Raw genomic sequence first — 288,358 nt, forward strand, 5'->3', positions numbered from 1 at the left:
CACTTTTATACTTTTATCTATACAGATTATTTTAAAATATAACATTGATAAAAAGCAATAAAGTCCATTTAGAATTGGTAATGCCACTTGCCCAGTTTATACCTTTATAGGTTAGCGGTCCCCTCTGTCCATTACGTAGTCATCGGACGCATGCGACCCTTATATGCAATTTTAAAGCGGCCTCCACTAAAATTAAATTCTACATTCTAAAATCCAATTTGTGTCATTCATGAACTTTTCCTAAGAAAATATCCTGTCTTATTTTATTATATATAAAAAAAAAAGCGGGTAAGTGGGTATCGCTCTGCTGTACATAGAGAGTGGGGTGGACCTCTGACTAGGGTAGGTTAAATTTGAATGCAATGATAGGTATCATTGTATACGAAAACGATTATGAACGGAGACGGTTTATCTGTCTAAGATATATTATAGATTATTAAAAATTTTCAAATCTAACATTTAAAAAGAAAATTTTTTGTGGATTTCTAGCTTATAATAATTTGCGAATTTACGTGATTTTTACGTATATGTTGTCAAAATTTAAATTTAAATGCTTGTAAAAAAAAATGTGACTATACATTTCTTGTATTTTTCAACTGCTATTGTAAAAATATTTTAGGAGCCTTGTATTAAATTTTCAAATCTTAGGTATAAAAGGAAAATTTTTTATGAATTTCGATCTAAGATGATTTGAACATTGCCGTAATTTTTATGTATTTAGTCAAAATTTGAACTATAAATGCTTATAAAAAAAATGTGTGACTATATATTTCTTTTATTTTTCAACTGCTATTGTAAAAATATGTTAGGCGCCTTGTATTAAATTTTCAAATCTTAGATATAAAAGGAAAATACTTTATGAATTTCTAGTTTAAAATAATTTGCGAATTTGCGTGATTTTTACGTATTTTGGCAAAATTCGAACTTTGAATGCTTTAAAAAAAAATTTTGTGGCTATATATTTATTTTATTTTTCAACTGCTATTGTAAAAACATGATAGGAGCCTTGTATTAAATTTTCAAATCTTAGATTTAAAAAGAAAAACTTTTATGAATTTCTATCTAAGATAATTTGAACATTGCCGTAATTTTTACGTATTTAGTCAAAATTTGAATTTTAAATGCTTATAAAAAAAAATCGTGCCTATGTATTTTTAATATTTTTCAACTACTATTGTTACAATGTGTTAGGAGCCTTGTATTTAATTTTCAAATCTTAGATTTAAAAAGAAAAACTTTTATGAATTTTGAACTAAAAAATAATTTGCAAATATTCATGGTTAAACTTAACCTAACCATGGTTTTGACGAATTTTTGTCGATATTTGAACTTTAAATGCTAATAAAAAAAAATCGTGCCTATGTATTTTTATAATTTTTTAATCAGTATAAGAATAACTTATGAGGAACTTTGTATTAAATTTTCAAGTATTTTGATAGCGCAAAAAAAATTTTATCGACTTCAAAAGAAAATTTTCAGAAAAATTGAAAATTTCAGTTGTCTATAAATATCACAAAAAAAGTCAAAATATTTTGAAAATTAAATCATGTAAAGAAAATGCCTATCTAAATAACTTATGAAATTTTCAAGTATCTATGACTTACACTTTTTGAATAATTACAAATATTTAAAATCGTTTGAGGAAATAATTATGAGAATGAACGAAATTATCGTTACGCTACTTCGTAAAAATTTAAAATTCAAACGCACTTAAAATTTTTCCTATAATGATGCTTCGAGTTTTTTTAGTAACATAATAATAATTTTAAACTTAACAACATTTAATATATCTCAATCTTTGAGTAAAGTCATAGTAATTAAATAGTTTAGCAGTGTAATAAAAAATTTAAAAAAAAAATGTATTATTAATCAATATTATTAGTTTCTATGTCAAAATCTAAATTCTCATTAAAACCATTAATATCTTCTTCAATGATAGCATTTCCCGTAAAATGTGTATAATACTCATGAGCATCAGCAGGTATAAGATGCATTATAGATTTTATATCATCAAGTTTTGCTTGGTTGATTTCTTTCCCATTAGGCCATAGTTTAGTAAGTAGCGATTCAGATAGAAATAATATGTTGTTTGATACTCGACCACGACCATATTTTTCAATATTAATTTCCAAAAAGTTTTCATCTGATAAGGTTTGACTTATAAACAATGAAAATGGATGATTGCGGCATAACTTAATTTGTCTTATTTGTAGTCAATTGATTTTGTCACCAGAGACAGATACCTTTCGATTAGTAATTTTTTTCTCTAACATTTCTGAGCTAACAAAATCTTCATTTTATTCATTTGAGTAACTATTAATGGATTTTTTTTTTTACATGATCTCATAACATTAATATAGTCTTGAGGAGTATAAAGCCTTTGTTGGTGTTTTAGTGCTGATTCATATCACTAAAATTTCGGTCGTTGGGTAAAAAACTGTGGCCAGGGTATAAGTATTTATGTATTATATTATCAAGTTCAGTGCTATTGAAAAGAGTTTTCATTAGTAAAACAATTTTAATATTCCTGTTCTGACCACCACATGAATCAGACCATAAAACTAAATCTTTAATATTGTGATTATTTTATATTAATTATTTTTGATGTGTTTTATCAAACATGACCCTACTTCTTGTGCCCCTCTTCCTGCCTGGCCTTCCAACCAAACATAACAATATCCCTGATGTTCTTTTCCGCCGGTGAACCGGTTAAAAGGTTATAGACGAGCGCAATATTGCTAATTGGTCGAGCGCAATCGTATTGCGTTTTTTGAATGGAAAAAGGTAAGCCGGGCGCAATCGTGTTACACCCCTTTTCCGCTATAAATTCCAGTGTTATACAACCAAAGTTGTCTCTTGTAAAAGATTATGTTTGTAGGTAACCTAGGGAGAGGTAATGTTTTCTCCATATCATAGGTTAGGCATTGGAAATATTAAAATAACGAATAACGATTGAAATCGTCATAACAAAGAATAAAATATTAAAATTATTTATAATAGTAATATATTATTGATAAAAATAATTATTATCATAAAACAAATTGTTTTGAATAAATTTATCCATATGTTATGGATAAATTTTATCACTCCATTTATTGTGCTTATTGTAAAAATATTTTATACATATTGTACAAATCAGGGGGTGTTTATGGGAGGGGGCTGAGTGTGCTGCAGCCCCCCTCCCCGACATTTTGAGAAAATCTAAAAATATTGTCATGGTTTTAGACAAGTTTGCCAATAGTGGACGAGCCAGAGGCTTAAAATTTATTATTTAGTACCAAATGGCTAATACATATTATTATTATTTATACATTGTAATTTAAATCATTGAATTTTTTTTTTTGTTTTTCTGTATAACTATTGACTAGGTACGTTTATACATTTTGATCAGCTCCTCCCGAAATAAATTTCTGGATACGCGCCTGGTACAAATTAAAATAAATATAACAAAAAAAAAAAAACAGTCCGCAAGTAAATTTCAAAAATTATATTTCTCGTTTTCTAAAATCCTAGTGGGGCCGCTGCTATAGTTAGTGCGTCTTTAATTTTTAAAATCAATAAATTTCCCTACAAACATTTCAAAACATATTTTATTTTTATAGTAGGTAATCAAGTAATATAGTATTGATGTATTTTTCAATGGTATTAATATTAAATATTTCAAATAGTGCGAAGCTAAATAATCAACAAAAATTTCATTTCTTGATGTGAACCCGAATTTTAATGGTCTGTGTAGTGTAAAATATAAATGTTCCTTAATTTATATATAAGATGAAAAATATGTTTTCATTTTATAAACATATATATCTTAACAACGTGGCTCGCTTCGAATTAGCTTCTACAATTTTGGCTCCCAAAATTAAGGTTAATGATCACCCCTGTTATAGTATATAATATACTCACTGTAATATTGTGTTCGAATCAATCTTAAATTCACCAGAAACAAAATAAATATAAACATTTTACTTATTCAGACCACAATGGCATAATAGATACCTATCAACTTATAAATAAATAATATAAGGACATAAAGATTTTTTCATCATGCAAATCTCATTACATGCAAGGTAAGAGATTCAATAGTTTATAATTTTTTAGTCAAATAATTGTTATACTTAAATTATGACCATTGCCCATTACACGTTATGATATAAGCATATAGGTACCCATTTATATTTTAAAGGTAAGATATTTTCATATAATTTTTACGTTTATCGTTTAGAAATAATTTCATTCTTCAGAGTAGCCAGAGTAGGTAATAAATTTAATAACGATGCAGTTGATTTTATATTGTAGGGTTTTCAAATAATGTGTCTTTACCTACGTAAAAGTTTCTCTCCTTCGTTATTTTAATGCTACAACGAAGACGACTAAATTCATAATATGAGCGTCGTGGGAAACAATTACCTAAACACAATAAACGGATTTTTAATGATGAATTAAAATTTCAAATTATTTTTTGCAATTATTACCCTGCATATGGCATAGGTATCTAATATTATTTATTAATCTAGGTAGGTAAATTATACAATTGTACGACATTATACGTTTATAAATGATATTTTTTCATAAACAATATAGGTAAGGAGATACCAAGGTAAGTACTTACCTATTTACAATGATGCAACTCAAAAATGTCTTCATACCTATTCTATTTTATTTGCTTTTATGGACCTTTTAGATTTAGTTTATATATAACCTAACCTAGGTTCCAGATAGAAGATAGATGTGGAGCACCTAGAATGGCTAGAATATCCTCCCCCCTCCCAATTACGCCACTGATAGTACACGATAACATACCTACCTTCATGGAGTAACCAAAATAACATCTATCGGTATAATGAGTCAAGACACGAGCGAGTGTTTACGTCACCCTCGTACCTACGTCCGGCCCCGGCATGCGTCTTTTGTACATTTTTAATTCTATAATATTATTTATTTTATGTTACAATATCTGTACCTATGTGGCTATGTATAATGTCTAATTTTAAATTTATGTAATACTATTGTCATCGACCTGTAGTTGTATAACTTCCACCAATCACCATCATACATTAAATTTTTCTGTCTTGACGACGGGCAAGCCTGTACTTAAAGAAAGTACATGTTTCATCAATCCCAATAATATTATTATGTAGTATCTACGAACTCTGGAGTGCCACATTTAGTAAGTGGTTGCGTGAACATGAATTTTGAACGGAGGAGAGATGAAACGTTACCAATTATGAAAAACCGAGACAATACTGTGAAAATCTGATAATTTTTTATGGACAAGTAACTTTATAATATGATAATATTGTCATAATGTTTTGAAGTCTAATGAAGTAATAAACATAATATACAATATTCAAATGATTAGGAATTTATAAATTACCAATCTTTAAAAAACAAATTAAAATATGGAGAAGATACCATATATTTTTAGCCATTTAGGTTTGCACTGTTTGCAGTATCATTACCGATGTGTCCGAAATGGTTTTGAAATGTCCAAATCGGTTTCCGAGTTGTTTAAAAGGTTATATCCAAATATAGGATGGGGGAGGCAGTGTTTAAACTATTTTTAATAAACTGTAGTTGTACAAATATATACCTACTTTAAAATTTCAGGGATGTGGGTTGAACCCCTGTTCTGTTGTTTGTCTAATATATGTTGTAGTTAAATATTATATGTTTCAATTTGTAAGTCTATCGGAACCAATTCGGATGGGTGTCGCCTAACAATAGGGAACAAATTTGGATGTGTATACATAATATATACATACTACATATAGGTACCTACCATCTGGAATATCAGAAAACCTATTCGGATGTATCTAAGCATTTTTCCAAATGCAACGTGAAATCCAAGTATCTCGGAGTCGGTAAATTGCGTCCCCCAAAAAAGGTTATAGTTATATACTACGTAAATTGCGGTCCATGTACTTTTAAAATATATGTAAATTACGTCCCGGGTATATTTGAAATGTACGTAAATATTAAATAGCGGCCTGGGATATTCCGATTTCCGGTAGGTTGTAAAACTTAAAGATAAGTATTAATCTTTGAATGATCGATTTAGATAATAATATGTTCACTAATATAATATATTACTAGCAGTCAGTGCAGTGCATTTGATCGGAGACCTTATTTAATAACACATTATTACTAATAATATATTTTTTAATTAAAAACAGCAAAACCAATATTTTTAATCATACCAATATTGATACAATTATATTGACAGCCTTAAGTTTGAAAAATGAGAAGGAAAATATTGATTTTAATATTATTGATAAAAAATATTTGGGTAGGTAATAAAAATTATACCCAGGCCGCAATTTACGAATATATAAATTAATATAGCCAGGCCGCAATTTACGTATGTACAAAATATGCCCAGGCTGCAATTTACATAAAAAATTAAAAATGGGCCGCAATTTACAGCGATCCAAGTATCTAAACCCATTGTATAATTAGGACGCTGATCACTATATTATAAAATACCAGATGCACCTCTTACTAAAAGAGACAGTGTTAAACATCTCGACTATAGTCGCGCGACTTTCTTCGAGTCACGCCAGACGCAGACTTCTCTATTTCTTTGTTGCTTGCCATTTATTTTTATTTAAACATTATTCTGCATTAGTTTTGGCTCGCATTAGCTCACGGGACGTGATTTTATTTTTGACGATTGAATGTCTATATGATACTGCACTGCGATAGGTAAGTACCTAGTGAAAACTGAGCTTGTGAGAGTTTATTACTTACATGACACTTATCTGAATATAATGTACAATCAATTGTTCAAAGTTTAGTTTTATTACCTAGTTATGCACTGTGTAGAGAGTACAGTGGCGTAGCTACACACTTTTTGTTTTTATCGTCTGTTGGGGGGATGAAATATTTTTTCATATTGGGATCATTTCCTTATCATAATTAGCCATTATCATCAAACACAATATTCAACATGTATCAAAGAATAAAATGTTATTTATTCTTTAAGTTTGATTTGTAAGAATTCAAAAATGTAATTAAGTACATCATAAATTATACGAGGTTAGGTTAGATATAAATGATTACGCGTCATGCAAGGAGATTATAAGAATATAATATGTAACCAAAAGTTTATGTTTTATAAGGACCGGAGTATAGATTTCAGTGCATGTCTGGTTATGCAGGAGTAATACGTTCAGCTATTTTTGGGATTTCCATTTTACCACCCGGCATCATACGGGATTCTCACCTTACTCCAGCTCGCTGGACTAAAAAATTTCGCTTTCTAACGCTTCAACCGTGATCAAAAACTTAACTCTCGGTGGAGGCGTGAATGTAAGCAAATTTCTTTAGTAAGTTTTCCCTGTAAGTAAAATTTTTAATCAAATACTGTATTATAAAACGTGCCTCACCAGTAATCAACCATCGGTATGCCAATAAGACGGTAAGCATAACTCTATATAACTAATGGGATATTACTTACCGCAGACGCGGATCCAGAAAAATTTAACAGGGGGTGCTCAAAAAAAAAAAAAAAAAAAAATTGTTACACCTTACTAAATAATTTAAATATTACCATTTTCTATTTGATTTATTAGTGCTAACTTTTTTTCATAATAATTGTTATCGGTGCTTTCCGCGTTGACGCGTGTCGTTTATACACACGAGTATACTTCGAAAACAATTAACAATAATAGTTATTATTGTCGTAGTGACGGCGATAACAAAAAGCACCGAAATTATTATTATTAATTTTATTTTGAAAAATAACAAATTATATAATTTATAATATAAATTTATTTTGTTGGTGTCTAGATGACAGGGGGTGCCTGAGCACCCATAACCCCCCTCTGAATCCGCGCCTGACTTACCGTCTATGTATTTTTGATTCTTGAATGTTTTATACGAATTTACGATAAACATTCAGCCAGCAGCATAACCAGGCTTATGAAATAGGGGGATTAAGACAAGTTTTTACAGCTTTCGTAGGTATATACGAATAATATACATTATAATACATTTATTAGTAGAAGGAAAATGTCTATGGTAGGTGCGGGTTAATCTTCCAAACCCCTCTGGATACGCTACTATATGTATTCAGTAACAGTAACAGAAAATAAAATGTCTAATATTTTGGTGGTCACCGGGGCGGCAGTGACGTAGGACAATAAATTTCAACAATTTAAACTGGCCAATATTATAATATGACGTCTATGATGCAGTCTGCGCGCCGCGTTGGTCACATTACCGATTGGTTCCGTTTCGTTTACAGCGAAATAATAAATCACGACGTCGCTGTGGCCGGCAAACGTCGTAGATCCCTATTATTCTTCGTTATTATTGTTGTTGCGTATTATCAGAATTATATTATATTATTTTCACCATTTCTGAGAATCGGACGTTAGAGTTGTATCTTATGTATCTATTACTGTGTAGTGTAATATACCTACACTAGATACATCTAAGTATTGTTTATTGCACACTTCTATACACTAGTACGTGACAGCTATACTACATTCCTATTTCCTAGTGGCTAGTACAGCAAATTATTATGTTATGCTGTATTGCTGTTATCACTTATCACGCTGGCTGACATGTTTACTTTACTTAGGTATCACGAAGCATGGGGCCTTGAGAGAGATCCCTCCCTCCCCTCAAATCTAAAAAAAAAGGTTGGTGAAAAATATAAGTATACAAACAAAGGTTTTATAAAACAAATAATATAATATTTAACATTAGATTATTCTTATTACATATATCTATATTAGATTATATTTATTATAATGTTTTATCCTGGTTCCTATTTCCTGATGCCATAAAATTTTAACATAGTAAACCCTGATAATATCTATTGTTATTATTTTATGGCACTCGCCGTAAATTTATTCTGGATTCGCGCTTGATAAACCATACAGTTTACTTTATGCCATTGGCACGAAAAGTCCCACGAGTGAACTTCTAAAAATAAAAGATTTTTTATCATAATATAGTGATCATTTTAAAGTAAAAATGATCAATAAATACAAAAGTGTTGTACTATACCTATATTGTTTATTGAGGAATAAAACAGGTAGTTATTTCGATATTATGTCTATAACATGATATCTGTTACCTATTATGAGAAAAAAATAATTTTATTTAATGATGTATAGAACAGGTCACAGATGCGTAGTTATAACTAATTCGTGTAACAATATTACAATAATAATCATAATAATTCATAATGGTATTATAATTTAACTTTGAACATTGTTTGTGCATAACGATTCTTTTCTTTATGTATGGCAAGATGCAGGATGTCCTATGAATAGCAATAGCGTGTTCACATTGTTTCTTTGCTTATAATTTTTTATGACAAGTTATAACAATTAAATTATTGTGTTGTTGAAAAAAATTCTTATGGTTTTTTTTATAAACATTTAATATTTTGATATTTATGTTATTACTCATTAGTTATTACTTATTACGAATGGTATTATATAATAATTAATAGTTAATAATATAAAACAAATAATAAGACTTATAGTACTTATATAAGTATTATTTAAAAAATACTTATCAAGAAATTAATGATATAATAGGTCTTCTAGTTAAAATCAACTAGTGTTAAAAAATCCTTAACTGAATAAAAATAATTGTAATGGTATTATTTATTGATCTGGGACTTGGGTATCTAATTTAGAGAATGAGAGATGAGAATTGAGAGTTGAACCACGTCATAATCAAGTATGAACTGGCAGTAATTGAAATAAATTAATTTAAATAATTGTTAGATAATATATATGTATATTTTGTACACCCCAAAAATATTAGTCTAGTTGTGCCTATGTATAACTACTATATATAAATATAATATATTATATGTTAGCAAATCATGCATAGTGACAATGACGTAGCGTATTTTCTTTAGTTTCTCGTGATGGTGATGCAATATACATACACGATACACCTACCTAAGTTTATCCCTATGCTGGCCGAATGTCTTTAAATCGTTTGTTTTTCAGATATCCTACCATGTATGTCACTAACGAAAATCGTGTTTGATATATCATATTATAGTAAGACGTAAGTTATACAAATATTAATATATAGACATATAATAAGTACACCATATACGGTTATATTTGCTGAAAAGAAACAAACCGACATTTTTTGCGGTTATTATCTTAATTCACGTACCCCACAACAGCCATTGCTTGTTTATAGGTGTATGAGTAACATATACATATATGCAACAGTTAAAGAAATTTTTATTTTTATTTCTGCTTATTACGCTATGAATATTTTTTTTCATCCGGAAGCAGCAGACTGGAGCAGTACCGTTTATAATTTCCTCAATATCTATATTCCTTACTGTTTATCATCAACTTATAACAATATACTTGTGTTTGAATAGTCAAGATTCTGTATGCAGCTATGTTTAAATATACATTCTACATTCAAATATAATATTCACCGTGTGTCGGCAAGCATCTATAATAACGTTACGTTAATAAATTGTCTTTATTTTCCTCTCAAGCTTCAGCATTTAAGGGGACGACATGCAGAGGTTATTATTATAAGAATAAATTCAGCAAATTATTCAAACATAATTATTTTAAAATTAAATTTGGAACTCAGAGTTAAACTATAAAAATCTATTCCCAGAGGTGTTATAGTATCTACAGTTGAATAATTGATAGACGTTGAAGATATACGAGTGCACTATACACTAGATTTTTACATTATAACGTTTATTATTTTGATTTTTATATCCACAGATTAGTAAACTGAGTAAACTGAGTAAACTCTGTTATAAGACAAGTTATAACCTATTTTATATATTCGTAATTAATTATCATATACAAATATTTAATAAGTTCAATGGTTATTGAATAATACTGTTCATTAAGAGTTATTGAAGGAAAATAATTTTCTTTTTATTCTGTTTTCTAATTGTATGTACTATGTAGGTAATGAAATTGTTAATAAATTACTATAGGTACAGTTTGACAGTTGACTAATGATGTACTGAGATTCAGATGATGACTTTTATTGGACCGAAATCATGGATTTTTAAATCTGGTAAGGAATACTTTATAAGTCAATCCAACTATAGTCTATACTCTATAGGGTGAAAACTTGAAGATTTCTTATCACAAAAAATTAACAAAATCCACTAAGTTAACTCAAATTGGTATACTATAGTATTGAAATATTGTGAAGTTTTATAAAAAAATATATATATATTATAATTGATGGTTACAGGTATATTAAAATATTACGATTAGGTAACTGACTTATAATATAACTGTTATCATTATTTAATAACTAAAATAAAATTTTAATTCTTGAGCATACTCCAAACTTCTGTAAATGCTGCACGTTGAGTTAAGTGTGGGGAAGATCACTTTTCGTAAAAACTACCAAAGACATGTTTTAAATATTTAACTAAACAAAGTTTGTAGGTATAGTCATGTAAAATCTTAATGGTATCTTATACATTTATGAGTTCGACCGTGTAGTGCGAGAGCGAGCACGCGTGGTGTTGGTATTATTATTGTATCGTATATTTGTTGTAATATTATTCTAACGCCAACTAAAGAACGACGTTATTGAATACTAAAAAATTAAAGAGTATTTCCTCTCATGCAATATTCTCATCAGTCAGATATTCATTCAACAGCAATAAATAATAATAATATACCTAATAATTAATTATCACGCGCTTGAATGACTTTTATATCACTAAATGTTTGCATACACAAATAATAATTTGAATTGAATCAAACATTAATGTATTATTTGTATAATAGTATCAGCGGTGGGTCGGTCGCCAAGATACTAGGAAAGTTTTCAGTGGGCCGATCCTCATATTAAAACGCTGGGCCGTTGTATACTTGGATTACAAATTATTTGATAATATTTTACTGTGTTGTTTACTGCCGTAAATTCGTATCACGATTTTGGGTGTTATTTTTGTTGTACTAGCTGCTATAAAAGTAGTACACATGACTACATGAGTTGATTTATCCATCAACATTTTTATAAAATATGTATGTTTTAATATTTTATACTCTGAGCGAAGCGATGAATGTATTGATTTTATAGTGGCGTGTTTCAAAAAAAAATATTAGGACTCATCACTTTTTGAGGCAGTAAAAATGCTTCAATTTTCTATTTCATCATCTTTTCTGGCGAGACAGTGAATCTTGTTGATAATTTGGGTGGTTATACAAATAAGTTTCGTACTCATATAATAAACTTTTATTATATTAAATTATAAATAAGGAGATTCCTAAAAAAATTTTTTTATGGAAAACTATTATTAATTGTTATAATGTATTGGGTGAGCCTGCCACACCGTAATTTCCCAGGCTTAAAATCCTCTGTTGAATATTGTAATAAAATACGTGAACTCACACACACGCATACACACATTTCATAATATGTATCAGTGGTCACATACATTTACTTATGAAATGAACAATTCCTTTAAAAGTGGGCTAATTTATATCTATATATCTTTACTGTAAATTGGAATGTTGGCAAAAGATGCGAAGTACCTTGCTCCACCACCACCAACACCATCACCACCACCACCACCATCACCAACGACGCCGCAGTTGTTACTTGATGCAGTTTCCGCGGTCCACGATATGTCCATTCACGCACTTGGCGGGTCCGCTGCCCAACCATGACCGCTGTTGAATTCTGGACTCTGTCGATCAGTTTACATAAATTTATAAGTATTATTATAAGTCAGCTTAGTTTTTTTTCGGTTCGACTGTTATAATAATTTGTATTTGTTCGTTAATCCGTATTCCTTATTATAAAACTAATCTTAATAAACATATTTACTAAGGTTTAATACACGAGTATTTACCCGTTGATTACACTGCAAGTGTTTGTAACAAAGGTCAAGCATTATATTTTGAAAAGTATAGGTACCCAGTGTGGTGTGCACGCGACGCGATGATTGTGAACGTGACAAAACTTCAGCAAATCATGAGCTTTGTGGTGAGTTTACATTATTATATATCTACAATTATTTTATTTGACAATATTTAATAAAAAATTGATGAAAAATTAAAATCTGTTGCTGATCCCTATATCATATGATACGATAATACCATATAATATTTATTATTAGGCTTTACGCTTAAATTGTTTAATCGTAACTTTGAAGCCAAAGTTGTAACTCAATAGTATATTCGTAATTTAATATCAATGATCTTAAAAAAAAAATCTGGGAGCTGGAGTATTGGCAATAGAGTTCCTTCTTCGTTTCTCGGTACTATAAGAGAAAAAAAAGAAGACAATTATTCATCACTAGAAATATAAAAAGTGCTAATAATTAGTATGAATACCTATGTATTAAATACAACGTTATAAATATAATAATATTATTTTTAAAAACATTTTTTTTTTTTTTTTTAAAGTCATAAATCCTTTCATTTGTGAATTCCGATTTTTTTCATTTATATTCAATATACTTATATTCTGTTTGTATACCTACATTAAAAAAATTTCAGTTTTTGTGAATTTTACTTAATATAATAAAAACATATTACATTAGTTTTAAGATTGTTTTTAAAATATGAAAGTATTATGAGTATGTTGAGCATCTTTCAAAATATTTGAATAACACAACATTTTTATCATAGATTTTCGGATTCTGGTTTTGTGATGAATTTGAAGATTAAAAACCATAAGATGTATAACATGATAAAAATAAAGAATTTTTTGTTTCGTTTATAAAAGACGTAGTTAAAATTCAAGAAATAATTTTTTTAGTTGAGTGAATGTATAGACGATAAGAAAGATCAAACGACGTATTTTCTATACCTAGGTGTCCTCATTAAATTTCCTCCCTGTGTTAGTATTACACAAGAGTACAAGACTGAAGACGAATCGTTGTTTCAAACAACAATAATAACATTATCGTAAAGTTATAAATAGAAACTGCATGAAATAAAGTTTTTGACTTATTTATTATATTATGTATATAAAATCAGAATATTTACACTAACTAAATGATTTTTATAATGATCATATAGGCAGTATTATAAATTATGATGATATAAAAGTTCATTCTACTTTGTCAACATATTTATTTCTTAATCATTATTATAATAACGTGATGCTACAAGATTGTGTGGATATTTATTAATTTCCAGACTTTATTTTTATTATTTAAGATTAAATATAATATTTATATCCACGTAAAATCATTTTTTAGTTTACTGTTAATTGAAATATAAACAATGTAAGTAACTAGCGTGGTGAACACTAAAAAAGAATATTTTATAAGTTATAATAAACTTGAGTGTATATTCTTCGTCAAAAATATTGATTTTTTCTTAACATTTATTATTAAATAAAAAAATAAAAAAATATTATTGATTTCTGAGGTAAAAAAATAATAACTAATACATTTAATTATTTTAATTTTAATTTAAATAATATTTTAAGTATGTGCTAAGTATGTATAATTTTTATTTTAATCTTATTAGTATTCATTGTGTATTATCAAATATTTATTCATTTATATTTTATAACCCCGCTATTTTTTTCTGTAAAAAAATAACTCGAGGATTATTTATAACAATACATATACATGTTATTATTACTTATTAGGTCCATATGTAGTATAATACTATAATATAGTAGTAATATACCTAATTCATATATGGAAACTATTTTCCCTTTTATTATGCTTACGCCAATATCATTTAATAATGCGGACATTCAAATAACTAATTCAAGAGTATACATGTTATAATTCAATAGTTAAAAAATGTTTTATTTTTATATAATTTAATAGTTATAATTTTGTATCGAGGGTGTGCAAATGTCAACTTTAGGTACAATAGTATACAAGTGAATTTTTAAATCGTAGACATTATTAATGCTACTTGTTAGTACTTTCCGGGAATTTAATCCATTTAAATAGTTATAGTTTCCGATAGATATAATTTATTAATTTCATCCATATTAAAATTGTGTTAGCTACCATGAAAAATCCGATAATCGATCCGCGGGAGTTATTTTTCACATTTTCTTGGTGTTTTGCTTTTAATTTCACCGTATACAAAAATAATAATGCTTTCCAATGTCCGAGACAGCCTGTGGTCGGATCAAACAATTTCAGCCGGATATCATCCAACCGTACATCCTATGCGGCTATCAATTATTAAACATTTCCAAAAATTCAATGCATATCGTAAAATGAAAAATAAAAATAAAAAGGGCAGTATACAATATGCACAACATTAGTCGTAAAACGATCCAGTCGTTAAAGTCTATTAACTATAACTATATCCTATATACTAACCTGTAGACATGTTGATTTGTTTTTGTTTATAATGATGTACACTCATACATATATTATATGCATGATAAATAATATACTAAGATTAAGTTTATATAGGTGTAACTATATATGCTTACTATACGATGGTTATATATTTATTAGTCGTTATTCTAAAATGATAAGTCATGGGCAGATGTGAGGTAGTTACCTACTTATTTATTCTTAAATTTTTTTAAATACTTTCATCTATAACTTTTGTGTTGTTATGCTTTTTATTTTAATGTTTCATAAATATATTGATGCATATATATAAGCCGTTCTTTTTCTCTCAAAAATTAGGGAACCGGGCTTGTGTAAAATATTTTATTTTAATTAGGTAATATAATATTTGCATATAGTTTATAAGTAAATATTAGTTGAACAGTAGCTTAAAAAAATTCTTATATGATATAAATATACATTATTATTTATTACATATTATATACAGATTAAAAAGTATAATCATTAAATACAAATATTAAATAGTAAATACATTTAAATCAATCAGTGAAATAATAACACACTTAATCAGATATATTATGATTTATATTTATCAGTTCACTCAAATAACATTTGATATTTTGAATCGCCATAGTTCTAATCTTCTAAATCTACGTCCCATTGATGATGTTTTGTTAAAAATATTTTTTTTTTTAAATTTATATTAAACTAGCTGATCCCGTGTACTTCGTTGCCCGTTAAATGTACTAAATTTATATGGCTCAAACTTTGTTCAATTCGTTATTTAATGATCGGTGTATGGTGTTCAAAACTTATTTTAACTTTTCCGTTACATGGAATAAAAATTCTGATTTGCAGAAGTATAATATTATCAGATCGTGGACCTAGTGCTGTTTGTACGTAAGTGTATGATTTAAATCTAAAGTATTAAAGTTATACCAAGTTTCCATTTTTACTTAATTCCACTAACGGTGAATTAATATAATCAATTAATACAAAATCCTTTTTTGTGTTACCTACTATTACTTTTATTTTATCATTATTTTTATATTTATTACAGGCTGCTTTTAGATATGTTGATCCTAGGTTGCCCATGTATTGTATAGATATGTATTGTAATATCTTTTAAAACTAATTAAGTTTTACAACGTCGATGTAATATTATTATATACATTATGGTGTTATATAAGCCAAAAAGATAAATTATAATAATGCATATAATAATGTTATAACGACGTTGTAAAACTTAATTAGTTTTAAAAGATATTTCAGAAAAAGATAAATTTATATTGACATATTTTATTCATCTCAATAATATCTCTTTATAAACAGTATTGTTTGTACTGCCTTTTGTGGCTAATATAATCAAACTACTGGCAGAGCTAACTCTAACTAACTAACTCATTTAAGAATAATAATAATTATTATCCGTAATAATAAAGTAATAAATGTGTCAACACATAAATCAGGTTGTTATAGCAACCAATTATATACAAAATTTCCATCGTAAATCTCAAAATCCCAGTTTGAGCAACCCTTTAAAATGTGAATTTTGAAAAATCCCTCCTTATTGCACGGCGAAAATATGAGAAGAACCCCTATTCCAAATTTCAAGTCTGTACGTTGAGTAGTTTTTGAGATACAGTGATCAGTGAGTGAGTGGTATTTGGATTTTATAAGTATAGATTATATGGTTTTAATTTAAAATTAAGGCAGTTTAATCAGTGGACGATTGTTGAAAGTACATTACACGCTATTATAATAACATAATATGCATATAGGTGTGAATACATATATATCATCTTATGTGGTATGTTAAGAGGTCGATACTGTTTGTTAATTATATTGTAGTTAGTTGTATAGGTACCTAACAAGTTATAGGTCCTATATAAAATATAAACGAACCCGAGCATTTAAGTTATGACGTTACTTGTCTCGTTTTAGAAATTGTTCGATGGACAAAAAATATATTGATGGTTCAAATCAAACTTCGTAGGTAATGACAAGGCATTGATCAATTTCCATTGCACAGAGGCCGACACCTTTCTCTACTGTTTGCATTAAAATTTTACTTTGCTTTATAATTTAAAAAAAAAAAAATCTGAAAAGTTTAAAAAGTATATAAAATATATTAGAACATAATGTACTATATTTTCGATGAGTATTATAAATCACAACAATGAACCCTTTCGAGTTTCGATTGTTGTTCCTACCAAATCGTTTTTTATACAGACTATAGCTATACCTAGCTATAAGATCGAATACACAATCGAAACGTAGTTCCACGAGTACAACGCGTCTTGTTTGCGGCTGAACTAAACTTATTATTATTACTTACACTCAATATTTATATACTAGTGCTTTATATTATATTATACAACAATTATTTAAAAAAAAAAAACTACTAACGAGTGTTTTTAAATCCCCATCGTCGTCACAATAATCAGGTGAAACGTGATAAATATTTTCTTTTTAATGGATGGGTCATTGGTTGTTGTAACTATTATTATTATTATTATTGTTAGCATTACTTTTAATTCGGCACGTGGATTGTGTATCTGATTGTACAAAAAACGTGTGCGTGCGTTTTTCCCTTAAATCCTTCCGGCGCCAATCGTGATTTGCGATTATTTTCTTCTTTTATCGACGACATAATTACGATAATAAATCATATTACTTTTATTACTATTAACGGTGTGATCAAATAACGCGCCAGACATTTTGTTTGGATACTATTGCGATGATTTTTATAATATTATTAAAGGAGCTACCATCTATTTTATATATTATACCATTTATAGCATTATACTCTTACAGTGGTACTTACCACCTACGTCAGTGCAGTCGTTTTTAATCTATTTCAAAATATCTTTATAATTTCTCTTTAATAGTCATTACTATTATTCACATGCAGAAAAAAAACACAAAAGTGCTTGTGTTAATATATTGTACAATATTATATATATATATATATATATATATATATATGTTATAAGACATCAAACTTCTTTAAATAAATTACAGTCCATAGAGTTTACTTACATATTATTATACTTATTATTTTATACCATGTGTTCATAATATTATATTATTATACCAGATATATATGCCGGACCATAGGTATCCAACTCGTCGAACTGTCAATCGTGCACAAATAGATCTCCCCACAGCAGAACTACGTCCCGTTATAATATGATGGAGAACGTCAAATTGGTTTAAATAACAACTTAAAATAAATCCTAATAACACCAAATTATGTTTATTATCTTGTCTCTCTGTGTACAGTGTGCACGCGACCATTCCGAGCATTGAGCATAATCACCGGAGTGCCACTTCACAAATTTCAAACATTATGATATTATATATTGTGATCCCTTTAAATATTGTATAAAAACACTCCATTTTAGTCGTTTTTCTTAACTTTTGAACATTTTATTTATAACTGCTTTTTACTAAAAATAGTTTTGAAACAATTTGCAAACCTTACAGTATTCTACTAGTTTTATACTCTGCTGGACTTTGAATTTTCATATAAATGTTATAGTATGATCACTATAGTGATGGTTAATAATTAGTAGTATAGTCAGTACAGATATCTTCAGTATCTATATACTATAAAATATATTAAACTAAAATAGCCACGATCATATTAAATTATATATATATATATAATCATATTCATATTAAACAAACATTTCTTAAAAATTATAATATTATTAATAGCAATAATATTTTCAAACATTCAAACTACGATAAATTTAAATTTTGTTTTCGCTTAATGTAAATAATGTTATGTTTTATGATCTATTCTATTTGTTTTTGTTCATTATAGTTTAATTTGTACATATAAATAATTTAAAACACAAATAATTCTAGATGATAATTTTAATGGTAGATGTAATTATTAAATTAATGAGGAATAAATTATTGAATTAAGATATTTATAATAATTTTGTAAACAATAATCCAATTAAATCTACACAAAACCATTATGTAGTTCAATAAGTTGTGTTCGTTTAAAATAAATTATAGATTAGGTATAATTAGTTGAAATATAGCAGAGTTTTAAATATACAAAGTAATTACTTAGATTTATATATATTAGGTTTAATTGTTATTAAATGATTTAATTTACCCACGTGTAAAACCAACCTACAGTTCCATAAGAACCTACAGTACTACCCCCTTCCCAATGGCCTTAGTTGCCGCGGGATAATTTAAAAAAAAAAAAAAAAAAAATGATTTAATGAAAATTGGTCATTTTAAATTTTGATCAACTTTCAAGATTGAATTTCAATTTCTGTTTTACCATGGTTTACACCTAAAAATACAGTTACCATGGATAAATAAAAATAAATATCAAAAATTAAATTATGCTATAAATGTTATAACAATGTAAAATGAATCAATCTTCTTTTAAACATAATGTAAATATAATAACCCCGTTTAAAATTGTTTGTAGTTAATTGAATATCATACATTTTTAATTTAATTTTTTACCCTCATCGTGTCATTTAATGAGTGAATAGAAGTTTATCGGCTGTTACGTAAATTTTTTGATAGTTTGATCTTTGATGTATGATTATATTTTATAATATTGTTACAATACTAAATATAGTAGTGGTAAATATTTCTTCAGCAATCAGCAGATCTATGATCTATTTGTTATTTAAATTGTTTATCATATTTTATACGATCCTTTAATAACTCCTGACAGGCGTCAGGCAATTTTTATTTGCATTGTGACACACAATGTGCACCACGAATGTACAAGTGTGCAATACGATTTGAACGCATATGTGCACTACGGATAAAAATTACATAATATGCTAGTTACTAGAAAATATGAGTATTTCCTGAATTTTGTTGTTTTATTTGATTGCATTCCTAAATTCTAATAATTATATAGTTATATGTATATATATATATATATATATATATATATATATACATTTGATTTTTCTAAGATAGTAGTGCATACAATTTTTGTTTAAAGCAGTAAAATTAAGCGTGCAGTTTGGAATTTTTCAAATAATAGGGGCTAACCCCAGAAAATTGTGAACTAAAATTTACTTAACTAGATTCTGTTCTTCAGATTCTGACATTTTGAAATGCACTAATGAAAACCATAATGGGCCATTGCGTTCCATAATTTATTGTAAGTTAATTATAATCCGATATGTGTGAAAAGTAGGTAAATACCCATTCTAAATAATGTACTTCTAAGTTCTAAGATTTAACTTCTAATGAGTGTCTGTTTAATTTCACATCAATAAGTGGCCACTCACCAGTAACCAAAAATAGTGATACCAATTATCTCTAAATATCGTATTACTATATTTAAGAGAATAATTGAGAACCAAAGAGAATTTATAATATGGGGTATTAGCAATAATGCGATATGATGCGACGTGTGAAGATGATTAATTAAATTGTATTGTGGTTTTAAAATGCAAATCGGAAACCATTGACAATATATTATTTGTGGGTGATGATCAATGACTTAACCTAACCGAGCGTTCTCGGTTAGGACAACGGTTGGTGAGACATAGTATCGGCCATCGTCAGTAGATACCGTAACCCGTGACCGACAACTACGTCGCCACCTCGTGCCGTGGTGTGTCTTCAAAATAGTTCTACTACTAATGTAATTGGAAAACAATCTAGAAAGTAATCTAGACTTTCACGGAATATTGTTCGATTCCATCTAGACAAGTTTATGTAACAGCCGGAATTTCCGAAAATTGCCGACATCCGTAGGTGATCGATTTCGATTGGGTCCGCGGTGCACAACGATTAAATTGCATTTTTTTATTTCAAAGGGCGACATTGTCGTAAATAATCGTCATACACCATGAAACATAATCGCGAATTAAACTAAAATATTATATCTATTACCGAATATCGGTTTTATTTTATTTCAAACTACAAAAAAAAAAAAAAAAAAAAAATGATGTTTTAACTTGTGCGTTTGTATTTCACTTATATAATATATATATATATAATATTATTATATATCCGTTCTCAGCTGAATTGAAATTGAGGCAAGAGACGTTGATATCAAGGTGTTGTTGCTCAAACTCTTTGTTTGACGTTTGCATTTTTTAACCTTACCGTCCTTACTTACTCACTGTTATATTATGTATATTGTATATATTTTTTTAGCAGTAGGTAATGAACCGTATCTAAATATAATCATTAATCAATCAAAATTCATAAATATTATAGGTATATTACTTGGATTGTTTTACACCTCTAACAGTTATCGATATTATGCAGATTGCAGAATGTACTGCAGCGAGCAGTACAGACATATATAAAACTAATAACCATCGGCGTAATAGAAAATGAGCATTGTATAACAAATTCATTATAGTCATTATAAACTGTAGTTTTTGAACTGTTGTCCGTAATTTTTATATTGCATGTTTTTCAAATTTAATATGACGCTGTGAAACAATTGATCGTTAATAATTATTACTTACCTACTTATTATTAAGTTCACTATATTTTTTAGACTTTTGTATAATGGGTTTACTTTAAGGATGCGCAGGTCATACATTTAAATAAGACAGACGTCTAATATGGTCGAATTTTATCAAAAAATGTAATTACAAAAAAAAAACATGGTCTAAATATGTCATGTAATATTGTGTACTATAGGTATATAAATTGTATGGTGTTACAAACATTGAAATCGAAAACCGTAACTTTGAAAGTGCCGTGTACTTATATATTATCGTTAAAACATTTGTATTAATCGGGTACAACTTTCTGATATATCCACATATCTATTTTTAGGTGCTCATAGTATGATAGTGTATTATGTATTGTGAAATATTATAGGTAAATACTATTATGTGATTGTGATTTGTGATGTAATATTATAGATCATATTTATCTACTCGTATTATTGTGCTCTTCTACAGTCTATTGCTCACAGATTACAATACAAAAATTTCTAGATATATTTACATAATATTTGAATGGCACTCGAAAAACATAAAATCCTACATAAATATTCAATCACAAGGTAAAAACGCATATAGTTCTAATAATATAGAATAATATATCTTATGACATTGTGATTGAATATTTATGTAGGATTTTATTTTATACATAATTGCATTTCATATTTTAAGAGGATAATAAAATATGTATATACTTACTGCCTAGTAGTTTTAAAATCATACACGATGTTTTAAAATCATACAACATATACTTATGATTAAAAAATTGTTTTGTGTTTCTGTTATTACATTTTTGAGCAGTTAACGCTTTAATTAGTTTAATCTTCAACTTTGAAGATGGCTTATTCCATTAGAAAATCTGTTTTATTGCTAATATTTAGCCTGGTGATCGAAGATAAATACACTGGACATTTTTTAATAACTAGGAAAAACAAAATGTTATAGATAAACGGCAATGTAATGATTTCGTGACAGCACATCTTAATTCAACGCCTGCATGCACTAAACGCGACCGATTAGGTAACGCAATGGACGTATAATATGATGAATATGTAACAATAATTATTAATTTTATATATGTATTTATCTCAAACTATTTTGGCCTCGTAGAACACGTTTACGAATAAACGTAAAAACATAAAGTAGCAAGAGGCGTACACTCGTGAAAAAATGGCTTTATAGGAGAAATGATTTTACTTTTATGTAGATTTAAATAATTATATTACAATGTAACACAAATGCACAATATAACATTTTGTATCCGTGTATTATTATTATCCTCATCTTAAAATTATACACAGACACGATTTTCAGAGTAGGTCTTCTTTATTCTGCCACATAATATGGCACACATGCACACACACACACGAATATATTTTGTTGATGTACGTAATGTATATATTATAAACTATATATTGTGTGTGTGCTATTATTGTATTATTATTTTTGTAGTTATGGTTCTTTGCTCGCTGTACATAATGTACATATTATATTTTATTGTAACATCCGCTTCAGAAGCTTCAATAATCGTTCTGCGCACGGCTATTGTGAGAAACGGTTGGCGTATAGCCAAATATTATATCGGTATATCGGAACGAACCGATGTATATTGTATAGTCATAGGTATAATATTAATTATTATATTGTAAACCTGCTGCAGCGTTATAGTAGGGACGCTTATTGAATATTATACGTTTACGTAGATTGGGTGAGTGTATGTTATATTTGAAGTCTATAATTTAATTAAACCATTAGATCTATATACGAGTGTACACTAAAAGGTTGGATATTTATTTTGGTCTGATAGCAAGTGGTATTGATGTCACATTCTCTCATTATAATATTTTTTTTATACTTAGAATCGACTGAATATAAAGTTTGATAGTGTCGAGGAAGGTAAGAATGCGAATAGAAATAGGTACCCACAGCAAGCATATTAAATTAATACTAGGTACCTATATGAGTACTGCAAACGGATCACAAAATATCATCAGAGAATAAAATAATACATAATATACAATTCCATTATTCTATTCGTCATTCTGACTCAAATTGAAATAGAAAGCCGAACGCAAAATTAATAAATAGGCATATTAGTATCTATAAAACGACCTTATTATTATATTTAAATTTAATATTCGATTGTGATTTGTGTTATATATTGTATACACATACAGTGTATACCTGTATAACATAATATTGATTTTGTTGTTTTATATTGTTTCGATCTATTCGTATCGTGCTGTCTTAAAAAAAATTACAATAATAATAATAATTGTTAACTATTTGTACATGGAATTGATTCCATTATTAGCTCTTTATTTATACAATACCACTCAATCAGTGCATGGCGTATTTGAAACTTTTCCATGTGGTAATGTAGTTACTAATATAGAGTATTATTTAGAAACGCGACACGCCGATAAAAGTTTATCACCTTATTATTAAATAATGTTAGGTTGAGTTTAGGGATACTACTAAGTGGTTATATGTTTCTGCATTTGAATAAAACGTGTGTACCGAATCATGTACATTTTTACTACTCCTACTCACATTTATTTATTATTGTTACAAATTGTTTCATTCACTTGCTAATATCTACATATTATACAGGATGATCCATTTAAGTGGATTCACTAATTGTCTTGAAAAGTATTAACTTTTTTTGAATTATTTTTAGGTTTATATTTTTCTAAAATCGAATAATATCTTAACTTTTTTCATCCTTATTGAGTACACTAATTATCTCGAAAAATATTAACTTGTTTTGAATTTTTTTTTAAATCTTTTAGGCTTATGTTTTTTCTAAAAACTGTATAATATTTAAATTTTTTTCGCCCTTATATTTATTGGTGAAACCACTTTTGATTTTAAAATGGTAGCATATATTTAAAATATCATTAATTAATAAAATCATTTTTTTTCATGAATTTACATGTTAACATTGTTATTTTTCGTTGAATGGTTTGTGAGACATAGCTCCTCAAAATATTGGTAGTTTTACTATTTTTCCAATAATTGTAAAGACTAGGAGCTATTGATAAATTCCATATCACTGAATCCAAGGTAAGAAAATAAATCCAATTGGTAATTAGTCTATAATTAGTCGATAAGTTAATAAATGATTAGGGTTCAAAGTACAATAGTAATCTTTAATTAATTGTTATTTATTTTGTTACCTTGGATTCAGTGATATCGAATTTATCACTAGCTTCTGGTCTTTACAATTATTGGGAAATAGTGAAAACTACCAATACGTTGAGGAGCTGTATCTTACAAAGCAATCAACGAAAAATAAAAATTGTAAATTCATGAAAAAAATTGTCTTATTATATCATGATATTTTAACTGTATGTTAAATGATTTGAAAATCAAAAGTTGATAGGGGTGCCACCAATAAATATAAGGATGAAAAAATTTTAAATATTATAAGGACATAAGGTTTTAGAAAAACAGAAACCTAAAAGTTTTAAAAATAAAAATTCAAAAAAAGTTAATACTTCTCGAGGCTGAGGGTGAGTTGCGGCCCGACCTTTCGTTTCCGGTGTTGGAGACCGGTGAATTCCGGCCCGATAATATTTTAGGTATAGGTTAGTTGCGGCCCGAGTAATTGTAACATTCATTACATTATGTACCTTACTTGTATAATATATATTATATTATAATATATCTATTACCTATGTACCGTATAAACGAATAACGATAAACGAAATGTTCAATACGTATGGGAAGTTATATTTTTGTATAGGTATAATATGATAAAGATAATATAGATGGTTTTATCTTATTATCTGCCATATATGACTTACATTATGAATGCTTTGATTTTTTTTGGACATTATTATCATAATATATTACACCAATTATACTTTTATTTTTTTTATTATTTTTTTTTTAATATAATGTCATAATATTAATATATTATATTATATTCTATAATTTTATGAATACTTTTATTTTCTTTACGACCAATATTAATATAAGAACGACAATTTATACTAGAAAATACCTACATAATATTGTGATGTTTATATACTATTACTATATATAGACATATAGTATATAATATATATATATATATATGTAATATATACATTATTGTATGGCCGCAATTCGTACGTACCTTTCATAAATCCGGGCCGCAACTCGTACGTACCTCTCATAAACCCGGGCCGCAACTCGTACGTTATTTAGGGTTTGGGCCGCAACTCACCAACACTGCTTCTCGAGATACTTAGTATATACCCTCTTAAATAGATCACCCTATATAGGTAGTGACTAGTGAGTATAATAATATAATATATACTTAATATATATAGTTTTACCATACCTGTTATTAAGGTTAAATTGATAACGAGTTTTTTTAAAAATGATTATTAACTTACTTTTTACATAAAATTGAATTTGCAAATATTATATTATAATACATTTAGTTCTTAATATATTTCGTTTATGTAGAACTAAATAAGTTCATTCATATTATATTAAACTTATTTGGTGGCTTTCTATTATTATTATACAGTGCTAGGTACTGAACTGTGTACAATGTACCTAAATAATATCATGTATTACCTGATTTGTGCTGGTTTATTGTAAGCGCAGTGGGTTTTTTTTATTAATATAATAAAAAATTATACCATATAAATAGTGACAGTGGATACTGAATAGCCACCAATTAATAACGAACCTATAGACACCTAGTATTTTCACGCTTATCATTGGCCATTATTAATAGCAGCAATGTAATATTATAATTTATAATAGGTACAATATTTATGGAAAATAGACAAACGCCAAACTGACAAACTCCATGGTTTGAGTAAACATATATGATATTATATTTCATCATATTATTAAACGTTATCTATGTACAACATTCCAATATACATAGTATGTAATATGGACTATATAATGACGCAATTATTAATTTGTTCTGGGCTTATATATCGGAAGGAGTATAGAAGTACCATACCTACCACAAGGTGGAAAAGTGTATCCTTATTTACTATATATTATGCCTATGCTGCGTGAATAGAATTTATTGAGATTAAATTTCCTAGATGTAAATTGGTAAATTCAGTTAAGGTCACTATTTATGAGAAGAATTTGGAGAATATAAAAAGAACATTTTACCTATGCAACATCATATTTTAATTATTAAAACATGTAATATGTAAATATATAAGAATTGTAAGTGGATCGATCTATATAATGCTACTTTGTTATCTACGTCAGTTTTACGAGTTACGTAGTATCAAGCCCGGCTCAAGTGTTTTTACACACCTAGGCAACTTAAGTTTTGCCACCTTTTACATGTTAATACTTACATCAAATTTTATTTTTATAAACATTAATGAAATAGACTTGGTAGTTAATTTAGAGTTAATTATACTGATTTAGGTATATAAAGTTAACAATTATTGATTAAATAAATACCTATATTTATAGGAGAGTAAACCCCTACTAATTTAAATAAAACAAAATAATTTTAAAATAGTCGTATTATAATATAAGAGTTAGTAAAAAACGTAATACAAATGATACTCGTCAACAGTACATTTGGTCGATGAGTTAAAATAGAAAAAAATGTTTAACGGGCCAGAAAATAAGACTGATTCGCGGAACCGATTAAAAACCATCGATAGATACCGCAACTTGCTTTTATATGATATATTTTACTAATTATGACAAAATAATTTATTGATTTTTGTTTTTACTATGCATGATTTAATAAAAGTAAGTACCAGGAATTTTAATCTTATTAATTATCTAATAATACAAATAAATGTAGTATTAAATTATAAAATTGTTTAAGAAATCATCGTTGGTGCCCAATACATTGTTAAGGTCCTTGAGTATGTAGAATTTTTGTCATGCCCCTTGTGTCTCTCTGCATTTTGTGAAACTGTGTTTGATTGAAGTTAGAGAGCTGCATGTTTGGCGTGTTTTTGGTTGCTTTTTTTTATAAGATGGGCATTTGTATAGTGAATCGTATAATCTATTTTGAAACAATTTTGAATTTAGTACTACAAACGTGAGACACACAATGCAACCGTGTATATTAAAACATATTACTTATATGTGTATATATATTTTGTAACACCTATATATAATAATCATTAGGTAATATATTATATTATTATGATAATTGATGCATTTCTACTTAATATATGTCCACATACTCATACTAAATATATGTTTAGACGTTCAGCAATAGTCATATTATACTTAATATATTGTATTGTATTGGTCACGTCCTATAGTGCTAATACTTAAGTTTTCTCTTCCGTTTGTTTTGTAGAAATTATTTCATACTGTATGGTACCACATAAATTTACAGTTTATAATAATAATAAGTAATAATAATAACAGTAATAATCAGCGAAATTTTTCGTACTGTTTTTTGTGAGAAGAAAAATACATAATTTATTATAAGCACATATACATTGTCCAACATGAATTATGAAATATAAAAATGATACAAATTACTTTCACTATAGTTACTATTTACCTACGTAAAATATCTATTATCTCGTGAAAGGGGGGTTATAAGCGGAAGAAGACGTTAAAATATTATATTTATTAAACTTAAAATTTAATTGTTGATTACAATAGTTTTTTTTTTTTTTTTTTTTTTTTATCAAATTGAACTACTGCTGCTGTCTAGACTCAATTAATTGTCATAACTACAGATACCAAATTTTTAAAAAATTATTAAGAAAAAATTAACGATTTATTGTACAAAATAAAAATAGTAATATTTTAAATAAATATAGACAGTACAAATTATGTTGGATAGTATACTAATATTTAAAATTTCATTCTAATTTATATAATCTTATTATACCACTGATCTCGTAAAATTAAAATATTTTGAAAACGTTTTCAATACTTTTATAGTTATAGTATTTGTAATTTCCATCACAACGGCTCAATATATTATTATCCGTTCCGTGAAATAAACAACCTTTGGATCCAATTCATGAAATGAAACTTTCTGTACATACAAAACAAAAAAAAATTATATTCAACCCCTTTATTAAGTTCGAATTTGAGTTACATTTTTTTTAAACAAATTTGATCTTCAGAAAAATTCTATATTAAAAATTGTCTGATTGATAGTTGGTTATTGTTTTAACAAATCATATGAAACGTAGATTTCTGTAAAGGGGTAGATTGTTAAAAATACGATAAATTTACATGTATCAACCGTGATGTTAACTTATTTATAAATAATCAATTTTAAGATGGAAAATAACTTTGTAAGTATAATTATTTAAAAATAATAATGTAACTGAAATTCAAATTCAAAAAGAGGATAGACATTGTTACTCAAAAATATTTTTCTGCACGCATGCACTAGAACGAGGTTAACAATTTGATAGATTATAGACGTTAGTCAATAAAATACAAAAGTAATGGTATTATTTGAAAATAAATTCGATAGGTAATTCTTTATTAATGTACTATTAAACTTTCGATAGGAACATTAAAATTTTAAAGTTAAGGTTTTCTAACGAGTTGAATTACAGATTAATTACACTTTTTTGATATTGTATATGTAGGACAAACGTCATTAGAATACATATATCATATATAACCTATTTTTATAAGTTTTCAAAATCTGTGTATGAAAATCATGCCTCATTATTGTCAGTGTGGACATTGGATAGGAAAACAAATCGCCAATGTTAGGTCGATAAAACGAATGATTTGTATAGCATAAAATATACACGATATATATATATATTATATATAAGACTAAGACATATGTTAATCAAAGTGTTATCCTGCAAGAACCAATAATTTGATTGGACACCGAATAATAATATATTATTAATTGTAATAAATAATTAAAATAATAACAATAGCTATAAACCTGGCTCTTTGCTAGACCCTATCGCCGTTGCTGGCATAAATGTAGATATATATTATACACACACTAAAACGTATATAAAACCGTTCGAATTGATTACAAGTTGTCAGTTACTATTTGTATTTGTACGTCGTGACATTGTGGCATGGAAAAAAAAACAGTTAATTGAATTGGACACGAACGGGTGCTTTGGATGGACCTATACCTACATAAATATATTATATAGCGGGTTTATATTTAATATTATTATCATTAGAGAAGAACCGGATGCGGACAATGGGCGTGGGGGCCGTAATAAAAAGTCCATCGGTCTGTAAATTATATTATATCCATATAAAATATAATAATATGTGTAATGTATATGTGTGTGTATCCTACATGTTGTTATAGATATAGTTAATTATTAATTGGGACTATACTGTTCTGATGTGTGTGAAAATATCATTGAGTACCACTTTCTATTTTTTCCGTCGTCGTATCATCTTCGTCAGATTTTCTTGCTCTTCGTTTATTCCATCTGTGACAGATGGCACAATGATAAAATGAACAATATTGCACGTAAAAATTCATTTGTCAAACCCGAAACGCTGCTGGGGGACTCTCACCATCAACTAGAAACCTGGTCGGTCGCCGCCGTCTGTGACGGTCGGTCAGCCGATCGATCTGACGGAGACGACAAACAAAATGGAATGTAAAATATGACATCTGTTATAAAATAAAACCAAGGTGTTACTGTGTAATTTTCATTTTTATATTCTTCACTAGTAAAGTAGTAACACAATATTATATTACTATTGAGATCGATTTTTTTTTACAAGGACACGAATGTCGTATAGTTTCGTTGCTAGTCGAATTTATTCTGAATGCGTGTTTTAAGTGTATACATTATACTAATACCATTAATATTATACTAATACCAGTGTACTATTCATCGTTGGAAATACAGTCTATTGTTTATAAAATCTATACTTCATAATTTAAGTATTACAGTTAAAATTATAATGTTTAGGGAAAGATGAATTATATGTTTGCTTTTGATTCAACATGAAATAATTACTCCACGTGTTTAAAGTTACATGCATGTACCTATATTTATAATAAATAATGTTATACTTTCGTAATATGACTACATAGTTAGATTAATGTTAAACTACTTAAATAATTATGAAAATTTGTTTTTGTGAAAGCGTCAAACCAGTAGATCAATCGTTAAAGAGTAATTCACTTTTGCGGTAAACACAATTCGATAATGGTATCTTAAATTAAATTGCTAAACGAATATTACAATTATATATGAACATGTATAACAAATAGTTAGTTGAGATCTACTATCTTTAAACTGTTTAACATGTAATGTTAAATATCACAGAATGAATTGATCATTAACAAAACATGCTCTCTAAATTTATTGTCATTAATTGTATATATATATTTTTTAAATCATATATATGTTTTTAATAAATATAAACATCAGTAAAACTATTAAATATTAACTTCTATAATCATTTTTCATAGTTAATTTGTTTACGCATATATTCAAAAAATATTTTACTGTTATACATTTTAAACATTTTGGTATTAAACTAGAATCAAAAATCTGTTAAATATAATTATGTCATATTTTCGTTGTTATATTATAAATAAACATAAAAAAAAAAAATGTATTTATTTGGGAAAATATATTAACGAAACGAAGACAGTGATTATTGGATGGTAGATTGGTAGGTAATATTAATGATCTTGCGAAATTATCAACCGGTTCTTTGGGTCAAAGTAGTCAAATAAAACGTTTTCACCAGCCAATAAGGCATCAAAAAGCTTGTTATCTTATACCATAAAATAAATTTGAATATTTGATGGCATTAGTGATTATAGTGTATACACTATAACTATAGTTATTAGTTTATTACTTATTATTACTATATTCCGTTGTATGTATGTATTTATAGTATATATAAGAGATCAAACCGACAACATTATAACATAACTAAAAAATCTATGTTTAAACTAAAAGTGTTGGCAGTGTAAAATTTAAAAAAACTTATTACATATGCTTAAAAAAATTAAATTAAATAGCATCTACGCTTATTTAGTTATACCTATATCACGTGTTTACGCCGTCTGGTATGGCGTGGGCGTTTCGACATGTTTTTTGACGGTTGTTAAAGTCTCTTTTCGTACATTTTTATTACACAGGTACTGGCCGCAGTGATAGTGGCCGGCGTGCAATGTTTCAATCATGAGGCCGAAAAACGGGTTATAATCAACAGCAATGACAGTCCTATGCGGATAAAAGCACAGTCCCGGATATCCATGTCGAAGGGTGGATATGGTGCTCGGGTCCAGATCCGCGAAAATCTACATGGACAGAAGCATGCACACGCAATGGCTATCTGTGATTGTAATGGACAGGGTGAGTACAATGTACAAACTGGATGTGACGAAACAGACTCTAGACTTAAGGCATAGGCCTCTTAAAGGGTGACCATAGAATTGAAAAATAAAAATCATTTTTCCTAATTTATATACATATTGTGTTTCAATACATAGGTTTTCAAAAGAAATTTCCAAAATTCGCTTGGAAACTAAGCTGCATCGTTATGACGTAGGTGTTTCAATACATTTGTGAGATAGTGATTACAGTGTTTATTAGGAAGTATATTATCTCAGTAAAGTTATGTTAAGCTATTGGGGATTCGGGATTTTATTATTTCTATAAAACACTCTACAGTTTACCTATAACACCTATAACTAATAATATTTATAGTTATTTATGGTTTGCCGGTTAAAAAAAAATAAAGTCATGGTGGATACGAAACTTAAATCATTTCTCCACCCTCCCTTTAAATCACACTACTGGACATAGGTACCTACAAATACGTTTTAACATATTAAATTAACTGCAGTCCATGCCTCATATTATGCTTTATTGCTAGGATGTGTTTTGAGTGTTGTACTGTTGTTATATTTTATATTAACAAAATTAAGGAAGTGTACAGTGAAAGTTTGTGTTTAACGACGATTGGTGGTAAAATATGACGTACCTATAATAGTAGTCTCGGTCCATGGATTATTATAAACTGCACACGAACGTTACTCGTTTGAATATTTTGAGACGAGACTTTGATCGACACCCGCTTAAGATTGTCGCTTCGGGGGACGTATGCGTGTGCGTTAATAGCGGGTGGGGTGCATTGTATTATTATGTGAACGGCTTGACCTGCTTAAGACAGTAGAGCGCTTTATCGTCTATTTTATATGTAAACGAAAAAAAATGTAGGAACTTTTTAGATTTTTTTATAGCACGGTATCATGACACTCATTAATGATTATAAGTAACTTTTGCAGTAGTTTACGAGTATTGTGCATAATATGCAGTCGCGTCCACAAAATAAAAACCTACCTGGGCCAAGAATAAAATTCAAAGGCTAAATTATAGTATATTTGGATTATATATATTGCAGGTATATAGGTGTATCAAAACGTATATATTTTATAAATTCTAGTATAGTATACCATGTTATAAAAAATATTATCTTATTTGGGGAATATAGCCCCGGTTTGCCCTCTCTGCAGGAGCACTTGTGTGTATCATGTATGACGAGTGTGTTTGAGTCTCAAAATCATTGAATGTGATATTATTATAAATGAGATTAAATCAAGGTTGGGTCGGACTGGTCGGAGTGAATAATATTAGATTGTGGATAGAAAGGTAAATATTTTAATAGCGACCTCAAAATGAATCAGAAATCTGGCAATGACGACTGATGAGATATATCCAAAGGTGTCGAGACTCAGATCGAATAATGTTGAGTAACTTCTAACCTAATTTCTGGACCTGTACGCGCGCGTAACGCGTAAAGCATACGTGTATCATGGAGTGGTGTTGTTTTGATGATCGGATATTGATTTTTTCTAATCAACATCATAATACAAAATCACTAATTTTATTCCGACAGAAAAACGAGTAAATGATGCAGTATAATAACTACAGATATAAATAATATATTGTAAATTAAGTCTATTCTCGTTTTGACGTCCGTAAAAAAAACAAGCAAACGGTTCGAACTGATATTTTTGACGGAAAATAATGATTGAATAGTTAGATTGATGATAATAAATTACATTAACGCCTATAATACGGTGTGTGACGTGATTGGTGTTAATGGTGTTAAATGAAAAACGGCATTGCAATTCGCGTGGGTAACGTTGGATAATAATAAGTATAATAGATATATATAAAGTGGAATTGAATCGTACGAAACACAACATCGAAATGGCAGCTATGATATTGATACAAATATATTTATAGTATCTATTATAGGTACATATATATATACATAATTACATATATGTTAAATCAGTTCGATTTCGAATGCAAATACATATAATATATAATATGTATATTATATAAATCTACAGGTCTAGTGTCTAGACCATAGAGTAATATTACTCTATGGTCTAGACGGCGGAGGGAATTTAGTTCAGAAGTCACAACTATTGAAATATATACAGTTTGATATTCCATCGATATATTTACACATGGCGACGACACGACGCCAATCACATATATATAAAATATAATATGTATCTACATGCTACATTTATACATTATATATTTTAACAAGTACGTTTATCATTTTAATATGACGTATTGTATTATGCCTTATAGTATTTATTTTTTTTACGTATTTATCGACCACCGTTAATTGCTGAATATATATAATACGATGGTTATATTGATGCTATTTGCGGCAACAGAAACTAAAAAAAAAAAAAGCGGGTAAGTCGTGGATGTCGCTCTGCTGTACTGTAGGTTACTGTAATGGATGGGATTAAATTTGAATGCAATGATAGGTATCATTGTATACGAAAAACGATTCTGAACGGAGATGATTTGTCAGTCTAGGATATATTATATTTAAATATTGTCATATATTCTATTTTGAAACAAATATTTTATTTTTCAATTAAGATGCATTTTTCATATGGCATGGTAAATAAATTAGTGTTGTTATCATGTAGTTATCATAATTCATAATACCTTCTATTATCATAGATATACGAATACCTGGTTTGAGGATAAATCGTTATCATTACGCTTATAATGACGCTTCAAATTTTCTTTATAGCTATTTGAAGCAAAACTTATGGAAAACTTGGTGTTAAATTGTATAACCTTAGATATAAATACAAACAAAATTATGAATTTTGAGCTACAAAATAATTTGCAAATATTCATGGTTTTGACGTATCTATGTTGTCAAAATTAAAATTTGAATGCATGTAAAAAAAAAATGTAGCTATATATTTCTTTTATTTTTCAACTGCTATTGCAAAACTATATTATGAGCCTTGTATTAAATTCTCAAATCTTAGAATTAAAAAGAAAAACTTTTATGAATTTCGATCTAAGATAATTTGAAAATTGCCGTAATTTTTACGTATTAAGTCAATATTTTAACTTCAAATACTAATAAAAAAAAATTGTGCCTATGTATTCTTATAATTTTTTAATCACTATAATAATAACTTATGAGGAACTTTTTATTCAATTTTCAAGTATTTTGATGGGGCCAAAAAATTTTTATCGACACTTCAAAAAAAAAATTTCAGACAAATTGAAAATTTCAGTCGTCTATAAATATCTCAAAAAAAGTCAAAATATTTTGAAAATTAAATCATGTAAAGAAAATATCAATCCTAATAACTGGTAAAATTTTCAAGTATCTAGGACTTATACTTTTTGAATAATAACAAATATTTAAAATCGTTTCAGGATAAATCGTTATCGGTACGCTATTTCGTAAAAATTTAAAATTCAAACGCACTTAAAATTTTTCCTATAATGATGCTTCGAGTTTTCTCTATAGCTACTTGAAGGAAAACATATGGAAAACTTAGTGTTGTATTTTTAATCCTTAGTTATAAATGCAAAAAATTTTATGATTTTTCAACTTCAAAATTACTTGCAAATTTTCGCGTTTTCGACAGATTTCGTAAAATTTTGAACTATAAATGCTTATTAAAAAAAATCGTGACTTACGATTTTTAATTTTTTTAGCTACAATAAGAGCAACTCATAAGGAACCTTGTATTAAATTTTCAAGTTTTTTTGGTCGTCCAACATTTTTTTACCGACACTTAAAAAAAAAATTCTCAAAAAAGTCGAAAATTTCAGTGGTCTATAAATAACTCAAAAAAGGTCGAAAATTTTTGAAAATTAAACTGTATATTAGATAGCACTACCATAAACATTTGGTGAAAATTTCAAGTATTTACAGTGATTAGTTTTTGAATTACAACCATATAAAAAAATCAATTTGGTCGAACTGATTTTGCGTGAAAATTCCCGTCATTTTTTTTTTGTTTTTCTCGATTTTTTTGAAAAATGTTGGAAAATGTTTACTTTTGACCTTTATAATGCACCAAGGATCTTCACTTTTACATCGGAAACCACCCCCAAAGTTTGAAATCGAAGCATTATTTCGAATAGTTATGCTGTACACAGACACAAAAAAAAAAAAAAAACACACGTCATTGTAAAATCAATACATTCATCACTTCGTTCAGAATCTAAAATATCAAAAAAAAATGTAGAAAAAATAACATTAATGAAAACCAGTCAGTCGTGTCGTATAAGCTGACGGAGTACAATATCATATTCATTATATTATACACATGAAATACGTCGACGTGTATTTGTGGCTCAACAGTCAACAGTAGCTGCTGTGCGGGCCATCGTAATAATAATAGGTACATATTATATTATGTGTCACGTCACATCGATAGCATTATTATCCTTTTTTTTTTTGCTGGTCACTTAGTTTATTTGGTTAGTTTAATATAATATAAACTGCATTATTGAAATATTTAAAAAAAAGGTGATCGCACGCGCATCGATTAGTTTCGTTGTTATGGTCTCACGATCTTAGATCCGTCCATTAATTGTATCGTATTGAGAGTTTAGAGAAAAAACTAAAAAGGAAGAAAATAGTTATCTATAATCTGTATTATTATGATAATTTTATGCACAATAAACAAAAACTAGTCTTGAAGCATTTTTGTTGTGTGATTCAACACATTTTCCAAACATTAATAAATTATTAAAATTTTATGCACATTATACGTTTCGACAACGACTCCCCGAGAGAATGTTTTCAACACTCACACGAAAAAAATTATATTTAAAGAAATAAAAATGACTTAGTATTTTTTTGATAAACAATTTATCATCATTTAAATTTTAGATACTATATTATTTATGTATAATATATGTCTGTTATTCTGAGCCGACGTTAACGAAATTATTGCCAAGAAACCCGTAACATCAACTTTTATTATTATTTTTTATCAATATTGAATTTATTTCATAGATTTGTTAGTAATATTTGATCAGGATTGGTTAAAAAAAAGCGCTTCTTCAAATTGTTACCTAATACCTACTGTAATTACGCTTTAGGTAAGTACATTCCTTAAGTATCGGAAGTATAATATTATGTCATTTACCTATTATAATTTATGAGATTTCGATAATTGCTGTTATTATAGATGCAGATATACATCAACAATATTTTTTTTGTTCCGTTCAAATTCACGAATTGGCATTTGACACAATGTAATTGAGGTAAATGAGAGTTTACGCGTTTTAGACGATTTCGATTTAATGATTGCAATTCTTGAAAAACAATTGACTATTTTGTTGAAACTTGCTTGGAGTTTTAAATTTAGCGAATCATTTTTATTGTGCCACAATGGTATTTTTAACTCGTTTTTAATCCGTATCAATTCATTATTACGTCTTACGGCGCGTGCTGTAATTCACGAAATCGTTTCAAATATGATTTTATTTTGTGCCAAATAACTTTTTTCAACTCCGTGATAGCCTAAGGTGTGTACGATCGTGTTTTCCAAAAAATAATAAAAATCACGATAAAAACGGAATCTTAAACAGTTCGAATAACTCTCAATGCTGCAGCGAATACCATATTATACTGTATAATCAGGAATATAGATGTATTGAAAAAAAGGATTTATAATCTGGAAACATATATTCAATATTGTTCAAGTATTAGAAGTATAGAAGTGTAGTACATACAGCAGATGACCAATTATACCCAATAATAATACTATCGAGTAACCTAATAATTGTGTTGGTGTAGCGAGAGTATACCTATACTTTATATTGCATATTATAAAACTATAAACACTTTATATACGTATATTGCTATTTAATAATATAATATGTCTGTACATTATATTAAGATTAAAAACGAGTAATCAGCTCTTTCGGAACGCAAAACGCGTTTTAAACCTTCTCACGCAGCGAGTTTAATCGAAATCATTCTTAGCAATTTTTTTTTCAACATAGAATAGATAATAGATACTCACGAAAATATCATGTCAGCGATATATGATAATATAATAGTACCTATAATACACCTAGGTCCAGCATGCTTAAACAGTGTTAATTATAGTGTACACAATGTACATTAAATATACATGTATAATACTATACACCCAACGAAGGGTAAACAGTAACCAATATTAGTATTTTATTGGTATACCGTTAGTTTTGTTAGTTTGTAACTTATAACAGAATAATATAATACGGTCGTGTTTTTACCGAATCGCACATTATAGTCATTATACTATTAGGCAATGGCGGAACTACGATCATTGAGGCCCGTGGATACAATTTTTTTGGAGGCCCTATATCTGTAATTTAAATTTCTAAACATTGGGCTGTTTATTTGTATGCAATAAAAAAAAAAAATATATATATATATATTTATAGTAAATTAATAATTTATTGAATCATAATTTTGGAAAGAGTAATAATAATATTTTATTTACAATGAAAATGATTTTTTTCTGCTACGGTTTTGAGCAAACGTCTTCACGAATAACGATAATAATAATAATATGCAGTGATTCTCGATGGAGGTATAAAAATATTAAATGCTAGTCAAGGAAAATAGTCAAGCCTCCGTTAAAAATATGAATAAAATGTATAATATATTAAACAATCGCGTCCAAGACAATATACATATATAATAATATAACGTAACGATTTGCGAACACGGTATAATAATAATATTGTCGATACAGGGATTTCGCGTTCACGATATATTTATTAAAAGTAATATGACAACTCACGTGATTGTACTAACTACTTTTTATAAAATTTTAAATTATAAGGTTATTTAATTTTCTTTAAAATTTAATATAATATTATGTAGATGAAATATATAAATATGCCCAAAACCATTAATTTTAATGATTAACATTAAATTTCTAGTATTTACGTAACACCAATGACGACAATGATTATATACGAATCATAATTTAATGTTGTCTTTCAATGCAAAATAATTGTAAAACTACTTACCTAAGTAACTTGGACGTTGTTTCTGACACCAAACACCGTCAAAGGTCAAACACCCAATAACACCACTCTTATATTGAAATCGTTAAAATGAAATGAAAAAAATAATTTCTTTCTTGGGCCGTAGACCGTAGTATACAATCTATTTATATTTTCTATAATTTAGTATACCAGCTATTTTTTATAGGCTCTACTCCGAGTTACCGTGTATCACCGCCGCATGCCCGCATATCGAATTAAGACAATATGACAATATTATTATTCAAATTAATAATAGTACCTACTAAATACTATGGTGTATGATTAACCATATTATACACATTTAGTAATCACTTATCAGTATACTTTGTATTATTTCAATATTCAATGGTTTTATTTACTTGAACCGAAATTTTTTTTTTAAAGTGCATAATTTTGCTGCGAGGCGCCGAGGCCCGTGGAAAATCCCGCCTTCAATCATACGTATGTAGTTCCGCCACTGCTATTAGGTATAGGCAATATTATCAAAGCAATAATACCATCAGGACGCCTAGTCGCCGGTAGCTTGTATAAAGATATTTTGTAGTAGGTATTATTTTTGTTTTTGCAACAATAGGTAACAACGTTCGAATATATATACGATAGTTATATATATAATTTCGTAACTATATAATTATTATAATATTTTTTTACAGATAGTATTTAACTAGTTAAGTATAAAATTTCCTTGATTTAAATTAAATTATTAATACTTTTTTAAATCTTCCAATGCAATACAATAATATTATAGATTACGAACGATCATCATCCCCTACAAGAATTCGGTTTTGTTGGCTGGATCCACTGCACTTCCTAACTAATGTTCATGTGGAAAATAGCAGGTTCACGTGGTTACATCACGGGTTCCGGGTTCCTAATTAGGAAATGCAAAACGATGCATTTTCTGCACTATTATTATTTATTAATGTACATAGGCGTAATCTGAGGAGGTAAGAGGGGGCAACTGCCGCTCCAGATATTTTATTGAGGGGGCAATAGTATCATTTTGCCCCCCTTTAAAAGTTATAACTTATAATTTAATTTCTATTTTATCATAGCAACATTAAACAGCATAATGGATTGTATAATAAATAATAATAATAGATTTATCGTTTTGACTTTTTGAGTGCCTAAGATTATTATTTATTAATAGTATCACTATAAACTATACAACTATATAGCCTTCATATCATAATACGAGGAATTGCAGATAGATGACAGTGATGGCATGGCGGGTTATTAGTTATTACCACAATAGCACAATGCAGCGAACTAAGATTAGTTATATATATGCATTTTTAGTTTATCTACTGCTTGCCCCCCCCCCCCCCACTAAGGATTGACTCCAAATTTCGCCACTGTTAATGTATAATATACATATATGCAAGTACATATCTGCACACACCAAGATCTAGGTTATTTAAATTCTCCGGATTTATATTCGTAACACGATTGCAGCTTCGTCTAAATTATATTTTATATTATTATCTATATAACGAATATTTTAAGGCTTGAACAGAGTGGTTGATACCTACTCTAAGTTCCTATTGATCTTGCAAGTCTGTTTTATTCATATTTAAAAGTTGAAATGTTAATTTTTTAATTGCAATTTGAGAATCCTATTTAATTATGTTAATTTAAAATTGCTTTTTTTATTACTTTAATCATTTGCTCGAAAGTTATTTTTTTCTTTAATAGACAATTAAATTACAAAAAAAGATCACGAATAAAACATATTTGCCTTGAATCATAATAATTAATATTCAATATAAATATTACTGTACCTATGTCCTATACTACACAAAAAGTTATGTTAAAATAAATGTTATTAAATTATTTAATTTTTTTAATTTTTTTAATATATACCACCAATGTTGTAAAAAGCTAGATAGGTATAAAATTTACGAATTGTATATTTAAAAAATATCAACTCTATTTCAGTTTATTGTTTTTGAAACTATGTATATACCAATATATCGTTGATTAGTATAGAGATTATTTTACCGGTAATATAAAATATAAGCAATTTATATATTATTAAATTGGTTGTAACAAAACAACAGAGATTCTTTTTATGATTTTTGGGGTATTATATTATTATTTTTATCAGCTATAGGAACATTTAATTCTAATTTTTGTTTTTTTTGACATTATATGATTTAATAGTTTCTAAATCTATTAAAATATATTATACAATTTTAGTTTAATTTTTTTTTTTTTATCAAATTCAAGCTTTAGTTGTATGATTTTATTAATATCTAATAAACCCATTATAAAATTTAATGAAAATATTTGGAAAAATCTTTTTAATTCAGCATTTAAATATCTACTCGTATATACCTTTATATGTATACTACCTACTTATAGAATTTACAATTGCCCAAAGTTACGTTTAATATGAACTATGTATTTATTTTTATTATTTCGTCTATTAGGTATGTTATTTTATTACATTTATTTATTATTTTTTATTTTAGGCAATTAAGTGAAAAGCCAAACTTAACCCCATCCATTCAGTTGACCCAAAACATGGCAGATCAAAAATCGACCTTATTCATCTTATAGCTAGATCCGTGTACAGACATTATTATTATTTCTCTACTGCGTAGGTGTCAAATATGCATATCGGGTCTCGGTCGATTATCCCACTTATAGTTGTATCATGCACCGATGCATACATAAAATATAAATTAAAATTATATATCATGATGTGTGGATACTGGATGTATACACGTACCTATACTTAGTAGCTATAGTACTTAACATCTAAATGAGAGCGCGTAAAATGTTTCAGATCACAGATTACCACAGACATAATATTAATACAATATATTTTTATTATTATAACGTATAGGTAGGTATAACACTGGTGTAGTGGTGTACCTTCACCTATTACAAAGGTGAAAATGTTTGTATACTTCCTCTGAAGTTGTATCAAGTACAAGACATATGTGCTAAATTGCTAAGACTATTGCAATCGGTCTATGGGTATAGACTGTAGATACAGATACAAATTAAAATGTAGGTACGATATTATATTGTATATTATATTATATGCTGTAAATATAAGAATAACGAAAAATATTCCTACTTCTAAGGTACTTCGTGAATGTCTCGTCAAATACATTTTTTATACCCATAGGTTCTTTAAGTACTTATCTATAATTCATAATATAATCTATATAAGACTATAAAATATAAATATAATTATATTATTATTAATTAATTCTCTCTATATATAAGTATATAACTTTGTACGTAGGTAATCAAAATTCTATGAATGCGTTGTTTTACTATAGTTTTGAGGGACTAATGTTTTTCATGATTTTACTTTTTGGTAATATTGTGTTAGATTTTCATATGCTCGACGCTCATTTGGTTTGATTTAACACACTATAGTAATATTAATTATTATATACAGCATAAACTATATTATACCTACTGCATCTTTGTCTTCGTACTTAACTCCTATTAAATTATAAATTGGAAGGTACCTACTTATTTAGTTTCATGTCTTAAGTTTCATATTAACTGAATTTATAGAATAATTAACGGACATAAACTAAAATTACTTAACACTTTTTATATTTACCTATTTACCTTATCCATAAAGTTTCTTAACCTCAAATGCCCGAAAACAAAAGATCTGAATTAAAGTGAACCAAAAGATAGCATGAATTAGAAGAACTGCAAAGACTGTACCACAAAGACTCCTGCGGGGGTGGCGGTTGGCCTTAGATGGTGATAAATAATATATATAATAAATGTTACCCAGATTATCTCCAAATAGAATAACAAAATAAATTTTAACGTGACCTGCAAAGGATCGGGTGACCAGAACAACATATATATAAGAAACTATTTTTGATTGCACTGTCGTGCTATAAATGTATAATAGATTAACAAAGATCAAGTAGATTATAATACAATATATGAGTACTAACTGGTGGGCGCCCAAAAGATTATAATATAATAATAATAATTAATACAAACACTTAGGTAATACCAGTAAATAATAATAGATATGCTAACGTGATTGTTACCACAGCTCAAACATAGATACAATTTTTGTGGTACAAATAATAGTCAAATTCAAGGTGTTAACGATACCGGTCCGGCCATCCACCTCACCAATTCCTAGGCTTGGAATGCTTGGACAGTGTACCCACGGGATAATATATAATGCAGCTGCCGGGCCAGGGATCTCCGACTCCGCGTCCGCGTGGTCAAAAACACGTCGTCTGAGGGCGACGTCGCACAAACGGACAACAACGGCACAAGACGGCCAACAACGGCACACAAAAATGGCCAACAACGACGCGGAACGGTGTGGACGTAGCACACACACACGCACCGAGAGCGAGTACGTTGCTCGGGAGAATGAACAGACGACCGATCGACGCTGGACATACGCCGATTTTATATATATCAGAGGGGAGGAGGGGGACGTAGAGCTCGGCGAGCTTATCGAGTATAAAGGTCATTATATTCACGCTGTAATACGAAATTATAACGATAAGCTTAATATATCTCGAACATCCTCCCCCCCTTGGAAGACGTAGGGCGGCTTACAACTGGATGTGGATGGAATGGCATATAATGATCGACCAAGGTGACCACTGCTGAAGAACTTGATTGAAGTCTGAGGAAGATGACAACCTGATACATTACACATAATTAAAAGAAAGAAAAAAGAAAAGAAAAATACAATGTTCAAAACAAAGAATAATAATATTTTAAAGAATCGCCAAATACGATGAATATAATGCAAATAAAGGGAAGTTAGTAAAATAATATAATAAATAGATCGTAGCATGAAATAATAATTCAATAAATTACCTTATAATATCAAATGGTCACCCAAATAACCTTGCAAAAGGGCGCACAGTCTCAAAATAATCAAAAATAATTATACATAAGGCAATAATAATTTATATCAATACAATTTAACAGCGTAACAAAAAATCAAAAAAACCAAAAAACAAATACCTATGCCACGATTTACAATTCATGAGTAAATAATTAATACATTTTTTTTTTTTTTTATATATATATAATACATCAATGGCAATAGATATCAATAAAAATTCAAACAAACATAACTCTACGCATCCTTTACCTCCGATGCCCACAGGACCTAGGGTACATTAACTGATCGCATGGTGTAAGTATACATAATAATTTGCAGTACAGGGGCATGACATATTGCAGCGTAGGTGTAGGGATGGCTATATATATTTTAATTAGGTAATTTTACGACCTTTACCACCGGGCGAGTAAGTGTGCCGGTTGCGGTACGCAAGCTGACTACACGTACTACACCGTCCGCTCCCGGAAACACTTGTTCCACACGTGCCATACGCCAACGTAGCGGTGGTACATTCGGCTCTTTAACAATAACCAAATCGTTGACTGCAAGATTGGTCTCATCGTGTGTCCAGCGAGTACGCGTTTGCAATGAGTTCAGATACTCGCCGTGCCAATGACGCCAAAATGATTGTGTGGATTGATTGAGTAGTTTCCACCGCTGGACTAACGGGCGTGCCGTGTCGGCGATATGTACTTCAGGAACCGAGAGTAACGGGCGACCGATTAAGAAATGCCCGGGTGTTAAACAGTCATACTCAGAGGGGTCCGACGAAAGTGGCACCAAGGGGCGTGAATTAAGGATGGCCTCTATACGGCACAATAGTGTACAAAGTTCCTCAAGTGTAAATATATGTTCACCCATTATTCGCACCATCAAATTTTTGGCAGACCGTACTGCCGCTTCCCACAACCCCCCGAAGTGGGGTGCCCCGGGTGGATTAAAGTGCCACGTACAGTGGAACCTGGCAGCGAGACGATCTTTACAGTTAGGGTCGTCAACCAATGTACGTAAAAAATTTGATGCTCCAACAAAGTTAGTACCGCAATCAGTATAAATGTCGGTGGGGAGACCCCGACGAGCGACGAATCGTTGTAAGGCCGCCAGAAATGCCTCTGTCGTCAGATCTGACACATATTCGAGGTGAATTGCTTTTATCACAAAACAGACAAACACAGCTATGTATACCTTGTACTGACGGGCCTTGCGTAACCGATGTTCGGTCATGACCAAAGGGCCCGCGAAATCGATACCGACCCGCGAGAACGGATGGCACTCGGTCACTCGAGATGCAGGGAGATCGGACATAACTGGTTGTGGATTGACGGACACTAAACGGACGCAAGTTGTGCACTTGCTAAGAACGGTTCTAATAAGGGTATTAAGCGATAGAATCCAGTAAGAACGGTTAATAAGAGATGTCAAAATTCTCGGCCCTCCATGACCGGTAATATCGTGCCACTGGCGAATCAATAAAATAGACATGTGGGACGACTTGCTTAATAAAATCGGGTGTTTCTGTGTCTCGGGTACATCGGCATTTAACAAACGACCGCCTACACAAATTAACCCGCGGTCATCTATAAACGGACGAAGACGTGCCACTGGTTTGATGCTGATCGGGAGATTATTTGAAAGATCGTGAAACAATTTGCCAAACGCGACCCGTTGGGAACATTTTACAACGACCACGGCGGCGTGATCCAATTCATCACGTGATAAAAAATCCGTTTTATGAGGTAGACGTCTACAGCCACTAATAAACCTATACATACGAGTGACAACACGAATCATATGAATGTAAGACGAAAACCGCGCGTACCACTCGGGTTCTGGAGGTTCTTTAGTATTAGCGATAAGCGTTGTTAATGGAGCGGTTTTCATCTCCGGCAAACCATCGGTGAGTAATTTCGGACCTAACATCGCCCATTCAGTTTCATCACGGTACAAAACGTCCGGCCCCTTCCAGTATAGTGTATGGTTTACTAGTTCAGTTGGGAAAATACCGCGTGACGCACAATCTGCAGGATTACTAGTTGACGCAATATAATTCCAATGGCAGGCGGGAAGCAAGGTCGTTACTTTATGTACTCGGTTTGACACAAAAATTTTAAAACTGTCATGAGGTAATTTAAGCCAACTTAACACGGTAGTCGAATCTGACCAGGCATAACTTTGGGTAATTCTAATTTTGCGCTCAAGTGTCAATTTAAGCCGAGCCATCCAACGAGCTAATAAGACGGCCGCACACAGTTCCAACCGTGGAATTGTTGAGGCCTTGGTTGGAGCCATCTTCGTTTTCGCACCTAACAAGGAAACTACGGGTGGTCCAGAACGACTACGAAGTCTTAAATATACGACGGCCGAAAAGCCTTTCTCAGACGCGTCACAAAACCCACACAAGTAACCTTGGACGCCTAGTTGAGTGCCAATAAAACGCGGAATATTTACTGTTTGTAAAATCGGGAGATCCGCAACGAATCTGTTCCATACGACAACGATTTCAGGGGGCAACTGTTCATCCCAGGAAATCCCGAGTTGCCACACGCGTTGCATTAAATGTTTCGCTAAAAATATTACTGGCGCTAATAAGCCAAGCGGGTCAAATATGCGCGCAATTAATGATAACATGCCTCGCTTAGTTGTGATTAAGTTTTCGGGCTGAACGGCGTACCTAAAAGTGTCATCCCGTTGCGACCATTGGAGTCCCAGAATTTTAGTACCTCCACCACTTTCATCATCAAATGATAATAACCCACATGCCCGGTCCTCAGGGGGCACCTGATTTAACACCTCTATGGTGTTGCTCGACCATTTTTTCAAACTCATACCGGACCGTTTTAATACGTTTATTAAATCACACTGAAGTGAGATCGCCTCGTCTATGGTATCTCCTCCAACACAAATGTCGTCTACGTACGTACTGAACAATAATGCGTCACGTACGGCGGGGGCATCACCACAATCATGTTCGGCGATATGGTGAAGAACTCGAATGGCAAGAAAAGGAGCACAGTTCACCCCGTACGTAACGGTATTTAACTCGAATGCTTGAAGTGCGTCCTGCGGGGAAGCGCGCCATAAAATATGCTGATAACGCCTGTGTTCAGGGTCTACCAAAATTTGTCGATACATTTTGTTTATATCTGCGGTAAATGCGTAACGCGAAAGGCGAAATAGCACGAGCACATCTATCACGTCCTGTTGCAGTTTGGGACCCGAGAATAAACACTGATTGAGCGAAGCGCTCGAACTTGGCTGCGCGGATGCATCAAATACAACACGAATTTTCGCTTCGACGTCGGAAGACTTGAACACCGCGTGGTGGGGGATGAAGTATGACCCCACGGTTTTTGCTAAGGACATGTGACCTAATGACACGTACTCTGCCATGAAATTACAATATGCCTCCCGAAGACGGCTATCAGAAGCGAGCTTGCGTTCAAGTGACTCAAAGCGCTTGAGCGCTACCGCACGCGAACCCGCAAAGGTGGAGTCTGTCACCGGTTGGCGAAATAACAAAGGAACTACATAGCGTCCGGTACTATCCCGGAAACACCTTTTACGGAACATAACTTCACACTGCCCGTCACACGTGAAGTCATTAGGGGCTGCTTCTGGTTCCTCAACGCGCCAGAAATTGTCCATAAGACATTCAATTGAAGAGACCAACGAAACAAGATGTGAACTGGACACAGGATTACTCGACTGTGGAACTGGACCGATTATGATCCACCCGAAAACGGACCCGAATGCCACTGGGTACTCGTCGCCTACCGACACACGTTTGCCATCCAAGATGCGCGCAAAAAGATCAGCACCGAGCAGTAAATCAACCTTATCAGGCACTGCAAAAGAAGGATCAGCGAGCGCGAGATTTTTGTACTTATCGGCTACTTGATCGGATATCGGCAGGCTGGGCATCTGAGCTGTAATAGTAGGGAATACCCACGCTGTGAATTTTAAAATCGGGTCGGTCGCGAATCTGGGTTGTATGTGACAGTTTACCTGCCCCTTTACGTTCTGTACTGAGGTACCGGACAAACCTGAAATAGGGGCGGTCCAACGAGACACCCTTAAGCCCAATTGGGCAGCGCAATCCACGGTGATCGCGCTTATCTGGGACGCAGAATCAATCAAAGCGCGTTTGGTATGCAACATACCACCACAGTCACGGATGTGAATTAGCGCGGTTCCAAGAACGACAGACGATGAATTTTGCGCATTACTACCGAAAAGAGACGACTGTGCCGTGGATTCTTCACGGTTCAACTGACTATTACATGTTGGGTTACTGTCCCTATCACTGATGACTGTAGTCAGCGTACTATGTAACATTGGATGATGTCTACGGGGGCATTTAGTACATTGCACAGATGACTTACACTCCGGGGCCCAATGACCAATGCGCAGGCATCGGAAACAACACCTATTTTCACGAGCCCATTTTTCCCGAACGTCTACGGTCCACCCGGTAAATTTGTTGCATGTCGACACTGCATGCGACCCCTTGCAAATGGGACACGACACGTTCGACTTCGATGTTCCCGTACTGGTCATCAACGATGAGGACTGTGGCCTCTTAAAATTATTAACACCGGAATTATAACTTTTCGGGTTGACATACGATTTTTGGAGGGCGGACTGTTTTACTGATTTGTGAACGGACTCACGCGATACACTGGGTACACACTCCAATACTTTAATACGAGATTTTACGAAGGACAATAAATCTTTAACGGTTGGGAACTCACTTGCAAGTTGGGCTTCAAAAAGTTTGATCGAATATGACGGCAAGCATCGCGATGCCAAAGAAAATAAAATGAAGTCGCCCAGATCCGGAATTTTCATTGACTCAAGTACCGAAACCCCTTCGTCAAAGGTCAATAAAAATTTGTTTAAATCAATTAATGTTTCGTTTACGGACTTAGGCGCGTTTAATAATTGTTCGATAAGTGAGGATGCTACTAGTCGCGGTTTATCGAAACGCGCGGTCAATGTGGCCCACGCCAGTTGATAATTATCACCGCACACCGGTACGCCGGCTATCGCTTCTAGTGCTTTGTCTCGCAAACAACCTGTTAAATAATAAAACTTATCAATTTCAGTGATATTCGGGCGCTGGTCGACCATAGAGGTAAAACGGTCTCGGAAGGTCAGCCATTTAAAAATATCACCGTGAAATATGGGTAATGGAATTTCTGGCAACCGTGCCGGTTTGAAATTGGACATGTTACGCACACTTAAATTTTCGTTGTCTACCGAAACGCCTTCTCTCTGTGACCCGCGCGAATTGTCAATTACCATATCAGCATTACTACAGGGGGGGTTAAGTTCAATGTTGTCCCCCTCGAGGATTGACTCATTCGCGGACCCATAATTTACTTGGGATGTAATGGACCCCTTTCGCAACGACCTCTCAATATTGTGTTGCTTTTTTACGTAACGATCGGCTGTGGCACGAGAATACGAAATTAGTTCACGTAGCTCTGCAACCTGATCCACGGGATACTCGGAATCTCGATTTAAATCAACCAAACAATCAATAACTGTGTTGCTCTCAGTTGTGAACGCTGTCCATAATTCTTTTACTTCACTCAAAAGAACCACCAATTGTGGAACTAAATCCTCGTCCTCAATACAACGCAGCGCGAGATCGTGTATTGCGCGTATATTTCGAATACATTCATTACGACGCAATGTGGCCTTTTTAAGTGCGCGGTTAACGCGACCGGCTTCCTGATCGTCCATCGCAAAAATATATTATACGACAGAAAAAAACAAATAGTTAAATATAAATATAATTTAAATTTTAAATAATACGAATAAAACAATTTACGCGTTATAATACTATACGTATTAGTGCGTCGTACGTGACGCCAATTAGGTAATAACCACTGGTCGTTCACTATCGACAATCGATAATAGATATAAAAGTTATTTCTACTAATGAATAACTAACACAACGACGGAATAATATCAACACCACGAAAACCCAACTGCAATATGTCACACTAACCGGTGCGGCTGTCGGCCGTACCAATATACAAAGTTTGTTATAATTCGAGATAAACGTAAAAAGTAACCACGCTCTGCTACCAGAAGTGTACCACAAAGACTCCTGCGGGGGTGGCGGTTGGCCTTAGATGGTGATAAATAATATATATAATAAATGTTACCCAGATTATCTCCAAATAGAATAACAAAATAAATTTTAACGTGACCTGCAAAGGATCGGGTGACCAGAACAACATATATATAAGAAACTATTTTTGATTGCACTGTCGTGCTATAAATGTATAATAGATTAACAAAGATCAAGTAGATTATAATACAATATATGAGTACTAACTGGTGGGCGCCCAAAAGATTATAATATAATAATAATAATTAATACAAACACTTAGGTAATACCAGTAGATAATAATAGATATGCTAACGTGATTGTTACCACAGCTCAAACATAGATACAATTTTTGTGGTACAAATAATAGTCAAATTCAAGGTGTTAACGATACCGGTCCGGCCATCCACCTCACCAATTCCTAGGCTTGGAATGCTTGGACAGTGTACCCACGGGATAATATATAATGCAGCTGCCGGGCCAGGGATCTCCGACTCCGCGTCCGCGTGGTCAAAAACACGTCGTCTGAGGGCGACGTCGCACAAACGGACAACAACGGCACAAGACGGCCAACAACGGCACACAAAAATGGCCAACAACGACGCGGAACGGTGTGGACGTAGCACACACACACGCACCGAGAGCGAGTACGTTGCTCGGGAGAATGAACAGACGACCGATCGACGCTGGACATACGCCGATTTTATATATATCAGAGGGGAGGAGGGGGACGTAGAGCTCGGCGAGCTTATCGAGTATAAAGGTCATTATATTCACGCTGTAATACGAAATTATAACGATAAGCTTAATATATCTCGAACAAAGACATTTTAAATACAGTAATTATTTTCCAAAATCATACTTCATAGTTTAGCCTAATCTTTTGAAAATAACAAGCATGGCTAAACATTCTAAACAGTGCACGGTTTATTTAGGTGGATAGGTATATTAGTAGGCATAACAACATAATTAATTCAAAATTGAAAAAGTTTTCAGCTTTATTAAAATTTCAATTCTATTTTCATTAAAAAAGAATAAAAAATAGCAATCACCGTTACATTGCGTGATACCAGCGTTGTCCTTGTAATATATCTACAGCCAACTTCAGTGCAGATAGAAAATATTCAATTCAATTTAATTATTTATTTTTTTGGACGGTCGGAAAGATTTCATTTGTAAAACATATACTGCATGCGTGCGTATGACGGCGTGCCAGATACCATTTTTCTAGTCGGATTTTTAAAATGAACTATTATTGCGGACGACACACGGAACTTTATTTATACCAATTATATTTAGTACCTACTATTATAGAAGTATATTGCAGTAAGCTAAAATGTTGACATATGAGAACGAGTAGAGTACTCGTATACACCTTGTAAAGTCGCAACTCGTAACGGACCCACGGCGACCTGTCACCGAGGTTATGTATGTATATATACCTATATATACATTTTTTTTTTTTGTTATACTCATGATTTATATGAATAATAATGCATTATAAATACCGCAAGCGTGTCGCCGCAGCTGTAAACAATACGCGTCTGACGTGGTGAAAAAACAAACAGCGGTGGCGCGCGATGGTTAGTATATATATACACCGTATTTATAGCTACAAAATATATGTATATTAAAATACGTGTAATATATACAGATGATGGGTACACAGGTATTGTAATTTAACGCGACCGCAAAATACACGTACGCGTAATAAACCGCGAGCTGGCCGAGTGTACCTATATATAATATTATTATTACTGTTATTACTTATTAGTTATTACTATTATTATTTATAGCTGAGGATATACGGTAAAAGACAGAGATCGAGCAATATCGCGTTACCGCGGTCGTGGTCGCATCATGCTCGCGTCGTCAACCTCTCCACACAACCCAACCGCTCACTCACCCACACATGCAAACGTGTAGTATTTACGTGCCATGGGTGTGCGTGTGTTCCGCTTTCGCAGCAGGTCTAGACCGCAAAATGTATAGGACATACTCGACGTAAGTTAGGTGCCTGTATGAACACATACGCGCAGCACTAGCACGTTTGGCGAAAGTTCGACGACAAAATACGTAAATATATTATTAGCTGGCGACCTTTCTTAGACGATCTCAAATCACACTCACATGTTAACATCTGTGATGTATACGTCTGCTGTAGGCGAGTAAGAAATAATAAAAAAATGCGACGTCACACGCACGCGTCTACCGATAAAATCAAAACGCCAATGTCACGGACACGGTTTATATATAAGTATTATTATTTTATTTTCAATCGAATTGCCTGATTTTTTTTTTTGTTCGTTAACTATATAATATCTGGAACGCACTTTGCCACCTCTATCTGACCCTATCAATATTAGCGCAAAATCAAAATTAGGATTTTTATCTACAGATAGAGATTGTGTAATTTAATCTGCCTTCGTTTCAATAGTACTTTCATAATTTTGTATCAATAGAATTGATTGAGAAAAAAAAAACGGGACAATGGGAATTTTTATGGAAAATCTAATATGGTCAAAATTTGTTTTGAATGTTTTGATATTAACCGTGCATATTTAAAATTTACATTCAATGTTTGTATTAGCATTTTATATACATGATGAATTTTAAAGATATTTTGCAACTTTTTGAACTAACAATAATTGATATTTGAAATTTCCCATTTTTTTTTTTTAGTTTCTTATATTAGTTTAATTTAATATAATAAGGTTCTTCATAAGCTTTTATTAGTAGAGTTAAAAAGAAACTTATGAGTAAACAAATTTTCAATAAAGTTCAAATTTTAACAAAAATATATTATATAATATGGTAGAAATATAAATATATCATTAAATAAACTTATTAGCCATAAAACGGTCTTCAGTCAGATTCGTTTTACGTATGGTATGATGAATTCAAATTTAACACAGTATTAGTTATTACAATGACTTCCTCTATGAAGGGATATAGTCAACACCTGCTGTAACTTATTTTTTACTCTTTTTTTTTATAATCCAACTGAAATCTAAAATTGTGATCAGTAAAAAGTAAGTATAAGTAACATAAACACATTTATAAAAATAGTCTTATTTTTTAAAATGTTACGAATTAAACAACTAAAATTAAAATATATTTTAAACTCCCTTTAGGAAATTATAATATCTATAGCTCTATCTAATGACAATGAATTCAAAGTTTTATTAATATTAAAAATTCCATTAAAAATAATATGATGTAATATTATGATATATTATATTATATAGTCTTTATAGGTTTGGTTTATACAATCACTTGTTTTGTGACTGATAATCTTTCATTTTTTACTCGTTTCTTAACAATTTTCTTTTTATTTAATAATACCTAATTAGATATAATGCTATCGTTGCGTGATATTTTATATACCTAGGATACAATAATACAATAATAAATTGTTATTGTTTTTTTTTCTGCTGACACGTAAAGCAGATCGTTTGGCGATTCGTTCGACCGCAATTTATAGCGAAAATATTGTACTTATGATACAGAGATATGTGTTTGTTTCGATCTGAGGTAGTCTCTAAGTCTTGAAATCATGTCATTTACACTGATTTCTATAGAAAACATCGACTATTCTACGAAAAAAACATGATTGATATTGATGTACTTTAACTTTCCTACGATTTAATGTCACTGCGGTCGGCTACCTTGGCTAGCATACGACGTATCAATCCGATGAGATGAATTGTTTCGATTTTCACGCCACACTAAATATAAGTTTACAATATTCAGCGAGAATACACGCTGAGGGCTGACGAAAATCAGTCTCGATGGTAGAGTGTCGTGTACTCGTTTAGTCCGTGTAGGGATGTACAGATTTTGCTTGATCTCTTGCTGGATAAAGTATAGGTTAGGTACCTCTAGTTAATAAAGTTTTAAAATAAATTGTTGTATTTAACGTTTTGTAATCAAACCAAAATATCATTAGTATAGAAAATATTGCACTTTTAATATTTATATTTTTCTTAAATAATGTTATTATTTCTGCATTAATTGTAGGATCCTAATTATTTATTTATTAATATAACAACTAAATAACCTAATTTATGTATAATTCAAGTATAGCGTCAATTTATAGTTAAAGATATTGTCTTACTGAGATATATAAGGACGTACCTAAAATTAGTTATCACTTGTCCAGCATAATATATTGAATAATCTGATTTGTGCTTATATTGCAGTAGATAAATACTTCGTTTGTTTTATTAACTGACTAGCTTGGCTCTGTTATTTTATATTTATCACCATACTATTTAACGTGTGGTGTTTATTTGTAGGATTGCTATAATTTATATTACCGATTGGCAATTATAATTAATTATAGTATAAATTATGTATTTTATAATAACCCTATTGCACTAATAAATTCGGATAATTCTGACAACAACGCCTCTTTTGGAAATGCTTGTCCTAAGATAAACATAATATTGTATTTAAACAAATAACCTGATAATTTCGATCTCCAAGTGGGGCATGCACTCTTTACATGTATGATATTACAACACGTAAACATCAAAAATCGATTTCAAAGTTTAAACTTCACAAAATTACAACATTACAAATGTGTTTTTTTTTTCACAGGTCCGTGGAGACCGCTGTTCAAACCATCACAAATCCTCAAAACCGAATTCCCTGAACACGAATCGTTCCACGAAGAAGTGGACAGCCACTACCGGAACATGGTTGGGGACAACGTGGACAATCACTTGCGGTTGCCGTCAACACCGTCGTCCGAACATCTATCCACTGGATCAGACAACAGTGGTGGGTTTAGTGGTTCCGGCATTAACTACAATGGCGGTGGTTACGGCGGAAGTGCCGGTGGTAGTAGTACCGGTGACGGAATCGCCAAGAAGCACAACCACATGATCCATTTGCACCTGATACCACACATTTACGTGCCAATCATGCACTCAGCTGGTTTCTCCGAGGCCAAAAACTATCAGGCGAGCATCGAGGACGGGTCATCACTATCGTCGCCTGTCCAGAACTCGGAGGATACGTCGTCGGAGTTTCACGTCGGCGACGTGGCTGCTACTGGCGGATCAGGTCAGTCTGGCACTTCCAATTCTGGCGGTACTGGTGAAAATCCCTCGTCTGCCACTGCAGGCCCGACCGGTGACCACGATCACGGTAACTTTAACGGACACTCAGGGGAGACGTCGTACTATACGATAACCGACGACACCGTTCAACACCTGCACCAGGACTTGCACGATCATTATGGCAACGGGATCGACAATAACCACAACCACGAGTACGAGGCCCCGCCTAACTCGGTACCCGATGAACCACACCAGTACCAGGTAAGCAATCGTAATGTTCGTTTTCAATGGATTAAATGTGATGTGTTTACATAACCCAAGCAATGACATTACTGTACGAGATTATTTCCCCTTAGGTTTTTATGACAATATCGATTGCATACGATTAACCCATCAGTAATTTAATAGTTTTATATAGATACATCATTGATTATAAATACTATAGTAGAACGAATAGATATAAAACCTGATGTCCTAATCAATTGTATAAGCTAATATAACCACGATGTTGATGCTGTACCAATAAAAAAAAAAAAACCCTGACGTAAGCTGACTTGGTGACTTGGACCATTGGATAAACCTCGTGAAAATTGTTACTATTTTTGCTGCTCACGAACGTAACATATATTGCCTACTTCCCCGGGCACGGCGTCAGGTTTTTTCATTACCAAATCACACCACATCACGTCACTTTGATAACCATTCACATTGTCATAGTGGGGCGATAAGATTTCTAAAAACCATAATATTCATCTCGAATTCTGAAAATTAGTCACTTAGGAGAAAACTACCGACGCTATCCCGTGCGACAGCTTTCAGTTGAATGTTTCATAAATAACTTCATTACCTAATACATTATATATTATACTGTATGACACTCCGAAGACGTTTTTCTTTACAGGTACACGAGAACGACGACCTTTCCAAGGATTACAGCAACAAGAATCACGTGACGAGCGTGTCGTCGACGGCGGCGATCAAACCGTCGGCACCACACCACAACCACTATCAGCCACAGCTGCACAAGCACAAGAATCCCGCGGCAAAACCGAACAGGGCTAAGCACGGTCGCAAATTGTCCAGTCGTCAGGACCTGAAGAACTTGCTGGTGATGCGGCCACCGCCAGTCGGGCAGACGCAAACGTGGAGGTACGTGTACAGGCCGACGGTGGCCGGGCACCCTCAACAGTATTTCCTGCAGGGCAAGCAGCCACTTCCGGTGATCAAGACCAGGACGGTGCCGCTCATCCTGCACATTCGGCAGAGGTCGGATGATGATTGATACGTCGTTTTTTGTACATAAAGCCGCGCTTGCAGCTATTTTTTTTTAAAATCATTTTTCGTCGCTGATCTGATGCGCTATACGTGTACACTTGTACCTACCTACGTTACATTATAGTTAGTTAAAAAAAAAAAGAATAAAAAAACTTGTCAATGATTGGCAGCATCGACAGACGGCACGAGCGTATTGTTGTAAATTTTACCTATATTTTTTTTTAAATCATTACCTATTTTAAGATTTCTTTCGTACATGCATACAATGTTATTATTATTATTATTATTATTGTTTTCATTATTAATATAAGTCGATACGCGAATGAGAATTAAAATTAAAATTTATTGCCACAAATACGATAATTACCTATCCATATTATAATATTTACAGTTTCATAAAATTATTGAGCAATCTAATGTCATTTTTGTATCGTTAATACACACCAATTACAGATATACCATGTATAAAGTATCACGAAACATTTCATTAATTCGATTCGTAAATTAAAATACATTATTACATATTATGTATAACTTGGTTTCCTCTAATTTCATTAACATTCGCTAAGAATGGTTATTTAACATCCAATTTGTGGATAAAAAGTTAAAATTGTTTTGTATTGTAATATCGAAATTATCGTTGTACATAAAAAAAAAAAATTATAAAATTATACGCAAACAATTTAGCTACAATTCAAAGCACCTATATTAATAATAACAAAACAAGGAGTATAAATTAATATAATTTCTATGTCCTAATTATTAGTCATTGCTGTTTTAATGTTTAATTTTTTAATCATATGATATATTATGTCATACACTATACTACTTGAGACAATTATTTTACCGTGAGTAATTATGAATTATAGCTGTTTGTATAACTTTCCAAGCACATGTTTCAACATTTTAAGTTATCCTCTGGATGAGTGTATGAACAATGTTATTCTAAGCTATATTCTATTGATCTTGATTGCTTCGTTGTAACCTTACTTATCATGGTTTCGATAAATATTAATTATTCTATACATTATTATAACTTATATAATTACTTTTACTATGTTTCATTAATAATGTTCGGGCTTAAATTATTTTTAATTATTATTTTAGTCTATTTTATATACTTACCTATATATTGGCCATAGAGTTAAGCTCAATTGTAAAACTTTTTTCCCTATTAAATATACGGACATACTTTAAAAAAATTGTCTTAGTCGATAATATCTCGATTTACTTACAAAACGACGATTTATAGCGTTGGAAAACATAAACGCAAAACACGTTAATATGAGATAAGCAAAAATAAATTGTGTCGTACAAAAGCGCCAAAATTCTATAGATACTTGATGAATTGATTATATTTTTAGTTATTACTATCAATACAAATAAAGTTTTCTTAGTTATGCTTATGTTTTACAAGTCCTAGAAATTTATGAAGTTATAACATTATACTGACGGTGTTCAAACTGTGTGTAAGCTCTATAGAAAATTAATTGTTTTACAAAAATAATTACAAATTTATTTTATGATTAGAATATCTAAAAATTTGAGAGAAATGGTCAGTTATTACAGTTCGGAGGTATACATTGATCCTTCAAAATTAGGCTGAAAATCTAAATAAAGATATTACACTAACTACAAAATAGCTGAATAATTGGCATTTGAAGTCCAATATTTTGTTGCTCATTGCTCAGTCCATATTATATAGTAACCGATGTCTTGATAAAATTATAAAGTGAAAACATATTTGTTCATAAATTCTTGAACATTCTTCTCCTTTAAATTCGAAATCGAAAACACCTCGTTAGCTAGAGCATAAATTTACAATATGGAATTTAAATAAGTCCAATGAAAATGTGGGATTAAAAATTAAACCAGTTTAAATAGACAATATGTATTGAATTATAAAAAAATATTACATGTCATTTATTCTTATAAACATATATTAGGCACCTACTTATTATTTAATCACCACAATTATAATTTTAATTAATATTGGCACAAATTATATTTATATTGTTTGATATCTTTGGCGCTTTTGACGTGAAACTCTTACACCTTTTTCAGCACTCTTGTTGTATCAGCACCAGTGGCGTGCCTTACTGGAGCGAGGGAGAGGAGTTAAGTATGGTAAATCAGAATTTGATATCCGTCACCTTATATGTACTAGGTCTGTATTACTAAACTCTGATATTACACTTCTACAAATTATTAATAATTCGTTAAATGTTTCTTCAAAACTGTTTTCATTAATATCATGTTTTGTACTTTGCCTAGAATTATATACGATTACTGCCAAAACACGGCAAATTGAGAGGGGGGGGGGGAGCTGAAGTACCCTTACCCTGCCTGGGTACGTCACTGCATACAGCAGCCATGTAGCATGTACCCCCAATGAGGCAATAAATAATTTTGATTTACAAGAAGGTGATATAATAATGTTTCTATATTATTTGCTATTATAACAAAATATCCACTATATAGCATTTACGACACCAGAGGCCGATTAATAATTATAATAATATAAAAACAATTCATCTAGACAGTAGGTATTATTGTATAATATACTATATACACGCACATATATGTATAATATATTGTTATTGCGATGGGAATAGGTTTTGACACGAAACAGATGCGGGTCAAGCAGTGGTTTCTTTTTGAAAAAAATAAATAAATGATATGTCGAAATATAAAATATGTTGTGTACATTTTTATAAATGGATTGAAATTAAATAATATATACAATATTCAAAAACGAGTGAGTTAATGAATTTAACAATAAACATATTACATGTAATAATAATAATATAATATCTAGAGTGTACTATATAAAAGTGTCACATTTTGAAAGTAACTTAAATATCACAATCTATGTAAAAAAAAATAATATATATTATGATCAGGTTGTATATGGTTTGAACAGGTGAAAATATTGTACATTAGCCGAACAAATTTTTTATGTACATATTCGTCTCGAGTAAAAAATAAAAATAAAATACAAAAAGGCTTGACTAGTTATTATTAATATTTATAATGATTTAATATGTACAATATTATGTAATGAATAAATGAATAAAATGTTTTAACAACTTAGGTACGTTATTGCAATTGTATATTTTTCGTCAGTTGTCGGTTCATTTGAGTATGACATCCAGCGAATGGTGGGAGGAGCTGTGAGGGGCGAGGGACAAAATCAATCGCCTCGACCTAATAATATAATAATATCAATATTATTACAATACATAGGCCACTACATTTCCACTAGAATCGCCATGATAATAATACAAGCGATCAAAACGGAAATAGCAGATATGTTAATTCATTCGATTATTAGCGTTTTACACAAAAACGTTTAATGTACAACAGAGACTCTTAATCACGACGAGAAGAATCTAAAATAACGAGCAACAGTTATTTTAACGAATTACGCCCGCCCAAGTTCTGGTTTATTGTAAAATAACGATACACGTAATAATATACTAATATCATATTCATATTATTGTATCGGTATAATACAGATTGACGTGGATAAAAGACGACGGGGACGCGATCCGTCCGATGATGAATATTGCCTATTTTTCTATCAGTCTATTTATATAACATTATAGCGTTTACAATTTTTACAATATAAGTTTAATATTTATCATCTGTATGTACACACAACAACATATTAAATAGAAACCGCACGAATTAGGCACTTGACCATGTTAATGACCAGTCCAAAAACGGACAGTTCTAATGTAACGGTTCGGTGGATTACTTATATTATATACACAGGTTGTAGTTATAGTCGACTCGACATAATTATTATAATATTATTATTGTAGTCGGTTATTAAACAGAGAAAGAAAAGATAAAACAAACAATTAATAAACAAACAAACGACGCATTTTCTGCGTGCGACGACGGCTCCACGAGCTATTATTCATTATTATTATAACGACATAGAATCCGCGCGCGCCAAAGAGATTGTCGAAGCAGTAAATTTATCAGGTCGACGGTTTCGGCCCACCGCCCTGTCGTCAGTGAGCGGTGGGCGCCGTCCGGGGGGGGGGGATGTCCGGCGCTCTTCAGTCTGCATCACATCCGGGCAGATAGGAAGCATTTTGGCGGAGCACGAACGGCCATCCTTCGCGTGGCTCACCGCGCCGACCGCAGCTACCGCCGCCGGACCGTCATGACGCGGCGGCCGCGGGTGCGTAGCCGAGGTTCTTGCGCTGCAGGAACAGATGGATCTCCCTGAATGTGGGTCGGTCCGATTCCTGTCGCTTCCAGCACTCGCGCATCAGGTCGTAGATGTCACGGCTGCACGCCGGCCGGGCCGGGTACTCGAACAGGCCGTCGTCCACGTGCATGTGCGACAGGTTCTCTACCACCCTGTGGTCGGAGAACCCTTCGAACGGCCGCGACTTGGCCAGGTGCAGGATCTCCCAGAGGGTCACGGCAAACGACCATACATCGCTTTTCGTCGAATACTTGTCCTGTAAAATTTATTTTCATCAACGTCATTAATTGTATTTTTCAAACGACACAACACATTTAATATATTATTATTCATCATCACAATATTGTCAGGTGCAGCGCAGTGGCGAAATTTGTGGTAGAGACTACCCACGGGGGAGAGGGGCTTTCTAACCAAAATGTTTGATCAATATATTTTTTATCATTATGTAATTATTGCGTTAAACACGGACCTAGAATTTCAATTTAACGAATTTCAATGCGGCCCGCACTAAAATTGTAAATTGTAAAATCTAAAATCCCAAGTCCAAGAAAAACTTTTATGTTATTCATGAACTTTTCCTACAATTCCATTTCCCGAAAAAATATCCTGTCTCACTTTATTACTATTCTTCACTAAATTGTAATTGATAACTATCAATAAAAATGTAAAATGAATTAAGTACTATTAATGAATAGTTTTTTTCAACCAAGGCCTCTTTTGTATCCCTCCATCTATTGTGCTTGGTGTAAAAATATTTTATTAAGATTGTACAAATTAAAATAAGTATGACAAAAAAAAAAATGTAAGCGGCCCGCAAGTAATTTTCAAAAATTATAGTTCGTCCTTTCTGAAATCTTAGTGAAGACCGCTGATCTAGAAATTATATAATATTGAGTTGTGCACTCGTTTATGAAGTAATAAGTACTGGCTACTACGTAGTAGGTATTTCAATTCGAGTGTATAATTTTTCTGAAAATAATGAGTTTTATCATCATTTAGTCGAATATTTATTATTGGATGTTTATATGAAAATTACTGAGTAGCCGAGTATGGATTATATCTTGGGAAATGGCTGTTTTCTGAGTAGCACTTTTTATTTATAGAAATAAATTACAAGAGGGATTTTTCAATTTCGTTAGGGTTTACTTTTCTCGGAATATATTGACGCGTTGTAGATTTCTGTGTAAAATATCATTTGACAGGAAAAAATCAATTGATTAAAATTCCAATTCAAAACCATCAATTCGTCATTATGTAATTTAAATAATGAACCGTTTGTACAATATAATATTAACATTATGTACTAATAGATTTCAGGAAAATGGCTATAAGCTTACCAAGAACGCCGATTCCCACGACATCCATCGGACGGGAAGCCCGATGTTGCCGTCCAATTTGTAGTAGTCGGCCGAATACGCTTCGTTGTCGGTGCCGAAATCGCTGATTTTTACTTTGTACGCTTTTCCCACCAAACAATTCCTGAAACACGTTTGAAAATTAATTATAACGGTCGCCGAGGGAGCGCCGCATAACAAACGGTTGTGCGTCGTTGTTAATTATGACGATACAAACTGATGTTAAATTCACAATGTTTTTACCTGGTAGCCAAATCACGATGGACAAAGTTCAACGATTCCAAGTAACGCATTCCTGACGCTATTTGTGTGGCGAGGTACAGCAGACATTGGAAACTGAAAATTACGAACGCGAGAAAACGGGTTGTTAGAATAGCGATTGTTCTGGGGCTTATTGTTTTATTATTCATGGACTTTATCCGCCAAACTTTGTGTTTTGAAAACAAGTAAATAACGCATTTACACATTATCGTAATATTTTAAAGTGGGTAATAATTGTAAAATCGAACGACTATAGGTTATTTTGATAAAAACCTTTATGTAAGAATGCAAAAAAATAAAAATATAATCACTTGTGATGATAATACTATTTTAAGGCTTAGATGTAAATAGAGTTGCCAATCTCGACTCCTTAAATAAACATTTTATTCGCATATTAATAATATCGATAATATCGATAGTTTGGTAAAATGTATCAATATCAGAAATTTTCATGTGCATAATAATATTGCCCATTGTACTAAAAACAAAACACTTAATGTAGTGTATGAGTAATTTACTTAAAACATTCTAATGATAAGGAAGAGTGTTGGCTATGTGTTAAAAATATATTTTTATCATTCTGTTTTGAAATAGATACATACCTCAGGGTTTTCACAGGTGGCGGCAGGTTCCGAACTGCTTCGGCGGGCACGTGCGCTTTGAGGAACTGGTTGAGGTCACCGTGCTCAGTGTACTCCATGACTACGCACAGTGGTTGTTCGACGGTACACACGCCCAACACTCTGGCGATGTTTTGATCTTCCAGGCCGGCCAAAATCCTCACGTCGTTTTGTAGTTCAGCCCTAAAACAACCATACAACGTTATAATTTTTATTTTATAAACATCGGATAGAAACACATAAGCATATTGGTTTCCTGTCGTCATAATTAACGAATATTATACCAAAACGTTACCATAAAAAAATAAAATAAAATAAAATAAATAAATATCGTCGATTTATGTTAAATAAATATAATCAGTTACAGACCATATCATTATGTATATATTTATTAGAAAACATGTAAATTAACAACCACCAAATCGATACACGCGCAACTAATGAAAACGATTTATTTAGATTTCAGTAAAAATCTGAATAAAATAATGGATAATATTTTTTTTCAGACCTCAAAGTTGATTTGTTTTGAATTCTGAGTTCCATAATTGATAATGTGTCGTAGATATTATATCTAACCCATCATAATAAATAGACTTACCTCTCTTTTTCTGACAGTGCGGGCGAGAAGAATTTTACGGCCACCAGCCGTTTGCCCAACGTAATTTTCGAGTTGTATTCGTTGATACCATCCGCTTCGGCCACGTAAATCTAAAACAAATCGAATAATGTTTCTTTGTTGACATATTATGTGATGTATATTATTATTTATTATTTATTCAAAATAAACTTGGATAAGCGTTTTATAACAATTTATCATAATATATAAAATAATAAAATGTAATAAAATATATATAAAATAAGAAAAATGACAATTTTTATCCTTCCACAGATATCAAAATCGCAAAAGATATTTTTAAGGTCATAAAACTTTTTTATCGTTTTTTTTTAAACTTGAATTAGGTAGTATAAGTTTAATGCCTGAATGTGCGGTTAAACAGTGCATTTTATTATTAAAGTAAAACTTTTAATCCTGTCTATTGTTTTGACCAAACTGTGCTTAAAATTCATGATGGACAAATTTGGATATTAAAACTTTTGATTTGATTTTTAGACGAAATTTTGTTTTTTTTTCCACTTTAAATTTTCATCTTTCATCTACTAAAATTGAACTTAACAAAACGTAAATTTATGCGTAAGTACATGCCGTAAACACTGCATAATCGCGTTAAATATTTTTTTTTAATGTTTGTTGCCATTTGATAAACTCAAAAATAGTTGAACCTATTTGACTGCGTGAAGAAAATACTAACCATAATAATACATTAATACACGATAAACGTATTGTCGAAAACTAGTTTATAGAGGGATAGAGACGACAACTTACCGCTCCGTAATTACCCTCACTGAGTTTGGACAACATACGCAGACGGTGCCGTGGGAATTCGGGCACAGGCGTTTGTTCGAGCCGGCGTTTCAATGCGGTCTGAGATTCTTGTTTTTGCGAAGACTGTAAAAAAAATACATATTACATGTAGTTTATGTACTGTACACTGTATACAAAAATAGTAATGCTCTTGGCCCGTATAAAGAGTTAAATGTTATTAGGTCACCGTCAATGACGAGTGGGATGGGGGTGGATGGACGATCAAAATGTCAAACCGTTCCCCGCTATACCTAAACGATATCTTCAAACAGAAATCATTTTTAAAAAAATTCTCCCCCTCCTAACAGTTTCTAATTTATCTAATTCTTCGTCAATGCTCTCGGGATCCAATTGACCTATGATACCATAAAATCATATAATATCAAATGTCAATTATGAAAATAATATGTAAGATACTATTTTCGAACGAGTAAAAAAAAATGTAAAAAAATATATATGAACATAGCAGTGGTCTGTAGTGGATTGATGTAATTGAAGTGGATTTGAATCTATATGTCTGACATCGCTCGACCTTCATCTGCAAGTGCTTAAATTCTCATATAATACACAGAATGATAGTTTTCTTCCAGGTCGATTTTTTTTTGTGTGTTTTTTTTTTTATAAAAAGCTGTTATTATAAAAATGATAATGATTACAAACCATAATTTTAAACAGAATAATCGAGAAAACGAGTGTCTTACGATGTTGCATACAGCAATCTAGTCCACACACCGTTCACTGTAAAATGCCGTCGCCATGATGTATTATTATACAAGTTTGGGCACCTAGTCATCTACATAGCTATACCCATATCATGATATCATGTTATACTACACAAACGGGCACCGGCTATTGTAATTTGTAAGTAATAGATTGCGACAATATAATATATGGAAGCGAGGTGGTCCGCACAGATGACGTTTTCACACGACAGACGATATCACTATACGTAGGTATATATTGTTATGTATTTGGTGTGTTGTAAACATATTTAGCGGACCGGGTACATTGTGTCTATAGGTAATGGCATTGTGTTCGGAAAACGTATATGCCCAAAAACGTACAAACGCTATTGTGAGCATAATACTATATGTACCTGTAATATCACTAAACACACTGCACAACAGCTATTTGTATCAATCACTCGGTGGAGGTAAATATAGGTAGGTACAATACTATGTAAGAGAAGTCAACGGGCAAGATACACACAAACACTCACTGGCGAACGGGCACTATTCAAGGAAACATGACAAGTCGTGGTCGGACCATTATTCATAATCTTTTCATATTGAAACGACACACGGTAAGGGTGAGTGGGAAGGAGATCACGGGTGATGTGAAGTGACGCGAGGAACGAGAGGAGCAGCGTGTTTTTGTGCTCGCCGAGTCCGCAGCAGTATAAATCATTTCCCGGCGAAATTATATTCGAAGACTGCGGGGTGATGGACGTTGTACGACGATTACACGCGCACGGTCGGCAGAGTGAGGAAAGCAACACCTCATTTATTTCTTACCCTATCTCTTAAAATCCTATAAAATGTCCATTTTTTTTTTTTTTTATTCTATATACCTACCTTTAATTTTATTCATTTGATTAAAACCTAACCTAACCGTTTCAATGTTATAATAATAATTATATTACACCAACGATCGACAAAATTACTACCGAGCACACAGCACAATACATTAATCCTTTCGTGGTTCTCACAGTGCCATTATTTTGTTTTCTGTTTATATTCCATCTTTTCTTCTGTGCAATTTTTACTATTCATTTTAGCGTTCCTAACATTTTAAAATATAAATAGATATTTTTTCACTACAAAATAACATAAATATAATACACCATGTTCGGTTTTGTTTGGAAATGATGTACCTATATACACTATAATATTATGTATATATTTGTATGAATAAATATAACTGAAATATGATACCTTCAGTTTTAATGATATACTGTTAATTAGTAAAACAAGATTAATAATAAATAATGGTAGGTAGAAGTAGAATATTTGATGCTCGTGATAACCCGAGTAAAAAGAAAACGAAGGGGAGTAGAATTATTTGAATAAAATTATAGATTTTGTGAACCTATTATTAAATATATAATTGTAAGTCGACGTGTATAAAGAACAGATATTTATTCCAAGTATTTCCTTCGTTACCTAAAATATGAAATATATTACAGTATGATTTAAAAATAATAATAATGGTGAAACATAAATACTAGTAATAATGTAGTAATTATAGTTAATAATAATATTATATACCGTAGAAAAGCTTAAGTACAAATCACTTTCATCAATATGTTATATTTTTCCGATACCATCATAAATGTAATTTAATGAAAAATTATCCCCCATAATTGTATAAAATATAAATGAACGAATCGACTGCGTTCCCCATGATTACGGGATTAAAAATGAATAACGGACTTAATTTTAACTTCAGACAATTTTATACCCCGTATTATTTAATCAAAGCACCTACTTAGAATGTGCATGTGTTCATCGTGAACAAAGTGGAACAAATATAATTTATTTATGATGCTTGGAAATTCATAAAATAAAGACAAATCGATAAATTGTTAGTTATTGAGTTACACGCATGCTTGCGTCGGGCTCATAAATTGTGATCGGTTTTATTATTTATTCCCAAGTGGACGTTGGTGTCGGCACTGTTTTTGAGATGCTTCAAGTCAAGAACACTTGTGGATTTATGTACACGGAGTTGGCACTCTTATGAAAACATATGTTAAAACTTACTTTTTTACTACTTCTGCTTTCGTCCGTGGGATACATTTTGTTCCTGGCAAACGTGTCGGTCGTGACAGGAGCCACTGGAGGAGCTGACGGGGGAGGTGGTGGCGGTGGTGAACTTGTGAGTAATGGCATAGTTCCGGTCTCGGGCACAGCGTATTCGTACGCAGAGTCTGAAAGGTAAACAATAGTAAGTTGCCTTCAACAAAAGCAGAAAACAATACAACTTCATTATATCTTTTAACTTCGGTAACTTTCGTTGAAGAAAAAAACAGCAGTACCTATTCATTTATATATTGATAAATGAATATAAAATATTAAATGAAAGTATAATAAAAAGTTTATCCATCTGTTCACTTAGTAAGGTTAAATTTGAGATGAGTCATTCAACTGTTTGAACGTTCCATAAGTTTAAGGGTCAAAGTGTATTATTTATACATCCGGGGTGGGATCCACCATGCAGCATTTCGTATTTTTCTATCATAATTTATAATATATGTGTAGGTGTGTATGATTCTAACCCAAAGTCCCAATAAAGTTTAATATAGAAACTGACGCTTGTAGAATGTATCTATACAGCGACGAACATATTGCATTGAACACACAGTCAATTTTGAAGAATGTTTGCAATGACAATTTAGACAATATTTGTACCTACACGTAACTATTAATACAATAACAGTGGAAATCTTAAGAAGCTTTGTTGACACTTGGCAAATCAGTATTTATTAAGATGACACACCACACTAAGGTTAAACAAACGCCGAGGTATGCTAAATCTGTCTCGTTTCGTGTATGCGCTTAACGAACCAAAATAAAAATTGAAACGCGTCTTAGGATTGATTGGTAAATGAAGTGGTTTAAGAAGTAAAAATATTTTTCAAAAAATTCAAGGAAAGAATATTTGATCACAGAACTTTTTCAACATTTGAAAAACATGTTCATGATTTTTTTTTATTCAGGATATTTGGGTTTGGCATAACGAATATTAATTGTAATTCAAATAATTAGTGGTGAACTAACACCTAAAAGTTCAGTTGAGCTTTATAGTAGTTAAACTAAATAATTATGTTGTATTAATTAATTATTTTGATAAATTAATAGTTTGTATTAACTTTCCTTGATGAAATGTACGTAGGCGATGTGCAGAGAGAGATGAAAACCATCATGCGATTAATTATGTAAATTAACACGGTTTTTTAATGTTTAAGAAGTTCATTTCGGGTTCATTGTAAAAAAAGTTTCAATAAATTAATTTGATTTAATAAAAAAGTACAATTATAATCTGATATTATTATTATACTTACTACCCGAATCCATGTTGCGGCCAACCACTACGGTACTGTAACTGTAGAACGGCGTGTGCGCGTGGTACGGTTCCTGGTAAGGTTCGGCGTCCAACTGGATCAGTCTGTCCATATCGTGCAGGTGAGCGTTGACAGCGCCTGCCGGATGACCGTGGCCGGTGCCGCCGTGGTGGCTGACCGAGCTGCCTGTTCCGGCTTCCTTGTAACTTCCGCCAGTGCCGCAGCTGCTGCCCGACGACATTCCCGGACATCCGTTGCCCGTGGCTAGCGCACTCTTGCCTACCAACGGGCTAGCAAAGCACTTCCTCCGTCGGTGCCGAGACACGATTAGGAAAATAGCTACTGCTAGCAGTATGATGACAGCCATCAGCACGCCGATGATGATCGCCATGTAAGTCTGGTCCTCGTCTTTGGCTGTGGGGACTGAGAAAAAAATGAATGGCACATAATTAGACATGGATATTATCAGTGGCGTATTTAAGGTTTTTCCGCCTCTAGACACTTTCCAATTCGCCGCCTTCCTCCCCCTTCATCCTTCCTATATAATTATTTCTAAAACGTATTTAAATATACAACTTATTATATTATAATATTATATTAAAAAAATACATTGAGATATATGTAGATATATGATTAATTTTGAGCGAACAAAAATTAGTTGAGTTTGATTTCATCAAATGAAAATAATTTTTCTAATTTTGTAAAAAAAAATTGTTGAAATTTGCCGCCCTTGGCCCGGGCCTATAGGGCCTGTGCCTAAATACGCCTCTGGATATTATGTATTATTATCGTTTACGGAATGACGAACATCGTTCAGAAATAAAAGATAAGTATCGTATTATATCTAATTACTAAGGTTGAAATTTTATCATAATAGTATGCTTGCCATAACTGAAAAATAAAATTTGTATGTACTCAATTCGAGTTGCAATAATAATAGAAAAAAAAACCAATAGCGGTCTCTTCAATGTACCACTTATAAATAACTCTGTAAATGCACAATTAAACATAGATACGGTGAGTACCTATTTTAATTTTCATCACAAATTGTATAAAATCACATGATTAAAAAATATGCACCTTTAAAAAATATGCCCTAATAACAATTTATGTATTATGCGCAATTTTTTATTATCATAATAATATTTTATAGTTGCCGTACTTGGAAGTTCTGGTCTCAGAGGATCCTGATGGTCTTTCGTTGCTGATCCGTCCTTTTGAATTGGTGGTTCTGGTGGCACAACACTTTCCTCAGAGAAGTTGCCCTGTGCGACATCTGAAAAATATAAATAGCCGGAAATTTAAAATCCACGTCTGTTTGTAACAGAATATTATGGTCAGTAAGAAAATATAACACTTTGTATTAGTGTTAAATTATTTTAATTAGTAACATTGCATAATCATCGTCATAATAATACCATTTTGATTGTTATAAAAATGGTTAATGTTTAGAGACACTTTTTAAAAGCTATCCAAATTATTTTGATAAAACTAATAAGTTTAACTATACCTAGCAATAATATCCCAAAGAGTATTAGTGTAGAGTACGATGACAACACTAAGATTGGGTTAGAAAATTGATTACAACTTAAAGTTCGTAAAAATTAAATAACTACCAATTGACAATAAAATCAAGATTTCATATTTTAAAGTATTTTAATTTAGTTATTACAAATTTAAATCTATCGAATGTCGTGTTTTGTGATATAATTCAGAATACCTATACTATACAGTGACTATTTATATTTAAGGCATTTTTCTAAAGCATGTATACTCACATCCAGTATTGTGTGTGGCAATTAATTTGCATGTGTACAAGAGTGTAAAAGGGGGCACACGGTTTGGCACCATTGCATAACGAATGTCTTTCACAGTTAAAAAGCAACGAATTTAAAGCGGGTAGACCGAGATAATGGGAATGGGGATAGTAGGAGGGCCCAGAAGCAATTACGTAGGCCCATTGTTCAAGAGCACCTCAAAAACCGCGGCAATTAAGGGTCTCGCAATTTTCGTTGTCATTATTATCCCAGTGGACAGGCAACTTATATAAAGTTCTTAATTAAAAATACTCGGTTCGACGATTTAAAAAACCAGCTCGGCTCTTGCACTTTTTTATGCGAGCACCAAAAATTATTAAAATATAAGAATAAAACGCAAAATATTCAGGAAAATTAAATAATGGAAAATTAAATAATGGAAATATAATAGTTATCCTGCTTCCGAGTGAATAAAAACTACCGACGCGAAAAAAACGTTATTATAATATTTTACGATTTTTATTATTTTGTTATAGGTACAGATAAAAATTAAAATCCAATTTTAAATTTAATTTCAAGTGCAATTATTTTATGAATGTATGGAATTCGGGTATAATCTTAATCACAAAACAGAAAAATGATTGATTAAATGGAAAATAAAATAGCTTATTAATTATTTTTGTCATACCTTTGACTATTAAAGGTATTTAGGATATTAATAAAACAAATTTATACACGTTTTTATGTTTGCAGCCTACTCTTGGATAATTTAAAACTACTGCTTTAAGATTTTAGCTAATAAGTATTACAACACACAACGCGAAACATTTAAGAAGGAAAATTATGTAAAGCACACATTACACAAGCAGATCAAAGTATATCATGGTAACATCTTTATGCAAAACTTTTCTCATAAATCTACACCTCACCATAACCTACTACGTATAATATTATGAGCACGTGGCTAGAAATTCCTTTAAAATGCCCTTCACCGGATCCTTTGTAGGGGCAAAAATAAGGAAAGAGAAAATAAAACCGTTATTAGGGTCGATATTAAAAAGGTTGTTTCCGCGAGCCATCTAACCATTTCCCCTTACCCATTACATACATCTGTCTCCGCAGCGAGGGTGTCCAAATGAAGACGCCGACAACGTTTATGACCTTTGTTTTTGGTAATTGAAACGAGTAAGAGTTTAAAGTCTTAAATCTCGGAGTTTGTGGTTGTTTTTAAGTGGTTTAAACGATTCGTAAAACCGGCTACGAATAGTACATATAATTGAAAGATTATTTCTCCACCAACATAACGGCAACGACCGTGCAGTCCAGTGGACCGACGGAGTAAGTATAATTTTACTAGAATAATTAAAAACTTGACGTAGGTACAATCAAACGTTTTAGTCGTATACAGTGAATAAAAAAGACGTTTGGATTTAGAATAACAAGAGGATAACAAAAAAATACCAACCATGTTTTGAGAACGAAAAGGCAACAAATGTAAGGTGATTATCATAATAATAAATATAAATATCGAGCCGAGCGGTGGCAATGATGTTTTAGTGAACGATGAAAAATCGATTCATGTTTTGTTCTCATCGGCAAAAACCTACCTACTAATATACATTATAAATTAGACAATGTTTCGTGTGTCGTTTGCGTTTGAGTATAATTTTATTTTGCAACTACGTCGTATGTATCTTTGAGGGATTTGTATCCTACAGCGTAACTATATATTTCCGTTACCGAACCGTTTTTCCCATTTGCCGTCGACAGCGCTCGTATATATTCTCGCAGACATACGGCATGGGGCCCGGGCGATTTTCCCATTACCACTTTTGCCTACACCCCGAAAACGTTCAGGTAAGCTATAAATCTTCTTATGCTGCAGTGTAATAAAAATATATATATATATTAAAAAAACCAAACAAGACAAAAGTAGATGGAAAAAATGAAAATAAATACGTAACCCTCTCGAGATTTATGTTACTTTTTCCATTTTCTCGACTACTTATTGTTTCCCACGGGACAAGGGGATGTCATATTTCCTGGTTATATATAAAACACTTATTTATTTTTTTTAATTTCCTAAGAACTGTCGTCATTTAGTCACCTGTCCTAGTGTAAAGCAAAAGTAGATTTTTTTTTTATGATTTTTCTTTAGTTGAGTTTTAAGTATATACTCTTCATCGGTAGGTACATCTTGCACTTCAGAAATATATGATTTTTTTTATAATAGTTAATATTAATAAAAAATGATAATATGCTCTTATATTTCATAGTGTGAGATAGAAAAAGTTCTAACATACCTGCTATCATTACCTAATAAGAAATCTACTTTTAAAGTTTTAAATATCAAACGCGTCCGTCAAGATTTCATTTTGATTTTATATTGTATACCGTAGTGCGTATTCACGCTCGCAGTAACACTTTATATTGCCTTCATATTATTATATGCATATTCATCTCACTTAAAAAATATATATGCATATTTTATGTACATACGAGGGTCGTACAAGATGCGAGTCTATATTGCAGAATTTTTTTTTTTTTTTCATAAAATAAAATACAGTGTTCTGTTTAAACGCGGAATGTGCAAGATAGCGGGAAGGGTGCGTTTTGGGTAGGGGAAGGGCGTACTCGAGCAGGTATAAATAAGCATGTTTTCAGTCGAATGCTTTCGATTAACACACTCGAGTTATTTCTGGTACGCCGACCTGGCATATTCACCATATTATTTATTTATTTGATTAAAAGCGGAGAGCGAGGAGAAATCCAGAATACAAAAATTCACCGGGATTAAAAAAGTCACAGACCACATCAATCCAGCTGTGCTTTAAAATGTGGCCGAGTAGTGATATATGAGCCTGAATTGTCGACCATATAATAATAATGGTTCACTTTAATAGGTATTAAAAATATCAGGGTTCGTGAAACTACGCGTTTATAATTAGACAAACGCATGGAATGCATACAGAAGTATTGTAGCGACTAGCGAGTCGACCCCATTAGATTTTTCAAACCGAAAAAATCAACCTAGTAACTTACTTTTCTATGAATATTATAAATAATTCAAAATCAGTTGCTCTGTAATTAATTTCAGTGATTTCTTATTAAGGATATGCACTTGGTTGATTTTATTAAAATACATTTTTTCAACACTAATTACAATGCATATTATATTAGTTATATTTACCAGAATCGAAAGTTATCTCGCTGATCATGATCCATTTGGCAGCAAAAGACAGCCTAAGCTTAATGAAACGGCCGACTCTCCTGTGCAACTTGATGCTGACATTTCTGGACGACTCAAATATCCTGTCTTCCATGTAGGTGTAAGTCAATGGTTCTGACGAGTACACTTTTCCTCCCACGCTGAATAAAATACTCGCTTCGGAGAACACCTGAAATTCGAAATTTCTATTAAAATCTCCGTGTACGACATAATAACAATATCGACGGAAAAGACGTATATACTATAGTCGTCGACGACGAGTTGCTTTTCTATATAAAAAAAAAAACCAATAGATAAATAAACCTCATATCGTTTTATTCCACAAACGTTTGTAAATTGTAAGCCAATTTCGAGTTTACAATACTTTCATTCCACGCCAGCGTGCAGCGTGCGTGCGTCAGAACAGAGAACACTAACGTATAGCTGTGCACGTCTGTATTATGGGGAATACAGATTTTTTCATATTACATATGATGAGACGAGACAATCTCGAAACTAGAAAATATATTTCGCGTTCCGACGCCAACCACCAATCAATAATCTGTGACTATATAAAATGTGACAATATATAGGTAGGTACACACCACACACCAACACACGCTAACGGCTATTACGGCACATTGTCCGTGTATTATATTATGTATATATATATATGTCGAGACCTCGAGCATACGGTGATTTATTGCGTGTTTTGGCCCCGTACATGCTAATAGTCTATGGCAGTAGGTTTTATTCTAGTATCAAAATATCTTGTAGGACGGTCTCAGTTAATGTACCACATGAATCTTCATTACTGGCGGACGCAGTGTCAACACATCATTGGAAGATTTACTATAGCAGTATAGCGTCCACGTGCCGTCGGTTAAAATACTGTTAAAATAATACGTAAATCATTGTTGTACTCGAAATTCCTTTTGTCGGGGACAACAATATACAATATCCTCGGGAGTATAAATATTTAACGTTTTGTTTTACAAATCGGTCACCCTTTCCCCTCGTCTGTAAGGCGCATCTCAGCGATATTAAGTATTAACGCCCGTTTTTCGTTCCCATCATGTATACGTTTCGTAAATACGCGCGGTTTTTTTGTTTTGTTTTTTGTTAAAATATATAGAATATATAAATTATTTATACTAAGCCCACGAGTTTACCAAAATTATATTATATTTAAATTTTGTAACACCACACTGACACACTTGTACCTATGTTCATTACACAATAAATTACACCGGTAAGTGAATATATTATTGTGTCGATCAAAATCTAATAGCTTATGATGATTACACGAAAGTAAAAACTGAAAATATAATGAAAAATATATAATGGAATTAAGAAGTCTTAGGTCCCGACGGAATTTTATTGTGTTGTATATATATATATATATATATATATGTTATATCGCAGAACATTATTACGCTGCAGATTTCGATCGGGTCTAGTAATATTCTGCTATATACACCACGCATGTTGATGCGGCGTTATTTTATCAAAAGTTTAATAAATATTATATGCATGATGAGGTTTGACGATTAGGTATGTGTGTATAATATGCTAAAACTCATTTCGGCATACGTGCGCGAAATTAAAGCGAACCTCTCATCACTAATCGAAAGTGATAGGGTAAGATATATAACGCTGTAATAGGGTGCGTCTAATTTTAAGGAGCACTTTAAGATTACAAACGCTGTTGATTAAATTACATGTAATGCGAAAAAAGCCAATAACATTCCGAGAAAGTTTTAAGAAATTAGTTTTCAAGAAAAAAAAATTCTGACATTAGGACAGTGGTGTACAGGCATCTAGAAAGCGCGAGGTTTGCTTTGGCCAATAGCCCATAAAAGTTTTCAGATTTGTAACGGGGAATGAATAACGCAATTAGAGGCACAAAAAACTTTTGCGACTTGTTTAAGTCGTTTTTAAGCAGCGAATGGGAAATGTTGAAACTAGTTTATGAGAAATGTACACAACTCTTGGTATATTATAGTTGGCAACGACCCTACGGTATGCATGTAAAATATATATAGTTATTAATAGATACATAGATTAATAATAATAATATACGTTTCTACGACTAAAATTTATAATTGTTAAATTAATTGGTTCGGATGTGATGTTGTTGCGTATTGAGGATTAGTATAGGTATGCCGTTTTTGCAATACGTTAACGATGTCGTTGATTTGGACCGCGTGTACCTAAACTGTAACAGTGATTAGGTGGACCGTTTTTAACCTACGGATTATTATAATTAATGCAACCGTAGTATTTCCTATTTTGTCATTGCACGTGCGTGATTTGAACTCTCCAAAACGGGCAAACCGATTATATATCCGTTGATCAATTGCAGCACACTGCGGCTCGTCGCAGTTGAGAAACGATCGGAGCGTTGGAAAAATATATTATTATTGTAGTTGTTTCACATTTTAATATAGGTACGGCTTAATGAGTTTGAAAAAAAAAATTCATTTTTAAAGGTCAATGTGCGAATGGTCACGTGTGTGTTCTGTGTTTCTATACAGCCAAACAATGGTCTCGGCATAACACGTGCAGGACGTGGTGCAAGAGCAGCTTACATAGATTGTTATCTGTTAATTATCGTAAAATCCCCTAGTAAAACAACTCAATACAACAATAACGCGTTCACGACCGACCCATCCCCCGCGCACCAACATAATTGTGTGTATCTATGTGTAACGTACGCATTTACCAGGGGTGTCCAAAGATAGGAGAATATTATCACAAGCTACTTTAAGAGTCTCAAAAAATAAAATATGGTAGTCATCATCATCATAGATTAGACTTATAAAGTTATAAGGCAATAATTTTATTCACGAATGCTTGTATAAATTGTTGAACATTGTTTATTGTGAAAATATAGTTTATCTCGAATTGTTGTGTCGATAAGATGTCGAGTAAAATCGTGTTATCAAATCATAATTCTATAATATAATATATTGTGTAATATTGATAAGCTTTTGATTTTTCGACGAGAAAAAGGATAAAATATAAAAACACTAACTTGGAAATTTTTGTAATTTTTGTTTACGCAGATATCTATATACATATATATGTATATATTTGTTCTTAATACACGGATAATGGATCACACATTAGATACTCCTGGACCCCTTTAATCGATATTTATATTATATATTTCAGTCGTATATTTACAGACAACCATTTACGTCTGCGTGTACAAACCTCCCCTAACGTACGTCCCTTTTATCGATGGACAGCAGAAGGTACGTCCTTAATTGCTCGTGTCTGATGGCCGTCCAATGTTTCAACACACACCGAACACGTCGAATTTTCGAAATACAAAACGTTAATCTGTTTATAGTCGCGTAATTGTATCGTTATATTAAAGGCGAGAGAAGAGACTCAGAATTCGTCGTCGCCGTCATCCCTGAGACCTACTACCGGATTTTCTACCATAAATTCGCCATGTCATTATTATCATTATTAATAATTTCGAGACGCAATTTGCATTCGTTTGCAGATTTCACTCTCTCCTCACCTCCTAAGTATAGTTTATATATATACCAACTGTCTCCGGGGAGATTGTGAGTTTATAATCGGATTTTTGAATTCGTTTCTACTTTGGGGTTAGACAACGCCGAATTATAATTGTGTTACCGCTGTGGCATACAAGGGTGCTTTTTAATGGGTTCGATTAGACGTCAGCAAATACGACATTCTTTAGAAAGAATAAATTATTGTTAATAAATATAACACAATATAGGGGTATAGTCCATATAACTCGAATATGAATAAATAATAATACTGTTCCTAAATTATTTTATGAACGAGAAATAGTTTACCTGTACTTCTTTTTGAAACTGGTTGTTACAATATATATGAACCCCGGTGAACTCTCGGATCTTGTCAAATTCAAATTTGATCTCTATCGCTTGACCATTTCTCGTATCATTTCTCCAACCAACCCATCCTTGACCTGAAAAAGTTATACCTGTTAGAAATTTATGCAAAATTATAATACAAATTGTTTAAAAAATAAATTAAATCATATCATATATGATATTATAATAATAACATCACAGGCATATTGTTAATGTTGTTTATAAAATAATTTTATGCTTTCATTTGATACTATAATATAATGTAGGTAACATAAAATATTATGACAGTACACTGAAAATAAATTATTAAAGATCATAGTAAGTAACTATCATGAAAAATAATATTTTTTTGTATAATATTATATATTGATCTATAGATCAAAATAATTGAATAACTCCAACATTATCTGAGAGGAAAAAATATGAAATATTAGCTACATAAAATAAGGTCGATGGAGAATGGGCGGTAAGTATATATAATATTATTGCGATTAGCCGAATCGTTTGGGTATATGAATCGGAAAAAATCAACGTTTTACCCTCTCATATAATTTGAAAATAAAGAGACCGTTTACCACGGTCCATTAGGTTATATGGTGGACATAGCATTGTTAAAAAAAAAAAATTGGGAAAAAAACTATTTCTACCACACGGATCTAGAGTAAGTGGTCGTCTCTTTTCTTCTGTATAAAAAGCTTTTATTGAATTATTCATGAAAACTAGAAATACGCAACAAACATAACGATTGTGGTTTATGGAATGTTTACACCGACTTTGAAAAAACTTGTCCCATGAATATATTTTAGGTTTGAGAACTTGGAGTATAATATGGGCAAATATAAGTAGTTTATTATACATTAGTTTGAACTGTGATGTAACGTCGAACGCCAAATTCAACGATAAACTTCGAAACATTTATGTATAAATGGATACATTAAATTTTGTTTTTGAACTAGGAGATAGAATATTATTGGAATATCGTTAGCTATATTTTATTTGGTCGAACAGAGATATTTATAAAGATTTTCAAATGTTCGGTACCGTTCGATGAATACACAATAATAATATAAGTACCGTTTTAAAGATATTAAAATACATTATGTAGTACGCGACAATACAATTATTGATTCATAGCTCGTAAAATATAATAATATATTATTAATTATTGTATATTTTGATTTTTTACTTAAGTTTATTTTTTCAAGTGAGTAAATAGGTATAGGCTTATAACAGTTATAATTAATATTCATTTTCATTTTCTATGCCATCAAAAGTGAAATATTACGTAAACATGAAATAATAAGAATTGTTACAACAGAAAATAATTTATAACATGTATACCATTTTTCTTCTTACCTTACTTATCTACCTACACCTACTTATATTCATCTGTTTTGATAATTTTTAATAAATACAATAATCAAAATATTATATAAAACAACGGGTATAGGTATAGGTACTTACCTCTTTCAGTGTCATAATATCCCATTCTGAAATTATCCATTCCGACTTTTCCATCGGTCAGTTGGCCAAGACCTCTTTGCAATTCGTCGTCCCAATATCCGTCGTACGTGGAATCATAAAATTCCCATTCCGGACTGCGTTTATCGCCTTGCGGCATCGAGTAACTGAGAATGCCATCTGAACACAACACGTACCACATTATACGAATTATTATCGATTTGAATAATAGTGACATAATATTGAAATTAAAGATGTCCTTCATACGAAAAATTTATTGGAGAACAACAATATATTAATGCTACTAACCTGTCCACGGACATCCGTAGAGCTCGACTCGCATGCACACCTGTCGGGTGTGGTAGCTGTGCGGCAAGAATCTAATTTTCGACGCCCAAATCGGAGGATTCAGTTCTTGTTTGTGCTCTAAGTACGTGTTGATGTTACCGATCAGTATCTGTAAATAATACAAATTACATTAAATCACAACCGTATATTATTTTATATTTTATAATGACTTTCAGTAGGTGGGTGTAAATTCAAACCGAACGGCGAGAAAAAAAAACGATCACCATAATATTATAATATTATAATAATTATAGGTAGTCTATAATATCAAACAACATTTATGTTTAACGTTTATTTATAAGTACTACAAATATGGTCGATGCCATTGTACACAAGGCGACTAATATGATCAATAAAGTACAGTGAACGTTGCGTCGTTTAAATCGCAGCGAAAACGTTTTGATATGAAATCGAAAAATATAGTTCAAATAAGTCGATAGAGAGAATACACGTGTACATCGAAATTTGTTCAACGTACTCGGTGATAGGTTTTTGGCACAAAACTACAACACACAATAATAATATATTGGCTTCTGGGTCTCACTTCAACCGAGGTATTGTAAATATACTTATATATGAAACAAACAGCGAATTGTACCTCAGAGAAGTCGTAGATGACCGCACGGGAAATTATTACCCGCCATAATCAATATAATTGCGTTGGAACCCATATTTTCTCGAACGTGATTTTTTTTTGTTTACCCGACTAGGAACGTCGGACCGCGTGTTAGTTTGCACATCGACCGATGTCAGTTATTATCGCGTAGGTATGTAAAATATTGACCAACAACATGGCTTTAACTCGTTTATATTATGATTGATTCAACAGTTGATTATATAGGTACGTCTGAGAATTTATAATGTAAATTATATACACTCTTTTTATAAACACTAACAAGGTCCTTAATAAGTATTGTAAATTCAAAAACATATTATTCCGCATACATATGGTTTTTAACAGACTATCATATTGGGCGAAAATAATTATTGGTGAGAGTGATTTCATCGCATCGAAATTACACGGCCAAGAAGTCAAGATAATAACTGTATATGAAAATTTAACGTGCTGGCCAGTTTTAAAACTAACGATAATATCTTAGAAATAAATACTAAATAATTGTTATTTATCATCGGCAAAATATCATATACCTAAACCATTAAATATCTTCACAAAAGTTGAATTCGACAATCCGTTATAACGTACCGATAATACATACTATTTATGCATGCAAACTATTTCATTATTGTAATTATATTGTTTATTTTTTGAATTGCACTTACATAAAAATAAATCACCTGCTTTGACCGCTAGTTGGCGATAAACGATTCTACTTATCATATTATATATTATAATACAGAATTATTCTTATTATTATTCACAAATTGTCATATAAAATGTATTTAGCTCAAGCACTCGCATATAAATTATATACCTACGTTATAAAAAAAATAAAATAAAAAACGCGTTTCACACTTTCGGGATTGTTTGTAGTTGTCCTCGTATACGTATATACTATATATTATATATGTTGTGTACGCTAGCTGTAAAGACGTCCCGAAGTGTTTCTAAAAAGAAGTCGAAACGAGTTATTTCTTCTTTTGAACTCTGTATAATATGTACACACAGACCTCTAGGCGACGGGACAATACGCACTCACAATAGACACATTTCACTCGAGTAGGTATCTCGCGCGTGTAGTACCGAACCTAATACATACAGCATAATATAAGTATACATATTTTTAGCGAGTGACAGTACTATATATTATATTATAAGTGTATATTGCAGGGTTAGGTTTTACGTGTTCGAAATTTGACCTATATATAGTATCTATAAAGTAGTATATAAGTGCACGTTAATGAGTATTTTTTCGACGGAGAATTGCGACCCGACTCTCCTCACAGAATTAGAAGTAATGTCGATGTATTATAATTTTTTTCTGCCAGCCGATTATAATATCATAAGATTTCATATACACACTAAGTTTAACGATTGTTTTTGTCAACCTAGCAGCCACCACCCCGACGAGATTAATATTATATGTTATTTTACTATAAGACATACGTCTGCACATACTATAATAATTTACTATAAACAGACAAACAGTGTATAATAGTAATAATAATAATAATAATAATAATATGTATTGTTACGTGCGTATAGTGCGCGTTGAATCTGCGACGACAACGTCAACGGCGACGGCGGCGGTGGCGGATTGTTTATTAAACGAGAGTACATCTGTTACACAGTTTTGTATTTCGCTACAGTGATTTATTACATAAAATATCATAATGTACAACCGTTCGCTGGCAGCAAAAGCTCGACACCGCAGCTATACGGCGGCAGTAGATATGTATATGTACATGCTGACTATACTGCAGCCGCACACGCCTTATTTCTACCCGTGCTTGCTCTGACGTCCTCGTCTTCTCACCCCCTACCAAACCGTCGTAATAATAATAATAATAATGATTACTGGGCTTTATGAATCATTCTTGTGGCGTGGCTCGATCTCTCTTCAATATGCGCGCGGAACGGGAAATACAACGCGCGGCAATAAAACACGATAAAATTAGCCCGGAGAGAGTTTCCTCGTCACCAGATGTTGCTCGCATGATTTAGAAGCCTACAGAAGATCGTTTAATATACATGTACATATATAACCGTATATGTGGTGTGGCGGCTGCAGTATCCGTCTTTCGCAGACGCTCGAGGTCCGCGACGTTTTCTCGGGCCCCCAGGCGTATCAAAGCTTTGTATAATAATATTATCATATGTATACGCGGGTAATCGCTATATGGGGTCAAAAGTCAATTTCTAACAAAATAATGCTATCGTTTTTATATTTGTATATTAATTGTTTAATAATGTTGTACCTATATAATATGGTTTTTTTGTTTTTTAAATTTTACAGCAAAATTTGACGTGATTAATGTCAAAAGTAACAAGGTTAGGAAGGCGTACCTACTCTGCGATCGTGCTAAGTTCACGGTTTCTAAACACATTTTAATATAGTGCAATACATTATAATTCCATGTACATAATTTAAGTAACTACGGACAATACTGCACTGATCGTATAAAGTATAATTATGTAGTATACTGTATAACGGACGTATAACGGACGGACGAATACAACGGGGATATAATGTGTTCTAAACATGTATTTAGAAACCTATAAGAGAACTACAATAAAATAGAAATGTGTAGACAGCATCACTCATTTCAGCGAATTCAACATTAGAAAATAAAACGTTTTCATTCATTTTTATCCATCTATGACATGATTTGAGTAGATAGGGTACACCTATACCTAATTAAAATGTAATCAGACAATCCAGCTTAAATTCTATCACGCATTGTATACGCTGATGCACAGCGTTTTATGTTACTCCTCGATTAATTTTCAGAACAACTCAAATGGACGGAATTAAAAATATTATTTTTGGATCTCAGAGCGAACGCAGTCGGCAAGGAATGACGAAAAAACTCTCTGTGGCCAGACGAAATGGCCGAAAATTGTTCCTAAATGCAGTCGACCACTTACGCATGTTCCTTAAGTATAAGAGTTTGAAAAACAAAATGTTGTAACGCAGTGTCCATGTATGATGTATACGTGATAAGTGTGTGCGGGGCAATATGTACTTGTGGACGCGGTGACGCGGAGGGCACCTATTATAGGTCGTGACGTTCTCACGATGTTCATCTCTCAGTTTATTAGTATCCGAGCGTTTTAATTGGGACGAAAAGCCAAAAACAAATAATGAATATATCGCGCTGAACTCGAATATCATAGGGGTCAGGTAATTTGATAATAACAAGCACGTATCTCGAAGACTTATCAGCCCAGGACAGGAGGGCCGAGAGTCGCACGGAACTTTTAACGGGTTAATTGGTTAATTCATAATACGCACTACATACAGAGTTGTATACGAATTATTGCGGTAAGACTATAAGAGCAAGAAACATTTTTAGAATCATATTCTTCAGGTTCACAACCACGCGGTCAAAATCTCAGGGTATAGTTTATTATTATAAGGTAAGATACACAGTAAGTAAAGTATCACAGACCCCGTGTCTAATTAATATTAAAAAAAACCAACAAGTTCCTATAAATATTTTGTCTAGATGTCTGCTTGTAGTATCCTACGTCGCTTCGTAAAAGAATAAAAGTAGGTATGCAAGTAAAAATTTCAAACACGAAAAAACATCTGTTATAGTTATCGTTAAACACAGTCGTATACCGATTCGTCCGTCCCTGTGTATATATCTACCAAGGTAATATTATATTATTTTATTAATACAAGAGTACAAAATTTTCTTCAGAGAAGGAAATTCCAAGAGCATGAATGTACATTGTAAAAATTAGGCTTTCGGTTTTAAATTGCCACATAGGTTATTAAATTTTTAGTCGTAAGAATTATTATGACTGTATTATGATAGGCGATACAATAGAGATTGTATTAAAAAAAAAAAAAATAATCGACTATATTTTAAAAATTTCGCATAATGAAATATGGACCTCACGGTTTCGTAGATTTTTTTTAAACTTATTTATTCTTGTTCACTTGACAACACAACACTATCAAATAATCTTATCGAAATATTATTATAATATGGTGAAACACCACTATAATGGAAAAGAAAGAAATCGAATTTCAACGTATTTTGAATTTCAATCTTTTGGCGTGAATAAGATATTTTAAACATGATATGAATTTGCAAGATTTAAACAATAATAATTATTATTATGTCGAAAACATATTATTACACTATGATTAGAGGCTGAAAATGCACGTTTAGTGTTGTGAATTTGTAATATAGCCCACCATAAAACATCATCACGTAGGTACCGATATTATATTATTTAACATTAAAATCATAGTTAATATAGCCCGACACTACGATTCGTGTATCATGATAAAATAATGTTATATATTATTGGATTAGCAAAAACAATGAAAATAAGCCGAACATCATCCAACACATACCTAACATTGATTCAACAACACAGATTTTCACACTCTTAAAGTATGAGTTTTGAAAAAGTCCCGAGGCTTAGAATTAATTAAGGTCAAAGACGAATTGATGTTTATATTCTGCTACAGTTGTATACTATGTTTATGCCGATGGCTGCTTGTATAAAATATAATAATTATTATGTCGATGACGCCGTATAATATGCTAGCCGTTATATATATATATATATATATCATAACATATATAGGTGGTTATATAACATACTTATATTCGAATAGGTGTTCGCGGTTTAAATTCCGTATAGCTTTGAGGTAAAACTCATTAAAATCAAAAACCAACATCAGATAATTGGAATATCGGTATTAGAGAGCTCTGTGCACACAGTAGGTACCTATACTATACGTTTGTACACAATACCTATATACGATTATACGCATATAATATTATTATGTTATTTCGGTGGTTGATGTGAAATGCGTAGGTATAATAGTATTACACATACAACAGAATAATAATAATAATAATAATGATAATAATACTATTCCGTGTGTATATTACGTATTTTTTACGACGATGATAAAATTCGTCGGCGGCGTCAAACCACACAACGACTGTCAGCGAGCGACTGAACCCACCGTTGTAGTGTTGCGATCTGCGACTATATAGGTGTATGCGCTCGTATTACAATAATAGAAGGTATGCATATGCCTATAGTAATGATTATTTACATCGTGAGTATAGTAATATTTCGTTTTGCTTATCTGTAACCGATCACGCGCCAAATAACAACACTATATACTATATACTAATCGGTTTTGAGGGTAAACGAGTGGGCTCGAATAAATTGGCCGCGACCGTAGAGAAACGTACGAACGGATTCTGTGTTTTGTGTGTGTTCAGCAGTACTTGTTATTATAATAAATTATATACAACTCGAATCGGATTAAGATGAAATATTTAATTGTATACGGCAATGGAGATACGATCGATAATATAATAATAATTAACATCGGATATTCGGATGTATAACACCTATGCGGCTAACATATAAGTTGGCATAACATACTAGTATACATATCACACCGAGATCGGTGAGAGAAATATCGACAAATTTAATAAAAATAATAATATGATGTTATATCGGATCTATTTTGCAATGGAAAATATAACACATAATATCCGTCTCAGCGGCGTTTAGTGGACACGGTCACATAGGTCATTCGTCGTTTCCTGCAGTTAAATGCAGCATATTATACACAATAATGATATAATGTGCACGCGGTACATTATCGTCGTCCGTAATGGACATATTATGCCTACAAATTAAAAAGCAATATATATAGAGTACTTATTTTGGTAACAGAACTTTGGGTATACTTATGTTTTGAAGCCGATCATAGACAGGTCGCTTAAACGAACACTCACAAATAAGGTAAGTATGGCTATAGATAACTAATGTATAAATGCAGCGAGGCACACAATATTATTGTATTAATGAAATTTCTATATGAAATGTGATAACGCCTAATATAAATTCCTTATACATTTATTCTATTCCAACGCAAGGCTACAAACCTACACTACAAATTAAGTCAATTTTTGGGAGCTTAAAATTTTAGCATAACATAAATTTTTTTTTAACATTGTCTTGATTCTTAAGAGAATAAGTTGTTAAAGGTATCCTAAAGTAATATGTTTTGATATTTTCATAATATAGTCTGTACCTAAAGTATAGTATGATGCATAAATATCGAATATTTAACTAATATTATAATTTACGAGCATTTAAAATAAGATGAGCAAAGACGAGTTTATCCATTACGCTTCAGTAATCATCATCGTTTATAATTATTTATAACTATATAATTTAAGTACTAAACTGGCTCATAAAATTATATTGTCCTTGATTAAATAATTGGCTCACAGCTTCAGAACCCTACATACATAATTTTATATATGTGATAAGCATGATATATATATATATATATATATATAATATATTTATCAACATAATCATATCTCCACGAACGATACATTATCGGTAGGTGTGTATATATTATATATATAGCATCTATACATGAAATATCGTATATCTACCTACGTTGGTTTCTTTATTTTACAGTTTTACACCGATCACTAGATCTGAGTTTGCATGTAGAGCCACCAGAACAACTTATTATTATTATTTTTAATTAAAATAATCACTGTTAATTACCTCAATAGTCGTTGTTGTACGTTTTGTACACGTTGCGAAAGAATAAGGGCGTTGTAATACTGTTTTAATTTCTTTATTACGACACCGCGAGTCGTTGTTAGCTTATAAAAAAATCCGATATAAAAATGTAAAAACAAAATGTGAGTTTTATGATATTTTTTTTTTGGTAAAAATAACGATTTTTTATATCTTTCGGTGTCCACATCACAAAATAAAAACTGAGCTCCTTCCTGAGCGTATACGTACATAGCGAGCCACGCACGAGGATTAATATAATTGTTTCTAGAGGGTGAAAAAAATCATTATAAAATGTTTTTATATTTTTTCACGTTTCATGAATTCTACACTCGGAGAGGTCTCGTAATTTATTCCTATTTTCATATTTTTAACAGTAGCTTGTATAGGTATACGGTACACAAAGAATGGCAGATGACACATACGTAGATACTGTGCGTTATAATTGTTGGCTTATCAACCTAGCAAAAATCGGTGGCAGTATACGTAATAATAAACTTTACTATGTTTTTCCTCTTATTTACTTACCGACCTCGTTATAAATAATGGTTTGTACCTACTTGAAAAGTTGAACTTAAAAAATATTAAATATAAAAAAAAAGAAACATGAAAGTTTCAAGTGGAAAGCCGTGCATCCACGCAAATACAAACACGAAGGGAAATATTAATAACTTACAACTCGGGAAAAGGAAAGTTTACTTGAAGTTTAATTAATCACATTGCTGAATGTGAACAAAATAAAAAAGGTACGCCTCTTTGAGTATTTAATTATTTTACGTATTTTTTTTTCGTCTAAACATTAATTACGATTTCATTGAAAACCCAAGCGATATTATTTTTGTACAAAATGTTAAATCATTGCGATATATTATTGAAAAATATCGCAGGGGGAAAAATCCATTAATGTTTCTGTTTGTTATTATACAAGCGACGGTGTTTGTCATTATATCAACGAAAAAGAAAATAATATCCAAAAAAGAAATATATTAAATGAATAATGGAAAAAGAAAAAAATCGCGGAGCGTTATTAAAAAAATAAATCAAAATAAACTTATTTTTTGTTTTTATTTCGTTAAATGCTTACTAAAAATACATTATTAAAATAAAATATAACTATTTTAATTAAACAATTAGACAAAATGAAACACGCCATGCTGAGTAATAAATAACAAAATTATTCGTTTAAGTTTATACACATATAGATGAAAGAAAAAATTAACATGGCGAATATAAATTGTGTTCGATGTCGAAAAAATTTGGTATGAAAAATTTGCTTTGAACTGAACTCAAAACATATATGATGTAATAATTACGAGAAACATTGAAAAAAAAACTTGTTGCGTTTAACGAAAAAACAATAGAACAAGAGTTTACAAATTCCATTATGATAATTAGACATTGTTTTAATCATTATACGGACAAAACACTAACGACAACAAAACAATCGCAATAATAATAATCTGTTTAATTCCATATTTGTTTTTTTTTCTTTGCAGTATTGTTCATATACCTAACCCGCGGAATACGGTTTAACGTACCGCAACATTTAAAAGCCCGTTTTATTCGATTCACCGGTAATGTACGAGTCAAGTGTTATTAAACGGCCCCCTTCTCCACCTACTCTGTAAGGATAAAATATTAAAATATTTTCGGATAGATCACGTTCACCGTCCTACACAAACAATCGTATATTGCAGACCTCTCTACACTAGCATCTTTTCACCCTGCTACATGATATACCGCGCGTCTTCCGACTCTTGTGGATTATAACCATGTCTCATGATGTGGAAACTAGAAAATAAAGACTTGCCTACATGTTGCAGTTTACAAATAAATAAAATATAGTGTAAGATATTATATTGTATACTTATTATGGACCGCGGTGGCGACGGGTTGCAGAATGAGCGTAACATATTTATGCGACATTGGCACCCTTCCACCCACCACCCCGTGTAATTAATCTCTATACGAAAGGTTGTTATCCGTTGCGCGTCGTGTCGAAGGAAAGTACGAAAAAAAAATTACATAAATTATATAAAAGCTATCCACTCGATCAGAATACTGGGAGGGGGGGGGGGGTTTAGACACACACATTATAATGATAACAGCGAGTCTGCGTATATTGACGAGAGCCCGTGCGGCGACCACACACGCCATAACACTCGCACACAAATACAAACACTCTCACACATATACACACAAACACAAGAGTAATGATTTCGTTGATCTTTTAACCCGAACGATGATACACTTATGTTGTACTACTACTACTACTACTACTACTATTAAATCAACTAAAGAGTAATGGTTGTGTGTGTGTGTGTGTGTGTGTAGTCGTCGAGGTTTATTATATTTGATATCTATTGATCGACGGGTGTATTCACGCACGCACAAAAGTTGCGATTGTGAATACCTACTCAATCATTTACACACTCCGCCTCCGCTAGTCAACATGTCATAAGGCGAAACGCTGAATTATGTTTTTAGAACCGTTCTCTATAAGGGCGCCATCTTAATTTTGTATTTCAAGTACTAACTTATCCACCTGGATATACGAATTAAAAGTCTACCGATCACATCTACAATCTTAATTCCATATCATAATATGATATATGTGTGACTCGTGATATGTGCAGATCATCGAGAATAGCTGCTGCACTGATTAAATCATATTGATATATGAAAATAGCATATTTGATAGAATATAAGACCAAAACAAATGTTTATCGTGACGGCATATTACAATAACATCGGAGACTAAGGTTTCGGTACTTTGTTCATCGTTAACGTTAAGATAATATTATTGTTGCATGTAACTGCAGTTGTTTTTGATATATAATAAATACTAAAGTGAGTAGCGTGCTTACATTATATCGTTGTTCGAAATGTTAAAAGATTATAATATAGGAATTAAAAACTAATAATTTAAAATTGTTCGTTATTTATAATTGTTAGAATGTAAGTTATTTAATTTGTTTTTTAAGCAAAAATAATAATAACAATTTACAAAATGAAACTCCATGTGACACGGTTTTCTACTACTATATTATTTTGATTAATTTGTATACTATATATATAGGAAAAACACAGATTCAAAAATTTTAGCTCGAAACCTTTTTGCTGTAGGTTAACTATAGATCTGTGAAACGTAAGCGCCATAAAACAAAGCAGGCACATTTTCACTATACCTGTTTCTGGTGTTCCCAAATTACAGGGTTATTTAAATTATAACGCAATCGGCATAACTGGTCATTAAAATGTATAAAAAATTATAACTTTTGTTTTTTAAACATGTTATTCACAATGCTGTAATGAATAATAGTTTAAACATTATAATTGTAGTTAAAATTAAAAATATAACATGGAAATCCAAACACAAAACACGGAAACATTAATTATACTAAATTTAATTACGCGCGTGTACCTATCGAAACTATGTGTGCATAGAAATAGAAGCGATGCATCGCTCAATGTTTCAAATCACTTTGAGTATGAATAACTGTCTGTAAGTCACCAAGGTATTTGTGACGAATGAAATGGACGAAATTTAATATTAAGAGAATTTCCATATTTTGAAATCATGAAGAAGTTTCTAATTGCAGGTTATTAAAAAAAAAAAATGCAATTGCCATAATATAATATACTATATACTCTAGCTACATATTAAAAACTTGAATGTATAATTATATACATATTATGCTGAAAAAAATTATATTATTAGTTAATCCATTTTACAATGATTTTTTTTGTCTTCAATACTACTTATTTGTATACAGTCCAGGTATAATATTTGTTTATAAAATAAAAATATATTTTTTCACTGACTGTTGAAATATCATAAGCGATTGTATAAATACGTATCTTATACAAATATGCACATGAAATGCGCGTATAGAATGGTCTCTCTCCGACGCACTATAGTTATAGGTCATACACTAAAATAAATTAAAGTGATCGAATATGGGTCATCTCGTGGGGTGTATTATAATTAATAATAAATACAGAGTGGTGTCGTAATGCCTACTTATAATGTCACATTGTATGGTGTATATACCCCTACCCCTCCTATATACTATACACAGTGCATATACAGTATAGTATGGTACATGAATATATGATATATAAAATATAATATTAAAATTGGTAAATGTAAAATATTCGGATGCAAAAACGTTACTGTGGTAGTGTGTGGGGTGTGTTTAATTTTCGAAAATACTCGGTTAACAAGGTTCGTTAATTAATCGCGACAGATATAATCAAATTAGACCCACCAAAATGAATTTCCCTCGAGAAATCACTTGACGATGAAATACGCATGTGTCAATACCTATACCTATACAGTATACATATATTATTTAGTATACATATTATGATATGGTATATATATATATATATATACGTTATTTAATGTTTTTGATACATAATACATAATATAATACACACACTTAACCGTCGCATTAACGATCTACAGCGAATATATAAACATCGTATCAACGGATTCTTTTTAAATTATTCATAATGTTATATTATAGTCTGTAGGGTTTATTCAATATTGTTTGAGGACATTCTTTATCATTGTTTGTTTAGTATATCTATTGTAAGACTTACGACGTATATATATTCAAAATGTATAGGGATATTAACTCGGTAATGCTGCAATAGCTTGGAAATATTATAGAAGAGAAAAACCTTACCGTTACATAAACTTTGTATACTTGTGACTATTATATAGCAGGGAAGGATATATAGTTTATAACGTCTTTTGTTGCATGTATAAAAAAAAGCCCACGGTTGAGTTGTTTCAGGGGAGATTTTTATATTGTTTTTGAGCTATATTTCAAAAGATAATGGCCTTTAAAATCAACAGCTCCGTTAAATTTCATTGTGAATCAGTGTTTAATGTTAGACATTATTTTAATTACATTAATAAATAATATTTAAGTCTGGCAAAACGTACTTAAACGAAAACTTTAAAAGGGTAATATTATTAGAAAATCTTCTCATTTACAACACTTCGACCACTAATTGTTATTAATTTTTAAGACAGTAATTTAGCTTGTTTTACAAAATATACACCTACTTACTAACAAAAAAAAAAAACCATTCGAAAGTAAATGGGCGCCAATCAATACTAAAATACTATGCTATCAGTTCTTGTACTTTAAAATGATATTAAAATTCTTAAGCTGTCCAAAAATGAATACTTAATAGTAATCATATATTTTATCAACAAATGAAATCGCATTGACTTAGTCTAGCCAAACTAACCAATTCAATGGTTATTCTTGCTATCTTAAAAATACTGTTGATCTCATGATCATAATGAAGTTTTCATAAATCAAAGAATTATTAAGTATGAGTAAGATGCAAATTAAAATAAATAAACTATTAAATCTTATTAGTTGAAAATATTATGAAAAGTTAGAAGAGTGGAACACTATTAGAAATGTTCTATTATATGAACTCGAATAATCTATTATTACATTTTTTTCAGAGTAAAAACAACTTACAATAAGGAACAAGTGTACTCTTGTACTGTTTTTAAATTTATATTATAATAAATATACCTAATTTACTCGTAATAATAATAACAACGCCACGACGCAATGCAATATATGATGTCAATTAAAATGCTAATTAAATGTAATATTACAAATTATAATATATAGCATGTATAGTTTAATAACTACTGCACATACTAAGTTTAGATACTGGAATGATGGTAAATTAAATTTAAAAAGTATAAGCAAATATATATTATATGTTTCTGCTTTTATTTATTTTTTATTTTTTATATTATACAATAAGTAAATGAGTGAAATGTTATGGGCAGGTGAATCAATATAATGAGTAGGCATTTTATATTCTGTAGGTTTAAAAACCTGAAAATAAGTGATATTTTTGCTTTAAAGGTTTTATTTTTAAAATGATATCTAATAATTTAATACATTTTATAATCCATTGAAGGATATTTTCTGTATTAATTTTTAATTTTAAATATAGAATATAAACTTGTGTACCTATATATAAGTAATTCCAAAATGCATATACTTTTATTAATTGTAATGTAGTATATCTTTTTATTTACCTCATGTCCAGTGATGTTTCTGTATCGGACCCATTTTCCAAGCTTTGGTCTCCAGTAGTCGATCAGAAATGCTTCGGTGAACTCTTGACCTTGTCCATTGCCAAACCTGCCTTGAGTCTCCACTGACGTGATCACTCTTACCACGTGTAAATTTACTTCAAGCCATTCGGTGGGTTCCCTAGTGACCGGCTCTTTTGGACACCAAGCACCCCCTTCTCTTTCTGTGCGTACCCTGAAACGAAAAATATTAAACTTTACATTTTGCGATCGTTAAAATGTGACCTAGTTTGTATTAAAAAAATAAAAAACAGAGGCTGAAAATGTCAAAAGGATTTCTGCCGTATCGGTAAAAAGTCAACTGCTGACATTATAATCCATTTCATCGTTTTATGACAGCTGAGCTACAAAAAAAAAGAAAAATCCTTCCTCGTTATTATTGGCCTTATTGTTTGGAGCTAAAAGTTGTACGTGACCAACATGTAAATTTCTAAGGGTCAAATTATATGTATACGCACACATATATTTATGTATATTATATAAAAATATTTAATATATATATACCAGTAAAAAACAAATGTATTTCGGTACAAAATGTGTGCGAGCTGAACTTTTCGAAAAACGTGGCAAATTATGAATACTAATTTATTGTTATATTATTACTTTTAAACACGGTGTTAAATCATAAAGCTCACGGGTCTTGGTAAAAATATAACTTTGTGGCATTTGTGCTATAGTTGATTATAATATACAACTGAACTTATACATTTGATTCAAACCTAATTAGTTTACGTGTAATACACCCAATGACCAGACCTAATCGAAAACGTGACTTGTGTCACCATTTTAATAGGTATATTTAGGATCAGTGTCGCGATCAACATTTTGAGGTTCGGTGGAAAAATATTTAAATGGTCCTCGTTCTGTATGACACATATGCGCTAATTCGGTCGTGGCTTCACTCCCTCGTTGGAAACAGGTAATTACCTTTCAAATATGGTTCGATAGTAATTTTGTTTCCATTTAAATTAATCATTTAATCATCAACCATGTATAGGATACAATGAGTTTTGTGGCGAGATGTCTGTCTAACTGATTTTAAATAGGAAATCGATTTCAAACGATGATTTGTTCGTACATAGTTACAAAAAAAAAAAATATTATGGAACGGCACAGCACTCGATAAGGATACCACTGTATAGAGGTACAAAAATTTTTTGGAGGCAATGGTACAGTGTTGTTTAACGTCGAAGTTCAGTACCGAATCACTTAATATATAATATTATGTCGTCCCTAATTATTGGTGTATATTATAATAATTTGTTATGAGTACCTATTGTATGTTATTGTGGTATTATCGTCCGAAACTGATGATAGATATACATGTTTTAGCACTATTAATTGCGATTCTGTGTATAGATATATAGAACTTCCTTGAATTACAATAAGCCAGCTGCATAAAAAAAAATGCAAATAATACATACTATCGGATGACATTGAAGTCTGTTCGGACGAAAATCAAACGGCACATGATGACAGACGCAGAGAAAAACTACAAGCGCGTTTTCGCGCGGGCCGAATGGAGACTTGGAAATTACCACGGTTACCGGTTCGCAACTATACGGCGGATACCGTATATAAAATGTGTACCGTGGTCAACGATACTAGTTGACCAATTATATGGTTTAAGCTTCATCATCTAATGTTAACTGCGTGTTTTTTTTTTTTAGGAAAATGGCGACAGACGCTGATTGATTTTCTCCACGTTTTCGATGCGATTCCCATAATGATATACTTTTGAAATTGATCATTAGGAATTATTTTAATATACTCGACAGCGGTTAACCGCATTAATTTTCGAGACGTTACGTCGACTAAGAAAAACGCAATCGACAGCCTTTTTTTCAAGTTCAGACGTGCCGCCGAACAAATCACATGCGCAAAGTGCAGTTGTGCAATGCGTCAACATCAGCTCGTCTAAACGAGTCTATATAATTCAATACGTACAATATTTGCGAACCTCCACACTTTCGGAGGATTTGTCGAGGGCGGTGTGTCAAGTTAAGACACACATCAGCCTCTTATGTTCAATATTATTCACAAGTTTTTCATACTAAGAGCCTTATCAACGGTTAACAGCTAAAGTTTATTTTAGTTGCGCATACAATGTACGCATTAATATTATGCATAAGTTGGTAAAATTAATAAATATTGAAAAATAATCATCCAGTTCTCTTAAATACAGTGTAAAAATATTTTCAAACATGTTTTTTTATACAAAAAAGTGGATATACATAAAAATTTCAAAAACAAGAATCATTATTATAGAAGTGCACTAATAAGTACATGATAGTAATAAAATACCAAATAAATATATAAAAAAATATTAAATTGATATCAAGTTAAATCAATATACTTAGATAATAATTTAAACAATTTTAAATGTTTTATTCGCAGTAGTAAAATATCAATTAGATTATGTGATTCCTCCTTCACGAATACTAGGATAAAAAGTTTTTAGACTGATATATAATTCAAAGAATATACATATATAGATACTATAGTCGTACACCGTATACTATTATACAGTTTAGATAGGATAAGCTAGTAGAAATACATAACAATATGCGATACGCGTAGATATTATATTTAATCGAAAACAACTTTTGCTGTGTTCGCTTGTATAATAAATTGATAAACTTTTACGGAGCGCATTTCGTTAAAATTTTAATATAAATCATTACATACAACTCGTTTCATTCTCCAAGACATATTATGATTATGTTTATGTCACGCTATATCAGATAGAGCAGCTATCATATATTTTTTATAGTATAATACATTATAGTGAATATGATCGCTGCGGGGGAATAACGAAACCAGGTAACTCATGACATAGATATATGTAGAAGCTTACAAGTACAAATTAGTTGATGTATCCACTCAAAATACATTTATTAAAAAAAAATAAAATTTAAGAAACTCGTAGTACAGTTGTATACAATTACTAAAATATAAAATGCAGTGTTATACTGATAAAGAAAACAAGTATAATTTCGGCAACTATTTCAGATATAGGGTATTTGTTATATTTATGAATTAAAACACGTCGAGCAGATAAATTGATTACTAAAACGTTGTGAGGAAACAACTTTAAGCCATAAGTATAAAAAGCACACACCTTAATCGATAATAAAATGTTGTCTACTTTGGTATTCTTTTCGGTCCCCTTCAATCCATTTACTATTGGCAATACTAAACTCATGTGCGACGCATGCTGAATTCACTGTATTTTTTTTTTTTTACGATAAGTAAAGTCGACTGTTGGAAACTGTAGCACTGAAGAGTAGAAAAAAAATCGAAGCTTTATAAACGCTTAAAGGCGACAACAATCGGTCCGTTCGAAATTAAGTCCTCCCCACCTTACGTCCTCTCACTCAATACCGTACAAAGCCGGGCTTAAGAAAACCGGCCGACCGTAAAGCTGATTTTTAGAGTAGACTTCTTTTTATCCTATATATATATATACATACATGTATTATATATATACGTCTAATACAGAACTGATGGGCCGAAATCCTTTTTCTTTAGTTCCGTTTTGAAAGGCACAACCAAATATAATGGGAAGACGGTGGTGATGGTTGTAACTATACACCTACTAAAGTGAACGCCAAAGAAGGGAATTTTTACCTGTTTTTTTTTTTTTTTTTTTTTTTTAATGCTACTGGACCTCCACCTCTTTTAAAAGCCCATCGAATTTTGTTCCATCTGCTCAAACGACTTTTATTTACTGCTTTTAAAGCAATGACCAAATGCTACAAAGGTATATATTATAGTCACAACGTGCATGGGAAAACTGTCTTTTGACAATCGATTATCATCGGGTAACTTACGTGCACACCACTCGTGCACTATGCATACCACCAGGCAACCAGGCTATTATGATAATTTACGACTAGCAACAAATATTATTTTTAACAAACACATACGAAACACAAACCACACAATAATATCATACACCCGCCTTTGCGTTAGATTTAAACGACATAATTTTTTTTTACATCACTGAGGATGCCCATGATCAAGGAACCAATTAAACCCGTCTAGATGACAGCCAAAACGGATCGACGACCATATTTTGTCAGTCACGGTAGTTTTTTTTTTATGTTTTTTTTATAAGCCGTTGGAGACGTCCCCCCAAAAATAATAATAAAAACTTGGATGGCAAATTAACTTGGGCGTTTTTGTTGGCATCGTTTCCGTCATCCGTTGGCAACCCTAAAGAGGCGCTCAATCATACACGTAATCACCACAGAGCAAATATTAAGACAACATTTTTCATTGACAGTAATATCTCACTGACAATATTATTTAGCATAATAAACCAAATCATTTCAAATGAATTGCATTTTGTCTGGGGAAAAATGTGTGCAAATTCAATGAACTACAAATGAAGTAGGTCATTTAAATTATAATGATATTCCAAAACTATATAGGCACCAGATCTATATTTTAGAAACTAATCAGCCAATCATTGAAAAAAAGTAATTGACTAAAAAATTTAAAAAGAATAATTATATATGATATACATTATATAGCACAAACTATATTGTTTTGACCATTGAATGAGAAAACATAAATTTAGGTGTGTAGGTGCTTGTGTCAAGTATTATATACCCAGAAGTCCTATTAAAATAATACTGATGTAAAATAATAATTAAGTTACTGAATCCAATAAATGTTCAATTTATTTAGAACATTTTATTACGTCTACAAAATACTAAAATGAATAATAATTGGTGAAGTTTTAAAAATATTATCTCAAAGTTGTAAGGAAGGTACGATAAAAAGTTTTTAAAGAACCAAAGTCTCCTCTGAAAATTATTTACATTTTTAGTGTTTACGAATGTCACATAATAATATTGGTACTACAATAAACATAATATTAATTAAGTATTATAGTAACGTGAGAAATTGTTAAATAATATATTAATTGAATTAATTATAGTGAATATTAATATTTCATACCATACGGTGAATCAATTATTTTTGATTTCATTTGAATAAAAAAGTATTATCGGTATCGGTATCCATAGTAAATAAAAAAATGTGAGCATAATATATAATGATTTAAATATGATGATAAAATATTTTAATTTATAATTATTTAAACCTTTAGTTTCTTTTTGCTTATTTGTTGTGTTGATATTTCAATTAATTTTATCAACACTCGTTAATTAATTAAATATTGAATATAAAAAAAAAACGTCATTATTTTAGTAAATGTAATAACAGCATGAAAAAAATTGCTGATGATTTGAATGATGACGAAACCATGATTTCAGAAAATTGCTAAACACGTTTATTTTCTAAAATATGAACCACTTTTCTAACCATGAAGCTTTTATGTTGTATATGTGTTATGTCATTTACATTTTATCGGGTTACTATAGGTATTAGGTATATAATACAAAATTCTTTAAAATATATCATGGCCTCCTCAAACGGTTACCCCATTTCTGTTATACGTGACAATTTGGTTTTTTTATACACATATATAACATATGTGGTCATGTGAACGATCATACATATCATGTAATATCCATTTACAACCTAATACACCGATATAGAGAACACTGTAAAATAGATTTGAACGATAGTTCAACTTAATGTTTCAGCAGAGCGCAGATTTGTACAGATCCACTCTGAACAAACACTTGATAAAAAATAAGGTACATATTTGTAAATGGATTGTAAATCTATCGTCATCCATTAAATAGAAATTTTGTAAAACATGAATAGCTCCAGGGATAAGCATTGTATTTGAAAATGATTTATATAGAAAAAAGTATAAGTATAAACAACGCGTCATATTTAATATTTTTTTTTTGCAAGAAATAAATTATTTAGATTACGCGAGGCGTGATGAACGAACTATAACAAAAAAAAAAAAAAGAACCAGTACATATACTACATAATGTATTATATGAACATTAAATAAAAACAGTAATGTCTATCGAATACCGATTTATAAATGGCAAAGATTATGATCAGGAAATGAGATCAAAATTAAAAATCATATTTTTATTCAAATATTTTATGTACTGAACAAATCACATTTGCAATGCGTTTAGAATATAATTATTATGAAATGTCATTACGAAATTCCGAGAGCACATCATCACATAATACAAATTAACGTACAATTTTCCCATTTTCACACTACGCGTCCAATGATTGTTCGGTAGGACATTATGATTTCTAGTTATAAATCATAACATATAATATTATACAGTTATTATACTTGGGAGGGAATTATTATTTTTCTTCTCGCAAAAATGGAGAGTAATCTGGACACACTTGCAATCATCGACCCGGCCGATATTCGGCTAAACGAATTGTTGTCTTGGGATAATGCCTGCGGATCAAACGTGACCGGAGTTCATTACCGACCACTGCTGTAATCATGGAAACCGATTGGGTACAAATTCAATAGGATTTTCAATGTAGGAAAACGATCGCCGGGAGCCGCAAAGAGTGTATTACGTCCTGTACAGTGTACAGTATTGTATGCGGATGAGCGGATGGTTTTGCGCTGCTGTTGCGCACGATCGCCAAAAAATGTGTCTAATCGCAATGGGACGAGAGTTGTGTCACAATAGAGTTCCTATTGCGGAAGAACGAATTTAACGAGATTTATAATGTTATCACAACAATATTTTATTATTAAATGTATATTATATTATACACCTATACATTCCCGTTTGTTCGTGGCGCGATATTACAATATACCCGCACGGCGAAAACTTTTATTTTTATATTCGTTCGTGGCAGATTTTTCCCAGATGTTTTTTGCTCGTTTCAGTTAACGCGGTCAACGCATGGTATTCCCATGGTGGTGGAAAAAATAAATAAAATAAAAGTAGCAAGTTTAAGTATATATCCTGTACGAGTATATATATATGTGGCTGAGAAAGTTTTTCAGACATATTTTTATCCATCCGCCGCCGCCGCCGTAATCTTTAACTTTTTACTTTCATCTCTCTACGAAATCACGGGCACGGGAAATATTTATTTTATTCCTTTCCTCGCCGACGCTACATTTTGTCTTATTTACTCTACAAACGACGCGTAGTTTCCTCGGAGCAAACACCAAATATACGAAAAAAGGAAATAAAAATAGGTAGGTAGATACCAATATTTACACCTTTTACCTTATATGTGCGACTTACAAACTCCTCTAAAACAACCAAAAAAATAAATAATGTTAATACAGTACTGGCATAGAGAACATAATATAATCAAACCTATCAGTTAGCTGTGATTCAATATTTTATTTTTATTTCATGTACTCAAGTAATGGTAGTGTTGGTAAGAAGCGACAAAAACGTCAACAGGCGATAATCGAAGATAAATTGTCGTTAGGTATACACACAAAAAATATCCCTTCAGTAGAGCTCCCCTTGAAAAATAAATATATAAAAATTATGACCTAAAAAATCTCTAGTGTTTTGATTGATTGTCTTTCTCACTACGACGCTAAGAAAGCAAAACCTCTTGTATTCGAAAAGGTCGTTAGAATAAAAATATAAAGTTCGTATCGATAAAACTAGCTTTCTCTGTCTTGAAGTCGTAACTCGACCGAAAAAAAAAGTAAAAAATACACCAGAAAGAAATCTTTTTCTTATTTTATTTTTCTACCGGTCTCATCCTATATAGATAACTGGTAACGACCATTAATATTCATTAGACGAAACTTTTCGCTACTGCCACTCTATGTACACGACGCCTACGGGGCAACCAGAAAATATTGAGTTTTTTCATACCCAATACCGAATGTGTATATATATATAGACTTGTGATAAAAATAAATCAGACAATCCGATGGCAAAGCAAACTGAAATATTTTTATTCTGGGGGACAAAATTACAAAGCAAAAAGCCTATGTCTCAAAAATCTGAAACTGAACTTTTTTTTTCTAGTTGCGGCGCACTGATATCGAACAGTATACTTATATTATATTAACACAAAAAAAAACTGTTGAACTTTGAAATAAAGTCATGTTAAATATGCATAAGCTATATATAACCACGCGCCTATACAATCACATAGAATCTGTTTTAAAATATTTGATTATCTCTGATTGCCATTCTGCACAGTTAAGTTTTCCTTTGATGTCACTCACTCATTCACGCACGCATTTTAAGGGTTACAAAAGTCGCGTCTTGAACAAAACAAATATTAACAAAAAGATGGAAAAAGATTCCCTTTCCATTAAATTATACATTTTTAGACGCGGGACAATAGTACGAGTCAAATAATATGATATGTTTTAGCTATAGAATGTAATATGTATGTTATGATATTATATTATTCACAGCATATACATCTACAAGTGATATTGTTCAACAACAGAGTCCCTTATAAAAACTTGTTAGAACCCAAAGCACAATCATGATACCTTTATTCCATTTAATATTTCTGAAAAAGGAAAAGCAAGAAAAAAATAACGCATTTTTATCCATACACTTACTTTTAAAATATCTATCATGAAAAACCTTGTTTAACAAATAATATTAATACGTAGCTAGTTATGGAATTTATTATAATATTGTACGTTATACTTACACTATAAACATAATTAAAAGAAAAAGTTATATAATTATTCAACAACAAAGTGTATTATTAATGTAATATGATTATAAATGTTTCAATTGAATAATGTCACAATATATGTATACTGGGTAAAAATTAAAATAAATCCGTTATTCAAGCAATAGTATAGAAATCAAAAATAATTTACTGCTAATAACGAACTCAATTTCAATTATTACCAACAATAATTTTAAAAGTATTGTGATTGAATCAAATCTCAAATGTATTTAAGTGAAGAAGTATTATAATGTATAATGTAGCCTTGTATAAGTATTATTGTTTATTATTAAATATACTCTAATAAGTGACACATATTGAGGGACATTATTTTTACATTATTCCTACTTAGTAACTAAATAAAATTATATAATGTATGATATATAACAATAATATTTTTCGAATTTTAATTTTGAATAAAATGACATTGCACGTAAATATACACATTCACATTTCGTAGATACACAAAAATTTTGAGTGACGGTTGCTTTATGCAATTTAAAATATTGCTAAGAAAGCAGTTCTATAATGCTAGGTACTTATAGTTTAAAAGTTGAGGAACATTTTTAAATTTATTTTTTTGCCATTCCATTAGATTTAATTCTCATTTATATAGTTTACTCTATTATATTATATAACACACTCACATGGAAAAATCTAACCGTACAACTTTTAATCCATCTTTAACTCAATGTATGAAAACAAATTGAAACGTCACACGCAAGTTCCAATTAACGAGTTCCTCGGGCACTAGTGGTCAGAGTTCAAAACAAGGGATTCTGACCCTCTCGTTTATTAAATCCATACCAAGAGCACAAAGCTCTGGGTTCCATTTTGTTCACACCCAATCCTTTCTAACCGCCAATAACTAACTTTATGTATGTTTGTTGAACGTGTATAAATATATATATATTTAAGTAAGTCGGAAGAGAGAAGTTCAGTTAGAATATACATATATATACCAACTGGATATTACACATTTTCCTATCAAAATAAAGTAACAAAATACATATTTTAAGAAAAAAAAACGACGCATTGAGTATAGCAGTATTTTATTTTTATTTTTTATTTTTTAAGCTAACCTTAACCAAAAGAAAAAAATATTCATTTCTATTTCGAAGAAATTCTTTATATGTATATTAACATAATACATATTTTAATAAAATGTATAAAGTGAAGATAAAATATATTTTAAAACGTGTAAGAAAAAATGTTCGCTAATTTATTTTCGCATACCACGCGGATAATATATACTTTAAGCGTAGTAATTTCCATGTAAAGTACTAAAAAGGAAAAAAAAATGTTTTAAGCTGCTGGGAGACTGAACCACCTGAGCTTTTATCGACGTATCGGAAGTATCTTGAGGGTCTTTAAATGGTGGCCTAAAGGTGTACTTTTGCCGCGTGTTAGAACGACGACAATAAAAGAAGAGGGTAGGTGAAATGAACATATCTGCAGGAGGGTGCAAAATTGTTTTTGTCCCCTATAGCTATTCCATTGGAAGTAGAAGGATTTATGCTAGAATGGAAACAATTTCGTGTAGGTGTCGCCTATTTTCAAAAAAGAATTCCCAAAAACGTCGTAAACTCAAAGTTTACAGTATACCCATAATATGGAGCATAAACTGCATCGAATCTTTCATAGAATAAAGGAAAACAGCCATTTAGCGGACAATATTCGTAGTAGAAATTGCCAACATAAACATTTTGTCACGTCCAACAGTCAACATATAATAACGCGTATAGTGTAACCCCAAAATACGCTTTGTTGTATTATGAAGAAAAAATGCCCCTCTGTACGCGTTTTGCGTGCAAACGGGGCGTGAGAAATATTGTGCAACACGCGTTGTTGTTTAAAAACGGCTCTCACCTGGCGTTCTGCGGTCCGACATTTCCAATTTCGAAAGAAGAACTAGCGGTTAAATCGTCGTCTTTTATCACTCCGGACTGCATGCCGAGTGCCGACATGCATTGAGCTGAAAAAGAAAAACAAGAATAAAAATAATTTTAATAATAAAATAAATTTACAAAGGATGACCTCATGAACGCATAATTCAATACACGAGACGAGGGAAAGAACCCTGCTGATAACAGATCAGGTTTCACGGTTCCGGTCGTATTGGTGTAATATGTTCGCATAATAAACCCATCGCTAATACACATTAAAATATTTTAGTAGACTTATAAAAAAAAATATTATGATATAATATTACACGATGGTCGTGGACATCTTAACGCTCTACGTCTGTTTATACCTACCTACAATTATAACTTATGACATAAAAACTAATTGTATAACTTAATATTAATGTTCCTATATAATTCAGAATTGGAAAGGAATTTTCGTTGACGAAACCACTATATAAGTGGGTGTGGGCGTGAGACGCAAATCGAAAAAATACACAATACACAATTTTTCTTGTGCATTATATTATATTATTATATCATCATCCACTGTTGTCATACACGCCTTTTCTATGAGTGTTTTTACGGTTAATATATTATTATTATTATATTATAATATATAATGGGCTGTGCGTAGTAGCAGCTTAAATGATAAATGTGTGGACAATTTCCCGGAAAATCGTTATGGAAGGCACCACTGCAGCAGAAAAGGTCTATCGTCTTCTGCAGCAGGCCAGGGTATGAACTAAATAAAATATAAAAAATACAACGAACGCGAACTGCAGTCGGGATTACGGGTGAGCAAAATCGCGGCACGTGTGAAATATTTCCACGGAGATTTGCACAGTAGACGATATTATTATTATAATATTTGTCACGGCCGAATGATAAATTCACCAAATATATACAATACCTGCACATATATATATATATATATATATATATATACGTGCGATAGAGCCGGGTGTCGCGTCGTCCGACCCTGTCTGTACACATAAGCAGAATAGTTCGTCCGACGGAAATATGGATTTGAAAGTTCACTATACGCACGTATAGTACGCAACCTATACCTACCTAATATTATTTTTTACATTTTTTACTATAAACACAAGGATTTCTCTAGAATAAATGAATATAAATTGATTTCTGGGGCAAAAGACACCGTAAGAGTGCGCGCACGATAGTATTGTCTATTTGGTGATAAGAATTTTACGTATCATTCGGCTTATTACTACATTTTCGTATGTATTCTAAACTGAAATAATTCAAATATTAACGAATAACGTGTGAATCATGACTACCGCCTGCACCGTTAAATTCAACTCAACTTACGTATATAGACCAAAGTAAACGTTTAATTTCAAGGAAATAGAGCACCGATTGGTCAATCATCTGCACTCTATAATACACGTCATATAATATATATATAACTCGGAGTCCATATGATTACTGCATCATTCATCATTGCACTGTTTTTATAAGCGCGTATTTTTTTACTGTTATGCTAAAACCAGTAAAACAATGGTTGGTGGATACTCCAATCCGGTAGTGATATACAGTATATTTACTTATTTTGTATGTGGACGCTATTCTGGCCATTCTGGGTCTCCGAGTTGATATTATACTAATGATGGGATATATTTTGATTGTGCGTGGTGTTGTCATTTATATTGGTCATTACACGCCAAGCCCTAAAATTGCAAAGCGTACGGTATTATTATGATAATATCGATATCTTTAAGGATTTTGCAATAAAGGACCATAATTATTGTATATTACCCATATTATGATATTTTAATGGTATACAATAGATATCACGAGCACCGAGTTTGTAAAGACGACTCTGCAGAAATGTGCAATGATCTATAGCAAACGCGTGGTTGTAAGTCGATGCGGTGGCGGCAAGGATAGTCATCCAATATGGTCCAAGGTTTCGGGTCTATGTCTATTGAAAACTTATAATGAGCGGTCCCTACACCATTACGGATATCCATCCGGATGATCAGCGGCGGTGGTGAGTACGATGCACCGGACATCGACAATGGTTTTAAGGAATCATCCTTATTAATATGATTATTGAAATCATTATTATTTGCTTTATGTATATTATATACATTAAATAACAACAAAAGAGACCAATATGGCAATATATACAAATATAATTATGCTAACGATCATATATACTCGGGGGATTTAAATACAATTTTATATTATAGTGATCGTAAAATAAATATGTAAATAAATAAGACTAGAGATACCGCCGTCTGACAATGTGAATTTATTACGATAATTTCGCAAACCATATAATATATATCATGTGTTATTATGTGGGAAAAAACTCGACCAGATATCAGCAACCACATTGAACTTCTATTGAAAAACAATCGATTGTATTGGATTTTTACTGTAAAAGTTGCCAAATATAATATTATAATATATTGTACATTTTTATTTTATTTATGTTCAAAAACTTGGCCAACGAGATTGTGTATAATATAAGAACGCCGTTTATCGATTAATAAAGTTTCATGCGCCGTCCGTTACAAACGAGATTATGAAAGAAGAGAAAAAAATAGAAAAAATTTTCATTTTTATATGCATAATACGCATCACTTTTTGCGTTTTATGTTAATAATAATACAGGTGCAGCAAGTTACTGCGCTTCATATAAAAACAAAAAAAATAAAATATTTCGTAGGCATACACGACAAGCAACAACCGAATAATGTAAACGTCAGCTGCAGCACGACGGTATTTGTTTAGTTAAGAAAAATAAAAAGAAAGAAAAATATTCTGTGCAGATTATACATGAATAAAAAAAAAAAAATTAATTACCTTGGAATTAATTTACCGTGATAATAATATTACGCTACATTAAAGTGTAGTCGAATGTGATATGTGAATAAGTCATCGACGCTCGAAAAAATTTGCATCCCTAAGCTTAACCTTACTCGTATAAAAAATGAATAATAGTCGTAGGAAATGCTGACGAAATCACTAACGTTGTAAATTAATTCCAAATAGTTCTAAAACAAAAGAATTTCGCCACCCAAGACTACAGTGCCTAAACCACACATGCCTAGAGACTGCAATTACTTAAAAATTAACTAAAAAAAATGTAAATTAATAATTCTTGTTTACTGTTCAGGTGCTTCAGCTCTAACCCCCTATACTAATCACATATTTCATGTTAAATTTAATACTAGATCAAATTTAACTATTTATTGCACACGCAGAGTGACAGACGTATTTTAGTATATATTGTAAATTAATTTTTAAATGTAGAATAAAATACAAAAATAAAGAGACAACTACATTATATTATAATTAAATAATATTATACAGACGATTATGTGTAGTAGGTATAATGAAATCTCGTATTTTATATTGAATTCAAATAAAGAATGGAAAATAGGGAGGAAAATTAAAAAAAATAAATATACATTCACATTTTCATAGATACTATTTACTTAATACGACTATATTATGTATAGTATGAGTACCTTACTCGTATGCATATATTTAAGTCTGCAGACAAACTCGTACATATGTATATGATATAATTATTTCAAAATCAAAATGTTTTAATTTATACGTGTAGTAGATGAGAAATACACATAATATATCCGTTAAATAATAAGTTATTACGAATTTAATAAATAGGTAGCTGCAAAATCGCAGAACTAATACGGAAAACAAAACAGTGGAATTAAAACTTTAGAAGGGGTTTTTCAATTAACGAGGCCTATTATAATGTGTGCTTACACTTAGTTTTGCATAATACGCGGTTGATTGCCGGGCCGACACGAATCCGTATATTATAATATGTATATAATATAAAATAAATATCAGCAGACGCGACGTAATGACCGCTGCACCCGTTGAAGTAGACCGTGGCTATTATATATTATAATATATATATATATAGATGCAACGGTGTATAGAAGTCCAAATGCAGTCGTATGACGTTCATAATATGACTTTGCAATTTGAAGGATTCGACCCGTCGCCGAGACCTATACAAACACAATATATACTCTCTCTATACAGACGCACGGTCCCTATATCGAATAAATATGTACTATTATATGATGTATACCTATATATATATATATTTGTATACATTAGTGTGTGTGCTGTGTGTGTATGAGCATACATAATATAATATTATTATTAATTACGCGCTCGCCATGGTGTACATCACGGGAAGGGGATAGGGGAGAATGGAGTGAAAGTTGCAGTGGTGGTCAAATGTACATCATATTACGTCTACCTATATAATATACAAAACTATTATAATACGGTATGCGTGCGGCATTCTAACCGCGGTAGCGGTGTATGAGTCGAAATATCGTATGACACACGCACGCACTAACAGCATTATGTACGCGTCGTAAATTCAATACTCTGATTAATAACGGACAATTATAGCGGCGGCGGCGGTGGTTCTTGCACGGCCGTATAATGCATTACAACATGTTATTATATTATATTATTATATACAGACGTATCATACACGTACGTTTATTATACTACCTATTATAATATACATATATATATATATATATAATATATACACATACACCTCGCCATCTGATTGGTGAGGTTTTTATTTTTTCAATAAAGAAAATGCGTACCTATGCAAGTATAATACACACAATATAATAGCATAATGCACGCGCGTAGATATAATAGAAATCTTTTTTTCAAGCACACGCCGTGTGCAAGTCGTTCTCGCCCGTGTACTTTACACACACACACACAGCCATCCATAAATACTTACACAATATATTATAATAGCAACAAAATAATAAAATAGCTGCAGCTTTGTATCATTGTTCTATCGGTTCTATCGCAATGATAATGATTATCGCGTGAGGCCGTGCGTATTATGCTATACATAATATTACAACGCATACGAATAAGTATTTGGGCTTAGCACCTCCGATCGCCGTCGTTAAAACGTCGTTATAATATTATTATACATACAGCAAGCAGCAGGTGTGGAGCAGATCGTAAATCAACCACCTCGCCGTCGCCATCGTTGTCGGTCACCGACGCGATATAACAAGAATATGATCGTAGATTTGCGTCATACAATATTATAATACTGTTTACGTGTGCCACACTGTGTCCCTACTCCTCGAGGCGATCGTGATAAATATTAAGGTGAACATTATTTATATTGTGATCTGGATCAAGATAAATATTAGAAAAGTTTTTTTTTACATTTCTCTAGTGAAAAACGATTTTTAGATGAGTTTAAAAAAAAACCACAGCCCCACTAAATCAGATATCGTATCAAAATCATCTGCAAATACGTACCTATAGAGTTATTATAAGCATATGAATTTGTATATTATTCAACCGTGGCATTTTGGGAGACTTGAAGAAACAAGAGTACGACCACCACAAGTTTTATTTTAAAATATATCTATATATTCTATAGTATGGGTTTATGGTGCTGGCCGTCGGGAGAGTATAATTCACCTGATATTTGATTCGGACGTTACGAGTTTGCAGCGAGCCGTTATAAATAATCCATTTTATTCGCGAGCGCCCTGCAGCAAACGCTCTTGTTTACCCTAGCGATTTCTTCAGCCGAGTAAAAGTCACCCCACCGGTGGCGTTATTTAGTTTCCGATAAACTCGAAGAAACTCGCGCGCATGTTATGTATACAGGGTGCGGCGAACTTCCTCTGTTGTTTTTATCTCGATTCATCTTACGTTCACCACCGGAATGTTATTATACCCTGTATGCGAGGCGACTACCAAGACGGCAGCCCACACTGCACCTCACCGCTTGGACAACCAAATCCGTTTCCTACCAACCCCGCTACAGACGCGTCATTACGCCCAAACCGAATTTCCGCTTCATTTTGTCCCGGGGACGATTTTCCACCCCTTTAGAAATCGCGAGACGTATTTATTTATTTTTATTTTTTCCCACCCTCGATTTTCCTTCAGCCATCACTTTACACTCTCGCGTTGCGATCATTTTCATACAGCAGCGTTCTTGCGGATATTACTCTTTTTAAGGGGAAAAAAAATTTTGTTCGAGTGTTAATGAACCTCACACCATCCAACACGCTTTCCCATTTTGCTTCATTAAACATAGCAATTCACAAAATGCGTGTAACGACGTACAAGACGGTGTCGAATAATCGATTTATCGGCCTTCTTACTTATTTATGAATACAAAACAAGAACGTCGATTGATATATTATTATGAAAGCACGATAATGGTGGTACGTTACTTATATATATAATACATACGATATATATGCATTCGTCGGTGCCGCTTTGTCTATTTTATAATTTTATTATAATGAGTACATATTTTTGTCGTTTGTACCGCTGTAACGGGAAGTCAGGGAACTTCAGTGAAAGCCTTCTAAGGAAACGTTATCGTCAGATTTAACTGTTTTTATTATCACGTTAACAGTAACACATATTATATAGTATTATATATTCATAACGTCATTGTCGAGTGTGCGAGAAAAATACATATTAAACAACCGTATGTCGGCGATCTGTGCAATAATTATTGTTTTTACAAATATTTTACTGTATATTATACGACGGTGCAAAATCGCATTATTCCGGGCCCCCTTGCAGCCACCCTTGCAGTATAGCCTCGCGTAACGAGTCGTTCAATTATAACACACACGCATACACACGCATACACATTGCTAGCGTTCGGTGATCAAGTAGTACATAGTAATACTTATGATAATGCATGATATACTATGCGAATAAGATTCGGTCACGTTGTGGACGTAAAAAAAAATTTATGTGTTGTACAATACAGCATCAATATGATATATATTATTATTATGTTTGCAGCACCGACCGGATGGAAAAAAAAATATAAAATCGAAAGAGAAAAAAAGGGAAATATATACGTCCATGGTACAGCGTCACGTGGGTTCGATAACGTGTGACGTTGGCGAGATGAGTCGTCATCAGTGGTGAAACCGACGTTATCTAGATTTTATTGTTACATATTTAAATTATATAATATAATAGCCAGACGAACGTGCATTGTTATTTTATATAATTAAATATTATAATCTATCACAGAACATTGAAAAGTCGATGGTGGAAGCCATACTCAACATGGCAAAATTAAAGAAGGAAAACTCTGTTAACTTTGAAAAAAAAGAGCGTCCCCATCACTTGTTAAACTTTACTAAGACGGGGGGGAAAGGTGGCGTAGGCCCTACACCCCCTAATACCTCTCCTTAAATCATATAAAAACTATTTATAAATACCTAGTAAAATAACAAAAAAAAAAAAAAAAAAATATTGTAAATATTATATTGTATATTATAGTTATAACTTATATTTCATAAAATATAATAACAAACTCATAAGTAACTAAGTAAAAATAATTCATTTTAACTATTAGTTCCGTAATTTATCATAGAGTTCTCTTCATATTTTCATGGTTAGGTAGGTATGTTACTTCATCTGTTTTTAAAACATGAAAATATATCACTACGTGATATCATTTTCAGCCATCATATAAACAGAATAACAATTTTATAAATTAATTTTAGGTACACAAGGTGATAGTACCTTCTAGTAGTAAGAGAATAAGGCAGTTTAAACTTACAAAATTAACTTAAAATAACAATCCATATTTATTGATAAAAAATATTAGCGAATAATGAAAAAAGTGGAAACTGTTAATATATTATATATAGATTATGAAACATGATTAAAGATAATTAATTAGGTAATAATAATAATAATTAAATCAATGGTAAGAAAAATTATGATGTTGTCTAATAATGCAGCGTCCTATGCATTCCTCTTAAAAATAAAAGTAGGGGGATGCTAAAATTTCTGAAAATTTTGTTGGGGTATTCCGTACCCCTGCCTCGCCAGCATGTCGAGCACTGGATTGAAGGGTAACAACTTAAAAATCAGATTCAATGTACTTCAGCTTAAATATGTATATATAATTATAATTTGAAATTGGATTTTGAACTTTTCACTTAAAGTTTATACTATCATCATCGTCATCATAGTCCTGTATAGTCATTATGAACTGCAGAGCAACTGGCGTTCGTTGATCGAATAAGACGAATGTAATTAGAAAACCATAACTCCGTGTTACTGGCCTCTGAAAACTTGTTTAATTACGCGTGCAGTAATAATTGTAATTAATTTTATTTTCTTAAAAACCTCAAAGGACCAAATGTGTGTTCACTGTTCATTGTAAACGGACTTTTGACGCTATTAGAATTATTTCTTAAAGATTAAAACATTATAAATGTTGTAAAAGCCATATTATATATCTATTGACTATTTATACTACCTATATAACTATTATATTGAATTTTAAATTTTCTTTGAAAATGATACCTTAGTTAAATCATATCGGTATGAATTTGAAGGAAAGCTAATTAGTTTAATTTATTCATTGCAATCTTTTAACGTTTGAAAATTGAATTTAATATATATATATATATATATATATTTCGAACAATGGGAACTGTATTACTTCAATTGATTTAATACCAACTCTATATTACATTTTGCATTATCATAAAAATTCCGTGTTTAAATATTTTTAACCTCAATTTATAAATAAAACATACCTACATGTAAACGCCCACATTTTAAGTTCGTTAACAGACGATGTACATATTTTAATGTATAATTCATAATATTTATAGTTGGTATGTAATTGTGTTTAAATTATTTAGCATACGACCGATCAACACAAAATTAGTATAAATTGGTATATGTTATTTTTATCAACCATTGAGTATACAACATAAGTGTTCGAAAATCTGAACGGAACATAATACAAACATTTATATTATATAATAATACATTGAAGCAGAAGTTGCAAGTATAATTTTAACCAGAAAGTCTCTTCCTCGTCAAATAGGTATGATAATGGTATACAAATTTGTTGATTGTCAGTTGCAAAACTGATTTAAAATTAATTTATTTTCTAATGAGAAACAGCTTCACCGCATCATATTACCAACGGTGTGTAAAAAGCAATTTATCAATAACAAAAACAAAATGACAATATTTTTTATGTAATAAATAGTTATTAAATTATTATACATCAATCCGTGATAATGCATTTGAATTCTGACGGCGCTGTGAATGCAATTTCGTTATTAAAATTAAAAAAAAAATCCTCCTATTTAATTTTTTTTCGACGGCCGAGTAGAAAGTTTTCTACTGAAATCAAAAGCGTACACTTTAGTCAGCGATTCATCGTAGCACCAAAAATAATAACACTTAGCTTGCATAGTTACTCACATTAATCGATCAAGTGTTTTTCCCACCCAGCTATCGTATACGAAACACGATATGAACCTACACTGAATGTGATTTTGCGATTACGAGTTTTTAAAGCACTCAATCGATTTTCTGTCAAAAATTAAAATATGTATGAATTAGGATTACCTTGGTTGTTAAAAGTTTTCTACCTGTTTAATACTTCATAATTTCATGAATCTGAAATTATAAGTGCGTTGATTTTAAAGTAATGCATCACTAATGTTATAAATGAATAATAATAACGAATTTGTGTATAGATTAGGTATACATTATTAACCAGGATGAGTCAAATATCAATAATGGCAACATTTTGATAGTAAAAATTGTTAAAATGCTCAATAAACAATATAAGAACAAGATATAATTTGAAATATAACAAAAGTATACATGGATTATAATATGGATGCAACCATTTTTATTTATAGTACCATTATAACTTTGTATATAATGAATGCAAACTTGACATGTAACGTAACAGCTTATAATATAATTTTAATATTATACTATACTTATTTGTTTTTATTGAATGTCAATCTATTATAAATATTAAGATATTCATGAATAACTCGTTTCAGTTATAAAAATTTGCTGTCATAAAATAAATATTAGATAAGATCATTATTTTCTGACTTGGAATGGGCATTTATATAGTATATGGGCTTTCGCATAGTAAATATTATTTCCAATTTTACTTAAATTTTGATCACATAATTGTTTATGCGTTTTTAAAACGACATTTAATTGATAAAATAATATAAGGGTTACTCTAATAACTAGCATTAATCATAGATGTTATTTTTGAAGAAGTGCTATTTTGGGTTTTCTATAACTAAAAGTAGTACAGCAGAATTGTTGGATAGAACCTTAATTCGTGAATATGGTTTGAATTATTTGGAAAGTAATAATTTTGACGATTGATACCGTGACCGACATCGGTATTGGTACAATAAGTTGAATACAAATAATCATTGCGAAATAGGGTCAGATCTGTAACGTATATACAATAATAGTGGATAATAACAGAATGAGCCTACGGTTGAAATGTACATAAATGCTATATATGTTGTAATATTAGATTTTGAGATAATATGTAAATAATGATCTTATTATATTGATATTTTTTTGGTTAGTCATCAATCATTACCCTTTGGGCCAGTAATAATGTTTCGATCTTCAAATATTCGAATTAAAAATTTTTAATCATACTTGGACATAACAAATTCAAATTTTGATAAAAACGGATACTCAGATAAAAACTTATACCTATGAACTTAGTTATTTTATTGTAATTCGATACATTTTTTTGATAGAGATTTAAAATTTTTTGCTAATAAGTGTATGTCACTACCAGTGTTAAATGCAGACAATTTTTCTGGGGGGGGCTTACTTTTTTTTCATTGGTGAATGTGATACGTAATTTTAGTATTATTAATCATATCTATTAATAGATAGTTATTCTTATTACTATTTATAATTTAGACATTTTAAATTTATATAGAACTACAAAACAGATTATTAATTTTTTTAATTTTTAAACCAATCTAAGGTTAATCTAAGGTCGTCACCTATTATAAATTGTATTATTATAATTTATTACAATTCAGAAATTATAAATATTGAAAAAAATACAAAATAAATTAGAAACCTATTAATTATTTATATTTAAATTAGTGTTGTGCATTTAATAAATAAGTACATTTTGTTGAAAGTCAGAAAACTGTATTTGTCGGGGGGGGGGCGAATGCCCCCCGCCCTGAAGTATACCTGGATTCAACACTGTTCATTACCTATTTATTATGTTAAACACTAGGATTTTTTCAAAACATTTAGATTCAATTTATGCTATTAATAGTAAAATTGTATTCACACCATTCTACAATGGGTGGTACTAAGTCATTCAATGACAACAATATGTACAAAGTTATATACATATATATAGTATATATTATAGTATATAGTTAACTAATATATTTTGAAAATCAATTGTCACCTTTATGCCTATATACTTACCTACGCAATAAGTTTTTAGGAATAATTAGTTGGACCTATCATATAAATAAAAATAAATAGCTGATATAAACGTGTAAAGTAAACTACTATTCTTACAAATTTCGTTCGACATCTCCGTCAAAAATCGTTTTTTATTTCGTGCAGTACAATACGACTTAATTTGAATTCAAATTGAATACAATTCATGATAGTGCGACTGTTGCTGACGATGAGGTACACTCGATGCCTACCATAAATCAGAGCTACTTCCCTGGAATGTTTTTAATTGTAAATACAACGTACACAAACCATATTTTATGAATGATATGCTTATTATGATTCTCGTGCGAGGACGAGCCACCTCCGCCGATAGCATGGCGCTGCGAGCTCCGGATGATAAAACCAACGGCGGCGGAATGCGTAAAATATTACGCCGGGGAAAGGCTTATCAATGACCGGCAGCGTTGTGTTCCGGTTAGTTTATCCATTGTTCGCAAATGTTTGTTTTGCGATAGGGTTGTGGCTGCGGTATATATTATATGTACTGCGAGTATACGTGCATATTATATACGCACGCACGTCACCCGTAAAAAGATTGAATTCCGGCCGGCCACGGGCGTAACCCTTCACCTGAATGGGAACGGCGTGACTTTGCACCAATGCGCTATATATATATAATATAATACACTATGTTCGTATATTGAATTTTTTATTATATTATTATTTAATAAGAATAGGACGTGAGACCTAATAACAGGTATGTTGCTGGCAAAAACATATAGTAATATATAATTTAGTATGCACTAGTCGGTGATATTATTATCATAATATGCTATGTAATATTATATTGGTGTACGAAATGCATGCAGCTTTGACGGTTTTATAGTACGAAGTTTTTTCTAAAATAAATTCATATTTTATTTAGGTATTTATTATTCGAACACAATATATAATATATCAAGGGGGTAAATTAAATACGGTTTAACATACTAAACAATTATATGATATTTTTATAGCCCTATAGCTATAGTGGCTTCTAAAAATGTAGTGATCGTTACATATTTTTAATTGTGTACTTTTTTTTAAGTAAAATAATCAATTTATTTTACGCCATATATAAATGAAATATGAATACGATCGCTTCTAAAATATTTAAATATATTGCAAGTAAAGTTAAAATTTACATCATTTTGAATAATTTTATACCATGCAGCTAAATGTGATAAGTACGTTATCGAAGTGACCGACAAATTATATAATTGGGAAGACGCTGTCGAACGGTTTTCGATAACCTCTATTTTCAGAATAATACATTTGACAATTTAACATTTTTAAAAGCGTTTAGTGGATCTCAGGTAAAACTAATTGATGTAAAATAAAAATATGATAACAGTATCGTTAGAATAAAGTAAATAACCTAGGTTTGCAAACCACCATGGTAAACACAGTTCAATAAAACATAATGAACACACGGCGTTACGAATAGGCAACTTAGATACATAACTTTCATATTGTGATATATATATTATATATTATCACTTTCATTATTTAAAAAAAACAAACATTGAGTGCATGGTATTGTCAAAATAAAGCTTCAATTAATTTAATTAAAATTATTTTGTCTCGTTTGGTGGATATTTAGAAGACGTTCTTTAAAAAAAAACCCCTGTGCGTAGGTATACCTAGTTTTCTGTTAATTTTATGGTCCTGGAAACGATCGTTTCCTGTTACACAAAATGCAGAAGCCATTATATTGCAATGCAATAATATTATGATAAATACACAAATAAAAATACATATTATTAATATTTCCTCACCTCCAAAATTTTATAGTCAGCTTTGCAAACAATTTACTAATTGATTACCTACTTGTAAAGTTTATTATTATGCCATTCGAGAAGATCGCGTTAGTAAAAATAAGTATACAACATACAAAGCTCAGCCATTACGTAATTAGGTACTATTGGTACTAAAACATATTACATTAAATTGAGCACAATATACCTATGTACAATAAAACATGTATATTATGTTATATCATACATAGATGCTTACCCCTTGTGAGGGGAAATCGCGCATATATACACTATAATGATTATTGCTGATCGTCAATTTTCAACAAATGTGGTTGGCTGCGGTGGTATATTTGCTCTTTTCAGTGTACCGCCCACCCTCCACCGCCACAACGGATATTACCGTCACTTTTTACACATACATACATATATAATATATATAGAGTAGAAATCGTGCGTATAACAATTACGCACCGGCACGAGCCAAGAAATTCGCAGACGTATGTCAAAAATACGTCGACATTTTTTGCACGACTCACAACCCCGCACACATATTACAACTGCGATTAGTCACGAGATTAATTTTTATAAATATGCATAATTCAAGCGAGCGAGCAGGTCAGCGGAACCGCGGAAACGGAAACACTCGCCGTAACCACACACTATATGTATATCATAATATCATCATCATCTCTTTCTCACTCTCACTCGATATAATATGTAATATCCAATTGATGGATGTACGGATAAATAAATGTGCAGAGAGAATTTCCGAAAATCTAGCGCGTGGTGTGCGCACGACGTTGAAAAATTAATCGGACCATCGCCGTTGCCACCGCCACACCGTCCGTCTGCGCACACGACCGGAACCAGGATACGGCGTGGGAGAAGGTATAAACTGTGCAGCACTCGTATAATTAGAACAGCTGCGCCCCCTCCGATTAATTATCTGACGTATGCACACACGCACACAAGCGCAAAAACACTAACGGTGTAGTCCGTGTGTACACGAAATAGTTTTTGCGCCGCCGCCGTCGTTGCAGAGTTGCCCGCGTCTCGCTCGGCGCTGCTCACCTGCTGCAACTTTTAATTGGAATCCCTTCGCGCGCAGATCGAGCACGGTATAAGCGCCGACCGCCCCGTCCACAGCACCATCCCCCACCCCAAACCGACATCGATGAAAACCAACGAACTCGTAACACAGATTTGAATTCGACGATATTATTGCTGCGGTTTACAATAACTAAATTTAAAAACGTCAAAAGTACATACAGTATATATATTATATACCTTTTATGTTATAAATTGAAATGCGAATATCGTGCGTAAAATGTATCAATAGTTTCCAATAATATGGCATCTCCAAAATGTCTGTATGCTGTATACCCAGCAAAGTTTTTTGAGGAAATGATACGCATATATGTACACACGAAATAAAACAATATAGTATATTATTACCTAAAAAATAATATGCTTGACTGAAACGCTAGTCGTTTGTATCAATATTATTGTTTAACTATGATCAATAATCATTATTCATTTCAATCGTCGCTTGTTCTCTATTCAGTTCCTAGTGCGAATCATATACTGCTGCGGTTGATGTGGTTTTTATGCAATATATGTTGTGATTGAAATGGACCCACTACCACTGCACGCCTTTACTCAACAATATCAGAGGCCAAAGACGCATACGTGCCATATGTGCCACCTATTATACCTACGCGCATTACTATATATATTTATTGCGATGGTTATTTTTACGATGACAGTAATGTAATTTGAGATCGTTTTCACTGGCAAGTTATGTGTTGGTATATATGCAATTTATAAAATACCACATTTAACACAACTTTTCACCAAATGAAATTTTTTTAAATTAAAATGATTTATGTAACACTTTCTAGTTTCTTAGACCAGTATCTATTTGAATTCTATTTAAATTTAGAACAATTATTAGAGCAATAATAAATACGATTATGGTTTACGCTGCAGTACAAATAATAAAAGCGAAAGACTAAACTCGTCATTTTTTTTATTGTGTGTTTCTGATTGATTTATTTTTCCGTTTTGTGTATATTTATACATTCTCAATATTACAATATTATTTGGAGTATCTACAAAAAAAAAAAAAAAACTATAACTAATGGCCTATGATGCCAGGTTGTAAAAATATATCAATAAAAAAAAAAAAATTTATTTGTACTTCCATAAAACAATGAATTATTAATAATCTTAAATAGAACTATATATTTTTATCGATACAACTGCGATAAATCCGTTATGTTTTTGAAATGAGACATGTTGGTTTATTGAATATCAATTATTATTATTACTATAGTCAAAATCATTTAATGGAAATTAAATATATCTACATAAAATATGTGTTTATGTACAATCACGACTAATAATATTACACACGCGACTTTGCTAATTAAATACATTTTATAAACACGTAACAAGGTTATATGAAACAAAAAAAAAATAAAAATATGTCACGGCAAAGTAAAGTGCATTCGAAAAGGTGAAACATTTTATTATTATTTTACATTTACGAACTACGGTTAAGTGTAAGTTGAAATTATTATATGATGTATAGCTGCAGCCATTAATATATTGCAATGTTAATGTATATATATTACAACCCCTACCCGAAAAGTTATTAACTAATGGATTGCGTTTTCCATACCTCACCGGCACGATCGAATCACTCAGATATAACAATCGCTAATAAAATGTTTATTGGAGAGGAAAATAATTTTACATTTCAGTCGTTTAAATATATTCATTGATTTTTTCGCCTTTTTAATGTGACATTAAAATGTCTTCAATGAATGTTCATCTTCGCATAGCACGCATTTCATCAGCGTGTACGTTAACAACTAACAAGATTCTTTTACTATTATAATGTCATCATTCAGGCAGGCAAAAACACGTTGTGGTTCAAAATAAAAAGTATACAATTCATTGAATTATATTTATACATATCCCACACACCAAATATTTATATATGTATATATTTTTTTGGTTTAGTTAATTAATATTGAATTGTAAGATTTTATATTTATAAGTCATCACTAAATATGGAATATATATTTTTTTTCATCATTGTGAAATTAAAAATTCTACGTTTATATTACCTATGAATTATCACATAAAAAAGTTATATACTTACATAGATCTGTAGCGTCGGTCCATTTGTAACCCAACAACGCCAGTAGGGAACACAGCCAAACCAATTTGATCGACATCATTGCTGTGCTATGCCATCAGACTCTTAGCAACTACCAGTTCATATAATACGATCTGAAACAATAAGAAAAGTAAAGATCAATGAGATTGTTATCGGCGTACTCTTTAAAATATTATGCGTACATATAGGCACACACGTTGACAATAAGGATTGTGTTTCCGTCATTGTTTTTCGCTCATTATAATTATCTCCACTACACCAGTGATGCTCTAACGTAAACCGATTTTCTACATTATATTGATTATTCTCATATTATATATACATATATATACATTATACATTTTAAATTGTATACATAAAGTGCCAATGACATTTGCATATACGTCTCTGCTGTGCGCCCTTTATAGGGCGCTCGTTCATTGTATTAATAATAATATTATACACACGCGCACTGGTGTGTGTCTGTGTAGCAAATAATATATGTTATATTGTATATTGTAAAATTCTCTTTATGTGTGTTGACCAACAGGTATTAATAATAATGTGCGTTCTCATTGTGTTATTACGACACGAAAACGGGAAAAAAGGAAAACAAACGTTCTATATATGGAAAATTAAGGTCAATTACACTCTAAAAAAAATATATACATACACAATACAAAAGTGCTCTTTTTGTGCCGTGCGCTACACCACTCTTACTCGCTCCGTATACTATACATTTTTTCATGTTTCGAGTGTATTGTTAAAACAATAACAAGTTTCTAAGCGCTGTTCCACAACATATACCGTACCTCAGTGATATGCAAATGAACGCAGTTAAAATTTTAATAAAACTCAGCTTTTAAATACCCCTTTGTTTTATTTTGTGATTTAATCCAGCTTTAAACCTTCTTGACCGGGCATTGTTGTTATTATTGTAGCAGCTAGGGGGATGTTTTAAAAGATTTAGTACGGCCCCTATTGTGCGTATGTACGGACCTATACCTACATATAAATGTCTGAGGAAACGGTCATCGTCGTTCAGACCGGTTGAAATATTTTAATTTATCGAAAACGAGACGGCGTTCCACTGTGCGGCGCCTATAAGTACGCACTATACGATTGTTTACAGATGAAATGGGTGCGAGCATTATAATATAATAATATAATGTCCTATACATAGACCTACTCGGAACACGTCACCTAATAATACGGTTAGGACGAGAAGAGTACTTATATTATATACCTCCACGAAATCACAGACACACACGTATGTATGTATTTCACTGTAATACAAAACTACTGTGTGAACCGAATCAAGATTACTTCAATATGCGATCAGTCTACATAGGAACTCGTATTCGGATGATGCGAATAAAGATGAAAGGCGGTGTGGTACGCTGCCGCAGTGATATTAGCTATAGTGCATAGAATATACGTATAGCGTACGTTAGCGTACGAAATATTTCGTTTAATATTACAAAATAGTAATAATATAAACAGCTAGTACGTGCAACAAATCGGGAAATCGACATTATTACGCTCTGTTCTGAAAAACAATTTCGATTATGAGATTAAATCCGAACCAGGTACTCGAATGAACATCATGTTAATACGTAATATATATAACGCTGCAGTATCTTTACAATATACACTGTAGACAGCAATAAAGATGAGAGAACTTTCACCTGTGCGGTAAACGAGAATAAGTATTTATTTATCATATAATATTATTCAATATATTTTAGTATTATATCGTCGACTTAAGCCGATCGCATTGCGCACGAGATATCACCTCTGGCCAAGCGGCGGTCATCATTGTTGAGATTTTCGAAAACGGTTGCTCGGTTATATTCTATATTATTTTATTGAGATACCGACGACGACCATCAATGTTGTTATTATTGGGTGTATACCTGACAGCGACGGGTCGTAATTATACGGACAGAGATAACCAGGGTATATCGACGAGGTGTTTCCCAATTTCAATGAAAAAGGATACCGCCCGGGCTAATTGACGGTTTACACCAGTTCGTCCGAAAGGGGTAAACGAAATTCGGACGTTTTCGTTTATGTATAAAAAAATATAATCATAATCGTGATTATAATACGAATGAGTAACCGTGTTTACCACCTGCGGTAATTAAATTTCTTTGTTGTAATTATCCATTTTAGACGTGAACCATTTGGACGCCGTCGCCGACAGACAGACAGGTCGCGTTGGATAACTTTTGAGATAATTGGAAAACACCTCCAACGCACGGTGTCGCGTGTGTAAAGATGTACGCCCGGGGTCAATATGTATATACAATATACATGGCACATGGGCTTTGAAAATTCTGAGGAATTATAATACAAGACGGAACTATAGATTGAACTGACAATTAGTAGAAACCGTAAATAAAAAAGAAAAACCATTTTGTCCGAAGTTTTTTGGAGCTAGTTTAATTCCTACCCTCCTCTTATGAATTATTAGCCAGATTAAAACATACTTCATACAATAATACCAGCATCCTGATGAACGCGCACTCAAGATCCAACGCAGAACTTATATATGTATCAAGAGAACTTCCGATTACTGCATCGGTCTCCACAAAGACAATATGATATGACATGTATGATTTTGATTGTTTTAGATTTTCCCACGTTATTTATTCGACTGCCATTCGATGCGGGTGCGTGGCACTCGACTATACTCTGCATGATGAGGATGCGTCTATTAGGGTACAGATTTCAGTATTCATCTAACCGATACATAAACATCAATCATATATTATGTATCATGTTATACAGAAATACACTACATAATATAGTAAGACTGTAAGTAATATTATACACTTTTGAAATCCAAAGCACCATAGTTTTGAAAAATTATGAGTATTATGAAATCTATATTGAAACATATGGAAAACGAAATTAACGTATTAATTAATTTAAAGTGTTAAGTTGTTTAATATGTTTTGGAAAACCAAAATTTGTCTCTGAAAACTAGTGTCATATTACGTAAAAAAGATCACCTCGTTAAGAGACGTCATATACGAGTGTCGTGTGCTCCTCGAGTGGCACACACCCGTAATATACACACAATGTATCCCATATAAATATACAACCCGTTTCCGATCGTCAAACGTGCACCTAGTGGGGGTGGGAGGGAGAGACAGTAAGAGCGTGCATGAGGATATTATGACGATATTTTCGTCGTGGTTTCTCGTCTCGACATCGGACGACCCCCGCACGCTAACACGGGAGTCATGATAAACGTGTATTTTTTTTTCATTATTCGTTATTATTATTATAATTTTTTTTTTTTGTTTCACCCCTATTAATATTCCGTTCGTCTCGCTGCTGTCGACAAGACATGTTTGTAGCCGGATGATCTGATAAGTAAGTAGAGCAACGGTGACGACGTGGCTCACTGTGCAGCACATGCGGCGGATAAAAACCCTCTGGAAATTACACACGTTATAGACCAACTCTAATTGCACCTCCGTACGATATTATTATCGTACTAATCTTTAACTCGCTCTATAATTAGAGCGGCTCGGTGATAATATATAATCAGATTATAATGTCGTGGGCGCGCGCGTACGTTTATTACATAGGTACGCGATACGCGCCATAAAGTCAGAACGATGTTGACGAAACACGCTCGGGGTGTACGAAAATAAAGTTTAGATAACACGCGCGTATTTATAAAGAACGCCTTCTGTAAAACACGATGCATGAAAACCGATGGATAACAATAATAATAATAATAATAATATACATAGAGAGGTGTAAGTACATAATAGCAGGTAGTGCCCGGTAAATATTCTAAAACAGCGTATTAATAATATAACATATTTATACATATCGCATTGAGGTCCGACCTATGAAAATATATCCATTCGATATTATTATTGTACATGTATTCTTTACATACACTGCACGGGAGTACAACGCATATACATTTATGTACAGATATATATCAAAAAAATAATAATCCTCGAGGGTTTTCACGTCACGATATTACATTCTTCAAGACTCCGTATCGGATCGTCGGAAATATTCATAACGCCTAAACACGGCCCACAAATAATATACTCTATTTATATATTATGTATATCAGTATGGGTACCTCTCATGAACCTAACTGCATGGCACATGCCACCACATCGCGGACTGCAGCCATTTGTGCAGTACCTATAATACATATTCGATAAAAAAAATAAAATGTTATCCATTTTCGACGGACATACACAATAACAATAATATAAAACCAAGTACTGGCGAAACGCGGTAAAATAGCCTTTTCTAATTTACTTTGCTTTTTTTCTTCCTTATTTCACAATTTCCGGTCTACTAGCTGCTTTTAAATCGTCTGAACGCAATAATAAAATAAAACGTTACGTGTGCACGAGACGATTATTGATTGGGTCGATCGAAGAAACACGGTCGTCCGATTTGATGAGGGAAAAAAAATGAAAACGTTTTTCTCGCACGCGGCCAACTCGGACGTTTCGTAATCAAACTGGGCGTTTTTGCGTCGGCGCGTGTTCATTGTTTTACGCGAACGATATGATAACAACCATGCTGACGACGTACCGTCCAATAAGCATTTAGTTTTTGTCCGTTTTCAAGTAAGACTACTTATCAAACATGTTTTTATTTTAGCCAGACGGCGGACACGCGGCGTTGGGGTCAACAACAACGAGTGTGAGCTGGGGTCGGGCGTAACGGCGATGAAGACCGAAGCTGCCGTAAATCTACGCCTTCGTATAATCCTATCGATTATTTTAACGACTTGTTTTTAGTGGACGTCGTGATGCGTGCGGAGCGAACACTCGGCGGTTTGTCTATAAGATAAAAAAAAAAAAAAGAAGAAGAAGAAGAAAAAATATTACGCGACGGTTTTTCGAAGGGCTGGAAAACATATAACCGTGGTGTAATCTCGGCGGGGAGCTCGTTCCTCCGCATGACCGGACGGTTTTAATGATTTATCCGTCTGGACCCACGCGCACATTCGGATATCGTGTCGATATATAATATAATGTAAAGCGCGATGAATAAACTAAATAATGCGGATAAGCATACGAGTGCGGTTTACATCATACGAAAATAATAATATCATCGTATGGCGTGTAGCGGAATAACTCGTATACGTCATCGTTTAACTGGACAGACGTCAAATTTTAATGAACCTGCAACGAGATGTTTTTTTATAAATATATTTGTATGGGATCGCCGAGTGCACCACGTCCAGCCTGTAAGTCGCGTATCTGCCGATATTGACACGTCTCGATCACAGCTTCAATGATGACGCGAACACAATATAATACGTTATTATTACATATTTTCCTTCAATTGGATTGCTGTACCATCGTACCATAAGGCGAACGGTCTACAACGGTCCTTTATTGTATTTCTATTAAGATCAACGACATCAATGGGTATTTTTCTTCGCTCTTCTGATTCCGATTGTCCAAATCGTCGGCCATTCAATACGTGCGGGCTTTTAATTCAATATACGCCGAGACCGCAACAACAACACAATTATTTAAAAATAATTACAATAATATTTAGAAAAGTAGACAAAACCAAAAGTAAATTTTTACGCAGCGCGTATATTATTATACTGATATTTCACAGTGTCATGACGAAGTACATTATTTTTCAAAGGCAGTTCCGAAGCCATTATCCGAAGTGAAAGGGCGATTGCGTGGTGGACCATCATGATTATGTGGTTTGTAGGAAATAAAACCACGTGTAAGCAATATTTTAAGGAAGGGATGAAGAGTAATAAGGGTAGAAGGAGCATTCCCGCTTGATTTTTAAGTTATAGTCATGTCACGAGTACAATTGTTTTATTTACATCCAATACACAATTGATTTAACACGCACGTCAACTCGTCGAAACACATAGGTAGTATATAAATCACGCAGTTTCCGTCTTGTAGGTGATATTATATAGGTAGGAACTTTTATCGAGTTTTCTGCCGACCGGCCAGAACAAAACAGCTTTTGGCAATTGTACCAAACCCGAACGACGCTCGTGTCACTCCAACGAGCCTTTTCCGACACGTTCTATCGACATCCGGGCACAGATGTTGTTTATATATATATATTTATATATTATACTTCTGTAAGAATAAATCCGCCAATAATAATACAGCCAGTCAGTATATTATACATATACATTTCTTGTATACAATAATAATATATTATTATTCACTCGCTTCGAAAGGTCTGTCCGAAAATAATATTAATTAACCAGGACTACCGTAGAGAGCGCCCCGTCACAGCCGCCGACGAGACGTCTGCAGTCGGTGGTGGCAGTAATTTGTCACCTTCACCTGTCACCCGTTTGTCGCATGATTTGTCTTTCGTTAACGTCACGCGCGCGTCTACCACCGCGCTCTGACCCCGACCGACTGTCTCCGACACCTCACACCCCTCCACCACATCCTAAAACTACTACTACCGCACTCCAACCTCGTATATTCGCCGGTATATAGCTCCTCCTCATCTCGTCTGCAGCCCATACCGTTAACCCTCTCTCTCTGCCATCCGCCACGTATACATATTGGATTACTTTTCCATTACCGAAAAAATGTTTTCGACTCGACGACTGCTTGTTATTTTTCCATCACACAACGACACGCACCCCTTCACCGCCCAACCAGTACCTTTATAACCTCGCCGATACCCCGACGAACACCCGAAACAACACTGCACTACAGCACAGCTTTTGTTTTTCCAGGATTACTTACCGCGACCACCTTACATACCTAGCCGATTGTTATCGCAACTCTTACGAAATCCGCACACCTCCCAACGCCCACCGCTGCCCTTGATACACAGCGAATACAAAATATTTCAAAAAACTTTTGAATTATAGCTATCTAGATTTATAAAAATAATAATATATTTTAAAATAATTCGCTATCGCACGTATAAATCTTTGAAATTATTTCACGTCTCCCCTCGAAAAGTCACATATAATATTTTGTATAGACACACACTGATACACGTGGTAACTATATATAGATATATGAATATTGTACACGACGACTTTTACGCCTCAACTGCCCTGCTGCGATTGCCGTGTTCACTATACATTCTTGATCGATCGTATTATTCAAACATATTATAATTTAACCATTATTTATTCAATTTCAATGACACTTTTACACAGTTATTGCGGTTTTATCAATGTCCATCATCCATTTTCTTTAAAATATTATTTTGGTATCTCTGTAGGAGTATTTGAGTATTTTATATAAATGTATAAATATTTAATTTACCGAAAAATAGCTGCAGCTAATATATTATGCCAAGCAATGTGGACTACATAAACAGTCTACAATACACTTTATACTGCGTGGACACGATTGTCAGTATATATTGTTAGTATTATTAGTATATTATTTGCAGCGATTTGAAATGATTTACATGCATTTTAAAATAATTACAATGTTGTAAACTTTTGTGGAAAACACCCAGCAAACGTTTAAAATATAAAAGTTATTTACTCGAAAGCGGTATAGAAATCAGCTTATAACACGTGCGTGAGCACATTCGACAACCGAAGATGTCTGGCGTGTGAGCTGAATGCACAATGAGCTCATGCACGCTTTGAATACATAACGAAATCGAATTTTTTTCTGTTTTTCCGAACTTTTCAATTACATCAGCAAAACCCTTTTCTGCGCTTTCCCAAAATAAGAAAAACGCATATATTCATAACCCAATCTATGTATACATAATATTTTATAGATGCGCGTACATCGTGTTCTTACTACGAGGTGGAGGTCGGCGATATATACATATATATAGATGTATAACGAAATTGATTCGCTAAAATCGTGCGTGCTGTTTGCACATGGTCGTTAAGGAAACAATCGCATTATATTGTATCCATCTAACCTATATAATTTATGTGCTAAATAAAATATAAGACTGAATATTATGTATTAGGCCTAACTTTCACGTGGGCGATAAACAAGCCGTTGGACGACTACCTACATTATTATAATACTTTAATTTGCACAATGCCGCGCTTGTGGCGTTCGAACGACATTCAACGATTTACACAAAAAAAAAAAAAACAATGTAGATCAGCGTTGACTCGTTAAAAATAGAAAAAATAACCTTTTTGGTTTTTCATCGAATATAAGGGAAAACTGAAAACAACGACCAGTATTTTCGTTTTGAAAGGGTGTGCGTTGCGTACAATAGTGATGATGATAATAATCATCGTGCATACCTATATACAGTTGGACACACGACGTACCTCGCTGCTCTCTTCGCCATACCGAGTTTGGAAACACGTGTAAATACCTCGTATATTATATTGTAATATACAATAATAAATATCGACTCTATCCGGAGGGGAGAGAGATAAGATCGCGTGTGCATAGTATAATAATATGTAACCGGTGTGTAATGTGATAAAAATGTGCCGTGGACCTACATACGTATACTATACGAGTGTATACACACACACACATATATAATATATATACATAAGCGTCAGTGGGTGGGTGTCTTGTCGGTAATATATTATAATATTTAGTGAAAAAAAAAAAAATAACAATAATAATAATATTACCATTTCGTATTTACTCAAACGCCTCGCTCGTGGTTCGGGACTTGTCGCTGAACAGAAAACTCGTACACCTATTTACGCGGTAATATAATACATTTACGTGTATACCGCACATATAGTTTATATACCACAAACCATGTATATACGTATACCTATCTTAAAACGTGTTATAATATTATACGAGTACGCAGTTCGGCGGCGGATTTTCGTTTATGTTGCCGACGATGCGATATATATAATATATATATTATACGAAGACGAGCAAATATAGGACCGCCGTCTGCACTGTTACAGGCGTTCCCGATCCTCTGCACCCAAATATAATATAAGATTATGTAAGCCGAAGTATTATTATCGTTATAAAGAGTGTATAGTCACCACACAAACACACACACACACACATATATATATTACGATGTACACACGCGCTTATAAACTCGAATGTTGCCGTTCCGAGTAGAACGTTTGGTTAGCTGCCGCCACTGACTAGCCTCTGGAGAATGAATACTACATATAATGTATATATTATTTGATATTTTTTATATTTGTATATGAGTGAGATACACAGGACCAGCACCCACACCGCATCGGTTAGTACTACTACTACTATACTGTACTATACAACTACTACTACTACTACTACTACTACTACTACTACTACTCCCAATAATAATAATAATATATAATATTAGGCATAGCATCAAACAAGTGCGAGAGAGGTAAGTTTTTAATATTTTATGATGGATCTATAATGTATATTATGAATTATATTTTCGATTTCGTGTAGTTACATACGTAATAATAATGTTCCATTTAATCCATCTAATCATGCATATACATAAGATTTAAAGTAACAAATAATCATTTTTAGAATTGATCCGTTACCTAGAAAAATATGAATAGATAGTCATAAACGGATAAACTGAGATTTGTATGGAATTATTTTTTGTGCTTCATCGACATCATTCTCAGAATATTGATATTATGATTTTTTACAATTAAAAAAAAATGTTTAAAAACAACGCAGCTGTATTATCTTCAAATAAATTGTCAAACTAAAGAAAAATAACATTATCGGCTATAAGTACAAACTATGAAACTAAATCAGTCAATTCTCGTTAAATCGGTTGAAGTTTTTGGTTGCATAAACCCTTTTGTTCATAATTTTAAAACGTTTTATCATAGAAAAATTTATATAGGTATACATAACATATCTATCCGTTATAGACATTTGTGACAGGTTGCAGGATGATTCTATGATATACAATTTGCAGAGAATGTTATATATATTGTATTTAATAACTAAACACCGGAGTAAATTATTAAACAATTTGTTCACATTCGGTTTATTGGATGTGGCGTATAACGAGTAACAAACGCCAGCAATTAATTTGCAATCAAACGGTCCCGTAAGAACACCGACACACAGATTGACATAGGCTGTATGGGGAACAGTTGGTGGTGATGGATTCACTTTAGAGTGTTCCCATCCATCTGTCGCCCAAACCAAGCACACCAAAAATCAACGGTGGGTGAGGGTTTTCGTCATTTTGCTTTCGTGGTGGATATAAATAAATTGGACAGTAACGAAGCAATAAAAAAAAAACGAAAAGGCAAAACGTAAAAAGTGAAAATGATAGGCCTCTCTAATTGCTCATAAAAAATATTGGATAGAATCGTAAAATATGTACATAAATATATATATATATATATATATATATTACACATATATGACTTTACGTGGTTTTCGATGCAACTAAGGCCCGCTGGGAAATCTTTATATACGCGTAATGTATACGATCAAAGCATCGACGGGTAAAAATTTTATATAAAGTTTGGTAAACTGTATACATGTGGCTGCACGAATTGTATAAAAATATATTTATTTTATTGAATTTTCAATTAAAATATGTAGTATTTGGATAACATTGATTTTTAATAATTTATCATCACACGCTTTGTAATATTTAATACACAAATTTAAGCAATTTATTATATAGTTGCCCAATGTTCATATAATAAATACTACTACATTCTTAATGTTGAAAACGTATATATAATAGAAATTTAAAATCCATATTATATTATATGTACCTATTTATTCCTTATAAGATATACATATTATAATATTATTATTTCCTATAGCTCTATAAGAGTGTAATAACACTAATAACTAATAATAGGTTTTTGTTTATTATGAATACATAGTACTTAGAGATATTAAAAATATGTTGCTATATGTAGTCACTATAAAGAATAACTAAAAATGAATCTTTATATTAATTATCACATATAAAGGTTTAAGTTTTGTATATGAGATTGAACGAACTATGTGTTTTTGTTAATATTTTTTTTTAAATTTTACGACGCTGTTAAAACTTGAGCTCGACGATAAAAGTAACGGCACGGCGACGACGTCCATATGCATTACACAAATTATATCGTACGACGTACAGCTTGAAAATTGAAATGTAATCGTATTTTTTTTTTTAATACTGAACCAGATGAAAACATAAAATTAAAAATACAATACTAATAATTTAATCATAAATCCCTGTTTCTATGCAAACAAATGGCATTCCGAATATATGAATAGATTATTTTGAACAAATATTACCATAGAAACAATTTCATAAATGGCAGTAACATATATTTTGACAGAACAAATTATGTTGAAGGCAATTCTAACAAACATGTTTAAAAGATTTTTTCGAATAAAATTATAACATTGTTCAATTTATTTGTTAATATGAAAACAGGCATTCTAAGAACGTCGTTTCAACCAACAAACTTTTTAACAAGAATTTTCGTATTGAATAAAAAAAATGTTTCAATCATTTATTTTTTCAAAGATAAAAACATTTATTCAACAAAATACAATATTATTAATGTTCAGAACAAAATTCGTTGAAGTGGAAACAGACTTAGTAAATTAAAATTTAGCTCGTAAACAAATAATTAAATAAACAAATTTAATACCTTTTAAAAAAAAAATTATAATAATCTAGATAATAATTTAATTTATACATAAAGTTGCAATATAATAATGTCATAAAATTGTATAATTATCATATTAATATTTTTAAACAGACGATATTTCACATCACATCTACATTTATTGTTAAATAGTGTTTTAAAGAATTTAAACTACACATTTTATAGATAGGTATACATATCATTCTATAATAATTTACAAGGTTCTTACATTCTTTAAATTACTTTTTAAGTGTAACTGAAAAACAAAAGCAAATTAGCTGGTACTTACATCGAGAACTGGCCAAACACATAATTAACTAAAATAAAATTCTAAAATTCGAGCTACAGTGTATAGATAACTATTATATATATTTATTATATGCATATACACTTTATATTTTGAATTGAAGAGCATAAATTAACCATGTTTTAGGCTATCTAGTGACTACATCCGATAAGGCCCGGGGCACAAGGAGATTATCATCGACGCTGTACACCGAAAGAAAGCGGTCCCGAAAGATAGAAAAGTGTACGTTCCGAAACCGCCCCATGGGCTCTCTCGGAGTGTTCAACAACTAACAAGTATTTGTGTTTATTGATTTATCGTAATAACCCACCCACCTTAGATCGATCATCTCAACACTTCGTGTGATATACTCAAAATATCCGGCCCCTTTGGCACAAAGAGTTGTACGTTTTCAATCAGCACAAAAGGGGTATAAATAATAAAAGCTATATAATATTTACGCGTGGGATGATTACCGTATACAGGCAGATGACATAATATAGTAATCTCGAACGCAATAGTTACTAAAAACTGGATCACCAACCTAAGATGTTACACAAGACGGAAACAAATGACAGATTTTACTCAAATACTCGACTTGAATTTTAAAGTGATTTTCAACAATAAAATTAGTTAATAATTCAATTGAAATAAACATTTTTTTTTACTCAATAATAATGTAACGCAAACGGATCAATATGTTAATAAGCATATTATTGGTATGTGTACAATGTGCAATTGATTAATATCATGCTTTAATAATGTCTAAATTATAGTTAAACGTTTTTATCGTATTACAGAAACTGTATAATGAGTATTAAATAATGAAGTACTCAGGTATTTATAAATGCATTTTTATGTATATAAAGATACTTGTAAATTGTATTAATAATCAATTGTATGTATGTATAGAAACTCAAGAGATTTAAAAAAAAACTCGCTTGTATTTTTTAGCATGATATTATTAGCATGAACAATCAACGATAAAAATATAAATTATATTACACACATAAAGCAATAAAATATTATAGGTATGGTCATCGAGTTACAGTAGAGTTCTACAGTTGCTGTTATACGAACTTGAACTATTCCTTCGTTTTGTGAATATAAGTTAATATATATAATATGTAGGTATATATTAAATTTATATCATATACAGTGACGATAGATTGATATAAAGCTCAGAACTATATACATATATGGTTTAATTTGACATCCCAGAAAGATTTCAGTGCATAGAAGTTTTGTCGACCAGGAAGTTTGTCTTTTATGGATCACGCGAATGGTGCAGCGGCGAGACGGAAACTTTTATATCGGATTGGAAGCGAATGGCGAGGGTTGTCGAAAGAGATAGGGAAGAGTCAATTTACCTACCTGGTGGCAGCCCCGCAGCCCTAATGAATAATGTATCATTTTCTGCCGTCCCTTTACGGTTCATCAAGTAGGTTATATCTCACTTATAAAAACGTATAGTAACGGATTGCCGATACACGGGGTCGGGAAAAATAGGGGATTGCAGTTAAATACATTATTGTATTAAAAAAACATAGTTTTGAATGCATTATAATTTTTTTTTTTTGCTGGACGACGATTAGTATATATTATATTATAATACGAATTCAGCGGTTAAATCTATGTGCCCCCACCCATCCCCTCCCAACAAAATCCCCCGAGACACAATCAGTGATTGATGTTTGGCCTTCCATTCAATTTCCGAACAACGTCCACAATAGGTGGAGGTCGACAATCTGGGATCTCAATTGTTTGCGTAACACGTCATATCCTGTCGGTCGAACGGTAAAGGATTTCTTATAATCGGTCGCGTATTCCCACACACGCGTTATTAAGACGGTTAGTGTGTCCACCCGAATACACAATAATAATATTGTTTTTATTTCTTTTTTAAAACCGATTTTGTCCAAACAGATCGTTATTTTTGAGCGAATCATAGAATTAGAGGAAGTTGCCAGCGTTTTTGGAATTGGTCCAATTTTTGGTAATCTCAGTAACTAATCAAGTTTAGAATGATTTGTTGTCCCAACTGATTTTAAAAGAGGCCGTTTAACGTTTTCGGATTATAATAGTATTCTAAAATTAAAAAAGCTAAATTAATTAATTAGATTATATTAAGTTTTGTTATGAGCGTACAATCGTAATATTAAGCGAACAAACATGAATAACTGGAAGCTGGAAAATATTTTTTTTTTCATTACCTACTAAGTAGATTTATTAAAGGTTAGAACTCATTTAGATATATTTTATTCAAATAATTTTAATTAGAAACATAAATTACAATTAATATTGTGTTAATTTGTCTTAAGTGAGGTGTTTGTTGAAATTGTAAAATTCATAATTCATTCAAACCGGTATGAATAATTTCGGACCGGTCGCAATAAATGTGGGCAGATTACAGTTGTGCGAAAGAAATCGTACAATTATATTATTACAATAAATACAAGGAGAAGTAATACGAACACAACATAAACCAGATGGTATCGATGCACATATCTTCGGTCAGTAAATTACAGACAAATTGGACGAATTTGAGTAACCATCGTCGCCGCCAGCATGACAAACGTTTTACAACCGGAAACGTTAATTCGGTGTTAAATCGCTTCTAAATGATAATCTAAACTCATCGGAAAAAAAGCCCTCTGGCACTTTTTGAACCTCGTCGTTTACACGTTTTGTTGCAGGCACGCAAAGATAATTTTATTTCTTTAACACTATTTCGATTAAAATTACTTTAGGTTCGTTATTCTCGTTCCTGTCATAGGTATTAAACAAATATATGAAATGCATATATTGCGACTGTATAATAGCTATAGTAGCTTCACATAAATGTATTCGAATATGCCTTCATTAATACTACATGTGGTTTATTTATACACACCATAAATGTTATACAAGAGTCAAAAAAAAAAAAAAAAGTTTAGAAGTTAATAATACGCGTAGTTAATGCGCCATATTTGAAAAAAGCTGCAGGTGCTATAATATTAATTTTGCTACCTATGCATAATATTTTTTATAAAAATTACTAAACACACTGCTGCGGGGACAACTGCTGCAGGAAGTAATCGTGGACCATACTGTTATTTTTTTTTTCATTTACGGTTCACCGAAATATCATACGGATAATAATATAATCGCTCCTGTAGTCCATAAACACCGTAATGACATATTATTACGGAAGGTGACGCCAGTGCGCAGCTGTACGCGCGTCGTTGGTAAATCGTAGGTACTGTACACGTTATTCGTTCTTCGTCTCGTGCACTCGCAGATACCGCTGAAGTTGAGGGCATATAAATCCGACCGACTTCCGAGACAGAGAGACAGCCGTGGTCGTATTTCTTGTAAAAATAATAATAGACATGCTATTATGATATGATATAACATAATATTAATGAGGTGCGCATCGGGTCGTCACCGACCGGCGCCTGCCTGCCAGCTTCCCCGACGCGGATAATCGTTCCGCCGCACAGCACAGCGACTATACACTTTCCACCCTCGCGCGTCTATACTTAGAACCGGGGATGAGACCTGCACGGCAAACGTATATACTTTACATATTATGTAATATATATATATATATATTTAGTAAATATTTAGTTGACTGCCATCGCACGCATGTGTGCGGTATTTGGTATACGTACTCGCGAGTGGTATCCAATTTGGGTATTATACGATAATACACGAGTCTATAAGATGTATTAGGAGTTTTGAATTTTACGATTCATTCACTCCGCGCTTGTGTAATACCATCATACTGTCGTTTTCGGGACCATATATTATATGCTTATATAACGATGAGCAGCATTTTATCCGAGAAATCTAAAATTCTAAAACAAAACTCGTGGTCCACCTAAAAATACATTAGCGGAGACCTATTCAGAATCTACGCAGTGCTGCTGCAGAGTACATCAGTTCCGGAGTATATACATACATATAATATATATATATATATATATATTGCGCGGACAGTCGTGGACTTGAAGCAGTGTAATGTGCATGTGGCCGTGCGTGCGTGATGTATGCGAAACGACGGACGCGCATTGTCACCGGAAAATACTTGAACCCAAGTCAAGAATCCTGCTGTAAAACAACGTTTCGGCATTCGAGCTGCCCTCTGTTCTGTATACATTCGCCGCCCTTAAACGCGCGTGTTGCCCGGCGAATTCGGTTCGACGAGTCGGTGGAATGTTTTCAGTCGAATTCCCCAGTGTTGTCGAGTCGCGCACGGATCGTCGTCGGCCGACTGCGTGCAGTTAATTTTACACCAAGTATACACATATATTATAATAATAAAACGATCACATGAGTTGGGATTTGAACGAACCCATACCGCAGCTAATAATGTATATTATATTTACAGTGTGTAACATGACAGAATGTTTTATTTTGTCATATATTTCTATTTCACCCAGGTATATAATGTGTTAGCCATAAGAAATAGGTTACCGTGTCTATATTTAATATTATATACTACAACTAACGGATTTAATATATAGGTTCCTTAATTATTATTATTTTTTTTTTTAAAGGAAGAAAAATAACACCGAAATGATTTCGAATTATTATATTTATGTATAGTTTGTATAATCTGTAGTGATTATTACAGATAAATATTGAAATAAAGTACAATCGAGTAAAATTCGTACTGAATACCGAGTACAATATATATATATATTGCAGTGTGATAGTTATTTGCGATCATTGCAACTATATAGTATTTAGTAACAAGTATTTCGCACTTGTGCACACTGTATAATGTGTACATAGGTATACTAATTTATTATATATTCAATAAATGTTTTGATGTGTACATATACCGCCGCCAAGCACTGCACCAATATGATATGATTTTCGATAAACCACCCATATTACATATTACAGTCACGTAGATATATTAATATAATAATGATTGTCTTATTACTTATTATACGTGAATAACGTATGGAATAAAAATTATCATCGTCAAACAACAAATAAAATCGAAAACACACATTTTAAAAATATAGACCTAATTCATATAATAATAATTATTATTATTATGTGTTATGATTTAAATGCAATTATTTCAGTACGTAATAAACTGATGATTTTAATATTGCTCTTTATTCTTATGTAATTACATATTGATTTCCTATACGAATATTTCTAATGCGTATATCATGTATAAGTATTATAATAAGTGATGATGAATTTAAATTCATAATATTTGTCACGAATAACAACGTCGGCGATATTCGTTGGGAATAAGACGATATAATAGTGTTTACATCAGTAACTAATACGATATGATCATTATTATATCGTATACGACGTCGTTTCTTAAATCCGTAGGAGTCCGTAACGATGAGAAGGGAAACGGGAGGGGGAAAATGTAAAACAAAACGAAGCCCCGTGCCGTCTCCGCAGTATTATACCGTATACCGACGTGTTCGGGCACGACATCCCCGGTTTTGCGGATAAGATCGCTGTTGCAGCTCCGAAGGATTTATGTCCTGTGCCTGGTTACAGAGAGCACTACAATAATAATAATAATAATATATAATATATAGTAGGTATACGCTTTTGGGAAACGAACAGACACAGCACTGTGTTACCGTTATATATGTGCCATGTCGGGTAGTATATATATTATAATAATATACCTATTCGTACATATATTATTATAAAAGATACCTACCACCAAACTCTAAATTTATTTCAGCCCGAATATTTGCATTTAAGAGGTAGGTTTCGTTTTCTCGTTTTTTTTTCGTCGGAATTGATACGAAAACTCGATATTTTCGTAGCGCTTGCGCATGATTCGATTTCCCTCGATATATTATAATGAACGTACAACGAGGTTTTACTTATAGATGAGTTAGATATATATTATATATATAAGCATCTAGAAATAATCACACAGAGGTTGTGGACGCAAAATTTGGTCGGACAGTTATATATTATTATTTAACCCTAGACGCGCGGAGGAGAGGCAGTAATACTGGTTCCGGAGGTTAGGTTATAATATATGATTGATCGCTTTTGGGTCGCACAATATATAATATAGCTATATATGCGCACACATACATCCTTGTAGCTATTTCTGGTGATATACGAATTTAATCGGTTTTCTTTCCCCAATGCATCTGGCGCCCCCTCACCAAAAGCTCCAGTCCTGCTTTTTCTCAAAATTAAACCACAAATGGCAAATTCTTATCATTTATATATATTCTATACCACGAACGTGACATTTCATGCACATATCGGCTACAGAAAGCGATCATCGCATTTTCATTATCGCTGTTTAATAAATACAAAATATAGATAACCACCACTACAAATCATAAACAGTTAATAAACAAAACAGCGTTTGAAATCAACGTCAAACGACCGGACCGTGCCGTAGTGACATAGTATCTATATAATATTATTTAATTAATTAATTTAATACATTTCTGTAAAAAGAAATACATTTTACCATAGATTCTTTAGGATTTACAACCGAGATTTAAAGGCATAAAATATGTTTCATTTAATTCACCAAATAGTTTTTGTGTACTCTTTTCAACTCGGTTTTAGTTCGTTAAAAGTGCTTTTTATTGTAACCCACAGTAAAAAACAAAAATAATAATAATTTATTGTCTGTTAAATAACCCGAGGCAAAAATGTTTCATGGGAATTTCGGTTTTTGTAGCAAATGTTACCGTTTTAAAATCATATAATTATAATTAAATAGCTCAGAGGTCTACACAACTATTGTCGGGATTTAATTTAAAAATAAAAATTAACTGGTACCATATAACTGCAAATCGTTTCAAACAAAATTTCAGAATATTTCTATTGTTGAGTTCGGGTTTTTGTACATAATATATTATGTATTAAGTAGCTGTGTATGATTTAATGCAAAATACCGCAATTTGTCAAGTTCGTTTTAAGAAACGCGACCCGTATTAACCGAGATCCACTTTATTCTCCACGTGTTTGCGAAATAAATTGGGTTTAACGATTAACTTTTATACACTGCGGTAAATAGCTATAGAGCTCGGGCCAAAATAATAATAGTAATAATAATGCCTAATAAAACTTTTACGTTCATTGAAAATGCATTGAAATCGTGTTTTCAACGGAGAATTTATAAACACGAATTTAAGTGGCTATACACGTACACCATAATATACTATCGATTTTTATAGTTCGCGGTTTTACGGGATACATATTTAAGACATTTTCGAAATCGTGAATTACAATCGCTGCGACAAATCGATTTCGTCATACTATTATATCACATATATTATATATTATATATATATATATGTATATATATCGGACGTGTCGAACGTCTGCCAGTTCTTGACACTACGTTGTTTTACGTTTGCTCGGACAAGTTTGCGGAAAAATACGGTCAGTATTTTTACCTACTCGTGCTACTCCTTCATCCTATGCCGTGATGACCGTCGATGGCCAGATGTTATGGACGCTATACAGTAACAATAAAACGAATGACCGCCACCTCACGCACACACTGGCTAGTGCATCTAGGGGTCAATTAAACGCTTCACGACGTACTTACCCGTAGGTACTACATATAATAAATATATATATATCGTTATAGGAGTATATTATGGGTTGTATATGAGCGCGTTGGTACGCGAAGGGCAGCCGATCGGTTTTCGATTGTTTTTGTACTATGATGACGTCCTTTTGTTTTCGTCGCTTGTGGACATCACGGCCGATTCAACAAAATACGAAGGCACGCGTACAAATCAAACCGGAAATACAAAAACGTAGTAATATATGCCGACTTCCGGGGCTGTATATATATGTATAAAAAACAGTGGATATGAAATCACAGTCTCCTGCTGCAGGCACTAACGATCTGAAATTCGTATTTTCGAAGTGCAAAAACACGGGCAATGTTTGAATGACGCGCATGACGCTCGGTGATCGCGGCGGGATATCCGGCGAAAACTTTGTCCGCGGCGGCAATCACGCCCGCCAAGTGTTCAAAGGATCGATATTATGACGTCTACACAACGTTATTATAACGTACATACATTACATTTTAAACCGTATGTTAAGATCGTTTGGAATTGCATGTAATAGATATGATAACATGCGCTGTGATGTCACGGTTGAGTGACGAACACACACGAACGGCTCACGTAATTAATTCGTCACTGCAGATGCGTGTGTGTACCCGCACGAGATACACTTTGGGGTACAGAAATAATAATGACAATATATATATATAGGATATAATATGTTGTCGTAACTATAGAGGAGATGATGATAATAAAAAACTTCCAACTACGTCGACGGTGCGATATTCGTATTATACATGCATGTACATAATATTATTATTATTATACACCCGCGTGAGGGCGGCGTCGGTGGCGTTAAAGCGGATTTATATCGATCGTACTCGAACGGGTTTCGTCACGCGATACATACGCTATAATGCTACACGTATATAAACATGTGTATATATACACACAAACACACACACACACACACACACACACACACACACACACACACACACACACACACACACACACACACACACACACACACACACACACACACACACACACACACACACACACACACACACACACACACACACATAATATATTATGTGTGTGTGTGTGTGTGTGTGTTGAACTGTTATATACATTATTAATTCACGCTGCACGACGTATGACGTGCGCGCGTCACGCGATCTCCGTCGACACGCCGAAAACCGATATAATATTTTTTATAATAATAATATCATAGTTTATACGACATGCGGTATTAAATCAAAGCGGTGGTGGCGTTTCTCGAGGAGACCTTTTCCCACATATAATACGTACTATTATCATGGCGACTAAAATATAACAAAAATAGATATTTTTTTATCCCTTATCACAGGGTTACTCGAACAACGATTATGATTTCATTTCACCCTTATCCCATGTTTACGACAGCCTTCAAATACCGAGATAATTTGTATTTAAATGTTTTTTTCAGGGTTACGCTTCATAATACAGATAACTGGCTGAATAGAGTTGTACAGAAGTGTCGCCATTGCGATCCACTAAAAATCCAATAACATTATAATAGTTTAAATATTTATAAATGTATCTCTATGTCCCTGTATATGAATTTTCTGAGAGTGCACAAACGTCGTATTATTCTTGAAATAAAAATAAATTCATTTTCAATGTATATATATTTACTGTGATTTTTCGGAACACCGAATTTTCGAATGGTTAATATATTTTATTCGACAGGTGCACGATAACATTGTAGATGGCCATTTTTTATTTCGTGTAATTAACAATTCTAAAGACGTAAAAATGTACCATATTGTTATTCTAACGCGTTCCGATACGACCAATAAAAACGATACCTTTGTACTTTTCCGCTATCGTAATCGAAATTGTACTGCAGGCTTCATGTATAATAATTCATTAAAAACGCGTGTTGTGTTGCGTAGAGTTGATGAGTACAAAGTGAGGCACCTGTAATAATAATAATATGTCACCAGGGTGAATATCGTCTTCCTATAACTAATATTTTAATGATTGATGACTGATAATAATAAATGTTATGTTATACGTATTTGTTTCTAATATAAGACGCGACATCCGTATATAATACAGGAATGGTTTTCAAAGAGAAGGCGGTTGCTGATGCGTCGCCATCCGTTGGTAAAGGTATATAATATTATACTATAAATTACACAAACTGAGGGACACAAACACATTTTATCATCGTATACATTACTTTACCGACATAATATTACGAATGACGTCTCGACGAAGTCGAAGTTGCAGACGGCGGCGGCTTGTCTGTAAGGAACGTGCGCATATAAATAAATAATATAAATTTTGTTGGATACGGGCTACTACTTTATTGAGTATACGATTTCCCGGTACATAAATTTGAAACGAAACACTCTCAACGTACACATACCTACAATAATTTTACAGGGGCGATTCACCGTGACGCACGTTCATAATATTATATTATACATTTGACGGAGACACGCGTATTGCGATTTATTAAATACAGTCACACCGACAAGGCGACACGGGTCACTGGACGACGTAATACTATACATAATATAATATATATTAATATGATAGTAAACATTGAAATCGTAAATAAATTACTTTTCTCGGACATTGGTGTAAAGCTCATCGGCCATCGACCGCCGACTATTCGTCACTATAGATACATATTGAATACTATAAACTGTAAACTGTACCTTAATTATATTAACCTAATTTTATTAGGTATTCACATTATTATCATTATTGTGTAGTGATCGTATTTATTGTGAGATGCAGTATTTTATAGCCGAATCATTCGGTGCAGCGTAAATCGAGGTATAAGACTTGCGGTGCGCACATCTACGTGTATTATTATATAATACTAGGTATGTAGTCTATAACCACACATATATAGGCTGTTGGGCGATAAAAAATAAACTATATATATAAATAAAACCGGCTAAGTGGGGCAGAGAATCGTATCATTATTCGGAGGACAAAAGACGATGAAGTTGTGCGGCGGATGCCAAAAATGTATACACGGTACCGCGTGCATGCGGTTAGAGGTACTCAACAAATTTTTTGTGCATCAAGAGCCCGCCATCGGCTAGAAGATTTTCGACATAATAATATAATATCCGCGTGCACTTGAAAGGGTATTTCAAATATTATATAATAATACCAAATATCCACACAGCTGCCTGGCTGCTGTAGTGGAATCGGACGGACATATTATACAGATAGACGGACGGACGGAGAGAGAGCAAAGCTCATCCTGCGTAATATATTGTGTATAGTGGCGGCATATACATGTGTGAATGTGTGTGTGTGTGTGTGTGTCTGTGTACTCGTATAATGAACCTAATTGGGTAAAAGGCTGTGTGTATGCTTATAGTTATAATATACATATATATGTGTATTGGTACAGTGTAAATATACGACCAAGTACCGACGGGGATCAGAACAGAGAGGATCACTCATGCAGTAGGTATTGTACCTAACAATATATAGTCCACCACTCGAGTCGCTCACACACAATAATACCATATTATTACTATTATTATTATTATTATTATTATACTCTATTCCGCGAGCGCGCGCCCGCGCGTGTTTGTATGCTTTTGAGATTTATTTCGGCCCTCTTAATGCCCGGGCCACCGTCGGCAACACAATGCCATATTATCGTTTGTAGATATCCCGGGGACTGCAGCGTGAGTTTGTCTCGGAGTGCGTTTTAAAATCGTTGGCTTAGGACGACCGAAGGCCCTGTGAGTGGGGGGTAATTGAGTATAATAAAAGAAAATTATTATTTTATTTTTTACCAAACTTCACCGTTGACGAGGCCAAACACATCGCGTCACTTTGAATTTAACGCTTAGATCTGACGTTTGAATTGATCTTATAACCGTAATCCAATCTAAAAAGGGACAACGACAGCTGAATAACATAGAGTTGTTTTAAATTTAAAACGTGTAAATATATAATGACGTATATATTGTACACACCACCCTCGAACGGTATTAAAAACTTCAATAACACTTTATTGGGAAATCATATTTAATATTGAAAACGATAGTTCATCTGAGATGCCTGTGTACCTATTATATTTTGTTTTAAAATCGATGTACAATAACTCAAACTGCAATATATAATACTACAGTAGGTATATATTATATGGTAGTACACGATTATATTTATTTATATACGTGTATCGTTTAACACAACTATTTATGCTGTAGTAAGTCGTATGATTCGTGTAATACTATATTTAATTTAAATGCCTCGAAAACATAAACTTAATGTTGTTCGGTTCACAATAATATAATATTATTAAATCCAAAAACAATGCAAGGTATTTGGTGGGAAAACAAAACGGACGTCAGTTTAGAGGCATTTATGTTCAGATGTACCTACTATAAGAGTGTGTGTATAAAATATATATAACTGTCTACCGGTTGATTTACAAGCCGTTAATTATACAGAGCGATGTATTATAGCCTTCCTATGTTTTCGAAAACGGTGGCCTAGACAGGGACGATTAATGTTTTATCGTGTACCTGGTTCGAACCGAAGAATACACGACGTGCACCAATTGTATATATATACAATATACATATAATACATATTATTATTATAATTATTGTTATTGAACATGTGTTTTAAAACGGTCTACGCGTGGAAATCGGTTTTGATATAACGAAAACGAAAATGGGAAATATGCCTGCCTACAGTAATGAGGATAGAAAATTTTTTTATTAACCATCACAAAAGTTATGAACATTCAATCATTCAACCATATAGGATAAATATATAATATTATAAGATTTACCTAGACTTCTGAAAATATAATTCGAAAACATTAACGATACCTATGATACATTTTATAAAAACTGAAGTTTGGATATTAAAAAAAAAAATTGGAAAATCTATCATAAAAAATAATGCCATAGGTATATTTAAGACAGAATTAATATATATTTTTTAAAACCAATAACCCGTTTATAAATTAAATAATAAAATCCGAGTTTATACTTTAAACATAGATATTGTTTTTCTTAAAAAAAAGATCTTATGCAAGGAATATTTTTATCAATTCCAGTTCAATCCAGTTAAAAATACACAATTTATTTTCACGTAATATTTTGGCAACCAAAGGTTTAAATGAAATAATATTATGAGACATTTCTATCATTAAATTCAATCTAATGAATTGAAAATTTAAATAATGTGCATTTCAAACCATTATTGAAGTGTATATATCATCTTCTTGTTTAGGCATACCTATATATTATTTTGGAAAGTTTTAATTGGGCATTATGAGTTATGGTCCTGAAATTTGTTAGCTGAGATGCTGAGAAGGAAATTGAAATGATTTTAATCTAATTGTATACTAATGTACCTAGGTAATATTCTATGTGGGATATGGGAATGGGAACAAAGATAAGTATATATAGGACTCAAGTAACTTAATAATAGGTACATAAACTCAATATATAATATCTACATAGGTACATTACCTTACATAAAAGGCGCAAATAAAAAATAAAATCTAAAACAAATAATGGTGTAGTATATCATACACTCGTGCTTTTTTATGACCACAGTACCGACCATAAATATTGAAGAAAAAAATGTGCGTAGGTATCTGCACACCAACACTGATATTATTATAATAAAAAATAGGTATACATATACGCTTGCGGAAGAACTGCCTTTGTATACAAAACACGTGAAATTATTATCGGTTACAATTTTAAGTATAATTAGGACTACCTACGCATAGTCACGTACCTATATTATATTGATCTAATTACGCGTTTCGTATTACATGGCAACAACGTAGCGATGGAACAGATGCAATGAAACTATATATAACACTATTATAACGTCATTACACTGCACAGTTGATATAACTACCCCATACACAATAATCGGTCGATTAATCCCTGGCCGTGCACAAGTTATAACTATCATATTATATTAATAGCCCGGTCCGACCGACTCATATACTATTAAAAACGCAGTTCCCCCCCCCCCCCCCAAGTACTTTATTAACTTATAATAACCTAGCTATATAGGTACCTTAACTATATTTAATTGTTATTATGATATTATACATAATATAGCATGTACTTAAATATGTAATACGTAATATTAAATCCAAATAAGATATACCTGCAGCTATCGTCAGATATGCAGTAGATCCGTGGTTGCTCATTATTGTGCCGGTTCATTAAAAAACGGTCAGTTTTATTTTTCATTTAGTGGTTTAAAAAATTTAAAAGGTCTGCACCGAGCTGCCAACGGAGAATTCATTATAATATAATATTATGGGTCCATTGGGGCCCGCGATATACATGTATAAAAATATATATTTTATCATCATTAACAGCAGCTATACAACATTAAATAAACACACACATACATAATATATAATATATATATATACATTCATATAAGAGTTAGTGTGTTTTATTATAATAATTTTTTTTTCGATTCTCTTCCATACTTCAACGCCACGGCAGCGCCTACAATATATTATAATGTATGTGTGTGTATATTATAGTATATAAATGTTATTGTTAATGTATATATATATATATATATATTTATGATTCGGTCGTATTTACGGGGTGTTTACCCAAACTGTAGGCGCCGGCGTATGTCTCGTCTACGACGGCGTTATAAGGTCGGTAAAAAACAAACTTAACGACGTAACTGGCAATCGCGGAAGACAAACGGTCGTTGCGGCGGACGGTATTATACATCCATATATTATATTATATACGATATACACACGTCATATTTCATCAACCCTGTGTGTGTGTGTGGATAGACGATTAATATTGTAAAGGGTTACCGCTGGGAGGAGAAACTGGTTCCGACATGGTGAAGGAGTTATTGGTATCGCGTGCACGAGTGTGTAGGTACATATTGGCTTCACGGTGGGAAACGTTTGAAAAAGTCGAACACGGTGTGGGTACCTATAATATCCCGCGAGTCCGACGCAATTAAACATATCATACTTGTAACACACAAACGATTGTTGTCGGGGCGGTGGATATATTATACTAAAATATACCTGCCAGTGTATCACAATAGCATTATTCAATGTTTACTTCGTATATATAATCGTCTATAAGACTATAACATATGTAATATTAAAGTCTCTAGGTATATTTTGGGCAAGTATTTCCAAAAGGTTTTTCGTTTTTATAGCAAACGGAGAATGTGGGGGGGGGGGGGGTGGAACAGGGAGTGTACGGAACTCGGTCGGTTGGATGATATACGCGTGATGCGAAGGACCTTAGGATTTCACCATGCCTAGTGTACAGTGGTTTTTTTTTCGTCAAAAAATCACACACGTGCATGCAGTACGAGACGATGATATTACATTTTAACAACGGCTGCGCATATGTGAGTACACATATTATATCGTTCGAAACGATTATCGGCAACGACGCGTATTAAGTATAGGACGGGGTTATTGCTCGTATACATACACACCGAACAGAGGAGATTTATGACGATGTGTGCGGTGTCCAATGGTAAAACGCATATTATATCCGACCAGATATTTTATTATTATTATTATTATTATTATTATTATTATTATTATATGAGTATAAATGACCCCTCTGAAATGTCATAAAACAAGATTAATTCAAGTCGGTTCGGAAGACTTTATAGATTTGATACATATCCACACTATATATTTAATATTGAACACAGCGGATATAATACATAGTATGTAATAATAGCTACAAATGCACTGAATTTATATAGAATAATTGATTTCAGACCGCCGCCGTTTGACTGTATATAATTACATACACGACGAAAACACTTAACTCGTATTACATAGGCCACCATAATTATTAATTACAGGACAGATGATTCACAAACTCGCCTCGTATAATAATATATGATATGCACCTATATATTTTATTGTTATCGTGCCGGGTACGGTGGCAAGTGGCAACAAGAAGTGCTTGTAAATTGTAATAAATTCGCTGGGGGTTCCCTCGGAGGCAATCCCTTGAATATATTATCATATATGTACCTAGGTATATATGCATTTAATGCGTGTGAGAGAGTGTATACTAATTTTAGGGCGTATAATAAAAAAATAAATAAATAAAAATGACCGCCATATACCGTCCGTTGCACGTATGTATATATATATATATATACCAATAGAAATGACTAATTGACCGCATTTTATGGGTCGGCCACTGTTTTTAATTTACACCTCTTGTCTAAATAGTTCATGAAAAAAAATTAAATAATAACAAACGTATATTGGTACACACACACACACACACACACACAGACCCACAGATTTTTACCGATAAATCTCTTATAATACCGTTTACAGCACTATTTATACTTATACGGCATACATGCGTATTGTTTTTCAAATAATCGTTACATATTATTAAGCTCTTCCTTGTCTTCGGTTAATGTTAACAATGCACCGATACGGAATACACAACGACGTCCTTGTTTCTTCCAATGAAATAAACATTTTATAAAACTTATATATGGCGTTAGAGTTGTAGTTATATACTGCAATCATCAGTTCTTTTCTATGATATTTATTCGAAAAAACGAAAACATTTGCATTAAATCGCCATTGAATGCAAAACTGTTTCGTGATCAAGTTACAGTTCCGTTAAATTGAAAGGAGAAAAATCTTTTAACATGTGTAATGCGCATTGGAACACGTCCATATAATAACAATCTTGTTTGCATTAACACGCATGCACACACGGAAAACTACAAATAAATTACTATTAATGAATAAAATCAAAATTAGTAGTACACTATACAGTAAATAGAAAATACACTTAAACATTCCCACTATAAAAATCAACAGCCGTATATTATACACTTTTTTTACTGCCTTAGTCTAGTTGAGTAAAAATGTCTTAAAACATTTTTAATGTACCGTAAATTTTGATACGTCATATATACACACAAATTTAAATGATCGAGAACTCCGCAGTGTATAATTGCCCTAAAATAAGGAAACAGATTACACACACACACATATATATATAGACAATTAATTTTTGTTAATTAAACAGTCAACATAATTCGGTCTTCATCAATAAATAATTTACGCTAAATAAACTACAAGTTAGGTATATTAGTCATATTATGATGTTGTTTGAATTTATAATAATTGACGAAAAAATAATACAAAATATTAACTATAATAAGCGCGATAATAGTTGAAATTATTTTATGATTCCGCGATGAAATAAACTAATTAATATTACGCGACATTTGCATTTTATTTTATAGTTTTTTTTTTTTTATCATTATAATGAGCTACATACATATTTAAGTGCGCGAAATTAAATGTTTTCGCAAGATACGCTCGCTTGGATGGATAAAATACAAAATGTCTTCATGCAGACTCCAGACGTGAATTACGATTTAGGGGACGTATCCAGATTTACGACTAATAAATGTCTTAACGACACCAACACTGTACAGAACAACGGTTTGTGGGCAGGATTAAAGAGCCATTCAAAACGAAGTAAATGCGAGAAACTCGGACAATTAACGTTGTAGCATACACAGGCCCAAAGTGGCCGAGTTGTAAAAGTCAAATGGGTTTATTTAGAAGCCGAAACAACCGTAAACAACACAAACTATTATTGCGGCTGTGATATAACACACATACGAATATACGATATATATACGAAGCGCGTCTGATACAGTAGAGGCACGAGACACGGTAATCTTACATTTTGGTCGATTATATTATGTGATATTATGAACTGTATATTAAGTGTCGTGAGGCACACAACGACAAGAAAGGCATCCCAACAAAAGTGAATACTCGTTAATATAATATATTATTGTCATCCACCATTTTATATGTAACACTTCGCCTATGTTCGTCTTTGCGGACCAGTGTTTTGAATATTACCTCCTGCAAGGCTACAATATTCGAAATAGTCTAGAATGGTTAGATACCTAAAAATACGTCAACGCATATTAGCAATAACTGCTATTTGAGCTGTAATTATATGAGGATAAAATGCCTAATTAAAGATAAAGATCACGTCATGTAGTTTTTGCGCGACGCATTATGTGCTTTTTTTAAACACTGTTTTAACAAAAAGTAACAATTACTTATAAAAAAAAAAAAAAAAACACCTAAACGAATTTAGGCAATTAAATCTCACGATATTTACTTAACGCTGCAAAAACCCGATATGTAATTATTTTTATAATGAGTGTTCAATTTCTTAAATTGCATTCGAAGCGTTAATCTGTAATATAAATTAAGTTACGTGATAACCAACAGTGATTCATGATGACATACTCAGTTAGCCGTTCTTCTGCAGGCTATAAAATGTCACTATTTAATTACATTGTAATTGATATTAAACGTATATTGAAAAAGATAATGTGGCCAATTTAAGATATTGTATTGGTTATTATTTACCTATTAGTATTTTAATTGAAGTTGAATGTTTTAACAACCTTGTTTTAACTTTATAGTTTATGTTGATTATTTTGAGTTCAATATTTAATATCTGTATTCTGTATACATTGTTGAATATGTACTTAATATAATTACTACAATGGTCCTATTTTATGGTATCTAAAAGACTTAAAAAATATTGCGCATAATTTATTTTCATTGAAATTTTAGTATACAATTTTTAGTTATAAATTATTAGATACGTTGGTAAAACTAAATTATTATAACAGATTGAAAAGTAAATATAAAATTTATAATAACAGGTGACAGATCAGTAATATTGTAATGTTAGCAATAAAATCAAATGTTGATAAGCCATGTTGTAATCACATTTCTACTGATTGGATATATATTACATACTCAATTTCGAAGGTCCGTTAGTTAATTTTATATTTTAAATTCAATGTTAATCATAACTATAAGTAGGTAATAACTTTTACCTTACTATTACTATTATAGTTGATTTTAATTTTTCTTTTTTCTTAAAATTTCTTTGAAACTTTTAAGTTTAACTCGTAAACGCAACGGTCAGAAACAATAACAAGTCCTCATAATCGCTCTGAAACTGAGAAAATTCGCTTTGTCTTCGCTCTTCTTGTAAACTGTCCACATCGAATAACGACTAGACCAATAAAGTATACACATTAACCTGCAGGGCACTTCTATATTATAAATTTTTTATAATAAACTTCTATCATATTATATAATGTATATAATGGCGACCGGGTCTCCCGTAAAATTATCATACGATGTGTGCGTGGTGTCACTGTCAGCAGGCCATCAGGGGCCCATACACGCGTATGGACCGCCACGCCGTTCTAGATGCTTGTGTCGGGGTGTTTTGGGGAGAAGGTGGAGGAGGAGGTGGGAAAAAAAAGATATACCGTCGCAGTTTGTTTTCGAGTTGTAGCCGTCGTCGTCGCACGGCGGCGGGAACACGTACACGTGTATTCAATTAACCGCGAAAGAGATGACGCGGGACAACGAGAGCCCATAAATCCGTATAGGTATATACCAGATACCCGGGATAGGTACCTATAATATATATAATACACGACCGACGTCGATCGTCACCGCCGCCGCGCGTGTTGCGAAACACCTTGTTGCCGGCATGAATAATTTCCGATATTATAATGTACACACGACGATACATGTATATTATAATACGTGTACCGTATACGGAGGACAAAGCCAGTGTTCGTGTAGGCATTATACGCGTATTACGCCCTCCACCGCCCGCGCGCGTCCAACGGCTAGAACGGCGCTCGTTGACTGACACACAATGCCCACCGCCGCTGCAGAAACGCTCGCCGAACCGTCCTCATCATCGTCGTATAGTTGTGCAAGTACCTTATATATACCCGACGCACGCGGCAAAAAATGTAAAGGTATTATACGGGCGCGATCACTACGATCGAGCTACATACGCGTTCTGTATTATATTTTATTTATTTATGACAACGAAGACGCGCGTATACATATATGACGTGCATCGAATATCCAGACGTAACCTTACCGCGACGACATGACGGCTATTGAACGGAAACACCACCGGACTGCGCCTGTATAATATATAATAATGTATATTATGTTTTAGTGGTTTATTTTACATTATAATGATTATCAATGGAGTTATTTTATATGCATGTGATATATTATCATGGTACAATAGTAAGTATTATAAGTATAATTAAAGTCATCAATCATCTGTAAAGTATAAAAAATATATCTTGACCACAACAAAAAAATTTAGTTGGTACCTGTAAGGGTTTTTATATTAAATTTCATTAATAAACTGTAGGTATGTATATAGTTACGACACGAAACCTGTACAAATCGTAAGGTATCTTGTTTGCTGCACCTCACTCATTGAAAAGGTATATACGCCACTCTTTTGTTATTATTTTATTTGAGTTAGAAATCGTCTGATTAGATCGCGAATAGTGTACGTTTAAATGATATTATACCTACCCCGCAATAAATTCTACCCATATACACTATATTAACACCAGCTACATCGTCGCATCTCCCCTTTGAAGTCACGAATCTCCATACAATATATACGTGTGATAAGCTTCGGATAGAACATGCGAGCCACCAGCCACCGAGGGTTTTCGGAGTGTATCTTAACTGACAATTTTATGATAAGTATGTATGATATGTAATTATATTGGTAATCTATAAATTATTATCCACGTTTGACTAAAGTGAACGCTGTTTCTACGCTGATGTAGCGATTGCGTGTTGTTGTTGTAAGCGACTGCACACACGTTCCCTTTGAATCTTTGTCTAAGTTTTTATAAATATGTATGTTCAACGACCGATAGAATATATTTTCGAATCTACTTCTATTATAAATTTATAATATTATCAAATAATGTAAACTGCAACTTGTGGTTGTGTATAATGTATATACCATAGTATATAGTAGATTAGAAGGTTGGTAGAAGGCGGGTTCTATTTTGTTTTTTTACCTAGGGACCTGTTCCGGTCGACGGTTTTCGCTACGTGAACGTCTTACACGAAAACACTTCTTAACGCGTATACAATAAATACATTAATAAATTGTATGCGTTTCGACGCGTTTCCGATTTTAAAATTTACACTTTTATCGTTTTTAACTGGCATAGAAACACATGAAAATTATGTTTAATGGCAGTGTGAGAATATGTTCGTGATCGGAGTGATAATATAGGTAATAATAACGTGTAGTCGATAAAAAAAAAACGTAATAAACAGATGATAAGGCGACGTTTTCATATACAATATATCACATGATACGAATGGATCTAATAGCAGACGGTAATTACAATAAATTTAGAAGGAATCAATTAGACCTTTATAAAACGTGTTTAATATATATATTGTAATATAATATAGGAAGGTATGCGTTAAAAAATGTGATATTTATTTTAAACGCGATTTGATAAGACGCATATTCACTGTTATGGTTTAGGAATAGTATAAACACGTATATGTATATAAATATACTATACTGTAAAGGTACCTGCATACGACAACCGCAGCGTTAGAATTGAATGCACATAATATAAAATACGTACAACAACACGCCGAGATTATAATAATATTATATTATTATAATGCAGGTACGCGCCGCCAGATGGGTTTAATTGAAAGAGGCTGGCGATAAATTTTTACTATAGTTAATCCCGATAAGCCGACAAGTTGATTGTCCCGGGTCCGATATATTATTATATACACCTATATTATAATATTATATACACACAGGTAGGCTGGGACAATATTGTATTTTATTATTATTGTCGTTATGAAATCGTGTTTTGATACCAACTGATATTATTAATATACACCCGGGCACGCCGCCGCCGCCGGTTTTCTTTTTGAAAAACATGTTTTTAATGAACCTTAAAGGAGTTTGACAAATCTACTCGCGTGGGCACATAATATCTCTGCTGCCTCTCACTCCTCTACCCCGCCCTTCAGCGTCTGGAACGCGCGTTTTTACGCCACCACTGCCGACCTCCTTCTCGGCTCGGCACCCCGCTACGTACGTGCTTTACAAACGTTATACGCGAGACGAAATTTACGAGTGTGATTTGCCACTCTCTATCCGTTAGTGCGGGTGGGTGGGGGGGGGACAAAGTACCCAGCAATACGCGTACACGCATACTCGTACAAAGTGCACGTGAATAAATGGGGACACACATGCGCATATTATATATAGTACCTATATAGATTATAATATACACGCACGACGTTTTGCTACACTGCCTGCACGGTTATATATGTATATGATGGGGAAAAAGAAACGCGTACCCGTGGAGGGCAAACGGCATCAGAAATCGATAATTCTAAATTGTGGTACCTGTCGGTGGCGGTACTAATCTACTGAAACAAAAAAAAAAAGAGAGAAATATTCTTTTTCGGGATTTTTTGTTATTTATACACATTTAACGTATTATTCGGACTATTGTTACTTGTAACGAGTGCATACGAAGGAAATCGTGGAAAAAGGTCTTTATTATATAGTGGTGGATGGGACCAAGTGGCGGACGTTCGATGGGACCCCATCCATCAACGTTTGCGGTTCTGGCATCTGTGGCGTCAGGAAAACCGAAAGTCGTCCGTTGCCCGTTGGCCCGGAAACGCCAAGACGGACGTTAATGTCTAACTGACCACCCACCCGACCCTTAACACGAGACTTCCAAACCAGGAAACGATTCGCATGAAATATCGTCAGACAGTAACAAACATACAGGCTATTTCTTGGCGAGATAAGGAATCGGTAATAGCCGATCATCAAACAAGTAGTCGACGCAGCAGAGTTTTAAGATAAAAATAAAAAATAAGAAACCTGCAACTTATAACATAAAACATCGTTGAACTTTTTAACTCTGTTATCTTTAAAAAAAAAAAAAAAATGGTAAATCGAATGGAAAATATTAGTTACAATAATATATACAGTGGGGTTTGGAAAAGCTTATCATCAGTTATCATAAACGATATTGAGTATTAATGTAATATATTCTTTTTGTTATACCTTATATTTTTCATTAATAATGAATAAGTCATTTTACATATTTTTTATAAATTATTTTTTTTTTGTAACTTCAATATTATTTTATACTATTTAGTAAATTATATTCAGTAGGAATTTACTTTTGGTACATATTTATACATTTATTATTTAAAATCTTGTAACTATATAAGCGGGAGTAATATCACGATTTTAAAAATTAATACAAATGATAAAAATGTTCATTGTATAATATTATAAACATATACTATATAATACTATTGTTTAATGCATAATTACTAATTAGTATGATATCAAGATTTTCGTATGCACAAATCAGTAGCTATTTTATAATAGAATACGTTTATATACCTAGAATTAAAAGTTGTTCGTTTCGAGGGAAATAAAAATAAGATATTTTAAAAGAATTAGAGCAATAGATTGCAGATATAAAAATAATTACTTAAAATATTATTTTTATGGAAATAAGTGAAACTATTATAATAAATACTAATAGGTAATTATTATTAAGTAGGTAACAAACAATTCTCGAACATTGTACATATTAATATTTATTAGTGTTATTACTAAGAAGCATTCAACAAACGTAACTGAAGTAAAAAAAAAATATATATTTAAAACTTTAAAAGTAGGCAAGAATGATAAAAAAATAAAACTAAAAACTATTAACTGCATAGCATTATTTAATAGTATACGAAATGTGTTAGAACTATAATGTTTGAACGACGCTATTCTGTCGATGTTTTTATGCATCTATATAGAATTGACCTAAAAGCTAATAGTATCAAAGAGTAGCGCCCATGAATTATTAATAATTTTCACGCTAAATTATTTATAGCATCGGTCATAACAGTCACATAGATCGGTGATTCAATACTCCACAGAAACGGTAACTGCCGTCGATAGAATATAATATAGTGTAAACACAATATGTATTAAGTCCGTAAGTAATACAACCATGGTCCGAAATTTGAATAAGCTACTAGCATTCCGACAATCCTCAATGAGAACACGCATAAATAAACATATAATATATATATATTTAGTAATATACCTTCGTAAGTAGTTTCCGATCGACTCCAGAGCCATAAAACATAATATTTCCGTATTGTCAGAAATGAGAAAATGCTTTACTGTTCAACAGCACACACACACACATTCAAACACATATACTATACATGCTAACATAGATACATAAATCGTATCACACACACGTATCCCTTAAGACCTATACGAGCCATACAGGGTTGTTGGCCTCTATGTGAGTAATATGACGCGTGTCACCGTTTGGTATCTACGATTATACGTGACACCAAACATCCCAAATTGAAACCACGTGCTTCCGTTTCTTTGGCTTCCGAGCAGCGCATACGTATTACATACATACGTATTATATACATATATATATATTTTTAAAAAATAATAAAATTAAAAAACGCATGCACATATTTAGCCACGATATCTTGTAGCGACATCACGAAGTTAAACTGATAAATACCTTGTCTTAAGAGAACCAAACGAATAGGTCCAAAGAGTGTCGTTTGTAATAATTTTAAAATGTTTCACCTATTATTATTTTTTATCAAGTTTATACCACCTACACCTAAAAATGATTGTAAATTACAAGTCTTTCTTTTATGCGTACAAGAGTAAAAATTACGAATAACGAGTGCTTAGAGGTTTCAGCGTTAGGTCGCTCAACTTAATGTAAACAAACGAGGTGGTCTAGGGTGAAAGAATAATAATAATAAAAAAAAAAAAAAAAAATAAGAAATACGAAATACGAAAAAGTAAGAACCCTCAGAGTTGAAAATAAATGGGGTTTCCTCACAGATGATCATCTCCACGGGGACAAAGCATCCTTGTTTAGAAAGCCTCTTTGTCCGAACAGATGTGCCGTGAATCGGAAGATACAATCTTGTAAAGGGGAAAAAAACTTCAACCATTTCGGATTCGTCTACCTGTTTAATGACGAGTTTAGCAATTGAAGAAGGGTGCGAGAAGTAATTTACAGTAGTATTATTCAAGGGCATTAAGTAAGTACAGTATTCGTAATGAGCTGTAAGTATAAAATTAAATTAAATCCAAAAGTCGATTAGCTGACAGTATTAATGTTTACAAATGACCCTTATATCGAAAACAATACGTCAATGTAATTACTAATTATAATAAAAATATGAAATAAGCCGCCGCCAACTGAATGTAACAGACATTACAAATGTTATTATGAACAACATAAACTATGAGTCGTTCAAAAAAAAAAAAGGCTATAAATAAAATTTACAAATTACCATTTACATTTTTACAGTCGATTAATAAATGATTTTAATATATTTAAAATCACGTGTAAAAGTATGCTATGTAATAACTATAATAGTAGTTACATATTATTTTACTTCGCATTATATAATACTATGTAAGATGTAGATAGGTGCATAATATAATTGACAGATTCATTTCGAGAGAATGTTAGATGTAACATAAATTTAACCGATTCTAGCGATATATATATTTTTTTTACGTCCTTGATATATTATTCGTAAGACCCAGACTTAGTATTATTTATGTGATTATTTTATTTTTTACTTGATTGATTTGAATGTACGCTGCGAAACGTTTTTCTCGACAACTGTCGCAACCTCTATTGTTTCATTTTATCGGGGTAATAATTTTTCCCATTAATTTATTCGAAAGTCTGTTTTAAAACGGTCGGTATTTAATCGTAGTTTTGCATCGAAACGTGGTCAAAGACCTACCAGATTTATTATTACTTTTTTTGTTTAATGGACCATCCTATCGGCTTCATCAGCATCGACGAAGAATGCTCCCGATTTAATTTCTCAGCCGGTGATGTCTACGTGATAACCATCGCTGGAATTTATATATTAATAATAATGGCAATGGCTCAAAAATTGGATTATCAAGTCTCTCCTAGGTCTAATATTATTTTAATTGAAGAACGCTGAATTAGGAACAGTAGGAAATTGTTTGATTTAAGATAATCATCTTTGAGGAGCAAAAAAAAATATAGCAATCCAAACGAAATATACTCACGGTTGACCGACAAAGTACGAACGAAATTTTAACGATTTACTGCAAGTATATAAATATATAATATAAATGCATGATATAGATTTGTGGCGTTCAATGAATTCCTGGACAAAAAATAATTATAATCACCACTTTTTCTCCCGCACACATCGAAACCGAAAACCCACAGATCGCGCGTCTGGACGATTAGGATTTGGAACTCGTGTTTTTTTTTCTGTTCGTTTATCACGCACACCTTCCAAAAGTGTCGTTTTAACGAACCAGTCTTGTTTGGGTTTGGGGAGGGAGCCAGCCAATTGCATATAATATATATAAGTATTAGGTATACTTACCTAGTTACCTACGATTATTATTATAATTATTCATTAATAAATAAACAATCTTCACGTTTACGCACTAAAGCGTTACGTGATCAATTCAACGTGAAGTATTTTAAACGGACATATATAATATATTATTTTACACGGATGTTAATTAATTTAAATTCCAATTACGATAAACCAGACCGCATTGATACTACAACAGCGACAGCGTTAACTTCTCTCCCGCCTGCACTCGTCGTCGGCGTCATCATCTCGAACAGTTATATTATTTGTGTACACAGTACACTGCCAGTGGCATCTAAATATATTATTATTATCGTCATTATTATCATTACTGTTATAATATTATACACTAAGACACGCGTATACCTATTGTCTATAGATCGCCCGTACGTTTAAATCACCACAGTAGTTATGCACAACGATCTTCGATATTCAGTTGTTGAGTTCTAATCTTCTCAGACCAATTTGGCGGGCATTGTACGGTACGGTGCTACCAAACTCATAGATTGTACATTTAATAATGATAAGATCATCATGAGTCATGACGGTACACGGCGCACCGACACGACAAACATAATATATTTCAAAACTAAATTTCCGTAAATGCAAGCTGCAGTACAGATTATAAATCATAATGAACTAATCGAAGTTTTTCGTTTTTAATTACCTTTGACGGTCATTAATTAAATATTAAATAGTCATTTTATTTCTAAAGCACAATTACATATTTAACGTAAGTCTTACTTGCAAGATTAATGTAATAATGTTTTATTTTTCAGTCAGTCGAAATTTACCTGTAAACAAAAACACAATTCTTAATTATTCAAACATGCTTAGTTATCATATTATTTTGGTACTATAAAAATCAAAAATATATTTAAGCAACATTGACTATTTAGTATATATATAATATATATATATATATAGAGTATATTATATTAAGATTGGTTCAGATGTTTAGGGCTACTTATAGACGTCAGATTAAATCTAGTATTAAATTAAACAAGCAAACCTGATATGTTTGTTTTGTTGTCTTAAGACATTTGATAATATATTTATTGAAATGTATAAATAATATAAACGGTACGATTATCGAATAAACAACCTGAATATTGTATCAACTATAAAAAGAGAAGGAGATGAATCGTTTGACGAAGGACGAGATGTACTTGAAACTGTCAGAATGCAACATTTTTAAATAGTGCGTGTCAAATGTTCTATTTTAAAGTTTAATCGTATACACGGCTTACGACGAGTACGTCATTTAATAATACATAAACATTTTAATACCAAATGGTGTTCACAGCAATAAAAAAAAAACTATTTTTCAAACAAGATGCTACTCTTTTCCGGTTTGACATTCTTACGCGGTTACTGTTTTTTTTTTTAATCATTCAATAAAATATTATATCGATAATCTTAATATATTATTAACTGACGACTGATACTCGCAGAATACTATACTAATACAAACAGCCCTCCAGAAGTGTTATACCACATAATATACATTAAAAATGTCAATTGCAAACATACAAAACTGGGATATCGTATTTAGGAAAATAATGATATTGCGGTATACAAATTCATAATGTGCTATGACATTAAAATGACAGTGTGATATTTGGAATAATAAGGGCTGAATTTACTACGAACCAACGGAACATTTGAACGGTAAATTCGTTAGAGTAAGTTTATTTTGTGGATGACGTTCGAAATCGAATGTACTATATAATATGTGTTATGTTGATGCGACGGGGAGGAGAGCTTAAATTACGAACAAGATATACATATAGAACGGGGACATTTGAATAACTCCCTCCGTTCAACCGCCGAGGTGTGTGCGCATCTAGTGGCATTATATATTGAAAAAGGGGAGTATATATATAGGTACTATAATATATATGTATATATAGGGGAGTGAGATAGAGGACTACTGCTATCAACTTGGTCGGATTTGCATTTATTACCTACCTGACGACGGGGCCGCCTTGTGTAACAAAACCACCAGCGCCACCATCGCTCAGCTGAATCATCTAAAAACGTGTCTTGTACCCGGTTTTGCATTTATTTTGCGGATCCGGTGACGCGTGATTTAAATTTATGAACTAAAAACTACAGAGGGGGGATCGATGACACTCTGCTACAATGAACTGGGTATACATAATGATGAACAAGAGTGGATCGACTTTATATACATTTTTTTTTTTTTTTTTTTGGGGAGAAATGGTGATAACCATCAAAAGTACATTCGAATAAGGGTCAAGATTCAAGAGCAGGGTTCATCACACATTTCATATCGTGAAACCCTAAAAATTTCAATAAGGACATGTACATCTGATATAATAAGTATTAAAGGGAGAGGGATCATAATATATATTCTCCAAATAATAGAATATAAATTATCATATGGTTCATACCATTATTATACTAATGTCACTGTTAATATTTCACAAATATTTCAACCAATAATAGTGAATAATGGAGTACGAATCAAACATTACGTTTTACAAATCAAATATTCAGAATATGTTAAACATATCACGCATTTTATCAAAATTATGTAATATATGCATATCTAATTGATACAATTTACTAAGAATAAAGTACACAAAACTTTTATTCAAACATAATTTTAACATATTCTACGCTATAACACCCATATTATACATGTGCATTGCACATACATTAATACGTTATAGATATTATAGTAAATAAATAATATATTATGAACGATCGGTAGAAACAAATTCTATGATTTGACTTTTGATTTTGATTTTGAATATAACGTATGCAAAATTTCAATAATTATATCCATACAGTGGAAATTAAAGGAATTCAAAAATTAATTTCTTTTAAAACCAATAAGTACTTCTTATGTCGTATTACTAGGTTAATGATATTACGATAACACGATATTGACAAAAAATATTCATAATCTAACAATATAATTTGTTTTACTAATGTTGCAAGTATTTTAGTTATTACGATTAATATGTTATGTCCACTAATAAAAATCAATTATAAGTAGGTATGTCGTAAAAACACGTACTAATATGTAATACCTATATAATAATGACTTATAACTTATAACTTAAAACTAATGTAACAAAGCCTTCACGAAATATTATATCAATTCATCGAAATAAGTGCATTAAATTGATTTGTTCTACAGCTATAAAAGTTGAAATTATATTTATACGATTTCATTTGTATGATTTATAAATCTCGTCAAATGCATATTATGTATGAGACTACATAAACAATCAGTGTTATTATTTTGCTTTCCTGATATTTTAAGTGAAAAAAGATAATGGTCAAAAGCGCCAGAATATAAATAAATATAAATGTTGATATGAAATATAAAACACCTATATACCTGCGATATAAGTTTTAATGTTAGAACTAAGTAATAATGCATATCATGATTATTAACTATACCTAATCATATAATTCATTTATTAGTTTTCTTTGTGTATATAGTTTATTATAGTATATAATATATTCATATTAATCAAATTTTGTTCTGACCTTGTCTTTTATTAGTCAGGTTGTTTGCAAAACCATTCATCGAGTCAGTATATACAGCCAACAGGCAACGAGACCAAAGAACCTTTCAGCTAAGTTTTCAAAAGTTCAATAACTTTAATATAATAGATACAGAAAAAAAGAATCAATACGGAAGTATAACCATAACGTGATGTGTTGTGCCGTTGAGTGTTTGCATCTTGGATTATAATTAAAACGGACACGGAAATATGATAGAGAAAGTAAAATATAAAGTAAAGAAAGAGGAAAAAAAGAAAGAATTATAAAGAAAAATATTTAGTTTCTCGTAATAACCGACGGAGGACGTACAATACTCTGTGCAACGTCGAAGTTTTCTGCCGTATCGCGAATAATAATGTATTTCCCCCATTTATTTTCGTTAGTCACTCGATAGCGGCACCTTTTTAATGCTGAAAACCTCTGAGAGGTATTAATATTCCATTAAGGGAAAAGAAAATTTGAATTTCGGGTGTTCAGCAAAGTTCAATCTATCCTTTTACATATTTACGACTGTTTCCATTATGCAGCAGTATAATAGTAGTGCCGCTGACGCCGCCGTCGCCGGTTCGTCCATATACATATTATATATATATATATATATATATATATATATATATATATATATATATATATATATATATATATATATAAATAGCAGCGGTGGCGCACGGGGAATCGAAGGGAGAAGACCTCAAAAACCGCCATCCACCACCGCACATTATGCATTCAAAACCCCATCAACAACACACAGCGTCGTGTTTCGGCTTTAATGGTTCTTCCGGACGCCTCGTAGGAAATCTAACACTTGTTGGTCACACCTTACCAAACAACTTGTTGTGAAATGATATGCACACCGACACCTAAATTCAAATCTATAAGAAGCAAGAGCTACGAGGACGTCGAAAATGTTATAATCACATAAAAGTATGGTGGTATAGGTACGTACAAACAGTTTAAATACCATCATCATACAGACAAAGTAACGCGCGGACCAACGATAGTCCACACACAGCTAGATGTTATAACTTGCGGACGAGAAAGCAGTAAAAATCTCACACTGGTGTTAAAAATAATATAAAACGCGATGAAGTTAAATTTCAAAGTTTTTTTTCCTAAATGTAAACGTGATCGAGAAATTAACAAATAATTATTCGACGATGCATATATGTTTCGTAATACACATTTAGAGATTTTGACTTTTAATCCGTAAGTAAACATGGTAAAATATGAACTGTAATGTGTTATAACTGTTCATGTTATTTTGAATATATATGGAAATTTACTAAAAAAATACAACATCAAACACCGCATAAAGAAACCAAGTTCATGAATATAATGATACAGTTAAATATTTGTTTCGTTTTAAAATCATCGCATACTGTTATTAATAATGCAATTATTTATTTCGGGAATATCTATATAATGAGTTGACAATAAAATCGTACAGTATTGTTGTTAATGTTTTATAAAGCAAAACCAATGAAACGATCCGTTCAAAAATGAATACAAACTATGTGTGTATACTGTATAGACTACTTATATATACGTTTCGACCACGCGGAGAGAATAACTTACTATAATATATCTATATTCTGTATAGGCTCCAGACAACAATATTGAAACAGTACTAATTTATTGCCCACTACTCTCTCAGTTTCGATATGAACTATAAAAAAATAAGAAAAATCATGCAGCCGCCGGGCTTATGGTACATGGGCTACGATATTTATGATGTTAACGTAGGTTTTTTTCTCTATCATTAATGCACAGATGAAAAAATAAATTCATATGATAATATTTGAACCGACCAAGTTTCGTTAGACTGAAATTTCACTCGAAATAAAATATTTATGACACACGATCGTCCCGGAAATTTTCATACTTTCATTAGCATAATCGTGTACGCGCGCGTGCAGTGGTAGGAATTGGCTGCGAAAACGAGGGTAATTTCTCCCCTCTCTTTTTCGCTATGTTCGTCTTGACTTAAGTTCGTTCCACGGTGCGTTCTGGTATAGGATTCAGCAGAGAGAATATTTTAATTGTATTCATACATGTATAATGCGAGCGTGTGGATATCCTGGTTCTCGGGGATTCTTGTCATAGAGTTGGGAAGGGCTAAAGGCACTCCGGGAATGTCGCCAAAGCGGGTTACATAGTGCATATTAGGACCCCCAAAAGTCCACAGAAACTTTGGGAAATTCGAGGGGCAAGGGTTGCGCGATGGTGGGAAATAATTTTACCGACCGAAAAGGGCAGACCGAACACACATAAACACACACATACATTGTCGTAGTGGTATAAGTTATAACCCTAAGGAATGTTTCAAAATCACTGTTCTGACACTATTCCAAAACCAAGAATTCATAACTACCACTCTAAAGTTTTTGTATCAACCATAAAGGAAAATTTGTTGATCGTAGAATTTTATAACAATATAGTATGAGGTCTATATATTATACTAATTCTACAATTGTCATTAATTTATATTAGATACTTCTATGATTATAAGTTATAAAATTAAGCAATTATTTTACTCAAGCATATTATATTTTTAAGCATTAAACCTATAATTGCAAAAAATATATTTTCATAAGGCAATTCTGTATTTATTAACCAATCAAATAAGGGGGAAAAATTATCGTAAGGTTAGGTACAATATATATTATATATATATATATAAAGACTATACAGACGCCCACTCTTGAATATATGCCTCAAGTAATAAAACGGCCAGTAAATGAATACGGGGTAGAGAAATTTTTAACCAAGCTTTTGTTCCTAAATATATTTTGGCCATTAACAAACCGTGACTAACCAGTATTTGTTTTGTATGATTACGGACGTTAAATTAGCGTTTCGAAACAAACAATCGAAAAAGTAACATTTGCGTAACCACCTCGCTCCAGCTACCAGAAAAAAAAAAAAAATTAAAAAAAAACTTTTAAAAACTTTTGTTATATATATCATATAGACCTGATTGCTACAGCACACGAATCTATGTTACACTGTAGTCTGTAATAACGATCGCAAAATGTTAAACGAAACGACGCGCGTGACAAACCGTCGGACTGAAACATCGAAACCGTAAAACATATAATATATTATTATATTAGTATATTAATATAGTATATACCTATAGGCATCTACCAATATACCAGATACCTATTACAAAATGCTTTTTCAGCGGAAATTAACCGGACCGCCATCCATTTTGTCTAAACCCGCGACATATTAATATATTATTATAAATTTACAACCATAGGTAGTATTAGTTTATCATAACCGTTGCTCATATACCGCTTTAATAATATAATATTATTATTTTATGGACATTGTTATTATTATTATTTTATGCGCGTAATAGCGCGAACGTCTGCCGTATATTGCATAACAATATTATTATTATTATTATCATGTAGTCTTGTCGAACGGTTATCACGATCGGAATTCACCACGTGGGCGATACCTGCATGCGCGTTTTGTATTTCCGCCGCTGTGATAATATGGCGAACAGCGTTCGTAGCTAACGTTCGCCAGATAAGAGCAACGAAACATTGTGAATCTAATTAAGGAAAACGCATTCGGTACGCACAGGAGTAAAGATTGTATCGCCAGACTACATGAGGACACAGCGTTGTGTATAGTCATAGATGTACGTTAATGGGTTGCACGTTATCTGTTAATGCCCTACTAGCTTCGGTCCTGGCCCACACGTCGACGACGTCGCTTAAAAAACTTTGTCGGGATTTTTGTTTCATTTTTTTTTTCCAAACTCTTAACGGCCCTCCGTTTATACGCTATATTAAAAATTATTATTAATAATATTCACGATAATAATCGACGGTATTTTTAACTGAAAAAAAAATCATCATCCCGACGCACGAATATAGAAATTTATTGATCAAATCTTTAAACGACCGGTTATGAAAAATAATATTCTGTTTGTATATAATACACGATGTACCTACCTAAATATATATATAAAATATAATTTACGGTGTACATCTCCTCATGGGCTAGGAATATTATATTAATAACCGTCCGGTACACTTTTGTCACGGTTTAGAATATTTAGATACTTGAGTTTTGATTTAAAAAGACATATTGTTTTTGTTTACACAATAATATTGCAAAATTACTACCTACCCTCTTGTTTTCACAGTTGCGACTTATCATATATACAGTATACACGTATAAAGACACATTTTCACGCCATGTTTAAAAATCAAAACCATCATGACGTGAAACACGATCTGTCTCCAGATTTTTACCCTCTCGTCCAATCTGACATATGTAGACGAAATTATATTCTCTCCCATGAAGCATTTCTGTGTAGATTCTTTTTAATTTGTGTCATTTCCACGTAGCGTAACACAAAAAAGGGTTCTTTTTAGTCAGCAGACCGCACCGGGCGCGCCTTAGATGTAGAAAAAAATGAATTTACTCATTAACTGAGACGATTGTTTCTGTTCTGTTTATGATACTAATATATTATAATATAGTACACAGTATTATTATAGTACAATATAATGTCATCCTCGAAGTATGTGTCGTCGTCCTACAATAACGGATTTCGAGAAGGTATATTTTTTCTCCTCTCGTATAATAAATATACATGCAGACACGAATCGTCTTGGTCGGTACATACTGTGGATGCTGTCAGAACCCCAACTCTACATTACGACTATTTCATATTTGTACACCGATGGAAACTCAATACCCACCCAATACTTAGACATAATATATGTCGTTAATCGGCAAGGCGTTCCAGTCGTATGTGTTATGATGGTGGGCCTCAGCCAACATTTTAATATTTACAGCGCTAACACGTTTGACACGCTCATACATTATATATATATATATATATATATATATATATATAAATTGTATGTTTTTATTTTAGATATTGTTGCAGTCTCTTTTAAGTATGCTAGCGGTTATTTCCGATCGACCGCGACGTGCGTATACAAAATAATATTATATACACCTCTGTGTGTTAACATTAATATTTCAAAGCAGTTTATAATTATTCTGAACGATACGTCTTATCTCCAAAAGATCTTAACAAATTGCACATTTAAATATAAGTGCATACACGCGTTACTATAAAAGATGATCTATTTAACATAAATCACTCGCCATAAGCGTGTTAAACTCTTGTATGAAATGAATCATTCTCTGTATAGTTACTCTACAATAGTCCAACTACATAGACAAAAGACATATTATTACACTTAATACTTACTAAACAATGTTCTGTTCGGTCTACAGATTATTCAAAGATTAATAAGTTATCTTTTTTATTAATTAAGTCAATGATTTTACTATTTTAGACAATATAGGAACGTTTAATATTGTGTGAGTATTAAATTATGTATAAAGACCAATTGATATTTGCAAGATCAATTGTTTTGATTGATAAAAAAATATAGCATTATCAAAAATTCAAACATCGATCGTAAAAAGTAAAAGTAGCTGGTAGATAATACTTTATTATTATAAACTACAGTACTACGCTTGCTAAGTAGTGCAAACCTGTAATTAATTATTTTTAGAACAAACAGAGGATACAACATTAATAAAACACAGTAATAACATAATAAATTCATAATTTTTCTATTCAAGTACATTTTAACTTCTCAATCTTCTTTTAGTACCTTACTAAGAAAAGCGCCGGATTCTGGTATTTTGTCGATGAGTTTAACGAGTGATTATGATTAACGTTGATAAGAAAAATTCAATACTTTTTTCCAGCAAAGATCTTATTTGGTAACTATAACATCTTAACCAGAACTAATTACAAAACTTTGTGTTATAAGAGTGCCAAAACAGACTGCACTGCAGTGTAGTCGACTTCAAAACTATTCCTACGAACCGATACCCTATCTCACTTCGAGTGGAACTATTGGTATAACGTTTAATGAAAATCTGTTTTACTTTTCTAAATAGCACGCATAAACGTATATGGAAATTATGGTTTCGGTATCACTGATGATGTTGGGCGTATTTTTATATTTAGAGTTCACGTAGGTACCTACCTATACGTGTTACTTTTATTTATATTAAAGTCATACTCAAAGCTGTTTATTTCATATTAATAAGTAGCTGAGGAGTATCAGATTACACGAGATCAAGCGCCCACACCAAGCTCTCCGGGGGTCCAATTTGATATCACTATGTGTTCGAGGTTTATCACCGCAACAGATCATCTTCTAAAATATGAAACATGCAGGTCGAAATTAGAATAAGATTTTAAATTGTATAAACTCCTATGGGAACGGTTCGTATATTGTATAGCGTTTGAAACTAAATTATTACAGTGCATATTTGTACGATAGTCAATGTAAAACCAATGCTGTTTGTTACGTGGAAATTAATTCAAGGAACAATTGATAAACGCTGACAATTATTATACACTCGTATGTCGGTTGAACTTGTACGTTTTAAATTAATATGATTGTCTCTATAAAGAACCCCCTTGTGAGAAATACTATTGTCTATTGACTAGGTATATTATACATGATTATGCATATTGCTAAATAGTTATCGAGTATTATCCATGGCTGGACCTACAGTTGTTTCTATCAACAAGTTCTTGTAGTCGTGCACTCTTACGAAAACAAAGGTTTCTATGGTAGGTAATATAATTTATTTATTTAAATAAGTTACATCCCACAAGGATAAATAATAGAAACAAAGTTATGCATCGCATTTGCATAAAATCATTTAAACGAGCACACAAATATTACTAATCACAGTCATAATAATTATTAGTTCAAAACTTTGTAATTTAAATATTCGTATTTATTTAAAGGTATTAAAATTAAGTTATATATATTTACATTCAATTTATTTATTTTGTGAATAGTCAAAAACTAATATGCTGATGCACATAATGATAATCAAAAACTATAATTGTATTATTTTTACAAAACTGCATGGTAATTTACATATTATTATTATCAACTAAAACAATATTTATTTAAAATGTATCCAAATAAAATTGAATGTTAGTCAAAAATTGGATATGATTTGATTTTACGAAACCTGACATATAAAATATATAATAATGAGCACCAATTAATCAATTTAGATTATTGGCATCAATTTTAGATAGTTGTTTTCGACAAAAGTATTGATCTACCAATAAAATATAAAAGTAAAGATAAGTTTTTGATTTAATTAGATGGAGTTCTGTGAAACTGATCGAACATACTTATGTTTGAAAAAAAGTTCCATACAAAAAGAAAGTTTAATAAAAAAGACAATTTATTGTTTTACAGGGGCAAATAATATTTTTGAGTGACTCGAATGTAGGTATGCCTGTTACTATACCATCGACGAGTGTTAGTGAAGCATTAACTAAGTAATAAACAATCTTTGCTGAACGTCAAAAGCAAAAGCGTTTTGAGTGTTATTACTGACAGTTATATAATATAATACTTGGTGATGCAAAAGTCATTTTTTTGGACATATTATTTTTGGCTAAGGATTTTAGTCAAAAGTTGATATTATTTCCGAAAACTGCAGATAGGTATTTAAGGATGAAACAAACAATCAATGCAATCTGTATTGTTCACCTAGTTTTTAGTTTGTGTGATATCAAAATGAAAGAGCGGAAAATCATACCTCGTCCACATAATGAGGTTAAAACCTAAATTAATTGTATAAATTAAAAATATACGAAAACAATCAGTTTAGCATATTAAATGAACACTTAGACTGAGAACGGTTGATTTTGATTTAAAAAAAAGTCACCTTATATCACATATAGTAATATAAATATATTAACTGTGACAAAAATTAGGTAATTGTTTTTATTGTTTTGTTAATCTGAGCGTTTTAATTGGTTTTCTCCATCACTTTTGAGAAGTTTTAATAACGCTTACGTGTATTACAGTAACCACGAGGTGGTGACGAAAACGTCGTACAAAACAAATCGAAAACACGCGGAAATTCGAGATGTCATCAATGGTTACACCAAAGCACACGAAAATAAAGAAAAAATGTCTTACAAGCGATTTTTGAAGGGGACAAACAGGCAGCGGTTCATTAGGATTCTAGTTGTGGGGTTGATTTTCACACCGCTGCTATACAGCGGAATTCGGTGATATTGGCTATACGCGGCCACACGCGGCTATGAGGGAAATTTCATTTCTGTCGCTGTCCTTTTGTAGCGGCTTTGGCGCCATCGCCTTTCTCCCTCGAGGGTATAACAGCCGCCCCGACACGTTTGATTGCTTCTTCTCGCCCCTGTGTGCACATCTTTCTAGAGCCCATTAAAACGTTACGGTTCCTCGACTTTTTTCCTATACACTTTCAAACTTGGAATATTTTATTACCAACACACGCTCATACATACATATATATATATATAACCCACGCGGCCCTCACGCTCGTCCGCAGGTAAAAACTACTCCGGGATAGCCACCATTAAACTTTCATAAGACTATATATACAGTTTGTATAATGGAAAAGGTTCCCAATTGACTTCCTAGGAAAGCAAAAAAAACATTTTTGAAACACGGAGGAAAAACAAATTTCAAATAATTGCCAATATTTTGCATTACCTATATATCCATTATGATTTTATTTAAGTTGAATTTAAGAATTGTAACACAATTATTTTTTTTTTTTTAATTCCTAGGATAAATTCGATGCAATTTCTAAGGTTGCATAACCAAAACCCATTACGAATTACATTGAAAGGGAGAAAGAGTGGAGAGTTAAAACGAATTTGGTATATAATACACCATACATATATATGTGGGACAGAACAATACTACAACGGACATATGACCAAATTCTCATCGTGGGGGGGTTGCTTTTCCCATACCGTTCAGAACGATCGAAACGCATTATCCAAAAGAAAAAGCTTCGTGTGAACGTACGTTTGTGTGTATATATGTGAGTATGTGTGTGTAAATGTATACATTGGCAATGTTGATGTGGAGCAGTTGTACATAGCAGTCATTTACCTTCACCCCTACACCAAATTATTTAACGGTTCGCCCATTGTTGGCCGACCCCAAGGGTGCACTTTTCCTAGAAAACTTTACAAATGTAACGGCAGCAACTTTTGCGTCGATTCCGCTACACACACCTTCTATTGTCCATCGGCTATCTAGTTAATGGTATTAATCCACTTTGGCCTTTGTTTTTAAAAAGAAACACTCGAAACGAATAACTAAAGATACTTTTCTATCGAAGAGCGTTCATAAGTACCTTCTATCACAAAGTGAAATTTAATTAATTGAAAAAATATAAAATACTTTAATCTACAAAAATACTCACGAACAAAAATAAAACCGTTGTCCAAGTATTTGCAATAGTTATCCTTCTACAAAAATGAAATAATTTTGTTGGACCATTACAAAGGAATATAATTAATACAAGGGTGGAATATATTATTTTAAACCAGTCACTTTACCGCCGGCACCTTTCCGATATCGGGTGGATATCGCAATATCCAGTATTTTTGGTAATTATTTCAATCACTATTAATGTTATTAATAAACAAATACAGACAGATTTAATATATGGTCCAAAAAATTAAAAACAAAATGAAATATGTGTTATGACAATTTAGAATTAAATAGCCAAATTGAGCATGTTGAATGATTATTGAATGTAACATAATACTATTATACAAGTAATATGACTAATATATTATGCATTGCATATTGATTTAGTTTAAATATATTTGAAATAATTATAAAAAAATATGTCAAGATAAAATATATTAGGTTTTATACTGTGTATCCGGTGATAGTAAAAAAATAATCTATACATTTAAATTTATGATCTTTCGAACACATAAAATAATGTACGTGTTGATAAGTAATAATATAAACAATAGTGTTATCGAACCCCAAAAAAAGTACATGTGCACCAGACAATCAATGGAACACCTACATTCATATAATACACACATTGTAGAGTCATAAGCATAAAGTGGACTAGGTGAAATATTATATCTGTTCGGAGTGTTGTTATTATTATGTTTTTTTTTAACTGCTACTAAATATTTTCAGATAAGAATAAAATCTTGTTTTTATTTGTAATTTGTAGTAAATATTATACACTATTGCAATGCGTTTAGTCACACGCAGCAAACGAACGCTAAGATATATTATGCGTAGCTGCAAATCATGGGATTTGTGTACGTAACAAAAGAAAAAAAGAAAGTAGTAAATAAAAAATAAGAATTACAGTTTATTTATGAATAAAATTTGCAAGACAATTTCATTAAAGATCATTATTTACGGGATTTAAACGAACCGGGTGGCCGCCACAATATAGGGAGGGATAACAACGGTTTACACATCTTAATAAAATAAAATATAATTCTTTTTGGATTTAAATATAAACATAACTTCCGATCGGCGAACGCGATAAGCCGGGCGTAAAAAAGCACGTTGCGTTATTTTAATGGTTATTTTATTCCAAAAATGGTGGACCTATGAAAGAAAACTAGCTAGAGGTACCTAAAAATCTTATTATTATTATAGACGACGCAACGCGCGATACAAACGATGATTTGGTCTGACCGTCCGAGATATTCGTGTTAGGCGCATTATATCGTACTTAACCGTTGTCGTCAGACGCATTACAAAACAAACTTAATCGTCGCCGAAGGTGCACGCATGTGGTGTCCGCGTGGGTGTTTTAAAATAATAATTCAAAATAATATTGTGATATTATTATAATATACATTTTTAAACGTGGAGATAAAAATAATAAAAATAATCTCATGGTATCGATAGTAATAATAATAATTCAACGTTGCGTTTTTATCACATCGCAGGTAAAATATTACATACGTTTTCCGCATAAAAGACCGCTTTTGCGTTGGAAGATTTCGTTACACGCGATTTGCTTGTTGCCACGTGTGCTTATGGGCACGCACTGAGATACAATCGTTTCGACAATAATAGCAATGACGTTTTATGCAAATTGAACTGTAATATAACGTCGCGACGCGGCTGACGCACAATATTACGATTTGTGATAATTCATAATGTAAGCGTAACAAAAAAACTCGACCCGAATAATATTATTTTAACCTCGTACTGACCCCCAGTCTTACACCCTGACATAAATGAATAACACAATCAAATGATCAGACACGATAAATTATATACATTTTTATACAATTTATTATTATGATTATTATATAATACGATACTACAATTTTTTATATTTAAACATTAGTCAATCAACGAATTATTTTACAATGACATTTGTCATTTGTGAACAACATTTTATTATCAATTTATTTAAATTGAAATTGATTTTCGATAGTTTAATAACAAAAAGTATTAAAAACGTATAATTCTATCACCTGTACATCAGCGGATATTCATATAAATGTAAAAATAAAATAAATACAATGTCACAATTTAGTAATGGTCAAAATTGCTTTTCTGGATATGCATACGACCCAATACTTTTACAAAGAGATATTAATTCCATCAGATTGTACTAAAATGCTGTCGAAAATGTTTAAATATTAAATTATTATAAACGTATTATCCGGGTTTGAAAGATTTATTTTTTTTATAAACTAGTTTAAGAACCGGATTGTGATGAATCAGCATTTAGGACTTCAGAAACATATTAAAAGAAATATTATAGGTATTATAATATATACCTATTATACCTATATAGAACATATTTTATTTTGCCATCACAGATTTTGTACGAATAAAGCAACAAAAGGAACAACGACAGGTAATCGTTAATGAAAATATATGGTATGTTAGAGAGCATCTGAACATTGTAACAACATCTACAGTTACTAAAACTCCATGATTTATAAATTTTTTTTTATTGGCACTATACATATACCTAGGTAGGCACGTCATAATATTATTTCAAATATATTTGATTTCAAATTTTTATACTAAGAACAAATATATTCATAACATGAAAACATCAATTACATTAAAATCTTTAATGAATAAAATATATTATATGAAATATATAAGTGACCTAAATTACCAAGAAATTATTCTAGAATAAAATTGTTGTTATTGGTATTCGATAGTCCGGACGACTGGCAAAATAAATGGTATGGGTCAGCATCTAAATGCAATCATCAATAACCCCAATAAAATCATAGTTGCGTCGAGTAATACATCAGACGTGTGCTTCAAACTTGTGTACATTGTGACAACCAGACACACAAATCATTGTATACATGTAATTGATATATTTATCACCGTAATATATATTTTTCACATTTCACATTCGATTCGTCCCTGGGTTCTTTTATTTTCCTAAAAACATAGCTCACGTTCGTTGTTAAATCGATTCAAAAGGTTCCAAAGAATTATTATTATTATTATTGGCGGCTGGCCACCTAGTTTGGGTATCAGCTGCTCGATGTTTACAATGAAACTGTTTTATTAGATTAAATGCGGGTTGACCACCGGTCCTACGGTCGGAATATTGGCCGAAACGTAAGGGTCACTAGCAAGCCCACCGAGGGTCATGGTGCGTTTACATCGTTCAACATGATAGCATTCTGGGGACATCATACAAGTCAAAGGGATTCAATATGTCCAGGACCACCTCCCATGCTGGATAATCCTTTCCTACGACATTGATAAATTGATTTTTCCCCATTGTGTCGGATAGTAATAATCACGAACAATGCAATAATATATGGTATAAATGTTCAATATTAATATAACATTAAATAACTAAGATGCCTGTAAGGTCCCGTTAACCAATACCTTCTTATTTATTATTTTTTTTTTTTCAAGAAAAACAGTCGGCGGCAACTGTAACCACTGGTGTACTGGACACATTAACTAACGTCGTTTTGAAGAGTATGGGTATTTTTTGTAGAGTTTAAATTTACACTTTTACAATCGAAAAAATAGTCACTAGTACCTTATATAATACAACGAACCATGTACTGTTTCGATGAAACTGTTAAACCTAACTCTGATTTTATTTAAATAAATATTTATATTCTCCGCAGTTTGAAAGTCGATCTAATAATATTAAATATTATATTATAATATTTTGTCGTAAATTAAATGCAATATGTTTTACTTTATACGCTATAATATTTCAATACTAATCCACTAAAGTTCATCATAAGCGTCAATGATAATCGGACAGCGTAGTAATTTTTAATTTCCCCGAATACTAAACTGAACGAATTCGCTAGTGGTTTTAATTTACCGTGATGTGTTCGTTTTTGCGATTCCATTGGATTATGTCTAATTTATTATGCCATAGTGATGTTGCCGTTTTTTCCCCATACGATATCAACACCTTTCGGTACATCGGGCTTAGTGACGCCCCAGGGTAACGTTTGAACCGCCAAAACACGGGCTAAATGCCGTAAATTTCCACCATAACGCTTACACGTACAAGCAGACATAAATTATTACTGCACACACCCCAACAATGGGATGGATTTGACTATGCATGTTCTGGTTCGAGTTCTACATTTATTGTGTTGGACCCTCCTGGCACAATGTTTTCGCATACTTACTATTATTATACATTTTATTCATTACTTTGAAAAAGTAGAAAAATAACAACCCTATACAACAGTATACGATAATATGACTGTGTGTATAATAGAATAGAATATGATGGCATTGGAAAATTAGCTGAAAATACCTTAGACACTGCCACGAAAGAAAATACACTAATGTTTTATTTAACTGAGTCGGAAAATGTACATAGCTGGAAATAAGTAATTTATGCATTTTTTTTACACGAAAGCTTTCCATAATTAATTTTAATCAACTGTTATGAATAATGTTACCACTGTCGAAAAACGAATGAGGTTTCACAAAATATAATATATTATTATCTCTCACCGATTATAATTTGGCAAATAAAAAAATAGTTAAGTATTATTTATCATTAAAAAGATGTATGCCATAACATTATTCAGACAATTATCTTAACAAATCAAACTAATATTTTGACTTTTACATTTATCAAATTAGTTATATAAATTATAGTATAATATATAATGATGTAGAAGTATAAAATCTCTGGTAAAATTACAACTTAAAAAATAAAGTACCTACAATCAACAACCACATTAAATATATTAAGTATTTCTAGGAGTTTAAATAATATGTAATGTATGCTATAATTTTGTAACAATTATTTTAGTATGGTCAACACAAAGTAAATAAAAATAAATAACTTATTTTTTTACATGTAATAACAAGCAAATGGATAGAGCAAATCTTAAATTGTCTAGTACCTACAAGTAAAACAATAGATGAGACGATTTAGTAAGCCACAGTAATTAATCGATGAAATGTTCTTATAGTGAAACTAAATACGCATTATTCATATAAAAAAAATTATATAATATATAATTTTTTTTATATGAATATATATATTATATATATTATATTATAATTATATATATATATATATAGGTAGCTATATGTTAGTAAATTGTTGAATTTCAATTAAACATTATATATTATTCAAAAATCAATTCTTATTATACAAATAATTCAGAAATTATTTTCTTACCTTATCCATGTTCCATAAATGAAAATCAAACATTAATTTAAATAAATTTACTTTCCAAACCGGAAATTTACTATGGAAAGTATCATACGGAAGTATGGATGACATTTAAAATATTAAATGAAGAATTCACCCTCATCTCTGAGAGAAATTATTTATCAAATAATAAATATAAATATATGATGAAACAAGCGATTTAAGTGATTTGAAATGCTCATTAATTGCATCTTACGTTACATACTTACATTTCAGCCAATTTAAATAAACAATCAGAACCCTTTACTATTTCAATAAATAAGCTCCATATACCTAGTATGCGCAATTCATTATGTTAATTCATATTTTACTTTAAATTGAAAAGGTTAGTGACTTCGAGTAATATTTGAACAACTCTTACGGGTCGTAAATTGGTAATGCATCCGCCGTTAGACCCACTCATAAAAAATATATATATATATATAACTAAAAACTATGGATAAAAACTAAAGGGCAGTTTTCCAATACAAAAAACCTATAATACTACGTATATGGACGAACGTAACACACGTGGGTCCATGACCGAAAAAAGGGATCCCTCAGAGAAACAAAAGGCTTTGGTTTTATTCGTCAATGGTCTCTAAATCGCAGCTGCCCTCGTTGACAATTTAATCGCAGATGTTTTTTTTTTTTTTTTATACTAGCTCAGGCCGCATTATTATTATCCTGCACAAAGGGATTCCGGTTACCCCCCTTTTTGGACGAAATATTTCGTAGTAGGCCCGTGCCTTGACGTTTATTGCGAACATGGCATTCATAATGCGCTATGCATATATTATTATCATCAACCGCTGAGCATACGTCAGAAGGGTGACAATAAGACGTGCGCCGTAGAAAATTGGGAATTTTCATTAACACCTCATTATACATAAATATGATATCATATAATATATAAAATAAAAAATTAAGTTTTTTGTATTATTATACCTGATTAGAAGTAGGTATTCGAGAGGACGGCGTTGAAATCGCGATGTTGAACTGTAGACACGATAGTAATCTGAGAAAACAAAAACGAAAACAAACAATAAGTATTATCCTCGGTATTATTATATGAACTACCTCTAATAATAATGAACACGTGAAAATACACAACTAGACAGAGATGGTTATTACTTATTACAGTAGAAGCAGCAGGGTTAATATACGCAGAGGTTTAAAATTAGTTGTATTTTCGGTATTTCGTAGAGAGCTTATTGCTATTTTCGACACGTATCATATTTTGTGCGGTTGATGGAGTTTCGCACGCCCTGAAGGCAATTAATACTTAAGGCTTTTGTCATCGCGTCCAGGAGAGGAAAAACGGGGAAAAAACATCGACAGAGCTTTTCGAAAAATTTCCCCAGAGGCGAAGACGAGCTTTCATTAAACCAAGCCGAGTGCAGTGTATTGGTATTGACACTTCACTGTACGTGTCACGGGAAAAATAGATGAGGGAAAACACCGAAATGTTATATATTGTATATCCATCTTTTGGTCAATCGCGAGAAAAATAAAACCACCACTGTGGTATTTTATTTCTTTTGACAATATGTATTATTAATTATAGAATAGAAAACTGTGTACAAAACTCAAAATCAATACGTATACGAAAGTTTAATCTGATAAGTATCTACCTACGCTAAACCATTTGAACACAGTCCGATAATAAACCGTACAAATCCATTGTATTATGTATGTAATATAATCATAACTATATTGTATGATATTGTAACGGAACATAACAACACTACTTAGATACTACGTAACGTTTTATACTTACTATTGCCTATCCTATATATTACAATAAATTAATATGAAACACAGAAGTTTTCATCATTCCAATAGTCAACATAATGTTTTTATACCTTTTTTATTTTTTTATTTTTTTAATTGGCAAATAAGATATTAATTTACATTTGATATTGTCGTCATAACTCATGATTATAGTTTATTAAACGATACTAAAATATTTACGTGGATCATGCATACATGATTTCCGGAAACAAAAAAAACCAATCGTATGATTTTCGCGATAACGAGAACAACTAGCAAAAACTTTGAATCGGACAACCCAAGACAATATTTACAATACAACACCAATATATAAGATCAAGGCTGAACGAATATTGTACCCATACTTGTGCAGTGCTTCATTGGCAGGCGAACATAAATCTCTCCCACGAGACCACTCGTTCTCGACCTCAACACCGACTGTTTTCACCGAGCACGCAAAGAGAGGCTGCAGTTGTATCGAAGGTGGCAAGTCAAGAGGTGGTAACCGGATACCGTGGTCTTACATATTAGGTATAGTATCCATACGTTTACACAATAATAATAATAATAATAATAATATGGATCTGGCGTATGTGTATAATGTGCGGACCGTATCGATAAGAACAATGTGCAGCGCCGCGCGCGACAAGCGTACATAATAATTCTTTTATTACACGTAATTGCTATTAAAACACACAGTTACACTCTGCACGCGATGTGTTTCACCTTGTTTTCCCTAAGGTTTCGGAAAACATGTGTTCTCTCTCGGCACACACGATAAATGAATTATAATGTGGCGAATAACTGGTTCGTCCTATTGCGTTATAATTTTGTACACTTAATATTTTTACTATACTTTTAAATGGGCGGTGCGGATTAAAATGAAAAAAAAACCTATAAAATAAAATCTTACTGCGGTGAATCCGCGCCGATACGATAATTACTAATGAGATCGACAATATACGATAGGTATTATAAATGGGATAGTTTAACGACGGTGAGTTGTTGCCATGTGTGCGGTAATATTATCAACGCCCATAGCATAAGGTACCGTAGGTATGTTATGGTGTATGGATATATTATTATGGTGAATAAGATCTGCGTATTATATCCTAAGAGTAATTCTTAATTTTTTTATGCCTACTAACTATAACTATAATAATATGTAACTAACTGAAAACTGCTGGAAATTTTTATTTGTTACAAATATCATGATAATACATATTATTATAATGATAATTACACTATCAGCGTTTATCTAATAATGCACAATGATGCGTGGGCCGATATAATCATTTTTTTCCAATGAATCCAACACAAAGATTGATTTTCATCTATGAACCTTAGGCTCGTAATCTACAATTTCTAATTGAATCCAATTTAAATATTATATCATATTATATGTATAGTAAGATTTAATCAACTGATACAACGCGCTAGTAGGTACAGGGATAATGTCAATTATTAATTCAGCGGTAACCTGCAGACAAGATAATATTTTATTAATCAATAAAATTATAATTCCGTGTAATTATTATTTTACAAACTACTATTTTATCTCGAAACACGATAGAAAGTAATGAAAGACTATATACTACTATGTTATTATTATTATCATCTCGAATATCAATTGATCTATAATATTAAAAGTTTCAAAATTAATGAGGATCAACACGTTGTATGATCTATAATAAATATTACTCACACCGTTTAGATGCATATATTATTATTAAATTGAATACGTTTGTGTTTTACATACACATAATATAATATGCGATACGTCTAAAATATAATATTGCAAGTACCTAAATCTAAACCTATACATATGGTTTACCTACCATTAACATAAAAAGTGTCTCAAAGCCATTTTAAATTGAATTAGACAAATCAATTACGTAGTCGATTAATCTTATAACGAGTACAAGTCCTTTCAAAGAGTGATTGAAAATTGAAAAAAAATCGGGAAAATTAGAAGATTTAACATTAAGAAGACACATTTTTTTCCAATTTTCACGAAAGAATGCCGTCTTTCGATTTGGGGATAAGTGATTGCGCCCATCCGTAAACACAATATAGACATTCGACTTATTCCGGATTTCTGGTCCGTCACGTTGACGTTCCATGAGTAACATTAAATAAAATGTTATAATATTATTATAACGTGCACCGCCCGCTATATAAAATACATATATTTTGTCCTTCTATGGTAGTCGTTATCCGTATGTTGCGCACGCGTCCTGTTGGACATCTCGTATACACAACAAAACTTTGTCACATGCACAAACACTGCTGTATGTTTGTGCCTATGTCGACTAGCCACCACATACGTTCGATTATTATAATATAATATGTATATTGTATAATAATAATATATTAATATATGCGCTGGATACCTACACTGACTGTTGTACATCAACGTTTTATACACACACAGAAGCCATCCTCCCTAAATAGAGACGATTCTTGATCGTGTCCGTGTAGCAATAACAGTGCACGCCCCGATGACTCGCAACAATTTACGCGGTAATTGAATCCAAATATTGTTTCAGGACGAGAAATGCCTTCGAAACGTGTACGATATTATTATGTTTTTAAACAGTATTATGATTATATAGACGACCTGGTTGAACACAATATTATAATATAATATAATTTATACGATCGTACACACACACACACAATATAACATTATTATAGCTACCTCCTGGTATACGTCGTGTCACGGGCGACACCTTTACGATAAAAGTATAATTAGCTGTATCATTACATTATATTATACTTATTAAAATGAAGCAAATGACAGGTTTCAGACGCACAATTCAACAACAGCAATAATAATAAAATAATAATGTACAAAATATATGGTTAATTTATAACAGTTCAATGATTTCAGAAACATATTTAAATGTATTAAACTAAACGTGCATTGACGCATAATATAGTAGATGCCTATTAAAACATTTATGGAGTGGATGATTTTACACGAAAACTTAACAATAAATGACTACTAACTCGGTAATTATTGGATTTTATCTGACTACAAAAGTTTCGAATCACAATTATACCCACCTTAATATATTATGTTGCACATCTATATATAATATTGTAAGTACATACGTATAGTACCTATTTATCAAATAAAAATCCAACGTTTTCAAATATCTCAAACGTTGACGTTTATCACCTTATAATGCAAAATTTACATTAAGTATATTCATGATCACTACATTCACAATAATAAGATTTAAGATTAATAATAATAATTTAATTAGATACATTTTATTATAGGTAAGTGTATCTACTTATCTCCAATACATAATTTATACTTCAAGCCTACAAAATATTAAAAATTCCAAGAAGAACAATGTAGTTACGTTTCGTATATTAAATCGATTGTTTCTGGAAAATTCAAAAAAAAAAAAAAAACATTTACAAAACTACCGTGCTATTATTTTCAGTTTGAAATCAAGATATAAAACGAAAAAAGAGCTAAAACAGATGAGCTTTCGAAATAGGCTCATCTCTCCAGAGAATTCCTATGACCGTATAAAAGGTAAAGGGAAACCTGGCTCGTGCAAGATGTCGGGACCTTTAAATAACGATTGGATCCCATTTTGCGAATAAATCCATTAGTTTTAAATCCCTTTGACCTGTTGCCCAAACACATACCGATTTTCAAGATATATAATTCATTGTCAAAAAAGCAGTTGGTGGTTGCTGCTCTACATTCCCGAAACTGATAGTCAGAGTTAAATTTAAAACGTGTTACCAATGTTTGTTTGACAAGAACTAAAAAACATTATTCTTAATGTATAAGTTTAAAACCTATTTGTAAAAAAGTAAACTTAAAATATATTCATGTTGTATGTTTGTTAATTCTTTGATACGGTCAATTGGATATTTGGATATTTGGATAATTCATTTTATTTTATGCATGATCCGAACATTAAACTCGAAAAATAAATTTTAGATGTTTCAAACGTAGGTACTTTTATTATTTGTACAAACAATAGCATTTTATTGGATTGAAAAACAAATGTCCCGAAACGAAAAATGGTAGATACTTACACTAATAAAATAAAGTTTCTCAGCACATAATATAGAAAACCGTTTAACCAAAATGAACACGATTATTGAAAAAACCAACATTATAAATCTGTTCTATAAACCAGCTAGTACAATATTAATCTAATAGGACCATACTGACCAATACAATTTAATATAAAATATCAATTTAAAAGAAACCAACATAATAATAAAAAGGTAGGCATAGGCACTATAAAATAATATTTACCCGAATCCAAAAATTACTTTTTAAATTCAACCGTAAAGGCATAAACGGTTAGCCAACTATACACACTCAGCAAATCAGTTACCTAATAATATATTATTTTCATATATATCTATTATGAATACCTTTTATCGATATATTAACTGTGAAGAAACATATACAGATTGTATTTAATGTCCAGGAATGAAGTACCTACTATTCACTACAGTTATTATTAAAACGTACGGTAAATTATTATTATTTTCTTTATATATATGACTTGTTTTTAGGAATTTCTCGTTGAAATAAATACCCTATTAAAAATAAAAAAGCTCGTGAAATAAAGCAAGCGCTTTTGTTTTTAAAAACCATCGTAAATAAACGGTTGAAAATGAGAAAAATGCTGGCCTACGGGAAAATGTTTGTCCTTCTCCCCAACAGTAGTTATTTTATACCTGAATACTCGGGGGACAAAGCGATATATTATTCCAACTTTACTGTACCCCTTTCTCCTCAACATCCGTAAGTAATCCGTTATAAATTACCGTTATCGCTTCTATCTTCTGTATACGAAACAAAAATAATAAGAAAAAAAAAGTTAATAAAATGTAGATTTCACTTTGCCTCGGGACGAGTATATAGCTAGTGATTGAAATCCTTTATTCAAATGTCTACGTTATGTAAGAAGACCTTTTCGAAACATTTTTTTTCCGCGAAATATTACGTTTAGGTATAAGTATACACTATACATGTATTTTCATACAATTGTTGTTGGCGTATCATACAGATAACCAGTTTATTCGCGGCTTAAAAAATACACGCTCGTATACAATATCCTCTCTTGGTTTGTAGTATGTTCCTAGTTCCTATACTGTACATGTATCGCAGGCGCTGAGGGGAACAGATTTATTGCACATCTTGAATGACGCAAGCCGTATGTCATTCGGAATCGACAAAAGTCACGGATCCTCGAAAGTTTGTATAAAGTTCAAAAGTTGTTATTTTCCCCTTAGAATGAAAAAAAAATGATAATAAAAATAAACGAAAAGAAACCGAGCTCTAACCCGCAAATTGTTTCCTTTGGATAACGTCCAAAACTACATATGGACGTCCAATCTAAGAGGCGTGTTTATATAGCTACTTTTACTGCCTCTTGAAATACATGGATATAAATACAATAGACTTTTGTAAACATTATTCCTATCGCCTGTGTAAATATATATACATACGTCATGCGTTCGTTACCAGCCAATCGGTTGTTTCGAGATTTTATTGCAATTTTTTTCCACCCTCGGCCGTATATTTATGTGTAATTTCGAACACATAATGTATATAGAAGTTCCACATAATAAACGCGCATGCCGCACAAACTGTAAGTTGTTACCATCGTTCACATTTTAGACCGCGTGTTATATATCTCATTTTTATTTTCCTAATGCAAAAGCTCCACCCCGAATACGTTTTGTAAGCCGCACGCGTGTGAGAGTATACTGCAGCGCAATTCCCAAGTGAATACACCGACACACATGTGCCCCCCAACTGTTACGTGAAACGTTGTAATATTTGAACAGCATTATTATTCTCAGACCCATATTATAATATACGGAAATAATGGCTTACATACTCGAAACGTCTCGGTTACGATCATTAGTTAATTAAAAAATAAATAAATAGAAAACATTTAAACATTACGTCCGCTCTTTTGAATCTTTTGTCGCGGCCCCGACTCGTATACGTCAGGAGCAAATCAATTTACCGACAATATAAAATATAGGGTACGTATATACCCGCGTGCGCTGTTGCTGTTTGTTTATCGAACGGTCAGCGCGTGTTTGCCAATTGTTTGCCAATGCTGTGGAAGCAACATTGGTTGAATAATATGAGCTTTTGTATGTTCCATCGGGGTAAAATTCGTTTTGTTCGGCTGTCTGATTGACATACTAATGCACATTATTCTGAACAGTTGTTTTTAAACGTACCTACGCGTGTTTGTAATCCATACAAATAATATATATTATTATATACACCGCGCACAAGATGACACATCACAGTCATTGGTATATCGACATACGCCAGAATATAAAATATTTTAATTGGTACCCGATGGTCGTGCGTCAAATATATTCACCTTATATCTTTAAAAAAATATATATATATCATAACAATTTGTGAACAGTGATATAATGTGTTTAGGTACATAATATTATAATAATATGGTATATTAGCATACCTACATTGTATAATAGTTTGAATATTAATATTTAATAGAATATTAAAATTAAGTACAAAATGAAATATAGGTACGGTATACATAAAATATTAGGCGAGTAATAATAATAATTAATAAATTGTTTAATGTTGTATACAAAATAAGCTAACTATACGAACAAATGTATAAATAAATTGAACCGATTTTGTATGTATTTGGTAAACATTTACTGTTTTCAAATACATTATGGAATGAAACGAACAATAAAACAATTATTTGTTTGAACACAAAATATAGACTATACACAACATCATCATCATTCATCACTATAATCTATAGGTCACTTGGGGCAAATTAAGCAAACACAGAGACAACATATATTATATGAAATCATACATATTCGAAACGGTGGTCTTTGTCGCAAATTCAAACACAAGAGACAGTTCTATTTAGAAACGATATACAAATGCAGATGCCACGAAATTAAGTTCTTTAAGATAGGTATAGATAATATTATTAACTTCTGAACAACTTGATTTTTGAGGTGCATAACTATTATAACATTATAGTCATTAAACCATTATAAAATATAAAAATATTTTGGATATAATGTTACTAATGGTGTTGTCTTTTAATTAGTCACTAACGATATATACTTAATTTAATAGCACGATGGATGTAGAATGTAGATACTCGTCAATGTAGATATTTCACCCAAACAAGCATACAATACATGCATTATATCAGGCAGCAGATTACAATATTGAAATCGCAACTTCTACGCAGCAGCACAATAATACAATATAATTCACAGCAATAATATAATTGGGTAGAATACATGCACACTATTTAGTTATATACTATATAACTGTAGATCAAAATGCTGTTCTAACAAATACTATATATAACCAAAACGAGCTTTATCGATGTATATACCTTACATGGTAATACAAGGTATCAAGTATAATAATATTTTACATTTGTTTGATTATACTTGGCAGCCGCCGCCACCGCTACCGATGGACTCCACGCCCCACAAAGACCCTTCTTGTGTCGTGCACACACGAGGAGCACGACGTATAATAATATAATATACGTGCATTTGGAGCGCGGTGCCCATTGTGTGGCGACGGCGGCCACGTGACCCCAGACGCGACCCTTCTCTCGTGCCACCCCTCACACCGCCTCCGACAACACTGCCGGAAGGGTCTTTGGACACACCGTATATACCACCACCTTTCACGCTCGGCACAAGCTAATTTGACTACATGACGCGCTTTTCGTGGGCCACCCGCTGTTTTTGCGCACACGCACCCGGCGTGGACTCTCACTATACAATATTGCTTATGTGTGTACCAAAATATTTAGGGGTTTGAAACGAATTATACTAAAAAAATGATATTAATTAAAATAGCAAAATCGATACTTCCCGTGTGGCTAATATATTTATTCAATTTTACTCGGAAAAATATGCGCAAAATTGTGGAGGCGTGATAATATCTCTCACTGGTTTTTATTATAATAGCATATTGTGTAGAATGTCCGCGTAAATAACATTTTTAGTTGATAATGTGTCAGCAGGTTTTTTTTAAGAAGCTTACATACTATAATATTATATTATATACCACATAGTCGTCGAGGGTACCAGATAAACCTGTGTTTTTCGATCTAATCTGTCATTGGAACGTGTACCGATAAACTCATTATTGTAAAACCACTAACACATGTTACTTTCAGCTAATACCGCCAAACCAGCGGCGGCATAGGGCCGTCGAGTATTATGTAAATACTCGTTTCGAATCAGTTTACATTAGATATTATACCGATTCGATTTTCGTAATATTAATATATTTTTTTCTAATTGGGTGTAGTTAAACAAACTTATTGAACACGTGTTACTTGTGAGATTAACAAAATCAATATTACCGCAATTATTGTTAGGGACGTGATATTATTACGAGTCGATACACGGTAATATAATTAATAACGAAATAATAAATAATTTCAAGATTACTATATATTACTTAATGTTAATGATATTTTCAAAACTGGATGTATACTATACAATATGAGTAAATGGTAATGAAATTGATTATAACGTACCTATAACTTATGATTTACATATTCGTATTCATAAATTATTTAGTAAACAATTATATAGAATTGAACAAATAAAAACACTGTATACATTCACAATAGCAATAGTTTAGTTTAAGAAAATCAATATACCTAAAAAGTACACATATTAAGAAATAAACGCGCATGATAATTATATATATATATATATATATATATATTAGGTATAAAAAAAAAAACTGTGATAAATTTCTTTTGTACAATACATGTATAAACAAAGCTGAAAGCAGATTAACCCACATCGTCGTGCAATAAAAGTATGCACTTTAAGAATATAAAATAAAGAGCAACTTTAAGATTTTTAATACATTTTAAAGATCTTAAGGAATTTTTATGATGCTATTTTATGAGTTATTAAAACGCGTCTTAAGAACTTAATAATTATTCTTTTTACACTTTAAAATATTACTATAGTCTTCATTAAATAATCACTTATGATGTTTACATACAAACAGTTCATATATCATATTCAACATTTTCAAACAGCCATTACTCACATTTCGTGAACAATGGTTAATATGACTTAACATGAAAATATAATCTATGAGTCACAAAAAGTAATTTAAACTAATGTACTGTTTTATCGATGGAGTAATTAACTAATTATCAAAAATAAACATAGATTTATATTAAACTGTATAATATTATTATCTATACATTTTAAATTATAATCCTAATATTTGGAATGTTATTTGAATTTAATTCAATATTTTCTTAAAGAAATTCAAATACACCTAAAACCTGGTCTAAAACTGTTTTAACAAAAAGTTCCAGGAATCTATCAGAAACTCGGTTCCGATTTACAATAATCTAATCGAACATTTGTTTACGCACGATGACAGGATTCCGAAAGGAGTAGGTTGTTTGCTCGTCTACCGTGGTCGTATCCATCGATTAATGACTGGCATACATATTTTGACATCTGGGCGGGTACCTCAACGATACACCGGCTTTAGTGATCTCGCTTAATAACAATATCAAAATTGATAAATATGCATATTTCTACATGAAGACATCGGCTGTCTATAATTCCGAATGATTAATACTTGCTTAAGTATAATAACAAAGTCATAATTTCAATATAATATCTGTGACTCAACTATGTTTTTATTTAACTAGTCCAAGCAATAATTAATAAGCTTATATAATTTGATGCATTTTATGTTTTGTCAATACGTTTACATATGTATAGTAATCATAATTTTTAAAAACTATTTAAACGATTCATTATTTATGTGACATACTAGCTGACATTTATGTTTATCGCACAAGACATTATAAAAAAAAATTTGGTGATTCTGAATAATAGAACAATTATATTGAACAGTTTTATCAAAATCAAGACATAATGTATTATTACAATGAATTCAAATTCAGGCAACGACAAAAAAATGATCATTAAAAAAAACCTTTAAATATTTAAGCGTACTACGTAAAATTATTGAAGTAACTTCATCGATAAACTTTATTAAATAATATATAAAATATTTTTATACATAAAAATGTTTCCGGTTGATGGTAATTAAAAAATTTGTTCATAATAATAAAGCAATAAAAAAGAATAATAATATAATCGGGTACTAAATAATACATCATAATATAGGAATCAAGCACAATATCGAAGACTATTATGTTAGATATGACACCCCATGCATCATCACATGACTAAGTATTTTATTTTTTTTAAATTAAAAGGATAGTGCTTACAACTTGATTATCATTATCAAAAAACGCGTTTTATGTTTAAAACAACATAGGTAATATTTACTAAAAAAGAAAATACGAAGAGATTATATCTGGAAATTAATAATATTCAATAAAAACATATAAGCCTAAAGAAAACTCAAAATATAACCAATTTAATTGTGCTATTATAATATGATCAATACCTTTTCGGACATAATATTTAGTTTTACCTACTCATATATGACATGATTATAATAAAATAATATAACGCCTATATGTATATAGGTAAGTAAACCATATAAATGATTATATTATAAATAAGAATAAGAAAATACCATAATTTCGTCAACTGTATAGATTGCTTACGTGCACTCTTTAAAATCTCAATTTGTAAGAAATTCTTCAACAGTAATTTTAAAAAAAAACTAGTATATACACCCTCGACCGATGACAAAAAATTCTCTGCCCTCATGCAATAATTTATAATACGATATATCGTATATTATACTATACACCACTCACAAATAAATTAATATCGCAGCTGGATACGATGATTGTGTGATTTCTGCTCCCCCGCGCTTACAATAGGTTTCGGACGATAAGCTTATATCCGGTCGATATAAATAATATGTGCCCGATATATGTATACATATACGTATTGTATAACATTACCTACACCCCAACTTCAGTGAACTTTAATTTCATCTGTACTGCATCTAATTCCCACACTGTCTAGATGACTTGCCGAATCCGACCATGCACAATACTTGCTAATTATTATTATCGATACCAACTGCAGAGCGATTAAAACATTGTGGGAAATTATAACAACTCCTGTGTGCAGAGGTAGCAGTGCGTTAAATGATTTTGTTTTATTCGGTCCGTAACTCGTTACGTGGTTAGTGAAGCTGAATGGACGGTATTAATCAACAAATTAATGATAATGTATTTTTTAAACGTATTAAAAAATTCAGTAAAAAAGATGAAATGCAAACATTTATACTTTCATCGCCTTAATTGACAGGTATAAAAATAAATCAAACAAACTCACAATTAAATAATTTAGGAAAATACTTATTTAAAATAGTCCATTATTAGGTACCTATAGTATTATATAGGTAATATTAATATATCTGTTGTGATAATTAGACGGCGAATAAGTAAAAAACAGTACCCAATTAATTTTGCTGAATTTCGATTGTTATAAAATGGTATTTTGTTAAAAAATACGTATTTATGCTTTACGTAGTTTTTCCACACTAAATAATTCTGATTATAATATATGTAATTAAATTACAGTCAATTCGTTTCCTCAAAAATAGTGATTTTAAATAGTTATATATTTTAACCACACTTCCTCCTCCATTCTGTTTCTGATTAAAAAAAAAATTCTTATATAATAAATTAATAACTAATACCTATATTTTAATGTTTTAATAATAATCTTGCATATGATTATATGCGAGATTATATATGTTTATAAAACGAAAAATTATTTGAAATAATCCCCAAGACGCGGTTAGGTGTCAGTGTATCACAATGATGTAATATCGTTAAGAACTGTCACTAAACTACGTTATAGCCTACGCCGAGCAGATTTTATGACCTGTCAATCTTTTATAATGCTTATTATTTATAATTTTCATAATTTGACTCTTGAAACTACAAATTACACAGATAAGGGATAATCACAGCTAACTACAAAACACGTTTAATAATCTCCGAAATAAAAAAACTAATTAATATAATTATTGAATATTAGTGTGAGTAATATATTATGTACCCAATTCAATAGTATAATGATTAATAATATTATATAAAATATATGGCGTGTTTTTTATCTCCATGTTTTACATAAGCTATATTATTATTAGAATACTGGTGGTGTCGGGGCGTGTGCATCTCGTCAATCCTCGGCCGGTTCCTCTCGTTACACAACAAACACCGGCGATGATATGCGTTCAACATATTATACCCACCCAAACGAACATAAACATAATAATGATATATAGTATGTAATAATACGTGGGGAAAATAAAGGGAGGAAAAATTGCTACAGAATACAGTTATCTTACAGTTTAAAGTGGAAATACCATTTTTTAGTGAAATGTAAACATCAGCCCCCTTTGGACATGAAGTAAATATTCCGTTTCTATTCAATATACGCGCTAGTGCGCTACGCGTTATCTGAAATAGAATGGTAGTCCTATACGTTAACTGATAAATGTTTAATGAGGGGTTAAACAGTAATCTGGTAAATTTCATGTAAATTCTGGTAATATTTTCATCGTTCTAATAAGAAAAATAAAAATAAATATTGATACCATCGTCACCAGAACACGAATATTACACAACCAATCTTTTGTTTACTGCTGATGAATTTATGAGTCCAACCTGAGCACGTCATGAGCAGTTTTCAGTCGTAAATTCCTATTAGGAATTACTTAAAATATGGAACTTGGAAATATGGTGATCATAAACGCAAAAAAAATTGGGATAATAGTTGTGGTAACATAAAATAAGGTGTACGGACGTTTAATGGGTTTTTTTTTTATACAGCCATTTATAATGTCCAATATTTCTTGTTTTTGTATTCCTACGTATGAGCAGATAATAATAATTGTATTGCTTATGCCTTCAAGTCATAATAATCGTTTTTTAAATACCACGTGTATGGCTTCCAGTGTTCCACAATCGGTCCGAAACAGACAAAGTAATCAGATAAACAATGATTTATTCGCAGTTAGCGTATTGTTATACTTGATCGAAATGATGAAACTACGTTTCAACCGAACCTCGTGGAGATTTTCCCCTTACGCCAAGTTTTTGTTCAACTACCTATAGACTTTAGGTGTACCAGTGGAGCATTGTACAAGGTTTTTTCTTGGTTTTGTAATTCACATTCACTAATCGTGTAGGCGTGTCCCAGCGACAAATCATATTTAATTTAATAATAACAATAACGACGAATATATTTGCCCTAGTACCTACATCAAACAAACAGTTTTTACTTGTGCAAAGTTGACTGATTTATGTCAGGAGTTTGCCCATTTAGTAGAAATATAGTGCATAAGGAATTTGAATCCATTGCTATCAATCACTGCAGAACTCAGAAGAAATATATCATTTGATTGGCAACATGTGGACTATTTCAATTCAACGTTTCATTTACATACCAACTACTAATCATAATATTAAATTTTGTCTAAACGTGTTTTACTTAAAAGGGAGTAATATAGTTCTTCAAACTACAGTCGATACTAAATCTACAAGGTAGCTATTCAAATATATAACTGTTAAATATATTCTACAACATTATACTGACTTTCATTAATATTTTTTTATATTACTGTATTTAACCAGAACAAGGTTCTTCCGAGAATTAGTCATACGACAAAAAAATTAGTTTAAAATTTAACAACAAACAAATTAATCAAATAAGTTTTTTTTTACCTTAATAATAACTTTCATTTAGTTTTGATCATTCTCTATTAATTGAAACGCAACAGATCCATAGGTAATTGTATAATAATGGAATAGGTATGTTAGTTTAGTATGTTATAATACAAAGTAAATTGAATGGAATTATAATAGGTTATGGCCTAAGGGTAACTAGTAAAAGTTAAAAATAAAATAAACGTTACACGTTACACGTTACATAGTTTATTGTTATTTACGTTTTCGAAAAACCAAACCCGAGTTTTGGTCAAAATAAATAATAAGTTTCGTAAAAAAAAATAACTGTTTAAAATTTATTTGTTGTGAAACAATATATTATAATATATAGACACGCATAGTTTTTTACATAGGATTTATTTGTAACGTCCAATGTATACATACAGTATATATGTATACTTCCGACAAATATTATGTATACGCCTGCCAGTAAACAGTTTTACGATGATCGTAAAACAACGCAAGATGCACTACACACGATAAGGTATAATAAAAGGTATAAAACAATAGCAGTGCAACAAAAACGTAATATATTAATATATATATAACACACACACACACACACACACAAACGTCATCCGAAGCGCATCATGTTTTATGTTTTCCCATATTTTTTGGTACGTTTCCAGTGTTTTCTTTATACGATTGCTAAGGAACTCATCAATCATTCGGGCTAATTAAGAGTGTAGCACACAACCACGCAACAGAAAGTCACGCCCAGCACGTAGTGATTTGTTTCAGACATGCGCGCCAGACCGCCCGAAATAGCACAATATACTATACCATCCGCTTTGGCGGAATATCCAGCGGACAAATTGTTTGCCGACACACGATAGGTGATCGTAATAATATGATAGGCGCGAGGTATACTCGAATGATACAATGAACCGGAACTAGCAGAAAACCGCAACGGACGGTGAATAAGACACGCGTTGATTTTAGAGAACGATTAAGTTTTACTAGAACAACATCTCGAGTGACTCGGGTGCTATCAAGGATTTGCCGCTCCGGTGGCTTCCGTATGGCCTACGACTTATTAGTATCGAAATTCGTGTATAGTCGCGATCTCGGGTCAGACAAACACACGCTAAAATCTCACAATATGTGCTCGCAATCCGTGCATAATGTATATTACAATATATGATAATCTGTACATACATAACATGCATATGCGAACTCGCAATGTACAAAAAAATGATTGTATAAATAATTCCAAATGATAAAAAAATGCTTGCCATAGATATAAAGAATGAAAATAATCCTCTATTGTTTTATAGACATTTGCACTAGTTGATAATATAAAAAAATATTGTTAGCCCCCCCCCCCCCCCCCGTCTCCATTGCGAAGTAAGATAATAATAATAAATATGTTATAATATATGAAACAAAAATAAATAATTTTCTACTTTCTTATATATTATGCAATGCTGTCAGCATTATTTATTGCGTTTGGCATTTAGTTTATAATATTATTATATTATTATACCATAAACTTGTAAAACCAGGCCTCAGCAAGAAACTAATAAAATACTAATAAAATCATCTAACATTTCTATTCCAATAAATTGTTGTATGTGTACCAACTTTTATTATCGTTTTGGAGTTCATATAAGCTTGGACGTGTCATCTTAAGAACTCAAATATTGGACTAAGGTTCAAGTCCCCCTCGACAAAGGCGTCGGTCGGTAAACATTAAGTTTTTCTCCACACACGCATACTCGTACGCAGATAAGGTGTAATATTATGAACATTATAATACACACCGCGACCCACACAAAAACATGTAATATTATATATATCACCGTATGGCACTTATGTAATTGTTCAATTGAGATGGTCTAATTCTACAGATAGAAACGTACGCGACATAAATAATTCATGTACGTCAATGAAAAATATCCACCGGATCTTCGAGTTTAAACAATAATATTAACTATAATTAAGCATTATAAATATCACTTTTAAATAGCTCTATACCGACATCTTGAAAAAAAAAACAATAAAGTGGACGGAAAAGAATTAAATAAACACTATACTTAAGAACAGTTATTGCCATAGTTGAGAAGAAACAGTTTTTTACAGAATAGATGTTAGGTACTACAGGTAGATTTGTCATGAATTTATCTACTAATAGACTTGTAAATTTTAATCACTCTATTAATTGCTTGTAGACTATATTATATAGTCAACTAAGTTATCCAACAAGGACTACGAGTTATTCCCACTTCAAATGATTACAAATAATAAAAAAAATTGTGATTTTTAAATCTAAAATATTATCAAGTAGGTATTAAATCAAATATTTAGTTTTATTGTATCAAAATATTCATATTCTTTAAAATAGTTATTTTATAAAAATATAAAAATTATTCACATTAACAAGAAAAAAATATTATTTTATATTATGTAAAACACATTTTGAATACGTTGGTTTTATTTGTACCATGTCAATTAGTAACTTTTATCATAATATTATAAGTATAGTTACGATAATGATATAGACTTATTTGTGTAAATTAATTCAGAAATTCGTCAACTTTATGCTTGACAATTAACACATTTTATTATAATCATACTAAATACCTACTTAAAACACATTTTCAATGTCATTTTTAAATATTTATAAAATTAAAGGCTCGTCAATCGTTTTTTTTTAAACTCAGAATGACAAAAAAAAAAACTAATTAACATAGGTAGAACTTTTAAAGACATATATATTGAACTCTGCCTACACCTAAAAATAACGATAGCTATTATTTTTTTGTTATAAAATGAATAACAACTTCAATAGAACCTAATTTTATACGATAGTGAGCAGGACACTATACCACTATACCAGCGTTAAATTCAAAATTTAATGTCAAAATAATAGAAATATGTTTGAAAACGTTTTCATTCATAAATTATAATGAGCTATTCAGGTAAAATTAAACAGCACACTATTTACTAATAATGTTAATTGTTGAAGAAATAATTCTAATTTTAAACATAACATTTTACCTATATATAATTTGTAATAATATTATTCATGATTTATGCTACAGTATATAGTTTTTTAAATTAATAAAACTATAAAAGTCAATATTCTTTCAAGATTATAATAGTATCAGAAAATAACCGGACAAGATATAGTGAACGTTAGTGTAGGTCACTCGTATCACTGCGATCACTTTTCCATAAAGATATAGACTGATTTTGATGTTAATTTAAAAACTTACATATTTCAAAAATAAAGTCAAAAAACGACTTGCAGTTGGAGATCAGTTCAAATCACAAACAACATGTTTTGGTAGTTTTCTTGTGCAATTAACCATAAACTATCGAGGAAATGGAAAAATTCCCCTTTTTTCAATCTAGATAAAATACTGATATATGGTAAACATGTAGAGAAAATATATATTCTAATAAAAATATTAAATTATTGTTTTTTAGGGAAGAAATAACAATAATTCTTTACGCCTATTCTTTGTGTTGTAATTTGAAGGTATATACGGATATTATCAAATTTTGACTGACCACGCCTGACTCAACAGCATATAAAATTTTATTTATCTTAGCTGAGGTATGAGAAAATAATAAATTGACGTGGGCTGTGATATTTGATAACGGTCACTTATCTTGGATTCCTAAAAGCAGAAATATTATTTGCTTAGGGTTACAATCCGAACAAGTCTAATCTGTATTAAATAGACTGATTTCCTTCAAAAATAAAAACAAATTTGCCCCTGAGATCATAATTGTATTTAGCGTTAAACACGCTATCGAATATATAATAAATAATACTTAAATTCTATATTATACTATATAATATGAGATAGGTATACCATATATAAACATACTAATATGTGTACACAATATTTTATGTATAAACTTAAACTTGTACACACATTTTGATAAATAAATGCGAAACTTAAGCAATTGATGACGATGAAAATAGATTTCAACATATTTATAGGAATGTAATTCATATCTTTATTTTAACGGAGACTATAATGCATATTATACATTGTACATATAATATATAATTATTAATATTTAATACCAAGAAAATTATTTCTCCCGGACAACGATAACACTTAAGAACTTTTGAAGCTATTGAATATATTATAAGTTATTACATTCACTTATAGCCATATAGGTATAGGTATTCGGTATACATACACATAATATTTATTTATCATATTAAAGTTAATTTTTTGCATAGTTATACATTGTATAATGTAACGTTCATTTAAAAAAAAAAAAAAACATTTTTCAATTAAATGTTTTTATTATAAGACACCATAATTTATGACTATCTAAATTCCTATACCTATCATGATTACATTCCCTCTACAACAGAACACTCCTACCTCAATTCATATTCAAAGCTTCGTCTGGCCAGATTTTAATATTGACAAAGAAAGCTTTGCAATATTGAAAGCCCCTTTGAAAGCTATTGGTGAATTTTTTTATGCTTTAGAATTTTGTTGATAAAAACCTTAAATCCTTTGACTATAGAGTAATAATGTACTCACTGTGAACGGGAAAGGGTATCTAGCGTTATTATTACAAATTCAAATCAGTTAAATACAAATATTGTTATTTGAATATTTTAAGGAATAAGATACCATCTAGTAGTTACTTTAATTTATAGTATCATAATTTATACATATACACTAGGTATATTGTCACGTCCAGACATTATCATTCATTCGTATATCCGCAAGATTTGAACCTAGTGTCAGTTTATAAATTGCCTGTTTAATTTTTATTTATCAGTTTTCAAAATATTATAAGCAATCGATCACGACCATCACATTTAAAATTCAGCACCAACATAACACGCAAAGACAGACAATGGTTACGTTGATTGCAAATATATGTATGATTAAATTAGTATATGATATTATTTATAATTATATAATTATTCTTATAATCAGGATGTTAAACAAAAAATTAGGTACTTACATTTTAATTATTATTATTTTTTTTTTTTGTAACTTTGTATTTAAAGAATTGAGAGTTTTAAAAAAAATCAATGTATTTAACAGCGATGTCTTATAGCAAAAAACAAATTTAAGTTATAATATTTAATGCTTTTTTTTATACTTGTTTTTAAATTTTAATTTTAACTGACCTTAGATAAACATTTTAATAACAGTTGTCCAGCAATTTTTAGTTATCTATACTTATTTAATTGTAAATAATATATTAATACATAATTTGTCCATTAAATGATAAATTGATAACAATTATAATTATTAAAAATAATGTCAAGGATTAAGCTATATGTATTATGAATATTAATGCTCGTCTTCAGTAAATTCGGTTATTTGTCCATAATATTCATACGAAAATATCTTTAAATAATATTTTAAACAACGCTAGAAAGAATATCAGGTTCGTAAAAAAAAAAAAAAGATTATATATAGGTATTGAATATAATACTATTTTAACTGTCTCGGTGATAAACTACAAACAACAGTATATTAGATAAGTATGATAGCATTGCTGGTATCTATGTAAATGTTTAAATAAGGGAGTCATGAACAAAACCAAGATGAAACAAATTATTGAAAATCCAATAAATTACTAACACAATTCACATACTGACGATAGGTAGTAATACAATATGTGCATAATACATACCTAATATATAGGTACCTATAATTCCGATCCTGAATAAACATCTACTCGCCGAGGCAGACGTTGGGTGGTTTCCGAAGTTATTTTATCAGGAATTTGAAATTCGATAAGTAACAAAAATATAAAAATGTAGAGACCATAATTTTATAATATTATGGGTACCTCCTACATATTATACTGCAATGTACACCTAAAAATACTGTAATGTTACCTAATACCTAAACACTATACTAATACCTACTAAATGCTTACCAAGTACGATTTGACGTCAAACAATAATATCAAGGGTTATATTATATTATATTCTTTTGTCGAAATTTAAAATAACACCTTTTATAGGCGACGTCCGTGATGGAAAACCGTGCGATAAATAATTTTAGGAAAATAATCAGGAATAAGCTAGTAATATTTATAGTTTGGGAATTGTCAGAACAATAAAATATTAAACGCGCGATACCAAGTTTTTCGAAGAACAGAATGTTATTATACCTACGAAGTGAAGAACGTTTACTCTGTACCGAAATAATAGTAATAATAATAATACCACGTGTCCATGTGTCGCGTGAATCGTGTGATACTGCGATATATTTATTATATAGGTAGGTGATGTCGTCGAGATGTTATCCGCGGATGTTTTCGAATCGATTACAAGCTGAAATGCCTGAAATCAACGCGAGGGGATTAGAACAACAAGAGTTTACACGGCCGTTTACGTCCCCGCCGCCGATACGTAAAATTAAAAAAAAACAACAAAACCCGTAGATAATCATCGATGAGTTGAAGTGCTTCGAGATAGGTATAGGTATTGATTTTTGTCCGTCTTCCACTATCGGAATAAGTTGCAGCACACAGGATGCGCATATCGGTAAAATAATAAAAAAATCGTACGGCTTCAGTGCATATTCTGTTACCGGGTTAATCTATTTTTTATTTTTTTTTTACACACGACTATTTCTCTTTCATTGTTCCACACACGGGTATATTAACCATATTATATTTACCCGCCGTGTGATTGTGTCATTTCATACACGCGCCACGAAAGTCAGAAGTTATGTATTTATAGGATATATTTATAAATCATATATATATATAGGTAATCATGTAGGTACATAATGTGTATAGGATATAGGTACGTGTAATACTGGCGAGAGTAATAATATTAATGTATGTTCCTCCGCCGCCACCCATCCGAAGTGGACGAATTCATTTGGAATTGCGCGCACGCAACGATTGCCGAATGAGAAGTATAATGACGGACGGTCGGGGGAGCAAAAAAAAAATAATGAATTGAAACGCACGCGGCCGGACATTAATAATAGAATCGTTAAAACTGTACGAAACGTCTTTTTGATAACTATAAAAATTCATGAAGCCTGCGGATAGGACCTAACCGACGGCCGCATTAAATATTAATTTATTACTTCCAGTTGCGATGATCCTTATTGTGTAGGTACGTGGGTATCGTTAACAATTTTTTTTTCGCCAAAGACGTTCCTAACGAGGTACTACAACAGCAGCAATAATAGCAATAATAATGTCATAATGATATCCCGGTATCCCGGTACGTATAAATTTTATATGTATGTATAGTTACCGATTGGCGCATATTAATTATGATTTAATTCACTTACGATTCGCCGTAACTTTTTCAACAAAGACACTAAACAAAACTGCGGACTTCACGAGGTTCACTGTTACTCTGGACGACCTTTTATCATACTCGCAGTTGCACTCATAAAGTGAAATAGTTTTGCCCTGTGTATAGGTACACACACGTGCCAATTAAAATAATAAACACACGTCGCGTGAAAAAAAAAATAACGTTTTAACAACAAAACAATAAAAACCGTATTAAAAGGATGATATTAAAAAATGCCGTTCAATCGTTTAAAAAATCAAAACATTTAAAATGATTAAAAAGATACGCATTTACGCGACGAGGTGATTAAAAATTATTTACGCAAAACGAAAATGATGACAAAAACAACCAAACGGAAAACGCGCATCGGAACACGATCGCTACACCGACGTCAAACACGAACTAATAGTCTGTTCGCGCGCGCCCCGATCGTACACCGGTACCATATGCTCCGACGGCGCGGCGGTCTTGTACGGCCGACACTTGGGGGCGTTGCCGGTCGGCCTCGGTGGATTACGGCGACGGCGGCGGCGGCAACGGGCGAATATCGCGTCAAATAATCCAAATATATATTATAATAATATTATTATACGCAAACGCGATCCACTAATATTATAGGCATATGCGACGGACGAGAAAAACAACACTTGGTATGTGATGTTAAATACATTTTTTTTTTATATATGTTGCCTACCCGCTGAATATAAATTAAAAAAACTAAACCAAATAGATCGATATGCGATAATAATAAATAATTATTATTATTATTATAGTATACTATTATTATCGTAAATTCTGCAGTTCTGCACCCTATATAATATTAGGTATATATGTATACTATCTAGACTCATCAACTCATAGGTTCGAAACTAATTCGATCATAATAGGTAATAGGTATAAATCTATGTTGGTTTGAAAAACTACTTTTTTATACATTCAAGCTTAATTTTTTATGATCTATAATATTAATATTATGTAAGTCGCCATCATAGAAAAATGCCGACACGGCGACACGTGTTATTAAAAAAATATACAGAGAACTAAAAGGTTTTTAAATCTACCGAAATGATATAAAACTATTTTTTTTCATGCCTTCTAAATGAAACTTGTTGATTCTATAATAAAACGTAAGAAACAAAAAAACATATCCTAAAAACCAAAGCACGATTATGTTAATATTATCTACTATGTTACATAATTATAATTTATAACACAATAATACTATAAATACAATTATTGAATTATCAAACTACTCTTCATCAACCAATACAAATATCTGTGCGATGAATCATACTATTTATTTGCCCAAACTGTACAGAGATGGACAAGGTCGTTGCTAAAAATGTTATCAGGAGTGAGAGGTAATATCAGTGTATTTTTAATTTTTAACCCAATTTAAAATTTCGTTAAATATTAATATATTAATATATTTGTTAGTTATGGGCGAGGGGATTTCCTACGCTCTTGGTAGTGGAAAAACATACCACTATATAATATTAAAGCCAATATTTAATAATAATTCGCAATTATATAAAATAATTAGTTTACTATCAAAAAATATTAAAATAATTCTCAATTTTATGGAAGAATAAAACAGCTCTGTTAAAAAGGTTTTTAGGTACTTTCATACTTTTGTACTTATAATATTTATTATGTTATAAAATTATACTACATAATCCTGTTGCTCATCATTGTTGTACTGAAATCACCAAAACTGCATCTATAGCTATACGACTATAAATATATTCCATAACAAACATTTTGAGATAATTACCATCATGTAATGATACAAATGTAATTACAGCTAAAAATGTGTGGTATGATACCAGCATGATAACTTTACACAATTTTATTTGTTACCGATTGTATCATCGCCACTTTGCCGAATTCCAATTCGCCGAAAACTCTGTTTGCCTACAAATATACCAGTTTTAAAATATTTTTAAAAGATTCCCTTTTCGCTGACAGTCAAGTTATTCTAGTTTTCCGACGCTTCGGTTCGCAGAAAAATTATTAAGTCTAATAAGTTTCAATTTTCCCGATACGCCATCAGTCGATAATGATTTTATCGAAAACGGATAAGAAATCGGTAATAATATAATATTATGGTATGTTATCGATATAAGTTCAATGTTTTAAATGTTTTTCCACACATAAAAATATAAGTGCACTCCAAATGTGGTATTGATTGGTGAATTTAGTTTAGTTCATTCCAGCTATTTTTACAGTGAACTTTAGTTTAACTATTAAAAAGTGCTTATTAAAAATTGAATTATAAATGGAATGGTATAAAATATAATCCAAAAAAGATTGAGATTTACTATATGTTACTAATTTTATTCATGGAATGGACAAAATACGGGACACAACTGAATACTATACCTAAATGCATTCAAAATGACCACGATCACGATCACGACCACGATCGACCCATGACCCAACACACGAATTGTGGTTTTAGAAATAAACTGAAAATAAGTAATATTTGTTCTAAAACTATATGTTTTGGCAGATACTATAGTTTTGTACGATTAATTTAAATCATAATATTATAATATTTTACTATACTTATTGGTGTTAATTTATATTTTTAAATTTTTAAAAACAATTACCTCACGTGACCGTTTTGAACTGTCGAAGTTACGACATCGGCACTTACGCCAATATTTCACTCGGCTACTCCGTCATCAGTCATATATATTATAGTAATAATATATACTTTAACATTGTTAATGCATTACTATACTCTAAAATAGTTTAATACAATCTTCTACAAATATAACCTATCTGCATCAGCTATTTATCTATAGCATATTTAATAGTTTTTGAATAACGAGTGAAATTAATTTCAGTGATAATAAACATAAAAATTCTAACATCATCATTGTTGACTTGTTGACCCGCCAATAAAAGAAATTAAGTTGATAAGTTTATCCTAGAAAATATCTTTGTGAAGAAGTAATTATTTAAATACGTATAGAGTAACTATTATATTTTACACGAAAAGCTATTTTGTTAATTATACCCATTTATTATTTTTATTATTATTATTATTTAACATAAACAACTTATCGATTATATTATAGATACCTACTGCAATTAAAATAAATGTTACTTATACAATATGAGTAGCATTTTTAATCTTCTTATACGTACATAAAGAGGCCTAAATGTAATTTTATTATTTTATTTAAACGTTTAATATATATTTTGACTTGAGTTAGTCATTTTAAAATTGTTAATCAATCAAAAACCAAAGTATCGTCTTTTTTAAAGTTTAACAATGTATTTTTCTGACACTTTTTTTAAAATGTTATTTACATTCATAATATTTGTTAACAGGTTGAACACTAGTTATTGTGCTTCCTCTATATATTTAACAAGATTATGGTACGCTGTTCATGATCTCAAAGAAAATAAATGAGTGATACCTAACATTGAATATAGGTTAATTGAATTTGTATCTAATAAACGTAGTAATTCAACAAAGTTATAAAAAATGTTAAATATAAACACATAATACCTAGTTAAAATTAAAATACTGACCTCATACAAATGTATTATTATCACTCTGCATTAATGTTGTCGGTAGGTACATCAAAAGAGTCCGATACCTATTAGGAATCACTATTATTATCTATAATGCATCTGATATAAATATACAATACATATTTAGATGATTGATTAACCAGCATTTATAAAAATTAGATAAAAAGTTCAATATTAATGTAATTATACCTACATTTGAAAGTCCATGCCATCATATGGTGATTTTGAAAGTTTGCAATGTTAAAACCTTATAAAAGAAATAAATCAATCATTATAACTTAATAAATTAGCTATATTCGTACAGTATCTCATAATCTAGTAGTAATTTACTTAAAATATGTATACATTAATAGGTACAAAACAACGAAATGATGCAGTATGCATAATTCATACAAATATTTTACAAGTGTGCCTACTAATGCATAAGATCAATTTAAGGTAGAAGGTACCTGTATATAATATAACATCTCATCACATATTATATTATATAGGTATATACTATGCATTTAGGTAAATAAAATACTTGCGTTTGATATATATATATATATATAATATATATAATATGTATGCATTTCGGCGGGGAGGAATAAAAAAAAAAAAATTAAACACTCCGACTTTGAAGTTATGTATATTATACACAAAACAGTGTAAACGTGAAAAAAAATGCAGTCGAAATGGTTGTGTGTTAAGTGGAAATCCAACCGTTTTGCTATATGTTTGAGGGCCGAGCGATTTGTGCGCTAAACAGTGATGTACGTCAGTAAAAAGCTCACTATAGGTTTATATGCGTGCGTCTACCTATGCGTATATATATATATATATATATATATTGATATTGTATAGGGAGGTAGTTTTTGAGGCAGCGGGGGTGTCGTAAAGAACAGCCCAAAAGTAGCTGCAATGGGATTACGCGCCGTGGTGGTGTAGGGAGACCAGAATGTGTGGTTATGGAGAGAGAAAGAGAGAGAGAGAGAGGTTTTTGCGATAAAAATGTATCAAAGGCTGCCTTTAAAACCGGCATTTGACAGCGGTCCCTGGCACTGGCAGTTGCACGTTCACACACACGCACACACGATCAGTGTATATTATATACATATATATAAACACGATGCAGTCCGTTACTCCGTTATTCTTAACGGTCGATTAGCCGAATGCGACATGCAGAAATGAATTGCTGGGCCGCAATTCGAACACAAGTTTTATTGTGATTCAACTTTGTGTGTGGGCATTAAGAAATACACGCAATAATATAATAATGATAACGAGTAAAGTTGGACGTTATTGGTCTACGCGTAAAAAAAAAAACCAAAACCACAGCATTATATAGGTAGGTTACAATCTCTGTCTAATGCCACGGAATCGCATACACAGCACAAAGCACAAACGATAATAATAATAATAATATATAATATAGGTTTGTTCATAAATCCGACGGTCATCGTCCCTGCGCGAGACTCGGTTCGCAGGCACCTAATTCGTAATTTAATAATATTATTTTTATTCTCTACATTCATTCTGCACGATGACACGACGGTCGTTTGATTTTATTATCGTTATTGGTGTTGTGTGATGGTTTTGACAATCGAATAATAATCTTATTAGTCATTATGAACATATACATTATATATATGTGTGTGTATACGTGCATTATTATAAGACCGCTTTCGAATATTATATATTATATTGCATTGTAATCTCTATACAATATTAATCTGGTATTATAGACGAAACCCGATTCACTTATTACATTACTTATTACAGTGTTGTTCGTCGCTAGGGTGTACTTGTGGTGTACGGAAAGAAAATATTAGGGCACTCAAATATTAAAATACTTACTTATTTATAAGCCTTTTTCACCCAAGAAACTTGTATTTGCACGCATAAATATATATTATTATACTCATTAAAGTTTATGTATTAAAATCACTTATTACGGTACAAATGACGTATATACAAAAAAAATGGCACCTAGGTAACCCGATTTTTTAAGATGCCCTTTTCATGGTTAATAACTGAGTTCGGTGATGCTTTGGTGTAGGTATTCAAAACTTTTGACAATTCGCCTCGCCCGTACGGACTGCACATGAGCTATATTATAAATATTATAATAAACAGACAAAATAAAATATTATGCGTGGCAGTCGTTATCGCTGAAGTACAATATTGTTATTGACGCACGAGACGGCTGCTCGGTGGACCGCATAATTCCCATTGAAATGGAAATATTTCGCAACTATATTTAAAGAACCTATGCAGACACACCGGACCAGGTCCCCCATTTGCGCCTTTCGAGTAGAAATATTACGGAATATTATGCGTCATGTGTATTTGTGTGTGTGTGTTGTCCCCGACGTACCTTTACCTATATATTATAACGATGTAATATCTGCCAGTTTCGCAAACGTAACGAAATCTCCGTCACACCCCGTCGTCGAAAAGAAGACGATTGCAGTTCTCTACTCCTCTCTATATTTTTAACGCTATGAAAAAAAATATCATTAGCTCTTTTTAGCAGCCTCGCAAACACAAAGATGTCGTATATTGTATACCACGACGCGTTTTCCAAGTTAAAAAACAAAGTTATTCCAAATTATTGTGTTTTTCATTATTATTACTCATATCATTGTTAATAATTATTAATTAATAATTAACCATACTTCTTATTATTTACTATGAGTACAATACATTATATAATATTATTATTAGGTATAATATAATATTTACATACTGATGTATAGTGCAGCTAAAGTATTCGTCGTGTAAACAAGAATCACGTGCGTATAAATAATGAATGAAATCTCAAAAAATATGTACAGTTATATAATAATGTGGCATTACCGGTAAGAATGACTACAAGAAATGAGAACGTCGTGAACAACGCCGTACGCGGGAGTACATGAATTAATAATCGGCGCGAGAGCAAAAATATTACTTTATGTATGTATATGTATACACTCTACACTGTATTATATGGTTATGGACGAAAATATAATATCACGTATGTATTACGTGAAAAAGTAGATCTTTTCTACAAATAGAAATGAATATTATGAATAATAGTAAATTCGTATGTACAATGAACGTATATATAATATATATATATATATATTATTGCATACGAAAAAACAACGCAAAGGATGCATACTACTCGTATTAGGTATTTGAACAGTGAATGTGACTGCTTAAAATATATATCTTTAGGATATTTTAGTAACATTTTAATACAATAGGTACTGTTATCACTGATATGCAATATTAATAATTTTATAAAACTATTGGCACATCAATATTATAAAAATAACTTTTATAGTATAAAATAAAATGGTGTAAATGCATATTATATAATATACAATGGATAAATTCACTATAAAATTATATTTTGTAATTTTTATGACTTCTTAAAAACAAATTTATATTGTTTATATAATATATAGGATAAAAAGGGAGGTATAAATGCACAAAATAAAATATAATGCCAAACGCAAAAACGCTAACCGGTTTCTGTTGAATATAATATTATTACTAAAATTATAATCGCTACTTGTGTTTAGTTTATTCAAAGTATAATATAACGAATGCGAAAAAAAATATTAATACAAAGAACAAAATATTTCATCTGCAATCAACAAGTTATACAAACGTGTATTGTTATTCTATAACATATATTTAAATGTATACACATATTTCAAGTCAGTAACCACTTGACTAATACAAAAATTAACATCAACATAAAGTAGTTTATTTAGTATGCGACTATTACGTGCATTATGTTATAATGCAAAATAAAATAATTTCTTTAGAAAACATAATATTAGTTACGATTTACAAATGTTTCATACTGTCACATAAAATATATTATCAACTTATAAATACTCCCACTGCTGCATTCCAGACACTTGACCATAACGTACAATATAATATGTACCTATGTCCTATGTGTGTAGGTATATATTTTACTATGTGAATCCTTTATCACTGCATGCAATTGGAAACAGATAATTTCTCTATAGGCATTTACATCATAAAAAAAAATGTATGACTTACGATCGTTTTTATTTTGTTATTATAATGTAAACAATTTTTGTAATTAGTTTTCAAAGTGCGATTGCTATTTTATTAAAATTTATTATACGTGGTAGTAACTACCACATAGAGAATTAAGATTGTATTTATATTTATTTTTACCTATACGAAAAAACAATAAAACATGCGACAAGAACAACGCGTGTGTAAAGTAATATGGTTTTAACGATTTTTTAAGTATTCGAGTGTAAAAGCTCGCTTGAGATTTGTCGAAAAAAACACACAATCGGCAGCGTAGCCATTAAAACGGCGATGGTGGACGTGTTTATACTATACGCGTTTTACACACACACTTACAAATTTCAATGACACACCTCGTCTGTCGACCAAACTAAGGTTGTGACAGAAAATAAAAAATGTATGCGAATGTAAACGTGCGTGCATATTATTTGTCGGCTCCCGTATACGCCCATAATAATATTATATACTATAATAGTGTATATGTATAATTTAAACTATATAGTGTTAGTGACTTAGTGCCAGACTGTCGCCAATTTGACCTAACCCGGCTGGTATATCGAATTCGCGTATAATAATATGATATAGAACCTCGCGGTCGCCTGTCAGCTGACCCGACTAGGTTTTTGTTTAATCCATTAAAAAGTCGGGTAGTGGTTATTTTTTGAACTGCGACTATCATAATATTATACATAGAATACTTCTACGATCTTGTTCATGATGTGCAGAGGATCAAAATATTCAACAGGTAGATTTTTATTTTCTAGCTCAATTTTAAAATGTTTAGGGAGGCATCTGCCAGCTAAAAAATTTAATGTTCTGTCAATAGTTTAACTTCCAACCCTATAAACATATAAGTGTTTGAATAACCCCGACAGAGGGGACCCATATTATATTATCGCCTCCTCTATATATATAATTATTAAACATTAACACAATACTAGTACATATGATTAATAATTCAACCTTTTATATTCCACTTAAGTTCCCTTAAATACTATCTATTATGTGCAGTGAAAAATGAAATTAACTTTTATTAGTCCTAAAAGAAACGTAGCTACATTTACACTCAATCATATTTTTAATATAAAATAGTTTTATAGTTCTATGATCAATAATATTTAACGTCAACCAAGTCAAGATTGTGCTAAATTAATATTTTTGTCTGAATTGCCAAAAAATAGTTCATATACCATTAGACGCAAAAACAGTTCACATAAAATATAATATATCAGAATATATAAATTATAAATACCTCCATATAATCAGAACTAAAACGTTTTATACCTTATACAAAAAACACCCTTAAAACGTTGCGAATATGAATATTTTACTGTACGATATACAGGATTTTAAAAAACAAAAACACACACACAAAAAAAACCAAGTTTTTCAATCTGCTTCGGGTACATCTTCAATCTGCACTCCAAAATGTTGACAAGTGACATTATAATTTTAATTTGAGAACATTATATTGATAATATTACATTACAAGTCAACATACCTTCATATTACCTACATCTTGAGTTCACAAACCAGTTGCATAACAGCTGACGACACTTAAAACAGCGGTAGGTACAAAAATCGTTGGTACCTATTAGTTTGACTATTGAACATTTTTCATTTGCGTTCATAACTTTTAGGATTGCAGCCACATAATAGTCTGTACTAATTTCGATGGTTCTGCCAATGGTTGCGACATTGTGTTACACTAGTCTCTATAATAATTAATAGTACTAGCTGTAGTAATAAATATTAAATTTAATAAAATTATCATATTTGATTATTTCGTCAGATTTTTAGTGCAGCATTATGGTTTAGTTGACATTCAAGTCTCAACTTATTACTAGTTTTTAGTTGTTGGCGAGCTACGAACCGATCAAATCAAATACGGCGGCGGTGAACGTAATGTTGTGACTAGTGACAATATGACACACGGCGGCGATAACGATGAAATGAATGGTGCCACGACCGGTCTCGGCCTACGCACATTTCACCGATACGTCGTACATATAATAATAATATGTCTTCGAACGACTGTTGTAGTTGTTCTGCTGATGGAACTGGTAGATACAAACAAATAGACCACGAGAGAGATAAATTCGTTTCATTTAATGTTTCTTTTTTTATCAGGAAATCTTTTAGTTCATATAGTACCTACAGATCTACAGTTTTGCCCAAATTCGATATTAGCTACTACAATTGTTTGTCAAAAACTTTAAAAATTAACTGACTACAATTAGTTATATGGTATACCTGCATAATTATATTTATATTATATTAAAATTATTTACATAAACTTTTTTCCTGAAATTTACTACCGAAAGTTAGTTTACCTATATATACTACATAGGTTAAGAAGATATAAGCAATTCATTATTACTGATAACTTTTACTTTTTCTTTCTACCTAAATATTTTTTTTTTTTCATTTTGAGTACCGAATTATTTGTATAAATGTTTGATTTTCAAAAAGAAATTTGTATAAGAAATTATTCTTGAAAAATATATTAGAATACGATTTTATAAAAATAAATATAATAGCCTGTAAATATTATACCTACCTATAAACATTTTATTTTATTTTTTTATAAACGAAAATAGTGGTGCTAATGTTACAGACCTGATGGAAAACGTATATGAAGAATGAAAAAGGTATTTCGTAAGCTTGCTCGAGACGTATAGGTTCTGTACATAATAAAATATAATATTTAGTATATTATAATATTTTTACTATAGATATTTTTTTTCCATTTTTATAAGGTACCTAGCCTTTAGAATTGTAATTGCCCGATGATAAATGAAATTATACACAATACACGTTAATACGTAAAAAAAATACTTAAAAATCGTTATAATAAAATACAATAATATAAACACTGATAATATTATTGGCAACTACCCTGGTTATCTATTGATAACTACTCCATATTTTAAAACCGGTTTTTAAGAGTCTGATACTAACTGATACTCGAACTATATGTAATAAATTATATTGTATTATATATTTATATGTATTTACATTATTATATTGTACTCGTATATTATGACGCCAGTGAATGATTGCAATTTCCTTGTAGCGGACGTGCCACAGAAAGCAAATCATGTAATTACATATAATACATAATTATTATTTATTATTATTATTATTACGAAAGTGTTTATTTTTAATATTATACTCATTGAGCAGTAATACATTTTCATATAAAATGACGATCTATGATCCATACTTAACGACTGGAATGGTATAAATGTACGAAACTGGTATAATACACGTGCTCGGTAATTTACTATTTATTTATATTAGTATTACGATGTGTAATGTGTAGGTAAAGTATACCTATATATGTCGTGTAGAGGTACGACCATTAACCACGTCACCGGTTTAGCGGATGAGCTATTGGAATATAAATTATATGCGATTTTTTTCCGTTTTCGTAGAACGATAAATATAATGTCCGTTTATAATTTGTTTAATAAATAATAGTAATGGCGATGACACGCACGGAAATATTGCATACGTAATCGAGAAGATAACCTTATAGCAATCAGGGCGCTTATGTAGGACGCTTGTGAATGGGCCATTGACCCTCCTCCGGATTTTTTTTCAAATTATTTATAATTAAATATCATGCATATGGAATATCATATAATTCATAAGATATTTTTGAAATAAAAAATGTATATTATTATGTACTATTATGTTATATTAGAATAGAGATATAGGTACTTAAGGTATTCCAAAATAACTAACCCAATCTACTAATTTACCCCTTTAATGTAGGTACCTCTTCATTGAGCGTAGAACAGTAATGGGTGCGTGTCAAATTCTAATTAAATTGTATATAATTTTATAAATATATTTTGTTAATCGGAGAAGCTTTCAGTAATCGAGACCAAATATAGAGCCCATGATGGAAACTCTTATACTATCTGCCTTGCTGCAAGAAATTGTTGACACATAGTGGAATCATGCCATTTTATGATCTTTGCACAAGACCACCACCTAGCTATGTGTTCCAGTATTTCCAGAGAGGCGATAAGTGTTCATCACGTAAACTTTGACACCGGGATTTTATCTTACGATTCGCTGTACTAACGTCCCAGGCAAACAAAACAACATGGCCGATGCTTTATCTCGAGTGGAAACTCTCTCAGAAACATAAGATTATACACCGCCTTGGCCATGTCACAATAAAAAGACGTAAGTTGGAAACTTTTTTTCCAAGAAATATCGGCCTTCAATTCAGGAAGATCCAATTTTTGCGGTACGAATCTCTCCGTTTTCTGTGATATAACGATATAACGATTCGTCACATCGCCTTATATTTATGAAACAATAAGCAGTTTTTAATATAAACCGAGAATGAGACACCAGCCGCGGGGCAGTGGGCCACAGCGCAAGCACTGGACGAAAAATGAAAGATCATCGTCTATTATTAGTTGTCTGTTTTTAGCTATAAAACTAATAGTTAGGTATGCGAAAACAAGTTCATGTAAGATAATTTGGCGTTAATCATTAATTATTCACAGACTTGTATGAACAATATTGAACGTATAACTATTAAAATAAACAGTATAGATGTAGGTGCACGCATTACATAATATAGACATGAGCGTGCACAGACAATACTGGCAACTTTGTGTACACACAAACATACACGGGTACACGTATATTACATTCTTATTTCTTATTCACCCACACGAGTTATAAAATATTAAATTAATTTCTTATTTCGATCACTATATTATGATTACTGAATATTTAGTGTGGCGGGTGGGGGGGGGGGGTAGTTCACAGAGTAGTGTAGACGTAAGTCGAATTATCTTGTGTATCTATAATATACTGTATGGTAGGTACCTACACCTAAATCTATAAAGTATATATACACTGTTTGTAGATATTTACATCACAACGATTCCAAAAAAACAGACAATTTTTAGTGTTATATATACTCAGAGATATACGTAAATATATTATACAACGTATGCGTATATGATATTATTATTGCAGTAGTACACTTGCAGGTAAAACGTACTACCCACGTCCCATATATACCATAATAGCATAATATATTATTTTATAATATTATACATACACAATTTCGGTTCTTACAGTGTATATACATAATATACATAGTATATATTTAATATTGCACGGCGCCCTGTCATCGTTTCTCACCGGTCGCTGCATACACTGCGTAGAGTCGTACCTATATAAGCCTGTGTGTAACGCCCGTCCAAAAATACGTCTTATTAAACATTTACAAAATAATTTCAAACTGTGTTTTCAGTCTCCGAGGCACTTGGAAACATTAATTTTTCATACCCAAACTCGAGAATATCGAATTTCCAAGCGATTCGTTTCACTGTCGGACGAATATTTCGCTGAGTCGCGCGGGGCTAAATTCAGTCGACGCCACCCGGTGCGCAGGTACAGGTATCCCCGTGAATAACTTATGAGAAATTCCAAAGGATGAAGAGCAAGGCGGCAATTACCCGCTGTAAAAGTATATCATTACACACAGGAGTAGAAAACCGTTTTCCACCGAAATATATAGGTAGGCTATATAACTATTTACAAGCAGTTCTTATGTCACTATATTATTATAGGTACACATATACCTACCAGCTGCTTGTATTATTTCATTGAACCATTTGAACCAAAATAGTTATCTGCAGTTAAAATTTATCACATCCAAGACATCAATTATACATGTTTTATTCACAGGTCAATAGATAACGTTTATAATTCTTTCACCTCTCGAGCTTTTGAGATTATTTTTTTTTTTGTCTCTATGGCTATATCTGCGGCTACTGCAGGTCCTGTGACGATTGTCGACTAGAACGCCTTTGAAACCGTTTCCGTTTAAAGATTCACATAACACCTTGTTAAAATAAAAAATAAAAATCAGTATCATACAATAAAATGATTGAAAAATAAACAGATGTCTCTTTGTACGTTATATTATCATTATTAAATTAATATTGTACTGTAACTGTATTGATAACAATAAAATATTATTCTCATGTAATCAAAACAACAATATTATTAAATGGATATTATACTATTATATCGCCATACACACTTCGCCCGTATTACACGCATTAATGACACTAATGACTGAAACATTGTTAAACAACGGTTTGCGCATCTGTTTATTTTTAAATATCCGTTCATACACGACGACGGGGCGGCCACGATTCCTAAAGACTACGAGTCCCCAGCGACTATATAAATAATAATATTATAATATATTTTTTTTTAATATAATACGACCACCAGCCGATAAATACGCTCTCGTTCTTATTACAACACAATAGCTGAATGGCGGGACACGGCCGTAATAATAATTATTTAGACTGTGGCCGCAAAGAGTGGAAAAAAGTTTATTGTTTGAGCTATTAAACTATACGGTGAATAGTCTGTACTATATAATAATTATTATTATACATGCATATTATAAATAAACGAACAGAAAAAAAAATTGAACTAATCGATATTAGACGGAGCGCAGTACCTATTCTTAAAATTTTATATTTTCGTTATTGCCATAAACTATAGAGCGAGTTTAATGAATTCGTTAAGTACCTAGTATGGAAACTTTTTTTTTCAAATACATTCGTATTTCATTCTATCTATCTTAAAATTATTTACGACTGATGAAATATGTTATATTGTAAAAATACTCTCGACTGGATAAATTAATTCCACAAAGGGGTATTTTTTACGGAACTCATGCAGATCTGCATATATACCTACAACGATAAAACTATTATTTCTTTTTTATTCCGAAACGCAAACTTTTATTTGACTAAGCAACGTTAAAAAAATTTAAATAAACATTAATATTTATATAATATTAAATATCCATATGAATATTTATTTTCAAATACTACCTATATGTATAGAATCGAATTTGCATAAAATAAAATATATATTTCGTTAAAATTATCCTACCAACAAAACACATTTATATATTTTTTTCTCTTATAATCCGAATTTTAAATGGACCTTTTACATTTCATGAGATTTTATAGTTCATGTTTCTTGGTTGAACTTAAAATTTTATTGTTTTATTCAATTTATATTTATGATTGACTGTGAGTTTTTGATTATTATTTCAAACGTCATGCAATCATAATACGTTCAGTATTATGTATAGTGTATACTGTATACATAACAATAATACCAAAACATATACCAATTTACTATATATTTTCTCTAAAATTATTTTCAGAAAGAGAGATAATGTTATCAGATTCTGTTAATTTTAGTGGGTACATTTTATATTAGGTACATCGGGACCTGAAAAGTGAAAACGGAAATAACTCCACTCCCCATGTCACTAATATAATATATGTACTCGTACTTTGCTAAGTATTTGCTTATAACTGTAGGTGTTAGTCCGTTTTTTATTAAAGTATATTATTAAGCTTTACGTCCGACACCAATCCACGGATTCTGAATCTTTTTATTATAATATGAAACAGTTTTATAAGTTAAAACAAAAATAGTTTAATACTTACTTTAATATCACACATACATACCAAGGTATAGCTAATTATGTTTATCAATATTATTTATATAATTACCTAATATGTGTAGTTTATTTATCTCTAAAAGCATATCCATCTAAACTTGTTTCAACTTTTCAAGTGTAATAATATATACGTGTATGATAAAATGTTATTAAGTCCTATTTATATTTTATTATTTATTTATTTGCTATTTGATATAATAATTTGTCATATAATATTAAAATAAAATATCTATAAATTGTGTGTAATCCTGTGGGTTAGGTTACAAACTTGAATAATTGGTCACAGATAAAAGCACTGTCATCGATCATAAAAATCAATATTAAATTAGAGAGCATTAGAATAGCTATAATATTATTATTAATGTAATTTAAATACATTTTGTAAACTCCACAGAATTTTTAGAAATCGTTAAACTCTAATTAATATTTATAATACTATTATAATTATTTTTATACGAGTAAATTATTAATTTTGGGTAGGTATTTCACATTTAAATTGTTTTTAAATACACTGTTTATAAATAAAATCAATATATTAATATTGCATGTAGGTACCTATAGATTTTTCACTTGTACACAATCTGAAATTGAATTGTGAATATTATGAAATAGCGCCATTTTGTATCGGAATAACGCGTTTTTATAGTGACAAATAATATTTGTCAGTAGGTACATATAATATTATATTAGTAAATACAATGCAATATTATTTATATACTTTTACCTATAAAGCTGATATTTTATATAATACAACACCAATATAATATATTTGAGAATGTCAAATATAAGAAACTATATGTATATTGTATTTCACTTGACGTTTTCTCATACAATTGCAAACAATTCTATAAGTTACATTCCCCCTCTATATACGTATATTCCTACACAAACCATTCTTGCATATACATTATTAATTTTTATTCCTCAGTTCCTTTACTGTCAGTATAGGCTACTATATATATAAGCACATATTTAACTAAATATATGTATAATATATATTATATATATATATATTGCTCACCTTCATTTCACCGTCACAAGATATTTTTCGTTGACTTTTTCCCTGCCTCTATCACTTCCCTTCTTTTGATTCTTCTGTAATATTGGCGTACACAATAGAGGCTTTGAAAAAGGGCCCTATCAACAATAATAAACCGATTCTGCGAGCACATGCGCGTGTATGTCTATATGTACATAATATATATATGGTTACGTATTTTATTTTTTGTATCCACTTCTTTGTGCCTTTCATAATTTTATATTTATATTTTTTTACCTAATAGCCTATAGGGGGGCTGCAGTCCATTCGTGCGCTATTCACCTGCTCTCATGCATTCAGAATATTTCGACTTCTGTTTTCTACACGACTGTTACTAATCTCTCTCCCATGGTATGTGGGGCGTCCCTCGACGTCAAATACAAATTATCGATTCCGGTGTGGGGAAAAAAATTATTTAAAAAATTTGCTCAGTCATTGTAAACCATACACACGCTGCATCGGAGGGACTTTATGAGAGAAACTCTTTTTAGTTTTTATTTTATTTTTATCCTACCCTCTATTGTGCTCCAATGACGAAGGACACCTCAATCTAACTCATCGAAGGGACTAAATGGAGATTAATGCATTTATATGGTACAATAATATAATATATTATTTTTAACCACCGGCTACAATGAAATCAGAAAACCTATACCTACTGAGGGTTCCTGCTGTAACCAGTAATTTGTTCAAAAAAAATTTCATCGAGTTTCGTTCATTTATTTTGATAAACATAGTAGATGCCTTTCATAAATAAACATGTATACTTCCCCCTTCAGTTTTTTATTATTAATATATTTAATAAAAATCTCCTCTAACGTTACCGCAAAAATATTTTTACTATTGAAACGTCAAATTAATATAACCGCCCAATTATTCAACGATGAGAGGGTATAAGGGAGATCCTTAGGTTTGCATTTAAATAATACAAATTCCTGAAAACATATTTTATTATTATTTTCAAAAGAAATGCCTGTTTATGGTCTAACGGAGAAAAAAACTCGATCAACCAAATATGACGTCAGAAATGCAGTATACAGGATTATGGGATATACGCAAGTCGCAGCTGGCAGACGCTTTTATGATTAAAAATCCACCGGCTCAGCCCACGCGCGTATGCAACATAGAAGCATGTAGGGTGTACAAAAAAAAAACTGGTCGTTTTACCCCTCGTGAATGGCTAAATACCTTAGGAAGCTTTGGGGTCGATACGTAGTAATCCTCTTTTTTTAAACAGGGACTCCCTGACACTGAGTCATGTTTTCTTATTGTTAGAAGTGGTATACGAGGGTCGTCACAATACTATAAAAATTACCTTCGATAAATAAATCGTATTAAGATTGTTGTACAAAAAAAAAAAAAAAAATATGATAATAAAAACTAAATAATATGAATGGTCCTTAAAATGTACTTAGAAATTGAAGTTTTTGTTTAAATCCTTCAATGTTCGTTTCAATCAGTTTTCTAATTAAAAGTTGCTTTTAATCTTAAAAGTTGTATAGCCAAACAAAGTTTCCGTTCTTAGTCCATATTATAATATACATACTTCATGTGGTCATCTTATGGTCGGGTGCCCCGATTTATTCAAAACACACGAAAGTTTTCCTACAGATTAAACTTATTAGACTCGAGTTGCATTCCAGTGGATCTTCTGCAGAGAAACGAATGTTTAAATACACTTTTTGCATAAGAAATAAAAAAATGCGTTCAAGTACCCCTACTACAATTTTTTTTTTCATAAATTAATGCGTAATACATTAGAAACGATCGTTTCTTGAAATAATTAAAAGTTCAAAATCACCACAATCCATTTCAACAGTCACGAGTTTAACACACTATGCAATTGCTTTTCCATTCTATTGACGTCAATTTTAATATTAAAATAAACCCATACATTGAATACTTGAGTGCTACTGTTCACATAGTCCATTTACATTTATGATTATGAAGTCAAAACATACATTTATAACTGTCGTGAGCAAAAATAATTTTTTTTCATCTTTGACAGGCTTAAAGACAGTGTAATACAAATTACAATCCATTTAAAAATATTATTAACATTTTTTGTATATATTATCATAATACAGATATGAATCTTAATCAAACTAAATAATTTAAATATTTCAAAATCAAGTTTAAAATTGCAGAATCATCGATGGGTCAACTGAGAAACTACCTACTTTAATATAAATTATTTATCCTTTAAATATATAGTCAGCTGATACCGGTTCTATAATGGAGAAATCAAATGTAGGCAATATTGTATTTATTAATTTGTGAATAAATTGTGTAAATTTAATTTATAGTTTATACATATGATATATTATGCTTTATCTAATATTATAGTGATAGATTGACTATGCCAAATGCCAACGAAACCAAATCAAACATTTCTAGCATTGAAAACACTGAGTGAATCGTGAAAATGAATTCCACATTTATTTTATCTTAAAATGCTTGATCCAAACAAAATCTTCAACATTTTCAAAAAAAGTTATAACTGTATAATAACATAATTATTTAATAAAACTTGTATTAAATTTTCATGTTTATGTTAATAATTGTCAATTTTATTAACTAAAACCTCCTAAAAGACATCAAATTTTCAAAATTTTGCATAAAATGGATAGTCAAAAAATTTGGGATACAAATTTTTGCATAAGATATTGTTTGATTTATAAGTACCTACTATCTAAAATTTAATCATGGACTTTAATTTACAGCGTTTCATTATATCTGTATGCTAAATAACATAAAAAACTACATTTCAAACTATTTGAATATTATTTAATAGTAACAATTATTTGTAAAATAAATGGTAATTTATTGAATATTTATAAAAATTATTAAATTTGTGTGTATACGAAAAATAAATTTGTTTGTTATTAGATTTCCTTTTTAAGAGCTTATTAAAATGAACTATATTTTAAATTATAATATGTCAGTATTTCAATGTACTTATTATCATTAAATCAGGTCAATTTTCTTATTAGACCTTGTATAACAAATAAAACTAATATTAAATTAATAATAATATATTTGCAATTATAATATTTCAGTAATAAAATAAATCAATTAAAATCATATTCTAATATTGACTAGTGATTACTGATTATCTTGTTCCTTGTAAATCAATCATCTCTCTAGCTTTGTACTATTTAATCAATATTTTAATTTCGAGGGATGCTGCAATTATCTATGATAAAAAAAATTGAAGACACGTTATTTTATTACACAAATTATTACTGTATCATATTATAAAGATTAAATATTATTATTTAATAGGAACTAATGTTACGTAATGACAATATTTTCGGAAATTCGAAACCACACTGATAATAATAATATAGATATAAATTGGGTCATTTATTTTATTTTTTTAATATTGAAATAGATGTCCAAAATTATAATATTATTTTTAAATATTATGAATCATGTTTGTAAGTTTCTAACACAACGCGTGTATCGCATTGATATTATATAAAAATATAAAAAGCATGTTTTAAAATTTTATAAACTTGTAATATAGACTCTAATAGGTACATTTTTTGTAGGTACTTAATAAAATATAAAAGTGTTTTAAAAAATATTTTTATACTATAGTTTGTAGAGTAAATTATTTATTTATAATTTTACAAGCATTATCAGTTTATCACTTTTAAGTTTTAAGTTAACTTATATGTAAGCACCTATATATTTACAATTTAAATTAATTTAATTGTTTCATTATCAATGCCGTGTATAACGTTTCAGGTTTCGCGTATTTTAAATCTTTATATGTGTCACTCAAGAATTAAAAAACGATAATGTTTCATTTCTTAATAGAAGGAACTGAAAGTATGATATTTTTTGGGGTTTAAATCCTGCATAATTAATGTCAGCGATTAAAAATATAAAATTGGTGTCTTAATTATTCATATTTCTAATGCGTAGTAGTAACGTTATTTTTATTCAGCTGCTTATACTTGTAGATATAATGATAATATACATACTTAGTACTTACAAACTATAAAGTGTCACAATATTGTGGGTTTTGGTACGTTTTTTTACCGTTATTTTACGGTCTAATAGTGTAAATAGGATTATTTTTAGATCCACAAGAGTGCTACACACTTGTTAAAGTCTTTATAAGACATTTCAAGTCCGACCACTTGTTGTGAGATTTCGTACCAGGCGGTCTCGTTCTAGAGTCACGTACCTAAACGGAGTTTGAAAACAAAAAAATATTAAAGAACGTTACATTTTGTCCACATAATAATGTAAGCAGTACTGTTGTAGTAGTGTAGTACGTAATAATAATGCGCACATTCGTTCAATTTTACCGCCATCGGCCGATACTGCAGTGGATCCCTTTCCGTTTATTCACAAAGTAATAATATAATAATAAATATAGGTTAAGCGTACCGCGTGTGTACATCGTATGTATAAATATCGCGTGTTTATGTTTCAATTTTTCTGATTTATATATTACGGGGCTGTAGAAGCGGTTTAAGAAAAAAAAAAAAACCATAATATAATAATAATAATATAATACCTTTGAACGCGGCGTTAAGCCGTCGCCGCCACGAGGCCAAGTGCGAGTGTATCAAAGTTAGAACTCACATCTATTTGGTGCGTGAATTATGGTTTGTCGCCGTAAATCAGTCGGCATGACCATCTACTAGAGCTATATACATATATAATTTAGTTTATACTCTAAGACGGCGGCTGTTGCGTGTTATGATGGGTCTGAAATATTATTATTATTATTTATAATCACCGTCGCCGCCACTGCAGTTGTCACCTATGTGTTATAGACAAGTGGTGGAAATGGTTGGGGGGATCGAACGGGTTCCAAAAATAGTCCAGCGCCTAGCCGTTTGACACGTTCGTCTCGAAAAAAAAGTTTTTTACCTACCCTCCACCCCCAGCCCACACACGCGCGCGTGCACACTGCAGCAACCATCGTCGAATTTTTTGGAACGAATCCATGGACAATTATCTCGGACGCGTAAAAAAAAAAAAAAACAAAAAAAAAACGGAAGAAATCAACTTTAGAAGAGGATTTACCGTCGATTAAAAACGATCAAATATAATATACATATATAGTGAGATATTATATGATGTTTTGAAATGTAATTCTAGCACAGAATTATGAAGTCCTCAAGATACACATGCGCCGGTCAAAGTAGATTCCTTAATAGACTTTTATGGTCGTCAAACAATTTCCGCGCATTTATGTAATAAAACATATACCTTATATTACTACCTATTTATGAATAATTGAAGTAAAAAAGTCTCTTTCGACACCTAATAATAACATGTCAATATAATATTATAATATTACACCTTGAACCATCATTATTCATCGAATATAATCATAATATTTATTCGTAGACAATATTTGACTACGGTAATTTATAATATACCTGAATACTATTAAATAGTATATTATATAATATTAAGTAGTCTACTATACGACGCCCACTACAATCATCATTGTGTATTTTCTCGTAATCTTAAAATACAATATTAATATTATCATTGTTATTAATACTATTAAATTGTGTATAGTTGCACCTACACCAACAATCGAGCGTAAAGGTGTTCTCCATTTTTTCTAACGTCATCGACTGATATTACAATTGACTAGTTATTGTTTTTTTTATATCATATTTTTACTGTATTGTGCTTTCTGTCACCGTAAAGTCAGTCATACCAATAGGGTGTGTGTACCCCATGCGAACAAAGTATACGTCATAACAGTCAGCAATATAATATAATACTAATTTAATATCTGTTGCAACATACCATAATATACATATTATGTACTGCCAATGGCCATAGTTGCCGAGGCTTAATTCTAATAACACAAAAAATAAATAAAAAAATAAATAAAAAAATATTATGTAGATTATCGTTTTTACTTCTATAGTCTATACTCTATACAATAGAATAAATTAATAAGTATTAATAACATTGAAAATCGACTGAAAATAACGAAAAGTGCCTTCCACAAAATGCTATATTTAAAATTTGTAAAAGCTGTAAAAAACGTTCTAAAAGAATTCCCTGTTATCAAATAGAAGAAATCAAGATAAATTTGTGAATAATTTTATTTAAAACCAGATAACCTTATGTTATTTTACTATTTTAGTACAATATCTTTATTTATATAATATATTTTTAGTTTTTTGTTTGTTTGTAATATTACTAGAAATATTTTAGCGAATGACCTAAAACGGGCTAAAAATATAAGTAATAAACAATGCTTAAAAAAGTTTAAAAAGCACTTAAACGTAAAAAATTCCTTGTTAGTATAATAAGTACTTGGAACACATTTTGTAACTTAGAAACCATAATATCAAGCTTTGCAGAAAAAAAGACCGAAATCCGAACTTTACTAATAATATATTGTTTGTTTATAGTCTAATAAGTAATAAGTCTAAAAAAGAGTAAAGGTACACTGTGCTCAATTTTCCGAGTATCCATTATTATCATCACCTCATTATGAACTTTTTGAACTTGTCATTGTCATCATTTTGTTTTTGTCAAAATCAATGCAATAAAATATTACGGCATTGTTTCAAACTGTGGTTTGGCGTGCAGAACGGTGAACTTTGTGCATTAAATAATTAGTATCTGTTTAATTACTGTACCTATGTGCATGTGCGAATATAATATTATTTTTACATATATATATATATATCATTTATTTTGCAATCTATTATTAAAAATGTTATGCTAATCAAAGTAAATAATAAAATAAAAATATCGTTCAATGTTTATTGTTTTAAACATTAATCACGCGAAAAGTGTGTTTGTAGTTGGTCTTGTTACAGGATTACTGCCGACGAACTAAACTCTCATTCACACACGCACACATGCAATATATGTATAAATTATATTATATTTTCCATTCTTATAACAATAGTAATTTAAATTACAAAATAAATTAACTCTCGTGCGCGCACGTGAGTAACAATTGAATTCAATTAATGTGGAAACAATATAATAACACAGAAATGTTCGTATAAAATATAAATTCCTAATGACATAATAAACCTTTTTTAATGATCTAAAATTATTTTTCTATAAGATGTTTAAAACTTATTTGCATGGAATATAAATTGAATAGACTTTGAAATATCTAACTATTCTAACTATACCTTCAGGTTTTAAACGAACCTATTATTATTATCGCACGCGATTATTATAATATTATGCACGCACTAATATTATTTTTTTTAGAAAAATTGTACATGCAACTTACGTTTTGCGTAAGCTACCAACACTATACCTACCTACCTGAAGCAATCTACGTTCATTCCGAACGATTTACTGTGCGTGGGTTGTTCAACTTTTGATCAACGAGACTTTAAAAAGAAGTAAAACGAGCACATATATACCATGTACGTTTTATTATGTGTTATTCAACTTTATTCGACCAAAAACCAAACCAAATATTATGTTGAAAGACGCAACAGTTTTTTGTATATATTAGTTTTTTTTTACTCCATTAGCTTTTTGGTAATGTGGGGCGAATAATGTAAAAAAAAAAACACTCATACTCTCACATATATCTTAATACCTTCTGTTGTGAGGTACTTTTTAAAAATAGCATACGTTACTATATTTTTCCGCAGCTATATAGCTATAAGCGACATTAAATTCGAATTGGATTACAAAATGGCAAACCAAAATTATTTTATTTTCCAGGCAATTCTTTGCATTAGCAGAACAGTCGACCATATTTTTTTTTATTATGTATTAGATGTGTATTACATATTGTAAATAACTGAAATGGAAATATAAAGTATTCGCATAGATTATTATCAAGTCCTAATGCCTGGAATAATAGTAATAAGATCGCATGATTACGAAAAATATCTTGATCGCTTTGATTAAAAAATATATTTATATATGTTTATATAAGGAACTATAAGAATAGAAATCGAAATACACTTTTTATTGCGCTTTTGCATGTACATTGTAATTTGTTAAGAAGGAACCAATTCGGTATACTCTTTTATTGTAATTTAATGCAAATGAAGGAGAAGTTAAACGGGTTTTTTCTATCACATCTGCACAACAACAATAATTAAAATTTGTAATGAACTTATAATTTATACTTTTATCGCTTAAGTTCAAAATATACATGAATACACTTTTAATGTTCAAACTAAAACAATATTATTACTTCAAACGTTTAATAATAATATATGATTGTTACCTAACTATGGTGTATCGCAAACAAAAGAAATTGTTTACTAATAGTACCTATGTATTAAAGATTAAACACATAATATGTCGGAACTATAATATATTATTCCTGTCGATTAATCTAAATTTATACATTACATTATTATATCAACGATTTTGTCAGTACATATTTTGTTGCAGCTCGTAACATGGTACATATTATATAGAAAATAAATGAATGGCGAGTTGTAGCACATGAACAAACAGGTGGATAAAATGTAAAATACACATGTCAAAAACACGAAGACAGGTTGTGCGTGGGCCAAGAACCTAATGGAATGTATTTTGAATACGTAAATCATACGAATAATTAATCATCTTTTTCGTTCTTTAAAAAAATTTCCTGTAGTACAGATGAGTTAATTACAATGTTTGTAATTATAATAGGTGTCTCATTCGTATACATCATGAAACGCATACGCCTGCAGAATAATCAATTATAGTTATATTTAATTACCTATATGTAAATTATTAGTTAGTATAACATTATTCCCAGTTAGTTAATTTAGTTCTAATCATTCAGAGCAAACGCCGTTGATTACTTTTATGCAAGTAAACAACTGATTTGTTGGAAAATAAGAATTAATTTATTTTAATTGTCGAGGTGAAGAGGTATATTAGTTTTAAACTTGAAACTACTTAATAATAATAATAAAAAAATTTTTTTCATAATAATTCTATTCTAATAAAATATTTTAAAATATTACTTTTTTATTAACTTTGGGGGTTGTTTCCGGCATAAAGTGATTGGATCTAAGTACTTTGGAGTTTGGTAGGTACCTATAAGCAAAGATTCTCAGCATATTTTAAAATAATCGGTTAAAAATATGATGCTAATTACAATAGATTTTATGAGTTTTCGGATTTTAATGATAAACGAGGACATACCTTAGTTCCACACTCTTGTCTCTTGGACACACCCTTGACTCGTGTGATAAATTCTGTTTGGTTATATCTTTTTCTTTTGTATATTCGGCATAATAATTCATTTTTGAATTATATTAAAATGACAAAAAAATATTTTTATTTAAATGCCATTAATGGGTGTTGAGAGATAATATACTTATTTTAAAAGCAGTTGTCCTTCACATAGTTTAAATGTCATAACTATGTCTATTAAGTCTAGAAACTAATTTTAATTCTATTATTATATATCCGTGTATACGTATACATATGAAACAATCTTATGACAATCAATCAAGGTTATAACAGATATTAGTTTTGCATGTTTTCGGCACTTTTGATGATTTTAATATTTACATTTACTGTAAAGTTATTTGCATTGTATAATTATTAGCTGATATATGTTATAGGTACCTCAGATGGAATAATATGCAATAGTTTTAAAACACTTAAAGATTCGAAATTGGTTTTAAAACAAATATTGTAATACTCACAGATTCTGTAATATTTTTATACGAAATATGACGTGTTTAATGGGCTTATAATATTCAGAAAGAAAGAATAAGTGATCAATCGTACCTATTTTTTTTTTTTTATGTGTAAATATAATAGAAAAAATAAATAAATTTGCGCAATGCTAAGGGCCTATATAAGATCGTGTTTACTCAAATCGTTCGTGTTTATTCTAGTTAGTGGATATTGTATAATATTATTATTTATCACGAATCTATAGTGTAGGATAATGTAAATAATTGCAGATATATCGTGTCATCGTGAACAGAAATTTGCTCGGCTGCAGAAACGCAACACTGCAATAGTGTGCTATGCGGCTGGTATGATACACCGATGGGGGGGGAAAAAAAACCGAAACAAAATAAAACAACTTTATAGAAGCACAATATTTTGTCCTGTAACAGATAATTGTTAGCGACGCAGCCGTAACCTACCTGTATAATATACGGACGCAAAATGTATAGAATGACGCGAGTATAATATGTGTACGTCGGTCAATGTTAGAACGATAATATTGTAATATATAAGTGCTACGCGTACACCACAATATGCGTATTATAGCATTACTACGTAATAATACTGAAAATAAATCGACAAATAAACAACACACACAAATTGGCGACTGGAATGCTTATGATGTTGTGATGGTGATGCTATTGTAAACGTAAAGCCGTCGCGGACTTATATGCCGAGAAAAATCGACGTAGGTTTTCTGTTACACGCGCAGTGGGCACAACCAATGGGGCACGTATATACAATAATACCTACGTGTGGTATTTAACAACGAGTTATTAACTTTATATTATATTCCGAGCGGGTAACAATAATACAATATGTAACATAATAGTGTACGTTGTGGTCACACCTCGGTCAGCGTCAATCGCTGCGACGACGGCTCACAGTGTACCTACACTATACCTGCCTATATATGTTGTACAGGTACCCAATATCGCATGATGATATTATACACATTACATATACCAGAGGTATTCAAGCTTTTCCTTTGGGTGTTCACAATATTTTTACGGTTCCCAAATTATTATGAAAAAATTGAAACAACACACGGATACAATATGGGAAATATGTTATATGGGCGATAATTATTACAGTGACTAGAAATAAGACTTCAAATGGTCGAATCGTAAGGTGTGTAGTTTTCATTTCCATAATGATTGCAAATTATATTTACAATAATTATACAAGACCTAGGTAATGTTGGTTTTCGGTGCTTTGACGTGTCTCCCTTTGCAAACTCTCGCGACGCCCCTGGGAGCCGCGACGCTCAGTTTGAATACCTCTGACATGTACAGAATCTTTGCAGGACACAATATAGTCGGTCGGTAATTATAATATTATTGCGCAGACATTTCTCGTTAGGCGTATTCACCAAACCTTGTGGAGTTGCGCTTTTATTTTACACGTCGCTGCAGTAAAAGCGAAAGACGAAAATGAGTATTCTTATTATATAATTGTATTCTCAGATTCGTAATGCGAATTGATAGAATTAAAAACAACAGTTTCTTTCCTATTGTGTGATAAATTAACGTAATATTACACTATATCGTACTTGTTTTATTTTTAAATATTATTCAAACACCAAAATATAGGTACATACATCCATGGTAATATTGCCGTCACGGTGCTGTTTTTGTTTTCATCGACAATTAGCTACCATGAATGAATTTAAATACTAAATTTAAATTGTGGATTCCCAATATTATCATCCGTCATTGTAATTTTTTACCATGTATCCAAAAATAGTAGTCAAATTGCGGAGGAGATGCACCTTTAGATGTTTTCAATGCGTTTATGGGTTTTTATCGTTTCAGCGATAATTTCTTCTGCACGGCTTTAGTAGAATATGTGGCATATGCCAGTCCTAACACAACTGCTACATAAACACGATGGCAATACTAACATAATGGCAGTTACACACAATAAATGGTGGTCTGCCCATGGCGTTCGTCGATCATAGGAGTCTAAGCGAATGGATGTGGCTTCGGTAAACATAATTAATATTTTACAGTGTTGGATTCAGCACAGTGATAGTAAGACTTATAGCCATGTATTATATTATATTGGATAATATGTTTCTATATACAAATTTTATTAGCACAACAAATTTGAATTTGTTTAACACATCCTTTTTATATTCGAGCCAGGGACACGACAATAAAAAAATTGCGCAAAACCTTATCTCGTGTGACAATTGGATACTTACTTGTGATTGTCATTCAATTAGCTATTTGTAGTGAGGAAACTTTAACTGTAAATACAATAAACAGACAATACAATTTATTTTATACTATACAACTATAAGATACCAAATTTTAACGAGTTTTTTCGAATAATAATAATAATAATAATAATTAGTAAATGTCAACTAGTGTAAAAGTCCAGTTATTAGTTGTTACCGCAATGTTATTATTTAATTTATGAAATATATTGATTGCGATGTATATATATGAATATTGAATGGAAATAATATCATATATATCTAATATTTATCTAAGTGAGTATAATAAAAGTATGCGTTTTGCTTGATAAATATATTTTACTTAACAAAATAATATAATTTTATGCGGTTCAAATAACACACTTTCTGTATTTCTTACTCGTGGCTCATCCTAAAGTATATCAACACTCGAAACCCTTTTCAGTTGAACCCATATCCAGAAATGGCAGAAATTAATTCAAAATTTTCGTGACTATAATAATTTTATTTTTCGTCACACACTTCACACTTTTTTAATAACTGAAATTTTCTCATTGTAATTAACAACTATTTGAGCGCTAGAAAAGAGCGGCGCAAAAACAGTTTGACCGAGAATCGTTGAAATCTGATTGCACGCGGTGGTCACGTCATTTTCGTTTCAACGAAACGCACGGTTCGTTGACTCCTAACTTAATCAAAATCGGCAGTCTAAGACGCACTTCGTGTCACCTATATTACTATAAAATGTCTTGTTATTTTTATTTATCATAAGCTTTTAGAGTTTTACTTATTTCAACGTCAATAAAATATTCACATATAACGCGTCTGTTTGGCTATACTTATAATAATAATAACAAAGATAATAATCTTTGTTACGGACAAGCTTAATTTACAATTAAACAATTTAGGTACGATAAAACATAAAATGTAAAATATCTAACTTAAGTTTAAGCTTACAAATATAATAGCTTTTTCTGGCTCCAAAATTATATTAAACACATGATTTTCTGACTGAAGTATTCTCCGTAAAATTGTCCATGAGAAAAACTCAGTTTTCTCTACATCGATTCCATTTATTTTTTAGCTTTTAAAATATACTTTACCTAAAAGCTACATCCGTTTGAACTGAAACAGATTTACGTATAAGGTAATCTTGGAATAAAACCTATTCACCGTTAGAACATCAATTTATAATATTGTAGCTCCATTAATTATATTGTTCTATATTGTATTTTTATTTTGTTCAGCTTATTATAATGCGTTGGTTAAAACGTTATATTTTTCAGCTGCCGTACTTTTTAACTATCAAATTTTTTTTGTCAGAATAAATCTTTCATATACAACCGATAAAAAGTTTTATTTTTAATATTTGAAATTTCATACTATGATAAATCAAATGCAATCTTTTAAGTATACGCTGTGCCTGACCATTGATGTATACAATTTTTCCCGTGGTGATCATCGCCTAACCTCACCTCTATACACTCCAATATCCATTTATGGACGTTTATAATATTATTCTTTAGTATATAAAATTGAATATGTATTTAATTAGACGGCGGATATACCTATATATCATATTAAGAAGAATACACACACGAGTACATGACACATTTATTTGTACAGTCAAAATATTATACAAAATATGTACTATTCATCGACGATCGTTATTCATTATATATAATAACTATTGTGACTATTCACATTTTAGCGGATTCTGCAGTCCCTACCCTCTTCCAAAGTATAGGTATAAGTACTGCGGGGTCAACATTATTTGCTCCGATTTCATGTAGTGAACACCCCCCGGTCTACACTCGGTTCCAAAGCGTATAATATACGGGCACACTATTATGGTCCGTGCGTATAATATAGTGAGCGCAATATTTGACTATACGCCTACCATATGTATATGCGGTGACATTGCGCAACCGGGCTACAATTCGGCGAGCTCAAAAACAATTCTTCGACACGGTTTTAATAAGTGCGTACAACTGCACGTGTATAACGGTGGTCGGCGACTTTGACGGCAGTTTAAGGCGCTGTAGTGATATGGCAAGGGACCCGCAGAAAACGCGAGCTAGTCCCGCGGGATGTACGTGGGCGAGCGGCAGGAATCCCCCGACTCCGAGGCTAAAGCTCGCACGGGCCAAAAAGCAAACAACCCTAATTAGATCCCGTATATTATTATAAAATAAAAACGCATCCTCCGGCGTACCAGACGTATTGCTGCGGCGGCGATGGTGCACGCGGGTTGATGCCGATGTGCTCGAAAATCCTGTTCCTCCCTCATACTCTACCACCCACTAACACACGCACCCACACATACAGACTGATACATGGATAAGGGGGGAAGTGCAGGCTGGGTGGCGAGATCCAAAGGGGATTGACAATGGTCGCTACTGTTTGTTTTGCATACAATATATATATATATATGATTATTATGACTATTACTATTATTATTACTATTACTATTATTATTATTATTATTATTATTATTATTATTATTATTATTATTATTATTATTATTATTATTATTATTATTGTCATTATTATTATATGCAACGCGTGCACGCGTTCGTTATTATATTTTCATCTCATCAATATAGATATTAATGTATTATAATATTACTATAGTTACTCCACATGTTATATGGCGTTTCTCAGTCAAAGATTAGCTTTTTTTTTCCGTGATAGATTTCAAGATGAATTAGAAATATCGAACCAGCTATACTATCAACTCACAAAGCCCATCATCATAAGCTTAATTTTTATAACTTCGGCTAAATATTCATTAACCTTTGAGTAATTATCGCCAATTCCATCGTGGGTCATAACTGACAACTAGATCCGACCATTAACCGCACATATCCGATAATGTGTGAACGCACATCCATTAATGTTCTGTTTATTAAAAAAGAAACAGTTCGGAATAAACAGGCACCGTCATCTATAATGAGGACGATAGAATTTGTTTAAGTTCTCGATAAGGCTTAACTTAACCATTTTGTGGCTAAAAACTTTTTAAGCAAAAGCACTAAAACTCGTCGATTTCTAATTAAAAAATAAACAGAAATAATTAATATAGTTTTTTCTCTATAACAATGTTGAACGGCCAATAATTTAATTTTTATAATCTATAATCAAAGGCGATTTTTTAGAACACAAAGAAATCTGCTCGCATCTTTGAAATACGTAATTTTAAAAATCCTTTCTTATATTGATCTAATAGCAATTTAAAATAATGCACGAAAAAGTAAGCAAATCCGTAACATCGATGGGATTTTATATTATTTTACTGAAATATGGTGCTACCGGTGTATATATATTTAGAAAACATTAATAGTCTAATTTCACTTGGATACAATAACGAATGGGTACAATACGTTGATTCGATTCGGGTAGGATCAGAATAAATATCCGATTGTGTACTTATATACATAAATAAATTATGCGATCATATTATATTATATATAGTTTCAATGTATATATACAATATTGGCAACCGTATCCTCTCCCGTTTTCGTGCACTGCAGCTGCTATATACGGTGAGGAAATCCACGGGAAACAGGAAAACACGGTGACCCCATCATAGTATAGCATATTGTATTATATCGGTTGGAGATTAATCTTGGACTCGAAACAATTTCCAAAAGTATTCGACGACGAGAAACGGTCTTAAGTATACCAGGCTGCCAGATATTCCGCGTCCTATAATATTTTGTTATGACACACATATTGTTCTGCGGACTAGCAGTTGGAAATACTTTAAATGTGTGCCGCCGCGCTGACTCTCGGCGTATATAATATATATTACCTATATACAAAGACAGGCCACACATTTGTTATAGTTCCCTTAATAACGGCGCGCGGTTATGGTTTTGCGCTTTTGTCCTTTCAACTCTGGAACTTCACAATGCTTTTAAGGAGCTGGCCCGCAGAGATTTGCTTTTTATCTCTATAGTAGTATAGTTAACATAAATCGTCGTTACGCGCTTACGTTACACCTACCATGACGTCATACTATATGGTGCACTCATATAGATACAATGCATTAATAAATATATATTATAATTACTTAATTATATATGTGTACTGTGTATAATGTATATGTTATGCGCAATGATATTTATATATATATATATAAGAAATACATGTTTAGAACTTATAGGCTACAAGTAGCAAAATAGACATATGGACAGAGTACTACAAAAAAACACATCGTTATAGTATGATTGTAACTTACTGGCGGCTGTCAGATAATTTAACAAATAATAATTGACAATTGTAAAATAGATATAACTGCTGTGCCCGTTATAGTGCGCGTTTTGAATACTTCGGAAGAGCCATGCTGCTGTGTTGTGTACACAGGTTACAATATTATTATTTAATAATATATAGTCAGTCGTATGATATTTTATCGTCACTTTTAAGCAACAAGTTGACATACGAGTATACTAATCATATATGTATTATAGTTTCAGTAGATAGATCATAAAGAATAATTAATTGAATATTATTAAATTTAATTAATTAATTAAAATGTATAAAGACAGATTAGACAGAATATAGAAGTCTTCCAACCGATGTACTATACTACTATGACACATTGGCACGATAAAATTAGTTAGGTTAGCAGGTCACAATATCACTCTATATGAGGTAGAAAATAAAATATATCTATTAGTAAAAAATACAAATAATACTTGAAAACATTATTATTATTATTATTTAATTATATCATATCATAACAAAATCAGTTAGGTACTTACAAGTTAAATTAATTATAATTGCAATTAAATTTAAAGAAAAATGAATTTTAATCAATGCATAGCTATTGTTCAATGGTTTTTATTATTTATACTGTGAATATTTAGTAAGAATAATATAAAATACTTTAGGGTTTGAATGACTTGAAGGAAGATTCGCAGTCGAGTCACATTTTACAGTGATTTATGGTAAGATTTATGTATAATATGGTACATTTTATAAGTTAAGAAAGTCTCTACACCAGTTGCGCTTGAGGCGTCTTATGGATAACTGTGAATATTTTTATTTTATTTGTATTGATTTCAAGTGTTCAATTTTTTACCTCAATCGTTGGATTCATGTAGAAGTTAAAAAGTTAGTGATAACATATTGATCTGAATTCAATGTGTCGTCATTAACTTTTTGATTGATATTGATGAAGATAATTACCGACAAAAATATGTTAGTTTAAATGATATATCTACATACAAATGCTAACTATATGCCTGTATTAAACGTACAAACGATTCATGGTTTTGTGTATGTTTATATTTATTTTTATGTACGCAACGGCTTATCATTTTTAGGTAAACGTTTGAAAATGTATGCAAACGGTGGACGACCCTGTGTGGCTGTACAAACCATAAAGTAATAACATACCTAAACTTGTTCGTTATTAATTATCACACTCTTGATACCGCGTGGTGTACACTGTATGGTTTACATTGCTCGTGGAATTAAGTTCACATAATGCCCCCGTATATGAAATATCTAATAAACAAAGTATTACACAACAATAGAATAATAATAATACTGCAGTGTACTGTGGTGTACAGCAATAATATGTGTACCTATACTTGCACAGTAGATACAGTGATAACACAAATTGCATTGTGTAGAGACTACATGGGGCTTATATATACCTATGTACCCATACAATACTGTAATTTTGTATTGTGTATGTGGTCTATGAACGTTCGTTTGAAATATCGCAGTCTTATAATAGTCAAACCTACGACTAAAGCTTAAATCGTCACGAATTGTAGTACGGTAATTAATGTTGAATGTCTGTAAATAGCTGCGTAATGCAAAATGCATTAAACGAAATCGTTTAAGTTTTGTCTCGTAATATATTTTTTAATTATTCTGCCTTGCATTCGTAATTAAACACAATTTCAAGGTACCACCGAATTTTATTCTGAAACAAGTACAAATTATTAAATAAAAGTGCTTTGACTGTTATTCAATAAATTTCTTACTTATTGCTTTATGAACATAACACAATATAATATTATGTAAATGTGTACCTATACGCAATATTTTATTTAAAATACCAAAGTTTTGTTAAGTGTGTAATTAAATTCAAGTGATTGTAATTTTTTTTTTTGTGTTTTAACGACATTTATTTAATAATTCAATACAATATAATAACATATGTATGTAAACACTCGTATTGTAATATTTGCAAACCTTAAGAAGAGAAGATGATAAATCATTTTTTTCAATATTCAGTATGCAAAGAAGCAAATGATTTTAAAAACAATAATATTTATTCAAAATTAAAAATATAATAAGATAAATTATATGGTCATGATATATACAAGTTACCTCTTTGTATACCACTATATTATGTTGCATCTGATACAGTGATACCGAATACATTATGATTTATAGTTATTCAGTTATTCATTCGATGCGTAGCCACGTAAGTACCTATATTAAATACATTCATTCGTTATTAACATAAAAATTTAATTTGTAAAAATAGGTACCTAATGAAAACTTTAGATAGTTAGTAATGAGTACACGAGTTAATTTAAAAATGAAAACGTGTATAAGGTACATATGGTTTTATATTTATAAGTTATAACTATACTTAATTACCGTCATTTATAATATTATTTTTTATACCTTCTGTTTATCGTAGGTATTGTTTTTAAATATGACGTATTAAACATATACATGCACATACAATTGCTTAATATACAAATACAATACCTAGCTATAAGCTATTGCCTTCCTATATAATAATATGTAGTATAAAAGTATACGAAACCTTCATCAACCGACAATGAAGTCAGAATAAGTCTCCGAAACAGAATCCCAGATTTAATAGATAATATTTAATTTAAACTTAAACTATTAAAGTTGAATTTTTTTTTCTTACAGTATTCCGGCATTCGAATGCCCCCTCATCCCGAATATCCACTACCAGGAGCAAGTGCCTTTAAAACCATCCATCTAATCCACTCCTGATTTGGACGTACCTAAACGTCTTAAAGTCAATTTTATTTAATGAAGAGAGAAGATCACTCGTGCTGTGGCGTCTCTTTCTCAGTTTTAACAGAATGAATAATATACATCAAGGAGAGGAGTGTCCGTCTGAAAATTTAGAATTTCTGACAAACTAGTTGAAATACTAAGCCCAATGACAAACCATATTACCAAACTCATTATACAATTCTTATCAGAAACACAACACCTTATCAACCAAATGTACCGCAAACATAAATCAACAGAATGCAAACACATTGTACTATTACATATTATACAATATTACTTAATATTTACTTTACATTCTTAAATTCTTTACTGTATTATTTTCAATCAATGTTACTATTATTAACTATGCAATCTATGTTTATGTTATTCATCCTATAGAAGAATATACAAAAAATCCAATGTAATATTACGTGTTATGACCATCACAGATGCCGCTAAAAACTTATTATAATAATAATACAAACATATGGAGTCGAATAATAAAAAACGAAATGAAAAACAAAATAAATTATTAAAAAGGTAAATTACGTGTTTGTTTTACATGTTTAATTTACAACAATAGTAGGTACAGTACTATAATGATATAATCATATAGCGTAGGTATTAGCCATTAGGTATATGTTTAAAAGTATTATTGAATAGCCATAATTTGTCTATAATATTTCGTTGAGATTCAAATATTCAATGATTTTATTGTACAGTATATTTTATAAGTATTTGTTTCATTATGAAAATAATTCAGGAATAAACACTAACGCTTTTATAATTCAATTATATGGTTAGCAACCCGTGGAGGAAGAATAATATTGTTATTTAATTATTTGCTTCGTGAAAATATTTTACCTTCAGTGTTAAATGTAGGTTCTATGACTTGAAAATTGTTTCATAGTTTGGTAGTTTGTTAGTCATTTCTTTATTAGGTACCAATTTTTAACCAACACAGTAGGAGTCCCAGAAAACGGATTAATTCAAAATGAAATTTATAATTTTTTTTTGGTTACATAATAAAATGTATTATTATGATAAAATATAGAGACATACAAGAGGCCCCATGAAAATTCAACATACCCGAGCACCTTCGTAACGTACTGGGCACCAACAAAGATCCTATATTATTATAATTTTATTATTTATGAAATGCATTAAATTGTACAATTTATTTTTAGTAATTTAAGCATGTATTTAAGCCAATTGTCTTGTTATCGAGGCTTAAATAAATGTATTAATTATTATAAAATATCAAACAATTTATCATTCAAGTCAAAATTGTAATAACACAATATGGTTATGGAGACCTTTGCATAAACGTCCCGTTGGGGTTAAATATTGTTACATAATAATTAACAACTTACCGAACATTTTACAAGTCAACATTTTGACTTTTAGATTACCAGGGCAAACCACTTATGAAATGCTTGGTTTTTAGATTAATACACAACAAAATGCTCGAAGTTGATGATATAGTAATATGAGTATACTTTGCAATAACGTATTACATTTTATTAATTAATTTTTATTTTGTACTCTAACTTTAAATTCCAGCTGTTTACTATTTTTTTTTTCATTTATATATCATATCATTATTTTATTAAATTTTGATATTATACTATTTATTGATATATCGACCCGGTTGAATGATTTTAATGGGATATTTTCATTTTTAACTATGGTGAAAGTTCTTACAAGTTTTATTAAATGTCAATACATTTTTGTTTTTGGTGATTAATTTTAATTAAAAAAAAAAAAAAAAAAAAAAATATGTAAGTACTTTCAACTATATTTTTATTTATGGAATACATTTTTTTTTTTATGAAATTAATTTATACATTATAATAGTAATAAAATGTTCTAAAAACATTATTTGTACCGATAAAAAGCGTAAAAATGTACAGGTATACTCATATTTTTTAAATTTAAAATAAAATATGAATTTCTATTTTGAATAACAACTTTTTTTAGGTATCTGGCTGTGAGTCAGAATCGTGACCAAAGAACTCCCCTTCATTAAAATAAAATCAGAATAATAATAAACATAATCAGGAATTCTTTTTAGAATCAACTGTGTAAATATAACTGGCAACGTGGAATGTGAATTTAGATAATGAGACAAATTTGTGCCAAAATATCACACATTTCATGGCTTTTGAAGATTTATAAATTATTAATGAATATTATAATTTCATAGGTGTTAAAGTTTTTTTAAACATGCATTTTAGTAAAAATAATTTTGTTACCGTATGAAAGATATCTAACCTAACCATATTATAACATCTTAAATATCTAATAACTAAATACACCCTCTTGATACTTAATATTAGTTTTACTTATCATTAATTACTTATCTTTAATTATCATTTGTATTTGATAGTACCTGCAATGCTATTAATAATGTCCTCTTAAACGGATGAAAATTAAATAATATTTATTATTCGATTGTTAAATTTTAAATTATTGTGCTAGTTTAAAAAAAAAATTCTTATGTTTTGATAAATGGAAAGGTTAATTACATTGTATTTATTTGAGTTCAGTTTCTTACAAGCGTCGTTATGAAAATGCAATTGCATTTTGTACAATAATATTGTATGACAAATATATTTCAGTGATGTGTTTTTTTATAAATGTCAAATATAAACCATATATATCGTACAATTTATCAAATTTGAAAGAAAAAAAAATGCATTACATTTAGATGTTACTGTGAAGAAATATCAATTAATTCAAAATATAATTATGATAATAATAATATAACGCTTTGGAATTTGCGTCAAATACCGAGTGTTAAATCTGTACCATATATTATTTTTAAATTATGTATACAATACTGCAGTTGCACACGCCGCACAACTATTCGTTTAATTAATTTGAATGACGGGCATTATCAATATATTACAATAAGGGGATCATATACATTATATATTGGCTCCTCAAAATTAAATATTTCCGGTCCAACCCCATCCTAACAATATCATCATGACGAATTATTAGCCATTTTCTACGTTTTTATCCCATTAACGCACGGGCACTCCGCACACATCTATACATAATATATGAAATCACATACGTCATTGTCACTTTCCTCTTTTGTAAACCTATCCATATATAATATAAGTTCGCCCTTAACCCTCAACTCTTTTTGATATTTATGATTTTAACCCTTTATATTACATTACCATAACAGTATAACACACTTGATGGGATTTTCTCTAACTGCTCATAGTATTTTTTTTTTTTTTTCATAATCGTCGTATCTTTGCATAATACCCAAAAATCTGAAACTGAGTACGCAAAACGTGAGGGTATAATATTATATTAACACCATACAGTATATTTATAGTTTTTCGGTGGATATAATATATTCACATAAGCTCCCCATTATATGACCTTTATATTCACAAATTTACCTTTTATATTGTTCAATATACATTTATTTAAGACTTTTAAATAGAAATCCTAAACATTTTCCCATATAACATATACAATAAACCATTACGGTTTTAATAAAAATCTAGCTTTAAATTTTTATCAATTGATTATAACTAATTTTTCCACATTTGTTTTAAAACTGAAATTCTATACATTTGTTTTACAATATTATGAAATCTGTCACACAAATTGGTCATACCAATTTATTGTTGAATTAAACCATAAAATAACAATTTAGGATGTGTTTTACCTACGTATGTATGTTACAGATATTTTTAAATTATAGACTAGTCCTTGAGCTTCTTGAGTCCCTCGTCTCTATAAGCCTTGACTATCTAAACTCTAAAGCATTATATCGCAATGTTGGCGGTTCTTGTCTGTTGGGAATCAGCAGAGTGGTTTCAAAACTCTAAGGTCTGCTAGCTAAATACTGTAGATACTATAGGTTGCTAGCTTATTAAACCGATTTAGACATTGTAGGTCGTTTAAATTTGGGCGACAAACGGATGTCATTTAAATGGATTTACGTAAAGCTTTTGATACAGTTGACCATACCCGGGTTTCTAATTTCTTAGTTAAGACTTTTGTAAATGGTTTAGCAGTGAGCTATAATATCTACTTTGATTGCGACTACACTACTGAATAAGAACATCCTCATTCCTCTGAATTATTGTTCGTAATACATCTCATATCGTTTTATAGTCTGAAGTCAATAAAATCATTTATAATAGTTTCAGTAGGTATAACACAATTCAAATCATATTACCTGAACACTGCAGCAGTATCATATTATTTGGCAGTCAGTACATCCGTAAGTAAAAAACTAATTACACAATATATGATACAACCATATGAATATCAACAATAATAGACTCCAAGTATACCTGATGCTATATTTTAAGTTGTATGTAATTTATTTTTTACAAATTTTATATAATTATATTATAATATTTATTGTACATCATAAACGCATCATTATTATCCACACAAAAAAAACAATGTTTGTCCCTGCATTTCTTCGTAACACGACTGTTCCTGGTTTCTGGTAGGTACGTATTTTTATGGAAAAATAGAGTTTTATCATATTATTTTATTCTTATAATCGAGGACATATTGATCGGAATCCGGTATTTGTCGAAAAACTCGAAAACACTACTACGGTATAAATTATAATATAAGCAAGAAAAAAAAACTTATAAGCACTGCCAGAAATATAACACGTATAAGCCGCACGTCCTTTTTAATATAATATGTAGACACATATTATATTGAATAGTATACATAGAAAATAACGTAAAGTTTCGTATTGCGTATAGGTACAGATCGGGTGGGTGTGCACGGATAACGAATACAGTTGGTATAATATACAATATATTAGATACCTACAGCGATCCAAGATGTTATTTCTTTAAGTGTATTGTGTATATATATACCTAACCTAACCGTCTTTTCTTACACACGTCAGCCGTGCTTCTGTCGAATACCGCGCTGTTTTCACGACAAAAAACTATACACTAATTCCCCATAAACACCGATTTTCCCGCGATTTTGCCTCGCACATGGAATGACGTCATGTCGGCCAAAGTATGGATAAATACTCGATTATAGTAAACTTATTTTTGAAAGTATTGTACGTGTTGAGCGATATAATGGCGGCAATATGATATGTGATATGCACCGTATTATAAATACACGTTGCAAAAAGTATTATTTTTTCATATACCGCCATTGTCTGTCGCATACAAAATAATAATAATCGCAATGAGTCGATTTGCCCAGCTGGGTGCCGTCGCCAATCACGTCATGCGGAATTCACACGCGTAAACAAAAACACACACGCCGACGGGATGATACGGGGGAAGGGGGTTGACAATAGATCTCTGCACGTCCTTTGTCGCATTGTCGGGGTACAAGTGCGACTAACGCTCGTCAAAAACGGACAGTTTCCAGTCAAAACTTCGTAATTCGCTCACACGACACGACGGCGGGGTACTTATTATGTGAGTATTACGACTATTATAGTGCACACACACGCGCTCATTTAATAATAATAATAATAATAAAACGTATTTACGTGAATATAGACAGCTACGATGTCGGAGGTGTTGGCTGGAGGTCGATCTGATCGAGAGGGGTTGAATATCACATATACGCATTATATATATATATATATATATATATATATATATATATATATATATATATATATATGCGATAACGCGAGTGCGGTTAGCAAAACGACGGGGAGAGGGTATAATGGCGGTAGACGCGTATATATATAGTAGTCACCACCACACACACACACACACGCACACACATGCTTCGTCAATTTCTTAATAACATCGCCGTAAAATACAATATAATGCGTGCGTGTGCGCGTAAAATATTATACATCCGACACAAAAGGCTTCGGATGATTGATCGACCTCCGTCGGCGGCGATGGCGGTTAACCGGCACGGAAAATATGTTTTCGGATTATTCTAAATTGAGATAAATCGCCAGCATCCGTATGTGCGCTGTACTTAGATCGGTGCAGCGTGTACGTAGAAGCGGCCACTGCAATAATTCGGCAAGCACGCGATAATTAATTAATAATATATATATATATTATATTACGTTGTATACTTGTATATCGCTACGCAATTTTATAAAATGTATTACTATAACTCGCGACGATTTTCTTTATGTTGTTATATATAGTCTCGTCTACCTTATCATACTTGTACGTTCGACTCGGTTCAGTTTAGCGATTAAGACGTTAGTAGGTATATGAAATATTGCTGCAAAGTTTTTAAGAATCGCGTTAAAGAAGAATTTGTATTTGTATTTTTAGAAAAACATTAAAATGAAAACAGAATCCACTATTTTTCCAAAGATAATATGAATGTTAATATTGTGACTTGTGTAGTTTTAACAGATTAAAAGCGAGGAATTTCATATAGCAAAATTGTATTTGAGTATAGCTCGACTAAATATTTACCATCAGTTTAATGTATATTATAATATATATTATATGTATGTAGATTGGCTATGTTTACTTAAGAGGATGCTACACACATATTTGTTGTCTCCGTCGTACAAGTGCGCGACATAGTGAATTTACGATAAACAGATCACGTTTAGTTCCGTTAGTTAAAAAATTAGAGTAAATTAACCTATATTGAAACTTGGTGGAAAGCACATTATCTTTGTTTGTATATGAGTTTTTTTTATGATAAATTAGGTTTTAAGTGACTTACGAGCATTTTTAATTAACTCTTTTTTATACATGCATAACTTGCTAAAAATTGAACTATCATAAAAAACCCACATACAAACAGTCCTAACAACAATAATAGTATTGATTATATATTTTTACAATGTATACTCAATGATAATAGTATATAAAACCAAAGAAACTTGTTTATCTTTAATTAAATATCTGTTCTTGTTAAATTTTTGTAAATTCGATCATTGAATAACTAAAGATAATTAACTACTGCTCAGAATTTAAAAAAACAAGGAAGTAGCTGATACCATTAGGCAAAATTATTGATTATTTTCTGTTTTAAACAAACTGTATTTTTTTTATTATACTGGTTAAATGATTTGTATCAAGCAAAACCACGTTTGATTCATTCAGATGTTTAAAACGATACCCGGGGAAAAAATCCCCAGACTGCAATATTACTCACAACTTCATGGAAATGGTTGAATAAATATTTTTAAACGTTAATTATTATCTGTAATTATAGATATTAATTAACGTATGAAAAATATTTGTGAATGAGGTTGTGAGTACCTATAATATTGTAGTCGGGGATTTTTTTTCCGAATACCGTTTAAAAATTGTTGTAACATGTATTTAACACGCAGTTCAAAATGTAAACGACACAGTTCATATGCATTTTGTATATTATACAACACTTGATGCAGTATTAAGCGCCGATATCAAATTATGAAACGATGCCGCAGTCAAAATGTAAAGTAATAAGTAGTGTGCCACTTAAGTAGATCATCACGGACTACGTTTGTTTTTGGTATACGCTCTTGTCGGAACCTACCCGTTTTCGTGTTTCACACCGCATAACATATTATAATATCTATTTAGATAGATCTAGCGACTAGCATACGGCGTCGATGAATGCAGATGTAGTTGTGCGTGCTGACAGTATAAAATATGTTTATGCATGTCCGGTAGTCGAAATGCATCTTGCGCTTACCTATACTATTCCGACAGATTTATGTGCGTGAAACAATATAATGTATTTTGTATTGAGTGCCTATTGTATACATATATTGTATGTATAGTCCCAAAGTTGTATCTACTTTGATTTAAGAGGGAAGTGATCTAAAAACGTTTCACGACTTAAAAATTGCCTAGCATAATTCTGGACTAACCTCAAGTTGGTTAATTATTTGACAGAAACAACATTTGTATAAAATTGGTATATTGTTACCAAATAAAGTGATATTAGATTATTAGAAACTATAGTAACACTTTCATAATATAAAATAGTCATAATTAAATTTATTTGGAATATGTAAACGACCGTTTATGAACTATGGAACTTGACATGGTGTCTCTTATTGTATATAAACATTTGTTCAGTAGGGGATAGATCCTCCTATAACATTTTATTCAATATTCATTATCTTTTAACCATAAATTATATTTTTAACGATCAAATAGTGCATATTCAAAATCAGCCACATCCACCTTCTCTACCCCCCCCCCCCTGTCATAATAAATCTATTTTAACACTATATTATTAGACTATACATATATGTAAGTATGCCGATGATTATAATGTTATGTCTTGGAGTAAGCATAATTATTATTATTCATCATACATACTTAGTAATTAGTTTCTTAGTAGTTAGTATATGTTTATGGTTTGTACAGTGTCACTCATCATGACACAGCTGTGGTCTATTAAATTAGTACGAAGAACTTGTGAATAATAATATTAAATATAAGTTACTGATTTGTGTCTTACCGCTCTTTTACCTTGGACACCCCGCCCTCGAAAATTACTCGAGAAATAAGTGAAGCGGACCGGAAGCGATGAGGCTCGCCAATATTGTACATATCATTAAATAACTCTGTATAGACTCGTTTCGACGATATGACGTAACAAGTGCACAATACTTAACGTACTCTTGAATGGTCAAGAGAAAACCGTTTGATGAATTGCGAGCAACGGACGCGGTAAAAAGACAGTCGACAACTTACTTTTTCATGTCTAATAAGTCGGCGGCCTCTACCGATCTTATCGGAACACTCTGCACCGACGGAAAATATCGCGTGGTGACCAGTTGGCGATCAACATCATCCATATGGACCGTGGTACGCATTGCACGTATACCAGCGATCGGGTAACCGTAGTGGTTATAATTTCCGTCGTCATACGGTGTGTTTGAAGAAAACGAGGTCGCCTTTTTACTATGCTTCAGTTACGAATGCCGTTTGATTTTCGATCAAATCGTCCGCAAGTGAGTGTGTATTATTAGCACAGCGACTAATGTGTTGCCGCGTGATGTGACCAGCGAGGTTCGATCCGCGATTGTTGTCCCTTCGTACACTGTAGTTGGGTACCAATGGTCGTATTTTGCAAGTAATAATAATTGTTTCAATTGGTAATCAATCAAACATTTGAAAGCGTGAGAGCATCAAAACACTCGCATTAGTAAATGTGAATTATTGTGAACACAAGTATAACAAAAGGGAGAAAGGGTCACAATAAGCTGCAGCTCGCCGTATATAGCTACATAAATCGTGTAATGGACCACAACAATAGTCGACTACTATTATGCCATTGCTTGTCAAACTAGGAAATTACCAAACGTGTAAAACGTATTATTAGGTAAATTTATAATATCTATCGAAACGAAATTTAATTTATTATTCGTTAACTTCAGGTTTTGAGTTTGTTTTTAGATTTAAAATCGGGATTTCGGCTTATATCATATACAATAATATAGGTAACATCTCATAAAAATAATAGACTGTTGTTGTCGACAATATTTGTGGGTGGAGGAGTGCTATGCACCACACCCTTATCGCACCTATACAGCAGTATAATAATATAATATATATATACTTTTTTTTCCTGTTCAAAAACCAGGAACGGGTGAGAACTGTTCATCACAATACTGCCCCCGTTCCTGCATCGTTTATTCACTAACATAATATATATATATATATATATATAGCTATATACCTGTTATGTCTATACCGAGTGAGGGTCTCTAACGTCATGTCCTAGAGCCTCAAAACTGTTGTGAATGTGGCACTAGTCGCAGTGTTTGACCGAGATTTCTATAATGTCGATAAATATTCTGTTTCGCTCCTATCCGGGACCATATCATCGTTGTGCAGCGATGTTATGGATTATCGCAGCAGCAGTATATATATATATAAATATATAATGTGCATCCCGCGGTTTTGTGTAACGAAAACCGGTCGTGGTCTTCGTCGGCTACCGCTGGACGGGCGTAAAAAAATATGACATTATTATGAAATAATAAATATAGAATGAACATGAGACGACCGTTCACCCGACTCCGCGGCGACATACGATGCTCTCAGATATTAAATTATTATAGTTACGCGTAGTATGTCCGCCGGTCGATCAATTGGACGATTCAATTTTACGGTTTCTATATATCATTATGGCAGTCGATTGTCGGACGACTCGTTTATGTTATTGTATGTTTTATCGTCCGACCGTCTGTCGGTCTCCCATCTGCGCAGAGATCCACGAAACGCGACACTATTGTGCGGACTTTACCATATAATATTATTACGACGGGACACATAATATTATATATAATATGTTCGACTGCCGGCCAGTGCTGGTGCACCCTAACCGTGATTGCGCTAGGTCGTCGTTATACACTGCACCGTAGTAGTGTTGTTGTTGTTACTTTTCCTATATGCTCCACGATTCTTTTTTCGCTCCTAATGCTCGTACCTATCGTCGATATAGGCTATCGAGTTTTGTATCGATGTAGTCGTCGCGCGATTGAAGATAAACATGCTTTGATGTGCGAATCGTTGTAGCGGAATAACAACAGTTTTGCTGCAAACTGAAGTATACCTATCATAGTATTATATGATATCGTAATAATATATTATTGACGTCAAACTTTCAAGCTCATTACATTTCATGCGTATAGTATACGGGTGGAAACCAGTAGCAGTCTATACAATTACGACGTTTCATCCAATCGATCATAGCCTACGCCCTATAGACGTCTCCAATACGAATGCACAACGCAAAACATGTCGTCAATATAATATTATCCTAAACATTAAAATAGAACTCCGAAATCGAAGAGGTCTCTTCGAGCATAATACTCTCGTTTCATTGATTCGTTTGTAATTATTAGCGTTTATAAATTATAAAATAATATGTGTTTTGTTAAGACGAATAATATATTGCACTTGTCTTGTTTATTTTTCATCTAAATATTGTGTTCACAATATTTTACTAAAAATTGTAAAATCGAGTTTGATTGAAGTCAGGTTGAGAGCCATGTGGGTTTTTATAGTTTTTTCCAATGTTGCTATGAGATCCAAATTTAGTTTTCAGTGAATTTGTTTACATTGTCAAGATACCACATTTGGATCTCACCAGTACTGTAAATTTATTAAATGATTAAATATTGGTTTTCATTTAATGGTTTATTGCTATTAAATTTATTATTCTCAAACTCTGCATTATTTTTTTGATATGAATAGTGAAAACCTAAAACGTTTATTATTTCTTAGACGCATTTAAATATAATCACAAAATATCAAAAATATATTTAAATTTTATATAATATGGCAATATAAAACAAAATCTTAAAATCATTGTTTGCAGTCATCAAAATCTAGTTGATAACCAAACTGGCTCTCATGGCGCTCAACTTGTTTTTAATTTGTACATTGTTTGCAGCGTATATGCATTTGACGTTTAATATAATGTAGTTACGTATACCTATCTATATACCAATAACAAGTGATGTGCACTATACTAATATATTATATGTATATAGGTATAGGCGTATATATAGTAGGTATTAATTAATTAATAGTGACTGTTTTTACGGTTCAGATGTTTTGTCGTTATTGATATTAAAATCTTCGTTGGAGATTACCTGGCAATGTTGACGGATTAGTTGATATAGTATAAAGTTTTCTTCTTGTTGTGTACAAAACTATGGAGAAACACCGCGCGTACTTGTACTTCAAACACACGTGCCAAACGAACTATAATCCTTCACAAACCTTTGTTTCTGCGTACTCTCTCTCTCTCCCTCCCTCTATATATCTATATCTATCTTATTTATATACCCATGCGCATTATAGTACTGCGTTTAATGAGATAAGGTAAAATTCATGGCTTGTGTTACAAACTTTGTTTCTCGTAAGTACTATATAGGTATATTTATTCATTATGATGACTGACGTACATATACGATTTAAATATTTAGGTGTGTGTCGCATACAGTTTTTATTAAAATTTACTGACGTGGGTCATTAGAAACTTTTCACATATACGTATACATCACACACACCACGCATGCGTTAAAATTATTATTATTATTTAGTAAAGTAAAGCATTGTTTGTTTGTTACACCTTCAACAATACGTGTTTTAAAAAAATAATCTAAAACAGCAGATTAAAGTCTTGGCATTAATAATAATAATTTTTTTTTAAACAATAAGATACCTTGGAGGTTGTACGTATAACAGTAAGTATAAATGTATATAATTCAAAATAGATTTACACTATAATATTAATATTTTCTAGACACAAATAGGTTTGGAATGATCGAAAATCGCCGAAATAAATCAAAACAAACGATCGTGAACCAACGCAGTGGTATTTTATTACGCGCCGGGGGAAGTCGTAAATATCTAGAAATGTTTATTTGGATTTGCTCCTCTGTATAGACTTATGAATATGCAATCGCTGACAAAACAAAAGGCACGGTAACTTAAATACCTACCGCTCCAGGTTTGTTGATTCTGTGCGTATGTGTATGTAGACATACATTTGATAATACATGTAATATATAGACACATACTAGATAGAATATATACGAGTAGACGATAAAAGTTTCACTACGTCGCCGGAAACAGACTAATAAAAAATGTGGTTTGATGGGGTGAAGAGATATCATCATCGACTATCGAGTACCAATGAATGACAGTTGGGGGGAATAGAGGAATAAGAATGTTCGTGATAGAGTATTATTAAAAAAAAAAACCACAAATGGTATCCAAATATCGCTATTTGAATCTGATTAACATTGGTGAGAGCATTGTATTTAAAAAAAAAGTAATAATAATAATAAATACCTAGTGTTCAATGAATAGTTTTATGTCCGAAGATTATACTATAATATTTTATTAGAAAATTGACCAATTATTATCCTGCGCATATGCATTCGTATACCTACGTCGTCGTATTTCATTTTGTTCATTTGAAAGGTTATATTAGGCATACATATGTATATAGTATAGGTATACACACCGCACTGTGATAGTTGTTCCAACTGCATAATAATCGTATTCCGTTCGAAATAGGTTTTCATCGATTAAATCTTATTACTGCAACTCTGTAATCCGTATATTATATTATCGGCAACTCTGTACCTACATTTCGAAAATAAAACAACGGTTGATAATACATATATACCCGATTTATCGAACCAGTTGAACTTGGTCAAATATTATTGCAGTAAATACCTAAACCGATGAGTTCAATACGTTTGAAATGTTATTTGATTTATGTAGACCAACGATTATACTTTGACATAATAATAATATATATCGTTTTTCATACTATCATATATCCAGGTGCAGCTAATGCAGTATATATATCCACGGCGAGTGACAGTCCGTAAATATTTATTTTAATATCCTAAAAAGATGAATTAAAATACAGGCATTGTAAGTTTTTTGTATTTAAATAAATAACAAAAAGTAGGTAACACGTCTATATCACTTTACCAGGTAAATAGAAGAAAATTAAAATTTAAAAGTAGACAATTTAAAAATATTTATAAAAATTATTGGTATATTTTATTACTATACATAATTAAAAATTAAACTTAAAAAACGAAAGATTTTTGAGATTTATTCATTTTATGAGCTGTATTATAATATAAATTCTCTACGTGGCTCCTTGATTTTGGCGTAAAAAGTAACAATTTATATTGTAAGTATTAATATTAATATTCTAGATAATTTTTTTCTTCTAAAGGATCACTCGCGCATTAGATTTTTTCTAACTATATGTCTATATATATTTTAATTTGTTTATTTACATTGAAAATATAAATTACATTTGTATAGATAATAAATATTTATTTCATTATGAACTAGAGATAGTAAATGTGAAATAATTTTTACACCTCTCCCCAGAGCATCGGATGAAGGACGATTATCCGTCATTTAATTTATTAAAGTTATTCTAAAAACAAGTTGAATATTAGATTTTTTTCTAAAAGCGCGAGCTATTACGGGTTAATATGATGTTGCTAAAATGTATAAAATGTATAAGATGTATACAATTTTTTTTTTCTGCAACATTCAATTACAATTTGGATTAAGTGTGTCCACGTTTCCCTATGAATACTGAAATCAATAGAGTTGTTTTTGCATATTATGCGGTAGCCAATAACATGGAAATTTCATGTTTTATGATATATATCAACGTTATAATATTTTATCGTATATAAGTTCCTAGTTAGAATTTTTTGTATAAAGATTTTATCGAAACGTTATTATATTGAGTAACGCCAAAAAAATTGTGATCGTTATGGAATATGGATTATATTTTATTTATATCTTATCTAAATACCATTGAATTTTTTCAGCCTTCGAAATCGTATTAAATTAATTATCTATTATATTGTAATTTATAAAATAACAAAGAATCTTTTTTTTGATTTCTATATAGCAAGTAGAGTAAAATATTATCGCACAGCTGCGAGATATTCAGCATGTGTTTTTATATCGTATTTGTGTGTTATGTACGTTGTCAGTGCATTGTATTTTAAAATTCCGAAAGAATAAAGTGTCAGTGCAAAACTTTGACAATTTATCGACGAAACTATCAACTACCTAACTAATAACTACTTACATTATTTTTATGACTGACGGAAAAACTGTATTTTATATTATGACTAAGTGAAACATCGAATAAACAGTTTCATGTTACTCAACATATAAGTACTACTAAACGAATTATTTATTTTACTAGAAAATGAAGGATAAATGAAGTATGTTTAAAAGATACATATTACGATCAGAATTCAGAATTTTTACTTAGTTAGTTGATTCCTATCAATCTATTTTGCTTATGATTAAAATGTTTAACAAATATTTGATATAATATGTATATCAACAAAAATATTACAAATCAATCTACTATTCGTAAAAAATGAATTTCAATTCTTAACAATGAAATAATAAATATATACGTTAAAAAAATGGAGTCAACTCCGTGGATATGTAGAACCGATTTTATTTTAATTGGCGTTACTTTTAGAGTACACTAATGGAAGTTACGTGCCTATAAATAATTTAGTTGGTTTTTTTCACAACGATTAAGGCATTTTTATTAACTCGAGAAGAACTTACAAAGTTTAATAATAAAACTGTAGGACAATTATCTAACGATGTCTTAAAAAAATTATGTCCATTCGGAATTAAACTCGACCGAGCATTTTTAATTTGTACCCAACTCTGCACGAACATGGCGAAAACAGTTGTTTCGCTACCTTATGTTGTTTCCAACTATGATGCATTTGCATTTTGTACGGCTTTTGAAATATGTAAATCTATAATACTCGAATACTATAAAGCGAAAATGTTCGTATGAATAAATATTAAAAGCACATGTTCTAAAATGTTGAGATTTGAGAACTATTTACAGATTTACCCTTATCTTCACAACCTATATAGTATATATAGGGCATTTGGCTAGACGCGGTATCTCATATTCTTATATTACACGGATAATTTTTTTTTTTATTGTTACAGCATGGTTACAAAAAGGTTCTTAGCTTACTGATAATTTTATATCCATAAGTTCAGGACATTTGTCTTTGTACAATACTGTTCTATACACATTTATACAAATACGCTATAGATTCATTTTTAAATAGAGAATACTTCAATTATTTCATTATGAAATCATAATTGAAAACACCAGATACTAACTTTTCCAAAAAAAAAGAATGCCTAAAATTGAAATATAAAACTTCACATTTTAATTAATAAGGTATATGTGGTAACGGTGGTGTATCCAGATTTTTTTTGGTGGGGGAGGGGTTATAATCCTCTTGGATATGCCACTACGTGGTAATAATTAAATCGTGAGAATATAGATGGAGAATTTAATTTTGATATATCACCTAGGGATTTCAACCAACTTTAAGTACTAGTTATGACAGCATGTGATATCAAACTGAGTTTCAGCGAATACAAAACCATTTGTGAATTTAAAGTACTATTATCACATTATTATATTTTAAATTTAAATAACATATTTTTAGGTATTCTAATTTATTTTTATTGTTTATTTAATTAACATTTTATACATAACTTTTCATACATAAATTGTCTTTTATGCATGTCTAAAGAAAATTAACTAGGTAATTATTGTTATATTTTCTACATTATACCTACACCACAATAGTTAAAATCAATAATAAAACTAATGTGCTATACATTTCACAACATACTATCCGGCATCATGATAAGAATGTTAGATGATTCAACCGAAAAGTTTTTATACAATATGTATATTATACAATAACATTTTGGTATAGGTACTCTATTAGTCTATATTACCTAAATATATAGGTCAGATTTAATTTAAAAATTAATAAAATGTTCATCGTTTAAATTTGATACATTTTCTGGATTTTAACCTAAATAAAAGTTGTTTTATTTAGTAAACAATATACGTATTTTTCATCCTAGTTTAAATTAAGTTTAGTTTAAATATCTGGAATTTCTGTTCAAACAATATCATCTCACCCTGTAAAATTATTAATGAATATTATTTTCTCGTAGGTACATTAAAAAAAAAACTGGTTTTGCAAAATTATTTTTGACGGACGAATTCTTGTATTGATAAAAATGTGTGCAAGTCTAGACATATATAACCTAAGTCATAATATTATAATATAAACTGTAATCGTACGTGCTCAATGGAAGTTTTCAGACTCATTTGTTCCGTTAAGAAATGACATAAAAATATAAAATCCAGTATTAATGTTTACTATAGAAACTTTGCTGCGTATACAAAATATATAATAACAAAAAATACTTTCAAATAACTAAACAACAGAATTTATTTTTAGGAAAGAATTACTCAATAGTTTGTTGTATTTATAAATGTTTTTCTACTGATACAATTTCTCTGTAAATATAACTCAACTGTCAATACCATCGATTTCAAGTGGTAATAAGTCTATTATGATCATACATTTATACATATATATTAATGTTATCTTTTTAGTTAAACGTTTCAATTATCAATTTCAAGTTTAAACTTTGACCGTAAATTCAAATATTTAAAAAAAATTTGCCATTATATTGTACTGTTCAAATTATTATAATAAAATATTAAATTTTGTTACAAGCTTAGCAGTTGAAGCTGTACCATGAATAAAAAAATAAAATAAAATAAAATATTAACCAAAATATGCAAATTGTGTATGTTTTTTTTCTAGTCCGGTTGATTTTGGTCATGTCATTTTCTTGTTACTACAAAAATGCCTAATCTATATTTATAACTGTAAATTTAATATTTTATTTTAATAACTCGTATTTTGAATAACTATTTTGCAAAATTCAATTCAAACAATGATGTTATTATATACCATTTTATAAATATTAAACAAAACTAAAAAATTACAATGAATTTTATTTATAAGAAAAAAATGTAATCATATAATTTTTCCTGTTATGTTATGTAATGTTCGAGCAATAATATAAATTAAAAGATGTAAAATAACCGAATACATTTCAGGGAAAAAGAAAAATGAATTCATTTTAATAAAGCAAATGCTTCTCTTTCTCTTCGAAATTTAAATGTAAAACATTCGATTAAAAACCATAAATTATTTTTTAAAGATTAAATAGAGGTGCTTGCCTATTACATGATGTATTTATGTAATTTTGTATATCGTATATAAATAAAATGATTAATTTTATTGTGCATCTTTATTTATTTCCTTTTGATAGTGTTTCGCAGTGTAAGATTTATAATACTATACGTCCGTTTCTGTTTGAATTGCTAATTAAGTATTAATTTTATAACTTATTTGCCTAATCGACGGAGCTTGTCAACCGGAGATACCATCATAAATCCATGTTAAACTGAGCAGTGCTATAGTCAGTATTATTTATTTATTCATTTGTAACGGTAATTATTTAGAAGTTAAAAAAAAACTTAGAACCGTGAATTTCTAGTGTAATTATTAATATCTATTTTGATTATGATAACTAAAAATAATTTGGCACAACTATTTTATTAAATAATATACAGTTATAACAAGTTATACATTCCATAAAACTATAGTAGGTATAATTAACTATTTCAAATAATATATCAATACCAACTAATCGTCAGTACGTACGTAATAGTTTATAAGGTCACTTGGTGAATGCTGGTCAAATGAAAAGTAAAATGCACATTAATAAATTAAGAAAATAATAATTAATAATATTACTATAAAAAAATATACATCGTTGAAAATTATAATATATAATATATTAAAATCAAATTATTATACTATGAAATTTAGTTGTCAAACAAATATGTATTCTATAATGATCATTGATGATTATCGTATAAGTACTTCATACAAATATTATTTTATAAATTAAAAATATTATTCATTTATACTTTGTATTTTTAAAACGTTTCATTTTAGATAAATATACTTTAAAAATTACTTATGGTTATTTATAATTTTTATCGTTCAATCCAATGAAACTATGTAATACTATTTAAATTCAACGTATTGGCGTATTACGGTAGTATAATAATATTTCATTCATGTTTTTTTACATGAAATAAAAGTGTCTTGAGTCCGGTATATTGTTTAATGACGCGAATAAACATTATGACTAAAACCAAGAGATCAAGTTACGACGTAGGACGATTGTTTGTGAAATTAAAAAAAATATACTAATGTGTTTTGACGTAAATTAGTTACTCGACGAATCAAGTTTAAGTTAACTTATAACTTCATATTAACATTTCTAGACTTAATTTATGCAATATAATAAATATATAATATCAAACAATAAATGGTTAGTTAAATGTAATTTGAAAAAAAGTGGTTTGAACCTTTGACATAATATTATGACGAGTAAATAAATAATAATGACTCATTTTGGAGAGAGTCATTTATATAGAACAAATTAAACTGCATAGAAATTTGTTTTAAAAATATTAAAATTATAATCTCGTTTAATTCAGTAACAGTAAAGATAAAATAAATTATAGTGTTACACAACTAAAATGTTTGTCTCATTAAAAGACGTTATTCCACATCCACACTATATCATTATGTAGACGAAAATGCGGATCTATTACAATAAATTGTGCAACGGATATATCATCACGGAACCAGTTGGATATTGTAATAATATGTAAGTGTTAGTTGCGAGGAGACTGATAATTAAATTATATTTAATATCTATATACGAGTACATTTGACATTCACTGCAGTCTGAAGATAAATATGTAAAACCAGTGTATAATAGGTAAGAATATCAAACATGTATTTAATTATGCTTGATTGTCAACCACAAACTGAACTACCTACCGGCTACCACCTACTTTATGATTTTGATATATATAGGTATTAGGTTCGTGAATGGCGAGTGGCGTATGATATGGTTGAAAATATAAAATATCTAAACTAAATATCTAACCTCCGGTGTACAATAATGAAATTATATTATCCTAAAAATAGTTTTCGTATATTTTAAATTTTAGATATTTGTGTTTGAATAAGCTGCAGCGCACGCATACCCGTGTCTACATAGGTCCATTAAAAAGTTCGATATTTTAATTAAAATTAGATAAATAAACGTTTGTTGTTTTATGTGTACTGTATAGTAAAAAAAAAAAAATGTATTTTTATATTTTATACCCATATATCTATATACACAAACACAATAATGATATGTATATATAAATATCATTACGCTGTATTATGTATAATAATGCGTATACAGTCATAAAACATCCGAGTATAAATAATACGAATTGCTCCGATAAAAAAAATTCCAAAAACGTAAAAAAGTTTAAACAAAAATGTTTACCTTTTTGGGTTATTGCAGTTTCGAGGATATTATATTTTTTACTACCACTACACGCCACGGTTCCTAGTGGCCGCTTCCAAATGTTTACGTTTTAAATAATACAATACGCATTCGAGGCTCTGAGGCTGTTATTATTATGCGACCAGAAGCTGTTGAGCACTAAAATTCTAAATCGTTTATTTTGCCTTGTTTTTTTTTTTTACACGGATACTTTCGATCATATAGGCTTAAAATTACTTCACTCGAAGTTTAACTACCTTCTGTGAGATTCAAAGCTAATTGTGTACTATACAACCGTTGTCGCTTATCAATATTATTTATGATTTCTTCAATCGCAGTCGATATTCATTCATAGTCTGTATATACATACCTGGTACAAAAGCTATAAAATAAGCAATAAATATTGCACATTGATTATAAATAGTATAAATATTTTCTTCGAAAAATTAAAATCACATATTTATTTATTGTAACTTTTGGTTTTTGGTTGAAGCTTAACAACTATTACGATAATTTATATACTGTAATATAATTTGAAGTTATTATAGGTCTAAATAATTATAAGAATTAACATATAATGATATTTAATCACGATCATTTTTAAGTTTAATTTATTTCATACTTAATGTATATCTTTTCATAAAGATCTATAGAATTATATTCTCGCAAAAAATACCTTTCAAATTAATAAGGATGTATTACTTTGATAATATGCGTTAGGGAAATGATGATTGATGGACAATGGCCGGAAGATAATAACCTAGGCTGGTTTTGTTTTGTTTTTGTTTTTTTTGCTTTTTTTTAAGAAAAATGAACATTGCATTGATAAAGTATATCGAATCTTGGAAGAAAGTGGGTATTTAATTTAATATAATTTTTACGCTACTTTTGATGGCTATTTTTCCATTACTTCCATTAAAAAAATATATATATACAAAGGACTAAAATAAATTAAAATTATTTTTCTACAATGCCTACAATGTTAAATTATACTTATTAAGATCCTAGAGAATACGTGAGATAAACTTAAGAAGTAATAAACATAATCGTGCAATGCAATTGATGTATAATTCTTGTATGATTCTACTATATTATATTATTATTAAATATATAATATATAATCATGCCATTAGTGCATCTATAACAGTAGTGGCATTATAGAGAGAAATCGAGCAACACGCTATATAGTCAAATAATACGGAAACCTGCGATGAGTCTTGTTGAATGTACATACATGTTTATCATAATTTTAACTTTTATCAAACAACCTAATAAATATTATGATATAAAACCTATGGAATTCAATGCACTGCCCTCCCCCCCTCAAAAAATAAAAATAAAAATAAAACCATGCAGTTGAGACGCTTAATTTCTATTTTCTACCACGAAAAGGTGTAATTATTATACCACTAAATTTATGGCTTTATTCAGTTTATTCTTTATTCTTTCTCTCAATGTATTCGTTTATCACTGAGTCGTCAGTTGTCGGTTGTCTTCAAACATTTTTCAAATCAAATTAGTGTTACTTACTAATAACCATCTCTCTGTATGTGTCTTTCCCCTATCTTTCTGACTTTGTATGTCTCTCTTTCTCACCCACTACCACTCCGTCAACGTTTCACTTGCATTAACGGTTCCGCTACTCCGTCGTAATCAATCCAATTGGTATTCCGTGGGCCGCGTCGAGCAAAATAATTTCGTTATATAGGTACCTATACTTAGCACACGCCACCACAACGATGGACCAACCAAGTCCGACTAAAAGCACGCGTACCCTACCCTTGCAGCAACGTCCGTATTATACATACACAGATAGAAAAAGCATGAATGTGTAGGTACGTTGTCGTTAATCGGAGTAATTGCGAACCCTTTGGCGTGCGGTGCAGTGTTGGAATCCGAAACCCTAAGACCGCGTTACTCGTTTACGCGCTACTGAGTTCTTTAACGCGAGTTTGACGTGCTCTCCGACCACCACCACCTCCACCACCACCACAAAGGATTACAAAGCTCGTCCAGTGGCAAGTACAGCGAAAGAAAAATATCATCCTTAATGGCGACTGCTACCACAACAAGGCTAGCGTGTGTTTTATTATTGTTGTTGTTACATAGCGACACTAATCTTTGTCGATCCTTACTGTTTCAGCCGGCTTTTTGTTGACCACGTATAGGAATCAACTGTAATATATAGACGATACGTATTATGCAGTTTCCAAAGACTGAAACACTCATAAATATTCGGCGAACTTCGGTAAACGATTTACACGCGTCACGCATCGATAAACCTGCAAAACGCCTTATGTATTTATATTATGTATAATTGTCGATTTAACAATTAAAACAATTAAAGTGCACTTCTACAGTGGTAAACTATACACGTAGGTATATATAATATAGGTAATATACATGTACCTATTATTATATCATCAAATTTTACGCACTCGTTTTAGACTGGTATACACAATATTATATTTGTATATATTTTATATTTTTACAGTACCTACTATAAACAGTATAAACTATAGAACCATGCATTGAAAAATCCAGATACTAAAATATTGTACATGTTGAGTGTGTTGGTAGTTTTTGTTTATCATGAAAATAAAGCAAACTAATACGGTACAACAATAGCAGTAATAAGTAGGTACTTATATATTTACTTCACAATATGCGTGATTTCTGTTTATAAATAACTCAAACAGAGTCAGTGTATTTGAAAAGTAACCAGTTAGTTGAAAATTTAAAACAAGTACGGTTATCTATTCGTTTTTTAATCACAAAATATGATAAAATTAGAAAATCAATTTTCTCAAAAGTTTGTTTTGAGTAAAAATTTCCTTTTTTCCCAATCATTAAGAAAAGTACTGAAATTTTTTTATTTTTGACCCCCAAAAGTACTAACTTAATTCACACCCATACCAGAAAAGATAATGAAGTTGAAAAATTAGGCTTTTTCATTACTCAAAAAAGTGATAGGTAACGCCAAAACAAAAAAAAAACACATAACTTTCTTATTGTTGTTACCCCGCTTAGAAACTAGCTAAATTGTATACGACTTATTTCGGAGTGTAAAATGAATATGGCTTATAAAAATAAATCCTTGTGAATAAGGTACTATTATTTTCAAACATCGTAGAAATAATATATTTTTTCATTTTTGTTTTCTGAAATATTTACAGATAATATCCGTTATACGTCTTGTATCTAATGTGTTCTGTTAGACATCGAGTCATATAATATTTTACATAATGTAAAAATATAGTTAAATATTACACAAAAAATAAATCGGTATAAACTATGGAGTATGAGAGATAGCAATATGTATATTATTCTACGATGGTAGGGTCTTAGAAAAAAAGAAATGAATAACATCCCCCAACTCTGAGAGTTCCAGACAACCGAGATAAAACGTTGTAAGCAAATTCTCATCATCATCGCCAACCGGAACTAACTTTATACGATAAGAGCAGACTATTCGTCTGGGGCTATGTGTTCCGAAAACGTGTGGTAAAAAAGCGCGGATGTACATCAAAGTCATTGCTGCAGCATTATAATATTATGATATCTCACAAGATACTCATATATAATATTCTCATGCAGGTACTTGATACTTTTTACATATTTATAATATAATATGTCATAATTTTGTATATAGATCGTCTGCCACCAGCGCAACGACGTAGTTACGACTCGATCGCTATCCCTTAAACGGCATCATTATTATACATACGATTCGATTATATTACCTATATATTATAAAAATATATAAAATTTATTTCAATATAATATAACACGTTTCGTCGTGTATCTACGAATATAAACGGTAACACCTATTCATGTGTACAAATTCTTTGCTCGGTATAACGGTAAAAATATCTCCCCTAAGAATAATAACGGTGTCCGTTAGTGAGAAGTTTCAGAAGGTCATCCGCATCATATAAAAGGTGTAAAACTGTAAAGTGAGTCCAAAATGAATTCCATCGTACTGATATTTTTAAAATGTCCGCTATGTGTTTCTATATGCAGGTTAACGTCACTATCATACAAGACATACACCCATGCTCATACATATATGCATAAACAATGATTTCGTTATACCCATAGGAGTCTAAGGTTACAATTTTAATATACTTTTTCAGTCTGGCTTTGGGGATGGTATCATATTATAAAAAAACTCTTTTCATTGATTCAGTTTTTAAAAAATTAATGTCTGAGTTATGTATTTTTCTGAACTCCCTGCGTCCAGGAGGACTCGGCATAGACGTTATGAACGATTATTCAAACAAATTAAATTATAATATTCTGCGATGTTAGTGATTGTTTATAGTCGTGGCATGGCGTTTCCATTTTAAAATATTTATTAGTATTCACCGGTTATCTATCAACGTGTTTTTATATTTTATTTTTATTCAATGCTTAGCTACTGCATAATAATATAATATCTACCACTTTGAAACAATTGTATTCAAAAATATAAAAAAAACACACCTATATTCTATATATTGTAGTTCATTTACACACTATTTATATGGGAAATGTGGTTATAATATTATATAATATCAGTTAAATACCACGCGATGTTGCTAAACGCTTGTATCATAGGTGTACATATTATTCAACAACATAATAATATAGTGGCTTGGTGATGCTCGGTCAGTGCGTTTCCGCGGATTTTTAGCAACATATCCTTGCCACACATACACAAACACGTGTTACAACCCTACCAACTCAAAAACCTACAAACAAGTATACAAAAAATAACTCCTACCGTACCACCCCCACACCCAATGGCCTATGTTGCCGCGGGTTTCCCTAAAAAAAAAGTAATAATAATATAATAGTTAATAATAAGAGCCACTACAGTGTGTTATCAGTAGTATAATACCTACTGGTATACATTTCGATTATCGATTCGGATAGGCATTTTAACTCGATCGCTCTCACCACCTCACCCCTAAACGACATAATTAGTTACGATTCAACGGTCATATACTTATATGATGCATATTAATATTATATCGTATTATATGTTGCAGTATTATTTCACATACGGTATCTCGTACATTATAATATTGTATTCGATTTACTCGTGCCCACACACACACATGCATAATATATATGATATTATATTATACTCGTTTCGGTGGCGTATCCGGTGGCGGCGTGTGCATGACCGATGACGATGTATGTATGCGCGCGTTATACGCCATAAATATTATTATATAATAATATATTATATCGTAATATGTTTTTCGATCCAAACACTTTGGGCACAAGCGGGTTTTGCCAATTTCCGGCCGGGCGTTTGTCGCTCGCGCCCATCTTCCATCCCTTGGCCCCCTGAAACCCCCTCGCCAAAACAAAAAGCGGCGGTCGGGAAGAGTCCCTTTGCCCTCCCTACCACCACATAGCAACCCACCCCCGACCTATTGTGACGAGTTATTACGCTGCGACACGGACGGTTCGGCGGCGATTTAAATTTAGGGTTTTTTATTTATTTTGTTTTCGTGAGCACGCACACCCCGTCGCTGAATTATTATTATTGTCACTGTAGAAATTTGTTTTGCGCGCTCGAAGAGAGCACGAACGCGTGTCTCGTTGCTGCATCGGTGCGCGTATGCTGTTCGTAAATATCGTAAATTTCGATCCGGTTCCGAGATAAAAAATAAAATAAAACCAACGCTCCAAACTCCCGGGTCCGCTAGTCGTTTCCGCTATTTCAGACTATGTTTGCAAGTGACTACTAATCGACTCGGAGAAAAGGGAGATAATAATCAGATAATATATTATAATATTTCTGGCTGAAGATTTGATAACACAGAAGCGAATGTCTATATTTCGTTCAGTCACCAAAATAAATAGTTATTTTGCTGTGGAGATGGAGCTAATGAGATGTGAATCATAAAATGATAATCTTGTCAACCATTTTTTTAATAATAAACGCACTTCAAACTATGGGAAAATTGAGAAAAAAGTGCAAAGTTAAGTTAGAAGTTGTAAGACAATTTATTAATTAAATTTAAGGTACTATAGTTCTTTGATATTATACACAAAAATAAAATCCACGAATGTTAATACTTTATAATAATGGCTTGCATTAAAATTAAAATTTAAAGAAACTCGTGTTATAAATTATAAGCAAACCATTTCAACAGCGTGAGAATATTAAAGAGCGTTCATATAATATTGTTATGGTAATAACTTCTATGTCAGCTAGAGTTTTAGCCAGTTCCAGAGAATATTTTTGATGTTTAAATTGAATTAAACTAATTTTAAAAATTAGTTTTAATCTAAACCAATTGGAATAAAAATTATATTTAAAAAAAATGAATTGTTTGAATCTTAGAGATAAATTAATTTTTCATTCATACTTGTTAGTCAGAGATAATATAGATAAGTAAGGTTCACCTCTAATAAAATAGTATTATAAAGTAATGAGGTTGCAAAAATAAAACACTTGTAAATTAGCTTTTTAATTTACTTTCTGCAGCATAAGTGGTAAGTCTCTACATACACCCATGCCAATATATAGTACCTAAAAACACAAGGCCGTGTTAAAAGGTAAGCTACGATCAGTATATTATATAATTACACACAACAATTGTGTAAGCATGCACGCGTGTGTGTGTGTCTATGATATTTAATTGAAATTATAGCTTAGCTGCACACAAAATACCAATCCCAGTTTATGCGCAGCATAATAATAATATTATCTGTTGAAATCCTATTGTGGTAGTACCCATTCGTTGTATTAATTTAATTATCCATAGTAGCTTTAGGTATACCTGTATGAGCATTATTCCATAATACTTACAAACTGCAAACAATATGTATAAATCATAATGTTATAATATTATACGATTTTATTATACCTGCGAGGGTGGTCGCCAACAAAAAGGACCGTATTAATAAGTGCTGTGCGAGTACAACCAACAAAAATTGTAAACCTGCATTTTAATATTTTATAACTACGTTGTATATTCCACTTCCACAAATAAAGCTTATATTATCAATTAAAACATATTCAACTAATTAAGTTACACCAAATTGTCTACATTAATTTGATGTGATTGAGAACACAATAATATTTAATCGACAAACAAAATTATTTGGTTTTCAAAACGTTTAAAATTTTAGATGATAAAAACGAAAAATGTATAGTTACTAACAAAGATGATCGACTCGCAGGTTACCACAATAAAAATACACTATAAAAGAAACAATATTTGATAATTATATTCGTATTATGATAATCGATTAATATAAGTTTATAGGTAGTAGGTACTTGTTGATACTATCAAAGTATCAGACAAAGTTAATACGGTAGATAATATAACAATAAATTGTATTATAGTATCTGTAGCATGTGTGGTTTTTATCACGTCGACCGAAACACGGTCACATGGGTGGGTAAGGACCTACCGTCGCTGTTAGTACCTATTTCAAATATTCAAATATCAATATTTGTAGGCGCAACGACTAACCTTAATATAATAATAATCCCGCAGAATTATAGAATACGTATGCGGCGGAGACACAATAGTAGCAAAAAGGATTTTGGAGCGATTGTGCTGAGTCGACGAAATAAGATATAACTGCACCATTATTTCGAATAAAAAAGAAAACCTTCGGTAATATTTGGCTAGTCACGTTTAATGTCACCCGTAAAATGGTTCATACCCACTTTGCCGGCAACTCAGTTCGCGATAGGTGAGTTGATTCCCAAGACCTATTTTATGCATTATTTAGTTGATTCCCTATTGTTGTAAAATCTAATTACCTGCAGATACCAATTTATAAAAACAATGTGATAAACATTTTTACCTAATTACTAAATTTTTTTATATTTTTTTTATATTTTTTTACTACCTAAATTACTAAAAAAAATTGTATTTTTTTACTTAATTACTAAATGTTTTTAATAATTTTTTTAATGAATAATAAATATAATATAATATAATACAAAAAATAATTAATAAATAAAAATTGAATGATTTTCAAAATATGAAAAAACTAAAAAAAAACAACATTTTTGAGAAACTTGTCAGCCAACCTCCTCGTGGTGTTTCTTGGGTTATTCTATTAGGCTAAATATTTTGTTAAACATTAAAAAATATATATAATGACCCGCGGGAATCAACTCGTACCTATACATAGGTACTTCTTGATGACCCGGGTATCAACTCAACAGTATCGGTGCAGGTAAACAGATATCCGGGAATCAGCTCATACGCAGTCACTCGGTTTGCCGACATATATGTATATGCCAGTATTAAAATATTTTTAAAATATTCCCTTTTCGCCGACAGTCGATTGATCCATAGTGATTTTATCGAAATTAATAAGATAGCGATAATATTATGGTATGTAATCGATATAAGTTCAACGTTTAAATGTTTTTCCACACATAAAAATATAAAATCCATATGTAGTATAGATTGGTGAATTTAGTTCATCCCAGCCGATTTTACAGCGAAATCTAGTGAGTAGGCGAATTATTGGGATTTGGCAAATTGGGTTTCGGCGACGTGGGAAGTCACGCGTAAAATAAACAAAATTTTATAAAACACACTTATAGCGTTTGGTTGTGTCGCTACAAGATTTTATCTATCATTCAATTTTTTACATTTTTTGCGTACCTAATGGTAATAATGTCGTGGGATTTAAGATACATTAGCGACCGTCGGCGTCATCAAAGAATTGTTTATAATTTAATTGTATACATTATACAAGCAACCTAATTTTAAATTTTATTAAGATGTAATTTTATTATATGTTTTATTTTTTATTTTAATAATTCAACCAAACCATGGAACTATACTATATATGACGATATTATATACTGTACACGATTTTGTTAGTAAAACAGTTGGAAAAAACTAAAAAGCTTTTTGGAAATATATTTTATATGACCCATGCGATGCGGTGTAGGTAGGTATATTCTGTAGTACCTAGGTATAGTCTGTAAATGGTATTCATGAATGTGAAAAAGTAATGTTTTTATGTTGTGAGTCAAACTGTAACGTTTATATTGATTTTCATACTTGTAGAACCTCAAGTCACAACGTCAGAAAAGTTTTTCCAGTGAGCAATATTAATATTAATTGGATATTAAAACCACGATGCATTTACATTATATCTATAACTGTTGTCACTATTAGAACTATCATTTTTAAGCATACTTTAAACCGAACTTATTAAATTTAAAATATTTTACAAATGACGGATTCGCGTCATGTTTTAAAAAGTATAATATATTCCTTAGCAGTTATTTTTAAAAGTGATTAAAATATTTTACGACTGATTAATAGGTAATAATATTGTAATGTATAATTTTACTGATTTTATTTATGACTTCTTTGATTAAAATTTTTCATCTATAGCCGCAAATTGCAATGGAATATAAATTGAAATATGACAGCATATTATAGTTAAAAAATGAATAGTAGTACCGAATGTGTTTTATAGAGAAGAAAAATAATTTTCTAACCGATTATAATAAAATATAGTGAGAAAATAATTATGTGTCGTGTGCCTATATATACCTAAACCGTACCGTGCACATTTAATACCAATGAGAAATCGTAGCAATAAAAAAAGTTTTGTTCATGAAATTATTATATACATCAATTAAAATTAATTGTCGGGTCACAATATAATCATTAATTCTGTCGTTGGCATTCGAACACTCGTTTTTTATTTATTGTTATTATTATTTTTTAGTCGTTTTGGGCCAAATAAACCGGTGCTGTACCTGACTATACATTATGATTCCTGGCCATAAATAGAACGATATTACATACCTACTAGTAAGCACCACGCGCTAATGATCTCAACAGATTATGATCTCCGACCCGATGAATAATAATAAGAGACAAATAAGACGGTGGCGGAGCGGATTCCCGTGACAGTGCGCGGGCTGTGGTCCACGCGCGTTTTATGCATATATTATTTCTATTATATATTGTTATTAAAAATAATCCGACTAATTGGAGTGACGTAGGAAATAAAAATTTACATATTATTACTATAACATCCGACGGTGCACGTATGTTACGTATATAACGATAGTGATAATAATAATTGGTATACTCTGTTGCAATCATGATGGTACGTAGTTATCACACGGCGCTTTACGTATACATATTATATATAGGTATACACGGAATAAATCACGCTCGTATGGCTTATAATATGAGACTGACAATAATATTTATCCACAGCATATTATAATTTCGTCGTGCGAAGCGCCCACGCTTGTCCAATTTGAGAGTCTTTGATGTTTTCGTTTCGCTTTACGGGACATCGAATCTGGAACATGATTTAGAATGCTGATGCTGGGTTTACGGACGCAAAGCATGCACTCGAGAACCGTAAAAAAAATGAAATATGAAGTACTCGCAGTTTCATTACTTACCTACACATTTTTGCGAATGAATAACGAGAAATGCGTGTATCTTTGAAAAAGTATCTGTCCGGGTGTCGTGATTCAGTCGCAGCAATCAATTACTCGTCGTGATCAAGATTCGCGACCCCCACGCATCAATTATAATATACTTGTCAGTCGTCTGTCATCAGTTTCCATCTTAACATTATAATTCTGCAATGCAACAAAATACAATAATATTGCCCTTGTTGTGTATATATGTATATACATAATATATACAGTGTAGTTACCGCCGTATGTTTTTCCCGTGTCGAATTTAGGGGCTAGAGTGCAGTGCACGAGCTGCTGCAGTGTTATAAACGAGCTCGTATTCGAACTGCTGCACATTATATACGTATACTAAGCCTATATATAATATATATACGCATATAATGTATATACGCTATAAGCGTTAGGTAGCTGACTTCAGACCGGGCACAGACTGCGTTTGACATCTTAGCTGCCTGTCGGCTGTCATTGAAGTGCGTATGTATATATTATATATAATTCCTATCTGCAGCCTATACGCCCTGCAGCTATATATATATATATATACTTAATGTACTACATACATATACATATTATTATTATTATTATTACTATTATGTGAACGGAAGCTAAAACATCTCATGTCGTCGTCGTGCGGGACAAACGACCGCGACCCGCAGCAACTATATAGGTACCTCGCCATGTTTAAAACGTCGACGTCGAACAAAAAAATTAAATTAAATAGCGCCTCAATCGGACGAGTGGAAGAATAATCACGTGAAAGGGTGCGGATCGCGGAGTATATGACTCAATTACGATGCAATATAAATTAATATTAAACAAGATGTTAAATGACGAATATTATTATTATTATTATTATTATTATAGAATTAGCATGCATTTAAATCGATGATAAACTTGGATGAACAACATCTCGGTTGGTAATTTTATAGGTAACAAACTATATTTATTTTTGGAGTTATCGATGCGAGTTTCACAATAATAATGTATTAGTGTAGGTAGGTATATTTCATTGTATTCGACAATATATTATTATTATACACATTTTTTTGAAAATCTTGCCAATTTTTTCTGCATTAAAGGATAACAATTTAAGTGTAAGAAAGAGTTCATACACGTTTCACAAAATTCAACGGATAATAAGTATTATAGGTACGTAAATTAAATAGAGTCGACAGTCATAGGTTTAAGATAATAAATTGGACAATCGAGACTCGAATTATTCGAAAATATAAATAAATTAACAATTAGACAAACTTATTAATCAAAATATCATTGCAACAACTGTTTAACCTATATAGTAAGTTCTCAACGTGAGGACACAATAATATGCTCTAATACGAGATAATTTAAAGTAAATCCTATCGGCGGCTATTGCTAAACTAATATATTATACATCATTCAATTTGAAACTGATTACATTAAAAGCTAATGCTCTAATTTACTTTTAAACTTTACACTCTAATCAGTTAATGTCTCGCTTTGTTTATGCCTGATTGGATCGTTGCAAAGGGTCTTTGATGCGCTATAATATTTAAAATCGGTTGAATGATAGTGGAACAGATAATCGAGCCCATTTGAAGGTTCAGATCCCCAAAAAAAGGGCAAAATAAGTAACAATTATAAATCGAGCGTTACGGATTGGAATGCAAACTGCAAAATAAATATACTTTATTTTCCTAGCCTAACATTATATTATATTGTCTTTACTATATAACAGCATGGCCCGCCGTTCCCTAAATCTTAACTTTTTGTATAGAAATAATAATTCGTATTATATATAGCTATCGCGTTGCAATACTAGAGATCGAAATGAATAGTTTCAGTCAAGATACAGGAATTGGGTGTGCCGCTGCGTCGGGATTGTCTTTAAAATACGAAAGCAATGATATATTATTGTATTTGAAAAACGATTCTCAGCTGAGTATGTATATATATACCCTAACATGGTCAATATTTTGTTAAAAACTAGTGTACACAAATAACGATGGTTATACATTTTGCTTTCACTATTTATTCACTGCAATTTTTCAAACCCATTTTGTATATTGTATACTACTTCAAACATGTTTTTTGCAATATAATTTGACACTGATAGAAACTATTTTCCCGCATAATTTTAAACATTAGTCTAAAGAACAAAAACTTTTCTAAAAACTCTAATTATACTCAAAATTATATTTATTTTATTTTATTGCAATCTAAGTAGAAACTTTAAATTAAAGTACAATGTTAACTACTAAGTATGATATTAAATACGTTATGGAAGTACTTATATTGAACACCTTCAAGTTACAATTGAACATATCTGCATAATATATAATATTTCATTGTCTTTAAACTACCATTGACCACTAATATAAAATAATTTGGCACATAGTGCTAATGCCATGTAATTAGTTATTTTTAATTTCAAGATAGCCATTCATTCATTCACGACAAAAAATTTGTAACTAAAGTAAAATCAATATAGAGATAATCAAAAAAAGAGAATTATCATCGATATAGTATCTCCATTCTTCGTGTTCTGGACATAGTTTGCTTAGATTATTATTTTTCGAGCTTTCAGTTTTAAATAAATGAAACTCATATATGAATATCGTATACAAACCATCTTTCTACTTTTCTTGTCTAAAAATGTATTGTAATAATAAAAACCTAACGTGATTTACAAAAATTGGATTACCTACCTAACTTAAATAAGTGATCGATTCTTTTATAAAACCAATAATTTTAAATTTGAACCATTTGGTGCCGACTGTTCCGTGTCACCGACACGTTTGCATATTTTCTAATACAGCCGACGATTTCGGTTTTATGTTGTAATATATTATAATACATATAGCTGCACAAGATGAGCTCTCCAGTAAGTGTATCTTGGAAATAAATTTTGTTAATAATAAGTATTGTGACAGCAAACACGCTGATGATACAAGGATATATATATATATATATATGTGGTTGGTTATAGTTTTGTGGATGAATTATGTGGAATAGAAATTTCGTGAACGATTCTTAATAATATATTACTATATAGAGAAGTACATCGTATTATTATAGCTTTGTTGTAGACAAACATGCAAGGATCACGGTGATTAAATTAGAAAATACCGTGTTGTAATCGGCTTAACGCACGCATGTCGTGTCCCGGTCGGATGGTGTGTTTTCCGAATTTCACAAACTTATAACAATAAAAATATACGCCTGAAACGCGTTTTTTGGGAAATAGAAAAATGAACGAGTACAGAGGACGCCCCGCGTTGTTATAAAATAACGAATTCCTGGGCACAACGTGCAATAATGGAGGCCACTGGGCTCGGGATAAATCTTCGTCGGTCAGTCCAGCGGTCGAATTTTGTATTTTTGTAACGCCACATAAATAAAATCTCCGACAATGCGTATGTCATTATCTTATTTTTTAATTTATAGGACCTCAATAAAAATGACATTTGTATAGTACAAGTGCCGTTATACATAATAAGGACGTGGCGTCGATATTGTCGTCAAAACGGAGAAGACGCGACGTAGAAAAATGTAGGTCGGTCGGTCAGGCGATGCAACTCACAGTGCGTATATTATATTATGATAACAATAATAGTTGTATATAATATAGCAGTGGAGTGCGTGTGACTGTACGAAAAGGGTTAGCCCTAAAATGGGAACCCCGGTGACTTTTTTTCATTCGGCTATTTGGTCTGCAGCAGTACAATGGCACCTACTATATAAATGATGGTATACGGCTTGTATGTCGCGATGTTCTTTTCGTTTCGGGTCTTTTTTATTTATTTTTTTTCTTCTACCCTGACGTCCTTTTCCAAGCAGAGTCCGTCGTCCTTCCACAACGGCGCAATTAATCGATTTCACGGTTTCGACACGGACACACACTCACACACACACACACATACTGGACGAGTCGCGAGTTGGCTCAACCCGCTGTCTTTTTTTTTATTATTCAAAATCGTATACGCAATAACGGCCACCACACGACTTCCAGAGAATCGATACCATTGTGCGGGAACCTTCTGTTATTATATATATATATATTATATTATACGCATTTTATACGTCATATACGTGCTAGCCTTCCACCCTCTTACAGCGTGACGGTTTATTCAGAAGCCAGGCCGATGTGCTCCTCATGTGTAGAGAAACAATAATAATAATAATAATTCGGGGTGGGATTCACGGTATAAAAAAAAGTACGAAAACCACCCTCGGCGCGCGGCGTGGTGATCAGCGTGTAATAGATCTATAGTAAAAAAAATCTTTATATACATTTTTATTGTTGTTATTATTGTGTTATAATACGATTAGGAGGTACCTACCGAAAAATATTCTTCCGAATTTTTTTTTTCGTATAAAAATACGATAAAAAATATTATATTAATCGTGTCGCATGCTGCAACCGTTTTCCGTCACGTTATTTTTTTTATTTTTCTGACCGTTTCTTAGCATCGGGTGTCGTATCATAAACACCCCGCTTATCCAGATTACATTCAACAATCCCCTCTCCCTTGTACGACCATCTATTCATTCTATTTGATTTCTTAGAAGACGATTCTACTCCATTACTGTTATTATTATTATATGTAAAGCGTAAATCTCATAGCGTGTCCCTCTAAATAAATACAATAATTGTATGGAACAAAATTTATTTCAATTTAGTGGGAATTTCATTCTAAATCTTATATGAATTTATTATAATAAGAAAATCCGTTTTCAAGTCATAGAAACCCAGATATTTGTTAAAACTTTAAATTGAGAACCGTAAAATCTATAAAATACAATCAATATGTATCATGGGAATAATTTTTATATTACACATTAAAAGATTGTGATAGAGGTAGAGAAATGGAGTTAGAGGGTGAGCATGACGGCGAAAAGGCATTAATTATGATAATTGGACTTAAAAAGGGTATAAAAATTATTTTTGCATCGAGAAGTCCAACTTAATTAATAAATTGAAAAGGAATAAACATATTAACACTCTAAAAAACCAAAATAAAAAAACACGTTGCATTCAGGATATTTTAAATAACATGGTTTTTAAAATACTTCTTAAGTATAAAAAGTTTTTTACATAACATTCTACACAATGTACGTTTTTACATAATTTTAACTTTGAAAATACTCTGTAACGTTGTATTTAAATATGGTTATAATATAGTGAATGTATTTTAATATTATATAGTTATGCATTCTGCGTTAAGTAACGAACATCAATTATAATATAAGTATTTAGTAGGTAATTATAATTCCATATTGAGTTAAGTTGGTTTGATTTTTATTCCCATCACTAAAATTTGATATGAATAAAATAATTTTATGTTTGAGTGATTAAGAGGACATCTCACCCGCATGTGTTGTCATCGTCTTACAAGTACGTAACATTGTAAAAACTGTTTCGTTTTGTTTAATAATTAAAAATAAATGTTGTGTCTAATAATATTTAAATATATTATTCTTATTATCTGGCAGCAGCAGTTAATATTACAGCATGGTGATGAGATATCAACACCCTTCGCAAAAATTGATACAAATAGCCTTAATCGAACACTAGGTATTTATCATAATTTATATTATTATTAATTATGACAGTATCGCAAATGGTAGGTAAGAATTATTATTCGTTTTATTATATACCAGTACGGGTCACTGTAAATTACGGCCCATTTTTAATTTTTTATGTAAATTGCGGCCCAGACATATTTTGCACATACGTAAATTGTGGCCTGGCTATATTTTATATACACGTAAATTGCGGCCTGGGTATAATATTTATTACCGAGCCAAAAATTTTTATTAAGAATATTAAATTCAATATTTTCCTTCTCATTTTTCAGACTTAGAGCTGTGGGGCTGTCAATATAATTGTTTCAATATTGATATGATTAACAATATTGGTTTTGCTGTTTTTTTTTTGTTTTTAATTAAAAAATATATTTTAAGCAATTAGTAATTATATGTCAGTAAAAATGTGTTATTAAATAAGGTCTTCGATCAAATGCACACTGACTGCTAGACGCTAGTAATTTATTATATTAGTGAACATATTATTATTATCTAAATCAACCATTCAAAGATTAATACTTATTTTTAAATTGTAAATAAGAATATCACAGGCCGTAATTTACGTACATTTCAAATATATCTACCCGAGACGCAATTTACGTATATTTTAAAAGTACATGAGTCGCAATTTACGTAATATAACTATGACCTTTTTTGGGGGACGCAATTTACCGACTCCGACCAGTACCTTAACCCTCTTATCCACACTGAATGATAAAGTACTGGCCACGGAAACATGCGTACTGAAAATTGAAGATTTCGTGTCTTCCAGTTGCTTGTTCGATTTTTGTTATTTCACAATACTATACACTATAATATGACGGACTTACGCGGAGAAACGAAAGCACAAACCACCAAAATATATTGACTTGAAACTTCTTTTTAAAATGTATACAGTATACCGCGTTTTATATTGTCCAATACTTTCAGAAAAAAACAATAAAATATCTTAGACATCACGAGGGAAAAGTAAGTATGTAATATATATGTATATAGAAAATATTTTATGTATATATGCCTCAGAATAATATATATTCTTAGTGAGCGAGTTTTCAAATATAGCTGCAGCTTATTTACGTACATAGGTAGTCGACGTATTTTATACTATGGAAAATTCCACTTTTTAGTATGTACCTGGATATTATGCATACTATTAATTTAATGTTTTAAACATATACGTTTTATTATGATAATTATTATTTTATTTATGATTTTTGTCTAAATTCGTTAATAACTATCCGTTTTTAATTATGTATATTTTGGCACCAATGTACATTTTTATTGATAATTTAATATATGATTGAAACGTATAATTGGTATGAACTTGTACGAGAAAATAATAATATTAAAATCACACAAACAACTAATTTTGTCCTCTAAATTTATTACAAACTGTTTTGGTAAAAGGGGAATGGTTACTATAATCTCTTCATTAACTCCTCGACGTATAATAACAATATTATGGCACATGTCGCATGTTAGCCTATTTTAGCCTAAATTATGCCAACTTAGTCCGACGATTTCGAGTCGTATATGAGAGAAAATATTAATAAGATTATTATTAGATTCCGTAGCCGAAATGGGACCCGCATCGTGCGCCCCACGATTTTTGTTAAATGTAAGTACTGCCATTTATGATATTCTGATATCGCGATAATCCAAAGCAATTTACATATTATAATCTCGGCTGCAGAGTACACTTCGACGATAAAAACTTTCAAAGTTGGCTGTTGTGTGCTTGACGATGACATCAAAGAATCTGTGCGGTGACGTAGGAATCCGTATATTCTTTATATTGTATTGCATTATTATTATATTACACACGTATTGTACCGTTTACATTATAAGTACACATACAAATATACACGTGCATTATGTTGTTATCTTCATTGTAATTACTTCCGGTCTGCTAGTGCCTTTTTTGTGAGTGGAGTTGAAATTACGATTTATTAAGAGCTGCTTGTTCGCTTGTGTATTAGTGTGCGCAGATAATATTGATCAATTGCTGTGGCCGTGGTTCCGGGATGTTCGGTGTATACCAAAGCGATAAGAAAAGAAAAGAAAAGACAAAATATTGTTTTCACAGACGACCAGTGGCGGTGGGTTGACCTAAAAAGAAATTAATTATGGTTTGATAGACCTAAAGAACCTTGACATTTCTTTGGAAAACGTGTATTCGTTTACCTCCCTATAGGTACCTACCTCCTCCTACTAACCACAAATAAATATTTCTCAGAGAACCCATGTATATATTTGTGTATAATACGTCAACAAAGTTTATATATAAAACCGTTTATTCACGAAAGTTTGTTAATTTTCGGTAGTTCACAGTGTTCACGCTGAAAAATGCCAATCGTCAACACCGATGGGGAATTTTACCGATAAAGACCAAAATAATATTTCGACTTGACAACATAAAATTAACAGTTACTTTATAGCGTTCCATTACTGCAGGCTTTAGAGTAAATAATTGATTTTTACGTCATATTATGTATTATAATTATTATTATGTAAATACAGTTCTATAGTGGTAAACACGTTGCAATAGGCAACAAATACATTGCAGAAATCAAATTGAAAAATTATTTTCACGGGATTCGGAAAAAAAGGTAAAATTAAATAGTTTATATACGGCCAGTCTGTTTTCAAAGTATATAATACGTCATTATCTCCAACAATAATATAACAGAACGTATGTAAATTAGGTATTAAATATGCGCACCTACATATAGTCTATATACAGTATACAGTTTCTTCTGTTTTTAGTGTTATAGGTATACAGCTGTAGTATCATCAAATCTTATTCAGAATAAATGCCAAACTTCTCTCTAGTTGGTATACATCATAAAACTGTACGATACACATTTTTAAGATTCTTAGCAGAGCTTTGAATATATTAATTCTAAATTTGTATACTTTGAAAGTATGTTATACAAAAAACCCAACCAATATTATATCAATAATATCATATAGGTTTTGGGTGCTTAGCTCCTTAAGCCCTCTCCTAATTAGCACCTACCTATATCAATAATTAACTGAAGAAGTTATTGTTTTATTTTATAACGAAAATTCTTATTATGTTTTTTTGTGCTAATGTAAGTAGGTATATTAAATGAATAACAGAACGATATTGACATTTATACTTGGAAAAAAATCACTAATAAGAATTTGTGCTATTGGAATGAAATAAGCAGCGTATTTCACATAAAATTATTTATAGTCGAAAATAATGGCCAACAAAGTTGAGCCAACAATGTCCAACAAATTATCAATTATGTGCAAAAAAAAAAAATGCATTTTATACGTTTCATATGTGTCTTTTCGACTTACTGATCTGGTGCCAATTTTATGAGGGTTTTAAAAATATATTGTAGGTGCATATATGAATATTATTTATTAAACATTTTATTTACACATCGTAAATTTTAGCCTTTTATAAAATTATGAAACAAATATGAGATTCTTGATACATAATATCAAAATATCGAATTGTGAGCGCAATATAACTATAACATGAATATATCAACGTGTATATATATATATATAATATATATAATGTACCTGTATAAGAAAGTAATTATTATTTTCTAATTATTGGAAAATTTTACTTTGCTCGTAATGCCGTGTAGGTACTCGTGTATCCGGCGAATCGCCCTGTAATATAATATATATCATGATTTGTAACGTCTTAGACTCACATAATATTTCCATTGGTTTTCAATTTGCATGCATACTTCAGTTATAAACAACGAAAATTAAATTCAACTGTTATGTGCGTTTGTTTTTTGTGCACACTACACAATACACATCATAATGTCATGCTTAAATAATTGTATAGAGACTATCGTGAGGAAATATTCGCAAAAATAGTATATGTTCATTTAGTATGTAAAATCATTATAGTACATAACTGACCCTTTTTTCCATACAGATCACATTTTAATTTATGCTCGTACTATAAAATACAATACTATATGATAATGTATGGTGACATTATAAGATTACATTATATGTTGGTTATTTCGATTTTGTATCTAAAATGAGCGTCGTAGACATTTTTCACGGAGATAATATCTATAGAATTATTTGTATACTTCATGATAATAATCGTAAATACTATATTATGTTATGGTGCTATCCACTTTAAAAAAAACATAATTAAAATCTATAGTGAAATCATGAGTATTATGTTCTATAATGGTAGCGCGTAGTTTAAACGCTTCATTTTTATATATTCGTATACAATGTATACTGTATTTCGACTACTCGCTATTGGAACACAAATAATAATAACTACAACGAATATATTATTTTATGCGTACTTAATAAATTGTACTAATTATAGCGTAGCACGGAGAGACCAAAAAAGTACACAAACAGCACCGTTTTTTAATTCCGTTTCTTCTGGCTACAGTTGAGACGAACAACCGTAGTTATACGTGGTTTATAGCCAATGCGAGCACTCTTTAGACATTTGTAGAATTTAAAGGAATTTCTAGCACTAGTTTTCTTGTTTTGATTTACGACCGGATGTAGAATATAATGTGCTATTTTAAAATAAGAGCGTTGTGGTATGCACGAGAAAGTTTTTTCATTGCATATTTTAACCTTTTCGTGATATATATATATATATTATATAGGTTAGCTAGGTTGCATAATAATACAATTTGCTAAAATTAAATTGTTTATTCAATTTATTATATTGTTTTTACTTATTGTCAATTTTCGTACTTTTACTTTTGATCAAGACATTATGGCTGTATCAAAGGGTTAAGTTCTAACAAATAACAATAATGATTAGGTAGAAATAAAAAGTTTTAAGTGCATTGGGCTTTATTTTTTGTTATATCTTTATAGACGTATTTTTTCATATTTAGAATTCTATATTTCCTAAGTACGAAAATCACATGAAAAATATAAAAGATATTATAATTATAATATATAGATTGTAGTCTATAAGTATTTTTATCATTTAACAAATCATTTTATATTATTAATTATATAGGTAACTTTGTTGGTGATCGATAGAATCTTTTTTAGTTCTATCAATCAAAAGTATAAGATGATATTATTGTCATTGTTTATGTTCCGTCTTCACACAGTATTAACACTCTTACTTAGGAGATGAAGTTAACGATAATAAGCTTTAAAATAGTCTGAAAATCGGCACAGAGGCAAAAAATATTAGTATTTGAACTTTCATAAAATTAATACTGTATATTGTATGAAATGCGAATTCGAAAAAGTTTTTGAAAATACAATATTATATACGATTTGTGTGTGGTTTTTAATTTTTTCATTCTATAATCTCTTAAGCCCGTTTCGTATACTATATTATTATATTGAGAATCATTCCCCCCCCCCCCCCCCCATTTCCATCAACACACACACACACTTCCGGTATTATATCACAAAACACCACCATCACCGCATATATTTATCACCCCATTTTGGTCGTGCAAAAGTTCAAAAGTTAATTTTTCATTAAATCTGCCGCACGCCCGTCGTCGTCGTTGTATTGTTCGCCGTTGTTCCACGCGTACATATTATATACACACAAACGGCTGATGAATGAACGAAAAACAGATTTCCCGGGGACTATACGGCTGCACTAATACTGGCAACCGTAGTTGTACTTAATTTTTATATATACGTAACATTATGTGTGTATAACGTAAGCGTTCCACCGTTTTGTTTTCGGTGGAATTTTTTCCCCCGTCTGCCTAATAACAATAATAATATATTATTTCGGCGCGCAGTTCACCGCACGCGTCTTATCTTCGGCGGCGGTGGCAAAGTGTAGTAATATTAATTATTAATGTCGGAGCCATACTAAACTATAAGTAATAATAAAAAACGTGTTGAACGGCATTCACCACTGTTGGGAAATAATAAAAAACCACGAGAAATTAAAAAGTCGCGAGGGGGTCGGACGGGAGCGCGGCCGAAAAGAATACTGAGCCGTGTTGAAAAGAAACGCGGCCACGGCCCTCGTAATAATATTTTCGGGTGCGACGCCCGCCCGGACGACGACGCGTAATTTGAATCGTAATTTATCGTCTGATAATAAAAGTAGTATCATATTATTATTAAAAAAAAAAAAGACAAAAAGAAAACTCATTTTTCTAGAAAATAAACTATACGATGCGATGAATAATGTATAATATTTCACGCATTTACAGTCAAATATTAATGTAAAATGCGCATTATTACTACTATTATCGTTATTCGTTGCACCATCGCGCGAGACGTGTCGCGTCGGTCGCCGTTCAAAGGTGAAAATTATTAGTACCTAACCTATACAATATACGTATATATATATATATATAAATGAGTATAATATTATAAAATCGTGAGGTGTATAGGTACAATCCATTAAGTCCCATTATACGCGTTGTGCGTTTGTGTCGTTCCCCGAGCGCCGCCGGTCACATCAAAGAAACGGGTGGTAAATCAATTTATTTGTAGGTAAAGAGCACTACGCGCGACCATTAATGCCTTATTATTATTATTATCATAGTAATAATCAAAAGCGCTGCGGTTTTCGACGGACTCCACGCGGTTTTTTTTTTTTTTGGATTCGTTTATTTTGATTTATTATATTATCACTTACCGTGCATATGCACACGATGGGACGATGCAATTCACGGAGTTGCAGTCTCCCACACCGCCAACTGAATTTGAGTAGATAATAATATGAATAATATAATGATATATCATCCATTATATGTCATTATCAATGAGAGATGATATTTTGTATAGATCAATAATGATACTACCCTATAAAATATTATCTTAACTAGTAAACTATAGATACTAAAAAAAAAAAAAATTGTTATCCGATGAATTATCTTTAGACACACATATATGTGTTATCGTATCTAATTTTTCTAAATAAACAAATGTTAAGTTTTGTAAAATATATTATTTAAAAATTGAAAACTGCTAAACGTGATTACCTACTACTATTTTAGTTTCGAAATACTTTTTAAGTTCAGGACAGAATATGAAGTAATAATTACTCAAGGTTTATAATAAATTGCAATATTATTTTATTTTATTTATCATGAAATCATCTCTTCGCAATAGGATCGGTAAATAAAGCCGTAATAATTTTGAAACAGTCACCATCAAGAAGTTAATTTTGAGCCACCAATTCATCAGTTCTACAGTGATCTTTCTTTTTTTTTTTGTAAATATTTAGGAAGTAAATTTCACAATACCCGATGACACATTCATTACATTTTGGTACGATTATTTACTATAAATGTAAAACACTGCACTATATATAGCAGGAATGCAGGATATAATATAATTTCTAACTAACCTAATCTAGTAATTTCTTAACCGATTGTTCACACGTCCAAAATCTTTAAATGAAATGCTTTATTTATAACAAATAATATTATTTAAATTTAAAAGTCCATTGTGTTCGTCGTCATTGGATTTCCTAATTTTCTATGATTACCGTCTCGCTATTGTAGGGCCCACGAACCCACTTCGTTGATTTAACACACAGTGGTTCCGTTCTAGTTCCACTGGATTTTGTAATTGCATTTGGCTCAGTTTTTAAATTTGGTTAGGTTTTTATCATAGACAAAATACTTTAATATATTTTCCAATTTCTATGCTTAAATTATTTGTTTTTATTTTACCAATATCATTGCTATACTTTAATATTTTATAGTTTATATAGCCGTGTACGAAAAGGTATTTCAAAATATGAAAAGCTGTTATTCACTTTAACCATACTTTAAATATTGTGGGACATAATATAAATAACATAAAATAAACATTTTTTAATCAACATTATTTTTGTGTTTCATATGGTTTTATATAGTTTTGTTACTGTAAATATTTTATTTTTTATTTTACTATCTAAATTCATACTGGAAAAAAATGAGAAAAAGATCCTGTCAATTCAAACACTGTGCTCTCTAATACATTGGTTGTTTAATTTTTTTTTTTTTATTTAAAATTAAGCCGCAACAACAAAGATTATTGGCTGAAGTTAAATTTAACATATGGTGATAAAGGAGGGATATTTATACAATTCAAGCTTGGGGTGTGAAGGTGTGTTTAGATTAAGTTATATAATTTAGTTAATTTTAAAAAGGTAAATATCTTCTGAGTGTTGTCGGGGTCAGGACCAAGAGCTTCGTAGAGATTGTCAGCTAGTTTGAGGTTGACTCTAACATTGTTGTGTTCACGGCAGAAGCATATGATGTGTTTGACTGTAGGTGTTTCGCCGCATGAGAAACAAGGTTCGGGATCCGTTTTAGACATTAAGTGTTTGTGGGTTAACCATGTGTGACCGATTCTAAGTCTATTAAGAATTACTTCTTGACGCCTGGTAAGTGGAGTGGTTGGCCATGGGAAAATGCTGGGTTTGATTTCGTTTAGTTTAGTACGTTGGGTTGACCAGGAGTGTTGCCAATTTTTTAGAATGTGATCAGTAATAAAGTTTTTTGAGTCTTGCAGAGTATGTGAGCCGATGATTAGAGAGTGAGGAGATGAGATGGACTGTTTGGCATATGTGTCTGCTATCTCATTTCCAGGTATGCCGATATGACTAGGTATCCATATCATGGAGATAGTCTGTGCGTTGTTTTGGAGAAATGATATCTGGTTCTGGATTTTTTGTGAAATGCTATTAGGTTGGAAGTAATTTTGGATGCTTGTAAGTGTACTAAGGGAGTCGCTTAGTATAATGGATTTGTTTATTGAGTCCTGTTTTATAATATCTAATGTATGGGAGATAGCCAAGGCTTCGGCCGTATAGATTGAACAATAGTCAGGGAGCTTGAGCATTCGTCTGGATTCACCGAATGTAACTGCAGCGCCTACGCCGGCGTCTGTTTTGGATCCATCCGTAAAGAAGAATATGTGGTCTTGGTATCCTTCGAGAATAGCTTGTAGTTCACTTTTATAAATGTTAGGTGTAGTTTCGCTTTTCGGGAGGAAAGATAACTTGAGGTTGATGTCAATGTCCATAGTCCAAGGGGGAGTAGTCGGACATTCATGTTTAATTAAGTCAGAGAATTTGAAATTGGAGTCTCGTAGTTCAGTTCTGATGCCGTGGTGGATGTCTAGGTTGTTCTGGGCTCGTCTTGCAGATAGAAGCATGATGTTTTTTTTTCTTATGAGACTTAGGGGTGGAGTATAAGAGATGTTGAGCAAACTGGGAATTGGACTCGATCGGAATGCTCCGGAGGCTAATCTCAGTCCCAGGTTGTGTACGGTGTCAATCATTTTTAAGCTGGATGGTTTAGAATTGAAAAAGAGGAAGGATCCGTATTCTAGCTTGGAAAGAATGAGCGATGTGTATATTTGTTTAAGGGTTGTGGAGTTTGCTCCCCAAGAAGTGTGAGCTAGAGTTTTGAGGATATTCATTCTTAACATGGTTGCTTTTCGGAGATCTTTAAGGTGTGGGTTCCAGGTATTTTTGCGGTCGAATGTGATTCCTAGTATTTTAATTGATTTTGAGGTTCGTATTGGGATGTCATTCATTCTAATGTCTAATGAAGGATATTTTTTAGCTCGGGTGAATGTGATGCACTGAGATTTAAATGGGGAGAAACGGTATCCTGATGTCTCGGACCATGCAGCAAGTGATAATATTGTGTCTTGTAGATATGGTTGTATGCAGGATGAGTTTTTTGCTGAACACCAAATGTTTAGGTCGTCTGCAAAGAGAGAAGATTTTACTGGGAATTTGATTCTTTCGCAGATGTCGTTGATGGCTACAAGGAATAAGGTGACTGAGAGAGTGGATCCTTGTGGTACTCCATTTTCTTGATTGAAGATTGAAGAGAGATGACCGTTAATTTTGACTTGGAAAGATCTGTCTTCTAGGAAATGTTTGACAAAGATCAGTAGGTTACCGTTACATAGGATTTTTTGTAGTTGTTCGATTATCCGGGGGCGCCATGTGGTGTCGTATGCTTTCGCTATGTCGAGGGCAACAAGTCCCAAGGCTTGGTTGGTTTCTAGGGACTTAGTTATGTCTTTTTGGATTTCATGTAGACTGTTGTATGTGCTCCTGTGCTTGCGGAAGCCATTTTGTTGAGGGGAAAGATAGTGAGTTTTTTCGAGAAACCATCTCAGTCGCGAATCGATGATCTTTTCAAGTATTTTACACATTGTATTGAGGAGAGATATTGGTCTATATCCCTCTGTGCTAAATTTGTCCTTCCCTGGTTTTAAAATCGGGATGACGATGGCGTGTTTCCAAGATTTTGGGATTTGTCCGGTATTCCATATTTTATTGTACAGGTGGAGGAGGAACTGTATTGCTGATGCGGGTAGGTTGTGTAAGAAGCTGTATGGGATTTCATCAGGTCCGGGAGAGAGGCTAGAGCATTTGGAAAGGGCCCAGTTTAGCTCCTTAGCGCTAATGGGGATGTTTAGATGGTGTTGATCCTGATTTAATGGGCTGTAGTTGGGTTGGAGCAAATGCTGTCTACTGGTCAGGTTATTATTAAGAAATGATTCATTATAGTTGTTATCAGAACTGTTCAAATAGAAATGGTTACCGAGAAGATTAGCAACCTCGATTGGATCGGTGAGGAGAATGTTGTCATTTAATATGAGAGTCTGTTTTTCTTTGCTGTTGCCACGTAAAGATCTGATTTTGCTCCATACAGAGCTGGGGTCGCTTTTGGGGCCTATGGTAGAAGTGAAGTTCTTCCAAGAGGATGCTTTACTGCGTTTTACGAGGAATTTTGTTTTTGCACGAAGTTCTTTTAGGCGTATGTGGTCCTCGATTTTTCCCGTTTTTTGGAACCGTTTTAATGCGATATTCTTTTCCTTAATAGATAGCTTGATTTGGGGGTTCCACCAAGGAACTTTAGGATTGTTTAGAGTGCCATTTGTTTTTCCAATTGATATGTTTGCTGCATTAGTTATAGAATTGGTTATGTGGGCAACGTCATTAGCGGTCGGACCATCTGGAGGAGGGGGGTTTGTGTTTACGTAGGCTTCGACTAGTTGGGAGAAAAGATTCCAGTTGGGATTTTTGAGTTTCCATTTGTTGGGAGATGTAGGCGAAGTTGCTTTGCTAGAAAGAAGCTCGATCTTGATTGGGATGTGATCACTGTCGTATATTTCGGGAAGAGTTGACCATGAAGTGCGTTGGGCAAGGTTTGAGCTGCATAATGATAGGTCAATCGCTGAGAATTTTCCGTTCGAGGGATTGAGTCGTGTGGGTTCACCGCTATTAAGTAGTATTATGTCATCAGTCTCGAGGACTTTTTCGATTTGTTTTCCCCGGTCGTCGGTTTTGTCCGATCCCCAGCTTAGGCCGTGACTGTTGAAATCTCCCAGGAGGAGAAAGGGGGGTGGAAGTTGTTGTATTATGTTCACAATATCAGTGGATTTAAATAGTTTTTGGTTCGGTATATAAATATTGCAGATGGTGATGCTAGACTCGAGCTGGATGGATGCTGCCACCACTTCCAGAGGAGATTGGATCTGGATTTGGGAACTTGGATAGTCAGATCTGACCAGTATCGCTACTCCTCCGCTAGCTCGGTTGCAGGCTGTTCTGTTGGTTGAGAAGATGTTGAAGTTTTTGATGGGCGGGGTGAAGGTATTGTTGAGGTTGGTCTCTTGTAAACATATGATGATTGGGTCGTGTTGTTGATTTATTAGTTTAATATCATTAAGTTTTTTGACAAGGCCGTTAATATTCCACTGTATTACATTTATGCTCATTGTATATGTTATATTGTTTGTTATTTATGATTGATTTTGTGTGGGGTCTGTTGGTTCTTCGGGCATTAATTGGAATAATAAATTGCGAAATTTAGTTAGTTTAGTTTTCATTCTGGAGTTTTTTATCATGACGTAGGTTTCTTCGATTATTGCCATTAGTGTACGTAATTCGATGTTAGCTTCTTCGCATAGGGAGCGTATATTCATGGACTTATTTGAAGAGCATTCAACCAGGTACTTGAATTGGGTGTATGTTATTGGCAGGGGATTGTCGTCATGGAATAATTTCTGGGCCGGAATGAGGGGGTCATCGGGGGTGTCGTCGTCAGTGATTGATGAAGAATTAGACTGAGATCTTATTTTTTGTTTCTTTTGTTTTTGAACTGGTTGCTGGGCTACTTTTAAAAGGGGGGTTGAAGGGGGGGACATTAGGGATGAGGTGTCAGATATGGGTCTTTTGTTTTGAATATTGGTCTGCATAGTTAGAGGTATTTTTTCGGTATTAGGCGGAGCTTGGGAAGACGATATGATGTGTTGTTCGTGAGTATCTGATTCCTTGTTTTCCGTATTGATTTGGGCGGGTGGTATTGGGGGTATATGTTCTTCATTGGTGTTCAGATTGGTGTGTTGAACATCGTGTTGGGAAGTTTGGCTTTCTGCTTGGTCAGGATCGATGAAGGGTGGTGTCAGATCGCTTGTTGGAGTGTCTATAACAGTATTTTTGGAAAATGTGGTAGGAGGAGAAGGTGTTTCGGAGATAGTAGAGACATTCTTTTTGCAGGTCTGAGCTGTGTGACCCGTTGTCTTACATGTGTAACAAGTAATCGTGTCATCCGTGAAAAAAATTCTGAACTGAGACTGATTATGGTTTAAGATCAGCGACCCAGGGAGTTTTATCGTGTCTTCGTGCTTGATATATATTTGTCTACGGAAACTTAGAATGTGTTCGTAGCCATCTAGGTTAATTCCAGCTTTAAGGAAGTTTATTTGTGATGTAGGTGATATACCCAGATTGTTTAGGGAGTGGAGTATTACGTGATTGGGTATGGACGGGCATACGTTAGAAATTACTATACGCTTAGCTGGGTTTAGTAGTCGTCGTATTTGTATTTCTTGACCGTTTATAATTATTATTTGTGTTTTAGACAGAAGGGATTCGAGAATTTCTTTACTGGATAGAAATATGCAAAATCTATTGTTGGAAATTCTGGAGACGAATAGTATATTTCTAGGTTGAACAATATGTCCAATGGCTAAAATATAATCTTTTTGTGGAACTCCGTCGATTGAATTGAATACTATCGCTTGTTCTCTGTTAGGAGTGGTCTCCTTTGCTGTGATGCTAGCGAAGTTATTGTGATTATCTGTATTATTTATATTGTTGCTGGTAATCTGACTGGTGTAATTAACGTTATCGGCGTTAGTTGCGGTCGAGGTAGTGATGACTGGGGGAAGAGGAGGGCTGACGGCGGTGTTCTTTTCGATAACGGTCCGTTGCGATATTAAGTTGCGCGTATTTAATTGGTGTGTTTTGGTTGAAGGTAATGTGAAATTTTTGGTATTGGTAGCAGGTGAATTTGTGGTTGTTTTTTTGGGAGAGCGTAGGGTGTTTGCTCTGTTGAGGTTTGATGGGGGGGGCATTTTGCCCGATGTGTTTCTGTTCATTTCGAAATTGCCGAAGATAGTTGGGTGTATAATTATATAATAATCATATTACCTGATATCGATGCAATGAAATGTGACTGGGGTTTTGCTATCGAAGCTATAAAAGCGCACTCGCGGTAAGATAACACACGTGTTGCTCTGTCGAGTGAGGAACACGTACTGGGTTGTTTAATTATTTAAGAAGTAACTACTTCTACCTATAGTTCGTTTTTTCTTTTAATATGATTAAAATTATTTGTAGATATAAGACTTAAAAAATAATAATAATAATAATAATTGAATTCCAATATATATAATTTCTTATAAGATTTGCGAATTTAAATTAACAATGGTTTATAAAAGTAATAATCAGACAATAGTATAATTTAATTGTTTCACAAGCTACTTTAATACAGTAACTGTTGAATAACTTTAAATTTATAAAATCAAAATTAAGCTATTTGCGTGTGATACCTATAGTTTTTGTCTACAAAATATTTAATGTTTTGGTAAATATATTAAAATCTAAGCTAGGTTTTTTTATTTGCATAAGTTCAAAATTATCTATTATTTATATATTCTAACCATTTTCTATCTTAAACTAGATTATACCTATATATTAGTTATTTCGTTGTGCAACACTGATAATATAATCGCATTTGTGTAGTCAACATAATCGGTCACGATAAGTCACTATTCATCACAGATAAATTGATTTTTAAATCTGGTAATACAGTTAAATATTATGCAAATTACCATCGTGCAAGATTTTCCGTTGTCCAGAACATTATGCACAATTTATTATGTGAAAATTCGTGTAGTTCGAGTTATTACTTATTAGCATATTCTAGTGTTACGTATACGGAAACCTATTTTCAGAATATAATATTTAAAATATAATATAATTTGGAATTGCAAGGTTCATCTTATAGAGGATAAATTCACAAACTAAACCACTGCCATTAAAAAAAAAAAAACCACTATTATATTGTAATTTAATATAATAATTCTGCTGGGACGCAGAATCGTTAAACATCTGCAATATTTCCATGATTGAAATTATAAAATGAGACTTCCTATCGAAAAAAGCAGATTATGACTTTTTATGACATTGCACAATTTTGTATAGATATTCAATACACATTCATTTATTTCCGACATTCGTGTTTACTGTATATTATGTTAACGAGACATTATTGGTAGATTAATTTTATTGACTGTCACAAGATAATTAATCTATTTCTGATATTTTCCGTACTTATTTCACGGATGTTCACGCTGTGTTCCATATAATAATTAATGTGCGTACTAATGTACTATTGACGCAATTTTCCTCAAATTCCGACACGAAAAATATTTCCCGAGAGGCCTACGTGGAGCCAACGTCATCTGTGTCTTTCAACGACTTACTTTCCAGCGTATTTAATTTCAATTTTAATTTTATAATTATCATTGTTAATATAATTTAAGATTTTTATTTTTCAAATAGGTTTTTTCTTGTCGATACGCGATGGTGGTAAATGTTTCTATAAGGAGCTCAGCATAGGCAATATAATCTAAGCATATGTACATAGTAACTACTGGTAAGATATAATATTAGTATAGCGTTGTATTAATAACCACTGATTGATATAATTTTTTTAATTTGTCTCATATATGATATACTTTACCCGGAAAACCAAATACTTATACAAATTACAGATATTAAGAGGACGCTACACCCGCATGTGTTGCTCCATCTTACAAATGCGTAACATAGAAAATTTTACGCTCAGCAGATCATCACGATTAGCTCCGTTAGTTTAAAATTTAGATTGAGTTGACCTCTAATACAAATTAAATGTAATATTATCATGAAGGCTTCTCATAAGCTTTCTATTATATTTTAATTTTAAAGCGAGTTATGAGTATTTTAAGATATACAAACAATTTACAATTTTAAAATAGCCATAACTCGCTTTAAAATTAAAATTTAATAAAAACTCTAAATAAGAAGCTCTCCATAATAATGTTACCATTAATTTTGATAAGAGGTTAACTCAATCTAAATTTTAAACTAACGGAGCTAAACGTAGTGATCTGCTGAGCGTAAAATGTTCTACGTTTCGCATTTGTAAGACGGAGACAACACATGCGGATGTATAGCGTCCTCTCTTAAGTCTGATTATGTTATTAGCTATATATTTTAAATAAGTATCCTTCAAATAAGGATGATGAAATATTAACATTTATCTTATGTTTAATAATTTTTTTTTCAATTTTTATTTGGTGTAAAAGATAGTTTTTTGTTTGTCGACGATTTTGTAGTAATCTTGATATGTTTGTTTCAATTTTTAATATGCCAGTCCACCGAATTCGTTGATTTTTTCAAATTAAATTTTCGATCGCCATTATACTATGAAGAAGTAACATTTAGTTTGATTTTGATTTTCATCAACTTACTATAATACTACAGCATAAGAAAACACTGGATTTTATATATTATATTATTGAAATAAATTAAAAACAATTCAAGATAAAATATTCGATAAATACCTAAGTAAGAAAATACAACTTAAACCATTTTTTATTTAATGTAAAAATAAGGAAACCAATAGGTGTATAGGACCTAATTATATTAATAGTTTTTTCGAATTTTTTTTTAGTAAATGCTGTTCCAAATTAATGGATTAGCTTATTCGTTCCCCTTTGTTACTAATATGTGTCATTTAGTAAAACTCAAATACTTTTATAATTTAAAAACCATTTGTTAATCTGTTTAAAAAAATAAAATATTATTATATCGGTGCTATTAATATTGTACTGGTGTAGATAGTTAGGTACCACATTATAAAATAGTAATAATAATATTCTGTCAAACTATTATCATTATAGTAATTATTTCTAAGTTCTAACTATTTTAAAACGGAAACTCAAACTATATAAAACAAATTTATTTTCATAATTTCTTCAACATTGCTACTTACTATACTAATCGTTATTATAATAATTTAATTATATTTGAAACTAATGATACTAATGATACTAATGATACATCGTATTAATGTATTAGTTTTCTTTTAGGCAATAATATATCTTAAATAAATATCCTAACTTAATTCTCTGATGGTCTAATGTCTCTTCTGTCTTCATTGATCATTATAATAATTACTAAATTACAATATATAACATTTATATTTTAAATACTATAAGAACTAGTTATCAAAACATAATAACTAGCAATTTTGATTAGGTTAATATAAATCAATGTAATATTTGTTGCCGTTTTTAGTAGTAATATTAAAAATTCGTACGATATAAAATATTAAAATAATAATCTGCTGTCAAACTAATAAATCATGAAAATAGTTATCTCTTCTCAGAAGTTATCTACAACGGAAACGAAACTAAAACTATATAAGAAAAAAAATCGATTTTCATTATTTCTCCGTGATAAAATAATGCCACATTAATAATGGCGATAACATTTATAATAATATACGTTTATTGGCTTAAGACTTGATATTTGGGAACATTTCCGTTGTGTGCGAAGAGAGAAGACAGTCCGCGCCGCTCGCCGGCTGTATTATTATTGTTCCGATTCGACCGGCGCATGGGCAGTACCTACGAGTAAAGTACGAATAACAGTCTCGTCACTCGCCAATAAAACAATATTTATTACAATATATTATTATACATAATATATACAATCGTTAATTATTAATTTTATATTAAATTCTATCTCGTAAGTTGTACAGTTTCTGATTCGTCAGTCATCACGGGTGGTGATACACAACCGTCGTTACAATTTATTTTTTCAATACCTACAGCTTAACGTTTCGTTCGACGCGAAACACTTTAAATTTTCGCACAGATGGCAATGGATGCCAAAATCGAAATCGAAGGTTCGGACTACGCCTATGCCACCGATGAGTCCAAGTCTGGGCCGACATATATGATGCTGCGGAAATATTCCTACGACGTTGATAACGGTAACAGAAACAAAAACGGTCGTAGTCATAATCACATCGTTAAGGACTCCTCCAAAATGAACAACATCACCGTTGTTGACACGTTAGACTTGGCCGTGCCGCAGTCCAAGGTCAGGCCGATCGACCACCTGTTGGATAGATACGACTGGTCGTCTGCGTCGATGACGCCATTGCTGCAGGACTCCGATCGTCCACTACAGCAGACGGAGGACGACCGACCGCTGGCGCGTCCAGCCCGATCAGCTCCGTCACCTACACCAAGTCGACCACTGCAGGCACCTAGTAAACTACCTCCACCTCGACCACCAAGAAGTTATCCTTTAGTATTTGTCGATCACATACAACCCGTCCGGAAGTCTTTATGGAAACGCGCAGGAGAGTCGATGATCAGTTTTTTTGTACGCACCGTCGCAGCTGTATCTAATGTAGATTGTCTTAGGTCACACTAATCAGATAAAGTAGGTAAAACCATGTTCAGATATTATTGTTATAGATTTTTTTTTATGTTTTTTTAATTTTTAATAAAAGTCTTCCCAAAACAGTTCTTATTTCCTGTTGATCAAAAAAAATTATTATTATATTTTTCATTTTAAATTATGCGACGAGCTTATCAGTCTCGTCAGGGTATAATGATTAAACTTGTCAGTGGAGTGAGTGACTTACAGGTGTGTAAAACATGAAATATATATATATATATATATTAATTGTTCATTTTGCTTAACCTCAAATATTATTTACAAACACTCTGATTGTATATCAATTTTAAAAAATAAATACATTATAGGTACATTAATGATTTTAATATTTTTACGTAATATTAAAACCTATATTATTGTTTAATGTTGTACATTATATAGTATGACTTGTGAGTGTACATACCGAATGCTTAAATTGAATTTCGTAGTTGTCTTCCGCAGTGCATTTCGCAGTGTATTCAATTTGTGTACAATGTTCAAAGTGGGCTGCGGTGTTATCTACACCTATAGCTACATAACTTATATCATTATATTACGGAGCTAATGACAAAAAACCCTCCACAGCCAGATTAGTCAAGTTTCTGACTGCGCGCAGTGTGTCATTCGTCATCATAATATTTTAAGATTCTTAAATAATCCATTGCTGCTTCACTCTGTACCACAGAGCCACCATACCTGAATTTATTGTTTACTATATACAGATATTTTATTAGTTTTCAATTGCGTGACTCATTTTTTATTTTAAACATTTAAATTAAAATTAAACATAATAATATTATTAACTACCGAATGATTTCGAGTATTTTACTTCAAACTCTGTGTATAATTAAATATAATGTTTAATAATAACGCATGACTGGAATTAATTAGTGTCTAATAAAAATTATATTGTATATTATTATTATCATTATAATATGAACTTTTATGATAAAATGTTCTATAAATCGTAGAAACTGTATTATTAATTATTATAACTATTTTTTATCCTTTATTAGTTAATCATCAACTATATAGGTTACAAGCTTTAACAAGAGAATTAAATGTCTACATTATTTTTAGTACAATTTATTTTTTTTTAGATGTATAAAATTATGTTAGTTAGAAATATTGTAGGTAATATGTGTATTGTTACTATATTTATGAACTTTTACAACATAATGTTTTATAAATGTAATTATTACAATTATTTTTTGAACATAATTGCTTATTTTTAAATTTTAAGTACCTATATATTTATATGGCATAAATAAATATGAATATATTTTAACATTACATAACGTAATTTCAAGTTTTATATATCATGGAATGAGTAACATTAATGGTTTTATAATATTATAATCAATAGTAAAATTATACATTTAAACTAAAACCTTACATTTTCAGTAATTTTTTCTCGTGATTCGTGAATCTTTTTCGTTTAATGTATTTTACGTATAGGTATTAATGGTAATAAAATTAAAAATCAGATGCTAGTTGGTAGCAACGATTTACAATTTATGTAAAAAAAATTATTTTTTCTAAAGAATCAACACATTAAAAATGAATTTGTATTTAAAGGTAAATGCATTAACAATAACAAATGCAATAATTGTTACTTACAAGATTAGGAAAGCAAGCGACATAAAAATAACGATTGTGTACCAACAGTGCCATAAAAACAGCACAGCACACAGGCCATAGGCCTCAATATAGTATTGCAGAACCTTGAAAGGTCTAACTCATAATAAAATAGGTATCTAATAATTTGATTTTGTCATATTGATTTGGAAATGAAACCAATGTTATTTAGTATCTACCATTTAGATAGGGTTATTCTATCAAAATTAAAATGTATAATTAATATAGGTTATCATCCGCAGTTTCATGTAATACTATTAATAGTATTGTGGCAAATACACGTCTTGACTGCCTAGTTTTAATCTCCGATCATCGCTGTTGCACATTTCCCTTCCATTTAGTTACTAGATACCCATAGTGGCCTGTCCTAAATGA

At 31.3% G+C, this 288,358-nt stretch overlaps 3 protein-coding genes across 5 annotated transcripts; 2 read left to right on the forward strand and 1 right to left on the reverse strand.

Moving 5' to 3' along the window:
- Positions 1–12,611: 12,611 nt before the first annotated feature.
- LOC107167926 (uncharacterized) lies at positions 12,612–57,663 on the forward strand. Its single transcript, XM_089225672.1, has 4 exons — positions 12,612–12,972; positions 31,811–32,027; positions 54,614–55,338; positions 55,979–57,663. Exons 1-4 carry the CDS (start codon positions 12,928–12,930, stop codon positions 56,357–56,359), a joined length of 1,368 nt encoding a protein of 455 aa, XP_089081798.1. The 5' UTR covers positions 12,612–12,927; the 3' UTR covers positions 56,360–57,663.
- Positions 57,664–58,777: 1,114 nt separating this feature from the next.
- Positions 58,778–198,135, reverse strand: LOC107167929 (protein tyrosine kinase 7). 3 transcript variants are annotated; one of them, XM_089225670.1, is made up of 19 exons: positions 197,720–198,135; positions 175,879–175,948; positions 157,591–157,640; positions 119,069–119,199; positions 102,768–102,873; positions 92,250–92,481; positions 78,913–79,060; positions 78,607–78,783; positions 77,104–77,237; positions 73,247–73,454; positions 69,462–69,575; positions 68,300–68,722; positions 66,999–67,165; positions 64,198–64,320; positions 63,412–63,521; positions 62,796–62,996; positions 62,176–62,268; positions 61,915–62,056; positions 58,778–60,833 (listed from the first exon to the last, which is right to left on the reverse strand). In XM_089225670.1, exons 4-19 carry the CDS (start codon positions 119,145–119,147, stop codon positions 60,528–60,530), a joined length of 2,763 nt encoding a protein of 920 aa, XP_089081796.1. In that variant the 5' UTR covers positions 119,148–119,199; positions 157,591–157,640; positions 175,879–175,948; positions 197,720–198,135; the 3' UTR covers positions 58,778–60,527. The 3 variants fall into 3 exon arrangements, with proteins under 3 accessions (XP_089081796.1, XP_089081797.1, XP_089081795.1); XM_089225671.1 differs by lacking the exon at positions 175,879–175,948; XM_089225669.1 differs by lacking the exon at positions 157,591–157,640.
- Positions 198,136–285,478: 87,343 nt separating this feature from the next.
- LOC149056115 (uncharacterized) lies at positions 285,479–287,230 on the forward strand. The gene has a single exon (XM_089226491.1). It carries the CDS (start codon positions 285,773–285,775, stop codon positions 286,337–286,339), a length of 567 nt encoding a protein of 188 aa, XP_089082617.1. The 5' UTR covers positions 285,479–285,772; the 3' UTR covers positions 286,340–287,230.
- The last annotated feature ends 1,128 nt before the right edge of the window (positions 287,231–288,358 follow it).

This window comes from Diuraphis noxia, unplaced genomic scaffold, assembly GCF_037042655.1.
Source record: "Diuraphis noxia isolate RWA-SAM2 unplaced genomic scaffold, SU_Dnox_SAM2 contig0004, whole genome shotgun sequence".
NCBI lineage: Eukaryota > Metazoa > Arthropoda > Insecta > Hemiptera > Aphididae > Diuraphis > Diuraphis noxia.

What these genes read in the sequence shown, in the direction of transcription:
- LOC107167929 (XM_089225671.1), bottom strand. Translation starts at nt 119,147, where the DNA reads ATGATGTCGATCAAATTGGTTTGGCTGTGTTCCCTACTGGCGTTGTTG. An exon ending in GTCGGACCGCAGAACGCCAG is followed by an intron (nt 92,482 to 102,767) that starts GTGAGAGCCGTT and finishes TTTTCGTTTCAG; the next exon opens with GGTACGCACAGAAAGAGAAG. An exon ending in AGTTTCAAAAAGAAGTACAG is followed by an intron (nt 73,455 to 77,103) that starts GTAAACTATTTC and finishes TTCGAATTTCAG; the next exon opens with GTGTTCTCCGAAGCGAGTAT.
- LOC149056115 (XM_089226491.1), top strand. Translation starts at nt 285,773, where the DNA reads ATGGCAATGGATGCCAAAATCGAAATCGAAGGTTCGGACTACGCCTAT.
- LOC107167926 (XM_089225672.1), top strand. Translation starts at nt 12,928, where the DNA reads ATGATTGTGAACGTGACAAAACTTCAGCAAATCATGAGCTTTGTG. An exon ending in AGCAAATCATGAGCTTTGTG is followed by an intron (nt 12,973 to 31,810) that starts GTGAGTTTACAT and finishes TTTATTACACAG; the next exon opens with GTACTGGCCGCAGTGATAGT. An exon ending in CTGTGATTGTAATGGACAGG is followed by an intron (nt 32,028 to 54,613) that starts GTGAGTACAATG and finishes TTTTTTTCACAG; the next exon opens with GTCCGTGGAGACCGCTGTTC.